The 275,186-nt window shown below is 38.9% G+C and overlaps 5 protein-coding genes across 7 annotated transcripts; 2 read left to right on the top strand and 3 right to left on the bottom strand.

The window, feature by feature from the left end:
• Nucleotides 1–54,087: 54,087 nt before the first annotated feature.
• LOC130264752 (uncharacterized) lies at nucleotides 54,088–57,584 on the top strand. The gene is made up of 3 exons (XM_056513213.1): nucleotides 54,088–54,414; nucleotides 54,745–54,866; nucleotides 57,458–57,584. Exons 1-3 carry the CDS (start codon nucleotides 54,088–54,090, stop codon nucleotides 57,582–57,584), a joined length of 576 nt encoding a protein of 191 aa, XP_056369188.1.
• Nucleotides 57,458–62,327, top strand: LOC130264753 (molybdopterin synthase catalytic subunit). 2 transcript variants are annotated; one of them, XM_056513216.1, is made up of 5 exons: nucleotides 57,458–57,604; nucleotides 58,471–58,597; nucleotides 59,454–59,607; nucleotides 60,984–61,107; nucleotides 62,218–62,327. In XM_056513216.1, exons 2-5 carry the CDS (start codon nucleotides 58,477–58,479, stop codon nucleotides 62,284–62,286), a joined length of 468 nt encoding a protein of 155 aa, XP_056369191.1. In that variant the 5' UTR covers nucleotides 57,458–57,604; nucleotides 58,471–58,476; the 3' UTR covers nucleotides 62,287–62,327. The 2 variants fall into 2 exon arrangements, with proteins under 2 accessions (XP_056369191.1, XP_056369190.1); XM_056513215.1 differs by lacking the exon at nucleotides 57,458–57,604 and having other exon boundaries at nucleotides 58,423–58,597.
• A 6,904-nt stretch (nucleotides 62,328–69,231) lies between these two features.
• On the bottom strand, nucleotides 69,232–135,393 carry ITGA2 (integrin subunit alpha 2). The gene is made up of 30 exons (XM_056513212.1): nucleotides 135,258–135,393; nucleotides 116,425–116,548; nucleotides 108,873–108,982; nucleotides 107,908–107,999; nucleotides 104,047–104,161; nucleotides 103,490–103,617; nucleotides 102,205–102,353; nucleotides 101,068–101,218; nucleotides 100,480–100,645; nucleotides 99,169–99,242; nucleotides 97,699–97,837; nucleotides 94,997–95,142; nucleotides 94,153–94,296; nucleotides 92,103–92,306; nucleotides 91,178–91,314; nucleotides 89,597–89,736; nucleotides 88,496–88,647; nucleotides 87,357–87,467; nucleotides 86,701–86,783; nucleotides 85,775–85,916; nucleotides 84,084–84,176; nucleotides 83,003–83,079; nucleotides 82,825–82,908; nucleotides 79,699–79,801; nucleotides 78,713–78,823; nucleotides 78,138–78,242; nucleotides 77,744–77,857; nucleotides 75,444–75,533; nucleotides 72,010–72,126; nucleotides 69,232–71,272 (listed from the first exon to the last, which is right to left on the bottom strand). Exons 1-30 carry the CDS (start codon nucleotides 135,292–135,294, stop codon nucleotides 71,183–71,185), a joined length of 3,528 nt encoding a protein of 1,175 aa, XP_056369187.1. The 5' UTR covers nucleotides 135,295–135,393; the 3' UTR covers nucleotides 69,232–71,182.
• A 9,811-nt stretch (nucleotides 135,394–145,204) lies between these two features.
• ITGA1 (integrin subunit alpha 1) lies at nucleotides 145,205–220,830 on the bottom strand. 2 transcript variants are annotated; one of them, XM_056514859.1, is made up of 31 exons: nucleotides 220,722–220,830; nucleotides 220,141–220,321; nucleotides 192,522–192,642; nucleotides 190,310–190,422; nucleotides 189,249–189,337; nucleotides 189,044–189,158; nucleotides 188,261–188,388; nucleotides 182,333–182,481; nucleotides 180,555–180,651; nucleotides 178,824–178,989; nucleotides 175,263–175,336; nucleotides 174,182–174,326; nucleotides 172,922–173,064; nucleotides 171,148–171,291; nucleotides 166,568–166,822; nucleotides 166,016–166,146; nucleotides 163,941–164,104; nucleotides 163,602–163,738; nucleotides 162,552–162,662; nucleotides 161,923–162,008; nucleotides 161,562–161,697; nucleotides 160,490–160,570; nucleotides 158,681–158,757; nucleotides 157,923–158,012; nucleotides 156,818–156,920; nucleotides 155,025–155,138; nucleotides 153,389–153,493; nucleotides 152,223–152,327; nucleotides 151,485–151,577; nucleotides 149,934–150,050; nucleotides 145,205–149,200 (listed from the first exon to the last, which is right to left on the bottom strand). In XM_056514859.1, exons 2-31 carry the CDS (start codon nucleotides 220,166–220,168, stop codon nucleotides 149,156–149,158), a joined length of 3,462 nt encoding a protein of 1,153 aa, XP_056370834.1. In that variant the 5' UTR covers nucleotides 220,169–220,321; nucleotides 220,722–220,830; the 3' UTR covers nucleotides 145,205–149,155. The 2 variants fall into 2 exon arrangements, with proteins under 2 accessions (XP_056370834.1, XP_056370833.1); XM_056514858.1 differs by lacking the exon at nucleotides 220,722–220,830 and having other exon boundaries at nucleotides 220,141–220,643.
• Nucleotides 209,812–220,101, bottom strand: PELO (pelota mRNA surveillance and ribosome rescue factor). Its single transcript, XM_056514860.1, has 2 exons — nucleotides 213,429–220,101; nucleotides 209,812–212,440 (listed from the first exon to the last, which is right to left on the bottom strand). The coding sequence occupies exons 1-2, from the start codon at nucleotides 214,650–214,652 to the stop codon at nucleotides 212,009–212,011; spliced, it is 1,656 nt and encodes a 551-aa protein (XP_056370835.1). The 5' UTR covers nucleotides 214,653–220,101; the 3' UTR covers nucleotides 209,812–212,008.
• Nucleotides 220,831–275,186: the final 54,356 nt, after the last annotated feature.

Genomic DNA, 275,186 nt, shown 5'->3' on the forward strand with positions numbered 1-275,186 from the left:
GCTCTGTGCTAACTTTGTGCCAGGTGACCTGGACGTAAGTTCCACTCTTTATACCAGAGGCTCTGGAACTGTTTTTCAAATGCTTTCTTAGCAGTTTTTCTGTTTAGTACCTCTAGCACTACTAAGAGGTCTCAAATGCCTAATCAAAATAAAAATTAGAAATGCAAGATTAATTGCTTTCTGAACCTATTCTCCAAGTGTAAATAGTAAAGCATCTGGCAGCAAACCGCAGATTGACATTTCATTTACATTATGTTAATATGCAAATCTGATAAAAATCAACCCAAGAAAATGTTCTAGCATTACTGCTGAAAGATTAGGTCATATCCAGTTCACTTTGTTGAAGACATAGGGAAAGTCTTCATATCTTTGCACTGAGAAGTGGTTCTGAGAATTCTGCTGGAAAATAATGCTGTTCCTTAGTATTATTATCATAAATTATACCTATCACCATCATTACAGTTCATGCAAGATGTTGTCTTTGATAGCTGATACCATGGGCCTACCATCCAAGTTCAGAGTATCAATTCCAGAATACAGAAGTGGCAAACACACTTCTGGAAATTCCCTCAAAGCTCCCCCTTTACACATACATGCATGACACAGAAGAACTGTATTGGTGGTCTCCAGCCTGAAATGAGCTGGCTGATGTGCAACCCTTGCTGGAGAGATGGGCAGCAAATACCAGCTGGAAAATTCACATGTCAGCCACTCCTAGCAAGAGCTTTTCTGAAGAGTCTTGTCTACATCATTCCTTCCTTTCTTTCCAGCTTTATGCTGCCAGGTCTTGCTGAAATGTTGTCAGTGCAGTCGATTTGCTGGGGATTGTTTTAAAAAAAGTGAACATGCTCTCACAGAGTGGTACCTGGAATCCCAGAAGTTAGAAATCTTTTGTTTCTGCTGGCAGGCAAGCTAAGACCCCAGCCCTGGGGCAGGAAGGGCAGAGATCATCATCCTAGTGCTGTGGTAGCACAGCCAGCTTCTTGCCAGCCTGTCAAGCTTTGTGTGCCTCATGCAATGGAGAGGTCTGGCAGCCCTGTCTCCTCTATCCACTCCTCCAGTGTAATACTGAGAGGGTAACAAATAGCCTCAGGAATGAGGCACTAGCTGAAAATATAAGGTTTCAGTTTACTACTACAAAGAGCTGACAACAATCCTGTGTGCATCACTAACCATATTTTTGACACTTCAATTTTTTTTACATCCCTACTGGCAGAAATCTATTGTTCTGACCCTTCTCCTTTGCTATGGGTTGCACAAGATCATCCCACCCACTGTGGGGAGCAGGTCCCAAGTGTGACAAATCTAGGCCTTGGTCCCATTGCTTCTCAGAAGGAATCAGCCAAATTCAGAGCTCTGCTTGCTCCACGCACGTTAACAGACAGGATCTGAATTGAGATATCCGGATAGAGATGTGACTGTGTCACAAACAGCTCTACAAACTAGCAATATATTCTGGGTCCAAGACTTGAAAGTGGAAGTATGCCAAGGGAAAAAGCCTTCTTTCACTGTCCTCTGTAGGCTGTATTATATTCTGTGCGGTGCATCTTTATATCTGGGATTTGAGGGGACAACATTTGTAATCTGATGAAAGAAGAATAATAATAGACTGCAATTGTAATGGACCACAGTCACACAGCAGTCTTCCCCCAGATCAGAACCAATTTTCTTAAAGCCTAAGCAAGTCAGCAATCATAAAAATTAGCTCATTAAAAAGTGGCTTCAAAATCAGACAGGGAACTGCACAAACCTGTGGCTGCTAGACACTATCTCTGCATGATCCCATCAGCTGGCAGTCAAGGCTGAAGCAAGCTTGCTACAGCCCAATATTGAACAAAAAAAGAAACAGTCTTGTTGCAGTAGGGTGCACTTTGGAAAGAGAGAATATGAAAAAGGAGTATTCTTTAACATATTTCATTTAAACAGAATTCAGTGGAAATTTAAAGAATTCCTTGCATGTCTGTAGCAGAAATATTGGAGTGGTGTATTCAGCCATATACCTCTCATTACATTTTTATTTCTATCACTTCATTGTTTCTCAGACAAAGCATTAGCATTTCTTTCATTTGTATAATAAGAAAATATGATATTTATTACTAAGAGGTAGAGACTAGAGACAGAAGGTGGGGAGCTTTCATCCAGGGGACAAGTGCTCTGTATGAGTATTACTTAATGTGGAGCCATGACTCACACACAATGCCATTTTAACAACTTTCTGTGTTTAATTTCCTTTTCTTTAACCAGTAGCCTAACAGAACAGCATTCCAACTGTGGTCTATGGACCACCAGTGGTTTGTAGGGCTCTCCCAGGTGGTCTCAGAAGTTAAGGGTTTTGGGAACTACACTATACCAACAGATCTCAGGGAAAAGAACCAAGTGGTCCAGGAGGTAATTTCTTTCTTGCTGTATGATTGGTCTACAGGGAGAAAAAAAAGGCTGGGAGGCCATTGGCTAGAGAGGCCTCTTTAATTTTTTTGGGAAAATTACTAACAGTTGATTTTTGGACACTGTTTTACATTCTTAGTGTCTACAGCAGTCAGAAAGTTTCAGGCCTCTGCAGAGGAGACAAAACATAACTGCAAGATGAGGCAGAACAACATGACCAAATTGCTGCAGAGAGGCCTGAAAGCAGGGGAAGTTTTATCCACCTGTCATTTCAGGGAGGTTTTTTACAGTTGAATCTCATTACTTAGGCACAATTTAATCTTGGTCTTGCATTTCCCAGGTACTGCTAGGACCCAACATCCTTAAGGGAGAGCTGCCCTGGGTTTCTTCTCCCCTGATCCTTTAGAGGTTTTGTTTGGCAGGTGGCAGGTAGGAGGTGATGGAGCAGAAGGTGTGGTCATTTCCAAGGCCAGATGGTGTGTCTCTCCCAGAGGGATTGCATGGTGGCATGTTCCAGTGATGGACACTCTGCCCTGGTGCCTGTGTGGGGCTCAGCAGACATTAAGGCTGGTCCTGTGGAGGGGACATTTGGCACTCTGCTCAAGACCTTCAGGACCTGAGGGGAACTTGAACTTGGGTTGCACTTGTGGATCTGTGCAGCATGTGGCAGTGTCATTTTGGGGTGAACTCCAAGGGAAAGGATGCCACCTACTGAAATGCCACTTGTGACTCCTGCACCACCCAACCTCTGCTTGGAGATCCTCTCCAACACTCACTGACCTAGACTAACCCTGCCACAGCTGATGAGATCCAGTGAGCTCATTGCCTGAGGCGAGAGGCTGCAGGCCAGATGGGAGAAATGTCATACTGCATGGTGTGTGTGCTTCAGTGTCCAAAAATGCAACAGTTTCCAGAGGGTAGCAAGAATAGGGGGAAACTGGAAAGCTCTTTACATGTCCAAAACCAGACCTTGCACTGGAATAAAGCAAGACAATATAACTAGTGTACAGGGAAAGAGCCCTTCCAGTAAGTATCATTTAACCTATTTCTAGCAGTGAAGTCTGTCCTGGGAAATTTCCATTGCATTATAATGGGCTCAATTAGAATTGTTATAATCAAATAAGTGCATTTGGCAGAGAAGTGGGAAAGGAGAATGCTACCATTGCAAGGTTAGCTGCCTTGCCTGTCTTCTGCTCATTTTATCAAACGATACCTGCTCAGATGCTAGGCTTTAATTTTCCTCAGGTACAATTGCAGTGTTTCACTGGTGGTTTCAGAATCAGTTTGGGGATGCTCAGTTCCCAAATGGCCAACAAGTCCAAGTAGACCTGGGGCATGCAGGTCTTACATAGACTCATTTGGAAAGAAATATTAAATACAGAAAAACATTCTGGTTAAATTATTAGGTAATGGAAGCCTGTTATGTACAGTCTAAATATTTTTGCTGTCCCTAAATGCTAGATTGACTTCCATTAGTTTGGACTTTAATGACTTCAGTGGGATTAAATTTAAACCTCATGTAGCAATGTCAGACCTTGCAGTACTCCTGGGAGTCTCATAAATGCTCAAAATTGCTAGATTAGATTCTAGTGTGATCCTACCTGGCACCCTCACTCTTGGTTTCTCTCTTGTTTCAGAGATATTTGGGGAATGTTGGAGGTCGGAGGGAAGATTAAATGGGAGCTGCAGGAGGATGCCATAAAAGAGTTTAGTCTTTTTGAGAAGAAACCTTCATGCAACTCTTATATAATGCTATTTTGTCCTTCTATGTTATGTGAGGTTTGACAGGAGGTCTAAGACTTCTTTGACTCTTAGTCAAGTCTTTACTCTGAAAATGTTTTTAGAGCCACAGATCCTATCTGTATTACTGGCATGTCTTACCTGGAAAAATGTACTGAAATATTAACTCCACTTTTGCAGAACAGATTTTTTGGTAACCTCTAAGAAATTCTTCAGAAATTCTTCAGAATAGTGTTCTTCTTCAAGGTGACTAAAGAATTGCACTCTGTGGGACACAAAAAGAGGTCAAGGGCAAGAAGAAAGGGACAACATTAGCAGAAAAAAAACCCTCTCCAAAACTTAAATTGTAATTTTGATATTTCTCGCAACTTGGCACAAAAAAGTTCCAAGACTTGCAATAATTTTAGAGCAAAATTGGGGTAAAAAAAAAGATAATCAGTCATGCAATATACCCCAGCAACTCAGGAAGTTCCAGTTTCCTTTCCATACAATATTTACCATACTTGCACTAATACCAAAGCCATGGATGCCTTCAGAATTTCAGTTAACAGTAAACCTTTTAAATACAGAGATTGTTTTAAAAAAGATGTAACCCAACATGAAAGCAAATTCATGCTTCTCTACAGTCAGGAGATTAGAAAATAACTAGCAAAGGAAACATAGATATATATCACATTTGGCTTTTAGGCTGAGAACTAATATTTTTTTTTGCCAGATTTTAAACAATTTTATTGTAGTTACTAAAACAATACACCACTAAGCCACCAAAATGATATTTTTGGAATGAAATGAGCATTCAGTAGAATTTGATACTTTCAAAGTACTCATTGTAATCACTTGAGAGCGAAAAGTTTGCTTTTTTTTTTTTTTTTTTCTTAAATCTTCTTGTGAAGTGAAAGGAATGTGCAAACCAGTATGGACTAGTAAAGCATATGACACAAAGCTTGGCTGTACTGAAGTCATAATTGGATGAGACTATGATCCACCCACAGAAATAATACAAATCCTTTAACAAGAGACTTAAGAACTGTTAACTAAAGCCAACATAGCAACAAACTTCCCCTGCAAACACACCTTATCTCAGGAAGTGAAAACTATTCACTGCCTAAATTTCAATTAACTTTGTCACGCTTTTCTGAACCACAGCAGTTCAAGCTTGATTCACATTATGATGACTGATAATTGCTTTTACAGGTCTGATTTGGTGGAACTGTGGAAAATGTCTTGCCAGACTGTATTACATGGGTGAAAAACATTAAATAGACAGCTAACATGTCTCATCTCTTTCTCTACTCTTCTGTCTTCTTTTTTCCTATCTTTTGTAACCTCCCATAGAGGTTTATGTGTGTGCATCTGTGTGTGTCTTTGTGTCTGTGTCAGTAAAAGCCTAAACATTAGATCACAAGTTCTTGTTTATATAAGCTTCAATTTACCCTTCAGGCAGAAATTTAGATTTCCAAACACACAGATGCTTGCCACTATCCAAATTCAATTTGAAATGCTCTGCACAACATCTCCTTTAACTTAACTAACCTTGTATTGTTCAAATACTTCATAATGGGTTTTGATTGCCAAATTTCATTACTAACTTTGCTATTGTTATGAAAGTTAATTGAAACACAAATAAATAGAATTCCATAAAATGTCAAATAATCTGAAAAAATTGTATTCATTTTATTATACACACAAATCTGATTTTTCAAATAATTGGTGTACTAAATTACTATGGAAAAAAACTATCAAAAAACCCCAAAAGAAAATGTTGCTACCTGGTATGATCTAGACCCTAGAGGATTTGTAGGAATGGGCCATTATCTGTCAAGAGTCTCAGGAACACAACTCATTCATATAAAGCAAAACCTAAGAAAGGGAGGCTGAAACACCAGGAAACAAAGTAAGGTTTACTTAGAGAATAGCCAAAGAATGCTCCCCTCAGGGGAAGATTTGGAAGTCTCTGGAAGACAGAGGGAGAAGGGCCAAACCTAGCATGCTCTGATGAAGTTTTCAGACCATGACATACTGCAGTTTCTTTTGATGGGCACACTGTGGAGGAGGCAGTTCTGCACTCTAGAAATTGCGGAAATAAGAGAGATTCAGGAAGACAGAATCAGTGTCACTAACCTCCAAAAAAACTCATGCTGCAAATAACACAAAGAAGTCTTCAAGTTCTCACTCCTTGTGGATTAATTTCAAGAGAACACACAAAATGATACACAAGGAAAATGTAACTTAGTTACAGACATCATTAATCTCCACTTTGCCAATGTTGCTGGAAAGTAATGCTGCTTTTAACTGCAGAGGTTTTTTCCCAGACACAACATGATTTAGAAAATGGATCCATATAACTCTCCTAAAAATTGTGAAAATCCAAGTCTGTAGCAATGTAGTTGTCTGCTAGATTAATCCTGTGTTGAATCAGGAACTGGTACTCTGTCTGAAGGTCCTTCTTCAAGAGGTTGTCCTGCTCCTGCTTCTTTCTCATCCTCCTGTGTCTCCAGAAAAGGAATGTGAGATCAAAGTCTGCAATTTCCATCCTATGAAACAGACATGGATGAACAATTAAAAATGACAGCTAATTGACCCAATTTTACTGTTTGTGATTTTTCTCTGATGAGTGGGTTGCTGCAGAGTAAATCTGTGGCAGAAGACACAGTGGTCCGTGATTCTGCAGCATCCCTTCCCAGAGGTGATGTTTACATCTCAATGAAAGGCAGATAGGATGCACTGGGTAGAGTGAAAGGTACAGTAGGTAATAATGTGTCAGACAGCTGAAATGCTGAAAGTTTGCTTCCTAATTTAGCTGAAAGTAATTTGCTTGTCTACCTATATGCATTTGATGTGCATTGAATATATATTGCTCATGCCCACAGGAAATCCAAATACTGTCCTTTTCTGGCACAACATAAATCTATTGCAGAAATTGTTGGATAGCTTGAAAAATGTAAGCACAGCATGTTCTCCAAGATTCATAGCAACATATGTCTGTGTATCTTGTTCAGAGATGTGCCTGAAACATGTTAATGTTCATGTACAAGTAACGGCACGTAAAGGGGTTTTTGTTTTAGGCATGTTTTACCCCTGGATTTATATGGGCATGAGGTAACACCTACTTTTTTTTCCTTCAAAGAGCTAATCCACATGTATAATTGAAACAAGTCCTTATTTTGCTCACTATAAATATGTACCATATGTATCTCTTATAAATGTTACATTTTGTAGCATGGTGAGATTTGCTAGTACCTGTGAGTTATGTCAGCCTTCATCCAAAGAGAAATAAAAATTAAGAACTTTGCATTGTTTGATATGGTGTGTCCTAGACATAGTCACAGGCAGATCTATAAGTACAGTAAACAGCTACATTATCACCCTATTGATTTACTTTGTGTAATATGATGGTTTGATTGCTGTAAACAGGAATCACACCACTAAAACAACAAACAAAATTGATTGTACTGAAGCACACACATTGTAATTTCCACTGGCTTTTAGGCTTGCTCTGGTATGCACTCACAGATCACGGCATTATGATTAGCTGTTCTTCATAATCTAAGAAAATAATAAAGATATGAAAATGCTGTGAATTCACTGGATTGCATCCTTAAGAATTAACTTTAAGTATTGGGCTGCTCAAAGTTTGAAGGCATTTTTAAAGAACTAGTCACACAACAGTGCCTTGGCTTTAGCTAAATAAACACTCTGGACCTTCCTTCAAAACCTTTCTGATGCAATGCAAGTTAACCCTTTTAAAAACAGAGGTGTACCCCAGAGGAAGGTGCTACTACTTTGGGTGCAATCTTATGTCTTTGAAAAATGCTATTACAGGATGCCAGATATGGACCCCACTGGGTCCAAGTGACCCAATAAAAAGCTTTTCACCCATGTTCACCAGCAGAAAACAGTGTGTAGCCCTACAGATATAAAACAAACTGGAGAAAAAGCATAACACAGCTTCAAAGCTTTCTGAGATGTTTATCCTCTCATTTGTACATCTGCTAAAAAGTCTCTGTTTTCACTTAATATATTAAAAAATACAACCAAAAAAATAGAAAAGCAATTTGTGAACCAATTACTAATGAGTAAAAGTATAACAGATGCAAACAAAGAACTGCAGTATTTTTCACCATATGTTTCAAATCAATCTTACTCCTTCATCAGTTGGAAACAAAGCATAATGTTGTGGTTCTAACAGTAACTAAACTTGATCTATCAAACCATAGAAAAACTAGCTATACTTTGACAAGCCACTTGTTCTATTTATCATAAATATTTAATAGGATTAACTAAGATTCACTGTTCATTTAGAATTATATTATCTAATTATTCACATTTCAACTCCTTTTCTAATTGCCTTCTGGTGTTCAAATTCCTTTATTGCTCATTTACTAGTTTCTGCTCTATTCGGTTGGCATTTTGTTTAACAACCTCAAGTCTGGAATTTCAGGTACAGAGGTCTGGAGGCCAACAGGGTGGTGATGGAGAGGAGGACCTGGGGAAAGGGCTGTGCAGGGCTGCAGCTGCTTCCCCCTCACACACCACGGATGGTGCAGAGCACTGGGGAGGGCCAGTGCTGTGGCTACAGTCCCTGACGTCCCCCTGAGAAATCTACCCACACATAGAGGCACCTGCACAACATGGTGTTTTTACTGTCTTTAAAACAAGCCATTCGTCTTGAGGTTAATGGCAAAAAAGCTCCACACATTCCAGTTGCAACAAGACTACCCATGGACTCTGACATGTGTGTTAAAAATAAAGGTTCTTTCCTGACCTCTCTTTTCTCTCTCTCTTTTTTTTTTTTTCTTTTTTTTCATTTAAGCTTTTATTTGACTTTAGTACTATAGAGACCAAAATGCACTCCACATCTTTGAATCTGTCAGCACGCAAGGGGCCTGAGAAGACAGTGAGGCACTGAAAAGAACACCACAGTTTCAAGCTTCAGGTGGGAGGCATGACTGAATAATCTCTAGAGATCCCTTCCTACTGCTGTTTCTGTCATTCTCCCTTGCAACTTCCTCGTAAATGCACAGGGATATGTTAGTAAGGCTTGCAGATGCATTTTTGTCACCTGTCTTCAATGTGCTCTGCAGTGGCTAATATTGTGCAAAGGTGCTTTCAGCATCAATGTTAGGGTCTCTTTTACCACCTGTAAACAATCAGCTGCAGTGCCAGGATATTACATGCTGTGCTCACAAACAACTTGCAGGCTTGCTGAAGTGCAGCTCCCTGTGCACATGGTGTTTTAAGCAGTGCTAGCAGGGGGATCTCCAATCTCACAGCATTTACAGGCACAGTGGTATCAGATCAGACTCTCTGCTCTCTTCCAGCCTGCTGCACTGAGCTCTGGGCTGGTGCTTGGGAGGGTAAATTTAATCTCACTTGCTTTGAGGATGTATGAACTGTAGAATCTGAGTGCTCTAGGTCTGCCAGATTCCCAGCTCTCTGAACCACCTTTTCTTTTGTTTGTTTGAAAGTTTGCTTGCCAAACTTTCAGGATCACTGGCTTATATTCATGAACTCAGTGAACTTTGCACCCAAAAGTAAGGTGAGAAAGAAGTGACTTTTAGTGTAAATGCTATATTCAGGTCTAAATATGGCTTTGTGCCAGGTTAAAAATAGGACTCAAGCACTTTATTTAGAATCTAGAAACTAGAAGTGCAAAACATGATGCTGAAAATGCCTGCCTATCCCTGGAGACACCTGGATTTAATAGACAGTTGATCCTCTACAGCCTTATTTTCCTCCAGAGTTGCTAAGCTTTGTATCTAAATTTACCCACCTTGGCATAGCCAACCAAATTTAATTCCCTCTTGTTTATGAGACGATTCAGAGTTATATGTCCTCCCTTTGAGAGAAATGTTCTACCACCAGACTAAACCAACTTAAGTGAATGTACAATCCATTGAAAAGATTCAGTCTTTATGCAGCACATCAGTTCAATAGTTTAAGTAGGTAACTGTCTTAGCTCAGTAGGAGTTGCTCCCAGGACAGTATCTGGTTTTAGGTAATATGGTTAAAATATGGGAATGACCAAGGAAACTGGCACCCAAACTGTGTCTCTCAGCTCTATGCCTAACCACTAGACCAGGGACTCACACTGTGCCTCTGTCACTCAGCCTTTCATATTTTGTTCATAGCAGCCTTATTTTCCCAAAGGGAAAGAAGAATCCTCTTCTACTTCCCACAAAAGCCTATGAGGAATAGGCCATCTCCTGGTGACATCCATCTTTGGAAAAGCAGGGAAAGAGGTATTAAAATATTTTTTTGAAATGAGGAAAAATTGAGTCTGTTTTCTCTTGAATGCCCTCAGTGCTTTTGAAGGAGGCAGCACAAGCTCGTACTACATTTTAAAAGAAACAAATGAGCTCTGCCTAGCTCTCTAGAGACATTTGCAATTGTAAAAGCAATTTTTTGCAGCCTGTAGTAAAGGGTAAGATCTAAGACACACAATATCCTTAGAGTTTCTTTTTTGCCTCTCTCCTGGCAGCTGTGTACTCACTGGCATAAGGTAGCTCCTGGCTTAGCATGCTCTTAGGTTTTAGTTTTGGGCATTCTAATGTGTGTAACTACGCATGGACCATTTATAGACAAGTCATTTTGGGTTCTAGCTTTCATGTGAAGGTACCAGACACCAAACAGGCTTCAAAACCGGGCTGGGTATTTAAAATTAACTAAATCTATAGGATGGGAGTAGTGAAATTTCATGTGTTTCCAGCCTTTCCTGTCCCTCTCCTGTGATGTGGCAATGAGAGGGATACAAAAGCAAGGCCATGGCTCCAGAACAAGTCCCTTGGTCTCTGCCCCATTACTTTATTCTTCCTTTTCATGTTCATCTCCTCCCTTCCTCCCAGGTAGGGCAGCTGAGATCATGTCATCAGAGGGAATCCCCCTTCTCCTCTCCTCCTTTATACCCTTCCCACTGATAAAATACAATGGTGGCACAATGATGTCACCCAGATGAGGTCTGTCCCAGCCTCACTGGGTGCTTGCATTGGCCGGTGCAGAGCCAGAGCCTATGTTATTTTAAAGATTCACAGGCAGATGAATTTGCTGTGCCTGCCCTTGCAGACAGCAGCAGCACTCATGGCTTGGTTCTTGTGGCCAAGACTCACAAGAAAAGCCCTTTGCTTCTGCTCAGCTTAGTAATGAAGCGACAGAGAGACACAGATAGACAGAGGGATTCAATGTCCTGAACTGAAACAAAACTGGTCAATTCATGCACATGGAGAGACTGGATTATAACCTTTTTTTCCATTTGCTGTTGAGCCAGTATTAGCTAAGCAAAGGTCTAGCAAGAGTGCCATAACTATCTAATTACTGATTATATAAAATGGGGTAACTCAGAGCACTTTCTGACTCCACCTATTGGTATACTCCCTGAACTGAGGAGGAACATAATATTTTACAGAAAACAAATCCAGTAGCAGTAGTGAAGGCTCTATGTCTGGGTTTCTTTTCCTATGTAAACATAAAGGAGGGGGCATTGCAATAATCCCACTGAACATACTCTTGTTTAAGTTGAAAATGGAGCATATGTTCATAATTTTTGCTCCTGCTAAATACATGGACATTCTCACCAAGGGGAGAACACTGGAGCTTAACCCCATATGCCTATATGCATGCTGCTCTTATCCAGTGGACTTACCACTTCAAATTCTCTTCTGATTCAGCAAGATGCAACCAGGTCTCCAGTACTTTGTTTTCTTCACAGCTTTAGTTTTCCTGAAATAAAAATCCCAAATGTAATAATATGACTTGAGTTCTTGTCTCTTACACCAGTTTTGACAGATAGTGTTATGGACAGCTGTCATGATTTAACCCCAGCTGACAGCTAAACCCCATGCAGCCACTCACTCACTCCCCCCACCGTGGACTAAAAGTGGGTTTTGATACAGACAGTTTAATAGGTAAAGCAAAAGCCACACATGCAAGCAAAGGAAAACAAGGAATTCTTTCACTGCTTCCCATGGGCAGCCAGGTGTTCAGTCATCCACAGGAAAGCAGAGCTCCATCATGTGTAACAGTGGCTTGGGAAGACAAATGGCATCAACCACAAACATCCTTCCCCTTCCTCTTTCTTCCCCCAGCTTTACATGCTGAGCTTGATATCATATGGGATGGAATATCCCTGTGGTCAGCTGGGGGCAGCTGTCCTGGCTGTGTCCCCTCACAATTCCTTGTGCCCCCACAGCCTTCTCGCTGTTGGGTTCAGTGACAAATACAAGAAATGCCTTGAGCATTGCTCAGTGATAGCTAAATAATCCCTGTGCTATCAATATTGTTTCCAGCATAAATCTGAAACACATCTCTGTATCAGTTGCTGTGAAGAAAACTAACTGTACCCAAGATAAAACAACAGTTCACCGGGTAGTGTCACTATGTTTGAATGTCTGATCTGCCGTGCTTCTCTCACTGATTATTAATTACAGGCTGTAATACCATTTTAATGAAACAGAGATCTCCATAGTCAAAAGGACAATGCCAGGTTGAAAAGGTTCACTTTTTTCCACATGAAATGACCTTACACACATAGAAGTTGTCCATCTTCAGAGCACTTCAGAGTTTTTCTCTGATTTGATATTCATCTGTTCAGCACAACTCCTGTGGTATGAAAAAGAGCATATGTCCTATGGTGTGTTCAGAGGGAAAGTATCCCAGTCAAGTGACCTGCACCTCACCTCTGACTGGCCGAGTCCTGCACAGAACTCTAGGGGTTTGACCCTGGTAGATTACAGACATCCACCAAAACAAGTCTATTAGTCCCCTCCACAGCTAGACAGGGGAGAAAGACGGATTCATGGGTTGAGATAAGGTCCAGGAGAAATCACTCCCCAAGTACCAACTCAAATTAGAGATATTATTTAAATTTATTACCAATAAAATTAGAGCAAAATAATTAAAAGTAAAATAAGACCTTAAAAACACCTTTCTCCCACCATTCCCAGCTCTACATCCTTTCCCACAGCAGCAAAGGGAGGCAGGGAATGAGGAATACAGTCAGTTCATCACATTGCTCCTGCCTGCTCAGGGAGAGGACTTGTCCCTGCTCCAGCACGGGGTATCTCAGGCAGGAGAAAATTCTCCATGAACTTCTGCAATGTGAGTCTATCCCATGGGCAAGAGTTCTGCACAAAATGCTGCAAGGTAGGACATTTTTCCATGGGTTCAGTCCTTCAGGCACAGTATGCTCCAGTGTGGGTCCCTCCAGGAATGGGCTCCTCTTTACAAAGGTCTGCAGCTCCCTGCCTAGAGCCCACTCCAGATCAGGCCTCCCACAGGTTTATAGTCTTCTTTCAGGCATCTCCCTGCTCCAGTGTGGGCTCCTCCATGGACTGCAGGTGGATCTCTGCATCCCTGTGGTCCTTCATGGGCTGCAGTGGTACAGCTGCCTCACCATGGTCTCACAGGAGGCTGCAGGGGAATCTCAGCTCCAGTGCCTGGAGCGCCTCCAGCCCCTCCTTCTCCGTCGACTTTGGTGTCTGCAGAGCTGTTTCTGTCTCATATCTCACTCCACTCTTCTCTGGCCAGAACTGTGCAATAACTTTTCTTCTTAAATATGTTAAGATTATTCTTATTTATCACCTTACTATAACATAGTAAAACCCATCCTATGGCTTTCAAGGAAGAAAAATAATAATTTTTGAACATAAAAAGCATTGGAGACACAAAATCATGCAGTGTCCCAGAGTAGTGGACAGGGAATTTCGCACTTGATTTAGAAGATATACATTTGTATTGTTCATTCCTTGTAGCCATGCAGGATATACTGTACTCATTAAATATGTTACGGTCCTGACACCATACTGCCAGAAAGCAGTAGCTGTTGAGTACAGGTAAAGTCCACAAACAGTGAATAGAACATGTATTCCATGCAGCAACATAGCCACATATTAAAGCAACAAGATACGAATAGTTTCAAACAGAAATGGCAATAGCCAATGCATGGCTTCATTTCTAGGACAGTGGTGGGAATTTATATTTACAGTGTCATTTTCAAATATTGTCCACAGACAGCATGGTCACACAATGCCTGAAGTCCTGCTTGTTGAACTTCATTTCCTTGTACCCACCCAGTTTGATTTAACCCACCCAGTTGATCAAGGGAAGCCAATTGATGTGATCTTCTTGAACTTCAGCAAAGCTTTCAGTACTGTCTCTCACAGGACTCTTCTGGACAAAATGTCCAGCTGAATAATGGAGAAACACATAGGATGGGTGAGAACTGGCTCACCAGTTTGGCACCCAGTCAATGGGGTGACATCAGACTCATGACCTGCTGCTGAGGGCGTTCCACAGGGCTCCATCTTTGGTACAGTGCCCTTCAACATCTTCTTTAACCACTTCAGTGCAGAACTCTAAGGAATGCTAACTGCATTTGCCAACAACACTAAACTGGGAAGAGCTTTTGACTCCATTTAAGACAGGGAGGTCTTACAGACAGACCTTAAAAAATTAGAGGGTCGTAATCAACAATATGAAGTTTAACAAGGGACAGTGCTGGATCCTGCCCCAGGGATGGGGCAGCCCTGGATGTACAGACAGACTGGGGAATGAGAGGCTGCAGAGCAGTGCCATGGAAAGGGCCCTGGGGTTCTGGTCCATGGCAAGCTGAACATGAGCCAGCAGTGCCCTGGCAGCCAGGAGGGCCAAGCGTGTCCTGGGGGCATCAGGGACAGCATCACCAGCCAGGCAAGGGAGGGGATTGTCCTGCTGTGCTCTGCACTGGGGCAGCCTCACCTCCAGTGCTGGGAGTGGTTTTGGGAGTCCCAATACAAAAAAAGACATTCAACTATAAGAGTCTGTCCAAAGGAAGGCCGTGAGTGTGGAAGGTCTGGAGGAGTGGTGTTACAAGGAGCAGCTGAGCTCACTGGTTCTGTTCAGCCTGGAGAAGAGGAGACTGAGGGGAGGCCTCATTGTGGTCTTCAACATCTTCATGAGGAGAAGTACAGGGGCATGAAATGATGTCTCCACTCTCTTGATCAGTGACAGGACCCAAGGGAATGAGCTAAAGCTGTGTCAGGGAGGGTGTAGATTAGATTTCAGTGCTTTTCAGCCACAGGCTGGTTGGGCAAAATGGTCACAGCAGCAACAATGACAGAGTTTGTACTGAGCTTGGACGACACCCTCAGGCACATGGTGTGATTATCAAGGATGTCCTATGCCAGGCCAGGACGATTCTGATGGGTCCCTCCCATCTCAGCATATTTTATAATTCTATGTTAATAGAATAGTCTTAAAACTACAAGGAAAAGTAAAGCACAAGAAACATCAGGACAGATTGTCCCACTGAAGGTAAGAAGACATCAATTTCCTGCAAGCATATATCTTTTGCTTGCCAGGCTCCTTAAAGGTAAAGGTTTGTAGTTTTTTTATCCTTTGGACAAGAATCATGTTAGATACTTAGGGATTGTTGTACCTCAGCTTAGCAAACAGTAGATGATTCCTAGAATTACTGTTCTCATTGACTCACTAATTTGAAAAAGTATGGAGGTTTAGGCTTTAAAAAAAAACACCCTAAGTTCATTTTCTCCATTTAAGCAGTGCAAAAAAGAACAAAAATTTCTGGGAAAAGTCTGTACCACTGGTAAGGTAGGAAACAGTTATAAAGTGCTTGTCTATTATGAAAATTGATATATACTTAACTACTAACACTACCACAATACAAAAATCTTGGTAAAGAGAAGGCAGATTTTACTTTTCAGACATTTTGGGAGGCTCTGCAGATAGCAGGAAAATGTAAGGCCATAGGTAAACTACCTTACATTAGGAACAGAAGCAGAGCTGTCTTCAGCAGGATTTTACCCTATGTTTGTGCTATTTCTTGGCAGAGGAGCAAGTCACTGCAGGAAAGGTATAGGCACAGGACTCCTTGTGATAAATATCCTGGTGTCTTTTTTTTTCTTGGAATTGACTCCATGGCAGCAGGAGTAGGATAGTTTGTACTTACTACAGAAATGTGTGAGGAACAAATACAGAGCTACCAAGTTAATGCATGGCTACGTGCTAACAAGTTTATACAAGTTCTAGCATAGGTGAGCTCAGTGAACTTGGATTCTTCCTAATGAGGACAAAACAACTGCCTAAGTGTGCAGCAGGTCTATCCACCTTCCAGGATGACCTTCCTGTCACAAATCATTCCTGTCACTGAACGACATGCCCATTAAGAAATCAGACCACCTTTTACAAACAGTATGTCATTATATCAATGCTTGCTATATTGCTTATCTTTCTTTTAACTGTTGAAACTGTAAACTTAAAGATTTTCCTTAGCCAATGAAATATTACTTTAGGAGATATAGAAGAGCTCCTTTACAGCTGCTGATGATGAGGAGAAGGTGGCAGCTCCACCTTTTCTACTAGAAGTGAAGGCTTGGGGTCTTCACTAAAATCTCCCAAGCCTGACCTGATTTAGAGAAACTTGAGTATTCCCAGTAGTAGGAATAAGTACTTGCAGGTAACAGTCAAACACTGTGACTGCTGCTAATAATGTTTTTTCCAAATCTCTTCAGAAAATATCAGACTAATTTCAAGTATACTTCCTGCTCCTTAGTTCAAGTTGTGTTGTTGCTGGGAAAAGCTATGCTTTAATGCTATGTTAATGAATAAATTCTAAACAGAATCCAATGGTGTTTTCAGTATAATATACTAATTGGATTCCAAGACAAAAGGACATTAATGATATGACTCAGAAATGAAGTGCTCTGCCCTAAAAGTATTACTCTTTCTATATTTCTGACCACTGTATGGCACTGCAATATTTTAAATAGTTTGTTTCTTTCATTTCCAGAACCTAAAACTCAGGTGTAGTGGCACTTGTCTCCTGCAGACTGGTATTGTGAGATTTTATAAATGTCCCATACAGAAAAAATACAAGCACTATAAAGTGTAGGAAGCTAGACTGTCAAACCAGAGAAGATCAAATCAAACTGCCCATTCTCTATTTAAGAGTTAGGGATGCCAAAGTTACTGCAAACTAGGGTGCACCTGTAACTCTTGTCAAAAATTGAGGGACTTCCAAAGTTAAGATTGTTAATTCAGATTACAGTTCTCAAATTTGTAAAGACTTGAAAATGCAGAAGTTATATTCTCATTTTCTATACAGATACACATGACTATGCATAAATATTTAGATAGATACGTGATCCATAATTTGTGCATTCTGCACCTCCATGTCCTTATTTCAGAAATCCTCTTGCCTCCGTAATGCTTTGCAGGTGGCTGCAGCCTGCTTGAGAGCACACAGTAACATTAATACAAGCTGACTGCATGTTTTTTATCTTGAAGCTGGACTGTTGTCCAGCACTGAAGCTCAGTGTCCTTCTGCCTTCCATCCTGTCATTACTTTTACAGGTCCCCTCCTCAGGCCCAATCTAGAATCCTTTCCTGGTTTCAGCTTGTGCTAATGAGCTTTTTTATACACAAGTTTACTCTACTGCAGATGGTATTTGTCCACAGCCAAAACACTTCCCAAGAAGTATCACAGCTCAATAAACAAGTTCAAAAAACATCTTAGTAAAAATAAACAGTCCAATGAAATATTGCTTGTATCAAAACAGAGATTAACAAGTATCAACGTCTATGAGCACCATAGCTGATCCCTTTTCACGTCCCTCTTCTTCAGTTGTAACAATCTGATCTAGTGCACTAGTATTGGAAATAGAAACTTGGTTTCATGACGACACATATATAAGATTTAATGAGACAAAGTATTTCGATCTGCCTACACCTGTGCTGCATTAAAAACAGGATATTGTACGCTTCTCTAAACTGTACCAGATAGAACTGTTCATTCAAAGTGTCGTGTATTTTGCATTGCAGGAGTGTGGTAACATGTGCCTTTTACCAGGGAAAGCTCAGGATGTGTTTTTTATCATATAGCTGGAATTAATTCTTTGCATGCAGGCCATTAATTTTATTTATTTTGTCTTCATTTTCATTTCCATCTAAAGAAGAAGGCAATCCAAGCATACTGTTGATACTTCATTATAAGCATAATTTCTGTGAAAAAATGTCACACCATCTTAGAAGAAACAATGATAGGAAGCAAAAGGAACTGTTTCGTTGCAGGTGAAAGACTTACTATGAAATGTTAATTTTCTTCATATCAATACCTGTTTCTCTTAGTGAACTTTAAGAATAGGCATTCACCCCTTAGAATTGCAGATTTTATATGAAGATTTGGCTCCTGCACTTGACACATTTGAGAGGAACAAATTTGAGCTACAACCATAATGAATAACATATTATCATCCAAAAAGTGAGGCTAACGTGTACTGCCACCAAATGGTCAATTAAATGAAAAGCACATTTCTCCTATATACCAGGCAAAATGACCAATATTCCCAGAAATTATTTGTCTGTTCAAAAAACATGGTTTTATTTATAAAATAATAAATTTGATATAGTTCTTAGTATTTCAAGAACAGAAAATAGAAAGATAGGCATTTCAGATCCAAAGGAAAATTATTATTGTATTAAATAAAAATACCTAACATTTTGAAATCCCTTTCGTCTCCCTCATTCTTTCAGTTCCAGCCTTTATTACACCATTTCCTCACTGAAATCTGACCATCCCCCATCTGAACTGAGATTTGTCCCTTCACTGCTGCATGAGGTAGCCTTTTTTTCCCCTTTAGTACTTACAACTTTTGTTCCACAAGCCTACCCAACATTATCTTGTCAGGGATTTGCTGTCCCCTCATTAGGACAATAAAGAAAGTAACCTAAACAAGCCACACACACTCCCCCCTCAGTCTACATGGTTTTGTCTACTAAATTCATCTTATTAGCTTCAAGTTCTGCTTCAGGACTTGCCCCTGACACCAACTGATGTCTGCTGACAGAGCCACAGTGGTCAGTGACCTGTGTTCTCCACCACCATAGAAGCCCCAGTGCATGGTGCAGCAATGTTCAATGTGACCAGTACCAGCCCACAGCAACTAGTCACCCTGATGCCTATCTCACCTTGTTTACAATACTATGTTTGTTTCCTAAATTAAATTTTAAGTTCTCCAGAGAAAAGCCTGTTTCTCCTTATATGTTTCTATGGTGTTGAACACAGCAGGACCCTGATTGGGACATCTGGGTACTATTATAAAACAAAAAATGAATCATGCCAATAGTAACTAGGGCTTGAAAAAAAAGCAGCTAAACTTACGGTCAGATTTTGGTGTTTGCAGCATAGGAATGTAAAACAGTCATCTCCTTTCTCATGATCTCAGGCACAGACTGTCCTAATATCGATACTTGGGCTAAAAATAAAAATAAAATCAACAAAAACCGAAGACTGACTTATTTGGGGTGAGGACTACTCTAGTGCTGTACTTGGCACATGTGAACTCAGGAGGACTTTCAGACATTGTCCTAGTACACAAGTGCTACCCCAGCTTTAACTCTGCAGTGAGATGGAAAGGTCAATCCTTATCCAAGATACCCTTTTGCAACAGATTCCTAGGTGAGTGCTGAGCCATGTGGAAGAGCAGCATGACCTAGCTAGCAAAACAGTTAAAGCCTTTAGTCTGTGCAGCCCTTGGGGCAGCACTGTGCCTTCCATTTGCCTGAAGAGGTTTTATTTATTTATCAGCACCCGCACTTGTGCAAGAGACAGAGCTGAGGAAGAAAGCTGCCTTTGGCACAAACCTCTCCCTCTCTGAGTTTGGATGGGATGAGAAAAAGAAGGGGAAGTAGAAGCTGTGAATTAATAAAAGATGAAGGACAAGATAAAGTACTGAGACTGCTGGTAGTTACAGAAGGCATGTGACCAGCTTGGGATAATATATTTTTTATTTCCTAGCTCTAGTCTTTACAGAAATAAAGCTGTCACTCTAGTCTAGGTTTCTTGGCCTGAGGGACCCAATGGTGAGGACAAACCAAGGCACAGTGGAGGAGAAGGTGCAAATGAAATCTGAGACAATGTGTAAAAGTGCATTTGTGAGATGAATGGGGCATTGAAGCTGTCACTGCAAGAATGAGAGAGAGAGAGAAATGCTAAAAGAGCAAATGTAAGTGCTCAGGAGATGATCAAAATGGCAAGAGTAGAGGAAAGTATCCATAAATCCCATTAGTCATTTATCTATAAATCCCATTATTCATTATGCACAAAATAATTTGTAAATGCTAAGTCAATTTCTTCAAGGAGGTGCTGGAATATAAGCACCTGCAACTAGAAGACAGGCTCCAGTATACCAAAACCGAGCTCTGGTATCCTCTTCTAGATAGCACAGTCACAAGACTGGGTTAACACAACGTTAATGCTTCTATTTAGGCATCTGAGCACACCTTATATTTTGTAAACTTGTAAAGGAAAGTTACGTCTATTCAGTTAAAGATTGTTAGGAAAAATTATATCCTGAAGGACAAGACATAACAAATACTGAGATCTTATCCTATGCTTGTCTGCAGCAACAGCATGGATTCAAAAAAGAAATCAAGGGGAGACATTAAAAAACTGTGGAAAAATCAGTCTCAGTTTGCATATCCTCTGGAAAATGTGTCACTGTGATGGTTTAGGATTAATTAGAGCTCTGACTCTGCTTTAAGCATAGAAAGCCAAGTATCAGCCACAATAAAACAATAAGTATTGTATATAATGTGATTACCTCAAATACTCACAACTACTGTAATGTCCTGAGAGGACTCTTCCAGGCTTTTGGTGCCTATCCTACTGCACATATAACCCTTCTGCAACTGTAGCTAGTAACAGAGGCTGGAGCACCAGGACCTCCTCCATATTGATTTATGGGCCAAAGAAGTGTTGCCTAAAAAGCTGGGGAAATAAAGCCTCCCAGAGAGGACAATAGGTTTTCTTTACAAAACATATGTGCTGAATTTCCATGTTTTTACTCTTCTCTGTGGGTTTTACTCATGATGCATTGCAAGTTAATCACTTTATCATTTTTCACATATGAATATCAGCCATCCTGGAAAATAATCCCTTCTAGATTTCTTAAAATAACAATGTGCTTTTGCCCTAGTTGAGAGGGAGGATATGGGGTGTGGGGAAGAGGAGAATAAAAAAAAGAAGCCTGAAAATAAAAGACTTGTGCCAGACATGCTGGATCTGCATTTGTAATACCCTTGCTTCAGGGTATTTGGATGTATCCAGAATTTTGATTCAGACCATTAGAGAGACAGAACCCAACTGTAAAAGTTTGAGATCTGAGCAATATTTAGTCTGTATTTGGATGTAGAGTTTTGGCTGACCTATTTAAAGGATGATGTTGTGCAAGTGATTACTCCATAATCCAGGCAAATGCCAAAACATATTTAATAGTAAAAAAGTAGCCAAGACCTAAAAGTTTTCTCTTTTTTTTTAAATTTTTATTAAAAACTGAAAAAAGAGCTATATATTACATATATACATATGTAATATGCACATACATATATTACAAGAGATTCACAGATATTTTCCTGCAGAAGAAGTCAGATTAAAAGGGGGGAATTTAGCCTTATTTCTGTAAAATAAGACAGATTTGCTGGGGTTATGAAACAACTGTGAGGTTTCTTTTCCAGTAAACTGGAAGAGGTTAGTTAGCTACTACCTAGTGATCTGTTTGGGCAGCCTCACCTTACAAAGGTTCAAAGCCAAGCCCCATTCCTAGAGCTGTGTTTTACCTCTATTTCAGTTCTTCTCTTGGAAGAGAACTCTCTACATGAAACCCGAGAGGGTTCAGCAATTATTGCTGTAGTTACTATGTTCTTCTGAAACATTGTGAGAGTTCCAAAATGTAAGTGCTTTAAGAGCGTTGCACTAGTGTGCTGTACAACAAGCAAAGTTAGCAAGGAAAAGGCATCATCTAAATAATGGACAAGGAATCAGGATTTTAATCTGTTTTCTGCTAACAATTTCTTTGTGGCCTGGAGGAATATTGTATATTCTGTCTGCCTTTACTTCCACATGTGAGCAGCTCAGTTAGGGGATAATAATCCCAAAGCTTGCTCTAAGAATTAGTTAATAAGGGTGTTGATAATGTCAACTAGCAGTTTTGTGTAACAAGAATGTGATCTTGAGCATGAATGGGTCTTTTCCTGATGAAAAGCTGATGTACAAAAAACAGATTTAATCAAGAAAAAAAAGTCTTCTTGTCAAAGCAGGGTGTTGAAAACATAGAAAGTTTACTACTGAAAAAAGCAGTTCCAGGTTAGAAATGCAGACAGAGTATTCATTGTTAAAAAGCAAGGCCTTGTTTGTAAATATTTGTAAATATTTACATCATACCCCAAATTCACTGAAATACAGATGCTGTCTAGTCACAGAAAATAGGTAAAATTTATAAATGTAGTAGGTGATATACAGACAAGCACTGCCACACAAAGAGTATTACTAATAAAATACATTAGGTGGGCAGGCTGATGCTGAGATTCGTCTTGTTGGGTGATGACATGTTCACAAAATTCCATCCGTATTTGCAAAAGGTTGATGGTAATGGGCTCACTTTTGTTTCTCTTCTGAGAAAAATATTCCATCATTTCTATTGGGGTATTCAAATATCTAGTGAGCCTCAGAGTACATCCCAAAACACCAAAAAAATAAAATAAAAAAAATTAAAAAAAAAAAAGCAGGGGCTAAAACAATCAACTGAACATCTATCAAAACCCACTAACTGTGGAAGTCAGAGTTAAACAGATGGTGGAGACCTGGGAGGCTGGTCCTGGGGGAGACAGTGTGCTGTTTACCCTGCTGCAGTGTCACAATTCCTGCCTTCTATTAAACTCTCCTCCTGATGGGGTGGGAATTCTTATGGTCCTAAACCACTTATGGACAATTCATAGGAAAACTGGAAATTTAATTAATTGAATAAAATATGTACTGTAAGTTAGGCAATTGTGCCTAGCATGTTCTCTGAAAGCTTTTTGCACTCAATTTCAAATTATTCCAAAGTCAGATATAAGGATATAACTTTTGATTTCCTCTGGCCCTCAGCACTTTAATGTCTGAGTACTTTACCATCTGTGGCATATTTATTCTCACAAGACGCCTGTGATATATAGAGGGACTATTAAATCCATTTTAAATCCATTTTAAGAATGAGGAATGAGAGCCAGAACAACGCTGGGATCAAACAGGTGACTCAGGCCTCAGTAGGGTATGAACTGAAGCCTTCCTTATCATCAACTAAAGCCTTAATTTCTGCATGCTTCACCCTCCCAGTATTATCTTTGCTGTTTTCAAGCAGGGGAATTCTGTGGAGTTGGCAAATATTCTAGGAAAATGATTTATTTCCCTTTTTTAAAATTTGGATGGCTTTTTCCTAGAATGGAGGATTGGAATGAGAGTGAAATCTGAGATAAGGGATATAGATTTACAATCATAACTTGAAGGTAAGTTTTGTTATATCAGTGAGATAGATATTCAAGTGAGGCCTGGAGGAGGGAGGGAATGGGAGGATTTCCTTATAGAAGTGAGAAAAAAAATTCACAAAAGCAATGCTTTACACTTTCTAGAAATGTATGAAACTTAGAAGCCCTGCATGACTCTTAGCTAGCAGTGCTGGTTTGCTTTTCAGAGCTGCAGATAGGCTTAGTTTTCCAAGCTGACTTGTAACTCAGTCTCCTGTTGCCCCTCACTACCTTCTCCTATGAGTGTCTAGCCTTGAAACATACTTTTTAGACACTAGATGATATTACAGACATCTAAACTGTCCATCATTATTACCTTTCATTTTGCTGATATCCATAAATTCTAGATTCTTTAGTTATATTAGGTTGCATTTTTTCATACTGAATCACAGAATAATACTTCCAATTCATATTCCTTTCCTTTTAGTACAGACTGTATTATTGCTTCTGGCCTCCTTCATGTTTATTTCAGTTTTCAAACCTCGTTACTGTAGTTTTGATATCCTTTTCCACTAAATCAATAGTGGCATGCAATAAGACTAATCCCTATGACACTGTATGGGTAATTCATCACCAGGTTAACCTACTGGCACGAACTGTTATTTTAATTTTTAACCCTTCAGCTCATCCTGTTTCAATGAATTTACTTTTTTTTTTTTTTTAATTTTTGAGAAGCATCAACCAAATTACTGTCTCATATTTGGCTAGATTTCCCATATATATGATGTCATAAATGTCACTGATGCTGATTTACATACTGTGATGAGTATCAAGAAAAAGAGGATGTTATGATCCTTCTATCTCTCCCTTATCTTAATATGATAATTTCTATTTTTCAACAATTGTTTGTTGCAAAAACAATGATCAGGCTGGAAAGTGTGCATGCAGCACAGTAACTGAGGCCATTGATGGGGAGCGCTGTTAGCCCACAGCAAATAGACTCAATCTTCAAAGAAAAATGTTTGTTCTTTCAGTAACTTTGCAACTAGTAAAGGCTGAAAACCCCACACAATTACCATGCATTGAATAACTTAGACACTTTAAATGCATTTTTAAATCAAGAGTCATAAATCTGCATTGTAAATGCTTACGGCTTACAGTTACATTGGCTCTGATATTCCCAGTATCAATATATTCATGTTGTATCATGAACCACTGAGAGCAAACACAGCACTTGTTTGTATTGTACTTGCCACTGGCAGTATTGTATTGCACTGAATGTCACTGGGACTCAGATTCTGGTGTAACGTGATTCTAGCTGGACATACCTGTGAGAGACTGAACTGCTAAAGGATAAAGACTCTAAACCTTTCCCCCATTTGTGGAGACACCAGGGTGCTTTGCTGAGGTGAAGGGGGTGAGCTTTTGGGTGTGCAGTGGCTAAACCTCTGATCTGGAAAGACAGAAGGTGAAGGATGGGTTATGAGTGAGGTAGGAGAGGGTCCTGAGGAGTTCAGCAGGTGCCTCTTGCCATGCTAGGCTGTCCTGCCTTGCACAAAGCACTGGGTTATGAGGCTCCCTCTCCTCCCCACCCTGGGGAAGTCCTGGGACGTGGATGGTGGCCTGAGAGTGCCACAGTCATTCACCTCTGTCAGTGGCCATAATGGGCCCTCAATGACTCGGCTGTGCTGGTGTGATGGCAGCTGTGTTGTCTTAGAAGGTCAGGGACCCCAAAAATCTCCCCACACCAGGGGAGGTACCTGGGCATTCTTGCCCAAATCTGAGTGCTTATAACCCCAGAAGATTTTGTGTTTCATAGATCTTCCTGTGGATTTCTTCCCACCATTTCTTCATGACTTCTTTCACGACCCAAAGGATCCAGTTTGCTCTGGATCCAGTTTGCTGCCACTTCAACCAAGGCTGTGAAGCAATCAAGTCTTGTTTTGGGGCCTGTGTGTAATGAGATCTTCACTCTCTTGCCCTTTCTCTCTCTCTCTTTCTTTCCCCTCGGGCATGTTCTTGGGTGATGTAGCACTTTCATATTGCAATGCTTTCACATTGTTAGATTACTGATAGGAAAGATGGGTGCTAATGTCTTTGCAAGCAACTCAGTGGGTGAGGCCATTTAGGAGAAATGGGTATTAATGTCCTTGAAATGGGTCTTAATGTCTCTATCAACCTCAAGCAACACAAGTTTGACCACAGTTTGATCTCCTGAACTTTAGGACAATAGCCAAATGGGTCTACACTAAGTCTATTGTACAACCCAGATAGTCTGGATTTCTGAATTTTGGAGAAAATGACATGTTCAGGGGGAAATATGAAGTAGGCAGTTTCAGAAGGCTGTACCTTCCTCGTACCTGTGCCAATGGGGAAAGGAAGAAGGCAGCATGGGGCCAGGAGTTTAGGATCAAAGCAGACTGCATCCTCCAAAACCTTGAGAAATCCCACAAGTGTGTGCCCCAGCGGACTCTCTTTTTATTCAAATAAAATTGCAGGACTCCTCTATCTCCCTCATGGACACTGGCTTTTTATAGCATGATTTTCTGCACATAACTATAGGCAATAATGATCAAAATACCTATGTAACTGGGTTTTTTTGCAATGAAACTGTTCCATAATAGGACGTACATGTGTATATTTACAAACAGCAATCATCCAGTGTTGCTCACTCTAATCTGCCCCAAGGGATCTGCTAAAAGAACCTGTGTTACCCTTATGTTCTGCAGCAGCTCGCAACAATACCCAAAATGTTTTTTTTTGTTGAATTACACCACATGGAAGAGTTAGAACTGTCCAGTATTTAGTGCAAAAAATGTGAACATTTTAGAACCAACTCTTAATTACTATCCAGCATTTCCTTCTTACAGTAAATTTTGAAACAATTTTTAAATATATGTGGTTTTTCTTCTTTTTTTTTGCTGCTTAAGGTGCTGTTTCTGAGAAAAAGCAAGATAAAGTACCAAGAACTTGTGGCAAACTAAATATTTCTGGATACCCCTATTCCTATTACTGATTCATGCATTTACAAGAAATCATTTAAACACGTTGACCAAATGCAAATGCTAGTAATTAGATCCAGCATCCCTAAATATTCCCATTATTGTTTCATATGAAGACATTTTTCTTAATTTCCCTTACTCAAAAAAGCTGTTATTCCTGGCATGGTACGGTTACCCTATTCTTCTGTAACAGTAACTGCATTTCAGTGGTGGGTGAAGAATGATTTTTATATGTACAGTCTAAGTAAAACTCTTTGGGAACTGTCATGATGAAAGGTGCTCTGTGTATGGCATTATTATTAACTTATTGTATTTCATCAGGTTATTCTATTTCACATCATGCCACTTTACTGAAAAAGCCTTGACAAAAATAAAAGCTGTGCAATGTCATCAATTGAAAAACAGACTCTTTCAAGAGGAATGTAGCATGGAGATAGCAGGCATCCCCAGAGGCTGCTATTGCTGGAGTGTGCAGCCTGTGGTTTCAGTGTGTTTTAGGTGTAGAGACATGGTGTTCTTAATGTGAAGTGAGACGTAGAATAGGAACAGAATTCGATTTTGAAGAATGATTAGTACATCAGCTGTTGAAGTAATACCTCTTCAGAACTACAAATTTTTCAGAAAACAAATTTTTTTTTAGTTGATGCAGTTGGATGTAATTTGACAAATTATGCAATGGTTTGTCAAGCATTTTAGCAGTCTTAATAAAAAACATCTGAGTTCTAAAATAGAAAGCTTCCATTAAATTATTAATTACTTCAAGAGATAAAGTAAACTTTTGATACTTTCATTTATGGTATTTCCATTTATTTTACTGGAAAGTCAAGGATTATTTCCTTTAATAATCATTCGTCTGTTTTTCCTCCTAGCTAGCTCTTTGTCATAATAGAAACTGTAGCATGTAGTTTTTATAAAATTTATAGAGTACTATTATAGCTAAAGAAGAAATACAATGAAGATCAAACTTAAGATCTGATGATTTTTGACTCGTAACTGTAACTCCAGAAGTCCTAATCACATTCAACCAAGTCATGACTCCTAGAGGTATTCTAGAGAAGAACATTTTAATGAAAACTAGAGCAATATCTAATTAGAGCAATAGAGCAATTAGAATTAAAATCTAATTAGAGCAATATCAGAGCAATATCTAATGGATTTTGAAGTAAAAAAAAAAATAAAATCAACACTTTATTACTTGTTTTGCAAACCTTTATGAAAACAAACAAGTACTACTGTGATTAATTTATTGTATTCCCAAGGCCTCATAAATCTACAGGCATTCTGTGACAATATAATAACAAGTTTTGTTTTGAAGGTTGTAGCTAATACCCTAGCTAAAAAACTTGCCTTCCCTTAAGGCTGAATAGCAGATTTGTTCCAAGCCTGGAGCAATAGGAAGAGCATTGTGCACTGCCACCAGCAAAGACCAAGGCTGTTCTCCAGTTTCAGGAGCCACTGTCTGCTTTGACCACTTCAGTGAGGTGAGGAGGCAGTGATGGTACCAGGTCTTTGCCCTTTAAAGGGTGTGTTTCAAGGGAGACTAGCTAGCACAGCTTGCTTTGCACTTCCACACTTCCAAGCTATCAGATAGTCCTAAATTAATTTCCTTATTTTAATTGAAAAGAAAAGAAAAACTCACAAAGATCGATCAGATTCTCTGGTAAACAACACTGTTCTTAGAACAGGAGAGTAAAAAAATGAGCAAACGTGATTCTTCTCTTCATCTTCCTAATTCTGCCCTGTGCCTGAAAGCAGTCTTCCTTAGCACAACTTAAAACAGTCTGACCATTACTCAAAATTGGACTAGACTGAAATAGATCTTCCTGGGCTGCATTCTGGTAAAAGAACTAGCTACTAAATGCACCATGGCCATAACTTCTGCAGCCATGGTATCAATGGTCCACCTGCATTGGAATAAGTGGTATCCAGGTTACAATTAACTCTCCAGTATGCTAAGGAATAGTCTACACTTCATTCACAGCACTTATTTGAATGCATAATGATGCAGTGTCCACACAGAAATAAAAACCTATGTCAGAGTAGATAGTATAAGTTAATGTAAAAGTAAGGTTTCTCATTTCAGAAAGAGAGGTAGCTATACCAGAGTATTTTTACCACACTCCTAGTAAAATCTCATAGGGTACTATTCTCAGCCCCCTGTGGCTGTAAGCACAATGGGTGGACTGAGCATTCGCCCTGCATATGCTGCTTGGCTTTAAGTCAGACTTCTTAACAGTATCTCAGTGGCATTTTCCCCAGGCCAATTTCCTTTGTTGGGTTTTCTTTTCTTTTTCTTTTTCTTTTCCTTTTTAACAGGAAAAAATATATGTCACTAAAGAACCACATGAGAAACAGTCTTAGAATTCTGACATATCCTTCATCTGAATGGAAATGCCCCCCCGCAGTGTTTCATCTTAACAAAATTATTGTAGGGTTGCATAAAAATGTAACTTCTTAATAGCAAATGCAAGCAAAACCAGAAAAAATATACTTGCTACCCTAGAGTGAAGTATATTAAACTCCACTGCATCACTTTGTTAGAAATTACTGATGAAAGAGAAGAATATCAGCCATGTAAAACATCAAGGATGAGGAGTAGGAGGTTTCAGCAGTAGTGAGAAGGAAGTGCTGGCTGAAGTTGCTGAACAGCTGTCTCCCCAAAAGCCTTGTATGGATTAAATAGAGGTGGATTTAAAGTATCTATCCATTCAAGTCCTGGGAAAGATAAATCATGTATGATACAATTCAGCAGCATTATCTCTAACCCCAAAAGTTGGATTAAGCTAACACACCACAAGCTTTTGCAAATGGCACTGACTGGGACAATTCTGGCAAAAATTTGGGTTCTACTACATTGCAGAACTGCCATAAAAATTGACAAATATTTTACCTTCAAATCAAATTAATCTGCAAGTAACTGGCACTTAGTAAATATAACTGGTTGACAAAGAGAATGCATAATTGCAATAAATAACAAATAAATTCCATGCATATTCCATACAAAGAGCCTCTCTCAGACCTTGAACATACTCTTGGCTTAAGGCTTTCATATTCCACCTACTTCCTACAACACTCTAATCTTCTGTTAATGGTCAAAAGTTTATTTTTTGTTTAAGACAATTACATGGTTTTTATGGGTCAAGTATGAGGCCTAGGGAAAATGCTGGAATAGAAAGGAGGGGGAAGCACTTTGAATGTTGATGAAGAATTAATTTAGAACTCAGTTCTTCCAGGCTTTTAATGATGTTTTCTTTCTGGAAAGACATTAGAGATATTTAATTCATGTGACCTCTATGCCATTTAGGACAATGCTTTGATTTTTTTTCTTTACTATGCTTTCTGTTTTATCTTTTTTATTTGTTTAATTTAGAGGTCTTTGTTACTTATCAGATGTGATGTTTAAACTCTGCTGTAATTACTGGCTTTTCTTCTTTCTCACATTTAGTTTATTAATGTTGTTACTTAGAGCAGATTGTTTAAATATTTTGAGAACTCCTCAGGGATTGATAAAGAACAATTAATATCAACTGTTGATATTGTCTTTTCTTTTTCCCGTGTTCCCTAGATCTTATCTTCAATTTAGATTAAAGGGATGAGAGAAGGAAAGGAATTCTAGTCATTTGGACCAGGATTTAGAGTGTAAATGTCTTCGAAGTTGTGCTCAGCTCTTTTGGCTTAGCCTTCTGCAATGACAGGGACCATCTGAGGACTTTGGACTTGGATCCAGGTTTGGATTCCTTGGAAATGAACCTCATACACAGAGGCAAAGATAAACACACAAACATGCGCACAAATATTCAGGCTTAGCTGGGTCCACCTCGAATTGCATACTTATAAAATTATTGTGGTATTGTAACAAGGTTTATAATAGAACAATTGTACATAAAGAGAGATGGTCAGAGAAAAATTGGGAAAGCCCTAAGACAAAAACTGAAACATGCTTGTTAGACACCTTTCCCTCTTCTATTTGCCAGTCTGACATATAAATCCAGGATATTAATTCCTTGCACATTATGAATGAAATAAAATATTTTTTAGAAAACACTGAAATTTAAAATGCTAAAATATTCTGTGTGTCTAATGAGATACAAAATGGTTCCAAATGTTGGCTCAGCAGTGAAAAGGAGTGTACAGATCCACAGCACTTATTCATGCATACAAGCTTCAGTGAGACAGAAGGAGTCCCAAACCACTGCGTGACACGTTTCGCAGCAAATTAAAGTCTTTTTCCAGAAAAAAATATGGGTAACACCTGAGAAAGCTGACAGGAGGCACAGAAAGTTCTCTGATTCCAGAAGTGTGAGAAGCTAGCAAAATGCACCTGGTATTGACTAGTGGACAATTATTGAATATTTACAAAATGACAGATATACAAACTGGAAATACTTAACCAATAGAGAAAAAAGAAATTCCTACAGAATCCAAGCATATCAGCCATAATTCAGCTTTCTGGTTTTTGCAAGCTTTGCATTTCTCCCTTCTTTTAAGTTTATAATATATTACCTTTTCTGTACTTCCTAACTACTTTGTCATTCCATATTTGCAGGGCAGAATAAAAATCAAATCAGACTCTGTATCTCATGGATGATATTTGAGCTACTGCTGGATTCCATTCTGTAACAAGGTGGAAGGGCTGGAGTACAGGGTAATATGCAGATCACTTATTTGCACCAAGGCACACTTCACATAGCCCAGGAATTAGGGGTTCTAGACTTCTCGCAAAAACCCAGATGTATATCCTCATAACCAAAGACTTTCTATCAGCCCTCATCTTCCTCTTTTCTTCCTATCTTTCACCTCCTCAGTTTAGTACCTCTTTTTTTTCTCTCCTCTGCCTGTCTGTAATTCTGCCTCCAAAAACTGTTCCATGCATCTGTTCACCTATGGTCTGTGCCTCCTTCCTGTGGGCAGGTTTGGACCTTGAAACATGCCAGGTAATTTGCTATTGTTAACTCCTCCTCAAAAGAAAAATGAATTAGCGCGGAGTAGGAACCCACACATTGCTAGTAAGGACAATGTAATTGACTTATGAAAACTGAAGGACAGAAGCACAGGAAAAAGGTTAAACAGGCTGGGTCTGCGTGACTCCCAAGAAAATTAAATTGTGGATTCTGACTGTTCGGATTAGTGCTGGCATTGTTAGCATTTCTGCTCTGTCTGGTTTCATCTCACCTAATTCTATCCAGGTAGTAGTAGCTAGCCAGGTACCTTAATCAGTAATGTATTCATTGTTAGATCCTTCTTGAAAGAGAAGAGGATGCCTCTTATTTAGCTCCATCCTACACTCACTGAAAAAGCCTGTCTCAAAACAGGCAACTAAGACAGCCTAGTGCAAATATGATCCTAATTTCAGTCCCTCAGACTGAGAGAATCAGATCTTTGCATTCAGTTGTGCCCCACAAACTTTAACTCTGAATGCATAAAACTAAGGAAGAATGAGAATGCAGACCTGCAGGCAAGACAGTGGTGCAGCTGAATCCTGTGTGACTTCTATTCAGCCAGTAGCGTGGCACATGTCATTGCATCATCTGGCACCCCACATTTGCTTTTTGGGACATACGGTAACCAGAGAAGCCACAGCACTCTTCAGCCCTAAAGGCAAAAAAACGTGCTGGTCTTTGTTTCTTACATCCCCAGAGACTCAGTCAGCAAGAAACAAATGTTAAGAGGTCTGAAAGAAACCCACAAAAATCAGTCAAATAACGAAACCAGGTCTCCTACTCTCCAAGGAGTATACATAAACAATGTATATTCATAAACAATGTATTTTCTGCAATTTAGCAGTTTACAACCAATGGGTTGAGGAAAAATCTGAGGGAAGAGTCCCACAGGTTAGGTTGGTTCTGTCTGTGGATCAGCATTTTGTGGTCCAAACCCACTACCTGAACAGAAAAAAAATCTAGACCATGCCTCAGCTAAAGAAAAAACATGATTTTTTGGGTATATTTTTCTGTATCAAGGCTGATTTCAAATTTCTGATACCTCAGACCATGTGAAACTGCAGTGACATCAGTGATCACACAGAAGTATTTTGGCATCCAATGTATTAAGAGACAATAGCCAGCTTCCATTCTCAAGAATATGTAGATCAGAGCTAACCCCTCTAGAAAACTTATGTTAAGCTGCTATAAAAGTATTTTTTGTAAAAAGAAATTAATTTTCTATTATTCATAACCAAGATTATTCAGTGCTTACCTAAGGTCAAAAGAAAAGTGCCCTACTTTTAAAATCATGCATATTTTGTAAAAATCCTCATTTTCTCTTTCTCAGTCAGTTATTTTATTTTACTAATTAATAAACAGCCAAGTCTGAGTGGACAATAAATGTCCTTGAGAACAAGGATCTGCTGTCAAGTGAAGTGTTAGAATTGAAGAAAACAGCACTTTCTTTGTAAGTCCTCAAAATAATAGGCTAAGAGAAGAACTTTAGAAGTGAGCATGGGACATCACCCAGTCCAAGAACCTGCTCAGAGCAGGACTACCTGCAACATCAGCTCAGACTGCTTAGTGCCTTGCTCAGATGAACTGAATGGAGGCCCCACATCCCTTTTGGGCAAACTGTTCTAGTGTCTGCCTCATCCCACTTGGAAAATATTTTCTTTAGCATCTTGAAGGAGTAATTCCCTGAGTAACAGCAGGTATCCAATTATCTTAAACTTATTAAAAGGTTGAATGTTTGCATTACAAAAAACACTTCCTGGAAGAGATAAAAAATGTATTTTCTCCCTGGAAACATTACAAATTCATTTTATAGATATATTGTGCTTCCATTTACCCCTTAGGAAAATTGTTCTTGGAAGAATAGCCCCTTCAGAAATTGTTACAGCTGGAAACCCTGGAGACACCAGGGATAAAGGAAAATCAATGGGACAGATAATGGAGTTACAAAGATTTTTGTTTATGTTTCATAAATCTGTCACAGAGTAACCTGTACTTTATGTCTTATACTCAGTGGAATTAGAATAACACTGAAAGAGATGTCATTGACATCTTCAAACACACTCCTGGCAGCTCATCCTATTTCAATGCTGACAAAATTTCAGTGTCTCCAAAACATCAAGGAAAAAACACCCGATTACTTTAATAGGCCCTGGCTGCAGAGCCCTGTAATGAGTCCACTTTATTGTCAGGGTCAGTTTAAATCAATTCTGACCTTGATCCCTGTTTTGAGAGACTGTTTACAGCAACTTCTTTCCCCATGACTAAATGTAACACTGATGTAATGGCCAATACTGTTGATAAATGCCAAGAGCTAAAGGCTAGTCGTTGGAGAATTATCCAACTGCAAATTTTCCTTTAGAAAAGGTATGGAACATGGAATAGGTGCAAAGTTTATAACATGTATAATTGCATATTATCAATATCTAATAGTTTCCTGTCACACACTCTGTAAATTTCTGTGTGGCTCCATAGGTATTCTAGCTGCCTGGGATTGCACAGTGAAATAAAGCTGAGGAGTTCCATAGCCATGCCCCCCTCTGGGGATGTGTACTGAATTCCCAGAACACCAGTGACCCATCCTCCCTTACACAAACTGCCTCAGCTGTAAAACCTCCCACCCCAGAAAGGCCACATCTATGGGACATGCACATGAGGGGCACATGAGGAGGTGTCACAATCCATCAAGACCCACAAAGCTCTCCCCAGACGTATTGTTGAGGCTTGCAGCAGAGCACTTGTATGTGATGCAAAGTGATTCAAAAGATTCAGAGAGATCTGCAAGAGGCTGTGCCAAACTTGTCCCCCTCCGCAGGGGAGGTACCTGGGCCTTCGCACCCAGCCCAAATGTATATCAATGTTTCCTGAGGACCCTCACCACCTCTTTCTTTCTTGCTTTCTCGCTTTCTCTCTTTCTTTCTCTCTTTCTCTCTCTTTCTTTCTCTTTCTCTCTCTCTTTCTCATTTTCCCTTTTCCCTTTTCCCTTTTCCCTTCCCTTCCCTTCCCTTCCCTTCCCTTCCCTTCCCTTCCCTTCCCTTCCCTTCCCTTCCCTTCCCTTCCCTTCCCTTCCCTTCCCTTCCCTTCCCTTCCCTTCCCTTCCCTTCCCTTCCCTTCCCTTCCCTTCCCTTCCCTTCCCTTCCCTTCCCTTCCCTTCCCTTCCCTTCCCTTCCCTTCCCTTCCCTTCCCTGAAACTTCCCTGAAACTTCCCTGAAACTTCCCTGAAACTTCCCTGAAACTTCCCTGAAACTTCCCTGAAACTTCCCTTCCCTGAAACTTCCCTTCCCTGAAACTTCCCTTCCCTTCCCTTCCCTGAAACTTCCCTTCCCTTCCCTTCCCTTCCCTTCCCTTCCCTTCCCTTCCCTTCCCTTCCCTTCCCTTCCCTTCCCTTCCCTTCCCTTCCCTTCCCTTCCCTTCCCTTCCCTTCCCTTCCCTTCCCTTCCCTTCCCTTCCCTTCCCTTCCCTTCCCTTCCCTTCCCTTCCCTTCCCTTCCCTTCCCTTCCCTTCCCTTCCCTTCCCTTCCCTTCCCTTCCCTTCCCTTCCCTTCCCTTCCCTTCCCTTCCCTTCCCTTCCCTTCCCTTCCCTTCCCTTCCCTTCCCTTCCCTTCCCTTCCCTTCCCTTCCCTTCCCTTCCCTTCCCTGAAACTTCCCTGAAACTTCCCTGAAACTTCCCTTCCCTGAAACTTCCCTTCCCTTCCCTTCCCTGAAACTTCCCTGAAACTTCCCTGAAACTTCCTTCCTTCCTTCCTTCCTTCCTTCCTTCCTTCCTTCCTTCCTTCCTTCCTTCCTTCCTTCCTTCCTTCCTTCCTTCCTTCCTTCCTTCCTTCCTTCCTTCCTTCCTTCTTTCCTTCCTTCCTTCCTTCCTTCCTTCCTTCCTTCCTTCCTTCCTTCCTTCCTTCCTTCCTTCCTTCCTTCCTTCCTTCCTTCCTTCCTTCCCTTCCCTTCCCTTCCCTTCCTTCCTTCCTTCCTTCCTTCCTTCCTTCCTTCCTTCCTTCCTTCCTTCCTTCCTTCCTTCCTTCCCTTCCCTTCCCTTCCCTTCCTTCCTTCCTTCCTTCCTTCCTTCCTTCCTTCCTTCCTTCCTTCCTTCCTTCCTTCCTTCCTTCCTTCCTTCCTTCCTTCCTTCCTTCCTTCCTTCCTTCCTTCCTTCCTTCCTTCCTTCCTTCCCTTCCCTTCCTTCCTTCCTCCCTCCCTTCCTCCCTTCCTCCCTTCCTCCCATCCTCCCTTCCTCCCTTCCCTCCCTCCCTTTCCTTCCCTTCCCTTCCTTTCCTTCCTTTCCTTCTCTGTCACTTACTGCTAGATAAAACCCATACTATTCACTTTGGCACATGGTCTCATTTGCACTTTAACTCAGGCAGAGGCATTTCTGATAATTTTAATAGCTGGATCATAACGTTATGAGGGGGCTAGAGACCCACAGTTCCAGCAGTTTGGCTGCTGAAGGGTTGCTGTGTGTGGCCCTTTGTGACACAGACGTGTTGTGTCAGGGCCCTGGGTGATGTGGGACATTGTGGTGCCCAGAGGTCCTTGTGACATGGCAGAACCACGCCCTGCCAGGGAGGTACTTAAGGGGTGCAGAGCCAGTCCCGTGGTGACCAGTCCCGTGGGAGCTGCCGTTTCAGGAGGAAGCAGCTCCCAGGATTCCTCGGCATTAGAGGACTTCCGAGATGGAAAAGGGCAGGGTAACCCCCAACTTGCAGCCCCTCAGCCACTTGTGCAGCTGTCAGGAAATGCAGGCCCTCAGCAGGCTGCGGCTGGGGTCAGAGGGCAGCTCAGTCCTGCCCCTGGCAGAGACTGAGGAGGAGTGGAAAGACAGTGCAGATCAAGAATTTTCCCAGTGGGGAAATACTAGAGGCCAAGAGCTTTGCCTGTGGGAAGAAGTGAGAGTCCAAGAGTTTTACCAATGGCAAGAAGGAATGATAGTGCAGTGGGAGGCAGGTGTGAGAGTCCAGCAGGGAAATAGAATACAACAGGAGCTGTACCATTGGGAAGGAAACATGACAGTCCAGGATCTGTGCCCATGGCATGAAGATGATGACAGATACCAAGAGTTGGCCCAGTGGGAAAAGGATCCAACATACCAAAAGCTGTCCCAGTGGGAAGAGGAAGGATACCCGGATCAGTCTCTTTTGGAAGACGTGCAGGGCTATCCAGACATGTACCAACTGGAAATGGACAAGAGAGACCGAGAGTTGTCCCACATAGGAGACAAGGAGTTATCCCAGGTGAAAGGCTACAATGTCAAAGAGCTGCTCCAATCAGAAAAAGACAAGAGTGAGCAAAAGCTGTCCCAAAAGGAAGAAAGTGTGAGCAGCCAGGGGCTGTCCCAATGGAGAGAAAAAGTCAGTTACAAGGCCCAGGACAAACCCTTACACACAGAGAACAACGAGGATGCCCAGACTTGTGCCCAGCAGAGGCCAAGTTCTTCTAGCAGCATAGGCACTAAGGTGATAAGAAAGGCAGCCTGTGAGCTGCCCAGCACCTCTCCTGCCCTGGGAAGTCCCATGGAGGCTGAGCCAGCAACTCTTGCTGCCCTGGCTGGATCTGCTGAGGAGGAGAAGCCTCCTGAGCCTCTGGCTCCTGAGGAGGAAAAAGCACCAGATTCTCCTATTCTCAGTAATGAGATGTCATTGTCAGGGACAGAGAGCCAAGTCCCTGCCCTTTGCAGTCCCCCAGGCTGCAGCCAGGCTCTGCTGGACTTAGCAGGACACATCAGCTCTGAGGTGGTGGGCAAGGCTTCATGTGGGGTCCAGGCATCTGGCCAGCAGCCAAAGGAACAGAGGGACCTGGAGCAAAGCACAGCTGCAGAACTGGAAGCAGCAGCTCCAGTAGAAAGGGAAGAGACACCAATCTCTGCTCCACACAGCCCCTTCTGCCCACCCAGCCCCTCAACCCTCCTGTTGGGAGGGCAGGCTCTGACTGAGCAGCAGGAGGAGGCAGACAGGACATCAGTCCTGTCAGAACAGGAGAGCGAGGAGAGCACTTTGCCTGGGGAGCTCAAGGTTTGCCCATGTGATGATAAGAAAAGCCCAGAGGTTTCCCAAGGAGAAATGAACAAATTCCAAGAGGGGTCCCAAGGAGAGGCCTGCACAGAGCAAGAGCTGTCCCCAGGAAAAGCTGATAGGTACCAAGAATTGCCCCAAGGGGAAGCCTGCATGGAAAAAGAGCTGTCACTAGGAGAAGCTGGTACCTACCAGGAATCATTCCCAGGGGAAGCCTGCACAGAGAAAGAGTTGTCCCCAGGAGAAGTTGATAGCTACCAGGAATTGTCCTCAGGGGAAGCCTGCACAGAGAAGGAGCTGTCCCCAGGAGAAGTTGGTAGCTACCAGGAATCATCCCCAGGGGAAGCCTCCACAGAGCGAGAGCTGTCCCCAGGAGAAGTTGGTAGCTACCAGGAATTGGCCCAAGGGGAAGACTGCATGGAGCAAGAGCTTTCCCCAGAAGAATCCAGGAGTTACCCAGAATTTTCTGACTCAGAAGAATATAAGGAGAAAGGGTTTTCCCAAGAAGTTGGTAGCTCCCAAAAAATGTCCACCTGGGAAGAATACAGTGAGGTGTCCCATGAAGTCAGTAGCTACCTAGAACTCTCTGACTGGGAAGAGCCCATTGGCCAAGAGCGTTCCAAAGTGGAAGATTCCATTGGCCAGAAGGTGTCCAAAGGGAATGGTAACAGACCTTCCATACAGTCCAGCTGGGAAAATGACAGTGATAAAGAGCTCATGCAGGACAGCTGGGAACACATGTGCTGTGGTGTCCACAGAACCAGGGTCAAGCCCTTGCTGCAGGAGGAGGATGAGCTGGACGATCTGAGCGTGCTTGATCTGTCTGAAGAAGAAGACCGAGAGCAAAGACTGGCATGCTTTGCAAAGGATGGGCTCCCAGTGCCTGTCTCTCGGGAGGCTTGGGATGAGCGCCCAGCATTCCAGCCATACCCCCAAGTGCCGATCAGTGCCTTGCCTCCCCATGTGAAAACCCAAGCCCCCAGAGGACATGCAGTTTCTCCTGCCTTCAAGAGGCAGGTGCCAGAGGTAGGACCTGCCCCGTACAGCTGCCCCAGGTGCTCAATTCCCCAGCTGGGAGTCCCGGCCTTCAGGCAGCAGCCAGCTCCCCACAGGAGACGTCCCTCCCGTCTCAGACAGGCGTTGTTCAGCCTGTTCCGCTGCCTGGTGCCACAGCCTGAAGATTAGGCCTGCTGCTGGTGCCAGCCTGGCCCCATAGATGCCAGCTGGCCTGCAGCCTGCCCAGTGTCCTGAGGGAGCCACATGGCTGCCTCTGCCTCAACATGTCCCTGCAGCCTCAGCAATGCTTGGCTGCTTTGGAGCATTCCAAGTGGTTGTCCCAAAGACCAAATATTACTTGCCCCAAACCAGCACTCCTGGGGGACATTTTGTGGCAGGTGGCTCAGTGGTGAATCCCAAAGAATCATTAAGGTGGGAAGAGACCTTGAAAGTTCCACCGTCACTCTGGCATCACCATCATCACTCCAGCATCACCATCATCACCCCAAAACCATGTCCCCAAGTACCACATTTAGACAATTCTTGAACATTTTCAAAGATAGTGACTCCACAACCTCCCTGAGCAACTTCTTCTAATGCCTGACATATCTGTCAGGGAAATACTGTTTCTGATGTTTAATCTGAACCTTCCCTGGTGGAACCTGCCCTGGAGGAAAGGCCATTTCCTCTCTTCCTGAAAGGATTACCTGCTGATCCTTTGGGATTTTGTCCGTGAGGAATGGGCACAGATAGGAGGTATTCCTCCCAGGACATGACTGTGCACTACAGGATTGCAACACATACAGTTCATTCAAAACAAATTAAAGTTGAGTTTAAGAAATAGAAGTAGTAAAAAACAAGAAAACCCCCACAAAAAACCCACCGAAAAACCCCATGCCAAAAAGACACAAAAAGAGGAAGAATAAAAATAGAAATAATAACAATAAAATTGGGAAGATGAAGAATTAGTAGTACTAAATAGTAATAATAATAGGAAGAATAAGAAGAATAGGATGATGGAAAAGAAGAAATAGTAGTAAAAAAATAATAAGTAAAAGAAGAAAAATAATAAGAAAATTAAGATGAAAAAATAGTAGTAATAGTAAATTATTATTATTATTATTATTACTATTATTGATGAGTATTATATTTATAATAATCATATTAAAGATGATTATGATGATAATAATAATAATAGTATCAAGTTAAAATACATATATGCACATATTCTAGAATCACAATGTTTTGGATTGTGAAGAGACTTTAAGATCCTCTAGTTCCATCTGACTATCTTCTGTTCTCTTTCTCTCTCTCTGAGACTTCTATGCTATTCCTTGCTATCCCTTTACTCCACATTTCTTGTTAAATAAAATCCATGTTAAATAAAATCTGCATGTTGTCATCACATGGTCTCATTTGTGCCCAGGCAGAGGCATCTCTCCCTAGTTGGATTGGAACATATTCTCTGCTCTGCCTGTCATTATAGCAGAGGTGCTCCAGCTCTCTGAGGATCTCTGTCACTCTCCTCTGAAATCATTGTAGCAGGTCAACATCCTTCTTATGCTTGGGCCCCAGACACAGATGTAGTGTTCCAGGTAGGGTGCCACAAAAATGGACTAGAGGGCCATGCTCATCTCCCTCGACCTCTCCTCTTCATTCCTTTCCATGCAGCCCAGCCCATGGCTGGCTTTCTGGGCTATGAGCACAAATGGCCAGCTCACGCTGAGCTTCTCCACTCACACCCCCAAGTCCTTCTCCTCAGCCCCTGCCCTACTCAGCTGCCTGTTCCCTGCAAACCCTGTGCTGAGGGGAAGGTCCATCCACTCTCTGTGTCATTGGCCAAACCATGAAAGAGCTGTTGTGCCAAGGTAGAGCCCTGAGGGTCACCCCTCATCCCTGGCCTCCACATGGACATGGAGCTACTGACCCAAACTCCCTGGCTGCATCCATCTGGCCGACTCCTCGTGCTCTCATGGTCTACCCTTCAAAGCCAGGCCTCTGCACTGCGGCGCTTGGGGTGTCATGTGGCACTGTGCCCAGAGCCTCACTGGGGCTCTGTTTTGCTCATTATGGCACAACTGTAAAAGAAGCTGTGATCACGAGGCCCACCCATCCTTGACCTGACTGGAGTTTTGGACTGTGGTTTAAGCTGTCCAATAGAACCTGAGATACAATAATGATGACACTATTGTTTAATTACCTCAAGTTGAGGGACAAATCAACAAGCCAGATGCAGAAGAATGCATCCACAAGAAACCCTGCAGCTGTTCTTAAAATTAGCTCTGGCTGAGTTTGGCCTGGGGAGGCCAGAGCCCACAGGCTTACCTGCTGAGGCCACGTTTGCACACACTCCCCACCAGCCACGAAGGAAGCAGGAGAGTTTTGGGGTGTGGCATAACCTCTGGTTGGAGGTAGTGACCAATAATCACTGTGACAAGCATACATCAGTGAATATCCATTTATATTTCTCACCTAGAGACAGAGTGGTGTTATGTTTCTCCTGTTTAAGAAAAAATAAAAATAATAAAAAGTGTATATGTAGTGTCCATTAATATCACACACTCTATGAATGTTAAAGGTTCTATTAGGATTTTTGTGCTGTTGTGCCCCGTTTCCATCTCAACATGTTTTTAAGCTTTAAGATTATGCTGATCTAGGCTGCATTATTCTGTATGACAGTGAAATTAAATAAATTCATCTTAAAAAGGATACTTAGTTGCATCATTTTACTGGATGATATTTAAATTTTCCTCTTGGGGTACCATTATGAAAGCTCTTATAACAAGTCTGGGAAATACCATAGTTTTAAAGGTTGTTACTGTACTTTAGCTTCTAGAGAATGACATACAAAGTATACTTGAAAATTTACACTATTTCCCCCCTATATATGGTTTTAAAGCTATGACACCTTCCTCTGCATTTACTAAACTGTAGCAAAATCTCTGAATCACCAGTAGTCTGACTTGAACAACAGAACATCTTTGACAGTGGTCAAGCCAGAACTGAAAAAGTTCCAAGATGAAAATGTAGAAACAGTGGTAATGTAAAGTCTTTGCTTTCCTTCCCAGCACTTCTTGACAGTGTTGCTGTGTCTCATTCATGTGATGGTAATATATAACTCATCTATATACAGCCCTTTCAAAACCAATGTGCTATAATTTGCACTATACACATGAAAGGCCAAAAATAAAAACAAACAAACAAACAAAAAAAAAACAAAAACAAAAACAAAAAAAAAACCACCCCAAAACCCATAATATCTATCTATCTATCTATCTATCTATCTATCTATCTATCATCTATCTATCTGTCTGTCTGTCTGTCTGTCTATCTATCTATCTATCTAATCCATTTATGAAAGAGACAGGAGACAAATCTCATTCAACAACACACAAAGGCAATACCAAGGTGAAAATTTTTCATAGTTTTCCTGTGCAGCTGAAGTGGCCCTGTACTTTGCATAAAGTACTACATTTTCTTTATTGTGCTGTGTTAAAGGGAATTGTGACTGAAACAGGTACAGAAGGTACAAATAATAGACATTCATCAGAAATAAATGGAATTTAATTCTTGCCCTGTTATTTTCAGTTTCACAATCTCTGATATGTCAAGAGAGTCTACAAGTCAGGATATCAGCAGGGTGAAAAACAGACAACATAGAAGTGATTCGCTAACCACTGCTGCTCATGTACAGTATATGACTTGTCACATGTATGCTGGATTATAAACTCAAGTATTTTCACTAACAGCTCTTACTCATCTTGCTGTAAAGAAAAAGCATCATTAAAATGAGTAATAACTTTTTGAAAAACAAAAAACAAACATCTCCATTCTATCTCTATTTGAATCCAAAATCAGGCTGTAAAGTAAAAAACATAGGTTTGTAAGATACAGGCTTTCACTAACCATTTCATTTTATGTGTGGATAACTATGTGCATTATTCACTCTTAGTAAGAAAGAGGTTAAAATGCACATGATCAGTTTTAAATTGGACTAATGCCAGTGCTATGTGCAAATGAAATGGCAGCTTAGGAGGCACTGTCTAAAAAGAGACATTTTCCCTCAAGTCCTGAGAAGCATCCTCAAGATGTAGCAACAGAAGCACTGAGGAAAAGAATTATTACCTTGGGGTCACTAGAGGAGGCTGTGTAGTATTTGAACTCCTATTAGGTTTATTACAGATCACATTTATTTCCCAGGTCTGAGATCTCAGTACTGAGCCCAAAGGAGATTCCCTATCATTTTCTACTTTGGAGAGTTTACTTTTACAGAGAAAGCTTTATTCCAGATTAGTTGGGTAATCCATAGGCCCTGGTGTAATGCTAGGAACTTGCTTAATATTCTTGCAATTTTTCATTTTAACTTCAAATTTTTTTCTCTTTTTTTTTAATTTTTTTTTTTCTTTTTTTTAGTGTGGCTAACCACTTGTGAATCTTCAATTTGACAAACTAATCACAGAGTATATATTTATTCTCAAAATATAGGGCCATTTTACTTTTCAGGAACCACTCCTATGTCTGCATAGAATCATGGCCTGTGTTTTGGAGTTACCAGCACCACGATTCCAGCTGCATAGAGCAGTTGCTGATGTACACAGACAGCAAAATGAAAGGCATTCAACTTCAGGAATTTAAACCTTCACTTCTTTGACAACAGCATGCCTATCTTCATGCACAAGTTTCTGACCTGCTTTTTCTTTGAATTTAATTTTGAGAGAACGATTACATGCTGGCATCAGACATCTGGAGTTCTTTTCAAATCTGGGTTCAGTTTTCTAGTCTTAAATTTATGGATGACTAACAAAAGACTTTATCAGAAGTGAGTTTCTGCTTACATATCATTGTTATATTGGTGACGCTTAATTAGCACACCCAGGAGCAGTTTATTTTGGCATATGCTGATGAAATAAATGATTCCACTTCCCGACTGTTAGTTTCTACCCATACCTTCTCTCCTGAGCTGGCATCCATGTCCATGCAGCTGCACGGTGAACTGCAGCACTTTCTCTGCAGAGTTTTTTTTGGCTGAGGCTAGACGTCTTTCAGCAGTTACCATATTTGATCCTGAAGCTGGACGCACTAACGAGAAGTACTACCAGAATTAAAAATGCTACACATGTATCTACTCCATGTTAGAGAGTGCTACATGTGTATCTATTCTTGTTAGAGAGTATCTACTCAGGCAAGGAATGCTGTCGTTAGTCTTTTAATTCAAAGCCAGTAATCAGCATCAGGTTGAACGAAGAGTATCTGTGCGTTATTAAAAAAAAAGGGTAATCACTAGCTGGTGACCTGCAATTCTTTCAGGCTATGCTGAATTTGGAAAGATTTTGAAGGGCAAATTCTTCAAGAGACATTAATTGTTTTCATTGCAGAAATCACACAAAGGTGTGATTCAAGCCCACAAATACCAGCTGCATACAATAAGCAGACATAGTATGCTTCAGATTTTCGGCTGTTTTTACTTCTTGCTGTTTAGATGAATAGGCATGAGAGGAAGTGACAAAATTATTATTTAGATTAACTGTAAATTCTGGCCAGCCAGGAAAAAACTGAAATTTGGTAGTAGTTCTACCTTTGGAAAGGCAGAGACATTATTTTAATTTAATTGATATTTACTTACCATTGATAGTAGTCCTGCAGAATTTGGCTGAGAGTCACAGGTCTCTATAAAAGAGCAGGTTTTGCAGTTTCCAGAGCCCTATAAAGCTGCTGTACATGAGTACGGAGTAAGCTTTTCTCAAGCTGCTACTGGTAGAATTTTTGGCATACTCTTGAAATATTCTGCAGCAGATCTAGATTCATTGCAAAGGTGGGGATAAAAGGGCTGCTGCCATCTGTCCTTCAAAGGAAATCTCAGCCGGAAAAAAATATATTCAAGTCCTGCTGCTGCCTGGGAAAAGATGTTGTAGGTCCCTGTCAGTATATATTTATTAAATACAAATGCTTAAATATTAATAAAAAGTAAAAATTTGAGGAGTCCAGAGGAAGTCCAGACTGAGGAAGTGGAGGCCAAAAGTCTGCCTTGACTCTGTGCTGGAGAAAAAAAGTGGGACCTTCCCCTAACTAGTAAAAAAACCAAAATAAAACAGACAAAAAATAAAGGTAGCAGAGCTCCTAATTCTACTTGGATGCTTAAATATAATTTACACTAGCAAATGTTTGTTTTATCAGGCAGTTTGATAAAAGTTACCATAACTGCAGTTCACTACAGCATCTTTATCAATCATTGTAGAGATATCTGGTAAATAATCTGAGTTAGCCCATGGAAAACATGCTAGTGTTTTTGCTAATGGAAAGATTACTCTTTCAATAAATGTATTGTTGAGTTTGGGTTTTTTCCCCTTAATTTTAGTATTAATCATTATTTCAACTATGTCACTGGAAAATCAGGAGCCTTTTAGGAAACTTTAGGTCCAGTATCACAGAAGCTTCATGTTGTTAGCACAGTTGGATTCAGTTTGGGAAATGGTCCATTTGAACCAATTTACAATTATCTGAGTATTGATGAGCCACAGAAGAGGACTTCTTAATTATACAGAAAGATCCATGCTCTCATTGAATACTTATTAGCAAGAAAGAGGAGTCAAGGAAAACACCACACATGATTCCTATCATTACATCTAAATTTTTTCCAGAGTTGCCACTTCCCAGTACAAGGATACCTGTGCCTTCAAAGCCTGCATGCATCTGGAATCCTGTCTACATCACTGCTTTCTCCTGTGCCACATTGGTGTTATAATTTGTGTGTTACTGTTGGCACCTGGGTCTCTACCTACCAGATATGTGGCAGGTCAATTATTGTAAGTTTCTTATATAGAATTACAAGCCATGGAGCAGGCAGGTCCCACTTCATTAACCTCTATAGCCCTTCCCTCATCTGCAAGTGGATGACCTTGCTACAAAAGAAGATCAGGTTACCCATCAAATGTCTAGATATAGCACTTGAGGACATGGTTCAGTAGTGAAAATGTCACTATTAGGTTAACAGTTGGACTCAATGGTCTGAGAGGTATCTTCCAACCTTAATGATTCTATGATTCTATACAGAAGACACCATTATTCAGCCACAAGTTATAAATACATACCATCATTTATAAATCGATGGGACTATTTCACTTAACTTTGGCTGTCTAAAAGTTTTGTGTCTAATCTAGTCCCAGATGATCCTTCTACAGCCAGTGAAACTGTACAGTTGCCTCTAGAGAGCACATATCTTATCCAGAATAAGTATCAAAGTTAGATTGGTGTAAAAGACCTGAACCACTATCTGAAGATGTCTCTATCTCTTCATCAACTGCAAGAAAAACCTAGGCAACAAATTAAAGCTCATTATACTGGACAGCTAAAAGTAGGTCACACTACTCTCATCCTTTCTGACAGATCCCCACTCAGAAGCTTCCTACAGAAATCACTGCTACTCTGGCTAGAGCTGCTACTGCTCTGTGCTACAGCTTCAGTTTACAGTCTTCTGTTTTTCATCTTTTTCTTAGTTATTGTTGGTCCTGCAATGATTTTGAAAGCTTCTCTAAGTTGTTTGTATTTCTTAGATGCAGGAGGCTGTGATTCACATATGCCAAAAATCTTGGCACACAGAATATTATCAGCTTTACAATTCCCCTCAGGTATTAACACTCCCATAGTACTTAGGCTATTGACCCTCTCAGTGTGTTACTCAGCAACAAAGACACATTTTCTGCCTTATTCCTGTTGGCAGGAATTCAGGGTGCGTGCTGAAATTTCAGGTCCTTTCTTACACATTATTAGATTTGTCATCTTCTCTAAGGATGTAGAATTTTTTCTCCTGTAATATCAGCTACATTGAGCTAAATTGAGGTCTGACTTGTGCTAAAAGTTATCCAGAATCTTAGAAATCTGGTGTTGCCAAGGCATGAGGCTTTTCTGATGATGAATATATATTCAGTTAATCCTAGCTAACTTCTAGATAGCTGATCAAATATTTTATGGATCAAAAAGAGCCTCTTCTATTTTAACACTTGAAACACTTACTGGCTTTTTTTTTTTTTTTTTTTTTTAAAAAAAAAAAAAAAAAAAGAAAAAATAGGCAATTGAGTCAATATTTTGCATCAGGATTTTCAGTAGATTTATCTTTTCCTCAGTTTTTTAGTACCTGTTCCAATGCTCATGTAACTTCTCGCCTCAAAACATGCTTGTGTCTCTATCTGTGCTTCGATAAAGACTGAGAATAATTTAACACCTTTTCTGGTTTTTCCAGCCCTGTGGGCCTTCTTCTGAACATAAATTTTTTTAGGCTTTCTCCACTTCACTCAGAGAACTCTGTTCTACCACGGTAACTTTAATATCTAGAAAATGTTATTTTGTTTCTCTGTCATGAGGGGACTATATTGTCCAAGACCAAGATCAGCCCTAAAACCCAATTTCTCTAGTTCTTGCCAACAGTCAATGGAGAAACAGGTTTGGCCAGGGGAAACCAAGAGAATAAGATAATTTCTTCAAAATCATTATTTGGAAAAGCTGGTGGGTTTCCACTGCTTAGAGTCTAGAAAGATTAGCCTCACTAAGCTAAAACTTTTTATGAATGTGCTCGGAAGCAATTTTGAAGTCCCTGACTTCAAAAGAAAAGGAACGTTTTCCTTTCCTTCAAAAAACTGTCAAATTGGTTTCAAAGAAACATAATCTTTACATCTCTTCATGTTGTGTGCACCTGTCTCTGTCAAATAACCCTGCAGTCTGCTTGGGTACTGTTCTCTAAGTAGGCAACAGACTGATACCTCCTCCTCACAGCATGCAGTCTGCTGGTCCCTGAGGAAAGCCTCAAGCCTTTGCAGTTTTGATTGCCTGACACTTTAGGAGATGGGAGAGGAAATGAGATTGTTCCTGTACTGTACATTGGTCAATGTTCTTAATATTCAGTAGGGTAAGGAAGTGGACAAGCTTGGTCTTGGATCCTTATCCTAACCCAGAGTACGTAGCAATTACTCTGCAATTTTAAAATACTATATAACTTCTATTATATATAAAACTAAAATAATAAAAATAACCTGTTTGTATACTTGCCTGGAATGGGTGTTGACTGCATATTGTTGTGGGTTTAATAAGAATGAAGCCAAAAGGGATATTTATTCAGTTTCCAAAGCTAAGAAACAATAAAGTTTACCAATTTTAATGAATGTTGCCTCAGATTCTATTACATAGCCAAATTAAAAAAAAAAAAAAAAAAAAAATATTCTCTTTAAAACTTATCATCCCCACATCTCTATGTGGTGGAAGTATATTTCAATATTTCTGATGCATGTAGAATTTAGGGAAAGTGAAAATATTGCTAGCCTAATAACTGGAAAAAACCCAAAAACTGGAGAATTGTAACATTTAACATTTAATCTTTACTCCATCTCTGTAAAGACGGAATGAACATTGATAAACACGTTCATTTCAGAAACAGATTTCACTGGTCTGAGAATAAGATGTCAGCTGGTGCCCTCATGTGGATAAGTGTGCCATTATATATAACAGAAAAACTTTTAGTCGGAACAGAGCCATAGAAACTTTAACATCTCAGATTTGCACACAGAATTTGGACAGATAGGGTCTTTCATTACTCACTTGCAGTACAGGCAATGCTATTTACTTAGCTGTAAGCAGAATTTGCTATCTGGATGCCAGTACAGCATAGCTCTTAGTGTAAATTTTAAGTATGAAACTGAACTAATTCTTATCTGCAGAACCACAATCTCTCTCCCTCAAAAAACCCCTATGGATTAATACTAAAATGTAAAAGTATCAAGTGGCTAGCTTTCAGAACTAATCACACAACCTTTTTCCAGGGGTTGGAAAAATTTCAACAGAATATAATCCTTTTGAAGAAACGCCTTTCCTATTTACAAAGGAAGCATTCCAGTTGTCAGCCATCACAGAGAGGAGTTGAATATGACCAGGGCATATGGGCTGGCGAATAATTCCTTTCTGATAAGCCTCAGTGGAAGACATTATCAGTCAAGATCTAGACTTGATTTCCTGGAAGTGTGCAAAACAGGTGAGTGAAAAGCATAGAACCCTTTCAATAAGAATACTCATTCAGTTTTATACACGGACAGTGAGATGATGAACATCTGCAGTCTGCCAGCTGGGATCCTGTGGATGGCAAGTAGGCAGGTATGAGAGTAGGCAGGAGGCAAGCTGCACCCCATCCCTGCTAGGGCCAGAGCAGGTACACTTCTGCTGTTTACTGAACTGCCTCTTTATGGAGTGCTTTATAAGTGTATGCATTTTTAACTCTACTACTTGAAAACATTAAACTCTAAGCGTAGAATTAATCAAGTTGTGCAACATTCTACAGAACCAGCTATATAGTATTTGCATCTTAAATGTAAGGAAAAGACTGAAGGCAAACCTTCCACAATACTTGAAGAGATATCAGAAGAATAACCATGTCATGTAGACAGAATCTAAACCAAAGATAGGATGTCATTCGCAGAATATACTCATAATTGTGCTCTGTGTGCCACCAGTGGCAGCTAAAGGCACTGACTTGCAATAATGTTACTAAACTGAAATACTAATCTGAAATAATAGTAAGTAAAAACTTCAGCAAGATTTCCTCTTTCAAGCTGAGTAAATCAGCTACAATGATTATAAATAATGGAAAGGCAAGGTAACTGCAATCTGTAATTTGACATTACAATTTATGAATGGGTAGAGCCTCTTTCCATTTTCATTTGTCACCCATAGACCTGAGTAGGTCCTAGGGAATTTAAGTGGTTTCAGAAAAACTGATATTGTGAAATGCTTCTTACTTCATACAGTGTTTCAAATTCTTACACGTTATGATAATTAGAGTGCCAACAATGTAATCTGGGAATGTAAACCAACAAGGTATTATTTATCTGCCAGCCTTTCATGTCTCCCTGTTCTAGGCGCTTTACAAAAGAAGGACAGAAAAGCATACTGACCCACTGAAATACTACAAACAGAAGCTATTTTATCTTTCTAAACATTATTTCAGATATCTAATTTGACAGTATTCCAAGTTCCTTGCCCTATAACCACCTTGTTAAAGAAATTCAGGACCTTTGCAGGAAGTAGTGCATTTTTGATAATATTTTTTTTTTTCTAAGACAAATAACAATATTTAATATTTTAAATATTTAGATAAGCCAGATCAAATACTAGCCAGGCAGTTCAGTACAAGGCACTTACAAATATGAGGTTCTATGGGTTAAAACGTGCACTTTCCTTTGGCATTGAATTTTGTAGAAACAGTTTTTATCCCAGCATCAACCCTGAATGTCCTAATGCCTCTTCCCATCATTCTTCAGAGCATATGTTGTATGACTTAACAACCATCAAAAATAACTGGTTTTATATGAGTGATGATGATGTGCATTCTAGTTTAATACAACTTGAGCTACCTTCTTGGTAGGATAGTATAAAAATGAAAGAAGTCATCTCTCTAAGAACACCATGGTTGCCAACAGAAAAGAAAAATACTTTACACAAACCCTGAAAATTTGTGGATTTTTAAAATATCATTGAAGAAGTTACACATTTCACTTACTGCTGTTGCTCAATAAAAATAAATTCTTCTAGAAAATACTTGCTCATAAATGAGACAGTTGAACAGAAAGACTTGTGTGCCTATGAATTATAGTTCCGGACTGCTTATACTCTGCCTTAAAGCTGTGTATTCTTTCTCTGTACTTGTGCAATGCAATTATATTAGAAGGCCCTCTTAAAACTGGGTGATCTATTGGTTTAGGGAGCTAAAGATTAATTCCAGATGTAGTCATGCTCTTCTAGCCCTTCAAAAAGTAACTACTGCACCATCTGTTTTGTAATAGACAATTTCAAAGAGTGCCAAGGGGAATGTTAAATACATTGGTCAAACGGCCACATATACCTCACACACAGAGGAATCCTAGAGGTCACAGTGCCTCAGACTGATTAATATTTTCAACTTTTTCTCTCCATTGTTCCTCCATGGAAACTCAAGGAACAGCTCTCCTTCCTTCCAAAATAGGAAGATCTTTTCCAGATTACTACCAGTGTTGACATGTATGACACCAAATTCAGATCTGAATTCAGTGGAATTACTGGAATTCACAGTGACATGTCTCTTATACCTGCCTGGGTTCTTGATCCTTGTAGATTGTTCCAAACGGCTTTTGGAGGGTATTTTCGGAGGATTTGGGGTGTTTGTTTTTCTCTGCTTTTCCTTTGTTTTTGTTTGTTTGTTTGTTTGTTTTTTCTAAATGAATTCAGTCACGAAAATTTAATGCTAAAATTACTTCACATTACATCATTTGGCTGGTTGCCCAAGGAATATGAAGGGTGCATGAGGTAATGAAGGGTCATTCAATTTCATGAGTGATAACTTTTATTTTCCCTAGTTATTTCAGGAAGCTTGAAGTAACAGAATTTTCTCTGTTCTTCTAAATAAAGTTTTATGCATCAATATGAAAATAAAAAAAAAAAAAAAAAAAAAAAGAAAAGAAAAAAGAAGAAAAAAAAGCACTCAGGTCTGCCATCAACATGGCCTAAACTCTTCACAACAAAACTGGATTAAAAAACATTCTCTGAAGATTTCCCAAGTATAAATCTGAACTTTAGAGCAGCAACTTATGATTTATACCAAACATTTCTGAGAAAATGTCTAAAATGAAAACAAAAAGAAACAGAAAATCTGCTAGAAATTAAACAATCACAATCTTGTGCAGTCCGACAGAAACTTTTTTTTCTGCAGTGACATTAGGTAAATCATTGGTAGAAAGAATTAAAGATCAATAATGTCTCCAATCTAATCCTCTTTGGCTTTCCCAGTGCATCCAGTCATATTTTATAGCAATTCTTGTAATAGGTTGTTAAAAAATTAGCTTAGGACTAGCAGGCAGACTACTGTACCCATTTAAGTATTGCTGACTTTGCTGTGGTTCTCTAAACATCACATGCAGAATCAGTGCATTAGACTGTAGGCAGAGTGTCTGAGCATACTCCAGCTACATCTGAAAGTTCAAATTTTGCCAATGTAAGTAAGAAAGAAATTAGTAGGAAAAACATCCCTATCTACCATCAGATTCCTTAGAACTGACCTTCTCTAAGATGCTATTTGGGTAGTGTAAGGAAAGCCCACACATACAGGAAAATTTGCACTTTTTCAGTATTAAACATTATTAAAACAAAGAAAAGTTGGAAAGTAGAATAGGAAATACTTGTTTTAGAGAACTTCATAACATAACTTTTTTGAAATTGAATCTTAAAGAAATACATTCTGAAAATGTACATATATTATATTCTGCCTAATGTATATATTGGTGTGGGAGAATACATACATATCTTTCTGGCACAGCAAAAGCCTCATTGCTTAGGACAAGACTTAATTGAAAACAATAGACTGAATAAGTAACAGAACTAGATGCCATATATTGAAGATACCCATATTCCAATCCAAAAGCTTCAGGAAGAAAGTGGTGCCTGAAAGAAGGATAGAGAACAGGAAATATTTTAAGGGAACATCACATAGACCTAGCCTATATAATAATGGATAGTTTTGAATCCTGGTCTCTACAGAGCTAACATATCTTCTCCAGAGCTATAAAATTATCTTTTATTTAATCTTATGTACATATCCATACTCTCCCCTAAAAAACACACAGAAGGCAAAGACCCAGCCAATCAAACAAAATCAATCTGCATTAAACTCTGAGGCTGGTGTCCCTGGAGGATAAGACTTCCAGAATAAAAAGGTGTTTAGGGAGAATTTTGGTTTAGCCACTAATTCTACACCTCATTTTAATTCCTGGTTTTGATTAAGAACTTCTAGCTATTTCTTAGCTGTTCTAGAACATAGTTAATAGATCATAAGTCACAGATTACACTCTATTCCTCTGCTTTCTAGGCACATAATCTGCCTGTAACTAAATCACACAATGCAGAGATGAAGACTAATCCATCCTTTGAAAAATATTCAAGAGTTGGTTTAGGTGAGTTATCTCTTGGAGCTCTAAGAATGAAAATCCAGAAATTCACTGCCAGTAACCCTTCTCTCCTTATTCCATAGTTGCCTTAACCCTAAATGTACAGACAAATCCTTCAAAGCTCGCTGTTTTCTGGGTAATTTTCTCCAGCTGAGGCTAGACTCCCCCACTTCACTCTAACACCTATGGTACACCTTTTGCATGGGAAAAATGTACCATACACTTGTTAGCTACTGGCTGGGTCATACACACCATGTTGAAGTGATTTATTCCATTTGAGATGCATAGATCCAAAATTACTCAGCCCAGAGGAAAAAAAAAAGCAATTATTTTTTTTTTCACTTGACACATACTGTGTTTAGGAGAGTTCAATTTGTAACACTAGTTAATCATTCACAAAAGAACAGACTTTTAAAAAGTAACTTATTTGTTCCTCACAGCAGAGGATTAAGACACAATGTACTGGATAACTGGTGCAATACAATTGCTCTGCAGAAATGATTGTGTTTCTATCACACACTTTGTGGAAAACGTAATCACTTTAACTTTCATTGTGTTTGCAATGCAGAGGCAAGAATCATTACACAGAAAGGTCTGCTTCCTATCTCAGTCATGCTTTTAGTTTTTCATTTGAGGGCTTTTTTTTTTTTTTTTTTTTTTTTTTTTTTTTTTTTTTCCCTGACAGTATTGCATCCAACAAGGATTGATGTTCTTGTCCAGAGAAGGGCAACAGAGCTGGTTATGGGTGTGAAGCACAAGTCCTGTGAGGAGCAGCTGAGAGAGCTGGGGGTGTTTATCCTGGAGAAAAGGAGGCTCGGGGGTGACCTTGTAACTCTCTACAACTGCCTGAAAAGAGGATGTAGCCAGGTGAGGGTCAATGTCTTTTCCCAAGTAATAAGCAGCAGTACAAGAGCAAATGGCCTCAAGTTGCACCAGAGCAGATTCAGTTTGCATATGAGGAGGAATTACTTCACTGAATGTGTGATCAGGCACTGAAACAGGCTGTTTAGGAAAGTGGTGGAATCACTGACCCTGAAACGATTAAAAAAATCTCCGGATGTGGCACCCAGGGATATGGTTTAGTGGTGAACATAGTGGCGCTGGGGTAAGAATTGGACTCAATGATCTCAGAGGTCTTTTCCAACCTAAACAATTCAAAGCCCAGAACACAATTACTAACCAGAAACTCTATGACACTGATGATAGGAGAAATGAGTGTGCATGTCTTTGCAAATGACTACATAACCTGAAAGAACCAATCAGGTTCTGGAAGATTGGGTGTGGGGGCACATGTCAGAGGGGAGATAGGTAGTACGTGGATCTGAAAATTGTACCTTCCTAGTACCTCAACCAATGAGAAAAGTAGGAGGGTGTTCAGAATAAATGGAGGCTGTGGCTGTGAAAAGCTGGAGAGACCCTAGATCGGTATGCCCCTGTGAGATCTCCCTAGCTTTGTGCAAAGTTGATTTTTGCAGGACTTCTCTGTCTTGTTTCTGGACAATGGCCTTTGGCAGTGTGATTTTCTGCACACTGGTAACTACTGTGGACCTGCCCCTGGTTTGTTTGGAGGAGCTCCTCCATTACTCTGGTGAGGTTACGAGTGTCACCACGCAAACACTACAGAAATAACCCCGGCGCTCTCCCACCCTGCGGCCCTTCCACGCTCAGCTGCTGAAGGCAGAGGTGAAACAGGCCCTAATCCTGAAGTCCTGCCTCAGCATTGAAACGGATCCGTGGCTTCTACACGCCAACTATACCTGTCCTGTGCATTCAGTAGATGTTTAACACGTCAAGCCTGTGGACGCGTAATGTTTGCGAACATCTGCAATCTCGATGTGCGCGGGACTGCGAGTCTCCTTATCCGGCCCTATTCACAAATCCGGCTTCTGAAGTGCCGTCCCCAACACGGCACCGTGAGTTCTGGGGCAAAGCCGCGGCCTGTCCCACCTTCGCAGCCCCCCTTGCGGGGAAGGAGCCGGCGCTGGCCGGCCCGGCGGTGGCAGCGGGCCCGCGGCGCTCCCGGCCAGGCCGCAGGGGGCGGTCCGGGCCTCCGCCGCTCGCCCGGGCGCAGGCGCCGCCGTGGGCCCGCGGCGGAGGGCAGCTCGCCCCGGGACGGCGGCTCCATGCGCTGCCAGGTAGGTGAGACCTGCCGCCGAGCCCAGGGGCCGGTCCGGCCGGTGCCGGGCAGGGCGGCGGGGCTCCGGCTGCCCCTGGCCCCGGCGGGCGGCGGCAGCGGCCTGGTCGGCGGGAGCGGAGCGCGGATCCGCGGTCACTCACCGCCCCGCGCCCGCTCCGCCTTTCCCCCGCTGTCCTGGCAGCCGGGACAGGAGGGACGCGGCAGAGCCGATCGGCATCGAGAAAAGCGTGGGAAAGCTTTTCTTGTCGCTCTGTTTGCGGCAGCAATGTGCTGGTGTGTTGGGAGCGGTTTCTGACAGGGCCCTGAGCGCTGTTGGTTCCCCGGGCAGGTCTCGGTGCTGTATTTCGCCAGGAGCGCGGAGCTGGCGGGGCTGCGCTGCGAGACCCTCTCGGTGCCACGGGAGATCACCTCTCTGCAGCTCTGGGAGGAGATCGTCAAGGTCCACCCCAGGTATGCAGCAAGTTGCGCTTGAGGTGCACAAACAAACGTGGTTGCTGGTTTTTTTTTTTTTTTTTTTAAGACAAATTCGGTGTTTAGCATTGAACTGGAACACATGGCAGTACTTCGACAGCACAAAGCTAGTGATGTTACCTTCTTTTGGTAACCTACACCAAGTGTTTTGTACAGCTGAAAGCGTTATAGCTTTATGTATGCACAAGGAAAGCCCAGGTGCAGGACATGTACTCAAAACCGGGCCTGAGAGGTACGTGGCCCGTTGTCCAGGAGGGCTGTGGTGTGGTAACCTGAAAACTGAAAACTACCATGTGGAGAAGGTGAGATGTTGCAATGAGGAATCAAGCACAGCCAGGACAATGAATAAGTAATAAATGATACTAGGCAAGTGTTTCCAATTGCACAGGTTAGACATTAGGAAGAAGTTTCTCATTAAAAGAATGGTTAGACATTGGAATGGGCTGTCCGCGGAGGTGGAGGGGTCACTGTCCTTGAAGGTTTTTAAGGAAAGACTGGACTTTGTGCCATGGTCTAGTAGATATGATGATGTTCAGCCATAGGTTGAACTTGATGATCTCAGAGTGCTTTTCAAACTTAATTGATTCTGTGATTAATTGTACTGTAAGCCATTGGTCTGAGCAACTATGCAAGGCAGGTCAGGAAGGGAACTGAAGTCTCCACAGGCTTCCATGCACTCAGCCTTGACAAAGAAAATATGTTCAGCCACTTCAGTCCTCTGAAGAAGGCCCAGGTCACTGCTGTTTGCATTTCATAAGGAATCTGGTCCTGAGAAGGCACTGTGTCTGCTGTAAGGGCATTGGTGCTGCTTTGGTGCTCTAGGGGATGTCAATAGAAATGGCCCCTCTGTTTAAACCTGAGGGAAGGTGCTCAGTCCTGTCAAGAACAAGTCTAATGGGCAAAGGTGTAACACTATTTTGGAGGGATAGAAGAGGGTAAAAAAATAAGGAAGGTATAAGAGAGGTTGTGGCCCTCAGGATTTAATGCTCAGTGCTCTGCAATTTCCATAACTTTGGACTTAGGTGTCCAAGTCTTCATTTAGGCACAACCTTTCTTTAGTAAAATACTTTCAAACACTATGAAAAAAATTGATTATTTAACTATTGGTACCTGTTACCACGTGAGAAACTCTTCACAAAACGCTGGGCCAGGGACCTTTTCTTTACAGAGAGTTGAAGTAGTGTGTTTGGGTGCGAGAGGCAGTAGAGAATGTGTGTATTTTACTTCACAGCCTTTTTGTCTATGTCAGAAGCAGCAGCAGCACCGTTGGTCGTTTTGCCGAAATTTGTCGACTTTGTCCTTTATGAATGATGACTTGGGGCAGTACAATTTGCATTTGCAGTTACTTCATAGTGGCCTTCTTGAAAAATGCTTCTGTTCCTAGCATTTCTGGAAAAACTCAATATAATTGTAGGGCACTGACCACAGACTTCTATTCACATTGCTAATGGATATTCAAATTACAGCTTGAGCGTACTTGACAGTGCTTTTCTGTTCCACCCATTTTCCCCAACTAATTAGCTTGCAAGGGACTTTAATTAGAGCTCGTCCTTCTAATGGGCACTTCAGTTTCATGGTTGTGCACAGTTCTTTAGTGGCTTGCTTTGCTTTCATACAATCCCTCCCTTCAGTCTGTTCTCTGAATCAGTGCTACTGTGTTTTGCTCAGCCTGTGCTTTGGCTACTTTGTCTATCTGGCTTGTAGGAAAAAAGATGATTTTGACTCGTACTCTTTTGGTCCACTTACTTTTTTCCTAGGCAATACAACTGAGCTGGCTGTGCCAGATTTTGTAGTCTCAAACAAGAGCTGTTACCATGCCTGCACCATCTGAAGTAAAATGCAATTCTTTTTTTCTGCTGTGGACCTCATGCTTGCTATGTAATTGCACTTATTCATGGAAATGATTCTCTGCCTCATGATATCCAATGCTGTGGACTCTCACAACAATAAATAAATGTGTATCACATAAAAAAATATGTGGAAGATCTGCTAGAAGACACATTACATCTACTCTCATAGTTCTGTGGCCACTCCTTATCAATAGTGGATTTTAGGCCTGTGAGTACAAAAGACCCAAAGCCTCATAAAGTCTGAGCACACACAATAAGAGCAACACTATGACCACTGAATCTTCATGAGATCTCATGAACAGCATACCATAATGCTTCTTGGTGTATATGAAAATTGCTCCAGTCCAGTCAGACTGCATCAAGATAATATTTCCTTCTAATCCCAAATTGGATGATTGCTTGAGTTACCAGGTTTTTTGTTGTTTGCTTCTGAAGAGAGTCTGGTATGCATTGGTTTGTTCTGATAAAGGCCTATAACAAATCCAATTCCTGATTTCTAAAAATAATATTGATCCCATTTCTTGTTAGACATTACAAGAAAATGAAAGATTAGGAGGTGGGAGGTTTGTTTTATTTTTGACGGTGTTTTGGAAAAAAAGTCTCAGTGGCTTTTACCTCAGCTGCCCTAGAATAAGTGCCAGTTTGCTGTTTAATGAACTCTCATGGTTAAATGCAAACATTGTTTGGAAACCTATTTGTGCTCTTGCCAATCCTCCTCAGGCTTGCTGTCATCCGGGATCAAGTGGTATTTGCTGTTCGGCAGGAGTACGTGCTTCTTGGAGATCAGGTCCTGGTCCTGCAGCCTGGAGACGAGGTTGCCATCATCCCACCAATTAGTGGGGGCTGAACCTCCTCAGGTTCTGTTCGGTAGGTATCACTTATTGCCTAGCTTCCTGTGGAGTGTAATCCTGTGCTGAAATACCTCATGAATTCTGTCTGATGTTACAAGAACCTTTTCTTGTTTAGGTCTGAAGATGTGATTGCAATTCTCTCCCTCCACCCCAGTACTCTTTTGAGAGAACCCAACTTGTGTTTCCATCTGGAGAGTGCAGTTGTGCTGAGCAGAAACTATAAGCCAGTGCACCAGTAAATGATTAACATGTATGCAGTAAATGGAAGACACTTGCCAGAGAGGTCAGGCATTGCTTTGAATCTGGGTTTTAGGTCTTGTAACTGTTTCCTGGTTGTTTCTTCCTACCAATGGAAACTTGGCTTGCCTAAATAAGATAATAATGAAAATTTTTCTGCCAGTTATTAACAGAAAAGATAATATAGAAAAATAATGAATGTCCTGGAGAGCATTTTCAACTCAACTTTAGGATTAAAACTCTAATCCATGTTTACCAGGAATCTCTGTTTTAAACGACTTGATTTGATAAGTAGGAGAGACTGACAATATCACCACAGATTTACCACCACTACACAGGGCTGGTTGAGAGTACTCTTAAACCAGGGTTTTGGGCTAATTATAGTTTCATACCACTGTACCAGACTTTCCTGTCAGAAAGAAATAAGTATGCCATAAAACCAAGTCATTGCTTGTTACTTGCAGTTAATGTTCTTTCAGTGAGGCTGCTGAGAAGTGAATTTCACATATAGACTAGTCTCTTGGGCAAATAGGTAGTGCCTGTGTTGTGCATAAATTGAGGCATCAGCACTGGATAAAAAGCAGTTGACTGGTGCTACTATCTCCAGAAATAGTAACAGAATCTGTTTGGTTTCAATTTTTCTAGTGTGATATGGAAGAAAGTGAAGATGTGCCCAAAGATTTCATCAAGCTCAAATCTGAAAAGCTCTCTGTAGATGAAGTGTCAGAGCTGGTTGTTTCACCATCCTGTGGCGCAGTGTCTCTGTTCATTGGTGAGTTTACTATTTGTGAGTTAAGTCTCTGGATATGTTAATAGTCTAATAAATGGAACCTAGGTTGTCCCCATCCCAGACTCGTAGTTCTCAAATTAGTGAGTTCCTGGTCTGAGCACAGGATGTTTAGAAAAGAGGTTCTTAATTATTAGAGCAAGACCATTGCAGCTCTTTAATAGCTGCAGGTGGGCTAAAGTGGCATGAAGCTTTCTAGCTGTTATGGCTATTGTAGGACTGAACAGACAACAGCTCTGGAGTACAGAACTGCCCAGGAATTGTTCACCTGTCCCCTTGGATAAAACTTGTTCAGGATGGGAAATGGAATATTGTGGCTGTGCTGATCATAAGTCTACAACTGTATGTGAGGTCCTGTAACTCAGGTCTTAGTTGAAAGCGGGGTAGTATTCTACCAATGGGCTGGTGAAGGTCAGGCTGGTAGCTCGGTCCTGTACTTAATGTACATGGCATGCATATGAAACTGCTTTGTGCTTAAACCTTAGTGCTACTAGGCTCCTAAATATGGGGCATTTAAAAATTACATGGGCAAATGCCATTATAGCACCTTAGCAGTTACTACAGAAGATGTCCCAGCCTTGGGCATTATGGGCTGTAGATGTTTGTAATGTGTAAACTGAATTCTTCCTTTTACAGTAAAGATTTATCTTATGTAAATAATCTCATTATGCAGCCACGATTAGGGGAAGCTTTTTATATTTGCACAGTGCTGACCTTGACCACAGCAAGAGATCATCCTAGGTTTTTACTCCATATTAATATAATATGTAATGTGTATTATAGAGATACAATATATATTCATTTACTCAGTGCTTTTAGTTGATAAATCATTTTTGTTTAGGTACTACAAGAAATAATTTTAAAGGAAGAAAAGTAATTCACTTAGAATATGAAGCATATTCTTCAATGGCAGAGACTGAAATAAAGAAAATCTGCAGATATGTTAGACAGAAATGGCCTTCAGTCAAACATATTGCAGTACACCATAGACTTGGGTATGTATGTCCAGACCCCATTCTTCTGCAACTGGAGTATCAATCCTTGTCTGGTGCATGGCTGTGCTTACATAGTTGCAGAATTTGTAGGAGTGTCTAGAAACATAGTGCAGTGAAGGTAGCTGCAGGATCAAGCTCTTGCTCTGGAGCTAAGTTTCAAAAATTTTATTTTCAAAAATGTGTTTGCTGGTACGGTTTGCTGGAGTCCACACTTAGGCTGGCAGGATCTTTGATGCTGATGTGATGTTTTGAAAGTGTGGAGATATTTCACTCCAGAGAAAGGGACACTGTTGACTTATTTTGTTCTTTATTTTTAAAAGGTGTGCAGTTGGCAGCACTTCATTTTTTCTTCTCTCTCCTGTTGAGGGGTTGCAGAATGTTCTTATTGTCAGATTAAGTCTATTTATACTACAAAAATTCTGAAAATTTAGGCTATGGGGCATAGTAGTTGTCAGCTGTGCTTGTGGATCTTTCTGTTGTTCCTTGAATCTTGGATAAGCATTTTGCTTTTGATTCAAAACATGGAACACTGGTGTCTGACATACTCTTGGGCCTTCCCAGTTCAGGGAAGCTTTCTCACTAGCAGGATTTTCAGAAATCCTGAGGGAACTTGGGATGTGATTGCAAAGTGTAAGTAAGATACAAGGCCTGAGGGGTAGTTTCACTTGATTTCCCCTATAGTTAACAGAGAGGGTGGCTGTCATGAGGGCAGCATTTAGGCTGAGATTTCTTCCTATGGACTGTGTGAAAGAGTCTTACTATAGAGGGAGGATTTGGAGAAAGATTTTGGGAATGTTGCAATTGCAAGGAGAAACACAGAACCTTGTGCTTCTGTTGAGTTTAACACAACACACCAAGTAGGAAACTTCAGAATCTAAAATCAGAATTCATCAAAAATTTGGTTTAATTGCAAAATCTGCATAGTGTGAGGCACTTAATTTATTCTTTCACAAATTCTTGTGCAAACTGAGATGATTTCTTAGGTTTTTAGATAAGAACTGGCTGTTCTAACTGTTATTGTTCATTATTAAGCCAGCTTCCAGTGAATTTCCTATGCATTGTTGCAAGTTAACAATTTCCCCCTATTAATTCCATAGGCTTAATTTTAAAAAAAGAAAGAATGGAAGAAAAAAGCCTATGTCTGGTGGGCTTATTTATTCTAAAGTGTGGAATTCTAACATCTGGTACTGATTTTGGTTGTGGTTTTCTTTCTTTTAAAAAGTGTATAATGTTTTGGATGTGGTTTGACACTTGCTCAGTATGAATGAGTCAGGAGAGCATGTGGCCAGAATACTGACGTGACATGGCTACAACTTTTGGATGCTCTTGATGTTGAGTGTTAGCTAAAGCTGCTGTTGTTCATCTTCTCTCCCTAGTGTGGTTCCAATAACTGAAGCAAGTGTAATTATTGCAGTCTCCTCTCCACACAGAGTAGAATCCCTTGAAGCTGTAACGTACTGCATCAATACCTTAAAAGCATCTGTCCCAATATGGAAAAAGGTATGTTTGGGAACAAAATCAAATTTAGGCCTATGCTAGTCTTAGACATCTGGGCTGCCTTGGCAGCATTATAGGCAGCAGCTGCTCCTGATGGGTTGTCAGTGTCTAGCACAGGTGAGTTTCCTCTATCATAGCCAGGCCCATATGTGGCAGGTAGAGCATCTGGAAGGTTCTCCTGTACCTGTACCATCTAGCTTCTCTTTATTTTGAAGCCATCCTAGGGCAAAAGCGAAGGAGGCCTGAGCTCTCCTGGTTTGAGTAGCAAAACTCAGTTCTGCACAAGCTTGTGGAAGAATTTGAGTCAGCTTTGCTTTGGACAGCATTGCAGTTTGCAAGTAAAAAGAGCATTTCTTGCTTTTCTCTTTTCCCCTCATCGCTGTAGCCATGAGAAAGCATGAAGCACTAAGCAATGGCACGCAGTGAAGGGATGAGCAGAAGACCCAAAGCTAGTATAGGCACCCCACAGTGTGCCAGAAACCAGCCCAAGTCTAGAAAGAACCTCATTGTATAATCTCAGTGTTGTATGTGACTAATGAGCATTATCTCTGCCTTCTCTCCCTGGCAGAACTTGGCATGTGGCTAACAGTGATATTCTCCCCATTGCTCCACTTTTCTGATACCTCCTTGAGGAGATGGAAGTTCTCTCAGAATGAATAATCAGGGTCTCAGAATTTGCTGCTTAGGACTGGACTGCAGCTGGGTAAACCAGTCTGTCCTTAAAATCTATTAGTAATGTATTTAGTATATTAATGTAATTTATATTTTAATATTGACGTTTTGTTATATCTAAATTCTTGTCTCAAAATGATGGTTAGTGTAGCAGAATGAAAGCTGTGTACTCTACAGCTGTTACATAATTTCTTCTAGATCTCTTTGTTGAATTGACTTCAGCATAGGCTGGCCCTTTTAAATTCAGTGGGGGTCAGCCTGAGGTTCATCCAAGTCCGTATGTTCTAAGGGAGCTGCCCTCTCTTCTGCTTGCCAGCCAAGTGCTGTGCAGTCCTGTTGTGATCAGTAAATAATAGTGGGATGGCTATTGAGTTATTTGGCCTGGTTTTTAGCTGTATGTAGCAGACTTACAATATTTCCCATTCTTTGTTTATATTACAGGAGATTTATGAGGATGAATATTCTTGGAAAGAAAACAAGGAATGCTTTTGGGCAAATTCAGAAAAATAATTGTACTCTTTTGAAAATAAAGTGTTACTCTTCCTAATGAATGTTACTCTTCCTCTGAGTTTTTACTGAGAATCTCTATGTTTCTAAATAGTTCTAATAGATATTTCAATCTCAATAGTTTAGTTTGAACTGAGTGAAATGAATGAGGATTAATTAATGTTCTTGACTCTCTTTTGGAATTGCTTTTTCATGCATTTTTACATGGAGTCAGTTTTTAAAAGAATCTTCCCTAAAACTCTTTTTTGCAAGGTGTTTAGACTACTCTGTGATAAATACTGTTTTAATGCTTTTACCTTGGTAATCTGTGTTCTCTCTCTGCTTGGGAGGTCATGACAAAACAATTGCATTTTTTTTTTATCTTGAAGTTCAGAGAGGTTTAATTTTATAAGACTACAGACTTAGTTTACATGCTTTATGATATTTTGACATCATTATCATATGAAAGCTACTTGAAGTAGATTAACTATTTTAGTGCAGACAGAGAAGAAAATATTATCTGTACCCCAGAGTTACTAACTTTTAAGTAGTCCTTATGTTCCAGTATCTCTGTCTCACAGAAAGATTTTTACTGTGCAGCTGATATTACAAGTCCATTGCATTAAAAAAAATATGGATAGAGATTGATTCAAAGTTAAAGCTAATACTCTACCAGCAAAACAAATTGCCTCAGCAATAACACACCAACCTGTAACTACTTAGTGATGCCTAGACAAAATTTCAAAGGTGACTTTTTGGTTGTGTAGTTGTGTGATGCTGCAGGAAAAAGAACCCAAACCAGCTATTACTACAAATACACAACTATAATGTAATTAGTTTCAGTAATTGGACTTTATATGTGTAGGGATTAAAAGTCATCAAATGGAATAATTTTTCAAATGAAAGGGAGTTTATTGAACTCACTGCAATTCATATATGCATTTATATTCACATTTGAGATTTAATCTTAATATCTTAATATTAATAGTTTTTCTCTAGTTACTGTTTTGAAAACTAGTTAAATGAACTGATATAATATGCCTGGGTTTCACTGGAAAGAGTGGGTTACCTGTCTGAACAAGGTAATTTTATTTGTTATTCTACTCTGCCATGGTAGTATTTAGATGCTAAGAGTTTGAAGTCCCATTATGTACAGCATTTCTGCTAATGCTGAGAGGCAGTTTTATCTAATTATCATTATCAGTGTATACAAGGTAGATACAATCAAAGGGAAATAAGGAACGCAAAATTATTTGCTGAGTTGCTCATATATATGTTCTAGTATCACATATAGTTTTTTATAATCCAGGTGCAAAGTCGTACTCCTGAGTCAGGGCAATCCCTACCACAAGTACAAGCTGGAGGGAGAATGGATGAAGACTAGTCCTGGGGAGAAGCACTTTTGAAGATGTTTGTGAACAAAAAGCTCAATATGAGCTGGCAATGTGCAACTTGCAACCCAGAAAGCTGGCTCTGTCCTGGGCTGAATCAAAAGTAGTGGGGCCAGCAGGTCAAAAGATGTGATTCTGCTCCTCTGCTGTATGCTTAGGAGACCCCACTACACTGCATCTGGTTCTGGAGCCCCCACGACAAGAAGGAGGTAGTTCTGTTGGAATGAGTTCAGAGGAGGGCCATTAAGTTCATCAGAGGACTGGAACACCTCTCCTGTGAAGACAGGCTTAGAGCTGGGGTTGTTCAGCTTGCAGAAGGCTCCAGGGAAACATTACCTCATCTTTCAGTACCTAAAGGGGGCTTACAAGAAGTTTGGAGGTGGAATTTTCACAACAACGTGTAGTGATAGGACAAGGGGGAATGGCTTTAACCTGAAATGAGGGTAGGTTTAGATCCGATATTAGGAAGAAATTCTTTTCTGTGAGGGTGGTGAGGCACTGACACAGGCTGGCCAGAGAAGCTGTGGATGCCCCATTCCTGGAAGTGTTCAAGGCCAGGCTGGATGGGACTCTGAGAAACCTGGTCTAGTGTCCCAGCCTATAGCAGGATGGTTGCAAACTAGATGATCTGTAAGGTCCCTTACAACCCAAACCAGTCTTTGATTCTAGAATCATTATACACTAGTGAAGCCTCAGCTGTATATTCTATTTTCTAGTGTCTGCAGCAAAAATCTATGAGCAACTTCTAGCTGCACGAAGTATGATCTTTTTTTCCCGTAGGGATTTTAATCACTGTATTTGAATTAAGTAATTTGTAAGGAAACATACAGCTTCAGGCAGAAACGTAGTTAAACTCTGCTTATTAACTTACTGATACACTTTCTCAGTGGAAGTCAGTCCTTCCTATGCAGGACACCAGCTGCTCCTTGCGTGCTTGCAGATACTACAAACCATGTGGGCCCTATTATCTAGGCAGAGCTGGTCAAGTACAAGACTGAGTTTTCCTTTGTTTTGGTGGTTGGAGAGAAGCCTTCTGCTGTTTGAATGTAATTTTTACTAGGAATTGTACAGAATAGTGAGCATAGTCACTTGCTCTGTGAAAATAATTTTTCACTTTAGAAAGAAATACATGAACTTTTTCATATTTGGTGTTCATTTCTCCATGTCCATGTTTGCTTGACCATTCAACTAATTAGTGTATTAATTTCACAAAAATAAATATTTAGCTTGTTTTTCAGTGTATAATTTATGAATGAAGTAAAACTTATGCAGTGCTTCCATACTAGTGCTGTGCTCTGATACAGAAAATCAGTGATGTTTAAGTCAGTTAAATTCTATTTGGACCTCATGATCAGAGGCAATTCCTGAGTTGCAGTAGTGTCTCTTTAGTGCCTTTCTAGTGCTGCAGTCTCCTGGAAGATTTCTCCAGAGTGACCTTAAGTGCACCTTCCCATCAGCAATGCAGCTGGGAAGGAGGGTGCAGAATAGAAGAGAATAATTGTGTACTTCCCCACAGTGACCAGGAACAATGAATGGAAGAGATGTTGTACTGAGTCACAGCTGAGTGTTACAATGTGTGTATGCTGCCATGGTAAAGACAATGAAATGTCATTTTTTGTCCCTAGCTGTGCATGAGGCAAGTACTGCTTTGTTCTGGAACAATGATATATCAGTCTTGTGTAACTTTGGGTTCTTCAGCTGGCATGTAAAAGCGAAATGGAAATGTCTCTGGGAGGGATAGTGTGCTAATTAGAGGTAAAATGTATCTCACTGAAATTTAAGTCCAAGCTCTGAACTCAAGTGTTCTCTCTCCCTCTGTAAGGCTATCCTCTCTGCTAGGGCAGTATTATCATGAAAGGGCAGATTACTATGTTCTAAAATAAATGGTTAAGCTGCATCTGAAGTGACCCAGAAGTGTTTTCAAATTGCCAGGCCAGGGCAATCCCAGCTGTTTCTTACTGTGTATTAGGAAAAGATTTGCAATGTCCTGCTGTCTGTTGATGGTGAGGTCCATTGAGTGGGATGACAGACAGCTGCAGATCTATCTACAAGAAAAACCAGCTTTCTGGAATGAGTCCAGCTCTTTCTCTTCCTTGTCCATAGGGAAGGATGATCCCACCTCTCCATGAGACCAGCTGTGTTGAGTTGGTGGCTTTGGTACAGAGGGATGTTCCCAGAAAGAAATGCTGCAGACCCAGAGGGTCACCATGTGATTCCTGTAGAGATCTGCCAGATGAGGGCTGTCTGCGTAAGGGAAGTGCATGTCTTCAGTGTGATAATTTGTCCTTCTAAAAAGATGCCTTAGTCTTGGCTGGCAAAATTTGAATACACTGATCCACCCCTTTGTCTGGCCGAACATCCATACACCAGCACTGATTGATTTTAAGAGTTTCCTTTCCTGATTTTGAGCATTGTGCTCTGTTCTCAAGAGAAACTCAGCCTGATGTGTACGATGAAAACAGTAACTGATGGATTGTCATGGAGTAAGGGGTGGGGGAGGAAGGGGTTTGTTTCAAAGGCGCCTATCCAGGAGATGGCAGCCGAGAGATGGCTGAGCAGGAGGAGCGGCTCCTGGCCCGCTCAGGTGCTGGCTGTGCTGGGAAGTACAGGTCCTCCCTTCGGCTGTTGCTCATGAAAGTGCCACTGCTGCACTCGGGAGTGAAGCCTTTAGGTTGCTCAACTTTCAACTAGGTTTTTGGCCTTTCTCTCTGCTCATTTTATGCACAGCTATTCAAAGTAAGTTGTAGTTTTATAGAGTAGCACATTCATATGTTGCTTCAGAAGCATTAAAAAGAACTGCTAAATCTAGTTATTAACAAATTGTATGTTAATGCAGACAGTGCTGCCCTTTTCCTCTTAAAATGTTATGAAAAATAATCTTGAGCATTAAGTGCCATTAGGTACAATTCAGTGTCTTGTGAAGGTGATTGAAAAGAGCTCAGATTAGGCTGATGACTATAAATTACCAGTGTCTTTGAGTACCTTAGGCCTATTTTTTGAAAAACAAACACACCATAAAGTTTGATCTTATCAAGTGTTACAAAAATTAGCATTGTGTTGTATCTTTATAGCAGTTCTTTTTATAAAAGTTTCATATTGACTATTTTAAGAGGCAAGTACATTTTTAAAACTGCTAGCATACTAAAGCCTGTGATTGCATACAAATAATTGACCAATTAACTGAGAACAGAAAGGTTCACTTAAAATATTGGACTCATTCTAAAGGTGAGGGAAAAATGTACACTTAATTTACTTTCACAGGCAATAAAAAATTGAGGCAGTTAACTATAGGTTTTGAGATACATTTTCATACCTTAATTTTTTTTAGTCTTTAATTTGCAATCTTTTGCTTTTTGCTTTTTTTGCTGCTGTAGTTCAGTTTTGGATGTGCTTTAACCCCAGTCAGCAACTCAGCCCCACCCACCCATTCACTCACTCTGCCACTAGAATGGGGGAGAGAATAGGAAAAGTGCAAAGTCTCATGGGTTGAGATGGAAGACAGTTTAATAGGTAAAGTAAAAACTGCTCATGCAAGCAAAGCAGAACAAGGAATGCATTCACTACTTCCCATCGGCAAGCAGGTAGAGCCAACTCCAGGAAAGCAGGGCTCCACTGCATGTGACAGTAGCTTGGGAAGGCAAACACCAAACACTCCAAGTGCCTGTGGTCAGCTGTGGGTAGTTGTTGCAGCTCTGTCCCTCCCCACCTTCCTGTGCACCCTCAGCCTCCTTGCTGGTGAGGTGGGGTGAAGAGCAGAAAAGGCCATGAACCTGTGAGCATTGCTTAGTCACAGATAAAAAATCCCTGTGTTATCAACAGTTTCCAGCACAAACCCAAAACACAGCCCCAGACTAAGTGCTGTCAAGAAATGTACCTCTGCCCCAGTCAAAACCAGCCCATACATAAGTCAGTATATAAGGAATTTGGCTTGTAATTCTGCAAAACACTGAGGCTTGGTGAAAGACAGAATTTTGTGCCTTAAGTTTAGGTTCATCTGATATTGTTCAATGGAACTGTTAAAATTGGTAGCGTACCTCAGTGTTTATGTGCCACTGTTAAAAGTATGGACGCGTTGAAAATGGAAATAAGAAGGTTTGTGAAAGTGTGTAGTTTTCAGGTGGTAGTTTCTGACAATATTGTCTTCCTATCATCTTTCTATTCATAGCTAAATTCTCCCTCTCTTTTGCCACTTTGTTTCTGCTAAAAAGTTGAATTCAGCTTTTCCAACATATGGTGGGGTGTAGCCAGAGGCAGAGTCACGACATGCTACTGCTGACCAGTTCTGTAAATAGATAAAGTGCACAGACTGGCAGAATGAGGTATAATTTTAGATACCAGTGATGATAAGCCCATGTTTATTGGAAGGTCTGGCCATGGAAATGTTTTAACACCATCTACTCAGCTAGAGCTTTCCAAATATTTTGCACTAATGTGAACTGTGTTACAGTACAGTACAGCTTACTGGTAAAGTTAAGTACTGACTGTGATCTACAAGACTTCAAGAGTCTTTGTCTACCTAGCAGAGTCATTCCATTAGGGTTTTCATTGTGTGCTACTGGGACAAAGCCATATTTGGCCCCATTTTATGCAGTGCTTTTCAGTAGCATTGCTTCCCTTTAGAGTGCTGTAGGGTGCTGTTTAAAAATGAGTGAGTCTGCGTTCAGCAGTAGTCTTGGGTTTTATTGCAGTAATGCTGTTAGGCCTTCAGACAGGCCACCACAGTGATACAGTCCCTGCTCCCATAGAGCTTACATGCTAAGTTTTAGAAGTCAACTTAATATAAACTCTCTTGTATATCCTGAATTTATACATAGGCTCATATGAAACCAACTCAGATTTTGGACTTGATTCTAGTACTTCAGGAAATCAGAAGCTAGATTTCAAGACCAGAATCCAACACAACTTGAGTTTGCTGAAGGTATTGCTGACTTTTCTTGATGCAAGCACAAACAGAAATACATGCTGAAGCTCAAAATTTCAGAGTATTTAAAACATGCCGCTTTAAAAAAGTAAATTAAAAAAACCCCAACAAACCAAACCCTTGCACACAATACAAAATATACATAATATTTCCAGTATTATTTATGGCTGTGCCAACTTAAAAGTGCAATAGACTCACCCATTACAAAAACTGAATTTAAGTATTAATTGTAAAAGAAAAATATACTAGTAACTTGAAGTGGTTAGGATACAAAAACCTTACCCATTGCTATGTCTCGCCTTTCTTTTGGAAAAGCAGTATTGTGTCCAGGCTGGTAAGGAGAATCATGTTGTCCATGTCAAAATATAAGCCAGTGAAGACTAGTGAATTGAATAATTTCTGACTGATAAACTGTTAAATCCCCAAAGAAGCTGCATATTGGATATTGACCTGTACCTCCCACCATACGTGGAAGAAGGAAATCTGGGTCAATGCCTGAATTGCCCTTGTAGACAGCACCAGAAACAGAAGATTCTACCATCTGGTGTATTGTGAAATTTCCCCTCTGCTCTAGAGTGCATGACACTGATTATGTAGGAGCTTCTCACATACATGGCTGTAGGGGTTATTTTTTTTCTGCACAAGTTTATATAAGAATTGAGGCAGACAAATTTTTTATTTTTACTCTCAGAGCATTTGCACTCAAACTTTATAATTACAAGTCAGGAGCTTATTCTTTAGATTTATGCAATTGCTATTTTTTTCCCCACTTTTTAAATATTTTTTTTTGTCACAGACTCAGCTGATGGCAAGAATCTTGTTTGATAATTGATGTAAGAATTGGAATTGTTTTTCAGAATGTTAAAAAAACCCCAACAAAATGTCCCAAAACATAACATTTTATAGATACAAAATAAATTCAAAACCCATATAAAGCTACACTGAGCATAATCCAGCTGTTGCTGAAAATGAAGCTGTTATTTGCCAAAGAGATGGTTGGCTTTTGACTGATTAGCTATTAAAAAAGACCAAGTAAAACTTTCAAACGTGCTTAAGTCTAGTCCTTCAGAAAATAATGGAAAAATGCCTAAGCATAATTACAATCCATCTTTGGGGGGAAGAAACCATGACTTCGTGTTCTTAATCAAGCACATTTGCATGTTTTACTCTTCAAGTAAATCACCTCAAGTTGGAAACAATCTCACTTGCATGGCAGCATACAGACAAAAAACACACACATCTTCTCTCACAATCAATTGTAAGTGTAACTGCCAGGCATGACAGAGAAAGGCAGCCAAAATTCCCTTGACTGTTGCCAGTCTTACAGTGTGGGCCTTTATAAGACTGATTTTCATGATAGCCAGGCAGCATAACAGCATGTGATGAACTTGAGGTGTGTAACCAACACAAAGTCACCCAAGTGTTGTGCTTAGAGCTCATTCCAGAGCACTACAGTACTTCACTGTATAAAACATAAGTTAACTTCATCAAGACATGAATAGGTGGGACCAAAAAACCGTGACGGGTAAGGAGGTTGTACTGAACTTTGGTCTTCTGGAGGGCACTGAGATGCTAAAGAAGTGCAGTAAACATTTTACAGAGCTTAGATCTTTACTATCCCCTTTTGTAACGTGCATAATTCCTCAGTCAGCTATCCCCTTTAGTTCACTCTATGCTCTTAGTCCTGCAAAATCTTTCAGTACAGAATTAAGGCAAGATCTTGACTGTCTTTTCTGTTTATGTAAAAAGCCAAACTGGTATCAGAGGGACCGTGAGTGTAAAGGTCAGCGTAACAGTAGTGGTAGTGCTTCTCAAGATGAAAATGAGTAGTAACATTGCAGAGAACGTGCTGTAAGTGATTATGAAATTCGTATTTTCTTCTCAGGGAGAAAGTATGCAGAAGACAGTTATACATACCATTTGGCAGTGTTTCGCCAAAACAATATCCTTCAGTAATTTAGTTGTGACCTTAGTGCAAGAAATACAGTGAACTTTTGGAAGACTTTGCCCAACCAGTCGTCCTGTAGCACCCAGACAGACATCTTCATACATAGTTCCTAGTTTATAGATTAGTTAAAGCAAAGGTTTGCTGGTGGAAATTATTTTTCTAAAACAGTAAGAATGGAGCTGGTCAATGAAAAAATTGCTTTTCTTCTCCCAGTCTGGAAGCAGTATTCACCACACATTCATCATCAACTTAATAGAAAATGTCCTTTAACACATGTGGTACTTGTCAACTGAATTACCAACTGATGCTGTTCCACAATAATCTGGAATAAATTCTTCTGTTTCACTCTGCAGTAGATCAAGAGAAGGGTTGCTGGAACAGTATGTTTCTGTATACTCCGGACCTGCCAGTTCTAAGGGTTAAGTTTGTTTGAAAGGCAAAAATTTACAAGAAAAGGCACTAAAAATCATTTTTGAAAAAACCAAACTGTCCTGCAGTTACTCTTATAATAGAGTAGTATCTGTAAAATATTTTCATCTATAAAGACACTTTCATTAAAAATGTTTAAATGTTACTAAGCTTTAAGGCACTCCAGCTGAAGAACTGACTGATCAACTACTATTGGTGGCTCAGATCTCTCTTTATCCACGGAACTCATCTTCAGTCTTTGTCCTTTGTGAGTTCTGCAATTTCATCGACATCTTCTATATCCTGTGTCATTTTCTCATACTGTCTCTTGAAGAAGCCAAGCTGTGAGAAGTATTAAAATAACACCATGTTGCAGTCAGTCATTGATAATTCATTTCTCAGCAAAACTAAATACTGTGATGGGAGAAATGCACGTGTGCATGTATAGAATAGAGAGTTTAATTTGTAGACAATTCCTGCCTCTAAAATGAAAGGAGGTAGGCCCTGAACTCCTACCTGGTGCAACTAAAGGCTAGAGTAGCAGTGCTGATTAGCCAGTTTTCTCCCTGCTGATACAGACATTTCCATGATGCCTTGGTGTGCCAAGGAGCACTTCAAACGCCAATGCCCTGGCACACAAAAAAACTTAGCCCTTTTTCTATATAACCTTTGTAGTTTACTTTTTGCCCTTGTCCTTTCTTTTGTCTGTTCAATATATATCCTCTCCCACATTATTTGTAATCCCCACCCTTGTCCACTGGGAATATCATGAATGTCCAGAGCCCAGCTGGGATATTGTGGAAGGAGGAAGACTGTGTCAGAAGGGAAAAAAGTAAATGCCACAGCCCTGTTCTGAATGTTTGGCAGCTCATTTATCATCTTCATGTTGCCAGTTTCTATGAGGACCCATTTGATAAACCCTTCTAAAATATGTCAAGGATGTAATGCCAATGCAGTATCATTTATACCACTGAGCCACAGATGGAGTTTTCTTTCACGCTAGAGAAAAGAGATTCCAAAGAAGATAGCAAAAATATATTTATCCCTTTCTGGTTTTAAGAGTATAAGTACCTACTTACTTTCCACAAAACAGCAACCAGTACCAACAGCAAGAGGAGTCCAGCCAATATGCTGCCAATCACAACACCTACTGGTACCTCAGCTTTCTCATCTGGCTTCATTATTGTAACTGGGATCTGAAAGCAGAGAAATGGTGTCTTAGGAGTTAATGTTAATTGCAAACAAGGTAGGATTTGTAAACCAAGGATCAAGAATTCCTGGACTGCACATATTCCAGGATCAATGACTGGAACACACCAAGCATTTACAGCCCTTTCACTGGAGTCCATGGGAGCCTGGTTGCACTGTGGGACACAGCAATGCTGGCTAAGGACTAGAGACCCTCATCACCCTTGGCCATGCATAACAGGCAGAGAGCCAATCCTCCTGCCAGCTGCCTCTCCATTAATAGGAGGCCTTTCAGAGGCTCCATATGTCATCACTCTGTAAACCAGCCATATTTACATGAAGGTGGGGAATAGCCTGGTGTGCAGCCCCGAAATCGGACTACTGGAGAAGCACTACTTTTCACCAAGTGTTGTCAGAGCCCATTATCTGTGCTGGGCAGCTGTAGGAGGCAGTACTAATCACTAAGGCCAGACACCATCACATCTGCTGAAATTCCAACCCTCCTGCTGGGCAGGTACTTCAGTCTCCTTTGTCTGCTGTTCCTACCTTCTGTGAAACTACTAATGACTGGACAGATCTCATGGTGATCTATGTTCTCCTGGGTCAACTGCATGAATTTGCTGCAAGATGTATGGGTCAAACAGGAGCACCTCCAGCATACCTACATTTTCTAACCAAAAGTAATACCAGAGAGCTCCCCGAAGAGCATACAGTGTCTGGAAGTTAGTTTTCAGGTGATACCCTATCTAGCTGAATTAGGTACAACCAAATATATAATTACATATAACATAGTTTCTCAGGGAGACATTGCTGTAATATTTATGAACTGTCAAATTTTTGGATTTAATCTTGGAACGACATGAAGTTAGCTGAAAGTTTTTTTCCTTCCTGAAACATGATAAAACAAGTCACACTGGTTTATTTTCTCAGGGTGGTTGTTCAGGGCATTTGTCTGGAGTAATTTAATCTTAAGCTTTCTGGGAAACTTGCACTGGACTGACATTTCAGTGATTTAAGTAATTTCTGTTGGAAGGCTCCAGTGTTGTGCTAGGTGTGGTTATGTGTATTCATTTCACCAAGGCAGGATGGTTTGTGTATTTTCTGACTGAATGGCCATAATGATGATTCTAGCAGGTTGACATTCTGGCCTCCAGCTGCCAGTTCTTTCCAACTTGGAAAAAAATGTGAAAGCTTTTACGTAAAAATACCTAAGCAGCTTCCCACATAGCATCACAAGGCAATATTCATTTATTTGGCTAAACAACAACCCTGTTCATCCAATGTAAAAAAGCCAATTTCATACAGGCAATTTACCTAGTACTGCTTTCTGCATTAGATTAACAGTGAAGTGGCACTATTGGAAAGGAAAATTGATGCCTAAGAACAAATTGTCTTTCCTGAATTAAACTGTGGTCAGTAAGACACCATGAGACTGGGATTTAACTCATCTTGTGTTATGTCTACAATATGGTTCCTGAAGGTCCCAAAGGAGGATAGGCTTTTTTAAGAGCCTAATTCACCTTAGTCATTTTCAGGATCATCTTTAGCATGAGATGAACTTCATTTCAGAAATACCTGATCTTTCCAGGGACTAGGGTTTACAGAATGTGGATGACTAATGCAGGTATTAAATTGGATGAATCCTACCACATCCATCTAAATTAACAGGATTGGTAGGGAAATAAGCTCTGCTTGTTTCTGCACTGTCCTGGTCCCAAGAAGTGTGAAGGGTAGACTGGATATCCCTGTTGGCCTGACAAGGAGTAAAAGTCCAGTGCTGGGTACTGACTCCAAGTGTGAAACTAACTGCTCTAGGGAGAATGTACTTCCACAACCTGGCACATTTACCAAGGCTTCCTGCAGGGCAATATGTCCTTGAGTAAAGACCACACTGCAAGTCACCAAAAGCCAGTTTGTTTCCTAGGAACCCCGTGCATAACTTTCAGGGTGTGTTCAGCTACTGCCCTCAAAGGTGTAAAAGTCCCAGTCCCACATATGTCAATGGCTGACGGAGCAGTAAATTTAAAATTAAATTTAAAAGTAAATTTATTTGTCAATTATAATTTGAATAATTAAATTCTAGTTCTCCTGAAATTGCCCACAGAAGTTCTGGTAATGTAGATTTGGGAGTACTATGCTTCAAATGTGCAAAAATACTTATTAATACATGGTTTATGAGTTACCTAAAAAGTCTGTGCAATTACCTGGAATATTTGCATTTTATAGTAATGAGTTTCATCTCCTAATAGAATAATAGAAATAACATCATGCCAAACTGAAGCATTCAGAATACTTCAATTACTGGCAGGTAATTTTTCTGTGAAAACATACTTTGTTCTTCAGGCTCTGGAGGGTTTCCTAATTACAAAATGGCTTATTTAGAGGGTCTTCACAAGAAATAGAGTGATCCATGAAAAAACAATGATTAAAATGGTACTGGATCATGATTGTATCACATAGTGAGAGAGATCAATCTGTAACTGTTTTTGTATACATTTAGTTGAATTCTCTATTGTCTGTGAGTGGGCTATGCTGCACATTCTTACAGATATTTGACTCATTTACTAATTTTGGCCTTGGTTATTTTATGGATAAAACAGGCTATTAAGTCCTGTAAAAATAAATCTGAAATTAGTACTGCAAATGGAAGGGTGTTCTCAAGACAGACTAAGGGAATAAGGTGTCCTCTTTTATTAAAACAGTATAACACAGTGCTACTGTATTCTTTCAGTGTTTTTTATGTTTGCATATAGCAAATAGAAAGCTTGGAAGAATTACATACTAATAAAGTAGTGGTATGGAGACTTCTCTTGAGATCAGCTGTGTCCACATTGTCCATATGACAGCTATTCCAAATGCTAAAAATATTCCACAATCCTTTACAGATGAGATTATTTTCTGGAGAGCTTTGCCAAACATTTGTGTAGAAACATCAAACCATACTCTTATAGAAGTGAGTATGACTATAAATCAGATTTGTGAACATTTTCCCAGAGCTCATTTATCTTCGCAGCAAGAAGTCTAAATTTTGATCTTTTCATGAACAGAAAGCTATCTGAATTTCAGAAGTTTCTAGCTGACTTTTTCTCAGAGTTCTACAATTTATTTGAGACCTACAGGTTTTCACTATGTCTGGTTTACATAGCAGTGGGCTGAAATGAAAACGTTTTAATAACTTAAGGGAATTGTATATAGTCAGAAAGATACATTAGTTCAACATAATCGAGTTTCTGTGTACTCCTAAAGGACACTGATAATTAAATACTATCACTTTAATACAGTCAGAGTTAGAACAGTTGAAAAAATTTACTTAACTATCACTTACAGTTAGAGTATTCTCTCCAATTATAAATAACTCAGGGTTATATGTATCAATTTTTGCTTCTGCAGAGAGTTGTAACGTCTGGAAAATTAACTGGAAGAAAAGATTAAAACAACTGTAAATTTCTGGCAATTCGGTTAAAGTGTAGATATATTAAAATGATTCTATTGCCTTGAAATGAAGATTTTGGAGCAGAAAAGAAAATCAAGTATTAAGAAAAATAAAATTATTTTCATATTTTCCCTCAGCCAACATGTCAAGCAAAGTAATAATATATCATTTAGCAATCCTCTATATATAATCCAATATATCACTTAGTAATAATCCACTTAGCAATGACATTGAGGAACTGTTTTTTCATTTTCTTTAATGTACAGTTCAAGCAAAACAGAAGGAATTATTTATGTAACCATTTTATAGTTATATCAAAGCTGTCACTGCTGCTAGCAGGGAAGAGATGAGGGAAAAATAGGAGTGAGAAAAGGAGACACAGCAACAAAAGACAGATGGGAATATATCTCTGGCCTTTGAAAGAAATGGAAATTGGATGTTCTTTTACTTCCCCCCGCCCTCACTACTATCCAATGCTTCTGTTTTTCCCCATTTATTTTTTTCCTTTCACTATGTGTTCCTCTCCACATCTCAAATTCTGACATAGCTCTCTCAGCTTAAACAGACAAGATGACAAAAATCTTAAGCCAATTCCTATTTGAAAAGGGACCTTTTGCCAGACCCCACTTCCCTCTGTGGATGTACAGGGAAGAGAGGTGCCTGGCTGTGCAGACATGGAGGGTTCACTGCTGCTCTTCTACAGCACCACAAGGAATGGCCTCAGGTTCACGGGAGCACAGGACGCTCTCCAGCTGAACCAAAGGCAATGCCTGCTCTCTTATTTTGCCTTCTCAGCCATTTCTCCATGGTAGGGCCAGGTACCATGGGCAGCTGTGGGTCTGCAGTGGCCAACACACCAAACTGATGTCTCTGCAGTGTGAGTTATTGCATCCCTGCACTGTGGCCATCTGCCCGACTGGTGCATCCTGCACTCCTAAAGTTTGGAGACACATCTGAGCACTATTCAAAGCACCTCAAGTCCTAAACACATATTTTCTTTGCTTAGCAGGTACTAGCAAGCCCTTCTTGGACAATGGCAGATAGCCACTAAATAAAATTGCCACTAAATAAAAAGGGTGATGATGTGCATTACTATTTGCACTGAATTTTGACAATTAAATAGAAAATTAAAAAATGGGAGACGCAAAAAGAACTGTGACATATGAGCTTTCCTTCCCATTGGCCAGTGATCATAAACAAACCATTCCCACTCCCTTTTTTTGTGAGGGTATTAACCTTTTGTTCAGGTCTCCACCTTCTGCGTATCTAACAGTGCTGACAAATGATCTTGACCCAGCTGATTAGAAAAATACAAACTCTGAAGACAGACAGATGCTTTCTGTCGCACACTTCCATAACACATTTAACAACATCAACCTGACCTTTTCCTTTCAAGAGTGAATGCTGGAGCTGACAACAGCCCTGCTGGTGAATGTCAGTACCTGCCACAAGAATCCCTAGACACACCAGGGAGACTGCGTCATGTTCCTGATGCGTTAGGCAAATCCAGGACTCCAAGATCATTTGGTTGGTTGCCTAGCTAAGAAGCAAACATGGTCTAAATTCAAAAGGCTGGTTACTCATGATGAGTTATATCCTGGAGGACACATAGTGATTGAAAATAGGCTGAGATATTGATGGATATTTTAAGCATCCTGTAGGTCTCTAAGCAAGGACTATTTCTTTGACACCTACTCTAATAAACACAAAAAATCAATTAGAGACATTTTCTACACTTTCTATACCAAATAAAACTGGCAGCACCAACAGGGTTTTGGTATTTTGATGTGATTTAATGATGATCACGATGTAGGCCATGATGTTCAAAAGCTAAAAGCATGATTATTTTACAGGCTATGATGATACTGTGCTCTGCTGTCCTATGATGAGTTTTGTTGAAACTGTAGCTCCCCTAGAATGAATCTAACAGATGTAGGAAATGTTTTTTTCAGCTGTGAAGGTTGCATTATCACAGCATTTTCTTAGATTCTGCACTGACTGAGGTTTTATCAGCTCCATTATGCAGCCTCACTAGTTTTATATTCAAGTTTTCAATCTGGAAAAACACAAACCAATTTAAAGTAAACTAAAGTCTTTCTAGACTGTAAGGTCTCTGTACTGAACTTTGAAAAATATCAGGAGTGAAAATACTTGAGAATTGGATCCTCCATAAAGATGTAGCTGATACTCACGGCAGCAAAGGTTCCGTTCCAGATTTGGGTGGACACATTCACAAAGTACTCTCCCTTCAGTGCAATGTCTTCCAGTTTGCATGTGATGGTACTGCACTTCACATTCTTACAGTTCTTCCAGGGGAAACAGCAAGAAGAGGCAACAGCATGCATTAAAAATACACTTTTAAAAATGTTCTTGCAATATCCAGACTTTTTGCCCTTGCCTTTGCTGTTCTGTGCATACAAATTAAGTGCTTGCAGGCTGTACTAAAGCAGATGCAGTGTCTGTGAGAACATCCACAGGCTGAGCTCCTGCTCTGTAAATAAGGAATGCCACCCCATCACAGCTCCCTCACAAGCACAGCAATGTGCTCAGAAGGTCCTGCTTACTGCAGCCCTGGGTTTTACTCACCAGTTCTTTGGAAGCTCTGAAATTCTCTTTTGTGAAGGATGGAGAATAAGGTCTTTTCCCTATTTGCAGTGGATTTATCTGGGCATCACAAGTAACACCTCTGGCCTAGGAAATATGGCAGGAATGAGACTGGATGACATGCTACTTGGGAGTTTATACTCATCATAATAATAGATGTATTTCTGGGCTTAGATAGTGGCTGCTAAAAGCTGGAGTGTGAACACTGAATTCTTTAGGAAACTAAGAGTATGTGGTTTTGGTCAGAAGTAAATAATTCTTATGACACTTTTTTTTTTTTCCTTCCCTAGATTGACCTGTAGGGTTCTTCCTCATCTAAAAATTTAATTTTTATGATAACTTTTCCAGGAACTTGGAGAAAGACCTAATATAAGAGATCCAAATACTCTACATCTGCCAAGTAATAGGCTAGTGTACTGCTGGAATTGTGGTCCCCCCTTTATGAGGAAGGGACAAGGGGAAAGAGCATAGTTTCTCTTAGACTAAGCTGTAATACTGGGTACTTAATTGATGCTTATAGTACTGATAAACCCCCGAAACAGAGTTCAGTTCTATACCTCATCTGTGGTGACTGCAGTTAGGTACATTAATGGGTTGCCTTTGCTGGTCAGGTCTGGAAGATTGATTGTTACAGATGCCATCTTTACTGGAATACTTCCTGTTGTTATCTGCAAAGCAGAAAACTCATGAGTTAATTTAGGTAGCCATGCATAAATTATTTGATATAGCATGGATGTTAAAAATAATGGATAGAAGTACTGGAAGAACTGGACTCCTTATATATATATATATATATATATATATATATATATATATATATATATATATATATATATATATATATATATTTTTTTTTTTTTTTTTTTTTTTTTTTTTAATTAAGACACTGGGGTAGAAATTTTGTGAATAGTAAAGCAGAAAGTATACTGTATAGCTCCAGGCTCCTGTCTGTTTTCTTAGCAAAGCTCATATTAACTGCATGAAATATGTTTTGAAAAGCAAATATTCTGCCACGGCCAATAGACCTGTTTAGTCCTTTGGAGTAGCAGTTACAGGAATGGAAATGGAACATAATTTAAGTTTCTTCCACGTTGCATATTTGGATCTAAGTTTTTTCTGTGTTATGTAATAAGCACTGTGATTTGGCTTGTTCTTGCATCAGGTTTGAGCCCTTAACCCTTGCCAAACTTCAAGCTTCAAAGTCCAAGCCTGCAAAGACTTGTTTTTCTTTATCAAGCTGTCAGGACACTCTGTGAAAAAACAATCTAAGTTGGCCTAAAGTTAAACATTAACCATCTTTTAAATATGTACACAGTGCAGGACCAATCCCTCCCCCATTTTACTCTTGCAAATGTCATCCTTAACCTTATGAAGACTCCAAGCACTTACGCTATTTGCAATTTTTTTTTCTTACTTGACCTATTCAAAAGCTTCAAAATCAGACAATGAAAGCAGGAGTGGTTTTTTTAAACTAGGTTTTGGGAGCAGACTGGAGAGGGAGCTAAGGCAACTTCTTGAACCAGAACAAAACAGACTTACTAACCTTAAGTGAGAAGTTGAACGTGGGGCCAATACCTTCAAAATTATTCACAGTGGAAGGAATGTTATGACCAGAGTATACTTCATAAAAGTTGATGTTGGCAAGCCTGGTTAACAACCATAAAACAATACATTTCAATTTGGCAGCTGCTTTGAAAACATATGTTACTGGATATGCCTTTGTGAAACAGGTCAGAAGTACAGAAAGAGAAAAAGTCAGTCACTTAGACTGTTGTTTAAATTTTACAAAGTTGGTTAAGAAAATGGTGTCCTGAAGCCCAGAGCTGTAACAAACATGTGAAATTGAGACAAGAGAATTGTACAGGATACAGGCTCTCTCAGGCTTCTAGATCCTGCATTGTTTCAGGGCCATACTGCAAACTTCTCCTCTTGCACAAATTGCAACGTTCACGCTTGCAGTCATTTTTTTCTTCAGAGAGAGCCTTCCTGGCTGTCTTCCTAGGTATATCTGTAACTGGCTGGCTGTGGAAACGCAGGTATCAACCTGCTTATGTACATGGTACATGGCACATAGCCCTCATAATCATCTTTGGGCCACATTCTTTAGTCATTATGGGGCTTAAAATCCAGAATTTCCAAAGTAACATAGGTGATTTCAGCCCACTGCAGCATGGAATGGCAGGTGTGTGATGGAAGGACGTGTTGCAAGGACCTGTGGGTGCTTAAGGAGCTCAGTTAGTCAGAGCCGTGCTCAAAGGCAAGAAGAGCCTTGTGGAAAGTGAGTGCATCACACCCACTGCCTGCTACCTGTGAGCGCCTCTCTGCTAAACCATCCCAGAGCTGTCTCTGCTCTTCACCATTAGCCTTCATTACAAGGCTAATTTGAGCAGTCAAAAAGCAAGCTGCTGAGTGAGTTAACAAGAAATAGGGGCTATTACAACTCCAACGTCAGCTCTTCTGTTACACAAGGAATCTATCATCTTTACTGCTCTCCCTGATTAATCTGGGTAACATCTCTGCGTAGAATCCCAATTTATTGTGTGTGCAGTCTCACAGATGTGCTTCCTGATCAGTTGTGGTCCTCCACACTGGACTGTGGATCCTTTTAGAGCCTCCATACTTTCTCCAGTGGGCCCTTCCCTTGAAGGGCTTACTAACAGGGACACACATGAAATATTTTCTGCTTCCTTACTGCTGAAAACTCCAGTCCTTCCAGGATGAACAGCATCAGCTTCCTTGTCCTTTCAGGAGTCTCTGGTAAGACATATTGCTACATCTTCTCCTAGAAACTCAGGGAGTTATCCCTAGAAAGTCTTCACTTCAGCAAAACAATCCTTTTTTCTCAACCCTTGTGTTGTAAGTGCTTACTTCTTGGCTGCATTACCTGCCTCAGGAAGCATCTAATTCTAGATAAATGCTTCCTTAGCCATGGCTTAATATGCATTTCATTTAATTATTTTAAATTTATCATCTCCAAGAATAACTAACCATTTTCTGGCAGTAGGTATTCCTTCATTCCCTGATGTGCATATGAAATTGCATTTTCTCATATTTAAGAGATGTAGCAAAATTCAAATCCTTGTTTTCCCTTGAATAGCTTTTATAGACTCCATTCCTCACTTCTTCTCAAGCATTTAATTTAAGTTCATATTTCTCAGCTAATTAAACCTGCTGATTCAAGTTTGCACCATCTGAATTTCCTAAGAAGCTGGCCCTCTGTGCAGATGCTCCTGCAGTCTCTGCTGCTTCTGGTGAGGTCACATACAACTTTCTCAAGGAGCTGAAAAAACTTGCACCACTGACTCAAATGCTTCTCTGCACCTAAAATAATCTCAAAAATTCTGCATTACTCCAGGACTTATGCACCTATTCATGATGCAAAGCCTCTAAAATTCTGAAACTGCTTCCGCAGAGAAGGTTATAACACTAATCTTCTATACTGTGGTTCCTATTCCAGCTCATCCTAAAGAGCAGCCAACAGTTCCTGTAGCTGTGGTGATCTCTGAATATAAATTTCCTGGATCTATTTCTGCTGTGCATTTTGAAGCAGCTCCCTCTTTTTCAAATTTCTGTTATTCTCTGAGTATGTACTGTTTGGTTTTTTTAAATATCATTTGTATTTAGTAATTTTTGAACACTTTGGGATGCAAAAGCATTTTTTCACCAAGAATTGTGCAGTAAGTGTAATTACATGTTGATCCTAGAAATTCAGTATTTCGGACAGATAAATAAATCTTTTCTTTGATGACAATTCAAATATCCTACCTTGATCTGAGAGTGACACCAATCTATTTTTGTTTCAGTTTTAATCTAAGTTAAACAGTAACTGAAATAATAATTGTTTGGAACAGTAACAGACTAATTATTGTTTGAGTGCATCCCAGATCAGCAAAAGCATTTCCAAGGCTCAAGATAAGAACCTTCAAGTGCACTGTAAGAAGATAAAAGGTCTTAAAGGGCTTTTTGTTGTTCTTTGCCCCTGCCTGCTCAGCTTCCTCTTCTTACAAACCACCCTTCCCAGGGTAAAGGATCCTTCTTGCAGCAGCCCTGACTGGCCTTCTACATGGAGAAGAAAGGGCTGGCACCAGGCAGGGGGTTAGGTTTGAGCCAGAATCTGGATGGATTCTGGGAAAGCAAGGGAGAATCTGCCAGGTGTACCTCAGGTTTTAGTTCAAATCATTATCTCAAACTGCTGAAAGGTTTATATTCTTGCCCCACGTTCAGCATCCATTATTTTTTTTTCTTTTTTTCTTTTCGTCCTTTGCAGAGAATTTGAGTGGGGTATATTTTTTCTTTCGATATTCTTCTGTTTAGTTTTGATCACTGTAACTCCAGATTTGATCCCATGTCATTATATTTGAGCCCAGAAACCTAGTGTTATTATAAAGTATATACTATTTATGTTATCAAAACCACCTGCACTCTTTGGCCTTCACATCACTTTGGTTCACAAGAGCATCTGTGACAATTGTTCAGAGCTAAGCATGGGTCCACAACTTTCATAGCTTTTTACATTTAATATTGTAAATGTAAAATCTGCTACTACTGGTAAAAAGGTTATGACTTCCAAAACAAAAGCAAAGATTCACTATATTTTAGTGGCCTTTCAAGACTGTTACTTCAAGTAGCTTGGCAAAATGACAGTGTCTGTTTACATAACCCAGCATACCTTGTGAAGTGAATTTCTGCATCATATCGCAAAGGAATTGATAAGGTGACCTGGTTGTCCGAGTCTTGCTGTTCCTCACTTTCACTGTTCATCAAAACACATTTGAGTCAGCTGTAATAATATTGTTGTATACAAATAAGCTTTTAATACCTTTTTTTCATATCATTATGTACTTTACCTCAGTGCGTGAAAACTTAGAGCTGCCACATTCTGAAGATTTTTAAGGTTAAAATCAAAGCTAATATCAAAGGATACCTATGGAAGAGACAAGGAACACAAAGTAAATGTCTTGGGGACATCCAAGGGACTTCCCAAAAGATATTATTCATGTGTGCAACAATCTAGAACTGTCCTCTGTATCTGAATCTACAGATTTCTGTGTAATATTTCAGTAATTTCTTAATACTCAGAATTGATTTGTTCTTATATTCCCCTACAAATTGGCATCCTTACATAAACATGAGTTATTTGCATTTTAAAATTGTGTAGAACTAGCTACAGGTGCAACAAAAGATGTTCACAATTCCTTCCTTTTAAACTCCAGCATTGACACAAGCTTTGTAATCACTCTTTTCTTCCATTTGTTCCAGTAAGTCCACTTTGAGCAATTCCATTAAGAACAAACTTAACCTTTCATATATATATTTACTATTCTGCATGTCCCACCACAGAACATTGTATTTCTGTTCTTTCTAGCAAGTTTCTTATTACAATAGTTGATTATGTTAGAGGCTAGAACCCTCTTTCTGCTCTGCCCTTGAGGAATAAGAGATTCCATAAAACTATGGATATCCTGAGGTTTATGGCAGATATGAAAAAAAAAAAAAAAAAAAAATACAATTCATTGTAGGGCTGTGTGGGCCTCCTACCTCCTCCCAAAACAATACTGCTTTCTTGAAGAGATGAGATTCATAGAGCAGGGTGAAGGACTGAAGGAGGGATTTGATGGGAATTGTGCTCAGTTCTTAGGAGCCTGCACATGATGCTCTATGCTTCTCTGCCCCCAGCTTTTGATCTCCAAAAGTCACATAACTGTAGCAGCATTTGGAAGCTGTGAGTTGTGACAAATAAGCATGGAGAAGCTTTTTTCCTTTAATCTGGCAGGCAGACACAAATCTTAAGACCTAGTTTGCTTCTTTTAATGTCTCTGCTGTAAAATCTAAGAAGCTCTTATCAATAATAAATGCAGAGCTAGGGAAACATAACAGCAGAAAAGGTTTTGCGTATCATTCAAGGTTATTTGAACATGCTAACTGTACCTGTTGTCCTGTTCTGAAAACAGGATAGCTTATTTGGCAAATGACTGTACTTTGTGCTGCTCCTGTTTGACATGAGACTTCAGTCCCATCACTCTGCAGAGAAAACAGACAGAAACACCATCTTAACATCAGGTTTTGATAAGGTAAAGCGGTGTGTACCACCAACAGCATATGTACTATACTAAGGAGGAGTGAAAATGTGCAGCAGGTGGGTGGGGCATAGGCAGGGCCAGGAGGAAGCCACAGAAAAGGTGGGACAAGACCATTCCTACTCCATTTCTCATGGGCTGTAATCATCTTACTAGAACTTTGTGCTGAGCTTGGAAGAAGGAATACAGGCCGGAGAGTACAGGTCAGCTCTAGCACTAACTTCTGCAGTCCTTTTTTACAGAAGTTTTACAGAACTTTTGCAGACATACTTGCACAATCTTACAGCTGGTTAAGTACTTTCACTGTAGAATTTTGTGTGCGAAGGGGAATTCATACAGAAATCAAACTTTCTGTAGAAAAATCTGCCATACATAATAGTTTGTTTACTACTTTGCAGACTATGGGCTTGTCATCATCCCTGATTCAAAGACAAATTCCCAGACCAGAGCCAGTTATCAACCCTTGGAGAAGAATTTATTAAAAAGTACTGTCTTTTGTAAAAAACATTCCTAGTAGACATTTACCATTCATGAATTGTGCTACAAAAAACCCCTCAAAACAAAACCCCAAAAAGACCCATACATACTCAGTTTATGTTTTTCCTCCTGCCTTGAAGCAGGCACATTTTTGGTCCAAACTTCACTTGCAGGCTGAAGTGCTTCTAAGCAAATGGGCTTTTAAAGCAAAAGAAAATTCTATCTCCAGTGTGGTCTTTTGGCAGGAGTGAAATGAACAATCTTGCTGCACAACAGGATGGGGAGGTAGAGAGGCACCCCCAGCATTGTGTGCAGTACTTTTGCCAATTCATTGTTCAGAATAATGCTGCTCTTGGGCAGGAATGAATGCTATCCCTCCTCTCCCTTAAGATTGCTCTGGATTTCACCCCCAGGATTATCACGCACCTCTCCAGCAGGAGCCTGACCATATAAACCAAGCACTGAAATCTGCATTTCATCCTTTGTGAATTGGGAGCAACAATTTAAATTATAGGTATATTGCATTCCCCAAAATAGTATGCATAATTCCTCTCTTTTCCCTTCTCTAAGATAAAATTTGTTGAGAGAAGAGCTTTTGGTATAGTAATCATGTCAATCTGATTAACTGTCTAGCTGGAACACATGGCCTTGGCAGCAACGCTATTTCTAGATCCAAAGTCTGTGCTTTAAGGATTCATCATCAATGCTGCATGTCTGATCTATCAAATACAAATTCCCTGTGGCACAGCAACTGCTTCAGGCATGTTGCTGAGAGTTAAGAAGAAGGAGTGTGTGCCAAGGCCTAAAGTGAGGAAAAGATGTCTGAGGTGAGGTCAAACTCAACAAGTTGCCAGCTTTTATGCTGAGTTGGAAATATCTCTCCTTGACCTAAATAAACTGATATGCTGGGGGAATTATTCTGGTGTCCAAGAAAACAAATTATGAGAGAGTTTTGTACAGACATTCTTTTCTGGAATAGGTGCTAGAAAGGGGAAAAAAAAAATTTCTCTGAGAACCTCGAAATCAGGGACAATAACAGAAACAGTGAAGTTGTGTATCACGCACCGGTAAAGAAGATGAAGCAAAAAACAAGTTGTCTGAAAAATTAGCCTGGATTCTGGTGTTATATGCATTTTCCTTTTTATTTCTCAATTTCACATTGAACGTTAGTCTTCTGTTTTTGCTGCTGACAATAAACTGTTGTTTGCTGTTGGAAAATAAAATCCATTGTTGTAAATAGAGGTACTAGAACAGCTGTGGATCAGGAAAATGTGTTGCCTGAAGCCAACAACAAATAATAAGCACAGCAAGACATTTCCTACATTGTACACACTTAAACACTCTGCTTTCTAAACCCCTTGGCATAAGAAATTCTAACATGGTGTTTCCTAAAACCAGATAGAATTATTGTCTTCCCAAAGTGTAGGACTTTGATTATGTGTTGTTAAAGTGACTTTGCTGAATTTTCAAGGGGTCTACCCTGGTGGGAAGGTGGACTGAGTGGGCAGCAGACATGGGCAGCCTTATCTCTGTGATGTACATGTATGCAGATATCTGATGTGGACTTAGAATATGTGCTGGCCAAACAGCTGACCACAGCTCCCCACTGGCACAGCTACCGCAGGATCCTTGCTGCTCCCTGTAGGAGGAACAAAGAGAGCTGCTGCAGTGCTGCTGCTCTCCCATTGTGCTCCCTTTCCCAACAGCAGCCAGTCAGACACAATTTGTCCAAATACTATGTTCCTTCATCTCTAAGGTACCAAAATTTGGGTTGGTCTAAGCTGACAAGAGTTCTATGTTTGTGTTCCTATCCCACCTCTTTTTCCTTGATTAAATTTAGATTAAAATACCATTGCTTTTTTTATCCATGCTGTTTCTAGGTAGATGTTAAACTAGAAAGGCATTCTCCTCTAGAAACTCATCCAAAGCCTACAGACAAACCAATTGGTGAAAACACTGGACCCTAACAGCTCCAATGATTCAGCTCTTACCTGTCCTCTGCCTTCTGCTGAACATTCAGAACAAGATCACAGATACAAAGTTCATCTTCACCACAGTCTTTAATAAAAGGAATCTAGGAAAAACAAAAACATTTCCTGAATGACAGGGCTCAACATTTAATATTATCTGAAGACACTAGAATGCAAACACCTTCAAGCTGAAGCACGTTCTTGGTTTGCAGATAAGAAAATCCCTCTGAAGAACATTAAAAAACTTCACAAGGGAATGAGTGAACTGAATAACGTGTTGCTACATGTCAACTGATCAAAGAACAGTACAGACAGGCGACTGTCCAATGACAACAAAGGTGATGCAGTCAAATTAGTTCCACCTCTCTCATGTACATTTCACTGTAGAATAAACTGAAAAAAATCTTCTTTGCCATCAACTAGAAGTTCCCATCAACAGTGATATGGCTGAACTAGCGTTGCTTGTTTTGCTACAGTGGCTGATGTCTCTGTGTGTGTGTGTGTGTGTGTGTGTGTGAACAAGCTCATGCAATACAGGCAAATGTACAAAAGGAACCAGGGGATGCCCCTCCATGTGACTTACATGGAACACCCCTTTTCCCTCTTTGGTGTTTGTGGGCCATGCATTATGGATGTGTATAGCCATGCACATCTGAATAGCAAATCTGCACACTCACACTGTACGCCACAGATGCTGGAGAAGATATGTCCAGGACAGGGCTGGAGCCAGGATTTGCAAGGCCAATGTCAATGCGCAGACCAAGTGAATTCACTGCATCTGAAGGCTCCTGTAAAACACATGGTTCAAATGATGGCTGGCAGCACAGAAAACAGGGTAAAACTGGCCACTTCTGCTGAGCATTGAGAATGCACTGTAAAAAAATTCTTGCTCCAAAAAAGGAGAAGCAACACTTCAAAACTTAATTTCTTAAAGAAAATATTTTTGTGAGATTGACTAATGGGGGCTCCTCTAGGTTAACAGTTTTCAGTGTGATTTCCATAATAAAACTGATTTTTCTAGCATTCCTGGAGACCGTGCACATCACAGTAATTATTAGGGCTAAGGAAATGCATTGTCTGCAGCTGTAGGAGCTGGTCCTCAAAGCCAACACCAGGCAGCTTTCATTCTCATCTAGCTGAAGAAGTCAAATCCCTATTCCACTCTGCCTTACCATCACAAAGAGCATCTGGGCCCGAGTGACACTAAAACACAGTAAATGCCATGTTTCCTCTTTTTCTCAGTACTGGATGAATCACCCTCTAGCTCTATGGCTCACCACTCCACATGGCACTAAATGTGATCAATCACTGCACTCCAGAGCAAGGACAAAAGTCCTCTACCTGACCTAGCATCATGCAACAGGACTTAAGGCAAGCCACAGGGCTGTGTTCAGTCTTTGGTTCTGGAGAAAAATGGAGACCTGCTTATTTTTATTTAATTCCAGGGATTAGTATGCACCCAAAGTTTGCCTGAATGTTAGTCTGAAGAAAAAAGTTGCATGTATGTCTTAGTTCTTACAGAAGAATCTACTCAGAGGGAAATTAAAATCTATTTAAACTATAGACCATGGGCTCTGTATTACACCAGAGCAGAATAACACAATTAAGAACTCTCTTTCCTATCCTAAAAATTTGTACTGAATGTGACAGCTATTAGTTTCTATGGAATCATAATCTTGTTAAGTATTTTTCAGCTGGGGGGACTTGGGAAACATAAATAATTCAGTCCATCATGCATGAAATTGACATTACAGACAAAAAACTAATCCAAGTCTTCCTCTGGTCACTTCTGTTATGCAACATTACTTGCACTTACTTGTACACTGAAGACATCATGAACACAATTCTCTTCACGATGCACCACAAGATCCCTCTGCATGTACCTTTCATTATTTTCTTTGAAAAATCCTCTAGAAGTCACTCTGGAGGACTGGAGATCTGCATCCAATGTTGCATTGTACTTTATAGCTACAAAAAGAGTAACAGTACATTTTTGACTGAGCGTGGTTGCCCGTGATCTCATTACTATATTATAGAGACAAGGCTTTCCAAACCACACTAAATATTTCATGTTTTTCATAGCTAAACACAGAGCAGTTTCAAAACGAAAATACTTTCTCTTGTGTTTTCCCGAGCAGCCAGACAGGTTGAGGTCCTGATCTGCAAGGAACACATTAAATGGCAATCAATCCATCCTCCACTGCAGATGTGTGAGCCTGCAGCTCAGGCAAGCAGCCAGTCAGCAGGGCCAGGGACACTCTAGATAAAGGGGCCTTGCAACACCATCACTGAACTCAGTGTGACTTTAAAGAATCTGCATCTTCTCTTCAATCACATAGTGATTTCCACCTTCTCTTTGTTTTATGACTAATGTGTTGTGGAAGTTCATTGTTATTTTATAGCTTAAAATCATGAGTTCCTAAAGGCACTTTATGTAGCACTGAAGCAGTCCAACTGGTGGTGTCTGTGAGACTGAACTTAAAAACTTCATGGGAACCCACTTCTGGTCACAGAAATATTTACTATCCTCTGAAAAGAAGAGCTTCCTCCCACTAACAACTGCTCTGAGCCTCTGGAAAATATTTAATTTTCTTTTTCTGAGGAGAGAGGAAAAGCATGCAGTCTGTTGTTGAAACCCGAAGGTTGGAAAAACCCAGCTCCTCACTAATGACCTTTTTGGGGATTGCTGAACAACAAGGACACAGCTCTCTTCTATACTGTTAATTCCCCACTTTTCAAAGAGTATGGAGCCAGTGATAAATTAGGTCTTAAAAACACTTTCTCAAGCACTTAAGTTTTACATTGATTTTGTGATTCTTGACATTCAATCTAATACAACTTTAGACTTTACATTATTCATTTGAATAATGGACTTTTGAGGAAATTAATATAAGAAAAATAATTGAAATACTCTTACCCACATGATTATTTTTCTTAGCAGGTCTAAATGTAGCCTGAAAACATATTTTGACAGTTATATCCGTATTCTTGTTCAGCAGACTGATTTTCTCAGGTTTAAATGAAGCATTTATGGACACATTTGCAATGCCTCTTGACCTGAAAAATATATTTTAAAAGTTACATGGGGTTTTGAAGAATGCTGGGCAACACAGAAGCTGTTGTCTAATACTATCTATAAATGTTAGTATTGACTTTTTTTTGGTTCCCAATGTAAACATCTTTTAATGGCACTGGTAAAATTATTTTCCTTAGGTATACATTAATTTGTTGATATCGTTGCTTACAGTAATAATAATATGTCATGTCAAATTAATGGCTTATCGATCCTAATGCTCTAATCAATTCCCCAAGGTATCAGAGAATGAAGCCCTTGGCCTGTTTTCCAAATAAGTAACCTTCTGCTCCTTTAGAGCTCTTCTGGGAAGGTGAGAATGGGTAATTCTTCATTTTATTTAATAATATAATTTTTTCGAAAAACAACTTTCATGTAATTACTCAAGATTTTGAAGAACAGTTTCAAAGGAACTCCACATGTAAAAACAAACACTTTAATCAAAACAAAATGCATTAATCAGCCCAAATGTCAGAGCAAAAGAAGAATGAGCATCTTCATTAATCAAATCTAAATAAATGCTGGTACTTCAAGGAGCATAATTTTTTTAAATGAAATTCCCAGCAGCAGCAGCAGCAGCAGTCAAAGGTCCAAACTGACCATTCATTTTTAATTATCTTGTTTCATTATGAAAGAAGTAGCAATTCAGTGATATTTTTCTTACAATGGGGAGCCTCAGGCATGAAAACAGGCAACAGATAGGAAAGGAAACAGTATTTGAATTTAGCTCCTCAAGCAAAGAGTGGAAATCACAGCCTACTTAGGCAGGAGGATGATTTGGGTTCTGTGAAACCTTTTTGTATTTTGTGAAAGTACTCTGACTTCTGTGGCAAAGGCAATGTGCCATTGAAAACGTGTTTCTGGCCAGAACTAGGTGTCAGCTCTCTATTGCTGCTCTCTGTCCTTACCCTGCAGGACAACACTCCCCCCATCAGCCAGCAAAGGTCACACAGGTTGTGTGAGATGTACCTGCACCTGTCTCAGGCTCAGCTACAAAATTATACTGTGCTACCGAGGGACACAGCCTGCTGTTCCAAACACTCTCCATCAAGCCCCATTCCCTGCTGCTGCCCCTTTCCCTCTGTGTCTGCACAGCAGTAGCAGGCAGATGTCTCCTGGCCTCTCTCATTCCTGGTCAGGTCCCTCCCAGCAGCTCTGTCACCTGCCTTCCTCCCACATGCCCTGGCTCTGCCCTGTGTGCTGCCTTGGCTTTCCGTGGTTTAATGATAAATGCTTAAAAGAGATTTAGTTTAATGCTCTTTTTTTAGCTAGGTTTGATAGCAGTGATGAGGCAGTAAGTGTGTTAGCACTGAACATGTGGAATGAAAGGGCTCTTTAATTTGCTTATTTTCCTCTTTAATTAACTACATGTTCAACTGCTGCATCTGAATCACTAACTTCCTTTCTAAGAAAGAGTATACCAACCATAGCACAACCACATTTCCATCAGCACCAACTGATACGTCAGTAATGCCATCGTCATCTAAGTCTCTATGGCCATCTACTGATCTTCCAAAGAATTGGAGCTTTTGTCCAAAAGCAGAATCCGATCCTAAGATTTTCTGGGAAAGAGAGTTTGGTTACTGAGTTTGCCAAAGCATGCTTAATTCTGTAGATAGCAGCCTAATTAATAGATTTTCACTGATACTCCCTGTATATGCAATATATTGTTTAAACAAAATGCATTTGTGGGTGTTTTCTCAGATGCTTTTGCAGCACTTCTTTCTCCTCTGTTGGAGCAGACAAAGGACTAGATTTTTCTGTCTTGGGAGCAGACCAACTAACTCACTGCTGTATGCCAGATACAGCTGGAAACTTTTTCCATCTCACACTGAGCAACTCAAAGAATATGAAGCTTAATAGGAGTTCTAAAAAATATTTGCTGCAACCAGAAAATCTGTGTGGAAAGTGATAATAAGATTACCATCATAGTATATATGAAGACCAGTGAAAGACTTCCCCTTTAATACTATATATTTGTAATTTGCAGAGCTGGGATTTATCTAATCTTCATTGCTGTACATCAACACTAAGAAGCTGAAAATAATCAGTGTCAAACACTTTTAGGATATTAGCTGACTTCACACTCAGGCATCAAAAATGGCTCAGAATAAGCTTCTTGCACATCCTTTTCTTCTATACAGTTCAGTTACAAGCACCACAACATCAACCTGGGTATGCTGACAACTGAAGAAGGAAGGAGAAACACAAAATGTGAAATAAACCATGAGAATAACTGTACTCCTTCAAGAGGCTGAAACAGTAGCCAATTAAAACACAGAAAACCTTCAGTTTTCCTCTAGCAGATTTAAAGGTACCGAGAACAGCACTATGCAACACAGTTATTTACCTGAGAATATTTGGTACGTATAGTCTTTTGAAATCCATTATAAATGTAAATTGCTCCAGAGTTTTGGTTTTCCAATGGTGCACCTATTACAACATCATTAAAGCCATCCAAGTCAATGTCTGCAAGTGCTGCAATTGCTGATCCAAAGCGTGCATTTTCTGACCCCTGTGGACCTTCCAAGAGTTCTTGTTGATCCAAGATTCTCTTTAAAAATTGAAAAATAAGAAAAAGCAGAAGCACAACTATCATTGCACCAGATTAGACATAGGAGCAGTATCTATGTGCATTGTTTTTTGTTTCTGTTTTCCAGTACATTCCCCTCAGATAGCTCAACACTGAATTCCTTCCCCATTGTACTGCCCATTCAGTTTGCATTATGTCTCAAAGTCTTGGCAAGAATTACACAGCAAAATCAAAGCCTGCTATGCAAAATACTAACAGCAAATATAACCATATGTATGAAGCTTAAATGCCCTCTCTGTCCTCATCTGACTGTTCTGAAGTTTCACAATACATTGAAAAATACAGTTTCCAGTTTTGGATTACTGGTTTTTATGCAGAGGGAATGGAAATTATGTAACTGGACATAATTCTTTGAAACAGAAATGGAATTTCCTTACTAAACTAATGCAAAAAACATGTGTCCAAATGGTAAACTCCTGACCTCTCCAATGCCAATGAAGAAAGAAAGATTGGAGATCTTCATAGTTAAATAATCCCACTTACATTAGATTAAATGCAACTCTGGCAAATAGCATTCTCACCTTTAACCTCAGTTATCATACTGTGCTTAAAATTTTGGAAGTAACAGCCAAGTTATTTATGAAAAATGACTAGAAAACTATTACTTGCGCAATGGGGACAACTTGCACAAATCCAGATTATTTTAAAAATATTAAAAATACCTTTCATTATTCTTTCTTATTTCAAATTTAGGTAATTTTAAAGCAAACATTTGACAACAACTAAAACTTGCAAGACAGTCTTCCAATTTATTTGGTTTTCAAAAGCAAAGAAAAAATGTCCTTTCATTTTTCTTTTCTTTCATATCTCATGTCTGATACCACAGGCAAAAAGATGAAAGTCAGCTGCCAAGTTTCAGCTCCTTCATCTACATTGAAATTGTTTTAGGAAAGTTTCCTGCTGCATCAGGATACTCTGACTGAGATTCTGCTGAGAAGGGTGGTCCTTCCTCTCTTATTTATTTGATTGTAATTTAACTAGCAAAGAGACTGTTTTCTGTTTTCTCTGGTGTATGTCAGATACTAATTTACTTTGCAGACATCCAGTGAATGAAAGACTATTCAAAAATGCTCAGAGAGCTGAGTATGGTTAATATACATATTCTGGAAACACCTACTACGGGTCTGAATAAAGAGTACTGTCAGTCAAGCATCAGACAAATAATTGAGCTTTACTGAATAGAGGGGACAACAAGAGTTATGGTAACCCTCCAGTGTTATAGTCTACAAAACAATGCAGAAGAGCATTTCTTAGAACTGCTTTGGGAATACTGTCAGGCATTGAATACATTCACCAAAAACAAATGGCAAATTAGTTAGCAGAAGCCTTGAGCTAGGTTTTTCAGAGATATGGCCAACCCATAAGCACATTGCCTGACACCAGGACCAGGGAGACACCAAGAGCACCAGGCCCCTGACCACTAACAGTGCTTAACCACTGCCTTGCTCATTGGCTCCACTTTGGTCTGTTCCAGCTGCTGAATTCCCAGATTACACGCACAAGCAGTGCTGGGGTGAGTTTGCAGCTGCTGCTGAAAAGCAGAACATGCAAGGCAGCATTGGACAGGCCTCCACACACAGCCCTCCAGCCAGGACGCCTTGGCACCATTCACCCCTGCCCTTATGCCACATCCCAGGAAAAGCACTGCACTCTGTTTCTTGTTAAAAAGGAAAAGTCTCTTGAAATATTTCTAACACCTTGAAAAGATTCACTGGATCTGGACAGGCCAAAGGCCTTTTAGCATGCATGTGGCCAATCTGATTTGAAAGAAATAGCCCTAAGCAATGCTGGCTTGAGCCATTTTTACCTTTGTGATGGAAAACATGTATACTCTCCCTTCTTCCTTCTTCAGGTCATTCATATACATTGGTGCACCCACAAGCAGCACATCTGTCACAGAATCCCTGTTGACATCTACTGAACACACCACACTGCCAAAGTAGGAGCCAATCTGAAATCAGTAGTAAATGGGTTGTTCGCTGTATATGGTTTTTGTAAGTCATGTTTTAGCACCTGATTCTGAAAACCTTACATCCAGTAATATTCAAATACTACTGAATATTGATGAATTAAGTTAAATCTGTAGGAACTCTTATGGTTGGAAGAATCATATACATATACACATACTTCAATGTTTCTGTCCTGTAGTTGCTGCTATGGCTTTACCACTCAGCAATACAAATTCCAAAAGAAAGTAAGATGTATTTTTTGTAACTGCATATAAAACTACCCAACCTCTGATCTACTCTCAGATTTGTCTTACAGATGATACCAAAACCAACTAAAATAATTCCTCTTTTCCAGAGAAAGAAAAAGGGATTGAGCTCCCAGATCTGTCTTCTGATGTCATCTACTTCATAACTTCTCAGGCAGAGCTGAGATCGCTGAGTCTCTCCCAATGTGAATTGTTGAAAGAAGGATACATTAGTTAGATTTGTGTATTATCTTTGACCAGTAATTGGATTACTTCCTAAAGTACTGTTTAAGAGTTACAGCTAACCGCATTGAAATAGTCTAGTGGCAGAGAAAAGTTCAAGTGGATTCTAAATGCTTTGAGACAAAGAGGAATTTTCAAAACAAATTGCAATTTACTGCTGGGTCAACAAAAACAGATTCCTGAAAGTCTGTATTCATGACCAAAATATACTTGCCTGCTCGCCTCTCTGTGACTGCACAATTGCAATATTACCATCACTGTCAACATCATAAACCACCACTCTGCCAGTGTAGTTGGATCTTGGTGCACCAGCAACAAAATAGACAGAGCTCATAGTTGAGAGAACAGCAACAGAATAACCTGGGGATAGAAGCCAACATTTAACATATGTGAGAGACCACTGATTACAATTTATCAGTTGGTTATCCATAAGGGTACAGAGGATGAGTCAATCTGGTATGTTAATTGCAGAGTGACAATTACAGATGGGAAGTTATGCTGTCACATATGCATAAAACTTGCACTATTCTCCTGGAGAAAACAATGACACACAGATCAAGTTGAAGCAGGTTTACAGAATAACACAATAGCTTAGCCTATTGAGTAAAATGTAGACCACAAAAATGTCATGCTTGTGAAGGAGACAAGGAAAAAATGTGCAAAAAGTATCTTGGAAAGAAGAAATAAAAAGAAATATGAGATGAACGTTTGAACCAGCCTTGGGAGGAACACCTAGCTTCTGCAAAGTTTGCAGTGCATTTTCCCACGGCTCACCAAACTACAGACCAGTGGTTTGTGTGAATAGAAGAGGCTACATTAACAGCTTGTTAGCTGCAGGGTTGATTTAACTTCTTTGAACGTTTTAATCCTCATTACCATTATTCTAGCATTTACTTGCTTTTAGGAAACATAATTTAGTACCTGCAAAAATGTAAACATGTATTAGAAGCAGAAATCTAGCATTAGTACGTACTTTAGATTTCCGTGGTTTAGTTCCAGAAAATTTATTTTAAGCCAAGAAAACAAAGTCATCCCTTTATAAAGTCTATAGTTAAACTCAACAACAAAATGCCAGTGATGGGACAGAAAATGCAGATCTTTAGCAAGCTGCAGAATGATATGAGGAGCACAGTCTGAAAGGACTATGCCTTGATCTTTACATCACACCAATCTAATTCAGATTATTTGTTCAGACACAGAGTGAGAACAACTTTTGTGACTGGAAGTTCAATGAGCAACTAAACAAGATTTTATTTTATGATATTTCAAGATTTTCCTTTTACAAGATTTTACAAGTACACACCTTCCTAATTAACACAGAATACAATAATTTGAAGTGAGTGGCTGCAGTGCAGAACAGGGGCCAATTGATCAGGCTGTGATGTTCTAGCAGCTCTTTAACTTGCACTCCCCCAAGCTGGTGAGAGTGAGCTGGTATGGAGAGCTCCTACTGGAGGACAGAAAGTGGAAGGGAAATAAAGGGACAGACAAGGCAAAAAACATTGTTTACTCCAGAAAAATTAAATACACTAGAACTGTCTTGTAGAGAAAGGAAATTACCTGAGTTTTTAAAAATTATTAAGAAAACTAAGTAAGAGAAAGTCTGAAGAGGTCATACATTCAGAAGACCTACTGCTCATTTGGTTAGGTTTAGGTTTATTGTTGGATGCAAGTAATACTGAGCCATAGGGGAAAAAAGAGAGTATCTTAGTTGCAAAGAGAGCATATTCAAGAATGAGAAAGTCATAGATGCTTAATGTAGTAGCATTATTCAGGGAACAGCATAGCAGGCATGTTGAAGGTTACAGAAAACATTTCAATGAACTGTGGATACTGGCTTTATTGGGTCACAAAAACATAGAGATTATAAGCAAAATCTCTATTAATTGGTAACAATATTCAGAATCTACAAACTGAACTGGAAAAGGCCAAGGGAACAGCAAGCACATACGAAACAATGGAATGCCAATCAGCTTCTCATCCTCATCAAACTGGGGAAGAACACTCAAATATTGTAGCAGAAGCAATTCATAATGATGAGTGTGATTCACTAAGCAGCCTTTTCAAATCCTGTAATTTATTATGTCTCTGTGACCGTGCTGGTTTTGGCTGGAATACAGTTAATTTTCTTCACAGCCGCTGGTGCGGAGCTGTGATTGATTTATGCTGAAAACAGTGTTGATAACACAGGGATGTCTGAGTCACTGCTGAGCAGTGCTCACACAGTGTCAAGGCCCTCTCCTCTCCCCACCCCACCAGCGGGGAGGCTGGCAGGGGTCACAAGGAGCTGGCAGGGGACACAGCCAGGACAGCTGCCCACAAATGCAGGGTGTGGCTGCAGGGGTGTCCCATTCCATATGCTGGCATGCTCAGCATGGAATGAAGGAGGAGGAAGGAGGGATGTTCAGAGTGATGGTGCTTGTCTTCCCAAGTCACAGTTGTGTGTGTTGGAGCCCTGCTGTCCTGGGATGGCTGAACACCCGCCCGCCCATGGAAAGTGGTGAACAAATCCCTTGCTTTGCTTTGCTTGCATGCATGCATGCATGACATTCACTTTATCTGTATCTCAACCCAGGAGTTCACTCACTTTGACTCTTCCAGCTCTCCCATTCTCACTTTCCTTAAGAGGAATGACTGAGTGGCTGCTTGGCTGCCAGCAGGGGTTAAACCACAGCTGTGACAAAGACTGATTTTTTTTTTTTTTTTTAGCTTACCACTTTGATATTAGTAGGATTTAAAAAAAGTCAAGTTTTTATTCAATGTTGGCCAGTAAAAATAATCTTTTTTGACCAAAAATTTTTTTTGCATTCTCAAATAATTTCTTAGCACAAATCTGGCTAGAGGAGAACTTTCCAGCTTTTTTAATATCTTAATCAAGGTTTTATATATTTCCAGATTTGTATTTCAGCCCCTTACCTAGATATGAACTATGATTTCTGTCCTGTAGAATCTTCTCAAACACATGGCTGGGAAAGGTGGTGGCTCTGTCTGAAGACTCCTGAACTATTGTTCCACTCCAGTCATAGGCCCCAACTGCACCCAGCAGCAGAACATCCTTTAAAAAACAAAAGTCAGTATTTTAGAACTACCTGATTTAGAAAAAGTGTGAGCAAAGCTGAAGGTCCTATGCATGATTTCCTACATCACTGTGTTTTTGCCAGTGATGAAGCCTAAAGCCTGCAGGCAGCTGACTGGAGCTGCCCATAGTTGCCACTTTTTTTGCAGAACTTTACTGCCCTATTAAGAGGGATTATCACCCTCCTACTGCAAGAGGATAAGTGACTGCTTTAGTTCCTGTGGCACTGCAACTCATGATAAAATGGGTTTATTTAAAAGCTGTGATAGTTTCCTTAGTCTGTCCACTCTGGGGTTGGGCTGACTCAGTCCATGTTTTACACACCCATGATCCTCAGAACACTGAGGATCACACAAATGCAGCTGTACAAAAAACCTGCAGCCCTTTTCTCTACAACAGAAGTGCCAATGACAGCACACTTCAGCTACAGTTTAATGCTTTATGTAAGGAGGTGTTCTTGAGAGAACAGTTAAATCTAAAATCCAAATTAGAATGGTTTATTATTCAGAATACTTCATACAGAAACACTTAATCTTATACTTGTACACAGAAAACAAACATAGTTTAGTTTATTCAAGTAACTAAAATTCTTCACTAAACTGAGGTGCTGCTACAGAAAACTACAATAAAACTGAATGTGCAATTTTCCTGAAAAATGTTCATATGTTTCTCATTTTCTTGCTATTTCTTAGCATCAATTGCTTCATAATTTAAAACTTCAATTTGTGCAAATACAGAGAACTTATTAAAATTATTTCAATTATCTTTAAGGGCTATAAGAAAGAAACAGTCTTCTTGTATTTTCAGTTGAAAACTTACTGAACCACATTTGGATTTTACAAGGAGGACTTATTTGATAAAGATAAGGTTAAAATCGACTAGTGTTAAAATATATCTGATTTTTTGGTTCTAGCTTTTAATTGAAGTATGCTTTAAACAAATATTATTAATTTTATAATTTATACATAAATTATTTTCAGACTTGATTTATTTATATTTTGGTGACTGCCTACCAGCTTTACAATATAGCTAGTCACAAACATGGAGGAATTAAATTTTTCCTGCTACAGGAACTCAGAAATCACTGAAATAATTGTATTAACACATCTTAAAATTAGTACATTAAACAAACTATAATACAACTACACTAATTAATATATATTAAAATAAAAAAATTTAAAGGATAATTTGATATTCTCCTCCTTGTAAAAAGTTCTTAAAACTGGACATTGTGTTTTTATTTTTCTTTTCTTACACTCATGGTACATATGTATATCTATTTGTATCATTTAATAATTAAACTCTCATACCTTTTTTTGCGAGTAATATGCACTGAAGCCCACCTGTGACATTTCCATTTGGAAAGTATCACCTTGATCAGTACCTGGTAAAACAGAGATGCATACATGGTTATCTCTATATGACCACACAAAGTCCAGTCTTGCTGCCTCTGAGTTCAGCTATAGGGGCCACATCTATCCACCAGTTTGGCTAAAGCACTTACAAACCATGGAAATCAGAGCTGGGAAACTGTAGAAATTTTAGAGAATTTAATGGCAAATTGATAAGATGGAGCCAAGAGCCATGCTAAAAGTCTCTTCCAAAAAGGGCAGAAGATGATTGTCAAAGAGAGATGGTTTGAAACAGTTTGCACAATCTTGTCACTGGGGCTGGTCTCTTTTTGTGTTTCCTAGGAAGCATTAATATCCTGAAATAACAGTTTTAATGACTGTATATTCACAACTTTCAAATAGGAAATTTTATTTTCAAATAATTTTTCATTTCTTTTCATGCTTTCATTATTTTCACCTCTAAAAACTGTTGCAATTATCTTGAAGAATACTGTGACATCCATTTCCTAAGTCAGATGGGTGGGAATTCAGTGGGAGTAGTCAGTAAAAAGACTATTCCCCTGCTTTGAATAGAAGCATGGGCCTGGCAAAGAATAAATGAAGGTGAAAGAGAAGGGATGATTTTCTCCTGAGCACAGGAAAGTGGCAGACATAAGCTCCTTAAGGAGCTGAGAGTAGGTTACCCATCTCCAAGGCAAGGTATGAAATTAACTTAAATTTAAAAGCTGGCTTTTGGGACAGCCGAAGTATCTCTGTGCCACCCCTGCAGCACCTTCCTCTTCACGATACACAGGAGTGTGGGTGGTGCTAGGGAGGGGGCCTGGTAGGCACCACACAAATTGCATTTTCAGTTCTGCAGTCAGTAACCTAATCTTCTGTTTTGTTTTGTTTTTTTTTTAAATTTAAAATGGCTTAGGATTCACACAGGTGAAGCTTAAAGCATAAAGATACCTTTATTCTTTTGGTGGTAGCAAATACATTTGGCTGCATATGGAAAAGCCCCCATGCCTGAAGCCCCTGACATGATAGAAATTTTCATCAGCTGGGAAATGTTTTCCCCAAACTGCATAAATTAACTTAAGGCTCTGGCTAATTAGGGGTAGACTAGCTGGAGGAACACCTGTGAAAACCAGATCCCTCCTGGTGAGCAGCCTGCAGCTCCAGCTACCCCTTGTTTTCACAATACTGCACTAAACTGAAGCTAAATAAAATCCTAAGCTCATCAGTTAGGAGAATTTAATCTAATTTTTCAAAGATGTGGAGCATTACCTTCTATACTAAAAATACGCTCTCCAAGCGTTCCTGCTTCTTCCAGTAGTGCAGCCTCGGATGACACATTGAAGAAATACTTTTCTGTTGGGTGACTAGCAATTCCCTTGATTTCTTTAATTAGGTTTTTAGTATCGAGTTCATTCCTTAGTAAGTATCCCAAAACCTTGTGTAAAGAAACAAACAAACAAACAACAAAATAAGAAGAGATAGAGAAATCATTGTGCTACTCTGTTTTCTTCTGTACTATTTTAGCAAATACTCTACATACCAAAAAAAAATTACTTCTATTTATATTACCAAATTACTTATTAGAGTTCATCCCTATGCAAGGAACCATTCACACAGGACAAGTACATAAGGCCTGGCAAGGGAGAAGATCACTGAAATTGCTCAGGCAATTCTAGTCTTGCTTGTTCAGCCAGGAAAAAGATTAGTATTTCCACCACTTCAGAGGATTTGTTTGACTTTATCAGTGTAACAGTGTGTGCATTACATACCACTTTAGTATAGAACATGCACTTTCATATGTACACAACAAAACAATCTTTCAAACATGCAGTAATGTATAATTTTAGTATTACTTACAGCAATGCCAAATCTGGTTATATTGTCTTCATTGCATTTGCCTATCACTGTTTTCAAGTTGGAGCCATCATGTGATTCACCATCTGTCACAACCACCATGACTTTTGTGGCTGTGGGGCGTCCTCCCGATTCAGCTGAGAAGGCAAACTGCCTGTTACAAAACAGGGGGTTTATCACACATCAATCCATAATGGATGGAGTTCAGTACATATAATGCATATGTCCACCACTAAATTAGGACAAGCTGCTTCTCTAGTGCATAAGAAACACAACCGAAGAAGAAGAAGAATATGTAGGACTGGAAGGATGGGATGGTGTTTCTGATAACAATGTAAATTCCAGAGAAAATGATATTTTTTTTGTATGCATATTTCTAAATGAAGAGGATATTTTATCAGAACTATTAAAGTTTTATGACACCAGGAATTGGCACCACCAAGCTCAGGCAAAAATGGAACAGAATTAATAATAGGCTTCTTAATACTACTGAAAATATTGACTCCATTGAAGGCTGAGTCTGTTCCTAAACCAAATTCTCAAGTTCATTTGATTCAGCCTAGAGTTCTGTACTTGATTAAACTTCAAAACAGCATCTTTTTGTTGAGAAATGGAACTGGTTTATATATGTGTTCAGAGTCATGAAACATTGATTTAATTTTCCCTATTTTTTCACACTCATGGTGCTGCAGTGACAACCTGACAAGAGGTTTTATTTTCTCTGCAATCAACCAAAGCCTGATGTGCATACACAAATGTTACTGGGCCCACTGAATCCCTGGGTAAACCTGACTTCTTTCAGTGGTTTGGTACCTTTCCTAAAGCCTTGTCCACTCCTCTGCTTGATGCACTGTCATGTTTAGAGACATAATAAGCAATTCTGTCGGGTACCAGAATTCCTTCAGAGTAGAGTTCAACCCAATGGTTAACAATACGCTTTTCAGCAATTCTAGTTTGCATATTCCTGTACCAATCTGCACAGGGCACTGTAAATGTCCCTGATGAACTCTGCCCAGTGCTGGGAATCTACTCTCGAGGCCCTGGGCACACGGTCTTCCAGCGGGAATGAAATCCAAGGTGTTCTCTTGCCATGTAAGGGAAGTGACAACAGCTGCACAGTAAATCACCGATGCATCTCACCTTGCATTGTCAATGGCTTTGAAAGTGTTAGTGAGATCTCCTCCCTTCTGAGACGTTTTCTCCATTGCTGCAACAACCTCATCCTTCGTTTGGTACGTATTCAAATTGAAGACTACGCGGGGATCGTTAGCGTACTGAATTAAACCCACCTGTGCAACAAAAACGGTTTGAGATTATGGTGCTTTGCAACTGATCACACAGAATCATGATGCTTACTTATGTGCCAGGTTGGTGTAAAAGGTCTGCAGATGCACAGTTCTCTTTCAACACATACAAAACCAATTAATATTAACATATTTGGAAAGCAGAGAAGGCTAAAATGCTCTTGCACTTTTTATCATTTGTTATGGACGACAATATGTTACTGCAAACAATCTAAAATAGTAGAGAATAAATATTTGCTTGGTTACTTCTGGAAGGGCTGATGGATAGCAATAACAGAAGGAGCTCTGGGAAAAATCAGAAAATAGCAGCAGCTCTACAAGCCGACAGCACCTCAGTCTGATCTCTTCTGAGGAAGTCCTAAAGGTTAGTTACTTTAGAGCACTGCAGACCCTACGTGTTTTTATTATAGGTGAAGCTAAAGACATATGGTAAGATGTGCATTTAAAACAAAAGGAAAAAAGAAAAGTGCTAGAGGTGAGGTTCAGAAAGAACTGAGCAGGAAGCCTAGCTTTTAAGCACCTCACTTCCAAAGTAGCCCAAGGAAGAAGGCAGCCTTTGGGAGAGAGATATCCAGTGCCCCAGTCTTTGTTCTCAGAACTGTTTAGGGAAAATGGACAACTGTAAAGACAGAAGATGTTTAAAACAACAAAAAAAAAAGCAGTAAAATTTTCCTTACCGTCATAAAATTAAAAGGAAAAAACCCTCAAAGATCAGTGAGTAAACCAGCAAGAAAAGCTCCTGTTTTAAAGATGCAGCAATTGGAAAGTAAGAGTTGTATGAAAAGCCCACTAAAAATCTGTTTTACTTTTATCACATCCCCAAAGGCTATTTTCAACTTCTTTTATATCTAATGCATGAAAGAGATTTGACTCTCCTAGATACAATATAGACTTCTATTTCAGTTATTTTATATTTTGGATCAAACTACTAATCCCTTTTGAAATGGGATAACCATGAGATAAAATTTCCTGAATTTTATCTGAATAGGATAACTGTGTAACCTGTGGTTTTGAGGGAGGTACTGTAGTTACACAAAATCACATCTGGTTTCCTTTCAAACTGGTTGGTTTAGGTTTTGTCTAGTTTTTTTTAGTCTTTCTCCAATAGGTCTTTGACTTACCTGGGTCTTGTTAAGGCCTATGTCTAAGCCTTGTACAAATTTTTTCAAAAATGCCCGCACTGCATCCCAGGGATAAATACTGTTTGACTCATCACAAACCACCACAACATCTATAACAGAGGAACATTCTAAAATAAAAATAAAAAGTGGACATTAAACACACTTGTAGCCTCAATATACTCTTCAGCTAAATTCAGAGGTGCATATTTAGGTATTGCACACAGGCAACACTTCAGAAGGCTTTACCAGAATGAGGATTCAATAGGAGCATATATGCAGGTTTTAAGTCAGGACTAGTGCAATGTCTCTGAATATCTGTATTCAGATTAAGATTAAGACCATATTTACATCAGCATCAGATCACAATTTGTCAGTCTTTATATATAAATCCTGAGACTTTGCTTTTAGCACACACATTTTTTAAGAAATCAAAATGAACAGTCTCCAACACAGTATCTGTTGATTTTGTTTGATATGTTTGTTTGGGTTTGTTTTTTGGTTTTGTTTTTATTTATTTTTTTTTTTTAATTGAATCCATTTTGCACAGGTTGCCTTACTTTGAACAGCAGGAGAAAAGCTTCTTAGGATCTCAAAACTTGGACTGACTTCAGAACAAACTCCTGTTGCGTAGTATTGTCTTCCACACTGCTGCGCCCACAAGGGACCACAAGTCTTAAAAAAATAACAACAAAAATAAACTATAAAAATATTTACCTGTCTGAACATATCTATTAAGAAAAAAAGAAACAACCAGAAGCAGGACAGGCATACAGGATCAGCGAAGCTCTCGGGATATCGGGACAAATCCCTCCAGCCATCTCCTAGGCAGAGGAATTCCTGCCGGGGCTGTTCCCGCGCCCTCGCTGCAGCGCCAACGGCGGCCGCCAGGTGGCGGCAGCGCCCCGCGCACCGGTGGCCGGAGTGGGGGGGGCATGGCCGGAGCGGGGCAGGGGGAGCGGCCGGAGACGGGGGGACAGTGAGCGGGGCGGGGGGGGACATGGCCGGAGACGGGGGTAGTATGGCCTGAGACGGGGGGCAGTGAGCGGGGGTGGGCAGTGAGCGGGGCGGGGGGGGGCGGGAAATGGCCGGAGACGGGGGGCAGTGAGCGGGGGTGGACAGTGGATGGAGCAGGGGGTCAAGGCCGGAGGGGGACAGGGGGCAGTGGCCGGAGACAGGGGGCAGTGAGCGGGGGTGGGCAGTAAATGGAGCAGGGGGTCAAGGGACAGGGGGCAGTGGCCGGAGCGGGGGGACAGTGAGCAGCGGGGCGGGGGACTGTGGCCGGAGCGGGGCGGGGGCAGCCACAGCTCGGACCCCTCCGCAAGCCCCGTCCCGACGGGAAGGCAGCTCGATTCCCAGGGTGAGCGGCACCGCGCCCCGCGGGGGGCTCTGTCCGCACCAGCCGCAGCTCTGCCCTGGCCGCGCATCCCCCGGCTGCGTGTCGGGGGAAAATGACCCTGCTTCGCTGCTGAAAACAGCCTCTGTAGAAAGAAGTGTTTTCGGCTGGATCAAACAGCTGTGCTTCTTTATACATCTTTATTCGTACTGGTATCAACCGCGTATTAAGACAGCATTTTGCCGTGAGAATATAGGGGGACTTTGTGTGTGTGGGTTGAGCTGGCAAGTTGGTGGGTGTACTTCCTTCTTAAAAGAAAACATTAGAAGCTCGAGGAAATAAATATAACCTCTACATAACCCCTGTCCAACCGTTCTGTGAGACATTATAGTTTCCTTATAAATACACTCTGGTTGCACCCACCTCCATTTAGGAAAAGAGAGGCTTTTACACTTTCCTCAGGAATACTGGAGGGCAGAAAAAGGTAATTAAATTCAAAGGTAAATCAAAAATGAGCTAAATCACCCACTGATTTCCCAGTGAGAGACAACATCAAACTATCCTAAGATATTTGACCAGATGGTGGATTTTCTAGAGGAGAAAGGAAGTGCATCCACATTATCTGATCTTGAGATAAGTGCTTTTTTTTAGCTTCTACATGGGGCATGGTTAGTTCTTACTGAAAAAGACAGATTTTTAGAGATGTGAACTGTACAAAATAAATCATCTATATGAAGTTGGAGGAGGGTTACTGGCCTTTAAAATTAAACTTGAAGTTCTTTTTAGATCAGTCTTATTTGCCCATTTTCTAACTTTTTATTCTCTATAGGTGGTAGCTCAAAACTGTGATGGTAATCTTGGAGCAAAAAGCAGAAGTGTTCTAAATCTTTGTTGATCTTCTGAGAAAAAAAAAAAAAAGGAAAAGCTAATATCTAGCATTGTTTAAGTCAGAAATTTAAAATGCATCATTACTGAATGGGAGATCACATGTCAAGGACAGGCAGAATGTTATAAACTGATGTAGGCTTGCCCTTCAGGACTAACATTAAGAAATGTGGACATAAACTGGAAGGTCATTGAATGGAAGGGAGAGAAGCAGATGGATCAGGCACCAGATGACTGCAGGGTGACTGCAAGCAAGACAGCATGCAAAGCAGATTTGGCTTAAAGATGTGTGATGAGAAGCTGTTGAGTTGGGAAATACCAAATACACTGTATAGTGCCTGGGAAAGATTCATGTGGAATTCAGCATAGACCTGGCCACTGATGTTTGACAGAGCCAAAAAAATCTGTATTTGTTTAGCAAGGCAAAGGAGAAAGGTGTTTGTGGGCTGTCAAACAGAGAAGGGAGATTTTACATGCAGGGAGATGAGAGCTGCTTCTTTCAACTGAAGGCACAGCACTGCCCAGTAAACAAACTGATAAAAATTAATGGGAAATCCAGAAAAATCTTGTTAAACATCAGTGAAATTCTTCAGCACCTCTCCATCAGGACTAAGCATGCCTCAGAAAAATGTAATGAGTGTGTGGGAAATGACTGCCCTGCACTTAGAATACCTGTGGGAAGCAATCCCTGGCATCAAGCAGCTGGAGCAGCAGAGCCTGGGTCAAGCCCAAGCCCAGGGACTGAGCACCCAGCACAGGCTGGGACAGGCTGATGGGGGCTGAGAGGGGCCACAGGAGGAAGGAGAACAGTCAGCTGGGAGGAGGAAACCCTGAAATAAGCCGAGGAGCCCATCACAGGGGCCAGCTGCCACAGGCAGAGGCTCGGAGCAAAGTCCTGGCGGGAAGCAGCTTGCAGGCAGGAGCAGGCAGGAGCAGGCAGTCCCCACACTGGGCCAACACCTGCCACAATTAAGTCATGGGTTTGGGTATTTGTAGAAGCTGAGTTACAGATAAGCACCTGTCTCCAGTACCTCATTCTCCTTATGTCAAAAAAGAAACTCCTGTTGATGAACTCGTGACTGTTTATGTCTTAGACTTCAACCTGGCTATTTGTGGCTTTTTTTTTTTTTCTTTTTTAAATCCATGCAGTTAAAGAAGAATCAATCAATAACATTTGGATCAGGAAGTACTTTTTAACTCAGAGAAGTTAAAATATTATTAGAAAATACAAATTTCCCTGCATGAGATATTTTAAAACACTGCAGTTGTTCATACTGATTAAAAGTGGGTATGCATAGGACATTAACACTAATTGAACGTATTACTCAAGAGAGAGAATAAGATTTTTTTAATCAAGGCCTTTTCAAGCCACAGGAAAATTACTGTTGCTGTATTGTGAAGTTATGAATAACTTTACTAATTCCATGAGAACTGCTGGGAAGGTTGGAATCAGGCACACCTCTAAGTACTTCAGTTAACTGAGCTACTTGTTAATGAATATAATAAGCACTTGAATACTTTTGTGATTACTAGGAAGATGCAGCAAAAATACATAGCTTAAGGACAGCCTAGAGATCTTCTCCTTGTACTTTATTGTTTTACTTACTTACTGCACATGGCTACATCAAACTGCACACCAACAGTTTTCATTCTCATGGTTAGGATAATATAAAAAACTTCCTTTTCAGTAAGAATTCTATTTTGCAGACTCCAAGGACAGGGGTTTGTGGAATATACACTGAGAAAACGCATCCTCTTCCAAGCTCACTAACCAAATAAAACACATCACAAATCCAAAGGACTAGAAATACTCAGATATCTCAGGAGAACAGTGCCTGTGCAAGTGTGAATGATAGAGGAGAGATTATATGGAGTCTTGTGAAAGCTTAATCAGAATGATAAAAGACTGCCTTAAATAATTAATGATAGAAATATTCTTGCCTATATTGTCTGACTTAAATTACTGAGACATTAATTAGGATGTTTAGGTAAATGACAAAGGAGAGACTTCACAATTTTCCTGCATTAATGATACATTTCTCAATTGATTTTGGACCTGAGATAATTGCAGTGGGATGTACTAATCCATGCTGCATAATAAGTACATTTAGCTCGAATTTAAGAAAAAATGTGGAGAATTCTGGTTTCTTGACTCTCCTCAGAAGTTTCTGTGTGTACTGCATATGATCTTGATACATACCAAAAATCCTCCAGTTTTTGAATTCTGTATCAGAGTCAAGCCAAGGTTCATGTCCTCTTTGATTTCAGTCACATTTGGAATATTTATTAAAGCTGAAATAAAAATAGATTATGTAATGACAGAATAATAAATAAGATATAGAAGCAATTCACTCAGAATTCCTTTCAAAAGCTTGATTTTTCAGAATCTAAGGTGCTTTTTCCAAATGGCTGCATACAATTCTGACACAAAAGAAACAAAAGCCAATCTTTGGGGGTGGGGGAAATTGCTAACCATTAAATATAGACATCAATTAAATATGGTCATTTGGAGTATCTGCCCTCAAGGGAGCTGAAGGCAAAAGAGAGGAAGAAACAATCTACCTATTGCATATTTTTGGCTGGCTGAGTAGCTGCAGCTGAGTAGCTGTTGTTACATTCCTCAGGACACCAGACTCCTCTGATCCAGGATCAGAATTTAGACAAAAAGCTGGAAGGGGCAGTGGAGGGCAGAGATGATCTGCACCACAAATAAACCTAAAGGAGGCATCTCAGCCCACTCTGCTGCCTTGTATCTTCACTGTATGCAAACCTGAACTCCATTCTATAGTTAGTTTGCAAACACAGACTCGCCCTGCCTGTTTAGGGAGGACAGGGACAGGCAATCCCAGCCACCCAGCCCTGGATGCAGCACAGAGCCCTGTGCCTGCCACTGGCTCTGGGACCCACAGGGCTCCTGCCCCTTGGCTGGAGGGGGAAGAGCCCAGGTGGGTGACACTGAGACCCCAGTGCCTCCAGACCCCAGTGCCAGGCACCAATTTTTGCAAAACAGGCATGTCTCATCAGCACTGAGCAGCACACACACACCTCCACAGAACTTGAGACTGTGGAGACAGCAAGTTAAGAGAGGATTTAATAGGATAGATTGGCCTTGTACAAGGAAAACGGAAATCTGAACAAGTGCAGCAAGACATTGTTAGCACATACCTTGTAAATTCAATTTTTTACATGTGTTTTTGGACACACCAACAGGACATGCATATATATCTCCAGTTCTGTTGGCAGGATAGCCACTCCAGGGTGAACCAACCAACAACCTAAAGGAAAAGAAACTTCATTAGGTCTTTAGTGGTACTGAAGAAGTTCATCAGCAGCAGGGCATGGCACACTACAGACAACAGGTGGAGAGGCTTCCACGAGATACAGCACCCAAGGCATTCAGGGTAGGAGTCTTCTCCAGAACTGTTCAGAAGCTGTACTTGCACATCAATACCTGCACTGGATTTACCAGGGGCAGCTTTGGTGGAGAAGAATGGGAGAGCCTTTGGGGATTCAGCTGCCTCAACATGTACTGTTTTTAATGTGATATTATGTCATAAGTCAGAAGAAATACAGTGAAAGTACTAGTATACATAGATACACAAAATATTTAAAAATATATATGTTGGGGATCAAGAGACATATAACTTACTGTTTTATCTGTTAATGGTTAACTGATTCCTTTTAGGTTATTCTTTTAACTGATAAGAAGCATTTTCTACAGGATCTGCTCAGCAACAATCAAACACTTACATCTGAGCTTGAGCACTACCACACCTTGGTCACACTGAGTCAGAAAAAAAATACTGCAGCTGGTAACAATCTGCTCCATAAAGCCTGTAATCCTGAACAAGAAAGTTAATACTTATGATAATTTTGTCTACAACACAAAGTGATTCATGTTCTCTGACTCATTCCTTCATCTGCCATAAAGTTTACCCCCAACATCTGGTCCTCAAGACTCTTTTAATTTTTATCTGAAAGCCTCCACAAAACTGTTTAGTTCACCTTCTGGGAATACTGCTTAAGAACACCTATTTAGGTGTTTGGTTTCAGATTCTCTTTCTTGTGTGTCTGGGTATTTTAAGAATGCCTAATTCCTTCTCAATTACCTTGCTGGAAAAGAGTGATCATGCAGGCAGCAGGAACAGGTCTTTGTGTACTTACAGCATCTCTAAATATGCAACTTAGGTTCATACAAACAGCTCTCTCTAACGAAACAGTGTACCTTGCAGTAGCTGTGAGGAGAACTCAGATTTTCTTGTTATTTTACAAGTATTTCTGAGCCTTTTCAGCACAGAGGAAACCAGAACTGCCACAGCTCAGGAGCAAATAAACAGAGCTCATAAGCAACTAGTGCACTGGTTATGTGCCAGCAGATAACATAAATCTGCAAATACTTGCAGTGACACAGTGGGCTGGAGTTGGTCAATAGTGGGAAGAAGAACAGGAGGAAGAGGTGGTGTTGCACCCTCTCACCTTGCTAGGTACTACCGAGTTAGGTACAGGCACAAAGATGGAAGAGAAGGGATAGGAGTTTTTGTGGAAATAGGAAACAGTTTTAAAATGGATGGTGACACTGTGTGTGCAATGTCTGAAACTGAAACAGCTTTCCAGCACTAACTGTCAAGATGAACATTGCACTGTGCACATTTATAAACACTTGTATTTTTTTTCTAAGTTTCCCAGAAGGCAAACATATTTCAGAGTCCTTGCAGGATGACAGTTAGTATTCACAGGATGGCCTTGTATCTTGGAAATACCCTCTGCAACCACTCCCATCTGGTCATGAAACTCACTGTGAATCTCTGTGTTGTGCTGGCACCAGGCTGCAGCCACAGGTTTTCCTGAGAGCCTGGAGCACAGAGTTCCACTCACATGAAGAGTGAGTGAGAAGAGGAACAGAAGCATGCTTGAGGACTTGCTGACCTCAAATCCAAGCCTAACTCCAAGCCTTCTCCAAACTACACCCCTGCTACTGACATAACCTCAGACAAACATCATCCCTGCTTTCACATTTGCTAAAAGCTGTTCTCTCCTTCTCAGCATGCATACTTTTGCTCATTCCATGGGCATTATTTGCCTCCCATTTTCCCTGCCCTCAAAATTACCTGCAATCCAGATATCTGCTTACACCAAGGAGCCATCACTTCTAAAACTTGATATTCGCAAGCTAATTTTACTTTTGCTACCCCTGAAACTAACCTTGGAGCTGATGCATGGTACAAACAGGAAAATGTAAGATGAAACAAGACAAACTTTTCTCATTTTAAATACAAATTTAAATCTATGCCAAGTAAAAAAACTTAATTTTGTCTTTCATTAGTCTTTCACTCCTCACTGTTTACTGGGATTATTTTATTAACTTATTTTTCTGTATTCCTTGTAGTTTTGCAGAGTCTTTAATTCTCAATGTCATACCTACGTTGCAGGCCAAAAAGTGCCACTCCATACACAGAATTCACACTTAGAACTGATGGTTACTGGTGGTGATTCTCAGAAATACACAGAGCTATTAAACCCGTTCCATTATTTGACTGAATTAGTCTAACCTGTCATCAATACATGATTGAGAAAAAATTATTAACTGACGTATGCCAAGATTAGCTCTCTACTTTTAACTGCCAGCCTTAACAGCTCTAGGAAATAACATAATTTTTATTTCTTTTGTACTCTTTGCCTTACTTATGTTTAATACCAGCCTTAATCTACATAAGTAATCAGAAAGTCCTACTTGCCTTTCAAAACTAACATAAACCATTACAGTAGGGAGTTACACAACACTGCTCTGGGAAAATGCACGTATATCTTTCTAAAACATCAGAATTAAAGACAGCAAAGGAATATCTGGCTAGCATCCTGCTAACTACAAAACTTTTTTTTCTGTAAGTGGACAGGATGCACGAGACAAAGTGAAACAGAACATGATAGGAAAGAATGCAAGAAAGTAGTACTAAAATACTGAAGAATGCTTGTTTCCAAATAAACTGTATCATGTATAATGTATTAATTTTTCAGCCATTTTTTTACAAAAAAAAAAAAGTATTTTTACAAAACTTCTTTACAGACCGCCTTTACAAAATACTATAGTAAGTATAATGTAGTATTGCTACTGATGTCATTATTCATTTTCCTAATAATAATAATAATAATAATAATAATAATAATTCTCCAACACTGTATGCAAAGCAATGACACTAGTGAATGAAATTCAGCAGCAATGCCTCACCACACAAGCTGCAGGAGTGACAGATCAAAGTGCAATGGGAATTATTTCTGGGAAATTACACCATGAAGAAGCTAGTAATCAGCAAACTGTGCTGTAGCAGAAAGCAAAATCAGAATTCATAGCAAGGGCTGAATTCCCAGCTGTTGTCAGAGCATGTTTTATATTTTCTGGTTTATTTATCTTTTTTCCTCTCTTTTTATGTCTTTGCATTTTATTGTGTTGTTTTGTTTTGTCTTCTAAACATGAAGATGGCTAATAGAAAAATAAAAGTAGAAAGAAACTCTTAGATCATCTGGCCTTTATTCCTACAATTACAGGAAGTGGTGAGTAGATTTGAAGACCAGAAAACTCTTCATGCAGAGACACTTCTTTGCACACACTAAAACACTTCTCACCATCTAAAACTTTTGATCCTGTCAACAAGAATCATGAGTTGAAAAACTAAAGCAAGCTATAGCAAGACAGTTTGAGTGACAAACTCAGAAGTCCTAGAAAAAAGCAGCCAGAGCTTCTCCAATAAGGAAAAGGGCAAAGTGTTCTGCATGCAGTCAGGGAAAAGAAAACTGGGAAAAGAACTCAGCATTAGCAGTGGTTCTGGCACTGAAAATATACAGCTGCAACAATAGCAGCTTCTGTTAAGGAAAAAAAAAAAAATCAAAAAAATTACCCTCCTCAACAGAAATGGTCTTTCTCATTAAAATCAGAAAGCTTTGAAAATTTACTGATTTCTATAGAAGTTCATACAGAAATGTGTCTTTTTGGCAAAATATCTTAATTATTTGAAGTGGTCTCCAGAACATCAGGAGAAAGGCCACTATATTTGGTGACCTACAAGGCAGGCAATGACTTTTAAAACTACGTTTGGTAGTGCAGTAATTATGTGATACAACAATAAGAGCACTGTATAACAAGGTGTCATTACTGATAAGTGAGATGAAACAAAGTATTTTAAGACACAAAAGTCTCACAATATAAGTTCAAAACCAAAATAATTTTTAAAATTGACAATTCTAAGCACACAGACACAGCTGAGCATGTGTCTGAATGTAGGAAAAAGCGTTTTAACAGCTATCTAAAACTATTGTATCTTCCTCAGGTTTTAAACCTGATACAGCTATAAACTCTCAGCATGGACTGAGTACTGTTATCTCTGAAGAATGTACTGTCAGCTGCTGTTCAGGGAATAAACATTCAAGATGAACTTGACAGGGCACAATCTGGCTTTCTAAAAGATTATGTTTATAAAATAACAGAAATTTTAGTCTCAATTTAAGATTTGAATGCAGATGACCTACTGACAAGGAGAAACATGCCATAAACTGTTTCTGTGGTGGCTAATTACTTGTGTGGTGAACTGCTTTCCTAATTGATGAGTTTCACTGGTATTCACAATTTTCCTTGAGTTCATTAAAGAGCTCCTGTTTTAAAATTCCCACCAGACACTGTGAAAAGCTTGAGCTGTGCTTGACTTGCAAGTTTGTCCTTATTTATGAGCATCACATGCCATCAAAGCTCATCAATGCACAGTGGACCAGTGCCCAATTATCCTGGATTGTCTGTCTCTATCACAAAAAAGTCTTCCTTGTTGGTTTGTGTCACAGCGTCCCAACATGTACCAGACACTTCAACAGTCCTGCATTCCCTTTTGGACTGCCTTCCCTCTTCTCACTGAGTTCATCTCCAAGTAGAAGTGAAAACCAGTACCAACTCTGCAAAAATTCTCTCTTTATAATTTCTTTAGCTCTTACTGCCTCAGGAGATGCACCTCCCAGAAACACTGCTGAATAATTTAACTGGCATCTGTATTTCTGTATGTCTCCCTTCTACTCTTTGAGAGAGTACAGGAGGTTTTTTTAAAGCTATATTTTATATAGCACCCTGTGAACTTATTAAGCAAAATCTAGGAAGTGATAAAATTTCTGGTGGACCTCAGATTCTGGATAATCTCTTTTGGGAAGAGATGGAACCCCAGCAGCACATGGTGCTGTGAACAGCCCCACTCTCTGTGCCTGGACAGAATTTTCTAATACATCACGTTCTTGCTGCACAGTGACAATCTCTTCACAAAAGCATATGGTGATAAATGCTCCCCTCAGACAGAAAAATCACCCTGATCTTATCTCAGATTGTTTATCTTGTTCCCAGCTCAGCCATGCCAACAAGAACTCTGTGCATGGATTGCAGCCTCTGTGTTGCTCATAGGAGAAAACAACTCTACTGAACAACCTGAAAGAGATTGAATGTTTTGTTTGGGGTGGGGGGCGGTTGTCTGTTTGGTTGGGTTTTTTGTTTTGGGTTTTAGTTGGGGTTTTTTTTTTTGTTGTTGTTGTTGTTGTTTCATTGTTTGTTTTTTTGTTGGGTTCTTTTTTTTAATAATGCATACAGGAAAAAGCTCTATTGTCCCAAGAAAAAGAAAATGGCCTAGAAATTAAGAGAACAAGACAGTAGAACAAGACTCATTTTTCTTTTACGCTTGCCTAATGATTTTTTGAGCAGGAGACTGAAAAGGGCTTTTCTTCCCTGAAGAGTTGCTAACAAGTCCTAGTTACTTGAACAAGCTGATAAAATTTCACTGATTTTTGGAGATAGGTCAGACACCATGCAGTGAAAGAACTAATGGTGAAGTGCCTACTTACAGAAAAGTTTACCAGATTCAAAATATTCATATACTTAGGAGAAGATTGGTTGAACTCCATGGTCATAAAGGTCTTTTCCAACCTAAATGATTCTATGATTCTCTAGGGTAGGAAAAGTTAAATCAAAGTTACTTTTTTTTTCCCTTCTATCCAGCAAACATTATCTAAGAAGGTCGTAGTAGAGGAGTTTTTATATTAGAAGCAAAAATAAAAGAGGAAAATTTAAAACATAAATACCTTGAATGGATCAGGCAGCTATTTCTTCTTCTATTGCAAGCTTATAGAAAAAACTCACAACAAGTATAAAACACAAGGCAATTTATCCAAGTATGAAGCAAAAACATACAATTCACTACAGGCACACATTCTTGTTCTCCTTCAATGGCTTTCCAGAGAAGTTAGCTTTTTGGGAAGCAGTTTTTTGTTTTTGTTTCTTGGGTTTTTTGGGTGGTTTGATTTTTTATTTTTTCTAAGAGATCTGTGTGTGATCTGTGGGTGGCTAAACACACAATTAAAGCAGGCAGAAACGTGGTGAGAAGCCCCACAGCATCAGAGGAAGCGTGGGGGTAGGTTGGAAGCCTACCCAGCTGAGGGAGAGGAAATGCCAAGGCCTGAATTCAGGCCTTGAATTCAGCTCTGCTCTCCTCTTGCTGTGTCTTCTGGTGCCTGGAAATGAACACTGCTGAGAAGTTGGGGGTTCTATGTTTGCATGCTGCTGAGGTGCCTCTGAGCAGCGCTGTCACAAACGTCTCAGCTGCCCCAGTAATTCCATACCCGCTGTTCCAAACTCCAACAGAAAAATACATGTGCATTTCCTTGGATTTCAGGTTTCAACATCTTACTTTCTCTTTCCTGAAATAAGTGCAGTTACTGAGTCAGGTGTCACTTAAGCAGAACTGCCAGTTTGTGGCTATTTGGTTTCTGACACAGTTCCTGTCCGTGGAGGACGACAGGTCTCAAGTGTCTCAGCATACCATAATACACATATTCTGGTGTGGCTTTCTAGACTTACATGAACACAAACAGCCACTTAGCAGTTCAGTAGTTCTCAACTACTTTCAAAGACTCACAGTCCTTACTCACAAAGACACCTTAAGTCTTGTGCCTGTTGAGGCTGCAGAAGAGAAAAATAATGTGTCTTCAGCTAAAGGTGCTTACTCAGTAATATATTAAAGCTCTTTTTGAGACCAACATTACTAGGAAAAATATTTTACTAATTGCTCATCAAGCCCAATGTTGTGGCAACAGTGGACTTCAGGTCAAATCTTGTGGCTGAAGAGATGTAGCAGACACAAGACTTTGCTATGATTGTGTTATGATATTCATCCCAGTACACCATCCCGTGAGAAGCAAAGAGTTAACGCTGTATCAGACACAAAATTATATCAACTTAATTTAATTTAGTATTAATAATTAGAACTCACCAGACCTAATAGTTTGTTTTGACCTAAACAATGTTAAAATGGAAAAATATGCCACATATACGTAAAATGTAACAAAGATGCTCTAGGTACACAAAGGAATGAAATGCAAGTTAAAATTCTAGAGAAACTGTAAGCCTAAGGAAATTAGGGTATTTGAAATGAAGTGTAAGATTACCATAAGAAAGACCTTGGGTCACATGGTGTTAAGGAAAAAAGTGTGAATTGTCACATGCATATATTTTTAGAATACCTCAATTTTTGCATTACTAACATTAAGTATTTATTTGTAAAAAGACAGCTCTGATATAAAAATGAATTAGCCAGGATCCCTTTAAATTATATGTGGGAATTATAAAGGAAATATTAAGAGTTGCAACGTTTTGTACTTAACCTTTTAGCAGGACATAAACCAAGCCATTCAAGCTGCTTACCATTTGCCTTGTTCATTTATAAACTGTTGAACTGCATACCCAAACTGCTCTCTTGGTGGACCAGAAAATATTTTTGCTTCCAGGAGCCCAACATTGTAGGCTTCACAGCAATTATGAAGAATGCCTGTTAACAGAAAGATTATGATTATCACAGAAGCAATTACAGAAGAATTTTGATCCCAGTGAAAAAGGCTCTTCATCTGCGACAGCTCCCCCAACAGAAGAAAATAAATACAGCCTTTGACACATACTTGAAAAAACAGTGTTTTTGCTACAGTACCCTGGCCATGTGGAACGCCTCTCTAGCACTCTTTAGTGTGTTATATTACTGTGGGCAGAGATCAATGACTCATTCACTGTTTGCCTTAACAAAAGTTGCAGCACTACTAATGGGAACGTTTTAGTTGAATAGAGGCAAAATGTATGATTCAGAGGTCTGTTATCCTCCTTTACCTTCAGGCATAAGCTAAGCTTACAGCACAGCAAATACATCAACAGCCTGCTGAGGTACACTAGAAACACAGAATTTTTAGGTTGAAAAAAACCCTTACTCAAACCATTGCCAAATCCACCAATAAACCATGTCCCCAAGAGCTACACTTATTTAAAAACTTTCAGGGATGCAGATTCCTACACTTCCTTGGGCAGAGTATTCAATACTTGACAACTTTTTCCAGGAAGAAATTTTTCCTAATGTTGACTTTGAACCTTCCCTGGTGCAACTTGAGATAATTTCCTCTTGGGCTGCTGCTTGTTACCTGGGAAAAGACATTGACTCCCACCTGGCTACAATCTCCTTCCAGGCAGCTGTAGGGAGTGGTAAGGTCACCCCTGAGCCTCCTTTTCTGCAGGATAAACACCCCCAGCCCCCTCAGCTGCTCCTCACAGCACTGGTGCTCCAGACCCTGCCCCAGCTCCATTGCCCTTCTCTGCACTCACTCCAGCCCCTCAGTGCCTTTCTTGCACTCAGGGCCCAGAGCTGGACACAGCACTCGAGGTGTGGCCTCAGCAGTGCCCAGGACAGGGGGACAATCCCTGCCCTGCTCCTGCTGCCCACACCATTGCTGATCCAGGCCAGGATGCCATTGGCCTTCTTGGCCCCCTGGGCACACCCTGGCTCATGTTCAGCTGCTGGCACCAGCACCCCCAGGTCCTTTCCAGCCACTCTGTCCCAGCCTGTGGCACTGCCTGGGGTTGTTGTGACCCAAGGGCAGGACCCAGCACTGGGCCTTGTTGAACCTCACCCCATTGGCCTCAGCCATGATCCAGCCTGTGCAGATCCCTCTGCAGAGCCTTCCTGCCCAACAGCAGATCAACACAGCTATCACCCACCTGAAATCTAACTGAGTGTGCACTTGATCCCCTCATCCAGGCAATGGGAGTATCAAAGCAAAACTGAGCCCTGGAGAACACTGCTGGTGGCTGTCCACCGGCTGGGTGCAGCTCCATTCACCTCAACTTTCTGTGCTCAAACTAATTGCACTGACTTTACCTGCTAATACTGTTTATATTTGAGTTTATGGCACTGGAATAAAAATGAGATTATCTGCTGTATCAGAAAACAAATTTTTGAGTCATTTCATTATCATACCAGAAGCCTTTGTTTTCAGTCCAAACAGTCTGAACAGTTGTCCAAACAGGAAAACTTAGAAATACAAACATGCAAGGTAGAACAGCATTAATAAATTGTGACATTTAACACTGCAACTCTTCTTAGCTGCGGTTTTGCTCTTAATTGATTTTCCTTGGGCACTTATGGGAATAATGGTGTGCCATTCCATGCCATTTTGGAAAGAACCAGCAATGTGGACTGGGGACAAAGTTGATTTTGTAGGACATGGGGGTCCACTCCTCATCCATAAAGGGCCTGGTTTTCTTCTGATGAAGAACTATAGGATCAAGAATTTAGGAGGATATCCACTGGGAAGACTGGAGGAAAAAGGCCAGACTCCCCTGAGGAACTCTGCTATGTGTAGGTAACTCCTTCCCCAGAAGGGAGGTGGAAGGACTGAGACAACAACAGTGGGATGGATTCCAGGAACAAGCTACAGCCCAGCTGAGGAACACCTTAGAGCTCCTGAAAAGCCTCCAAAAATGGCAGTGATGGAAGAAATAATGACTTGTGGTTGCACTGTGCAGCTACTCTCTGAGTTCCCAGACCAGGCAGGTTCACAGAGTTGCTCATGGGTTAAACAACATCCCTCATGTTTCCCCTCCCTTCCTGTGTGCCCAGACAGAATGAGTTTTATCTGCTTTACACACAAATATGCCTCACCACAGTTATTTAGTATGAGTCACTGTGTAGTAAAGAACCAATCTTTTCAATAATCCCTTATAATAAGGAGACTTTAAGGAGCATCTTACAAATATAATCTCAAATTCTAGCAGTACTTTCTACTTTAGTTTTGATGGGCAGAGATTTTACTGTTGGTATCATTTTCTCCTAGGTCCCAGGAGCAGCTTTGGAAGAGAGGTTAACAGGGTTTATATCAGCATGAAACAGCCCATCATTGTAGCTGAACTGTAATAGTGATAATGATAATAAAATCATAGTGAAAATATTAAAATCACAACCACGGGTTTGCAGGCAAAGTTCATGACCTGTAAAAAGTGTCAATGTATATTTTACCCTTTCCCACAAAATTCAAAACAGAAACATCACTAGCAGAAGACTAAATACAACTCTAAAATAGTAACTGCTTTTTTGCCACAAATTCCAAACAGGAAATCATATATTAGTTATCTCAAACAACCACTATTTACAGTCAGCCTCTGGAAAGCAAGAAGTCACCCACTGCTAGAAGTACAGTTCCTTGAGAAACATCCTTAGAGATAAATATATTTCCTGAATCAAGCTATTTAAGACTGGAGAAGAGAATGTGTACAGGCTCATTACTCAGTGTTTTGCAAGCCTTTCGACAATAAACACAACCTCATATAATCACAGTTTATGTCTGGATTTGGAGGGCAGGGAAAAGGTATTGAGATAGTAATCAACAATTGCCAGTAATTCCTTCGTGATCTAATACGCTTGTATTTTATAAAAATATTTTTTTTCGTGACATATCCTGGGGTGGGGGAGGGGAGGGGGAGGGGTGGGGGCAGGGTTGTGTCTGTTGTTAAATTGTATTATCCTCAACCAGAAATCAGGTGCATATACCACAGTGTGCTCCTGCACTAAATACTGAAGAAGAACTCTCCACATTTATGTTGCACATGAAAAGAAACCCTGGCTTTCAAGCAAAGAGATGGAAGCAATCTAGGAATGATAAACAGTTCCAGTCTGACCCACAATCCAGTGACATTTAGAGAAAAACTTTTGACTGTCTGGACTGCTTAACACTTACTAGCAAATCACACTGCAAGCTGAATGGATAACTCTGCTGAGTGCATTGGGCAACCTTTGGTGCAAATGCATGGAAGATGTTTCTAATGTATGTCCGAGGTAAGAGTTTTGTTAAGTGCTACAGGCAGGGCAAGAATTTCCTCCAGAACTGGGCAAAAGTACAGGGAGCATGCATGACAGCCAACAGCCTGAAGGAAAGTCCCCATGGGTCAAATTCCTCTGGAGTGCTGTGACAAGTCAGATGGGGCCAACAAAATGAGTCCTAGGTTATGTTGCCTGTTCATCTCCTCCCTTGACTTCCCACAGGTGTGCAGCATCCATCCCTGGACCTCCATGGGCCACCCTCTGTGGTCCTATTTTCTCCAAGATGGGAGCTTATTCCAACGAGCAAGGACATTGCCTGTCTCTGCACTGGGAAGCTTCAACTCCTTGTAGCTCCCCTGGGTTTCACCACAGCTTACAGAAGCAATGTGCTTGTTCTCTTCTTAGGGCATGACCCATGCCTTCTTCTCACTGAACCATTTCACTCCCATTTACCACTGGACTTGATTTTATTCTTTTAAACCATCTGCATGACTGCAGCATCAGAACACTGCTCTTTGAGAGCAAAAATGTACAGCTAGAACAATGGAGAGGTGTCTGCCAGATCACAGGTCTCTTCAAAGCTGCCTCTATCATGTTCACTTTCTGGACAGGCAGCCAGTCAAGGACAGTGAAAAGAGAAGAACAAAAAAAGCAATCATAAAACCCAGCCACTGTTGTCTGCAGTGTTCTTACAGATCAGCTTTGCCTCTCACTTACAACTGCTTTGCAAAAATCAAAGTAGAAATACTGGCAAACAAAATCTGACTCAGCACAACCATTATCAAAAGAACCTAATTTCAGCATATTTCAGCCACACTTTAAATTCCACATTTTTATAATCAGAGGATTTTTTAGATCTACTCCACACAAATCTTGGTTGGCTTGGCTTGGGCCTAGCAAGTATATACTGGCAATAATAAAGCAGGCATTTTTCCTGCCATTTTCCTCCATCTTTTATGGTGCTTACTATAAGAACATCTTTTATGCATTTTGTACATTTATCTTAATATAGCATCCATAAAAAGAAACTCAAGCATTTGCAGCCAAAAAAAGAGAAAATTCTAAGTTTCCTTTAACCTATTTTAAGCCTGTGCAAAATAAGAGGGTCTCTTATGCATTAATCATTGAAGTATCTAGGTTCAAAGTACTGTACATTCTCGGCTGGAACGATTCAGTATCTGTTTCTCCCTTCAGGCAATGAACTTTGATAATTTAAGAATCTTGAAATAAAGAAAACTAATTCACTATCTGGATTTTAATAGCTTTTGGTGACAGACTTCTACTTTGTGACCTAATGATCATGATGAGAGATTGGTCGGGCAACTGAAAATCCACTTCCTAACTTCTGTCTGTAAATGGCACTTTATTTACAGTCAAGTAAACAGACTCTGTGGAACAAAGGAAGCCAGATACAAGCCTAGAGCTTCTGAAAGCCCCTCTGCACACTTCAAAAGCAGCAGTTCCTCTCCACTGGAAGGGTGCTTGGGCAGTTCAGTTTAAAGAGAACACCTTCACTAAGTAGAGTAGCCCCAACATCAAGCTTCAGACAGAAAGTGCAAGAAAAAAATCCTAATGGGGAAAAAATAAACTATAAGCTTTCTAATAAACTCCACTATACCTTTGCATGGTTATTTTTTTCCTGGGAATTCCCATATTTCAGCGTGATTGCAGTGTGAGCCATGGGAGCTGCAGTGTAGTGATATAGCTGATTTTAAACTTTAACACCAGATTTTTTTTTTCTCCTAGTAAGATGAAAAATACATGTTATGACTGGGCACCTTTAAGCCCCAACGTGTGGGAATTCTTCTGTAACTATGAATGACATGTCTAATGATAGCTCTAATGCCTTTTGTTTGCTTCAATTCTGTTTGTACTACAAGCTGAAGCAAGTTTTAATGAAGTAAAAGCTCATATTAGGTACACCCAATTCATAATTGTTTTGGTTTTGTAAGCAAAGCTTACAGCTTAAAGTGATCAAGCAAAAAATGTCTGTTTGATAATCAATTGTTTGATCTTAGGATTATAATAGTTTTTGATTGAAATCCCTTATTCAGATTAACAAACATAAAAAATCAACCTGATAAAAATCAGATTTTAATGTATCTGATTATTTCATTTGGTGAAATAAGTTTATAAAACTCTAATAGAATGTACTGAACATCATTTTGTATCATAAGTATCATAATACACGCCATTTTGTTTTTACTCTAAATACTAAAGATTGACTTTTCAACCACATTTTACTACATTGCAAAGGTGATGTGCCAATTTAAAATGGCAATAAATTGTGAAATACCATAATTACATAGACTCAGTTTGCCAAGTCTCACCTCTTATTAAAATGCCCAGTCAGAGGTATTCTCTGCTGTTGTTATTTACAGCTCTCCAAAAACAGGTCTAGCAAAGACAGTATTAAGAAAAAAGAAGAGACAATGGACTTTGACAACTGAGTCTGTAAGGATCCACCACACACTAAGTTTTAAATTTATCTAATATTAACCTTGCCAGTAGGAAAGTTCACCTTTTTTCCTTAATGTTATGGTGTTCTCTTCTTTGAACAACTACTAACTACAAACCAGAACAAAGAGTGTTATATAACCCAGCTAAGTAACTCTTTGTGAGTGAGCATTTGTGTCAGTCACGATGCCAGGAGAGCATCCTTGGCAGCTCCCCTCCACTGGCAGCCCAGCCACAGCTACACTCTGTGCCACAACCACTGCCCCCCGTGCCAGCTCCAGCAGGGCAGCTGACCCCAAAAAACCACTCAAGGTCAGCAGCATGCTGAGGGATTTGGGGGTGGAAAGGGTAAGCATCTTTGGTAGGCACCAAAGAAAAGCAAGGCCATGACCTGGCATTATGCTAAAACCATGCACTATAGTTTTTCATCTATAAATTGTTTTGGGTGGAAAAATGAATCAAGAATTCCCCACTGGATTATTGGCTGCTTCCTGAATTAGTTTCTTAGATTGGCAGCCACACAGATGTGTACTGATGGCATTGCTTTAATTGCTCAGTCTGGCCTTTTCAAAAATATCTATTCATTCCAGAAGAGGGCTTTACTTTGCCCTTTATGTTATACTGCTCCAAGAGAGCTACTACAAATTCCACGAAGAAAATTCTTCTCTTGGTCTCAAAGATTTCTACCTCCAAAGAATACACATCAGCAGGGCTCTGAAGTCTGTGAGACCCTGCTGAGGACAGAGAAAAGAAAGGGGTGGGAGGGATGAGAGAACTTGTCGCTGTTGTTTTCCACTGACTTCATCTCACAGTGGATGCACACCCTGGTTCAAGCTTTCTCCATGACTGAAATATTTCTAAGGGCTCTCTTCAGGGTAGATTTTCAGCTATTTTCTATTGTGCAAAGTCACACTGGATTGCTTTAGTTGTCAGGGAACTTGAAAAAGAACTTTTGTCTCAGTCTGATACCCAGATGGTTATTTTTTTCATCCCTCTGCAAAAGTTTGCTGAAGTTGGCTCACAGATTCTAAAGCTAGAGAGGGAGTACAGGCACCTACAGATCCCCTGCACATTATAATCACCTACTGTCCTTGCAATATTAGTCAGAAGGTGAAATGAAGGCAGGAAGGAGAAGCAATAAAGTTATGAAAGAGGGTAGTCAAGAAGTATTTGCTTTATATTAAATATATTTAGTCTTACTTTACTGTTTTTTATTAAATGGAACAACATTTTGGTTTAAGATTAACGTTACTCCCTTATTATTCAGAGTGTATATAACCAATATAAGCAATATAATAATCAATATAATCAATAATCCAACTGGAATTAGTATTCTTACAGAAAGAACTACCCAGCTTTCATAATGTGTTGTGTTTTGAATGCTTTATTGACTAGACTGTGAAAACATAAAGAAAAAAACAACCAGCATACAGTTACTTTAGTAGGTTGAATTGCAATATGGATGCAATATGTTCTTCGTTGTGATTTTCAGAAGCCACTGAGCAATTCTCACTGCAATGAGCAAAATCTTCACAAAACCAGAAACACTTTTTTCCTTTTGTCATGTATTAGTCTTCAGTGTGATCCACTCTACTGTATTGGGACTTGCACTTGTACAGATATTAAATCAAGTTCTTCTCAAAAAGAAAATTATATATTGGTTTCACTGTTTGGGACTTTCCTACAAATGAACATAAATAGAACTTTTTATCTGTCTTTAGAATACTCACAAATAGCTACAAGGAATCCAACCCAACATGCAAGGAAAATAAAGGACTACTTATAAAAATTCAGTCAGGAAAGGTGTATTAATCTTTACCTGGTATGGTCAACATAACTGAAAAAAAAATTATCATTAGTTTTCTCCTTTGTATTTACTTTTCTACTTTCTGCAATATTTTTTTCTTCAATATGCAAACCCACAGCAGCAGATCAGCAGTATATAGATACCTTCAGCTCATATACTAAACCAGCAGTTTTATAATCTGATTTTATTTAAAACTGAACTGATTTCTTATTGAGAACAACCTCCTAAATAGAGACAATGCAAACCACCACAGGAATCAAAGAGTATAGAAAGTGATTATCAACTGTATTTTTACTGGCAGTTGAAACATTGTATAATCCTCACTTCGGTTTCTTTGTTGCTATGTCATATATTTACAGAAGCTTGAAAAAGGCAAGTTTTCATTTTACTACTTCATCTAATTGTTTTTCTTTCTCTTGAGACCAACTTTTTCTTCACAACAGCTAAAATATCTCAGACTATTTAATAATTAACAGAAATCATAACATTTAGAGTAGCAACTAACTACAGGCAAAAAAGCCTCCCCCAAATCCACCACTCAGAAAAGAGAAACAATGCCTCATTTAGCAACAATCCTCCCACCCTTCTTCCTCCCCTCCTTTCCAGCAAGTTTTCCTGGCTTAGTTAGGACTGCTCCTTCCTGGAACTAGGTCAGCATCCAGCGTGTGTGAAAGCCTGAGACACTGCCTTTCCCTTCCAACGCGAGGAGATGCACTCAGGAGTTACCAACAGCCTCCTGCAAAAGCAGCCAACCTGACAGGACATGAATTGTGACTGAAAAGCTGGAGAGACTGTGCTAACACAACTAGGAGCTGTCTATCTTGTTGTTCTGACACTGCTGCAGAGTAAGAGATCTAATTAAATTTCTCCACAACTTCATTAGTTACTCTACAAGACTTGTTACTCCTGGTAACTCTCTACTCATGGCCCAGATATTGCCATCCTTGGATGCCAGAGCAGACAAAAAAAACCACTCTTCATCTGTAGTTAAGAAATCCAGGCAACCTACTTACACACAAGGACTGATTAAAAAAAAAATGCTTAGGAGCAGTTTCTGCAGGACTGACAACTTCCTATGAGTTTTTAATAAAGACAGCAAGTATTCAAGCCCACTCAAATTTATTATCTTGGCATGTTTCCATCCATGTTTTCAGTGAGTAAAAGCTCTACTTTACAGAAAATTGACATAAATTTCATCTTTTTGTTATGACATGCAGTTTTTCTTTTATCTTGGTACTAACAAGATTGTTCAACTTTGTCCTTAGTACCACAATTTTTTCTCACCACCACAAAGAGATTAAAAGTATGTGAGGGTAACAAGCTGTACACACACATATGTTGTTTATGCAGTTGTCACTGGCCTTCACAAGAAATGATGATAAACACAAAAAACCTTGCATGCTTCCCTATGATAAAACTGACTTTACAAGTGGCATTTCACTCCAGCAGTTTCTCTTCCCTTGTGTTCACATTATCAGTGGTTGCATTTTCTCTTTTTAAAACCAGGAATATTTCCAAATATAGTCAGATGAGCATTAGCCACATTACAACTGTAAGAGAGGAAATGCATGTCAACACATTGAAAGCAGCGTGACTGCTATCTGTACACCCTATATGCCACATTTGCTCCTCCTAGCTGCTATGAAAACACGATTTTACAAAGCAAAAATTCAGTTTTTCACACAAATATCAGGAAAGAAAAGCAGTCACTGGTATCTGTACTTCCCTATCCATATCACCCTCTAGCTTATATGAAAATTATAGTGTATTATAACATTTATTATTGTGTGTTATATCACATTATATCACTGTTAAATATGACCTGAAAGACTAGACTAGAAAATAGCTGAGGGACTTGCCAGCACCATCCACCCCTTTGCCACTTGTGTCACAACCTAAAACATGAGGACTGCAGTGGGTCCAGTGACCATTCCATCATACCAATTGTAGGACACACCTGTTTAAGACCCTATTCCTCCCTCAGAGCTTCTGAAGCTAGCTGGGAGCTGAGTGCTGTCCACTGTACACAGAGCCACAGAAGAGCAGCCTCAGCTGTAAAAAGTGTGCTACATCAGCTTCCTGCAAAAAGAAAACCTCCAAAGCACCACAGGATATACAATACAATACTTGGAAGAGCTATAATTATCAGAACATTTGCTCTCCCATGCCAGAAGTAATGACTACTTCTCTCCTCTGATTTTAATGGGAGCTCATGGTTGGGCATCCTGAATGGTAGGCAGGTGGTCCCAATCACTAACCTGAAATTGCACCTTAATGCACATTGAAATGATCAATTCTGGTACCAGATAGTGTCTAGGCAGAATTTGGGCACATTAAAATCAGGAAAACAATCCAGGAAGCCCAGACTTCGGTGGCTGGCTAACCCAAAATGAACCTAAAATTACCTGCCACTTAGGTAACATTACACAAAGTTGCACAAAGTTTAGAATATGAATTCTGTAGCAGCAGCCCTGTCTAAGAGCAAAGTATTCTACCCTACTGTTAACTCACTCTGACATAGTAAGAGGCAATGAAGGATTTTCAACTTATTTATTTCTACTTCTAATAATTCTTAATTATTTAACTAAATAGCTAAGTAACTTCTTTTTATGCGCAACCAAATTACAAAATGTGAAGTGCATGGGTAGTTGGTCCAAAAGAGCCAACTCAGAACTCCTTCCAGCAAAGTGCCCAGATATTAGGCCACAGGCAAGATGTATCTTTGTCTGTGTGGAAACATGAATATACATCTTGGGATGAGCTAAGACCTTGTTTCAATATATGGGGTAGGCTGCTTGTCTGACTGCTTTATTGCCAGGTAGCAAAGATGCTTCTGGAAAGCACTGAGAGGTGACTCTACATCACGGTGAGCCACGAGGGAGAGCTCTATTACAAGTACTACTGAAGCTGCTACCACTTGAAAAAAAGCTGAACTGGACACCTTTTTTCCAAAATTCTTCCCCATCCTTGACCTCAGAAGAAGGAGGCACCTCATGCTGGTGCCTGAGAAGGATGGAGTTCAAACACCCTTGATACACCTCATTGCTGCACAAGCCTTCCTTTGCAGTAAGTTGGTTTTTTGTGCATTTTAAAGTGCTGAGTCCAAGGCACCTAACCCCACACTCTGGGACAGGGGGACCATGTTTTAGGTGAAGTGGGTCTCCAGCAGACACTCTCCCAGCCCTCATCCCACAAACCACACTCGGTCTACCCAGATGCCAGTGCTCAGGTTGGTGACAGGATAGCTGTAGTCAGAGTCCAGAAGGAAGTTATATTCCTCTTTTCTTTTTCGGTGTGTTTTTTTTTGGTTTTTATTTTTTTTTTTTTGTGGGGGGGGGTTTTTTTTGGTGGGTTTTTTTTTTTTTATTTTTTTGTAAAATGCATCCATTGTACATTTTGGGGTCAGAGAGAAGGCCCATGTACATTTAAGAAGAGTTTTCTGGAGATAATACTCGCTTCCACAAAACCAGAACAGTTGCTTTTTTGTCTTCACAGAACCAAAGTCTATTGTAGCTCTCAGCTTCTCAGAAGGATAACAAGAGAGACTCAAGTATTTTTTTACTGTTCAATATGATGAACTGGCTTTTGGCAGCTTGGAAGGGAAAACAAAAATTGAAAAAAAACCCGAACCAACCCCACTCCCCTCCCGCCCACTCCCCATAAAAAACAAAAAAAAAACACCAACAAAAAAAAGAAAGAGTAGTGACAGTGAAGCAAAAGGATATTTGGCTAGAGTTAAATGGATAACTATTATTAGCAGAGCTGAAGGACTACTATGTCAGTAGCACTGCTGGATTTTTTCTCTGTTTATTGCTTTGCCCATCTTAGTAAGAGATCCTTCTCAGTAATTTCAGCTATTTTATATTTGACCTAAACGTATTTCAGGCATGTTTAAATTGGAAGTTTATTAAAGGAAGTGTTATGTCATTTAATTTTTCTTCTATGCAGTTATGGTTAGCTAAATTAGGAATTACAGCTAATTACAGCTAATGAGGAATTACAGCTAAATCCAAATTTAATATTATAAACCCAAACAATTCTATGTGCATCCAAAGTACTGCATATAAAGACAACTGATTTTTATACTACACAGGAGGATTACTGGATAAAATTGTTTTAAAATTCATTATTATAGACTCCTATCATCCCATTAGAATTTACTGTTAAGAAAATAGAATCACTTCAAAATTATTTAATAAAATGTTGTGTTATTCTTTAGTTAGCAATATTATTTTCAACCAAAAAATTCAAATAAGAAGTCACAGAGCCATTTAAGTCATGCACCCTCCTCTGGAGTGATATTTTTAACTATCTAGGATGCACTAGTTGCCTCAGGACATAACACTCCACTTGCTGCTACTCTGGACAGGTGCCTCAAGGGGATTCTTCTGTGTTTTACTCTCCCTATTGTAGCATGTTGCTATTAAGAAACCAGGACACAAACTCTTGACACAGGTTGCTCTGATTCAACACCTATGTAGACATCTAGTCAACTAAGGGAATGTGACCAGCCAGAATAAATTTAGGCCTGAATTGCAGCAATTTACTATTTTGTTTTTTTTAGCTGAATATATAATGGAGTAGAATTTCTTACCCACTGTGCTTTCACAGCTGAAGGGAAATTTGAACAGAAAGTTTCAAGTCACAGACACTGAGGAATTATGAGAAGTGACTGCTGTGCATGTGGAAATTTAGACATGCTGATAACTAATTCCATGGTTTACCTGTTTGCAGCTGCCTTAGCTCAGGCAACACAGAGCATGGCATGGGCATTTCTCCCAAAAGATGTTGAGTTGACAACTTCTAGTAACAGCATCCAAAGCTGCACTAAGCATGCAGACCTAGCACAAGGCAGCTACTCCTCAGGTGAGAGCACTGATCTTGCAGCTGGCTGAGGCAGTTTCCCAGGTAATCCAGTGGGGGAAGCAGCCTGGACATCTGCATTCTTATCATCACACACAGCTTTGTATCACAGTCTTAACACAGCACCAGCTGCTGCAGCTGTTCTTCCTTAAGGTCACTTATGTTTGAGACAGATAGCAGACAGGCAGACAGATTAGCTGTCATATAGATAAAAGGTAAAAACCTAGTTCAATTCTCCACATCTATCCACCCTCCACTCACATCTCCATCCTCAAACTCAATTATTTCCTTAGGTATTTCTACTGCGCAATACACTTCCTCCCTGAAGTCTGCTGTTCACAGTAATTTCCACCAAGATTTCTTTATTGTCTGTCCTTTAGAAATAATTAACAATGTTATGCAAGGAGATTCATGTGATTAAGAAAAAAAAGAAAGAAAAAGACATGCAACTGTATGATATAAGGGAAGATTTTATAAATTTGGAAGGAGGTTGTAAAGGGCAAATTAAATCAGGAATAAGGCACGAGTTCCATCAGGGCTGTACATAACTTCCAAGCCCTTCACCCTGTCTAACAGCAATTTGAAAGGGACAAAAGAATCCGTGACATTCATCATGTGTGACATTCAACCATGCAGATGCCATTCAGTTGCACACAAAACGTCTTTGCTCATCCTCCATTCAAAGAGTCTGTGTTGATCCTACTTCTTTGCCCGCTCTTTTAAGTTCTGAATAATATGCAAGTCTTATTATATTTTTACAGCCTGTGCATCTCCAGGAGAAAATAAAATTTTCTCCTCTGAAGTTCCTGAAATGATACTCAGTGAATAATTCAAAATAACAATTACCAGCACTCAGAATATTGAGTTTATTTGGCAGTTCAGAAATCACAGCCTGATTTGGAAGTGATGGAAATGCTTATGTTGACTCCACTAAATGCTTTTAATATTCACCACCTTCAGAAAGCGATTGCAATATGAGCAGGAAGAAGATTGTTGCATATTGCTTCACAAAGATATGTACTCACACTTGAATGATATAGACAGAAGGTATCATTTATCCTGTGTAATTCACACTCAATTATTTTCATTATCCTTTTATCAGTGCCTTAAGAAGGTGTATATTCCTATAACTGTTTAGCACAGATACATGTCAGTCTTCCACCTAAGGGTTTATAAATAAAAATCCTTCTGTGTTATCACTTTCAAGTGAAAAGAAAATTATGGCTCAGACAGTTCTCTGATGTCCTTGAATAATTTATATTGGAACAGTAGAGACAAATTATTTACACAAAAAAATAAGTTTATCAACTTGTTCTGTCTTGCTGCACAGGGTCTGAAATCCCAACACTGTGCAGTATCACAGGGGCCAGAGCTCACTATGTGAAAAAGAAGCTCTAAACATTAAAACTGCTAATGGGAATGTCCTAAGCCAAGCAGATAACATGTGTTGGTATGCAAGTGCATGGCTATGCCGACGAGAATCCAGCCTGTGTCCTGTCTGCATTTCAGCACGGTCACCATGGAAATGGGAACCAGCCTGCACAGAGCCTAACAAAGGAAACCTTTAAATGAAAGTAACAACACTGGATACAGGCTGCACAAGATTTCTGCTGGGAAAAATGACTTGCTTTACTCATCTGGAGATGCAGAAACGCCCTCTTACCTGCATTAATCCTTAAAGGAAAGTACCTTATTCACACTTAGCTGTTTTGACATTAAGCTGTTACACTGGTAGTTCCAGTTATTAGCCCTCAAAAATACATCACATGAAGTACACACAAACTCCATTTTCATTCATTCAAATTTACAATAGTGAAGAAAGACCACAATGAATAATATTTATATAGTGGCTAGGAAGCACAATGAAAAAAAGGACTAGCTGCACTTTTATTTCTTTAACTTCTTAAATTGAAGTTCTGTGACACTGAATCAGAAAAGCAAAGACTAATTCACAGGCTGTTCCAGAGTGAGGCAGCACACAGTTAAAACTTGTTGGTAGGATCTCATGTTGACTTTGACAAAATTATGCACAAATAAATATTAACTGTTAATGTGTTTAGGTGTTTGATGGCAATAGCCTGTATGCCTTCTAAAATAAACATAATACAAAATACAAGTCCTGTAATGCAGTATGAATGAAGCCTTACTTCAATCTGAAATGCTGTAAGAGGCAAAACTCCAAAAATAATATGTAGTGGTGCTGCTACTACTTGCTACCTCAGAAAGAAGGAAAAACTTTAAGAATTCATATCTGGTTCTGCTTTCAAGCCATCTCCATGTTTAACATTAACATTACTCACATAATAAAACATTAAGGTATCAAAAGATGATCACAAAGAGGAAGAAAGGCAGAAACCAAAACAGGCTGTATGGATTTAAGTTGGCTTGCATAGATGCATGTTAAAAGCATTTTCACCCAAACTTTTAGCTTCATTTATTACACCAAATGTTAAATTTCCATTTGTTGTTCAGTTATCAGTTTAGTCCACTCTGCTCTGTACATTAACATGTACTTTTTATGTGTATGATTTTAACCTTAGCAGCTTCCTTGTTAATTACTGCCTACATATCTTGACCACAAACATTCAAGTATTTGCATCTGACAGAGGATTTATTTTCCAGCACTCAAGTGAAATGAGAGATCATCCTTAGCTCCATTAGACAAAAAAAAAAGTACTTACTATGTTTGGATATCTAGTGATGCAGCTGAAACCATTTTATTTTTTCACATTTAAAATACAATTTCCATTGACTTCAGCCACAGCTGTGAATACAAAGCAGTTTTGCACATCAAGATGCACTTGCACAACTAGCTCAAGCCAGTGAAAGTGACAGCTACCAGTGAAAGACTTTTCCAGCTTTCCTCCCTCCTCTGGCCACAAGTTCTGACTGTCCCCTATGCCAACACTAACAAATAAATTGCTCAAGTGAACAGGATCAGTTTAGCTCATCTCCAAAACTAACCTGGCTCAAAAGGGGGAAAAAATTATTGAAGCAAATGGATCCCTGACCTGTTCCCCAGACTAAGCCATAGTGATAGTGCAGAGAAACTGGTGGAAACATGAAAATATGAGTGGATGAAATGTCCTTGCAGCGACAGCTCCACATTCAGCTCAGCTTAACCAGATCGTGAAAACGCAGCTTCAGTTTTGAGAACCCCTGGCTGAGCAAAGAGAAAGAGAAGAACACAAAAGCTCCAACCACATGTCAAAGATTTGGTTTAAATGACTCATCTGAAATTGTACTCAGCTTTTGCAGAAAAAAAAAAAAAAAATAAAAGAGAGAGAAAAGAAGAATTTACTTTTGTAAAGAAAAAAGAAATTTACTTTACTTAATCCTACACTTTTTCCTCATTCATTAGACCACTTTCTAATTTTAAAACTAAGCAAGGCAGGAGTTCCAGCTCATTCTCTGATCACACCATCTTTCTCTGTTTATAGCAAGATGCACTGATGTGCAAAAGAGACAAATCCAGGTGGTTAACTGGCTCTTGGCATTTTCCAAGTTTTGCACATTTAATGTCATTGTCACAGCTTCCATCCCAGTTTAAACAAAAGTGTACTGAAGAAAAAGAGTTTGTTAGTAAGGTCTCCTATTCCTCCTTAGGGCCCATTACTTACAAGGTCCCCAATACTGGAAATTCTCTATTCTACACACACACCCCAGTTTCAGATAGATCTGTTTTCTCCTTCAGTCTGCCTGGGTCCCACAGACCTGAGAATCCATGGCACTCGTGTGGTAGACCTGCAGCCCAAAAGGCATAACCCTTACATTGCTGCAAGCTTTCATTTCAGAGTTAAAGAGTTCAAGGGATGTGGACTTCACAGAGTGGATATTTTATGAATGTGCTGAGAGCTGTATCATTCACATCCTGGATTGCTGGGGGAAGGTACATGTACACTTCAACCTGAAGGTTTGCTGGGATGGTATAGGTGAGGTCACCCCAAATTTTAATTCCTCCCCTAGGTATGGTCCTCCAACACTGTCACTTGATAATTCATTCTGAAGTGAATTATTCTTATAAAAAGGAGAACAAGCTGATTCATCCGAATCATCAGGAAACAGTGAGGAGCATGCAGTACAGACAGTCAGCAGACTATCACCCATAAGCAAACTGGAAAGCAGAGTGACTTAAACAAAGGATATTGCTGTAAAAATAACAAATAACATGGAAGTCAAGAGAGAAATTGTTTGTATTTGGGGGTGTAGATCTAAGACCTCACACAGAAACATCTGACTAAGGTGCATAACAAGGTGGACATCATAAATTAACTTAGAATCTAGCTGATAAAAATGCACTTCTTTCCAGAGGAACACAGTTTTGCAAAGATTTGTTACCTGGCCAAATTTAGGTAGACAATGCAAATAGTGCCTTCCTGCCAAATTTCAAATATCTTCTCTGAAGCATGAGGGCACTAAAGCTTTCCAAAGAAAATGTTACCAGAATTGATCCCAGGAAAGCTACTGTATTTTCCACTGACTTCACTCTCAGGGAGAGCTGGGCAGTTTTGGCTCTGACTTTCAGGAACAGGATAAGGAAAAAAATGCATGCATAAAATGTAAATTTAAAGAATTGTATGTGGCAAATCTATCAGCAGCATGTAGTAACAGAAAAGCTTCTGGCTTTGTTGCATCTGTTAATGCATCATTTCCTCCTCTTAACATAATCTACTTCTCTATGCCATATTCTTTTTGGTCAATGATTAAAAATGTTGGTACCAAAGTCATGCTACCAAAATGATCTCTTCTTCAGACCTCTTCTTCTTCTTCTCATCTACAAAGTCCTAATGACTTTCCAGACACAAAAATACACATCAGCAAAGAATAACCCACTACTTCTCTGTTGCACTATTTTTAGCTCAATTTAGAGACACAACAAAGCACCCCATGCGACCCATTTAATACAGCTGATAATTCAGAAGTTAATACATAAAATCAAGTCTGGAATAACTTGGAATATTTTCCAGAAGTAATGACAAACTCAGCTAAGCTCTCCCAGTTCAATTTAAGAATATGACCTTTGAAAGTAAACCAGTTCACCAGAATTCAAGCAAATTTGAAAATTATTGTGGGAGAGCTTTAAGAACACCACCATCGAACTCTAAAAACACTTAAGGAATACTCTCTGTCCTGAAAGGTTCTTTTTGTTGCTACTCTTACAAGATCAAAAAGGTCTGAGCAAGTATTAACCCAGTAATTTCCTCCACTAACATCAAATGTCATGACACATCTGAAATCAAAATTATGACAGCTTCCAGATGTATAAATTGAGATACATCAGGGATAGTGCCTGAACAAAGTAGACCTATCCCACCTCTGTCATTCATAATGCTAAGGGAATTTTCCTCTCATAATCAGTCCTTATCTTCTGCTTTCAGCACTGCTCTACAACCTTTGCAAGTCTTAAGACCCCATGAATTACAGGGAATGTTAGTGGTCCTGATTTTCAGTAGCCGTAACCTGGAGAATAAAGCATAGATCAAACAAAAGTACAGGGTGGAATGTTTTGCCCACTGGTACTTTTCAGAATTTTTATTCTTTAAAAAAAAATGCCAGGTTGTTTGTGTGTTATATATCACATCACAGGTTCATATTTTTGTATTTTATTTCATACCCTGCAGCCACACATTCCACTGCAGTGTTCACTATAGTTACTGAAAGAACAAGTTAGAACAGCTCATCAGTGAAGACTCATTTTCATGCTGCAACTTCGGTGACTTGCTAATTAAGGGTCTGTGAGAGCATACAGTAATATTAAAACTCTGAAACTGCCTGGGAATTTGCTCATGGCAAGTGAATATAATTGCTTATAGTTCCCAGGAAAATAGATGTAATGGTAATTAAGTTAGCCAAGAGAAGGAGGAGATGGTTCAAGTTTCCCTATCCTTTTCCAAGGAACAATATCTGCCCAGCACTGTGGTAACAGACCTAGAGGACTCTCGCAAACAGGAGCAGTACTCACAAAGAGAACATCATCTTCGCGCCTAAAAAGGTATAATCGCCACACAGCCCTAAGTTCACACACCGGACTGTCCCCGCTCCCTCCGTGCCAGCGCACACACACTCGGTGCCTTCAGGGGAAAGTGAGGTGCAGGAGTTTAACCCGCTCTGGAATCGCTGCGGGCGCCTCGCACCGCCCGCAGCCACAGCCCGCAGGGCGCAGCGCCCGAGGCCGCCCCGCTCCGCACCTCTCACCGAGGGGAGACCTCCCTTCCTTCCCTCCTTCCTTCCTTCGTGCCCTCCGCGCTCCCCGGGCGGCGGGACGGACAGACGTACCCAGAGCGAGCAGCAGGGCGGGCAGCGCAGAGCCCATGTCCGGCGCGGTGCAGGGCGAGGGGCCGGCAGCTCCCGAGCTGGCCGCTTCCCAGGGCGACACTGAGCGCCACCTGCTCCGAGCCGCCCCCAAATACTCCTCCTCCTCCTCCTCCTCCCTCTTTGCCTCCTCCTCCTCGTCCCCGCCCCCCGGAGCCAGGCGCTCCCGTCCGCAGCCCCCGCCCGCACCCGCGGCCGTGCTGTCCCCTGCGGGCTCTGCCGCCGGCTGCTCCCCTCGCCTCTCCCCTGGTTTGTTCCCCGAAGGAGACCCCCCGCGCTCTTCCCTCCTGGCTCTGCCCAAGGCTGCGTGCCCTGCCTCATGGCTGCGCTGGAAGGAGCGCTCCGGGGTCGGACACCCACCACCCCCGCCCTGGGTACCCTGCGTTTTGGAGAGCAGGGGATGCCTCTTTTTCTTTGGTGGCAGAAACCTGTGGAATAGTCTTTAAACCTGTATTTGTTGAACAATGTAGAGTGGTTATCTTCCTTGAGTATTAAGTTGCACGTTTGATGACGCTGAGTCTGTATCTTCTTCTTTAAATAAAATTCTTGCAGAATATGCTGCCAGCTATGCAGGAGTGAAACAGGATCTAGAAGCCTTGCCACACAACTGTCTCGAACTTGGCAATGATGGTGAGGATGAATTGTCTAGGCAAAATAACTGCCTACGTTGCCTTAGATGCCAGGCCAATATCCAGGAAGACAAAGAGAATCTAAGCCAGTAAAAATAGAGAGGTGAGGAGTTTGGCTTCCTAAGAAATCAGAAGGAGTTCTTATGCGAGGTGCTGTGTAACTTTCAGTCTGCCTACCCTTGTCAGCACTGCTTGAATACTGTATGTGCAGAGTACTTGAGAAACATGCATTTTCTCCATCGGGGAGTTCCAGTAAATATCAAAATTTATGGCACTACCTTTTTATGTGGCATGTATTTCATTCTGTACAATGAATACTGCTGAATAATTTGAACTTCTTGGCATTAACACTGTGTAATGAAAAAGACAGTTGGCCTGGAAAATAGAAATAAAAAAAGCTTTCTTCTTTCACCCTTCTTGGCATCTAGGTCATGGCCCTTTAGGTGTGACACACTATAGCTATTATTTAAGGAGCACCTGTATTCTCTCAACTTCTTATTGTTCTTAACATTTGGAAATTGAGCTGTAAGTTAAAAAGAAGTTTGTCAGTATTTGTAAACTAGTGGAGCTATTCAACAGGTTTTTTTGGTCATGGGCTTTATACGGACATTATGCAGTTAAAGAAATCTCCACCAGGATGTTAAAATCCACGTGATGGTAGTGCAGCAGAGACCTATCTTTGTATAACTTAGACTGAATTATTTTATGTATTTACTTTGTAGGACACATAGGAGTGTTACCCATCCTAATGCAAGAGCTTGTACATGGACTCACAGTGAGCACTTCACAAAACACTGTCATTGCTGAACTCCAAAGCCCTTTCCAAAACCCTTGATCAGTCATCACCAGGGATGGCTCACAAGTCTCTCGGAGCACTCTGTTTCCTTTGCACGGTGTCATAGAAGACCTGCAGACACCTCAAGCAGTATCAAAGGGAAGATATTGAAGCAGTAACACCAGCTTCAGCACCCCGACTGATCCTGTGACCAGCAGGGAAATTGTGATGGGAAGAGCAGCCATGGGAATTTCCTTCCATCTCCACTGAGTATATACATGTATGTGTCACTCCAGGACAAGAAGGAAAAATCTATATTCCCACAAGGAAGAAGAAGAAGACTAATGAATAAATACTAATGAAAGGACAATAGAAAACAATAAACAAAAACTCACAGCATAGAGAAAAATGGTTTCTTAATAATGGAATAAACCTAGAATTGCCCTCTACCCCACCCTAAAATAACTTCTGCAGATTAATGTCTCAGTTTCCTAAGAAACAATGTCTTTGATTCAGTTACATCATTCTAATTATAAATATGCCCCTAGGGTATGAAACTTTCATTCTCATGCAGACACAATGTGGAAGACTAATTTCTCACACACAAAGGCTGTCTCCCAAGGTGTTTACAAAGAATAGGTTGTAGGACAATAAATACTGTGACAATTACTGTATTCTTTAGATTAATTATGGATCATTTAGATTAATGCTTTTATTTTAAATTATTATAAGCCATTTGATAAAAACCTTCTCATATAATCTTGAACTGTACTTTGCATATTATAGGAAAAAAGAGTTTTTATATTGTGCAATATTTCATCTTTTTTGACTCACTTCAGAAATGATATACATATATTGCACATATTCAAGGAAGTTATTATTTATTATTGTTCACCTACATTGATAATCAAATTACTCAGAGAACAATTTGATTAGTGCTCCTTATCTCTGCACTATAAAATGGGGTCTGATACACACCCTTTGCTGTACATGTGTTTGTTGTTTAATGATGTTTTATAGCACCTTGTCACGTCTGCTTGTCATTGATCACAGGGACACTTGCCCAAATCTCCACACATGCCTGAGATGACTGCAGTGGTTCAGACTTGGTTCTATGCAAATTCATTGTGATTACACATTAGAATAAACTATTTTGTTATCAAGGACAAACAAACTTTCTTTTTAACAGTAGAGACTGTGCGAAGCAGGTTGCTTGCTCACTATGAAAAGATCACTATAATTTTTCATTTTCAATAAAAACAAGAAGTTGCAACATGAAGATAATGAAGAAATATTTGCTTTTAAAAGTTATTCTGGTGAACACATACTTAGTGATCAATTTTACAATTTATGCATATTATTCTAGCTTTTTAATGTGATGAAAAAATGTACAAATTAATGACAACCTTCTCAGAGAAATATTCAGGTATTTCCAATTTTTGTCATTTGCAATGGCTGAACCACAGAATCAGAGTTTCTGTGGTATGTAGAACGTAGGAGTTCTCTGTTAATGTATTTCTGGGAGGAAATCTTGGAAAAGTGACTAATTTACACACAGGAGGGCAAGATGTATGGCTCCAGGTCACTCTTTGGTCTGAAGCTGCTAGAGGAAAGGGCTACAAATATTAGTTATTTTTTTTAGCACAAAAATGGTGTCTATAACAAAATATTACATTAAGAGCTCCACTGAAGGAAAAAGAACAAGCTACTAAAAAAACCACCCAGATCTATAAAGGAAATGTTAAAATTAGCTGTAAGGATGTAGTTGAGACATTAGTAATAGTTCAGTTTTGAAACAAAACTGGAAAAGGTCAAAAATATTCTAATGGTGTTTTAGGTATCACATAGGGAATGAGCAGAGGACAAAACAGCACTTTGCTATGCTACTGTGCAAACTGTACATTTTCAACATGTATTGCAACTTTGGTTCAATTATGTCAGAGTGCTACACAGGAACCCTCTAGTCCTGGTCTTGATGCACAGCACCACTTCCTGCCCTGGATGTACCAGCACACATTTACCTGTTTCTTGCTGTTTTGACTGTACTATGTTCTACCCAGCACAGGATATATACACATATTTTTACCAATTATTTTTTCGGGTAAGGAAAGCCTAAAGCTGTCATGGCGAAATAATATAAATGGGATGCAGTGAAGCCAGTGAAGAAGTGTTCCATTCACCTGTGATCCCAAAAGTGAGGTCCTACAGTGCAGCCTGCTAAGGCAACCTGTGTAATTTCAGAGTCTCTGGAGCAGCTGATGTGCTACTCCAGTTACCAAAGTATTAACTTTGATGTAGCCCCAATAACAACATGAACTCTTAAAAACAGTGAGTATCTTTAAAGTATATATCAGATAGCATTTAAAAGTACTCTGTGAGAAGATGGGAGCCTCTATTTCCTTAGAATATGTCTTTGTTTACATTTTTGACCATTTCTGTTTTGAAAACTTCATAATTGTTTTGATTTTTTTGGAATTAAGATCTATAAGTTATTCCTTTTATTTGCCTGACATAAAAAGTTGCCCAAGAATTTGGTAGACATTTTTTAGCAAACCTGACTCCCTTAGCAATTTCCACTGAATCCCACTGAATTTTTAACTATTTAGGTGGGAAATATTTTAGTCTTATTGCATTACTTTGTGGCAGATTTGTATTCCTTTTTTTTTTTCCCTTCTCAGATTGTTTGCAATTTAGGTGTGTGAAGGTAATAAAAAGTAATACTGAATATAAAAAACTCCCCACCTTTTGGTATATCTATTACTGCTGGACCTATTCTCTCCTGGATATTTGCTACATTATATAGGATTAGCTCCACTGCCCTTGAGTAAAAGATGAAACATCAGAAAGGTGGTGGATAAAATATGGTAATGTGATCATATGTTGTCTAGCTGACCATAAAAACGCATTCACAGTTTATCACATTCTGTGATAAACAGAATCAATAAAATTGGAAAAGACTTCTGAGATAATCAAGCCCATTCCAATGTCCAATCACCCTTTCTGTGAAGAAATACCTCCTGATGTCCAATTTCAATCTCCCCTGGTGCAGCTTGAACTTATGTGCTCTCATCCTGTTACTGCTTAAATGGCAGAAGAGATTGACCTCCATCTGGCCATGACCTCATTTCAGGCAGTGACAAGGTCACCCTGAGCCTCCTTTTCTGCAGGATAAACACCCCCAGCCCCCTCAGCTGCTCCTCACAGCACTGGTGCTCCAGACCCTGCCCCAGCTCCACTGCCCTTCTCTGCACTCACTCCAGCCCCTCAGTGCCTTTCTTGCACTCAGGGCCCAGAGCTGGACACAGCACTCGAGGTGTGGCCTCAGCAGTGCCCAGGACAGGGGGACAATCCCTGCCCTGCTCCTGCTGCCCACACCATTGCTGATCCAGGCCAGGATGCCATTGGCCTTCTTGGCCCCCTGGGCACACCCTGGCTCATGTTCAGCTGCTGGCACCAGCACCCCCAGGTCCTTTCCAGCCTCTCTGTCCCAGCCTGTGGCACTGCCTGGGGTTGTTGTGACCCAAGGGCAGGACCCAGCACTGGGCCTTGTTGAACCTCACCCCGTTGGCCTCAGCCATGATCCAGCCTGTGCAGATCCCTCTGCAGAGCCTTCCTGCCCAACAACAGATCGATAGTGCTGCTCATCTGGGTGTAGACTGTGGATTTAGTAAGGCTATACTCAATTTCCTCATCCAGATCTTTAAGATATTTAACACAATAATAAACCTATTGAACGGACTTGTGCCTAATACTGAGCCTTGGGGAAGCCCATTAGTGACTGATCCCCAGCTGGATGCAGCACTGTTCACCACCACTCTCTGGGCCTGAACTTCCAGCCAGTTTTTAACCCAACAAAGAGTGTTCCCATCCAAGCCACAGGCTGCCAGCATGGCAAGGCTATGCCATGGAAGACAGTGTAAAAAGCTCTGCTGAGTCCTGGTATACAACACCAGCAGCCTTTCCCTCATCCATCAGGTGTGTCATCAAAGGACATCAGGTTGGTCAGGCAGGTTTTTCCTAAACCTGTGGTGGGTGTGTGTCATTCCTCTGATCCCTCCAGGCTGTCCTGTAAGTGCCGTGGGATCACATCCAAGAGGATCTGTTCCATAACCTGCCCTGGGACCAAGGTCAGGCTGACAAACCTGGTGTTTCACAGATCTTCCTTGCAGCCCTTCCTGTGTGTGGGAATTACAATGCCCAACCTCCAGACATCTGTGGATCTCCTCAGAGAGCCAGGGCTGATAATGGATGATGAAGGGTGTCTTGGCAAACACTTCTGCCAGTTCCCTCAGTCCCCTTGGGTGAATCCCATCTGGTCCCTTGTGGGTGTCTGAGTGGCACAGCAGGTCACTGACTGTTTCCTCCTGGATTGCAGGGGTCTGTTCTGCTCCCTATCCCTGTCAAACAGCTCAGGGGGACAGTTGCCCTATGATCACTGGTCTTACAGCTGAAGATTGGGCGAAAGAAGGCATTCATAACATCAGCCTTTTCCTCATCTTTTGTAACCATATTTCCCCTACTGTGTCCAATAAAGAATGGAGTTTTTCCTCTGTCTTCCTTTTGTTATTAATATTTTTATAATACATTCCTTATCATCTTGCAAAAACCTTATTCATCCTCTAAGAAAATTTTCATGGGGGAACAAACAGGCCAGCTCTTGAAAACTGGAATAAAATCTGAAAGCTCTTTACAGGAAGGGCTGGTGGGATGGTGATGAAACTGTGTTCTTAGGCCTGTACAAAGATGTGCATGTTGCACCTTTTGTAGATTCTGCTTGGTCACTAGTGCAGATCTCCCCAGGGGCCAGTTCTGTTTATATCTCCATCAATGACCTTGGCAAGTGGTTGGGTGCACTCGTCAGTTTGCAGATGACACCAGGCTGTGTGGGAGTGTTGATTTGCTGTTGGGCAGTGTGGGAGTCCAGAGTATTCCTCTGGCTTCCCTGGAAGGTTTAAGACCCCCCTGGCGGGGTCCCCAAGAACCCTGGAATGGGACCCAGGTGTCTCAGGGGCTGGATTTAGCTCCTTGGAGCAATTTACCAACATTGAGAGAAGAAATGCAAGCCACAAGAGTGAATGGAGTGTAAATTAGACTGTTAGAATGTAGAATTAGCAGATTTCTAGAATGTTTGTGATAAGGGACAGGTGGCCAAGATGGAGAATTGGGGGTGTGGATACCTCTTCCTCCTTCTTCTCCATGTCATCCATGCTGGGTGACACGCTGGCACTTTTAGATTGGATGAGAACAGATCTGGACCATGTAACAAGACTGTATTGTATTGGGGGTCATTTGTAAATACCTAGTACGTAGTTTAGACTATAAAAGATAAGTCCTGCCTCTGCCAGGCAGATTCTGCCCTGGACGTCTGGCGAGCAGACCGCTGTTCGCGGGACCAAGCATTCCTGAGATAAGAAACAATAAACAACCATGAAAACCTCTAAGAACAGCCTCCTGCAGTCTCTCATCGGCGGGCATTGGAAAGAGCTGGGTTCCAAACCACCTGCATGTCCTCCAGAGGTGATCTCAGGTCTAAGGAGACACCTCAGGATGTGACAGGCAGGGAGGCTCTGCAGAAGGATCTGCACAGGCTGGATCATGGCTGAGGCCAATGGTGTGAGGCTCAACAGGGCCCAGGGCTGGGTCCTGCCCTTGGGTCACAACAACCCCAGGCAGTGCCACAGGCTGGGACAGAGTGGCTGGAAAGGACCTGGGGGTGCTGGTGCCAGCAGCTGAACATGAGCCAAGGTGTGCCCAGGGGGCCAAGAAGGCCAATGGCATCCTGGCCTGGATCAGCAATGGTGTGGGCAGCAGGAGCAGGGCAGGGATTGTCCCCCTGTCCTGGGCACTGCTGAGGCCACACCTCGAGTGCTGTGTCCAGCTCTGGGCCCTGAGTGCAAGAAAGGCACTGAGGGGCTGGAGTGAGTGCAGAGAAGGGCAGTGGAGCTGGGGCAGGGTCTGGAGCACCAGTGCTGTGAGGAGCAGCTGAGGGGGCTGGGGGTGTTTATCCTGCAGAAAAGGAGGCTCAGGGTGACTTTATCACCCTCCACAACTGCCTGAAAGGAGATTGTGGCCAGGTGGGGATTGGCCTCTTCTCCCAGGCAGCCAGGGATAGGATGAGAGCACGTAAGTTCAAGCTGCTCCAGGGGAGCTTTAGGTTGGAAATTAGGGAGAGTTTTTTTTCCACAGAACAGATGGTTAAGCACTGAAATGGGCAACACAGGTAGATGATAGAATCACTTTCCCTGGAGGTGTTCAAGAAATGACTGGACATGGCACAAAGTGCTGTGGTTTGTGTGATATGGTATTGTCAAAGCATAGACTTGATGATTGTGGAGGTTCTTTCCTCAGCCCTAATGATTCTGTGATCTATGAACTATTTGCAGCACATATTACTCTCTAATATTTGTTGGCTGGGTGATATAGGTAATTTTCCAAATACTGGGAATTCATGCCATATAGGAGCCAGTACTCTGAGTTAATTTTGGCTGTTCCCCCAAATAAACAGCAAAAAGAAATTTGGCAGTTTGTGAAATTCCTGAGAAGTTCAAAACCTTCATCACCAGAACTCAGTTTTGTTCCTTGCTAACAGAATAATTGGAAATTTTAGCTGAACCCCGAAAGTTCTGAGATGCAACAGCATCTATTCTTTGGTACACTGTAGAATAGCCGAGGCCAAAGTAATAGGCTTTTGGCAGTGAGATTTTATGAGCTGGCATTCAAGAAAGTGAGTTATTAATGGCTATTAATTTGGACTGTGAGAAAAAAATACTGAGAACGATTTCTCTTTTTGTGTTCTCCAAAATGATAGAGAGTAATTTACTTTTCACAGACTATGTCTTCTGTCACAGAACTGCTAAATTTCAAAGGCTCTTAGGGAAAATCGATGATATCCTCTGTTTTTCATCTTAATCATTCTGATGGAGTGAAAATGTGTTGTAATGGAAAACCGTATGAAGAAACTTTCATCAGAGAATGAGACTCTATTCCTTTGCCCCAGGAAGAATAACAGTACCCTGAATATGAATGTTAAGAACCACAGGTAATACTGAACCAGGTATGTGAAGCTTTGCAATAAATATTAACTTCCAGTATCAAATCAAGATGAACTGTAACCAAGCAGTGTGATTTCACCACCACTGGCAGTGAAAGAATGGGTGAAGGGGATGCACAAAGTGTGCTAAGACAACTGGCTTGCTAGATCTATAAGTTCAATCTACTTTGAATACTTCTGCTTCCTATCCTATTTCTTTGAAAATCCCCAGGAGATGTGACATTCAGTGAGCCCTTGAGGAATGTCTGTCCTTTCTCAGAATGCTCAGAAACCAAGAAAAGAATGTAAAAAAGCATGAGCAGGGAAAAGCACTAAAGTAGGTCTGTGCTAGAGTCAGAATCAAAATCTACCTTTCAAAAGGCATTCACTCACTTTTTAATATTGAATGAACAAAATCCATTATCTCTGAGGTGTCAGCGCTCAGTCTTTCTAACTAAAACTTGATTTCACTGATGAGAACTCATATTATCACCCACTTTTTAAAACAGAATCCAGCTGTGCTATCTAAACTGTGGTATGAGCCCGTTGTTACTAAAACTTCATCAGTACTTTAATCTTTATGACTCTTTATTGTTACAGGGCTCAAGCCACACCCACCGCATGAAATGGTATTATCTCTGAATTGTGGAGTGCTAAAGCCTGCTTCTGATAAACTCAATGAATTATAATCCAGTTCAGTGAAAATCACACGTCACGTTACACTTCGTGCTGTGAGAAAGTGATTCTGGTTATTCATTAATTCCACTGAAAAGCAATTTAAAACAACAAAACAAAACTAGAAATGGATTTCCCCTCCCCTATTTTCATTGAAATGCTTCCATGGACAATGCCCAGCAAACTCTTAATGATCAGAGACATACAGAGTAGTTAATTTGATAAGCACTCCCCCATGACTAGACAGGATGTTGCTATTAGAGAATGGTGATTCAGCATCAAAGTAGTCTCAGATGAGAGAACAGTTATTACATATTTTGTAATGTTTTCTAAAAGTTAACGGTGATAAAAAGGATATAAACTTTGCCTTCTAGGAAGTTTTGATACAAAAGTTTACTGGGTTTAAGGAGGTTAATGTGAATCATTTATAATTATGCAAGACCATAAACTATCTGGGTTACAGGAATAAGTTGTACAGAGGAATTGCTGGACAGGAAGAACAGTTAGATGAATGAATGAATGTATCTTTCAACTTTAGTGTCATGGAAAAAGCTCTGTGCCAGGAAGTCATATGGTCTTCTGAAAAGCTTTCAAACATTGGTATAAGCACAAAGCCCATAAATCTAATGACAATGTATTTCTCACAGCTTGACCACATCAAGCATTCCTGGATGTTATGCTGCAAGAACACTTTTTTCTACAATGCCTTTCTATTGACAGGCAGATGAATCTGTTTTTAGGCACTGAGATGGCCAAGTAATAGTTTTACATCAGTAACAAGCAAACAAACTACACAGGAGACTTGTTAGACTCTTAATTTCTTTTTTAATCAATAAAGCACATGGAATACTTTTACAGGAAAAAGAAAATGCTGTGCAGAATGTTGTGGTTTTTTAAAAAGTACGTAAATCCCCGTTTATTCCTGTTAAGTGGTATAGTTAAGAGCAGTACATTCTGATTATCTTATCTGCTTTTATTTTTGAATGGGTCATCATCTATATAGCAGGTAATTAAAGAAATTAACCAATTAGGTTATGTGGAATTCATTAGATGAGTATGACCCTAACTCCAGCCTCTTGGTGCCAGGTGAGATGAAAACCCTTGGCTTCAGTTGAAGGTGGATTCCCCTGACTCAAGAAGAGGAAAAAGGAGGAACACCATGTTTAAAATGACTCAGCACAGGATATGTACGAAAGGGCTCAGGTAAGGGGTCAGGGTACGTGGGTTGTGTCTGTATTAATGGCTCATAGGAATGACTTAGAGTGAAACCAGACAAGCAAAGGAACTGCCCATGGAGCACAAGAGCTGCTCAAGGAGATTGCTCTAATGGAGATGCTGTTTCCTATGTCTTCTAAAATCGTGTATGGGATTATAATAATCTCTAGAACAACCTGATACTGAGGCAGGAGTATGCAGAGAATCCCTGCCCTATAGAAAAGTAGCCTGTCCATTCCCACTAAATTACCTACTTCAGTGCTGAAGTTAGGAACTGAGTTGGCTGGGCCAGAATCCTTTAGTTGCCTAATCTCCGGTTAAACACTCAATTTATTATTAATTTTTAAACACTTTTGTTTCAATGAAAATATTTATCTTCATAGTTTATAGAATCTCATTAAAACCTCAATGTGTCTATTTTTAGCAATAAAACTGGTTACATGCAAAATTAGGTTCTGGTACCTTTAGTGCCTGACAAATTTAAGTGAGATGTTAATGATGTTTGCAATATTGCTTTCAGTAGGTTTTTCTGTTGTATATCATGAAAAGCAGTAAAATACTGCTCTTCCTGTGCTGTGTGGAAAGACTAGTACAGATAAAAATAACAAGTTTACTAATCACTAAGAATTGTGTAAGAATAATGTGCTATAGTGCTATCCCCTTGACATACTTGTATGTATGTATGTATACTTATCTTTTAAATAGATATTATAATTGAAAACATGATAATAGGACAAATGTGAAAAAAGAGAAAGCAGCATGAAAGAGGAAAGCAGTGTGGTTATATGAAGCTTATTACAGTTTTTACAGTGCAAAGAAAGTCTAAAGTGAAACACTGATGTTAAACATACTCTACATTGATAAATACTATTGATTTATTTTTGCATAGTCTTCATCTAGGGAAATAGACTGTTCTTTTGACTTATATATTTTTCAGTTAGGCTGATGCTTTAAAATAAGATATAAAATGGGAAAATCAAAAAGCTCTGGTTAACAGCTTATCATAACTAAATAGTGAAACACTTAAAAGTATGCAGCATAAAAATTATGTGTGTCTTACACAACTTGTAAGTAATTTTTTGAAGCCAGGAGAAATGACCTCATTGTTAACAAACTGAATGAATAATAATAAATACAAGTATTTCCTCCACTACCACAGACTTCCTACGTGTGCATAGGTGAGTCACAATTCCTTCAAAACTGCGTTCCTTTACAAGCTCATAAGAGGTTAACAACACTGCCATACCTTCTTAGAGATACTGTGAGAAAAAAAATTACAATTCTGATGTGTTCAAATGCTATGGTGACAAGTGCTATTTAAATCTTTCAAACAAATGGGAAAAATAATACATTTTCTTAAACTAAAATCTGCGTCTTGCTTGGGGCTGAAATCACCACTGTATTAATTTATCTTCACAGTTGAAAAAATAGATTTTTGGCTTATTTCACAATGAACGAAGCGGGGTTTCTATCCACAATTCCTCTACGCCACTTTTTTGCTTCCATTCATGTGTTGTGTGCTCAGACCCTCTTCAGGCAGTGTGCCCTTCCAGCTGTCCAGATGAGCACAGCAGCCACGTCCCACAGCCCCAGCAGATCTCCCAGGCTCTGCAAAGCACAGCCACCCACAGTGTTCCCACGGAGGGCTCTGCCCCTCCTCTGAGTCATATGCTACCTTCAGCAGACTGCTGCCATGAAATAACCACCTTTCCCACAAATAAAGGAGAAACTGCCAGCTTTCAAACTCAATCCTGCTTGTTGCATTCACATAAGTCAGTCTTTCCCAATAACTACTTTCTCTAACTTAGGAGCTAAATAAAAGGTGCTGAAGAGTGACAGCATCTTTCAAGCAATGAAGCACCTTCTGGCACACTTTCAGTTTTACTTGTCAGCATGTGCAACCCAATCTATATTCTCTTCTTGAAAAATGTCTTTATAAAATGTATTACTCTTTTTTAAGCTATTACTATAAAAAAAGTGACAAGCAAAACCATTTTTTTTCCTTTTTTTTTTTTTTTTAGTGATATTTGTCCCAAAAGGAGGAACAAATTTTCCTGGCTTCCTCGGCAAGGCAAAGCTTTACTGCCAACAAGTATGTCTTACAGAACTTAGAAGATCTCCTCAGCATTTTCTGATCTACTGGCAATCAATACTGAGTCATGCTGAGGCAGCATCACACTTTGCCAGCATGCATCCTTTTTCTCCTGTTAATTTCATGTGGCTCCAAGAAACACAGGAAGCTCTCAAGTTCATGGCACAGCCATGAGCCCCAGGGAGAGATCCTCATGGGAGGAAGACAAGTACATGAAAGAAAGGAAGAAACTGAATGATCTAAATAGAAAGAAAAACTTTCTTAAAGAAACCTTTTGCTATCTACATTTCAGTGTATTCTCATATAAACTTTTAATCTTTGACACAAAATAAACATCATTTTAAGTGCTTATTTAGTATGCAAATTCTTCATCACTCCTTAAATTCCTAAGTAATAAAAATGAGCTGTGAATTATATTACTAGAAGAAGCTTGCCAGTGCTGAATTTCCTATCTGTGCTCTTTTGATAATTTTCATTTTGTACACTTTAAACTCATTGGATTAAATAGCTACACAAGAAATTTACAGTGACAGTTTATGAAGCACCCTGCTGGCTACTCCAAGATATACAGCAAGAGTCAAACTTTCAGGGTGCCTCTAAACATTTTCTGCATAAATATGGACATTTGCAGATACAATTATGCCCCTGCTTATTTGAGTACAGTGTGCAATCAGATGGGCTTGAATGATTTGCGCATTTTTAGGCCTGCCAAAAATATATTTCAAGTTCAAACAGTTATGTGATTTAATGGATCAACCCTTTATGGTCCACTTGACCATAAAAATCTCTTTCTTGGAGTATTCTTCGTTCAGCTGGACATGCTAAAATAAGCAGAAAGAGAAATCCAGGGTATTTCAATAATTTTCACCCAATATTCTGGAGGTGCTTCTGTCTTCTGAGTTTCCATTGCATCAGCTATCATACAGTATTTGGTGCATTCTCAAAGTTTACATGTTCTGCCTTGTGAATTGAGAATCTGCTTCCACAGAACTGACATTAGGAGGGAATTTTGAAAATGATGCATTTTCCTTTTGAAGATCATAAGGTGATAAAAACGACTGGGATTGCTACATACAAGCTGACCTGTAGTGTAATTTGGAAGGAAAAAGGAGTCCACATACATAGGTATATAAAAATATGATTACAAACTTTCCGTATTCAAAAACATTAGAATCTTTGAACTCAGTTACTCTTCAAAAATAAGTAACCCTTAAAGGTATATTCTTGAAGATCACAAAATGCTGCAAGGCTGTTCATTCTTTTTTTTGCATCATTCCTTTGCATGTGTCCTTGAATTTCTTCTTTTTTTTTCTGTTTCTTGGTTTTTTTCCATGCACCAGCATTTAGAAAGCACTGTAACCACTGCATCTAAGTTTATAATTTTACAGTAACGTTTTGGAGGCAGACCTGAGCAAAAATTTCTGCTTTTCTTTTTTTTTTTTTTTTTCATTTCTCCATTTTCTTCTTTAATGGTCTTTTGAAAAATCCAGCCTGCAGAAAAGAAAAAAATTTCTAATTTCTAAATTTTCTAAAAGAAAAAAATTAATGAAGAACTGCTCAAAGCATACAAACCATACTAGTTACATTCATGGTTCTTACTATTTTAATACTTAGACTGGTGCAAAATGTTAATGAGTATTTTATCACATCACTGTTTTTCCTGGAAAAACTAAGTACAGTTAACATAAAGTAGAGGGATTGCTGAATCATTGTTTTTTTCACATATTGTCAAGGGTTAAAGTGCTGCTTAATAGTAATATTTGTTACTTATAATAAATAATATTTTATTTTATAATGTCAATTTTTTCAAGAGATTATGTATGTTGAAATTTATAAATTTATAGTTGTGAACAAAATATTTTGCCTGGAGAAGAGTGCCCACTTGTGGCAAGACTTACTAGCATCTCTTGCACAGAGAAAACCTAGTCCACAAAGGTCACAGCCAATGCTGATAGAAAAATTCCTTACTAAATCCTTATTCGTACTCAAATATCTTCTTATTTTTCTTTTCCTAACCTAATGGCAATACAGGTTTAAATCAAGTAGCACTGCTCGCTCCACATGAGAAAAATGCAATGTAATTAGTTATTTTGTAATTTTTTCAAGATTTCACATTGCTTATTAGTTAAGATTACTGTCTGTGAGATTCTAGTTATGAGAAAGAAATGACTGAGAATTTAAGCATATCTATTTATGCTCCTGAAGACAGGGATGTGCAGCTTACCTTCCACAGAGCAAATATAAGCAGTGCAAGAATCAAGAGTCCAGCGAAGATACTCAGGAGGATTACCCATAAGGGGACTGTACCCGGTGGGTGTTCTTTGGAAATCTTAATCATGGTCTGCAAAGCGGTCAGAACATAAGCAATAAATAATTTGTCCTTTTAAAACATCAAAACACAGCAGTAATTGATCAGTGTGCAGTGATTTTCCAGGGTGCCACCTCATTTTACCTACAAGAATTAGTAGGAGGGAATCTACCTCCAGCATGAAAGGCTGTGTTCACACAGTGCTTTGCACTTTTGTTAAGTGCAGTCATTTATGAGACTGGCCCTGCTACAAGTCATTAGTCATTGTTTTAAAGGACACAGGACCAAAAGGCATGAGCAGTGGAGGAATTAGCTAAGGAGTTTCTGCAGTACACTCACCCTCACTCAGTTCTGGCCTCCTGAAAGATGGAGGTAAGCATAAGTGTAAAAGCCTGTGTAGACACTAATTCCATTTTAAACATGGCATATCTGGTATAAACTGAACATAAATAAGTAATATTCACTTTTGAATAGATGTAACTATGTAGGAGTTTGAATTACAAAATAAATTTTTAGAGACCAACTTTATAGTTAAAAAGAGCATTGAAGAACTGAACAGTAAGCATGAAATTAGGTGCCTAAAAAGGGGGACATAATCTGATATTCTTTGTCTCTCATTATCTGCAAGCCTCTCACTTTTACTCCTGGACTGAATTTTAATCTATCACTTAAAAGAAATTTCTAGATAGAAAACCAGGTAACAATGAACCTCTTATTTTTGTGTTTTCAAAAATATTTTGTGGAAGACGTAGTTCACACTAAATATTGCTTTTCTAAATTTTGAAGTATTAGCAATAAGAACTCATAATAAGACATTTGTGTAAAGAAATGGACATTGCATTAAAATAAGCTCCTCCATGCACAAGATATCACAAAAGGCCAATGTTTAAACACTATAAATGCTTGGAATTGAGAGTATTAAAAGGATGAATGATACCTCTAACAAAATTTAAGACATTTCTCTTTATATCTGGCACCACTACTATGATATTATATATTTCCTTATCTAAGAAAATCATAGTGAACTTCTGAAAAATAAAAGATCCTGTTTCAAACATATATCCTGAGTAGCAAAGTGGAAAGAAACAATAAATATGGAAATAGTAAAGAAAATGTAAAGTGTGATCAATTTTAATTGATTCAGGACAATTTTCAAATACTATTGATTCCTTAAAAGAATTTTAATTATAGTTTTAATTTACATAGCTGCAGGAAGTATTACAGCAAGCAGAAAAAATTCAGACAGTACTTATCCTTACCTAGGTACATTGGTGGGTACTGAACTTTTGGTGTTATTTTCTGACTAATTCTGACATTTCTACTGTAATATGAAATCAATTCTGTTTAGAGTAGGATAATGCATTACTAAAGGTAACAAACAATTCACTAGTAATCGATTAAAATGAATGATTCTACAGCACAACCAATTCTATAAAAAAACAAATACATCAACTATCATGCTCTTACCTCCAGTTTTTGATGGTCATTTCTCAAAATCAGTGATGAGTTCTCACTCCTAAGCAATGCTTTCACAACAAGGGTTAAGCTGTGAATACTGGCCTGAAAGAAGACAGTAGTTACTGTGGTTCACAGTTAGGTATTTTTAGTAGAAAGCTTTGTAACAATGAGAAGGGTGAAAGAAAAACTTAATGTTTTGGGGGATGCTGAAAAACATGAAAGTCAGTGAAACTGCTCATGTGTGTCACCTTCAGCACACACATTATCGCTTGAAAGACAGCAACACTTCTTTGAAAGGGCAGATTGCAGACATTTCAAACAAATATTAATTAATCCTGGAATACTACTGTCCCTCCTTGTTTTTTTTAAATAAAAAATCCTTTCTAGAGTTGAGAAACCTTCGCCGACTAAGACTTACTTAAAAAAATATGTACTGCTTCTTACATCTGCTGCATGAGACTTTGTGGATGCATAAGTAGCTATTAAAAAAGGACCATCAATACTAAGTAAGTAAGGGGTGTCTTCTTACCATGGTTTTAAACTCCTGCTACATTATAAGTACTTACTTTAGGGTTAAGAAAATGCATGTGACACACTTTTGGAAATTTAAAACAGCAAAAGAAACTACTTCAAATACTAGAGGGAACACTTAAGAAAATGAAAGATACAATTTTAACAGACATTAGCAACATTGGCTTAAGCTCCTCAGATCTGAAAGTATTCTGAATACAAACAAGATTTACTTACTTTTATGATGGTAGGTTTCCATACTCTCAGTGAAACGTTCACGTGATATATGTCAGATGGGACCAGGGCACAATTAATAGAGGCACAGCTGTATGTATCACAGTCCTGTTTAAAAGGACATCATTAAAATAAAAACACATAAACTACTTTATATACAGATCATTTGCTACAACACCAACTGGTATTAATTGCCATAGTTTCTTATGTAAAAATGACACTGCAGTACATAGAGCAGGTTGAGATATTAATGCTGTGGTAGAATAGACTCAGATTTGCAGGCTGGCAAGCCCTGAGGAATCTCTGTTTCTGCAGCTGTGGAACAAAAGTCATCACAGAACTCCAAAGGGAGGCACGGCTTGTAAAAGCAAGCGTTTTTCTACCAACACAGCTATGGCTTCTCAGCAGTGCTTTTCAAATCTTGGGACACCTGAATCTCTCAAGCAGGGCAATATGTGGGTGCGAAAATTCAAGTGTCTTTACTTCCTAGTATCACTTGCTAGCTGTGAGTACAGCAGGATTATGCTTTAAAAGTTAGAAACAGTCACTTAGCCTAGACCTTTGTCACCTCTGTGAAGGATGATGATAAACATGGCAAAATACTCTTTACATGACATGGTTTCATTTGCACCAAAAACTCACTTGCACCTCTGTGCTAAGGATACCTTTCTCCTGACATGCTAATATAACTACAGCAACAAAATCCCTTTGTAACCCTTTCATATAACTGTGAAGGGCCAGTCCTTTCCAAAAGTGATCATCAATTACAGTTGCATGGAAAATCTGGCAGATTGCATTTGAATGTATTTTCTGCTGGATGTCTAAAGAAGCTGAAAGGGAGATAGGAAGCATTTAAAATGTTACTATTAATTAATTAAAATAGAAACAAAGTTGGTAACAATTAATTCAGCTGTCAAATGTGCTATTGCTATTTACATATTTTTTAAATTAAACCCCAAACTATCTAAATTCAGTTCCACAAAAGTTTTGAATCCAAATAAAAACCAAACTCTAGTTGACATAAAAAGTATTTTCGAAGCTATTAAAAGAAAGTGACTTTCCAAATGATACAGTATCAGAGAAGCTTTTATACAACTTTTTCAGAACTACTCAGCCCCAAGATCTGGATTAATTTCTGGGGGAAATATAAATACTATGAGTACACTTACCATAATTGTATCCCTTGTAGGTTCTTTTATTTTTGACAACACAAATGGTTTCCCAGCGCCAATCTTTAAGGGATCAACAGGGTAACTAGTTTGGCAGATGGCATTCTGTAAACAGAATTACAAATAATGTTCTTATTGTCTGGATATGCAATCTATTACAAAAAATTATCTAGAAACAAGTCAACATTAATAATATTTAATATTTAATAACAACTATAATGTTTACTAACCACTAAAATAAAATAGTATCTTGCAAGAGTGGAGAATAAGAAATTCAGATGTATATGTATTGAAGTATTATTATTAAAACAGCACATGAAATATTTATGAGATTATTTAATCTAAACTCTATGCAGCTACTTAAAAAACTGTGCAAGCAAACAAGAGCTTCCTGCAAGATGACCATTATGGGAACCAGCTGGCTATTAAATGAATTAAACAGCTTTTGTGTGGGAAGCCAAGAGGTTCTGCCCTAGCAAGCAGACAGGCAGGTTGAGTGCAGGATGCAGAATCCTCACTTGCAATATCCAGGGAGGGGGAGCGGATGCTGGAGCACTACTGGATCTCTGTGCCTGCTCCACAGGTTGCTAGGAAATCCTTTGGTCACACTGATAGTGTGAAAAGGATTACAGATCCTCTGTAATGCACTTTGGCACACTACTATCACTAGGGTGTAGCTAGCAGGACATGAAATTTGTCTTAGAAAAACCAAAATTTACGGAGTTTATGTGCAAACATCTCAAATGGAGTGATTGAACAGGAATGACAATAATGGGGAAAGGAAATCAAGAACAGACAAACTTTTTTTTTCCTGTATTCTAAATATGGGGGTTTTTTTGTTCATTTGATATTTGTTTTGTTTTAAAGTGAACCTTGAACATTCATTCATATATTCTGCTTTATTTTTCAGTTGGGCAACACCGCAAAACTAAGTGAAATTATAAGCAGGGAGGTGCACATGTATATGTCTCTGAATGAAAGAAAGAAAAGGTGGTTTAGGCCATCACTTAGGGATAGCTGGGTTTTTCAGCCACGTAGTTATTGATGTAGGTTTAGCTGTAATATCTACAGATCTAGGATAATGAAATTTGTTGGAATTGTGATCTCTGTCAATTGCTCTGGAGGAGTGAAATGGAAAAACTCAAATGAGGACTGCAGTGAAGAGCATTTGAAACACATAACCTACCATCCCCTTCAAGATGTCTCAGTGCCCCAGAGAAGGAAGAAGCCAGAGGACTGCTAGTGCTGGAGAGCAGACATGCACAAAGTTAATTTCAGCACCCAAAAGAAGAGAAGTGACAGGAGGCTGGGCTCTAGATGTACACTGCAGGATTCCAGCACTTGCAATAAGCACAGCTGACAAAGCAGAGAGTATGAGGCTTATACCTGAGTCTGGACATCTCAGCACTTGCACTATAACAAACTAGCCTTGTTATAGTGCAGCTATTGTCCAAAACCATTTTAAATCTGCTTGTTTCCTTTTATGAAAATTTGTCCTTCTGTCTTCCTATGCACCTCTGTATCTTGTTATTTGGACTAAAAGCAATGCATAATCCCAAATGTTTGCAATTTTCAATTCCTTACAACATAAAGTTCAAATTTAAATTGATCATAAAAATAGAAATTTCTCTCTTACCTGGGAATGTGACAATGCAGTAAGGTAGAGAAGAGTGTTTTTGGCAGCTGTTACATTGGGAAATAAGATCTGCAGTGTGAGGTTTGGCATTGGAAAGTGTTCACCTTTTTCAATCTATAAAAAAAGAAAAATATTTTGACTAGTACTTTCCTCATTTTGTTAATATTTGATTGTGAATTTTTTCTTTCCCTGTGTTTTTATTTTCTTCTGTTCATTTTTACATTTCCACGGTTAGTTATGCAAAAAGTGCTTTATATGGGCAGCAAGCCACTATCAGTGGTATCAGTGGTGGCTCCTGTTGGTTCTTGGTTCCTCCTCTGCTGTTCTTAGGTAATTGCTCTTGTGCTCATCTTCTCCTCTGTCCTGTTTTCTCTGGGAAGACAGCAGGGCATATGTATAAGCAGCAGCTCTTTCTGGAAAGGCCTGCTGTGGCTGAGGATTGGGTAACTACCTAGGTGGAATTGCTGGCAGGGGAATTGGTGATATCATCTCTGAAGTGGCCAAACTTCAAAAATGCTCAAGAATATTTTAAACTTTTTCCTCCTGGGTACTTATTTGTGATTAGCTGCTTGCAAAGATGAGTTTGACTTTACAAGATCATAAATGGTATGCTCTGAAATCCAGCAGCTTTTTGACTCAGAAAACAAAGATTGGCAAATTAGATTATTAATGTCTTAGACATCCACAGTAGACAAAAATAAAAGGTAGCTGAGTATAGCACTGTATTGGCCTAAAAGAATAGGAAAAAATCCCTTTGTCATTGCTATTTAGTGAGAGCAAGAATTTTACTACATCCCATTTTTTACAGATGCATGTTGATTTAGAGACTTTTATGCTTTTGTATGGGACTCTTATTCAGTTTTGGATTTGACACTGGGAAACAGGATGCTCTCAAGATAACTAAATTCAGTTTTGCTGCCACTTTAGGTTGGACTTTTAGTCACAGAATCATAGCATCATGGACTGATTTAGATTGGAAAAGACCTTAAAGATAATCTAAAGTTCCAAGCCCTTGCTATGGCCTTGAACATTTCCAGGGGTGAGGCATCCTCAACTTCTCCACTGCCTCACCACATAATATCCAATCTAGACCTACCCCCTTTTCAGTTAGAAGCCCTTTGTCCTATAATTACATGTCCTTGTCAAAACTGTTTCTCCTGGTCTCCTGAATCCTCCCATTAGCAACTGGAAGGCTCCAGTGAGGTTTCCACAGGGCCTTCTCTTCTTCAGGTTGAACAGCCCTGACTGTTCCAGTCTGTCCTACAGGAGTGGTGCTCCAGCCCTGTGATCATCTTTAAGGCATTCCTCTGAACCCACTTCAGAAGGTCCATGTCCTTATTTTGGGAGCTCTAGAGCTGGATGTAGTAGTCCAGCAGGGATGCCACAGGAGCAGAGTCCATTAAATATGTTTCCCATGTGATTTTACTTTGCAGGATCCATTGAACAAGGAAGACCACATTCTTGGAGCTTGGTATTTTGCCTATTATAAACCTTACTGGATTTTGGAAATGGCTGCTGTAACCTGCAGCAGGGGTAGTCCAAGCTCTCATTTACCAGGGCATCCTCTCTTTTCCCAGCTGAGGATAGAAGGTCTAAAACCCAGAACTACTCTGCAGGAGATGGACCTTCTAACTCACTGTATTCCAAATGGAGGAAGCAAAAAAAAGGTTTAAAGCACAAAATATGCATGTAGAGGGGTTAACATATTATATACTTGCTATTTAAATAATTGAAACCAAATGGAAAAAAAAATAAGCCAGTACCTATGTCATACATTTTTAATTGTTTCTTACCCTATAATGTAGAGTAACTTCATCCCCGATCTGCTCCGTTGTGTTAATAGCAGTAGGGACAGTATCATTTGCTGCAATTATAACATGGTGCTCTTTGAAAACACTGTGGGTTAAAAAAAAACACACAAAAAAGTAAGCACACAAACTTCATAAAAACTCCTAGGAGTTAATAATATAGGTATTTTCATTATTTAATTAATTTCTAGTCAGACTAGTCTTGCAACTAAGAGTGCACTGAAGTTCAACGGCTCTATTCTCTGAATACCAATTACATTTAGAACTTTTTGTTCAGATATAACTATGAAAAAAAATAAATATTTTTCCAAAATTTGGTCTGATTTTGCTGTCCTTATTCTAATTGTGCAGTCCCTTATCCTGGGCATTGACATGTGAAATAGGTAGGATCCTGTAAAAGACAGAATCAAGCAAAAACATAACACAGCCAGCATGTTTCAAATTCAGCCTTATTCCCTGTGGAACAAACAAAGGCTGGATGTGAATCATAAAATGCATTCAAAATAAATTTGGCTTAATTATTTACACCTGCACACCACAAAATGTTGTTTACCATTAATAAACAGAATTTTTCAGGGATGGAATCTAACTGAATTCTGGCTGTTTCATAAAGTAAAAAGTACTACAAGACCTGCATTCAAGTATAAGTCTGAACTTAAAAAAAACAAACTCCCAAGAACCTAAAATTAAGGCTAATTTTTGAAGATGGAAATCAAACACCACACCATGCAATATTACAGCGATACAGATCCACGGCCATCAGGAAGCTGGAAGAATTTGCTTTCTTATTTACCTGAAATGCCTTTGAATGAACATAGCAAAGCGCAGGAGCCAAGCAAAACCTGCTGTTGTACTTGCACACTGCAGACCAAATTTAAAAAGATAAAATGGAATTTCATCAAGTTAGGGGCAGCAACTACTCTAGTATTTCATGACTTAATTTTTCACTGAAGCCTGTGCTTCCACTTTATGAGCTTTGAACCTGTTGCCTGTAGATACTGTGCACATTTCAAAACCAAAACAACACTATATTGTTGCAACACCTGCAATTTACTGTGCTAGCAAGTAAAGTACAGAGAAGTGTCAATACCTTACAAATATTAATCCCACTTCATATTTTACTGGAATTGTAACATGTCCTCTGTTGTCACTCAGGGTCTCAGGTGGTTCTTCACTGTCACTGAAATAAAACAATGTCTCTCAGATCAGAATGCTGCAGACACAACTGCTGGGTGGAAAGGGGATCTTAGAAAATGAAATACCTACAGCTCTGGGTGTGAAAGCATACTACTAATTCTCAGTTAAGTACTGTCTTCTAAAAAAAAATTAAAAATATTTTTTCAACAACTAATGATTTAAGTCCTGCACCAGCCCCAGCTCACAAACACATCTTTGTTAAAAATATAGATGGCAGGTGACTGAGTGAAAACAGATCAGTTAAAAGCCACACCATCCCTGGATTTTGCAGGGACAGAAAACACTGAGGGCAAATTAATTCCTTTACCCTATCAGGGAAAATGTCTCCAATGTTTACTCTTTGAAGGCCAAGCTTTTTGTTAACTGTGATTCATGCTTAAGTATGCAGTAATTCTCTAGGAGAATAAACCTTTGCTGAAGGTAAAACAACCAGAAATTATGACTCACTTGTCATTCTAAGGCTGCAGAGAGTATCAACTATTTATTTAGTCCACTCAATCCACTGGTGGACTGAATGCATCTGTGAGGATGCCAGCTCTACAGAAAATTCAACTGCTTGTGAGTTCAGAAGTTGCTTGTGCTTTACTATGAAACACAAAACTGTGAAGCTTTAAAAAAAAAATAAATCAGAAGGCAAAGACTGCAACTAACCTTGTTGCATATACGTGAATAGTAGCATTTTCCAGGAGATATGATGCGTTGAATTGGAATGATATTTTGAAGGAAATCTGTGTAGAGAAATACATTACACATTTTGAAAGGGAAAAAAAAAGCCCACCCTAACAGGGATTGATATAATGTACAATAAAATGCACAAACTTTTGCGTTTATCTAGGGATAAAATTAATATTCATATTTTACAAGTTTTCTATGAATCTGAATGAATCCACTATTTGGAATTTGCCCCAAACAAGAAGGAAATCCAATAGTTATCACTTATTAAACAGAAGCCTCAAATTTTCACAAACCTCAAGAAAAAAAAATTATGTAGTGTATTAGAAACACATGACTAAATAGCTCTTAACTGAAAGCAATAGTTCTTAATTATAAGCAATTTATCAAAACATTTTTTTTTCCTTCTGATGAGGAGGGAAGAAAAGCTTCAAAGCTTGGCTATTTCACTGGAGATGAGTTGCCTGTAGAAGTCTGCTGGAATATCTCTTAATATATAGTAGAATCTCAAAAATACCAAAAAAGAAATGTTTACAATGTAAATGAAGGAGAGACCACTAGGTCTCTCAGGGCAAATCTATCATAATTTGGAATTACACAAAATTTAGGAACACTGTCCCAAATGTTCTTCCTCATATCCTGACACTTAAGAGTAATTTTATATGAAGCCAAAGTTTTCTTATTTGTCACTGTATGGAATTTTCAGCTCAGATTTTTATCTTTCCTTTCATGTGTACAAATTTCCATTACAAAGTGGTCCACAGAAAGTTGTCTTATATATTTATATTTAAAACAAAAAGCAGCTTTAGAAAGGAATGTATTAGGGATGCTTATAAGTGAATCAGAGATTAATTCATTTCTGAAGACAAAGAAAAGTGTGAAATTTCTAAATTTAGGGCTTTATAGCTACAGACGAACTAGCAAGCAAAGCATGAAAGGAAAAGTGAAAAATCCAGTAAAGTTGGGAATGGAACACCGTGGGCAGAGTCACTGGTCAATACACTTATTTGGCTTCAAGAAGGTAACAGCTGACTTAATCCCTGCAAGTCCAAGACACAAGCTGGAATGTTTGTGTGGGAGGCAGTGTAAGAAGAAATCTCTCATGATCTTCCCAGTGTCTGACAGAGGGGCAAACAAGAAACTGCTGGGAAAGATCGTCTTATTTGCATGCAAACTGATATTTTCTGATTCAAGATCAAGATTTAAGTATGGCTTTTTTAAGCCTTAATTTAACAAAAGCTCCCTCTCCATTCCAACAAGAGATACAGACATCACTGGAACTGTTCAAGTTGGAGTTTGATTTAAGTGGACTACCTGCTGGAAAGGCCTCTCATTCCCCACTGAGCAGAGGTCAGGTCTTGGTGCCTGACTTTGGCAGATCTGGGCTAGCACTTCCACACAGCACCTTAATCTGTCTTCAACCAAAGGACTATATTTTATATACAAAATAACTAAACTAGGCAAAATAAAATAGGCTTCAGGATGTGGAAAGCCTGGAGACAGACACTTCTGGCCAGGTGAGCCACTTGTGTGTCACCTGCCTTCTGACAGTGCCAAGGATGGCAATATGCATCCATCACACCCTCACTACCACACCTGACTGCCCAGGCACTGAATATCTAATGGTTTCCCATCTGGCTCTGTGCAGTTGATGCCAGGGACAGCTTGGGAAACATTCATGGACAGTTTCTGGGATGAACACAAAAGAACTTCAGAGGTGATATGGACTGTCCCCCTCCTTAGAACAACACAGGGCAAGGAGAACTTGCATGCAGGGGGACCATTTACCTCTTCTGCAGGTTTTAGAAATGGATATCCCACTTTACAGGTGATGTTGTGATTAGATTCACAGCTATCTTTCTGTATATCCTGAAGGGAAAAAAGACAGTGAAAACATGGCCTTTTGCAAATTCCTTTTAAATTCTGACTGAGCATCACAGACGTGCTGAACACGTGTATCACTGTCACTTTTCACTGTCAATACATAAGAGTCAAAGCTTTAGTTGAACTAGAAAAAAAAAAAAGAAATCACAAATTCTGCAAGACAGTTTTCACCTGTGGACATTTATACCAATTTGCCATTATGCCTTTCTAATGACAATGTTTGGAACATTCACAATTATGTGCCTACCAGATATCATGCAAATTAGTCATGGGGTCTATCAACCCCTAATCAACATATCTATAATTACACAGTTTTCAAATTTTGCAAATGTCTTCCTAATGTAGCAATAGAAGTCACATTTATACTCCATCAATTTTCGCAACAGGATCAGTGACAGTGCTACAGAATCATGACTCCTCCTAATGTGCAGCATCAGGACTGCTGACAGAAAAGAAACTGCTCTAAATGCTTCCCATCTGAGGTGTATTCATATCATATCTGCTGAGACAGGAAGGAAAACAGCCACTTTTGAAAATGCTGTCTGAGGTAGGGCAGACACAAGCACTGAATATCCTATTCTACCATGGCAATGCTTTTCTTATACATGTGCAAAAGAAAATTCTAGAGTCTCAGGAGTTCTACTGGAACAAGGCATTTCTGGCTCTACAGGTGTACAGATGATTCATAATGCTGAAGTTTGTCTAAGAGGCAGGCACCTTTTCTTAGTGAAATTGTGAAATTTGCCACTATGAAATTTGCATCTGTATTTTATGGACAAGGCTTGGCAAGAGTCCACTCATGTCCAAATAAATACACTCCTTTAGAGGCATAAGCATAAGCCCTGGGAAATCTCTTTCAGACAACTGAAATGATGCCCAAGCAGTAAAACTAAGGTTTAATAAAAAGGCTTCCTCATGTCTCTCTAGCATTATATGTTATGATAATTGTGATAATGTGAAAAAAAAAAAATCCTACCTCAATGCCAGCAAAAATAATATTTGGAGAATATTGAACCAAAACTCTGGTATTATAGGCACTGTCTTTTTTGTTCCTCACAGAAAGCTGGATGGTGAACTTATCATTGCGTGACTTTACAATGAATGGAGAAGAGCTGTAAAATAAAGCAAGAATGTTGGACATCTTAACTATTGAATCTGTTTTTAACATAAAGAGAAACTTCTTTCAGTCTCCAGACTACCTTAATTAGAGTTTCTGAATTAGAAAGGAAGGCAGAATTTATAATTCTGTGATTAGAATTATAATCTTATATTATTATCTTTTTATAATAGAAACTTTTTACAGATATCAAGCAATACATTAAACCCAGTGTAGTTACCTGTCTCCAGCTATGCTTGCTTTTACAATCAGAACAAGGTCTGAAATGCATTTATTTTTGGCTCCACAATCTTTTGTAAAAGGAATCTGCAAAAATAATGTTTATTCCTAATTTTATTACATTATCAAATACTTTTAATGCATTATCTAATTTTATGTAAGACCTTCTGTTTAGTAATTAAAGAAGTCTTCCCTAACATTAACCAGTTAAACATGTCAATATCTTGTAAAATGAATGGGTAAAACATAAGCTTTCTCATCACTCCCATCTTAATGATTTGCCTAGGTTCTGCAAAGAGGCACTAACAGAAGTGTGAATGATTGTAGTCACCACCAAGATAAATGGGTAACACTCCTCTGCTCCATCTGCCTAAAACCTGACAATAAAACTGTTGGCAATTCTCTTCTATCTTCAGTCAGCTATGGACAGCTTTGAAACCCCAGAATGGTTCACAAGCACATTGGAGGAAGCTCTGCATTCTTGAATACTCATTTGGAAGAAAAAGCTCCTGGACAGGCTCAGTGACTCCCCCTCTCTAGCCAGTCTGTGGCAATAGTTTCAGTTCTTGTGTGGGCTATGATTTTTACCTTAAATATACTGGTTATTGATATAGAATCTTTCTGACTTACATATTCTGCTATTGAATTTGGCAAGTTGCTATCAAGAACAGGTCCACTCTCTGGATCAGAAAAATTGAATTCCAGCAAAACCTTTATGGAATCCTGAAAATCAGGTTTATCCTAGAACATAAGGAAAACAAAACTGCTGTTATTGAAATTCACTTTAGTATCTAAGGAGGTTACAAAGACCCAAAAAGGGCTGAGGTAAAATATATTTCTGTGACACTGTTGCCATTCTTGCTAGAGAATCATCTGAATGCATGCAGTTGATGATGAAACATTCAATGTGCCGGGCATTCCTTATAAATATTTGCCAAGGTTTTTGTGTGTCTTTTCACAAAATTTCACATAGCCTGAATATGCCCCACAGAATTTCATTAAAGAATATCTCAACTGTTGACTCACAGACTTTTCTAGTTGTGCTCAAAGGCTCAGTAAGATAAGCATCAGCAGTATCACCTTCTGTGAAGTCACTTAGGCCTGCTGTTTGGTGAAGAAAATGCTGGGTATCATTTGCCATTAGTTGCATTAAGAGACAACTGTGAAGTCACTAAACGTTTTAAATGTGGGCAGCTTATAGTATGCAACTCCATTCACTCCACACAGCTACAATCTGGGCACATCCATACTCACAGCTGCTAATCATGCTACTGTTTTGCAGTGAATAAATACCCTCTATTCCAAACCTAAAAGTTTATTTACTATATTTTATTAGGAGGAATTGCACTACTATGCAAACTGATATTCTGCCACATGCTCCTGCTGAGTTTTGAGTGCACCTAAACTGCTAACCATGACAGCTGCTTGGTTCCACCAAGTGAGGTAGGGTTTTCCTTAAGAAGACACAGAGATGTAGCTAAAATATTGTACATTTAAATAAATTGTTAATACATGTGTAAATAAATAACTCTAAGTTTTAAGCAAATTTTATGTACGCTTCTTAAGATTAATTCTGAACACAGATTTTTTTTTTTTTTTGTCCAATTTGCAATTAGTGGAATACATACTTGGGTTACTCTAGTGTCAACATGAGAAAAATACTTTAAATGATTTACTTGCCAACATGTAGAAGTTATGTTTTGTACATTCTGACCCTTTGATAGTTATATTTTTTTGCATTTTCCTCTCATGGGTTTCTGTGAACAAGCTTCGAGATATCTGTCTTTGTGCATCAAGGATAATCCAATACTGCAGACCTGCAAAGGAGATGGAGATCAATATTATGAAGTGTATCACGAAGCACTTTGCCTCTACACATTCTTTTTTCCCAAAATATTTTAGATGAACTTTGAATACTGAATTTAGAAAAGCTGAATTCCATTTTTAAATTAATAAATGCATGCGAGCTTAGGAGTTTTATAGCCTAAAGCTTCCACAGCTTAGTGCTTGTCTACTTACTGGATTCAAATACATCTTCTTTTGACTTTAGTCTGGTCTTAAAACAAATTGTGGCATCTATGCATATTGTTTTTCTTATATTTATCTGACAATTTTGTTGTTGAATATTGATGCTTTTAGGTACAAACTGCATGGAAACATTTACTTCAGCCACATCACGAGACCTTAAAAAAACCACAAAGAAAGTGCTTGGAAATAAGAGCAACAACTTTTTCAAACTTAAGAATGAACTTACAAAATATGCAACATTCAGCATTCAGATACAGACACAGAATCACAGATTCATGCAATCGTTTAGATTGGAAAAGCCTTTAAGATCATTTGAGTCCAACTGTCAGAAAGCTTACAGCTAAAAAGAAAAAATTCCTTAATGTTCTTTGGGAAATAATAGGAGCATAAAATCCACAATTGCAGTGAGATTTCTGTGGCACATGTTGATGGCACCATGCTGCAGTACAGTAGCAGACACAGCGTTGGCCATGCTGTGCCAATTAAGAGGCCATCTATTATTTCATGTTTTCTGTCTTGGCTGTGTCATGCTATAAAAACAACTGGCAGCTGCAATGCACTTCTCTAGCACATTTTCAGTCTGCATTTGCCTTTCTCCATTTAGGCAAATTACTGCATGCTTGTTTACTGCCATCACAGAGAGAATCCATCATACAGAAAACAAAAAAACGAGCAACAAAAAGAGGAGGCAAAGAAATGTTCTTAGCAGCCAAAACCTATAAAGCACTAGAGCATTTTTTAAAGCTCAACTGTCACTCAGGAGGGAAAGCCCCTGAAGAACTGTGGACAAGAGCAACATGATGGTCTAGAAGAGCGATTAACTATATATCCTATACCTAGTACCAGTAAGAGGAATTACTGAGGAAAGTCACAGATTTCTCCACAGTGCTGCACTTGTTTCAGAAAAGATACCAGGTGAAATATTTCCAAAAGCATTTAAGCAATTCTACAGAGCCAGATCCATTTTACAAGAGACTGAAGGCCCAGACCTATCACTGAAAGTATCAAACATAAACATAATATTATACATAAAGTGTATAATAGGAGGATAGCAAGCCATCTCTTAGGTTATGAGTAGACAAACAGGGCTAATATTTGCACCCAGTTTGTTTCACTTTAAATGTCCTTTGCCCCTGCAATGCATTCCTGTCTCATCTCTTGGTCTGATTCAGTTCCCTTTTGGCCATGAGATGCAGCATGTCAGTGTACTAAACCAGCAAAAAATTTAGCTGGTGAAGAAACCTTCTTCAAAATTGTAGTCTCAGCAATGCAGTGAAGGGCATCACACTGTGTTTACACATGGAACATTTAGAAAGAAACTAGTAGGTGAAGTTCAGAAGAAGCTGGGACCTTGAGGATGGTAGCAAGCCTTGACTCACCTACCAGGTGAGTTAGGTGGAACAGCAGGACAGGGAAAGCAAGGAGCTGGGTTTGCAATTTCTTTACCAGAGACAGAAGTAGTTTCAGTTGAGCTTTAGAAATGAGGGATTAAATGCCACATTGTTAATTTGTCTTTTCCCTTAAAAATCATATTGCTCCCTACTAGATCTGAATCATACTCTTATATACAAAAAAAAAAAAAAAAATGACTGTTAAGCAGAGGGCTTAGTTTAATTTTACAGACTTTCTGTAGGGAGTCAAACTGCAGTTTTCCTATTAAGGAATAAAATCCATTTTCTTAGTAGGCCCTTTACATTTGAACCTGTTCTTGATATTGTTAATAAAATAACATGCAATATACTGTGAAAAAGAGAGAAATTCAGTTTTTTTCCTGTTTTACTTAGTGCCACAAGTGGAATCAGTTTCTCTTTTGAAGGTGGTCTAGAAGGACAAGTTCTTCATTCTAGCCTAGCAAGACTTCTAAAACATTCCTGTATTTATAAGGGTATACATTAAGTTTTATGCTCATTCCTCCAGAGAGGTGTGAAAAGATGAATATTTGCAATCAGTGTCAAAACATGAGATGAAATCATAACTTCACAAAATCCAAAGAGTCATGAATGCAAGTTACACTGGTATTCAAGTAAAAGTTTTTTTGTCCTGACAGTTGCTGTGAGTCTCCATACCAGAAGAGGGCAGCCCCACCAAGGCCTCCGATGGTAACATCAATCAGCCCGTCATCGTTTAAATCCATTTCTCCGTGCACAGACTGGCCAAAAAATTTCACTTTTTCCCCGTCTCCACCTGATGCAATACGCTGTGAAATGTGTAAAGAGGTTAATGCAGTGCTCTTTGAAGGGTTTTTTAACAGTCAAGATGCATTTGATGCAGTGAGATGAGGTTTAGGCTCTTTAACTATATTAAATTTTCATTACAATACTCCTAAAACAGTTACCATGGTGATGAACACACTATAAATTTTCAGATTGCAAAATATGTGCTTTTCCAGCTATTCAGAGTATGTCAGAAGGTTTCTAATAAAAGCAAGTGAGTATTCTCTTTAACAATATTAAGACTGAGATTCAGTTAAATCAGTATGAGTTTTGAAGTATGAAGCAATTTAAAAAAGAAGCTGCTACAACTGGCCAAGTCGCAGTTTCATCCTGTGTTGGGAAGACAGGTTTATAAACATCATATACGTTAGAGCAGCCGGCCGCCTGCGGAGTTTTACTTCCTACCTGCGAATACTTTTTACTGATTGCTTTGCCACGGCCGTGATAGATGTACACAGCGCCCCGGTGGTCATCCTCCAAGGGAGAGCCGATCACCACGTCGTTGTACCCGTCCAGGTTGAGGTCCTTCACCGCGGCGATCGCCGTCCCGAAGCGCGCGCCGCACGGCTCGTTCCTGGGCACGCTGCAGGTGTCCTGTTTCAGAGCTGAGCAGCACGCTTGCTTTATGGGTTCAAGACTCATCTGATACTCAAACTTTGTCTGCGGAAGAGCACATTTAGAGTTTGTGAATTTCCACCAACGTTTCAGCAGTGAAGACTTTTGAGAGATCCCGTCCAGAAGACAAATGGATGAATTAAACAGAACAATTACAAACTATTCCTAGTGATTACATGCTCCATAGAAACTGTGATCCTAAAACCATAACTCAAGTGCTCTTTCTGAGCAGCTTGTGGCAATAACATTCTTTCTCCTTCTCTTTCTGCCTCTAGATGCTTCTGCATATTTCTCAAAATTAGAGGTTCAAAGGAAAGCACAGTATCATAACAATATTTGGATGCTATTATAAGTAAATCACTTCATTCTTTAGGCAGTGTAAAAAGTTTTTCTAAAGGCATTCTCTTGATCTGAGAAGTTAGCCAAGTTTCTAATGAAACACAGATGGCAATAATGTTATTCCAGAACAAAAGACAGCATTTCTTTTACACAGACTGAATTTTGCCCCCAATAGACACATACACTGTGGCCTAACATACATATTCTGATTCGGTGTGTATTCTGGACCAAAAATACACAGACACTAGGGCATGTAATTAATCTTTCCCATGAATTCCATGTAAGAAGTAAGCAGTAGCAAGCAAATACTGCATCTTCTTTATTTGGAGCTGGATAACAGCATACACAGGAAAAAACAGATTTCAAACCCCACGCTACTGGAGGACATGGAATACTTGTTTTCCCACCAATCCTATTCACCAGCAATTTGTTGTTGGCAACATGCATGTAGAGACTGTAAGAATTCCTTTTCAAAAATATCCAGTCTCTCCAGGTTCTTTACTTGAAATAGGATTTTAGGAAATCATAATTGCTAAGAAATATTTTTAGATGTCATAACAGTACATGAGGAAAGGGAAGTTTCAGGGAAGGGAAGGGAAGTTTCAGGGAAGTTTCAGGGAAGTTTCAGGGAAGGGAAGTTTCAGGGCAGGGCAGGGCAGGGCAGGGCAGGGCAGGGCAGGGCAGGGCAGGGCAGGGAAGTTTCAGGGAAGGGAAGTTTCAGGGAAGTTTCAGGGAAGTTTCAGGGAAGGGAAGTTTCAGGGAAGTTTCAGGGAAGTTTCAGGGAAGGGAAGGGAAGGGAAGTTTCAGGGAAGGGAAGTTTCAGGGAAGGGAAGTTTCAGGGAAGGGAAGTTTCAGGGAAGTTTCAGGGAAGTTTCAGGGAAGTTTCAGGGAAGTTTCAGGGAAGGGAAGGGAAGTTTCAGGGAAGGGAAGGGAAGGGAAGGGAAGTTTCAGGGAAGGGAAGTTTCAGGGAAGTTTCAGGGAAGTTTCAGGGAAGTTTCAGGGAAGTTTCAGGGAAGTTTCAGGGAAGTTTCAGGGAAGTTTCAGGGAAGTTTCAGGGAAGGGAAGGGAAGGGAAGGGAAGGGAAGTTTCAGGGAAGGGAAGTTTCAGGGAAGTTTCAGGGAAGTTTCAGGGAAGTTTCAGGGAAGTTTCAGGGAAGTTTCAGGGAAGGGAAGGGAAGGGAAGGGAAGGGAAGGGAAGGGAAGGGAAGGGAAGGGAAGGGAAGGGAAGGGAAGGGAAGGGAAGGGAAGGGAAGGGAAGGGAAGGGAAGGGAAGTTTCAGGGAAGGGAAGGGAAGGGAAGGGAAGGGAAGGGAAGGGAAGGGAAGGGAAGGGAAGGGAAGGGAAGGGAAGGGAAGGGAAGGGAAGGGAAGGGAAGGGAAGGGAAGGGAAGGGAAGGGAAGGGAAGTTTCAGGGAAGGGAAGTTTCAGGGAAGGGAAGGGAAGTTTCAGGGAAGTTTCAGGGAAGGGAAGTTTCAGGGAAGTTTCAGGGAAGTTTCAGGGAAGTTTCAGGGAAGTTTCAGGGAAGGGAAGTTTCAGGGAAGGGAAGGGAAGTTTCAGGGAAGTTTCAGGGAAGGGAAGGGAAGTTTCAGGGAAGGGAAGTTTCAGGGAAGGGAAGTTTCAGGGAAGGGAAGGGAAGTTTCAGGGAAGGGAAGTTTCAGGGAAGGGAAGGGAAGTTTCAGGGAAGGGAAGTTTCAGGGAAGTTTCAGGGAAGTTTCAGGGAAGTTTCAGGGAAGTTTCAGGGAAGGGAAGTTTCAGGGAAGGGAAGTTTCAGGGAAGGGAAGTTTCAGGGAAGGGAAGTTTCAGGGAAGGGAAGGGAAGTTTCAGGGAAGGGAAGTTTCAGGGAAGGGAAGTTTCAGGGAAGGGAAGTTTCAGGGAAGGGAAGTTTCAGGGAAGGGAAGTTTCAGGGAAGGGAAGTTTCAGGGAAGTTTCAGGGAAGGGAAGTTTCAGGGAAGGGAAGTTTCAGGGAAGGGAAGGGAAGGGAAGTTTCAGGGAAGGGAAGGGAAGGGAAGGGAAGTTTCAGGGAAGGGAAGGGAAGTTTCAGGGAAGGGAAGTTTCAGGGAAGGGAAGGGAAGGGAAGGGAAGGGAAGGGAAGGGAAGGGAAGGGAAGGGAAGGGAAGGGAAGGGAAGGGAAGGGAAGGGAAGGGAAGGGAAGGGAAGGGAAGGGAAGGGAAGGGAAGGGAAGGGAAGGGAAGGGAAGGGAAGGGAAGGGAAGGGAAGGGAAGGGAAGGGAAGGGAAGGGAAGGGAAGTTTCAGGGAAGGGAAGTTTCAGGGAAGGGAAGTTTCAGGGAAGGGAAGGGAAGTTTCAGGGAAGGGAAGGGAAGTTTCAGGGAAGTTTCAGGGAAGTTTCAGGGAAGGGAAGGGAAGGGAAGGGAAGGGAAGGGAAGGGAAGGGAAGGGAAGGGAAGGGAAGGGAAGGGAAGGGAAGGGAAGGGAAGGGAAGGGAAGGGAAGGGAAGGGAAGGGAAGGGAAGGGAAGGGAAGGGAAGGGAAGGGAAGGGAAGGGAAGGGAAGGGAAGGGAAGGGAAGGGAAGGGAAGGGAAGGGAAGGGAAGGGAAGGGAAGGGAAGGGAAGGGAAGGGAAGGGAAGTTTCAGGGAAGGGAAGTTTCAGGGAAGTTTCAGGGAAGTTTCAGGGAAGTTTCAGGGAAGTTTCAGGGAAGGGAAGGGAAGGGAAGGGAAGTTTCAGGGAAGTTTCAGGGAAGTTTCAGGGAAGTTTCAGGGAAGGGAAGGGAAGGGAAGGGAAGGGAAGGGAAGGGAAGGGAAGGGAAGGGAAGGGAAGGGAAGGGAAGGGAAGGGAAGGGAAGGGAAGGGAAGGGAAGGGAAGGGAAGGGAAGGGAAGGGAAGGGAAGGGAAGGGAAGGGAAGGGAAGGGAAGGGAAGGGAAGGGAAGGGAAGGGAAGGGAAGGGAAGGGAAGGGAAGGGAAGGGAAGGGAAGGGAAGGGAAGGGAAGGGAAGGGAAGGGAAGGGAAGGGAAGTTTCAGGGAAGGGAAGTTTCAGGGAAGTTTCAGGGAAGTTTCAGGGAAGGGAAGGGAAGGGAAGGGAAGGGAAGGGAAGTTTCAGGGAAGTTTCAGGGAAGTTTCAGGGAAGTTTCAGGGAAGTTTCAGGGAAGTTTCAGGGAAGTTTCAGGGAAGTTTCAGGGAAGTTTCAGGGAAGTTTCAGGGAAGTTTCAGGGAAGTTTCAGGGAAGGGAAGGGAAGGGAAGGGAAGGGAAGGGAAGGGAAGGGAAGGGAAGGGAAGGGAAGGGAAGGGAAGGGAAGGGAAGGGAAGGGAAGGGAAGGGAAGGGAAGGGAAGGGAAGGGAAGGGAAGGGAAGGGAAGGGAAGGGAAGGGAAGGGAAGGGAAGGGAAGGGAAGGGAAGGGAAGGGAAGGGAAGGGAAGGGAAGGGAAGGGAAGGGAAGGGAAGGGAAGGGAAGGGAAGGGAAGGGAAGGGAAGGGAAGGGAAGGGAAGGGAAGGGAAGGGAAGGGAAGGGAAGGGAAGGGAAGGGAAGGGGAAGGGAAGGGAAGGGAAGGGAAGGGAAGGGAAGGGAAGGGAAGGGAAGGGAAGGGAAGGGAAGAAGTATACACAGGCATTGGATGAAGAGACCTAGCAAATTAATAAAGTGAGTGTAATTAGAGTGGTCTAATCCTCAATCTAGTCAGATATTTAAGAGCTGTTGGCTGTATGGGATTTAGCTGTAGGTTGCTAAACAAATCACAAGGATACTGGAGATGACACTCTTAGGGTGGATGAGCCTTATCAATCCAAGAAAGGAAAAAAAAAAAGGTTGTAGAAAAGTAATTCTATATATTTGTATCTATGCCAAACTTCAGCTTATAGGATAGGATATAGTACTTATCTACATAATACACTCCATTCTCAAACAAGAGTTTGAGAATGAAGTTTAAAATTAAGCTGCATTATAATCTCAGTTGTCAAAATCATTTTCTCTTATTTTCAACAGGTCATCTTCCTCAGTTCAAATTACTCTATTTCTTTTAAATAAGGATAAGAAGTCAGTAAAGAGAATGCTCTATTCCTGTTCAATAAAAATCATCACCTTACCTTGTTCAGACTATAAACATAGACCTTCCCTTGCTCCTCCTTCTCAGTTCCCATATACATAGGAGCTCCAACAAGAAGGAGGTCTGTAAATGAGTCCCTATCAATGTCAACTGTGGTTATAACACCCCCAAAGTATGAGCCAATCTGTAGGAAAACATAAAGTATACATCAGAGACAGAGTCAGCAACATCATGCTGCATTTCCTTATCAGAGACCAACTTCTTGCTTGCAACTATGACAAATATTAACAACTAGGTAGAAATTTTCTCTACTAGCTAGATTTTTTGGTCTGTCTTTGAAACTTGCTTTTAGTTTTAGCATTTCTTGTCTGATTTTTTTATTAACAACTGGGTCATTCAACTTTCAACTCTTCTGAGCCTGAAAGTATAAATGGGTGCTTTCTACCCACTGTGGGGAGTAGGACCTCTTAAGACAGTACTGGAATAAGAGTATCTTGGGGAAGCTAGTTTTCTCTCCAAAAAACAAGTAAAAATCTTGGACAAAAGCTCTGAGAAAGCCCAGTGCAGACATTTGCCAAAATTCTTAAGCTATTATTTTGAGAGGACAAAATTTACATGAAGAGATGGATACATTCCTAGGCCAGGTACAAACTGTAAGATTTATCTCATTACATTCACTTCACAGATAAGTAAGATACCCTGTATTTCCTTTAAACTTAACAGGAGAAGCAGCCTCTTCTAATCCAAGATATATCTCTTCTCTTTAAGTAGTCCAGATATCTCAAACCTTAAAATTTACAGAATCACAGAATGGGTCAGGCTGGAAGGGCCCACAGTGGGTCATCTGGTCCAACCTTCCTGCTCAAGCAAGGTCATCCTGGGGCACAGAATTGTATCCAGATGATTCTGGAATATCTCCAGGGAGGGAGACTCAAAACCTCCCTGGACAATCCACTCCAGTCCATGGTCACCCACACAGTAAAGCATTTCTTCCCCATGTTCAGGTGGAACTTCCTGTGCATCAGTTTCTGCCCCTTGCCTCTTGCCCTGTTGCTCAGCACCTCTGAGCAGAGCCTGGTCCATGCTCTGACCCCTCCCAGCAGGCACTGACAGACAGTGATGGAGTGACCTCTCAATCATCTCTTCTCAGGGGTGAACAGGCCCAGTTCCCTAATATCTACTTTAGTTCATTGACTCTAAAATGTTTGTTTGATTGATTGACTGATGGACTGATTGATTAGCTGAGTTGCAGACATCAGGTTTAGATTAAAATTAGGCAACCTGAATGTTCCTGAGAGAAGCTGATACGTCAGCCTGGGGAGATGAGAATAGGCAGGTCTCCCAGTTCCCATAAACAAAATATTATCTTAATAATACCATCCTTAATTATGCAATTACATGGGGATTTTTCCTCCTACAGCAATAGCTCTCAGTGAGCCACTCAGTGTAACATGCAACTATTCAAAACCTCAGTCTATCCCAGAAGATGCCCTTGCACAGAACCCTCCTTGTCAAAACTCTTCACTGCCAGTGAAATGCTCTTCCACTCAGCAGACAGAAAAAAACTGCATATACAGAGACAGCAACACCAATTTTGACATTGGTGAAGATTTAACACTCAAAGACAAATTTTCCATTGATCTACTGTACAGCCTACTTTGTATTACTAATTACACCACAGGATCTGACTTATTCTTCCTTCTGATCTTACAACTCCTAGTTACATGTGCTCCTCAAATGAGTTCTCATTTGAAATATTTCTTATTTCTTCTGTTATATTCCTTTTGTATGCTAATTGTTAAATGCATACGTACTTGTTCTCCATTTAATCTCTGAATCACTTGCACCTCTTTTCCTTCCATCTTATAAATGATAACTTGGCCAGTGTGATTGTATCGTGGCTGTCCTGCTATGTACAGCACACCTCCAGGTGTCAGTACTGAATTCACAGTATATCCTAGGAAGCAGAAAGAAATCAAAATGCAATACACACAGAATGCATCAGAAATACTTGCTATGATACAGAGCCTTTGTAAGGTTTATTCCACAACTAAATGTTTAGCCCCAATAGCAGTTAATTAAAAAGGTAATTTTTTTGTTTACAGTCTCTGAGTGAGGAGCACCACTGAGTTATTAAACCTGTTCCCAGGCTGGTGAGCCTTGTCCACTTTGCCATTCTCACACAGTGTAAGGAATAACTCATGAACAGCTGGTTGAAAAGCTCTTTCAAAGAACAGCTGTCACTGGCCCATTGTCAAACTCATGGAGTCTTCAAAAAGTGATTCTGGGGGCATCTTGAACCTACCTCTCTTTTGTTAATATTAACAACAGTTTAACAACTTTAGTGAAGGAAGACTTAAAAAAATTGCATTGAAATAAAAACTGTGAATGAGTTGCAAGTATTATGGGAGGATACAATCTTAATTCGAAAATTACCAAACTGGACAGGTAATAAAAGGTAACAGCTAAAGGCATATGGCAATGAAGAAAGTGTACTTAGGGAAAAACAATAAAATATTCTAGCTTTGATTCTTTGTCAATGGAAGTATGACTTAAATGAGAAAACAGAGCAAACAGAACCATGAAGTATAGAAAGCAAACCACAGAGGACAGAGCAAGGAAATTAAAGCTTTTTGGTAGAAAAATAACCCGCCAGTATGCAGAACATTATTATAAAAAAAGAGATGTTTGTCTTGTTGTTTTTTTCCATTGAGTGACGAAAACAGCCTATTTTTAAGTAAATATTTGAGCTTAATATTGTATAAGACTTTTTAACTACCAAGGCATAGAAAAACTTAATAAGAGTACTAGAGGAATCTGTGACATCTTCTTTGAACAGACTAAATACCTCTGCTGGGAAAGTCTAGATATACTTTGGCCTATGTTTGGACTCATTTTCTAGTTGTAGGAGTTGTTATTTATTTTTTTAACACAACCTGAAAATGAGAGAGTAGACTTGCTCCCAGGTTCCTGGAATATAAAATATTCTGATAAGATACTTTTTTTGAATGAGTTTTGAGAGAGGTCTTGTATTATTTGTTGTAAAGTGTTGCAAGGTGGGCTATTTCTCTTACCTAGGTAGGCTGCAAGAGGTTCATTCCTTTCTGCACGCCTGTCACGAAAGGTGTCATTAGTTGGCATTGAAATACCACTGTCCTTCACCATGAGCACTGTGCCATTCCAGTCATATGCTCCAACTGCTCCGAGCATGATCCAGTCCTTAAGGAGAGTAAAACAAAAAGCTTGTTCTCTACGTGAATCATCTTTTCTCTATGTGAATCATTTTTAGACATCCGTGGTTCAGGATGCTGAACCATTGGATAATGCTTCCTGCATAGTCACACAGTTAACCTTGCTTCTCCTGTTGTGGCACAGATCCTTCAATCATAGGGTCATAGAAAGGCTTGAGTACAAATGTCCTAAATCATCCAGTTCCAACCCTCATTGCCATGGGCAGGGGTGCCACCAACTAGACTAGTTTGTTCAGAGTCCCATTCAACATGTGTTTGAACACCTCCAGGGTGGAGCATCCACAGCTTCTCTGGACAACCTGTTCCAGTGCCTTACTTTGCTCCATATAAAGAATTTCTTCCTAACATCTAATCTAATCTAATTCCCCCTTGTCCTATTCCTAGCTACCCATGTAAAAAGACATTCTCCTTCCTATTTATAAGCCCCCTTTAAATACTAGAAGGCTGCTCTAAGGTTTCCCTGGAGACTTCTCTTCCTCAAGCTGAATAACCCCATCTCTCTCAGCCTGTCTTCATAGGGCAGGTGCATTGGCCCTCTGGTCATCTTTATGGCCCTGTTCTGGAACTATTGAGTTAAAACATTGCTCCTTGTTCTGTCACTAAAGGTTCTGGTAAAAAGTTTCTCTCAATCTTTCTTAACATATTTCTAGGCTGTTTTCCTGATAGAAAGTGCTATGGGAACATTAAGTTTAGAACTCATGTGAAGCTCTCTCAAGATTTTGTTGCTCATACATGGTCTTTATGTACATTTTACAAAAAAGGTAACTGGATTACAGACACTCCAAAACTTCCAACAGCAAAGAGGACTATGCAAAGAAACCTGAAACACTTATTCCAAATTCATAGAATCACCAGCAAAAATCTATTTTGTAAAATAACCTGTATTTTCAAACAGCTTCTTTACCTGAGAATAATGAGCACTGAAACCAGCTTGAGACATTTCCATTTCAAAAGAGGAGGCCTGCTGGTCTGTTGTTGCTATTAAAAAGAAAAATTAAGTTTCAAAAATAAATTTCTTCCAATCTGAAAAAATGACTGAAGAGTGTTGTGAGAATGATCATATAATAGTAAAGAACAGCATAATTAACTAATCTATTTAGTGAATCTAGTTTACAATAGATTTTTATAATAAACACAGAAATGAAGACCCATGTTGAATGCTCCTATTAAGTACGGGAATTTCCATTTTAAGATCATGTCTCAGAACTTGTCCAACACAGTTTCTGGGCTAAAACTGACCAGATTTGAACTCAAGCTGATGGTAAGTATGCTTGGAATGTTTGATTAATATGGTTAAGCCATTTTCCACTTGAGCTAAGTGAACAATAAAACGCCAGCCATGTAACTCTGGCCTTGTATTCAAGCAACTGAAGTTTTGTAGGCAGCTGGAGGAACTTTAAATGAAAAACACTTGATGTTTGTATGAACCTTTGCAAAAACAACATAGGAAAATCTCTACTGTCCAAGATTCATAACCCTCAGCAAAGTGCTTGGGAATGACAATCCTGTCCAGACAACCACATGAAGATCTGATTCTCTTAAATTACTTTGCATAAAAAAAGTACCAGGTGATTTTGTACTAGGTTCAGTATCTTTTCAGGTAGTCATATGCTTGTTATTAAACTTTGATGGGCTGTTTTTCTCCCAGATAAACTTGAAATATCAACAGGGAAGAAAAAGTTCTGCCTTTCCTCTACTTAAAAAAAAGATAAGCAGCCCTTAATGTTTAAGGACTATTTTGACACTCTAAGTGGCCCAGTAAGGGAATTATATTCTGCATGTTGATTCTTCTTTGAGAGCAAGATAACAGGTAGTAGAGGCAAGCTATGAAATCTGCTCTGATGCTGGTCCAGGAAGAGTTCACAATTTGCTACCAGCTGAGTGCTCCAGCAAACCTTCAACTGTGTGAATGAAACTGAGCCATAGCAAGCCATGGTTGCATGAATTTCAGCATCTGGACTATTAAATAATATAGAACTTTTGATACTCAGCAGCTGCTCCCTGGGACATGATGGCTTTCCTAATTGTCACAATTTGCAGCCAAGTCGTAGGACAGAGACATGATCTAAAAGATTGTGTTCAACACACAAACAAAGACTATCATGTTTCACAAGATGTAGCTGCTCTGCTGTGTCTGAAAAGGTTATTTTTAGGCATAAAACTCTTAACTCTGCACATCTACTGATAAACATTATTTTCATGCAGTAAAGGATGCTCCTTAATGAGCTGAGAAAGTCAGGATTCTCACAGCCTGAGCAGAGGACAAAGCTCGTACTGTTGGTGTCTGCAGCTCAAAATACTACTTAGATAATGGCCCTTAGCCTAACTTTCCATTCAGTTTTAAACTGCCAAGCATCTTACAAAGGATATTTTATGAAAAAACATTTGTGCCTGCCTACGGGTTGGATAAAACATAAAATTGCTGTTAAAAGCAATGTCCATGCCATGAGACACAGAGGCATATGAAAAAGATTATGTGTAAAAATCCACTGGCTGTCAAGGAGGAGTTTTTGTTGGATTTGATTTTTCAAACCTCTCTCAATTTTTTTTTAAATTTTTTAAAGAACCAAAATAAAAATAAGAAATCCAAGAAGAAAAATCAAATGTACTACTACACTAGCAAGAAGCAATTTAGATTCAGAATTTAAAGAGATTCAGATATTAAATTTCAACAACCAAGGTTCTTGTGATGCACTGAAACCACTATATACAGATCTATTTATTATTATATCCAATATAGATATATATATTATTATATCCAATAAACTGGGTTGAAAGATGCATGGTACAGAATTAATCTGCCTGTTTCTACCACCAGAAGAATGCATGCATGGACACAGTTGTCAATCACGACTAAAAGATTTTGGTTTAGGACAGGAAACTCTGCCTGAAGAATCAGAATAAATTGATTTAGTCAGCACTATACAGCTCCAACCCGCTGGAGCAGCTGGACCTTTCTATGTCTTGACAAAAAAAGCTAAAATCCCATTTTTGTTTCTATTCTGATTCTCTTGAAGATTACATGATTTCTGGGACTTAGGTGGAGGAGGAGACATTCATGTCTCATATTGCAGGTGTCTTGTATAGAAATCTTAGTCCATCTCTGAGCTCCTACAGAAAATCTGCAAACCAAGAAGCCTTTTGGCAGTAATGAAATTAATTACCTTACCAGAAACTCTTACATCCTTCTGACCAGAAAGTCTTACATCCTTCACCTGTTGTCACATCAATTAACTTCTTACTCTATATTAATTACAGCTAACAGATGTAACTAACATTTTATTCTGACAATGAAATGCAAATATTTTTCTCACTTTTTAAAAGTATAAAGGACAAACTGAAGACCAAGTGTTTCTGTTTGAACAACTATATTCCCACTGAAACTGTATTCTTCCTAGTACACAGTGGCTTAAGAAAAGAGCACTCTATCCAATGAATTCTGAAGTACTCAATGACACTGAGCAGGCTAAACTTTGAGCTTTAGAGAGATCAGATTCTGCTCAAATTAATTTGTTGCAAAGCTGAGGAAACCAAATAATCCAGAATGTAAAAAAAGAACATATAAATTATATTTTAATAAACTGTTTATTGCTGAAGATTTTAGTAGAGGTGAAAACATTAATATTTGATCAAACTAAATAATACACTGAATAAACCTCCAATCTAAATTTGTCTGAGAAATACAACTCCAATGTAAAAAAATTTGAAAATACTCTCTCAATTTTGTACATTCAAGTCAGTATTTTCTTTTGTTCTAGCTATAAACTACACTATTCTAGCTACTTGGAGAGTTGAAGTGTTGAAAAAAATAGTCCAAATAGAAAGATGTTTTCTTTGTATTACATGAAACTCTTCAGAGTTGGCCAGTATAATTTATAACTAATAAACTCTGTCTCCTGTTACCAGCAGTGCACTTGAAACAAACAGTGGTTGGACAGTGTTGTCTTGTTTGGATGGAGAATGTAAGCAGATATTATGAGAATAACTTTTCTGTGCTACAATCTGAATACTGTGAACCTTCCCAAAGGAAAATTTTATTTTGTTAACTCCATACAGCAAGTCCATGCTAACTTGTATTGCAAAGTAATATGCTGTAATTAATAAATAACCAAAAAGAGACCCTAAACATTTAGGCAGAAAAACAGATGATCATGGGTTAACTGGGGTATGATCTGACAATGTTTTTAAGAGATGGCAATTCCTGTTTATTGCATTAAAACAGTTTTGGTTACTTATCCTTTTAGGCTGTTGTCTCCACAGGCTCTAACTCCTGTGAATATAGTCACATTGGTATCTACTATTTTGATGTCTATTATAAAGTATTTTTATAACCAGCATGGAAGAAATAATTGCATAATAAATTTTAAGCAGCACAAAGCATTTCAAAGGAAGGTATAAACAGGTGTTCTTCTATTTATTTCAGTTGTAATACAGGCATAAAGTAAAATTTAAAATAATGTCATACCTTCCAGGGCAAATATTCTCTCTCCAAGTGCCTCAACAATGGTGTAAAGAGCTAATTCATCTGAGACATTGAAAAAATGCTTTTCAGTAGGCTTACTGGCAATTGATTTTATTTCCTCTACAAATTTCTCAGTACTTAAATTTCCTCTGCTGTAGCTGCCAAGAATCTAAAAAGAAGAAGAAGGAAAAAAAAAAAAAACCAACAAGAAAACAAAACAGAAGTCAAGCATACCATTCACAGACTGTTTAAAAAGATATCATTGAGGTGGGTTGTCAGAGAATGGTGGAAAATTGTATCTAACCTTCTGTTAAAACCTCACTCAAATTGATTTGAAAACATTCTTTCTCAAGCAGAACAGAACTGCATGACAGCTCAGTTGTTTTTTTTTAAAATACCATTTGACAGGAAACAAAGCAATGGTATTGTGTGATTTCTGCTATCCTCAACTTTAATTTTCACCCCTCCTTCACAAAATTTTAATAATCTATTCTCTAATTTATTGAAGTAGGCCACAATTTAGGAAAAAACCAACAAAACACTTCCCAACCCAGAGTACAATTCCACTGGCTTCTGCATAACCACCAGCTCTTATCATAACATGCTATACATGCAATTAATGACAAGTTGATTAGGCATAGAATAGTCCTTCATTCTGTGAAGATTTTCCTTATAAATACATAAAAAACAACACTTGCATTCAGTGTCAACTTCAACAGCATACAAGAATTTAGATTTAGTTTGCAGTTTTAACAATACTGCTGTAACAATTCAGGATACACCTCAGGAAAAAAACACCTCAGTTCTCTAATTTCCAGACAAACATATATTTTTCACATGAAAAAGGGCTCTGTAGACTAAACTTGATTTGAGAGGGAGACAAAAAACAAGTTCCTATGCTCTAGCATGTCAGTCCACTGGAGAAATTCAGATTTGGTTCTAAACAGGGATTTAAATGCCATAAATTGTTGCAGTCAAGGACAACTTTTTCTTTACTTATCTCTAATTTTATGAAGAAAACCATTGCAAATCTTTGTTTAAATTAAGTATAACATCATTCTTAAAGCTTTATGGTTTTGTACCATCTTATTTTACCAAACAATAAGCTAGCAAAACAAAGAAAAATATCAATGAAGAGGCAACAAACCAATGACCCTTCAAAATTAACAGCAGTAAATAGAAGACTTGTGTATAAAAGAATATGCTAATATAGTGGAGTATTAACATCAAATTCGTGACTAATGCTTTCATGTTCCTTGATATGGGTTAACCTCTATTCTCATTCAGCTACTGTTTGATTAACATGAAAATTACAGCTGCAGACTGCAAGCATACAATACAGACATAATGAACACGTATTTTTTTATGGTTTACATTTGTTTTTTTGCTTAAATAGGTAATACTTCTGTAGAAGTTGCTTAGAATTGTATTAGTCCACTTTGCTCAGTGTTGCTTTTAACAAAAAGAATTTAATACAAAACTGTCCCTCAAACTCTTCCTCCTTTTTCCTCAAGCAGACACACACCTGTCATCACCCAGAAGACAGATAAATTGCTTTTATTATATGCTATAAAATCAGAAAGCAAATTTTACATGTTTTTTTCAGCTTTTTCCTCTCTGAAATAATTATATTTCCATAAAGATTCTATGAAATGAACTTCTGAAACTGAAATTGCATCTAGAAGATGAAACATGCTTTTAAGATTCTGAATTTTCCCATTAAATTTCACTTACAGCAATAGCAAATCTCTGAATGTTTTCATCTTCACAATCATCAATCACTTTTTGTACTCCTCTTCGTGCACCGTGAGCCTCAGTAAAAGCTTCTTCCCTAAAGGGACCATAAAGAGTTTTGGAGAAATGCAATGTCAGCATTTAGGACATGCATCATATTTGCATAGCCAACCATAAACTAACAGATTTTATATTAACTAGGAAGCAGGAAATGGAGATTAATGTTAACCATGAACAAATACAAACAACTGCAATTGGAACTTACATGACAGTTCACAGCCAAAGTTTCACAAGTGTTCATTCATCATTCACTCACTTGAGAGCAATAGCAGAAAATATCAATCTGGATAGTGAAAAATTCTTCCCCTCTACAAATAAACTTCTGGCACTTTAAAACAGCTTTTGGCATCTTAAAAAAAGATCCAGCCAACACCCTCCCTTTCCAAAAACCCATGTAGAAAACCCTCACCTACTTCCACCTCACAGCAGCACTTCAAGTGGTCAAACTAATCACTCAGCTACCAGCACATCTATGTTAATTAACACTGGGTGTTGGGGTCGTGGCAGAAAGGTAAGTAGAGGGAGGTGGGGGCACCCATTGAATTCTACAGCTGCAGATGCACAAAGAGGCTCTGAGGTTTGGGCAGCTGTTCATCCAGAGGGTGGACAAGGCAAGGCAAGGCTGGATCAGGGCTCTGGAGGAGAAGGAAGGAAGCAGGGCTTCCTCTTTTCAGAAAAATACCACAGAATTCTAGGACTGGCCACATGAGTGAAAGCTGAAATTTACCACTGAAAATGGCCAAAGGGCGACGACTGTGAGAACAGAGGAAGCTTTTGCTGACAGTTTCTGTATATACAAGCCTGCAGCAGTTTGTGGTACTTGGGGGCTTTCTGAGCTAGATGTGGTTTCTGAATACTTGGCAATTCTCAACTGGCTCTGCTTTCATGAACTTGTTCAGACTCCTCAAGCTTCTCCTTCTATCTCAGGAAAACCTTAATATGTAAGATTCAACTGTACATTAGATCAACAAAACTTTGGTCAGATAATCAAACTGTTCATCAGAAGGATGCTGCATATTTCACTAAATGATTGTTTGCAAAGAGTGAATGCAATCTTTTGTGGAATAAAAGCAGGCTATTGTGATGAAAAAAACAAACCTAGAAAAGAAAAAAGATACCAGGACAACATTGTACAGTTCAAAATTTTCTGAGGGATTTTACATTTACTGTCTGATCTATGAAACTCAGATTTCATTTTTTTCATTAAAAAAAAAAGCATTTCTAAATATTGCTATTCCTAGGTCTTTATACAGATCTTTATAAACAGGTCTTTAATCTCCCACTGATTGAGAGGCTTCAAATACTTAGGATATAAAATGTTTAGGCTTTCTCACAAGTGTGGGCTCAAATATTGTAACATTGAACTTCAGAACGAAACAAATTAACGTTAAAAACTCTATTTTTTGTTTTTCCCTTGAAAAATTTGATTTTCTTTATCACTCTACAAACACACTTCCTACCTGCTCTATGTGGACATCAGTCAGTCCTTTGCTTAGGCCTACAATCTTGCTCGATATCTATCATATTTTCCTAATTCTTCCATTCAGGAGACAGCTGCCTACGCAGTTCCTCTAGGTGCTGGATAGAGTCTGCTTATCCACCTTCCTCATAAATGGTGCTACTTAGCTAGAATGAGGTCAGATGTTTTTAACTCATAAACGAGGATGAGGCCCCTGCCTGTGCTTGTTTCTCTCCGTGTGCAGCATCCTGTGCCGTACCTGGCCGTGTCTATTCCCAAGGCTGTCATGGTTTGTGTGCCACCCCGCTGGCGGATTCTTGAGGCTGCAGCCATCACATCTTCTGTTGTGGAGTATGTATTCAGGAAAAATTCATGGACTACGGTCTGTCCATACTGAACAATTCCAACCTGAAACACACAGCTCATGTTTAAAATCAACTGCCCTTAAAGAAAACATCCCTGCTTCCTGCAGCAGCGCAGTGAATGTCTGTAATTACAGCCAGGAGAACAACTGAACTCTTTGTGTTTCCCTCAGGATGGAACACCTATATGAGTCTGAGCAAGACTAGCTAGATGACAGTCACATGAAACACTTTGAAGTTTCTAAATTGCTTTTGTTAAAAACTGGAATAAAGCCAAAAGCTGTCTCAAGTCCTTGGTTTTCCTGGTTTGAGGCAATCTGAATGGGAGCTCTGCTTTCCTCTAGGCCAACCAGACCAACCCCCAGCTCCTCAAAACTGTTTTCCTTGCAGCATACAAAGTCATGGCTCATTCACAACTCTCTTCTTTCCACTCAAATATAATATTCCTACATCCAATAGTTTATTTACCCTAAATTGAGCCTAGAAACAGGAAGACCCAATTACTCTTATCTTGATGAAGACAGCAGAGACAACCATGACAGGCACATTCCCCAGCAGGAGATAAGTCAAAGTGTCACCTGACAAGTACCAGAGGGTAAAACATGAAGGAAATGGTGGCTTTGGCATGGGGGAGGGTAAAGTTAAGCCTATAGATGACCTTAGCAGGATAAATCTTTGTGCAAAAGATCAACACATGGGATTGTGTAAAAACTACAAAATGCCTGAGGAAACTTGCTGCAAAACCAAGGGTGGCATAAAAAGACGAGCAATATTCTTAAATCTTAATTAATTTCTCCCATTCATCTCTGTCAGTTTTAATATTTTGGCAGGTTTCTGACAGCTTTTACTGGGAAGAAACCACACAATGTTCCATTAGCATATTTCAGTTTTACGTTACACATGGTAATTTATAGGTGTTATTTAGGATAATGCAGTATTATGTGGCACTTATGTCTCACTCATCTATTATTAAAAGCACTCTAGCATTAAGGTATTGAAGATCAATAAGACCTCTGGGATGTTTTTCCATCATATTACTTTAGAAGTGGCTTAGTATGTACTTTACAATAGCTTTACAGGGCTTTTTTTTTTAAGGTATTTTCATAGCCTCTCAGATTCTGCACAGTAGTTGTTTGCTTGTAGCAGAAGGGCTAGAATTGGATAAATATTTCACAGCAGATGACAATAAAATTATAATTATGAATTGCTAGTTACCTATGATTATGGGACTATAATTATAATAGCATGTGATAACAAAATCTATCCCACTGAATTCCCGTATCTTTTTGAACAGACAGTCAAATCTGGAAGAACTGATGTAAGCTCAAAGTCATGGCAAGTTGCTGCCTTTCAGATATTTCTCTCCCTCTTCCATCTGCAGCAGAGAGAATGCAGAGGCTGCAGTGTTCCCATGAGCAGTGTGCTATTAACCCTGTGCAGTGCTTACAGCCAGCCAAGGCACATTCTGTATCATCACTCAGAGCACTCATGTGGCACTGAATAAATCAGATCCTGAAGATAAAATTTTTAACCTGTTCCCTCCAAGGCAACTATTTTGTGGAGTGCATCTAAAGTGACACACTGCATTTTCTGAATAGGATGCTGTTAGTCTTTTAAAAAACCTGTTGTGAATTGGTGATGAACAAGAGATTTGCATCATGCATGATTTTCTGGAGGAGGAGGAATGGCTTAAGAACTCCAGTGCCGTGCACTAGTTGTAGCCAGAGACTATAATATGCTGGGAAGCTGTTTGGTGTGGATTCATGGGTCCTTCTCTGCAGCTTCTGAAGTACCAATAACAAAATCATCCATTGACTGCTGCCAGTGAAAAGCATCTGCCAGTCCTTCACAATTCTAGAGACCCATGTTGGTGTTGTCATTTTCCTAAAAAAAGATTACAGCCTGACATTGAGTTGTATCATTTCCTGTTTGAAAGGAAACGTCCATGATCACAGCAAGTACACATTCTGAGCACTTCCTTCTCAGGAAGTGAATGGGAAGAACATCTGAGTCTGAAAACTGCACTGTGCAGCACAGCTCATAAATCAGGAAGGAAGGGGGGCATGTGGTTATCTTATGGGATACAATTGTCATGCACTACCCTTCCTTAGCATTGGCTTTGAAAACACTGATCACCACGTTCTACATATTACATGGCATCAAAGATGAACCATTCCTCAATAAAAGGTAACAAAAAGCCTCTGAGAAAATGCTAATAGGCTTCATGCTCCAGTCTCCTATAGGATCACAGAGTGATCACCTTGTAAAATTAGAGCTATATTCTATTAGGCAGCAATGAAGGTTTGAACTTTTGTAGCCTTTTCATCTTATGAAAAACTAAAAGTGGCACATCTACATGATGCAAATGTGCCTTTATGGGACTTCAGCAAGCCCCTAAGAATGATGCTTAGAGGCATCATCTGTTTTGATTTGCTTGTTTAATTTATATCTGGAAATGCAATAGTACTACACCGAAGGACATAATTCTGCTCTGCTCCAGAGAACCTATTATTTTTCCCAGCATTACTGACCATAATCTATTGAACATTCTTGTAATTCTTAAGTTTATGTTCCTTTCCCTAGCATTCCATGGCTTTTACATTACACAAGGGAATAATTCTTTAATTGTCCGCAGTTCCTGTGAAAAGTGCTGTACAAGAGAACAGGCAAGTGATGGACTGTTCTACTTTGGAACAAAGCAGTTCTCATGGCTACTATTTATTGTGGTCCTATAAATGAATACAGATCCTTATTTGGAAAGCACATTCTGACTTTCCCAATAAATTATTAAGCTAATCAATTCTGCAAAACACAACATCTAAAATGATGAAACAAAAGGAAAACCATTTATTACACAAAATCATATCAGGGTTTTCAGCACTGGGATGTGGAGAGAAATCAGAAGCATTTTTGGATGTACTGATACTTAATGAAAATAAAAGCAGAGAAGCTTGGGAAGCATTAATGGATATTATCTCTTTTCATAAGAGATCTTTTTAAAGACATCTGAACTGAAAAAAAAAATTTCTCTCACATTTTGGTTACTTCAAGACACAAGTTAGTTGTAAACTCTTGCCAAAACCTTTCTTCATTCCTAATCTTTGCAATACCTCTTAAGTACACTTCTGTTCTTCAGAAGAAAAAACTAATGGCAAGATATGACATGGCATAACTTATCAGTGTACTGACACAGTCCCTTTGGAGACACAGTAGGGTACAGGCCAAATATCTGTAACTGCCTATGTCATATGTTAGTGTAAAAATAGAAACAGTCCAAAGATTTCTGAAGGCCTTTCCAGCATAATGTTAAAGCTAGAACTGAACTCATTCAAGTATCCTGCTTTCTCATTTGAGAGAAATCAACACAAAGTTACTCATTTGTGAATGATTACAAACCCTACTCCTCTGTATTAAAAAAATAATTATCTCCACAAGAGTTAAAAATGAGATAAAAAGGCCAAGAGAAGTATTTTGATTTTGTTCCTATTATTTTCTATTTCTACATAATTCCTCTTTCCATTTTTCTATCATTACTTTCCATTTGCTTCCTTTATCCTGAAACTCAAGATATGCAGCTTAATCATTAGTATGGTGCTGTGGATTATCTGGATAAGAGAAAGATGAAGGGAATTTAAAAAATACCCTAAAATTTGACCTTCTGCATGTGAAACTTCAGGCTTTCATTTTCAAATCTGCCAAACACGAGACAAACACTGAGCAATTTCTCTCAACTTGCTACAAGTTTAATGACCATTGTTCATGGAGGAGGTAAGGGGGAAAAAAAATCTGAAAAGCCTCTAAGAAAAACACAGTTTTGAACAAGTCACACCCAATCTGCTAAGGAGTTATTCTGTAATCACCTCATTCCTTTCCTGTGCAAAACAATCTCAAGCCAGTGAAAGTCCACTGATTTCTACATGGTCAGTAATAAAAAATCAAATTGGAAAAATCAATTTAAACAGACAAAAAGTAACCTATTGTTGCTATGCTTCACTTCTGGCCTCCCAGAGGAGAGGGGATAAATAAGCCTGCTCATTTGGCTCTCCTCTTCCCTATTGTATAGTCATTTAAACATTTTTTCTGAGAAAGCAGACTGTGGGTGGGGGACAGAGTATAAACTCATTGCTAACTTCAGATGCACCAGGGTTCCCAAGCAGGGGCTCAGAGGAGTGGAGAAAGATGAGATGTGTTCTGGGGAAGGAGGAAGGTAAGAGGGACTAAGAAAATTCCACTCAGCTTTTGTCATCCATTTCCAGTTTCTCAGCCTCCCTCCTCCTTACCCCATTCTTATCTCCCTCTCAAATGTTTCTGCTCTGTAACAACCAGATGCCAAAGCTGACGTCCTCAAGTGGATATGTGTATGTGTGAGAAGAGGGGTAGCTGTGCCAAACTGTGGGCACTAGGGATTTTGTAGGTGGAGAGGGGAGGCTGCTGGAGTGCAGTTCAGAGAGGGACCTTTTGTGCACAAGCTAAGCCACACAGACGAGGCAGTATTCCAAAACTGAACATAACAGAGGTGTGGCATTGTAAAAATTTAGGAGGTGCTGGGTGAAGAAGAGGAGTGAGGGTGCAGTAGAGCTGATTCCCCTGCACACCACTCCCATGCAGACCTTTGGGCAGAAGACAGCAGCCAATGCCCCTTACTGGGAAGTTCAGATTTAAGTATTTTTAAATGGTACATGTTTGAGTAATCATCTGTTTAAGAGAACAGAAGGAACTTTTTCCTTTCTGCACAAAGTGTTTTTCCTTCTTCCTCACAATATCTGAAGAAAAGGATATGATTGTGAAGCTGACAGTTTCTAAGTTATTTTATCAGCCAGTGTTCAGTATAGACAACAGAGGACCTGGGTGGTAACCTGAAAACTCCAATTAACATGGAAAATTATGGGGTAATGCTCTCTGCAGACAGACGTATCCTTTACATCTTCTCACAGTCTCCTTTGTGAAGGCAGGAGCTGAATGTTAGCAGCTAACCCAAAGTTGCAAAACTGCCTGTAGCATACAATTTATTACATAAGGTCCTGGAAAATCCTTGATTTTGGGAGGCAGAAAATAGAGAAAGGAAAGGAAGAAACAGTTTTTTCTCTTCTGTTAATAAAGTTTTTGTGTTAATATGTATCCCAGAGTCAGTGTTTCCCCCTTCCCAGAGTTCTTTTAGAACTGATATTTACATAATCTGTTCAGCAGCCTGTGGGACAGATGCCAGATCCTCAGGGGGGTAATTGGTCGTAGCTCCATTAATTCTGATGGAACTGCACTGATTTATAGCAGCTGGGAATTTGGCCCTCTCCACTTATTATACAAATGCAGCTTCTGCCATTAATAACATGCAGCTAAACAGCCACTTGTTAATTAGGATCTCAAGGTTTAAAGGCTGCATGCCCAATGTTCCACAGCACTAAGAGCACTGCTCCAACAAGCTCACAGTCAAAGGCTGTCCAAACCACGCATGTGTGCTTCAGAGGAGCAGAAATGACCTTTGTGCAACGAAGTACAAAGGAAGACAAGAAGGGGCTGTGGAGAGGAAGGAAGTGGGAAAGGACAGTGTTCAAGTAGCTTCACTTAATGCACTTAACTTTTGTCTCTAGGTTAGAAAGCTGGTTTCACCAGACTGCCTGAGCACTGGGGGGAGGGATAGTCTTCCTGACATTGCTGTTTGATGACTGAGTACTGACTTAGTTGTGGTTTCAGCTATTTTGCTTTAGTATCCTGCTGCTCTAAGTTCTTGGAATTGAAGATGTCCATAGATGACACTGTTATACCATTTCCTGTAAATTGTTTTTTCCCCTCAAATTAAAAAAAACATAAAATATCTGCCATGTTACCTGTGTTTGCTGAGGACCTATATCCATGTTTCTTAGGAGGCTGTTTAGAAAGTCTGTGACACTCTCCCATGGATAAATGCTGTTGGACCCATCAAGGACTATGACGATGTCCAACTGGGTTTTACACTCTGCAACATAAATTGCCACATAAGAATTGACAGTAACAAGGATCAAACTTATCTCACAGCTCCAGCTACTTTTGTCACTAGTAACAAATATATACCCTTCTGCAGTGGGGCTGACCTGACACACTCGATGCCAACTATCATTCTCCAACTTTTTCATTGTATTTCACACGGCTTGTGTTCTCTTTATCAGGAAGAGGTTTTCTTGTGAGCAGAAATTTAAGAATGGGAGAAGTTCACATAACTGATGTATTTACCAGTGATCCCCAATGTCAGTCTATTCTTCTACAATGTTTTCAAAGGACCAGGTCTTTTAACATTTGTATGTATATTACTAAGCTGAGTTTGTATTAGGTCTCAATATGCCATCATTATTTAAAAGGAGTCTTTTGGCCATAAGTTAAAAACATAAGCAACTATTTTTAGCAATTGTGTTTGGATGTTACATAGCACTGTAATGATTGTTTATACTGAGATAAATTCCAAAAGTAGGACGAATTTAGGTTATATACAGACAATGAAAACATTTACTTAACTTGGTAATGCTGGTAGCTAAGTTAAGCAGCTCATTTTTTTCAGTGTGCCTATGTGTATACATTTGTCTTGTTTGGCACTCTTTATTTTTGGACACACAGGAAAAGTCCTGCAGCATGCATACCTTGCACAGACGGAGCAATGGCCTCAACAGTTTCAAAAGTGGAGCTGACATTAGAACAAACTCCAGTTGTATAATGCAAACGTCCACATTTATAAGCATAAAGTGGTCCACATGCCTTTAAAAAATGAAAAAGGGTGAAATGTTTTTGTTATGATACTCGAGAAAAAAAACAGACTTTTAAAATTAGCAAAAAGTCCTTTCTTACCAGAAACCCTCCTTTTGGGTTAGTTACTAAGGTTGTTCCAAGAGTCATGTTTTCTTTTACTTCCACGACATTAGGAACTGAAGTAGAAGCTATAAATAGATTAAAATGTTAAGTATTTGGGAACATGAAAACAAAATGTTAAATTATATATCCCCTAGTACGGCGCTTCCAGCTACTAAAATAAAACCCAGACTGACACTGGTTTCATCAAATATTTTAGCACCCTTCCCCCTCCTCCTTCAATTGCAACAATCAAGAAAAATTTCTGAGACTGGCTTTTATCCCAGAAAATTTGTCTGGGTTGCTGTCTCAAATAGTTTTCTTGAACCGCAAGAAATGAAAAAAAAGGAAAAATAACAGCACAATGAAAACAAGATACTACTACGCACAGAGTTTTGTTAATTAGGAAAAAAAAAAATTTTTTTACCTTGTCTTGCCATGACTGACTTAATAGCTTTTCTAATTGTTACTATTATGTTACATTACTGATATTTAGGTTTTCAAGGAACAGAAGGAGATTTAAAAAATCTCATGATAGTTATAGTTGGTGAAGTTCATATTAAACAGAAATTTTGTTTTGTTCCAGTCTACATCAGGTACCTCCTGACTTGACAAAGAAAAGTATTAATATTTACCTTTGGCATATTAAGATGCATCAGCCTAGTTACTGTTTCATCAAAAGCTTACTGACAGCATTATGAAGGCTCTTGGCTTCAGAGAGCTTTGGAAAGGTAATCCATGAAACTCTGATCCAAGACCTTCCTGGCTCAGTGGCCAGGACTGCCAACCACAGTCAGTTAATGTCAGTCATAATAAAGTTTTGATAACACTACCACATACCCATTCTAAAATTATGAGCATGTTTTCCACAGGATAGTGAGAAGCCTTAAAATAAAATTATTTTTAATGTTACAAACACAACTTCCTTCACATTTAGCTTTGGAGCCCCATGCAAATTTTCACTAGAAAAACACTTCTAATGTGTACTTACTAGCTAAAAATCTCTTAAGATCTGACCTCTATTACTCCTCCATGTGACACAGCTTTATCTCCTTTCATACCTGGTAAGTTCAGTTTTACACAGGGTGATGGGCTGTCCCTTCCCACAGGGCATTTGTAGACATCGCCTGTTCTTTTCTCAGGTTGGCCAACTAGTGGTGAACCAATAAGTACCCTGCAAATTAAATAAGTCACCTGAAATGTCTTCTTTCTAACAGGCACAGAAATTCAGCAAACTGAATTTTGAAGCAAGCTCCACACTAGCAGTATAGGATGGAGAAAAAGAAGAGTATCTATTATACCAGTTCAGATGCAAGAGAAATAATATGGACATGAAAAGGAAATGTGCCTATATACCCAATTACAAAATAGAATAATTTTTTAAAAATTCCAGAGGAAAATATAGGTAGGTAGATGACAAGTCTTAGAAGTAATACAGAAGGAAAGATATGCTTTATTTAATATGTCCTTGATCTTTGTAAGATCTTAGATGAAAACTTGTTTTCGATGCTCTGAGACCAAATGCTAAAGGAGAGGGCCACAAGCACTCAGAGGAAGAGTTTAGTGTTAAATAATGTGGAGCAGCACTGTAAAAGACATGTTCTTCCCTCTCATTAATAATAAAAAAAGAAAGGTTATTAAAAGAAATTTCAGACTTGTAAAATCCAGAGAAGCTGAGTATGCCTGACATCCCCTGGGAGGTGATCAACAGTCATCAGGTTCAAGCCCCTGTGCTGTTCCTTTCTCAGAAAGAAGGAGCCCCCATGAAGAGTGTTATGTGGTCTGAAAGGCTATTTTATTTTGTCTTTTTGCATGAGGGAATCCCTGAGTTACTGAGAAACAGGTGCAGTCAGCTTCAGAGACCATTTGCTGCTGGAAAGCTCTACTGCTGCCCTAAAGGTAGCATTATAGCAGTAGAAAAGTCCTCTCAAGGGTGTTTTGTATTTTTTTAACTATTAGCTTACATATTTTCTACTTTAAATGCTGACATGCTGAAAGCTTGACAACTTACAGGAGTTCTGTAGTCCAATTTCAGAGATGTCCAGATCTACCATACTAGTTTATATCATTGTTTGGCTACTGGTAGAACCACCAGTTCCAGCTTATATTATTGTTTGCTTTTGAAAGGTTTCAGGACTGTTTACAACAATACAGCTTACTTTGCAAAATATCCCAGCTCCTAGAATGGATTCCATTTCCTGAAGGTCTAAATTAGCACAAAGAAGGTCACTATTCTTATTCTCTCATGACCCTCACACAAATGTGTATTTAAACATCCTACACTGGCAGCAGTCAAGAACTAGCACATTTCAAAAGCAGGCTCTGTGGTTTCATTTCTCTGGGCACTGTGTTGCAGTGGTGTCAGACTCTCAGAGTCTGGCAGAGCCAGCCCTTGCAGTGGTGATTGCTCACCACAGAATAGTCTGGCCTCTCTGTCACACAGCCTCCTGCTGCCTGTCACTCCTGCAGGGCTCCCTGGGTTCACCAAGAATTAGAAAAAGCTCTGGGAAAACCAGAGCCAGCTGCAAAGAATGATAGAGATCTCTTTCCCAAACCTTTTACCACACAATTGTTATTTCAGTTCTCCAGCCCAGTCATCAGCCTCTGGGGGGTTTAACAAGGGAAAGGCATAGACAGGTGTTTATCAAATGACCAAGAAGCAATGATATGAGCGTGCATGCCAAAATACAGCCTCTACTTAGAACAACAGGAAGGAAACGAGAGGTTAAGATAAAGGCTCCAGGTCTCAAATGCAAATATATTACCAGTTGCAAGACATATTTAGCTCTCCAAAAGAGAAAGCAGAGAGACTACTGAACTAATTAATATTTTGACAGGTAAATCTTCCAACTGAGTTAAATAAACCTCAATTTAGACAACCTCTGGCAGAAAACTTTAGAAAAAAGCACTTAATGCAGATTATTTAGGTAAAACAGGAGTAATTTCATTGTAAATACATTAACTGAAGGAAAAGGTGAAGATTTCATTTGGTAAATGGAAAAAACAGAGCTCAGGCAAAACACTACTTTCTCAGCTCCATCAATGAGGTAATTCACCCATTTTGTGAAGTCATTTAGTTGAGGAGATAATTGGAAGTATACATGTGGATTTTTTTCTCTCCCAATCTTTCCAGATTTCCTAAGGACTGTGCAGAAGTTTAAGAAATATGCCTGACAGAATTTGACCTTAACTTGAAAACAAAAGTACAGCACCTGAGTCACTGAATACCTGATGATTTGGAGTGTTCAGTTTAAAAAGAGAAAAAGAGCTTACCATTTCCCTTCCTCATTTTCATACTGTTGAACTGTGTACCCAAACATGTCTTCCAGAGGCCCACTGAAGGTCAGTGCATTTTTCACATCAACGTTGGAAGTGCAAACAAGGTGAAAGAGAGCTTTAAAAAAAATTAGTATTTAAAAAAAATCAGTATATAGCAGTACGAATAAGCCCAAATAGTTCCAAGAAATCAATGTTCAATTATGACTTAATGAAAGGTACAACACACATTGAAAGTGGCATTTGGGGCACACATATCACATCTTGTAAGATATTTAAAACATACTTCCTCATACAGAGATACACAACTAAATTCAGAGTTGTTAGAAACTGGACTTCTGTATCCAAAACATGATTTTCAAACTCCCATCACTCATTCTAAAATCAATTCAAATGACAGTAAGTAAAAAACTATCACCTTCAAGGATAAATATCTTTTTAGTTATTTATTTAGTTTAATTTATTCTTTTAGCTCCATTCATTTCTAAAGCAAGAATTTAACACAAAATCTTCCTTCCCTCATTCAAGTAAGTAGTTAAACTGAGAACTAATTTTTAACAGAAAATTTTTGCAGAAAAACCACATAGGAAAAGAATAAGGAAAGGCTTTCAGATGTATTTAATTTTAATCTATATTAGGGAAAAAAAGTATCTAGTTTTCTGCTAATTTCTGTAAATCATTTACATTTGGAAAAGAATAAAATAAATTTTCTATGCAACCATACGCTGATCTCCATAGTAGCTATATGTAATTATTTGCAGAACTCTGATACTAGTGCATTTAGGAAAAGTTACTATACAATGGTGGTCTTGGACTGTGAAGAGATCAAGCAAGAGAGTAAATGCTTTTTCTGATTTATTTCCAGTACCCTAAAGTTCAGTGATCATCCCCAAGGAAAATACTGCAGAAGTTTGAGTGTATAGCAAGTTTCAGAAAAATTTGAGATATAAGGTAAAAATCCAGCTTGAAGTTATACTTATAACCAACTGCAAGGGTCATTAAGAAGCAAAAACCACTATTTATGTATAAAAATAAGGCTATTTATATTTTCTTTATTTACTGTTTCTTATAGTGATCTCTTCCATCTTCATCCTGTAAATCAATTTCAAAAGTAACCACCGACTCTGCTGCTGCAGAGCTGTATATTTAATTCACAGGAGTAAAAAATTAGGTGAATTTGTAGAACATTCAGACAGCTTAAAAACCGATATACACAAAATTAATTTAATTTTAAAGAAGCATTTCTTGATCATCTGCTGACACTTAACAGTTACATAAAATACCCAAATACCCACTACTTGCTGCATGTCAAAGCATCTCAAAAATGTCCAGTTACTAAAACACATCTGTGTTATTTGCCACGGAGTTGACAAAATTCTCATGGAAAGACTGTTACTATAATTAAGCTCCCAAGTGGTCAATGCTAATCTGTCTTTCTCAGCATCTTATTTCCTGCTTAATGCAGTAAAATTATCACAGAAGACCATTTGTCATTCAGTAGGTATTTCCAGTTTCACTGGACAGCAAAAAAAGGAAAAGTTTAATTTATGTTATTTTAGTTTTCCTTTCTCCAGTCAAGAGTCAGGAAATACAAAGAAGTGGAAAAAAATAAAACAGAGATTAGTTCTTCAGCAAATATTCATTGCAAGTGATATGAAAAAATTAATCATTGACAGCCTGATGTGAAATAATTTCTTAGAAAATAATTTTGTCTCCCTTAAACATTTATGCTTAAAAAGATCCTGCTATGCCTGTTCATGTGCAATAGGCATTTTCCTCCCCTATCCTCAGTCATTCAAGTATAATTGAAAATTTTTAGGAACTCAGTCAAGTTATCACTAGTTCCAGTCTTGTTTTGTTGAATTTCAGTAATTTACTGAATTTACTGGAATTTACTCCTGAACAAATAAGAACAATCGCTATTATTACTTTTCAAACCATATAAGGGACTGAGACCATGTCATTTACACTCACGACCTACCTCCTAGATAATGAAACAGTACTAATGAGTCACCTGCTAAAGTAACTAAGTTCATTGCTTAGTTCAAAAGGAAATGCAGAAGCCCAGTATACCCATGTCAAGTTTCTCTCTGTGATCTCCAGGAGCCCGTTCACTTTAGCCTCTGAACGAGGACAGACCATCCTTCTACAGGTCTCTAGAGGCACGCTCTTCCCTTTCTCACCCTATGATGTTCAACATGTACCATGACATGAAACACTAAAGGCCACCCAAGATTCCAGCCCATCAGCTGTCTCCTAAAGCAGCCAAAGGTTACATGTGCACCCTGTACTCTGTTCACCAGGATAATCACTACCATCATTTTATGATCTGCTGGTGGACAAGGAGTTTCATCACAGCGATGCAGCATTGACAACTATGGATTTTTACTCTGTAAAAATAGTGTTGAAGTTTCCTGAATTGGTTATGTAACATTCACAAAGCTCATCATTTTAATGCATGCGTTTCTAATCCTCATAGCTACAACAGCTAAAAATACAAAATGCTAGTAAGTAAACCAGAAGACAAATAAAAAATGCCAGCTGTTTGCTACCAACCACCCAAACCCTCAATGCTTCTGAGGGAGGTCAACTTAGAATCAACAATAATAATGCTTTCTTCTAAAAACAGATAGAAGGAGATAGAGGAACCAAAATAAGCTAGATGGGCCAGACTGGTCAGAAATAAAACTGAGGTGGTGACTCCACACAGCAGAACAAACCTGTAGACCTTGTTAGCATAGACTGTTCTGGAGGCTAAATGTAATGAGCTCAATGGGGATCTGAACAACTCAATGGAAGACAAAACCACTGCAGTTTACAACACACAGAGAATGCACATCTGGTTCATGAAATCCCTTTAGCTGGAAGAACCTGGAAACTGATACTTGGAAACTGGAAGAGGAAGGTTACATATGATTGCATGGCTGCTTTTTGTCTGCAGCCATCAGCTTACTTGCACTCCTGCAGACATGATACTGGACAAAACATGATCTTGATTTGATCCAGTATGGCTGTGCTCTTGCTCTCTCATCCTCCCCTTCTACCTTAGCCAGAAATCTGGTATTTTGAAGTTTGACTGCATACACAAACTGTTTGGCATATTTTAATATGCTGCATAGCTTTCTCTGTCTTGTATATGCTTTGAAACATGATGAGCATAATTTTTTTGCATTTAAGTAAGGGTCATGATAAGCAGTGTAAAATGAACTTACATGTAATTAACATATTTAAAGGTAGCTTGCTGCATTTTCCGTAGATTCTGTAAAAGGGAATCTTACAAGACAAAGAGATGTTCAAATCTGCAGATGGAAAATGGAAAGGTGGAGTTTACAGTGACCTACATTACACATCTAGCTAACAATAATCTAACTGGTTTATGGCTTTCATGCTTTATTTAATTTTTTAGTAGAGAGAACACTGTACACAGGAGCATTTAAAAGTATTACTGCTTGTGACTGCGAAAACTGTATGATTAATAATATCCAGTTAGAACTCTTTCAAATTTCCAGTTTCTGTCTAAGATGGCATACATTCTCTACTGTTTCTAGCTAACTTGTGTATGAATTGAGTATTGGCAGAAGCAGTGGAAAAAGGAGAACTAACGGGAAGTTGGAGAAGATTCTCTTCAGAATTATGGGAATTAAGGAGAAAAAAAATTTCGTAAGATAGAAAGTATTTGACTTAAACACAAATAATGTAGGTAAATTAAGATTTTGAACTATTTCATATTGTGTTAACAGAATGACTGCTAACAGACCAAAATCAACAGACACAGTTCAGAAATGCAGAGTATGAAAGTTTCTCAAAGGTTAAAACTGAAGTTCCAGTTTTATCTTCATGTTCTACAAGAAACGAGGCACTGCAGTAAACCTGGGACAATGTTCCTCTCCCTACTGATTTACACTGAGCAGAACATGAGCTGATGCACGTGCCATTCTTTAGAAGCTTAGCACAGCTTGTACCTATACATGAAAGGTTAACACTCAGTCACCAAGACGACAACACAAATATTATTTCAATTACAAACCTGGAGTAGTAGCTCATACTTGTCCGGTAGCCACTAATAAATTCTTTTCTGTTTTATTTAATGACTTCATTTAACTAAACCTTTGTGCTGTCTGGATAGTTATTCTGCCTCCAAACCATGAAAAACCAGATTTTTTTGGGACTTGTTCACAAGCATGTTGCCTGGCTGGCCACTCTAACCTTACAAACACAGAATTGGAACCCTTATTTTCCTAAAAAGATGGATATAAACTTAACCCAAACTGCAGAACAAAGCCTAACACCTGGTTCTTTACTGATGAGAAACAGATCACCCACAATAAATGACATCACGAAGACAAACTTAGACAAGACAAGAAATAAATCAGGTTAGGATATTTTAACTGTGTATGGTCTATGGCAAATAAGAATTGCATCCTCTATAAATAGAGTTTATCCTGAGAAATAAAAATGCTTTCTTGCAAGAACAGGAAAGGACAAATTCACACTTAGCAATGGGCAAGGCTAACACATTGGCTCTGCGCTACTTCTCCCTGCCAGCATGTGGTCAAAAAGTTATATTTGTTTCATTTCACACTTACTGCTATAGCACTTCCGATGTTTTAATCAATTAATCTGTATTTTTCAGGAGACTGAAACAAAGCAGCTCTCAGTGCACCAAGGAGCACATCAAAACAAGTAGAAATGTTTTTCATAAGTATGCACAATTGGAAAACTTTGGGAAATTGAAAAAAAAACTTAAAAAATAAGACTGCCTCCATCCTGCAATGTAAGAGAGAATGCAGAAATTTAAGCTGAAGACTAAAATAAGATTAAAATGCTTCAGAGTTCTTGTATATTTAGACATCTTGGAAAAGAAATTAAAAGAAAAATTGCCTTAATGTTTGTCCAGCATGTACTACAAACAATGGTGTTGTAAAGATACTTTAAAAATCTGCAGACAGAACAGGTGTGCAATACAGTAACAGGGAACTGTGGATGTGATCAAAATGTACTGAAAGCTAGGTGATTTTAAATGTAATAATTGTAAGACAGTAAATTACTTCCTTCAAAAGTATTTTACATTGATGTTGCAAAGACTACCTGTCCTGTGATCTTAGAAAACCGATGAAACTAATCAGCATAAAAGGATGCAAGTGGGGTGTTGGCAAATGTGACTCAGCGAGGGAAGCACTGCTGTGGCATCCCACAAAAGCTTATTTTCAAACTGGTGGCAAACAGTACCATGGTCTGCAATTTGAAAACTCTTTCACTTGAGGAAACTGACAGTGCTGTGTGTTGGCACCTGCAAGCCTGAGCTGCAGCTCTCAGCTCTCAGCTCGCTGCAGTGAGGCCAGCAGAGCACAAACCGTGTCCTTGGGTATACACAGGAAACAAAACCTCCTCAGAGCTTTGTGGATCCTTTAGCTGTACCAACACGGCACCAACAGGCACTTGGGCAGGGCTGGGCTGCACCTGGCTGGTAGCAAGGAAGATTAAACTTGCGTCTACTTGCAAAGTCATACCTACAGAAACGCTGTTTTTAAAATAATGGCTCCAACATGGGAAAGTGGACCAGCAAATCTACACACTTTTATTATTTTGCTTCACTTGTGACAATGTCACTCCAGAATTACACAGCCTTTCCCTAGGAAAAAGAGATTTAGCCACTGACATGCCAAGTGGAAGCATTGTACAATTGCTGTCTGTGAGCTCAGAGGCCACAGTGCTCTGGTCTGCGGAAGGCCAAGGAAACTGAGGCAGGAGTTCTTGCTGCATTCAGTTCTGCCTGGCTAAATATCAACATATTTCAAATAAAGCTGTATATAGATAAAAAAAAATCAACTTCAGAAATTTTTCAGTAGTGCTTAAATCAAGCCTTTTATTTTTCTGGGCTACAAAAGAACTTTTGTATGATTTTGCCTCCAGCATTTTTTCATTAATCTTTAACCTTTGAAGAGCAAAAGACTGACTTTCTGGAAAGAGATTGAATAATTAATAAACCACTTCTTATTAAAAGTAGATAAATACCCCAGAAGACCAAGAAATATATATTTGAAAGTAATTCCAGACGCAGTTGCCAAGTGCTTTTTAAAACCAATTAAATGCTTTGTACAACCCATTAAATAAAGCTCTCTTTGCTGGTTTTGTACTAAGTATTTTGTGCTGGAAAATAGCTTTATAATGCAGTATCAAGTCTGAAAATATACTGAATCAATGCTTTGTAATGTGGTACTAAATGAATAACACTATGCACCAGGCAAAACTTGGAAATATAGTGGCTGAAACCAAGAATATGTCTCCCATTCAATTAGCAGTAATCAGAATAAAACTATTTTGTTCAGAATTTGGAAAGTGGTCCTCTTGTCATGACAATCCTTAGCACTTTGCAGTTTCTCACCAAATAAAGAAAAAAGCCTTAGAAATATGCAGTCACATACAAAGAACTTTACGAAGTCTGCTCCTTGACTTGCGCAGATGTACAAAGTCTTAACAAATTTAGCAGCTTGGTGAAAGTGAAACAACTCCTACAAAACGTTTTATCTTGTCTCCAGTAATTTCCAGTCCATCTTTTGGATGTAGTTCTTCCATGAACACTGAACTCTACACAAATTCCTACAATCTTTGCATTCCCTCGATGCCCATCCTGCTTTGCTGTCAAAGACCATTCCTCATGAAACCCAACTGGAAATTTCATTTCCTACCATTCAGCTTTACTGTAAACCCCATATTTCAGGCAGAAACCATAGCTAAAATGAACATGTATGTTGTTTTCTGAAATAAAACCCATCAGTAAGAGTCAAATAGGACATTTGCTTTGGTTTTCTACAGCCACTTGTTCAGTTATGATGAATCCCAGCTTTGCTGGCTGATGTTCTATAAGCTTTTCATCATGCAGCCTTCTTGAAACTAGCATAGTAGGTGAAGTACACCTTGTGCTCCGGAAACACAAGATACCAAGAGCCACTTCTTTCATAATGATTTATCATTTGACTTCACACTGTTAGTTAGGCTTTTTCTACACAAGCATACTTTATGTATTACAGGACAATTTTGCTGCTCTTAGACTAAAAAAACCTCACCTAAGTAGAACCAGTATGAAATTTACTATTTCTTTTAAACAAATATGATGGTAATTGAGTATCAAGAGTGTTATTTTTCTTATAATGTGAAATAATTAATGAATATTTCTAAGTATTCATTTAATGTTTCCTACAAAATTAAATTCTGTGACACTTGCTTAAGGGGAGGAAACAAACCTAATCTTTTTTTTTTCATTCTTAAGCAAATAGCTGCCATACCTTTTCTATCTTCTCAAATCACATATATCATGTCACTTTGAACAATAGTTCCTCTAACCTTCTGGCTATGATTCAATCCAAAAATGTAGCTGGCTTGTGCAATAGGTAGCACAAATGATTGAGAAGGTCAACCCATCACTGGTTAAAAAATGGTATGACCATAGTGCCACTTTATTATGGTTAGCAATTAGTTATTGTAAATGCACCTTTGAATCAGAGATGTATTTTACAATAAAGAGTTACAATGCAGAGTTTATTCAGACTTGAAGTTCATGAAAAAGCACATGCAAGGCTATAGAATTATGTCAGAAATTTCAAGGCAAAGATGTTAAGTATAATATATATTCAACAGTAAGAGCCATTTGTGATTCCATGGAGGTTTATTTTGAGAAGATGGAGACTGGCAACTTTTGTCATTATGCAACATGCTACATCTTTCACAGTTTTAGTATGCTAACACAGGGATTAAGGAAAAGGAAAGTCCTGAATACTCATGACACTGGTGAATCCTTTGACTTGAGGAAATCACTATTTGTCAGTGTTCAAATCTGAATTGCAAATGGCATTGTCTACATATTTTTAAGTTTCTTTTGAATCCATGCTTTGTACTTGTTTTTTTCCTTAGCAACTTACAAGCTTTCTTTGGAAAAAAAAAAACAACTGTCAAAACCAAGGAAAAAATGCTAAACACTGAAGGCAAATTAATGCACTTCTGAAGGTAGATACATTGCCACTGTGCTGTTATTTACACATAAAAAAATCTAAATAGACTTTAGGAGAATGCGAACCATTGCACCAGAAAAGACCCTCGAACAAGTCACTCTATCTGATAAGCCTACGCTTTGTCTACTCCATCAAATTTAAAACCAACTATCTATAAAATGCCTCAGGACAGAAATTCCTTTCAAACTTGTGGGAAATTTGATAATCTGAGAACTGATGCAAAAAACAATGCCTAACTGAAAACTCATGCTACTATCTCCCTGCCAGAACTGCAAGTATGCTCCCTTCTCCCCATGAGAAGGTATCTATCTCTCAAGATTACTCCTTGAAGAATTGAAAGACTCCTTACAGCAGCACATTCTCAGTAAGTGATTAACAACATGCTAAGCTCTTATCTTAGATAAGTGATACAGAGGATTGATTGATTGTGCACATGCAATCCTTTGGACATAAGCATTGACCAAGTCTAGGACTAGGAGAGGAAAGAAATTCGCCAAGATGAAGTGCAAATATCCTGATATGACCCACTCCCATCTAGCTAGCTAAAGCATCAATATAAGACAGTTTTTACACATACAACAAAAATATAGATTGTCTCTATAAAAAGCATCAATATAAATTCAGCTGCGATCCAATTTCTTTTGGGTGCAATGGTAGGGAAAGGATGGAAGCTTACAAATATCTAGGTTTTCCTTTGGTCTTAAACAATTTTTCTATGCAGTGATTTGGTGGGGGGAAAAACCCAAAAGCAAGAAGAAAGCTTGACCAAACAAAAATGACAGAGACCAGTGGGGCAGAGACACACTTCAGCATGAAATCTCAGACATGTATATTAAAAGAAAAAATCAACTTGTGAGGTATAGCCAAGATGTATAGACAAAACTTACCTATTATTTCCCATAATAAAACAGCTATCATAATTTTCACTGCAACACAAAGATAATTCATTTTTAGCTGAACCATGTTCTAGTACAGTAAGAGGAAATCACTATGTTTCTGCAGCTTCTTATGTCATGGATACATAGAGTTCTTTTTCCCTGTTTGTATGTATTCCTAAAGCAGCAGAGACCTGAAAAATCTTAAAGTGCTTCTTAGCATGACGACTTAATATCCAGAAAAACTTGTTATAAAATACAGAAAAAACATAAAATAAAATAATGTTCACTAAACTGAACTCCATTTAAAAGACACAGGGAAATACTACAACTGTCTAGCACAGAAATCACCTTTACTAATGTTAAATGTTACTTTACTTGTACCCTAGTAAAGTTGAAACAATTAAAAAAAAAACCTAAATAATTGTGTGTGCAGCTTTCTGAGAGAAGAACTGGAGAGTAAGGGATAAAACTTACTGCTGCTAAAGGCAGATTCTGAAGTTTGAAAATGCTTGACATGGAGCTTGGACTGAAAAAAAGAATCATCATCCAAATAATTCCTTTTTCCTATTGTTAATTCTTTGCAATGCACCAAATTATATAGTCAATAATATTGTTCAAGATTTACTTTTAAAAAACTTTTTATCCTACTGGTAACTAAAAAATTACTACAGTGAGAATATAGTTGATAAGAGATTGCTAGGGGCAATAATGCAAAATAAGTCACGTATTTTTTGAAATGCTGGAATTTCTCCATGAATGGTCCCCAGATGCTAACGTTCTCACAAAGGGTCAGATGGAAATGCCTTTTCATCCCCAGCTGCACAGAACTGAAATGCCCTCAGGGAAAGCCAGCCTGTCCTCAAGAGGAGGGAGTAGCACTGCCTGTTTGCACAGATCAGGTCTGACCTGCTCATAGCAAAATCCTGAATCTGTTTCAAGCATGTGCCAGCGTGGGTGATCACAGTAGCCTTTCCAGAGCCCTCCTGGTTTGAAATCTATGACTTTTCACTGATAAAGAGAAGATAATTCTCAGCCAGTTTGTTGCCTTAGTTGTCTCTACCTATGAATTAATGGTGATGAGAAATCCTTTATTGTACTGGACAATCTAAAGAACATGGCTCTGCGATAACATGAAGTTTACATTTCATGAGAAACTGAGAAATCCAAGCAGAACATGAATGTGGAACTGCAAATTACCACAGTGATAATTAAATTCAATTTTCCATGGACTTACCCATAAAAATAGTTGCTTAATCTAGTAAAGGTCACAAAAACCACACACGTCATAAAAGACACTGCACCATAAGAAAGAAAAGTTTACTCATTTCAACAGAGAAGACCAAAAGAACAGCTGGTATTGCACTAGTCAATTCATAAGACTGCTGCAAAAGCTATTTTGCTGCAGCTTAGCTCATTTTATGGTCTAAGATATCACAAGGACTTTGACAAGTTTGATGTGTCATATGATAGTAGCTCATCTCCAGTCTACCTGTGAGCATAATTTACAGGCAACAGATAAAACTGAACTTTCTGTAAATGGATTCCTATACCAGTAAGCCAGGAATTGGCATACAGAGTTCATTGGTGACCATGAGAAAAAAGGACAAAATCAATATGCCAACTTCCCACTGGTATCACTCATGAAATAAGAACAGAAGATGCACCTCTAGCAAGAAACTCATTCCCTGAAATAATGAGGGATATGTTTAGAATAGAATATGGTCAAGATTGGTGACTAGTTCATTGTCATTTCAAAGTGCAGTTGAAAAACAAAGTAATTTTAAAAACTGTAGTAAAATTTGACAGGCTTTTAATATTCTTCTTTTATATGGGTATAGTTTTATAGTGAGGATACTTTTTTAAAAGTGAAAAGCTAATAAATTCCCCAAAAGCCAATTCATCATGAATTATCAATACTGACTGGCAATGTACACTTTAGCATAATATGCAATATCAACTAATTTTCAAAGACTCTGGCACTCAAGTATCAGTAAGACCATGAACATCTCTTTTGTTGTATCACTGCTGTAGGGATTTTTCTGGTAAACCAGTTGAAAGCACTGCAAAATTAATCTTAGGTCTTTTAATTGCAAATCTTCATTTTTATTGGTCAATAAACAATTCAGGGAAATTTGGACCCAGCCATGAAGAGATTATAAAAGGAAGGTTTGTTTCCCCCAAAAAAATTAGAGCTGGATTCTAGAGGTAGAAAAACATCCTGTTTTTTAGATGCAGTTTAAGATAGAGTTTTCTACATGAATTACTGGCACTAATAACTTTCATTTCCCACCCACACCACTGAAGTACACCCATAATTTTAAAGATATCTATCTGGACCAGGCCTAGTATCCTCGTGATACCAGGAGTTCCATAAAGAACCTGTTACTCTTTCTTTCAAACATCTTCATCACCCTCACAGAACTACCATAGAAGTTTTTAGTGAGGAAATTGTCCAAGCTGAATTGAAGTTTGCAAAACTAAGGTCAGTTTTGGGGTAATTTAAGAGTGACTCAAGTCTTTTAAAGTGAACAGGACCTGCAAGTCTTAAAAAAGAGACCTTCTGAAAAGGTACAAATGAACCTCATGCCACCAGCTTACGTCCCACAACACTCCTGTTACATATATATGCTATTTTACCACAGATTTAACAGCAGTCTAATGCAAGTAGCACCTCAACTATAGTCTCAGCAGCAGACTGGCAGATCACTTCCAGCTTTTCCTTCCTGCCCAGCTATGAGGCAGTACAGCAGTGCTGATGCTCAGCTCTTTTTATTCTTCTCTGATGTACAGCTCTTTGAATACCACAGTTGCCTTTGTAAGAAACAGATTTTTACAAGCTGTGCCGATAGATACAGAGGACCAGCAAACAGCTGCTCACTTCAGAATTGCTGGAGAAAACAAGCTTTCTAAAGGAAACCCATTTAATGATCAATTACTTCAGTCTAATGCCTGTTTACAAATAAAACACTCAAAAATTATTTTTTCATAACGTTTACAGCTCCTGGAGAACATCTGTCTGGCAGAGATGGAAAGTACTCATTAAACCCTTATCAGGTACCTATCTAAGCATTTTTGCATCATTAGCTCAGACAGCTAACCCCTGTCTGACAGGAGGTCAGTGTTGTGGTGCAATCTGGAGCGATTGTCGAGATGTAGTGTGAACATACGTGTTAAGAACTGAACAGATATAAACAGGGCAACAAAATGCTCTGATGAAAAAAAAAACCAGCAACTGCTCTGCTTCTGTTCCAAGCATGGGTACAGGACTGCTGAATTGATTCCTATCTGTTGCTGGCAGCTACATCACATTTCTCAGGGTAAACAAATTTCAAATAAAAGTGACCTTTTGCTCTGATTTTTTTCTGACTGGAATGCTGTTCCAATTTCTCATTTTTTCAGTAGTAGGAACCTTCTGCTCTGTAACATACATTTATTTCTTGCCAGTCCTTATGTCAAAATAAAAGTGCTTAAAGTAAGGAACAAAGCAGCTTTAAAAATGTTTTAGAAATATGCAAAAAATATTAAATTCATACTGCCTAAAGCCCTAAGCATTTTTTCAGTGATGATTTCCACACTCTTTCCAAAAAAACCCCACATCACTTATAAATTTATATTACCTATTTAGACAAGAAAGACAAGTCTTCAAAATTAGGAAAAGTTGGACTCATAGTTGTCAACATTAATTTTCAAGATTAACTTGTCTTTTTCTGAACTTATCTTTATTCATAACAAAATACTTTGTCTCATAAGAACAATACACAGGACTATGCAAACCTACACTTGGATAAAACAAATGCAGACAGCTTGAAACAGTTTAGGCAGTCATAATTTACCAAGATCACAATGCTTGACTGTGTACTAACAAAGTTTTAACAACTGATTTCTAGGGCTTTCTACAGAAAAGGCCTAAAATCCTGCCATTTGACTGATTTCACTTACTAGTCTGTTTGTCTCAGTCGAAATGACCTCAAGAAGCATTAAAAACCACCAACAAACCTTACTATGAATTTGGTTTCATCTTTCTCTTTTTCTCCTCAACAGCAAAAAGCCTGTAAGGTTTATTTCAATCAGCTTCTGGTGGTTTGAGTTTTTTCAATGTCTGACTAGAAATTTTCCTTTGCTTATCACACAGACTGCCAACAAAACACAGTGAGGTGTTTGTTTCACAAAGCAGTATTTTTGAAAAAAGAAGGTGGCTTTCAGACAGGTATGAAAGGAAAATAAAGACAGTCTTTCACAAATCTCAAATACAGCAATAGCAGGGTGGCCGGAAATTACTCCATAGTGAGAGGATTAGCAAGGTTTTAGTATCTCTAGACTCCATCTCAGGCTCAAAGCTCCTCTCCCCCAGACACACACACAGAGCTTAATCACATCAGCTGGCATCCTACCCTCAACCAAGCATGAGTTGTTAGAACAGTACAGATATTTCAAACACTCACTGCGTCTCCCTTTGGGAAGAACTCACATACCCAAAACAGCATCTCATGTTTTCCATTAAACCATAGCTTTTCATCTTTCCTCACAGCTCTGGAACTTGGAAAAGCTCCCTCAGGAGACAGCTGCTCTTTCTCTGCCTCTCACCACTGCTGTCCCAGTAGCTCCTACATACAGCCTTGCAGTGAGGGCAGCCAGTGCCCCAGGAGACTTGACTGTCCTGGCAGACTGCCAATGTTCACCCAGCACTGCTTCTGCAAAGTCCATTTCAGCTTCTCTTGGTCAACCTATCTCACAGCAGCAATTTCCACTCAGGAGAGGAATAAATTATATGGGATACACTAGTTCTCTTTACCAAATGGAAGTGGTCTTATGGTACCTGTTTGGACAAGATAAACAAATGCAATTAATTAATTTCTCTCACACCCAAACAAAACTATTTATCTAAAACACTTGAACACTGCAGGTCAAAGAAAAGGCAATTTTCTTCAGCAAAACCTGCTGCAGCTTTTAGAGCTTCAGAAACCATTAAAGGAAATGTCCATGAGCATTTAACAACTGTCAGACTTCCTGAATTTATCACTTGCTACCAAGTTCCTCCTACAGTAAACAAATCGAGTCTTGAAGATAATTATCAACACTGCATCCTGAGCCAATCCTGCAGCTACCAAAGCAACTACAAGCCAAAAGTCAACTTAGCTTTTTCTCTTACTAAATACACACACACCCACCGCCACCCCCCTTTGCATACAAACCCTTACAGTAAAAAGCATGCTAAAAGTATTTGTTCTATTCAAACAAAAAGTGCTGCATGGGAAAAAATTTACTCATCTTCAAAAGCAGATTTGCTGGTTGCCATCAGGTCCAAAATATTTTTGAAACATGGAATACTATTCAGAGCTTTTTTCTGAAAAGACTACAGATGAAGCATGTTTGGTAAGAATAGTCCCAACTTTCAATTATTTTCCTTTCATGTTCAGATCAAAAATATGAAAATTGCCTCCCTCATCCCATAAGATATGCCTGAGCCACTTGTGATTTAGGCATCTCTGACAAGGTATAAAAATATTTATTTACTCAATGTGGGAGTTGTACTTACCAATGACACTGACAGAAAAGGGAGCACCTTTAGCTCAGAATTTACTATGAAAGAGAAAATGGCCTTATGGTTTGTATGTTCTGTTCCATTTGACTTCTTAAACCCCTACACTCTTTCTTTGCTATTCCAGGCTTGGCTTTGGCTAGAAATTCCATTTTGGACCAGAGAAAACTCTTCCCATCATGTCTGGTATGCACATTCCTAAAAAGGAGGACTGGTTTCAACTAATTAACATTCTCTAAAGGAACAGCTACTTTGCCAGAGGATTAATGATCAGCTCTGATTTGACTTCTAAGTAATTTTTAGAGTAGCATGACAGTGATTACATTAGCTGTGAATGTAGCATTTCCCAAAAAGAGGGCAATAAATTAAAGACTGATACAGCAAAAAACTGACAAGACCTGGCAGGGCTTTAAAGTTGCTGCTTCATGTTGCATTTCCCAGAAGACACTAACTTGGATGGAAAGGTCACTCTGATACCACTCCCCTCTCTGCTTCTTACATAGCCCTCAAGTGGGACAAAAGGAAGAATTATTTTCAGACAGAAAAAACAATTATGATTTCAGAAACCTTTTCTTCACACTTTATTTTAGGCTAAGACACCTTAGGAGTCTATTTTTTCACAGAAAAGCTATGGACCATCTATGAAACAGTCAAGTTCACAAAGTTGACAGGGGATATGCAGTTTGGTTGTTAGACTAGAGACATCTTTCCTTGAGATTCTGTGTCATGCAAGCAGTTACCCTCAAATCCAAGTCAATGCCCTATTTGAGTCAAGCATAAAATATGTGGCAGGACTAAACATTGCACTTATTCAGCAAGTCTTTGGGCAACTGTCACACAAGAAGCTTCACAGGCTGTGTTTACTCTTTCCACTGCTGAAAAAGCCCAGGCTCAACCCATGTTGGAGCCTGAATTAAAAATCATAATTATCACAAGACCCAAATGGTTAGACTTTTTTTTTAACCCTAAATTTGCAGAATAATGAAACACCAAAATATTCTTTCTCACACAAAATCTGAATGAAACAGTCCCTAAAAGCAAGGTGTGGCCATTATAGGAGAAAGACAGATACTGGAAAATTATCTACTGCAATGACCTGTCACCACTCTCTCCCCATTGTCTGCTAAATCAAATCAGAGATGAGAAATCTTCAGATTAAAGCAACTGGTGCAAGGATCAAGTCTGAAGTTCTGCCTATCTAAAAAGTACATAAATAAGTACTTATTTGAAGTCATTCCTTCTTTTTTTGTTGTTGTTATGTCTCCTGTAGGGATTCTGATTTTAGGTTATAAGCAAGGATTCCTAATTGCAGACCTTCTAATTGCTGCTTCATATTTTAAAAATTGATTTCTTAGATCTTTTGTAGAATCATTAGACAATACACTGTAGAAATATGGCTTCAAGTAACACATTCTGACAATATGGGGGTTTATCCTGCAAAACTCAGTGTCTATTCCTTTATGAAACAAGCTCTTCTTTAAAAACAGAGCTATGAAAATCACAGAGAAAAGTGAATGGACTGGGTGATTGGAAAGACACATGCATATGGTACATTTTTCTAGATGTATATTGCAGCTTCCAGAAAGAAATTTGGGAGGCTCAAGTGATATATCAGTCCAATGAGAAGTGAGCTATAATATACCTTCACTGAACAAGGCAAACCAAGGCCAGCAGCTCAGAAGCTGTAATAAATTTTCAAAGGGTAAATTAGTTTTAAAATTCCGGGCTACTTAACCTGTGAGAGAACAGTAGCAAATGAAAATTTAGACATTTACACAGCTTTAAAAACAACCTGTCTAGTCCCATCACAAACTAAACTGAAAAGCTACGAGCTTTTGTTACACTGGTAGCCCAAAGATCATTTATTACTACCGTTTTACTTATACAGGGTAAAGATGGGAGGGAGATGAGAAATTCCCTAGCCAAATACTGTTAAATGCTTTACAATTTTACTGAAGTATTTAACTTTTATTTTGCCTTGTAATTAGCAGGATTATTTTGGTCTCTGGCTCATGGTGGCCTTGCATTTTGCACCAAGCTTTAGCTGATTAATAAGCACAAAAAATGTATGTAAGTGGATTTAAATGCCAAAGGTGACAAAACTGACAAACTGGGACCTGTTCCAAAATACAAATTTGGAAGACAGGCAAATGAATAAATATTTTTGAATCACTGTATAGCACAGCAGGGTTCATGATCAATCTAATTTCATACTTTTTAAAGCTTTCTTCCTACCAAATATAACAAGGTTTATCAAGTCCTACAATGTGTCTTCATCCATTTTGAACACTGAAAAACTGGAAGCTAAACCACACTATTAATTCATGGAATTAATATATAATATATAATCCTAAACCAAAAGGAGACACTTCAAAATACATTTTCTAGTCCATGTATGTTTAGCTCCAAACAACAGACACAAAAAGTATTTTCCCATGGCTCCAGCACTCACTCGTTTGATCTGCTGATAGCATGTCTCTTCTGTGCAAGTGTTATCTATACACACAAAGTAAGGTCTGCATCAAGCAAGCAACTTTGTCAATATGGACATTTCAACTAATCAAAATTCCCTGAAATGGGGAAGATACCAGCAACCCTGGAACTTGGCCAGGTCAAGCATCTGCAACTACTGAACACAGTCCACTTTCAATACCAAGCCCTTAAGCTGTTTCCTGAAACAGGATACATTTGTATACATAGTGATTGTATATTTATTTTACAACAAAAATGTTTTCCCCCTCCCTCCCCCCCTCAAAAAAAAAATCCTATCCTTCCATATTTTTGGTAACTGCATGTGTATTTCTTTCAGAGACATAACAACATAAGAGCAATTACAAAAAAAAAAAAAAATGCACAAAATATAAAGTCATTGCAGAATTTTAATTCTAAGTGTAAATAATTCAAGGAATCGAAAGAATCACTACCGTCACATTTTCTCAGCAGATGAAACAAAAAAAATGCAACAAAATGGCCACTTCTTTTCCTTGATGGTGACTACAGGCACAAAACACAAAATCATCATTGTAATCATGTAGTACACAGCAAAAACTCTTCATAACGTCTGGTTTACAATGGAATAATTGTAACCAATCTGGTCTGATAAAATAGCAATCTATCTCAGAACCAAAGAACAGCTTGATTTGTCTCTCAGAGAGTTTGCTGAGAAAAACTAGGAATTTCTGGTGTACTATAAATTAGAATATGTCACTTGTGTACAACTGCAAGAAATAGGCATTACTTGAAGACACTATACTACTTTACCATCCAATGTTATAAAGCTTGGAGAAATTAATGACTTATTTAGATATGAGTTTTTTTTCAGGCCCTAATTTGCTGTATATAATTAATATTTCCTGATCAATTTCTTCTGCTTTCTATGTCTACATTAAACTAGAATCAAGGAGTCAAGGTGCTTTCTAGCTAAAGAAGTGTATAATAAATATAGGCAAATTTAAAAAAAAAATAAATTAATTTAAGCAGTCTAAATAAAGCCTACCTGAGCATTCTATGACTTGTGGCACCCAACACCATTTAAGGCAAAAATGTAAAGCTCAAGTAACGTAATTTAGAAGTGCAAGCTGACTGTAAACAAGTGTCTCAAGCCCATTGAGACACTCTGTCTTCAACATAACAAGAATTGAAGTGTTACAGCTCTAACATAAGTTAGAATTTTTTAGACTGTGTGGATGATGTAGAAAAGGGGAGATGGCATTAATTCAAAAGTACTTCTCTATCAAGAAGTTTAGACTGATGTCTCAGCTACCAATAGATAGTATTAAATTCAGAGGATTGGCACCCATGAACATAGAGGATTACCCTTAAAAATGATTTTCCTAAAACTATTGTAGCCAAGCTAGGAGTTTCAAAGGTTTTATTTTTTAATGTTCCATTCTTACGACACTTTCCATATTACAAAACTCTTCTGTGGTACCTATTCTCACTTTCCATCATGCTTAAAAAAGTATTGCCTATTTACACACACAAGCCACACCATCAAACCTTGGTTTGAAACAATACAACCACAGGTTATGCCTGAATCTGAAAGCAGTTTTTGCTTCTTCAATCTAAGATATACTGCCCAGTGAAGAAACAAAACTCTTTTTGGGTCTCAGAACTTGGAGGCGATCAAATAATTGAAAAAGTAATTTTTACTTTTACAGTTGCCACTATCTTGAGCTGAAGTTTGATTTATAATTTTGTAATTTTTTTTCTGTATCACAGTTTTTGTTTGTTTTTGAAGAGATATGCAAATAGAATATCAGATTATGAATTTACCTTAACTATTTGCTATCAAAAGATTCATTGTGGAAGCTAGAGTCCTGATTTTTTAAGTTTTTTCCTGTATTTTCTCAAAACTGTGTGCTAAATAATGCCAATTTAGCAGAATACAGTTAATGACACCTTTTCAGTCTTCAGAACAATCTCCCAAGGTAACAGCATTCAAAGATAACTAAATGGTTGCACTGAGATTCACCATTTGTCCTGCATCTACTATCATGTCAGCAAAGAAATGTTAACCTAAAGGATCTGGCTGCTGAAAGACTGATTCAAGTGTTTCACAGAAATATTTAAATGGTTAGACTTACATTATCATTCAAAGCCCTAAGAGATGATAGTGACCCCATTCTTTGACACACCTTAGGAAGAACAGGGAGTTCTTATTACAACCAAGCAGTTTTGACAGGTCTTCCAAGAAGGTTACACTTGTTCTGCAATAGTCTTTTCAAGCACTTGAACAGAAATAGTCTAATGTGAATTTCTTCCTTTTAGTTTACTATTTTTTTCCCAGACATTTCACTAAGCTAGCAGTCTGCCTTAACATGCAGACTAAGCAGCACTGGGGAGACAAATTAGTTTCTTGTACTGCTGGTGGTCCAGAACTGCAAAAACAGTCAGCTCAGCACAGCATACCAATAATTATTACCATAGATCAGGTATCAATTAGTGTGCTGAGGAAAATAATATTCTTAGCTACACATCATGATACATCCGAACACAGTACTCAGGCTGGGAGTAAATTTAATGTCATTTCAACATGACATGGAATGAAGTCATGTATCAATCCTCTTCAGAGCTAGATTCGTCTTCCTGGTCAGAGAGCTCAGCAACAGGAAAGCGCAGGATAGCTGCCACCCCTGTCAGCTGGCCCAGCTGCTCTCCAGACACATGGAGGCTAGAGAAAATGCGTACTGTGCCCATGTTCTCCCGTACACTATCTACCAATTTAACATATCGGGCTCGCGTAGCCACATCCTGGTGTCGAAAAAGCTCATCACTGATCAGCAGGGTATCAATGGCCATGGCTTCATTGGCCTTTTCCACGTGCTTCAGGCCATAAAAAGCCCGGTCAGGCTCGTGCTGCAGCATTTTATAGAAGTCATCTAAGGCTTTCACCTCACCAGCTGCCTTAGTGTCAGAAAGACGGCTAGTTACAGCTGGGTCGCAGAGTGCTTCCTTCAGTGCGTATTTATGTCCTGAGGAAGAGTGGACCTAGAATGAAAACGAAGTCAAAGATTTGGTGTTTTTGAAGAAAAATTAACATTTTCTTGATTAGTCAATCACAAACGTCCTCCATAATATATAATATTAATCTTGGTAACTATTTGGGGAACTTATCTCCTTTTTGAAACACAAATGACCCTTTTCTTAATCTCTCCTGCAAGCCAAAGCCTACACCAAATCCCCTCAATTGCCTTACAAGCAGCACAAGTAAACTACCTCTCTTATTCAAAGGCAGGGGTAAATATGCGAGCTCAAGAGGTCCCAAGACAAGGCTACTTTAAACTACCAAGAAACTAAGATATAAATCTAAGTCTCTTTTTCAGAGCATTCAAGAAAAAGAAGGTCCCTCAATACTGCAGCCATATAGTGTAAAAGCATCAACTCTGTGCAATTATTATGGTTGCAAAGCTGCAAAGTACCATAAAACTTCTGTTATCACTTTGCTACACATGGAAAAGGAAGGTTCTTGGTGCATTGAATCTTCTAAGTAGTGGGACCATTAAGCACTGAGACTTACTTCACTAACCCTGTCCCCAGATCACCCCAGGCCTACTCCAACCTAAAAATTATATCCTCATGAAAACCTATTTTAGGGTCTAAATATGCTTATTTCAGTACAAGGCTAAACCCCCAGCTACTCAACCAATGAGATGACTAGTAGATGACTGGAAAAAAGCACAGCCTTCAATTATGTACTACAAAACTAACAACAAAATTGTAGTTAATTTTTGTAATACAAAATTAACTAACTTATACCACATCCAGTTACTTTTAAAAAACATCTTTAGGAAGTTGTTATTAAACATGAAGTTATAGTTTAGGAGTTTTGGTTTGGGATGTATGAGTAATTTCCTCATGAAGCTCAGTCAGAAATCTATTTTCTTTAATGACTTATTTCCCACGTAGCTACCTTTTACTACCACGCACAACTCCCAAGGCTCTTTTTACCCACTCTGGAGACTGCTTAGATCCTTACCTGTAGGAACTTGGACCTGTTCTCCAGCAGAAGTTTGTTGTCAGTCTTGACTGCCTGCTGGAACATGTAGTCACAAAACTGCTCCCGCACGAAGCCTGGGCTAGCCACCAGTACACACTTCACCACCTCAAAGTTGATATGCCTCTGGATGGCTTGCACCACCTGCTCGTAAAACCTCTCCAGCGCCCGGTCGTGCTGACTACAGTTCCCTTTCCTCTTGCGCGGGATGTTCACCTCCACCTTGGCACGAGTAAGCGTCATGCTGGGGGTGACCAGGCAGACGTGAGCCAGCCCCTCCTGCATGACCACAGCCGCCACATCGGCGCTCCAGGCCGGGTCGCAGGCCTGCTCGATGCGCTCCAGCACCACGCTGTCCCACTGCTTCTTCGCCAGGGTGAACTGCCGGTTGGGCTCCAGCTCGATGGTGTGGTAGGCGCCCATCTTCACATACTCGTTCTCTTGGATGTTCGTGCCCTTGACTCGCAGCTGGCAGGCCTGCGAGTCGAAGTCGATGGTCTCCACGCAGAGGGTGAGGGTGGTGCGGATGCGATTGCTGCCCACGCTGCCCGTGGACGATTCGGTCTGAACCTTGCGGATGGTGGAGGCGCGCAGGCTGTCACCCACCTGCAGCAGGTTGTAAGTGTGCCACATGTCCTCAGGTTCCTCGGGGATCAGCGTCACCTGCCCCGCATTATCCTTCTCCAGGTCCTTCCTCACCAGCTTCATCCTGGCGGCTCCTCGCGCCGCTCCCCCGCCTCCCCCGTGCCGCGGCGGCAGCGGGCAGCAGGTCTGCCCCGGGAGGGAAGGCTGAGGGCTGGAGCCGGCGGGACCGCACACTCCCAGACGGACGGACGGACGGACGGACGGACAGACACACGCGCGGCCTTCCCGGAGCGCCCGCCGCCGGTCCCAACGCGCACGCGCAGCGTCCACGGCGCACGCGCACAGACCCCGCTCCCAGCCGGGGCGCCGCCGGGGCGCGCCCTGCGCGGCCACGGCGCATGCGCGGGGCGCTGCGCGCGGGGAACCTGGCGGCGCGTCCTGCGGAAGGAAAACGCCGGGGCGGTGTGAGGGCGGGGGGCTGGAAGCGGCCGCGCTGCTGCCGGGTGCTGCGAGCTCTGGAGTCGGCTGCTGCCTCACCGGGAGGGGGTCGCCCCCGCGTTCGTTCTTTCCCTCCCGCGCTTCACAGCGGTTGTCCAAACTCCTAAAGTCTTCTAACACCATGCCACACGTTTCAAAACACGAGAGAAAAAAAAACAGACCAAAACCAAACGGCCAAAGCCAAGCAGTTGTGGAAAGTTACAGGGCAGATGGCGAAAGAGGCGAGGCACAGTGCCGAGGCTGGCGATGCCAAGGGCCCGGGGACCGCGGTGCCACCCAGCCCCGGCACCGCCTGAGGCGGAGCGGCGCGGCCGCCGCCCGTGGAAATGGAAAACAGGCGCAGGCAACAGCGCAACCTGAGCTCTTACTTGGACGCTCTTAAACTGAATTCCGGTTTAAAAGGTTTTGGTTAAATTTGCAAGTTACACTTCAGCCAGTACTGAACCTTGACCGGCTTCCTTCCAGTTCTGAGATGCTAGGAGGCAGATAAGCACGTTTCAAAGGAAGCTGGATGTTCATATATAGAAAATAAGGTGCCTTGCTAAAACACATGATATTCAATGATACTGCAAAGAAAATGGACCTGAACCATCACTACACAGCTGAATTTGCAGCCTAGACAAATTTAATAAGCCAGAAATAATGAAAAACTGTATCACTACACAAGAAGGAAGGAATATTGAAGAAGAGGAGGTTATGTGAGACCTCATAGCAACGTTCCAGTATCTGACAGGAAAGAGGAGAGTTCCTTCATCAGGAACTGCAGTGACAGGACAATAAGTAAGGGGTACAAACTGAAAGAGGGGAAATTTAAGTTTCATAATATGATGAAATTTTTCTCTGAGAGTGGTTAGACATTAGAATGGTGTCTAACCCCTGGTTGCCCAGGGAGGCTGTGGTTGCCCCAGCCTAGGTACTGGTTGGACAAGGCCTTCAGAAAGCTGGTCTTGTGGGAATTGTCCCTGCCCATGGCAGGGTGGTTGGGACTAGATGATCTTTAATGTCCTTTCCAAGCCCTTAAAAATCTATAATTCTATGATTCTAAGTTCTGTAGCTTATTTTTGAAACAGCATATGACACTAAAAACTCCATTTAAGAACGAATGCTGCAAATTTAGGACAAGGAAAAGAGTGAGAATACAAAAAAAAAGCTTGTATGAGAAATGATTAAATAAAAATATGTTGAGAAAGTAGGCACACTAATGTGCCATGCTAATTGTGTCAGGGCAATTACAACAGATATATTAAGTTTGGAATGACTACACAGCCTATTAACAGAAAAGCATGGGGGCATCATCTTACAGATGAGAGAGTGGCTACAAGGAAGTTTCTGTTTTCTATTAGCTTTTTTTTTTTTTTTTTTTTTTTTAATAAAAGAAACAACCCACTGTGGATTGTGGAATTTGCTGACTTGGAGAGGCTTTGGAGTCAATAACTTAAGGAGATATAAGGCTACTGTGAGCAAAAATAATCCCATATCTCCCATTATGGTGTACCTATAAATTTCTCTTAAGTATCTAGCTCTAGTCAGTTATGACAGGACAGTAGTGAACTCAGATCTGGCCCAGTAATGTGCATTCCTTTTTCCCTAAGCTTGATACTGGTGTAAAAACAACTTTATCAGATATTACATAATAGGATTTATTTATCAGATCTCAGACTCTCTTCCTGTGAGTACACATGCTTAACTCTGTTAGCATGAATAGTTTCACAGGACCACCCAAGGGAATATAACATAAGCACATGTGTAGGTGTTTATTTAACTTGAACTTGTACATACTAATAACTTTGCATTAATGTTTTAATGCAACAACAGAGGCAGAGAACTTCTGCATTCAGCTTTTTAAGAGAGAGGGTGCTCTCTACTTTACTTTAGAGTTCCTTTCACTTATCTATATACATGCTGAATGGTGAATTTATGACAAATTTTTCTTCTTTATGTTCTTTGCAACTATAAAATTGCAACGGGTTGACCTCATGCTATTCTTTCCAGAAAAATAGTTGTGGTGCATATTTAACTTCCATATTAAAATGTATTTTGCTTTTTATTCTTTTACTGCTGTGTATTTACAAAATTTCCTGTGTTTATTCCTTCCAGTCAAATTTTTACAATCCTTACATCCCTGGATGTGCAACATATTTTAGATAAAGGTTGCAAGCTGGCATCCAGTATACCATCTAGTAGAAAATAAGCATTCAATTCAGGAAAATAGGTGATCTGCTGCATTAAAAAAACCCCACATAATAACACATGTGCATGCACACATGCACACATACACACATGCACACCCCACACGCCCCAAAAGCAAAAAACTCACAACAAACAAACAAACAAAACCACAACCAAAAAAGAAAGACCAACTTTGAAAAGAAGTTACCACTCAAAATCTTAAACTGACTGCTGTAGAAAGAGACATTTTGATATAGGCCTTTTCTCAAACAGCACGTTGTAAGATTTATAGAGTTACAAACACTGATCCACAAATATTTAGTGGCAAATGTAAACTTCAATGATGTATCCACGATCAGCAGAATCATTGTCAACTTATAAAGGAAAATATTTATTATACATGATGCTTTGGCAACTCTGGTAAAAAGTAAATATAGGGTATCATTATTTGTTTGATTATGTCAAAGTATGAACAGTAGAAGAAAAACATCTCAAAAAATTAAGAACCATAGAAGTTTCCAAGTTCATTCTAATTTTGCTAGTGACAGGGAGAGAGATGAATTTGACCATGGTAGTGCTAAAACAAGTGTTTTCATACAGTTTTAATGTAAAAGTTCAAAATTGCCTGTTCCTGTCTTGGTAAAAGATTAAGACTATGTGTAGGACCTAAAAATTCTTGCAATAAATCTCTTTTCAAATACAATTTTATGGGTGTTAATAATTTCAGCAATTTGGCATCCATTTTTGGACCTTTTTAAGTACAGTGCAAGATAAAAAGAAAATGGTGATCACATATATTCTTATGGATTTTGGAGCCATGCTGGTTATCTAAGGTTAATATTCTGTAAATGTCTAAGACACACTTCCCTATATATTGAATTCTTGGTCAACTTCTTAATGAAGATGGGTTATGTACAGATTGTAGACAAGGAAAGGTCATTTCATAGGAAATCTCATCTCCTCCATGTTATAGCCACTTCAGCTAGAATTCAAGCAAACATGCTTACATTCTGGATAAGATAAACTAATAGAAAAGAGTATCTAAATTAGGGGGGAGTCTACTAAGAAATGTTGGACATTATTGTTGCAAGAACAAAGGAGGATAAAAGAGACTGGTGAAGAGGGAAACTTGGGAAAACGTATCTTTTAATGATTTGCCTTTGTTCTGTGACTTGTCCTGCCTCTACATACTCTGATCAAAGACCACTTCATTTTCTGCATATAGTTCTGTCTTTATCTATTTATCTTTATCTCTTTTGTTATGAAGATGAGTACAAGAAGACCATCATCAATAAGGAGAGAAGTCCAGGAGGGAACGAGCTTTGCATAACACTGTTACATGAATAAATTTTTAAGGGTAATGGAACCCTTTAGACTGACTTCTTCATTCCTCATCTGTTGAAATGTAGGGCTGGAGAGAACTTCAGCAGATCCCTAGTCAAACCACTTACATAGAGGCCAGCTGAAGGAAACACAGCCATCACTTATAGCTGTTCATCCAACTTCAACAAAAGTCCTGGAGATTATACAGAGGTGGGATTTTTTTGGGTAGCCTAGAAATTCTTTACCTGAAGAGTAAGAAAATTCTGAATATTTCCCAAGATTTTTGCATAGTCAGTTACATTGATTTTCTTTTGTCCTTTGTTGGATTTGGTGAACCAACTATTCATCCACATCTTTGGAACCCAACTTATGCAACATGAAAAGTCATGACTGAGTTCTGTCACAAAACAAAGAAACACTGACATCTGGAATAATATCCTCAGCAATAATACTTGGATAAAAAGATATATTTGAAATGTTCAACATTTTGCCCTTAGTGCTTTTCCTACTAGATAAACAAGCCTAATTCAGTCTTTTGTCATAGATCATTTTTCTCAGCCCTTATCAAGCTTCTTAATTCTCTGTGCACTTCTGTCTGTTTGCACAGACTTTCTGTGGTCAAGATTCTCAGAGGTCTCATCAAACCAAGCAGAAATAAAAAAGAACAAAAATCTATATAAATACACAAATGTCCATAACATCTCTATGTACCTCCTTTACTCTTGGTTCTTTTTGTCTGCTAGGGCCTGCCAGATTATTTGATGTTTTTTTCTTTAAAGAAAGAGCAGCATGTAATTTATTTTTAAATTAATTTTAATGTCACTATATTTCTCATTGTGAAAAAAACCCCTTGTCCATATTTCTATGATATTTTGACTTATTTATGTAGGACTACTTCTCTTATTTATCAGAGACAATTTGAATCCTTTGTCTGGTATCTGTAATGCCTCCTCTTATGTCTTTTCTCTTTCCCACTGGTCTTTTAAGAAAGAAACCCCCATGACACCACCACCACCAAAAAAATAATCACCTGGCAAAACCGGATGAGACTTGCTCTTGAAATGTTTTCCTGACAGTAAACCTTTTTTTCATTACTGGTGAATTATCTATCAGCCTTACCAGTGGCAACTCTGGAGGGAAGTTGTGGCACAATAAATTTTTGCTGTTTTACAGTGTCCTTCTTTGAAGGAACACAAACAAAAACACTTTTTGGAGTATGTCACTGTAATAATAATGAAGACAGTTAAGAACAGCAACTAAGTATGGCATGCCAATAAGCACAGAGGGAAGAGGGGAAAACTCTAGTTTTGCCTTTTCCCCACTTGCTGCTGCCTGTATTTGGACAATTCTTATGAAATTGATTTCTTCCCCTGTTTCAGAGGGGAACTGCTTCAGGTTCACTCTGTGCTACTTGCCTGCGCAAGAGCTGCTGGGGAGTTCAATGTCCAAGTTTCCAAGCACACGAATCCCAGCATTGGCTTAGCTTCTTTCCTACTTCTTGGATTCTCCTGATTTCAGATCCAAAATGTTACTACAGACTTACTAGCTAAGGAGATTTTTACTTGAAAGATTACTGCATCCTTTTTTCTAGGAAACTGAGTAAGTCACTAACAATCAATGAACCCCTAAAAGGAAATATTACATATTCCATCTCTGGATGAACTCATCTTTCTGAAGTGAGTGAGTGCTTCCTCACTTCCCTTTTACCAGTCAGAAGTCTGAAAGCCAAACAGAGGAAAGCAAAAAATGTACCCTAATTAAAAAAACAACCGCCCAAACCAACTGAAAACCAAACCAACAGGAACAAATAAACTTGTTTCTTCCAAGACAGATCCAATTACAGTATTCCTTCTCAGCCATTCATCCTCATCTGGCAACTACCCCTTGCCCCCAGATTTTAAAACTGGTTTAGGGATTAAAGTTCCCAGAGAGAAGCAAGGTCCCTCAGAGCGTGCGGCTGGAGGGCAGCTCCAGGGGCACTCCCGAGGCAAGGATCGGGGCAGGAGGGCGCAGTCCCTTGGATGCCAGCCCCTGCCGGCTTCACCCGCTTCCCGCCGGGAGCGGGGCTGCTTTAGGCACCCGAATCTTCGAAGCAAGGCAGAAACAGGGCTTTGCTCACCTGTCAGCATCCAGTAGGAGGCAGCCATGGCTGGTCTCCTGCGAGCCGGGGCCCGGGAGCCCGGGCGGAGGGCAGGGGTGGCGGTGCGGTCCGGCCGCCGGCGCGCTCGGCGGAGCTGCGCTGCCGGTGGAACTCAGCGCTCTGCACCGCCCGTCCGCCTCGCAGCCGAGTTAGGCATTTCCTGTTTGTTATCCACTCTTTACGTTGCTTCTTCGCATTAAGAAGAATTTAGCTTCCTCCCACCGCACGCAGTTTCCCCCCCACTCACCCCTCTAAAGGTCTCTGAGTTTTGGAAACCTCCCCGTTGAATTAGCCCAGCGTTAGGATGTACAAATAAAGCCAAATCTCCCCCACTAGACACTCTCGGAGAGCACAGCAGACCTTAAAGGGACATCTCCCCGTTCATAATTAATAAGTGTCTCCCGCCGGCCAGCCCCCGTCCCAGTAGGGCAGGAGTGAGCTGGGTGTGCTACCCAGCCACCTCTCTCGCCTTATCAACAGGAGAAACACGTCGGTGAGGTAGGGGGGTGTGTTTGACTGCTCAAGTTTAATTTCTCTGACATCACCCCTTAAAAACGCACTCTTACGGCCGGTCATTTGCCCGCAAGAGGAAGCCAGCCACCCCCTCCCCATTCTCGGCGGCTCGGGAGACGCAGTAACTCTTCAGACAGTGGGCGATTTTCTCGAGTCTATGCGTCCTCCTATGCTTTGCTGCGTAGAGGAAATACCAGACAGCTGCCTTTGCCCTCATCTATCGAACGTTTGCATGGCATGCCTTCGCGCTCTCCCTGCCCCCAAAACGACTTCACAAGTAAATAACCGAATAAATAGCAAAGGTAATAATCAGCCAGGTTCAGGCTCGTGAGCAGGGATTTTCAGGGTTTTTTGCAAACTCAGGAAAGGAGCAGTTTTGCAGGACTTTTTGAGCTTACCAGACTGATGCTCAAGTGGAGTGGCACCCCTTCAGCAGTGTATGAGTTCCCACACTGGATCTGGTGAAAAATCATTTTGTTGTTTATAATACAAAGGAACCCATAGTCCCTCAGGCAGGAAAAAGGAAAGCCAAAATATAAGGATTTGGAAATTTTGGTGCTTGTAGAAAAATCCACTATAATTTCCTTGACTTGGAGCAAAGGATTTGGTGAGTAAGTGGAAGTTAGTGGAATTTTGGCAAGTTCCTTTGCGGCTAATAAAATGCAGCTTTTAATAAGCACTGTAATAGGTTATTGCACCTTCCAACTTCTGTCATAATTTCATGAAAATGCTTAGGAAAATGCTCCTTATAGATCTGTGGAAATCTTAGAAAACTGCACAATTTAAAAGCTGGTTTTAAGAGCAAAGATCCTCAGTCGGACTACTCAAAGCTGATGAAATCAAGCACATGTGTAACTTCTGCTGAATGAGAATTTTAGCTTGGTTGTTGCCAGTTTAAAAGACGAGACACATTTTTTCCAGTCAAAGGTTTTATGCATAAAATAAAGGAAATGGAAATGGCATCCAAACTAAAAGAAGACTGAGATTATGGAAAAACTGTAATTTCATTTTTGCCAGTCAGTTTTGTTACTACTACTGTTATTCCAAAACAGGGTTCATAACCCAGTGTGCTAGAACCAACAGCATGCAGAGTTGATGTTGTAGTTCATTACAGAGTTGCAAGTTTGGGTGCTGGGTGGTAATCCACAAAAGCCAGCACCCTCTGGATTATAAAACTGGGATTTTTTAATACCCTTTTTAGTAATATATTCCACCTACCTAGTGCAGATAAGCTGCTATATTTTCTTAAAAAAAAAAAAATCAAAACCAAACAACCAGACCAAACAACCAAATCTTTGTATTCCCTCTGTTACTATACTTCAGTTAAAGGCGCATGAAGGAGTTGAGCTTGCTTTCAAATCATAGTGAAAGATTTTAAGGATTTTTATTTTTTCTTTCTTTGGTTTGGTGTTTTTTTTTTTTTTTTTTTTTTTTTTTTTTGGGGGGGGTTTTTGGTGATTAAATGTATTACATCAGAGGAAGAAGATTTTCTCTTGGACTAAAATAAATTCAGGTCTATATGAAATTTATGAAGATTTGGTATATATGTGGGGGCTGTACATGATGCTGGAGAATAGCACTTCTTGAGAATAAAAGGAAACATTTTTGATGAAGAGTTATTTTTTCCAAATTAATATTATGATTCATTAGTTTGTTTTTGTGATGACATCCTATATGTCTTGCATCAGGCAATATCAAAAGGAAAACATTAGAAAAGATGAGTTGCTGGACTGAGCTAGCATTTCATATTTATTTGAACATATTCAAGAAAGTAAAATACACTGCAGACTTACAGACAACTATCTATTTTGGAATGTCAAGCTACAAAAAAAACTGCAAACCCTCCTTTTCACAGTTAATGTTGCTTTATGTGCAGTATTTCAAGCGATGTTAATAGAATGCTACTAAATTATCTTCTTGGAGTTTAAAGTTTCATACATTAGTAGCAAGGAGCAAATCTGTGTTAAGTGGGAATCTCTAGATGAAGCTCACTCAGGCCCAGAAGTAGTTAAGATACTAGACTATTTTAATGTGAGAAAGACAAGTGTTATTAGTTTCAGGGAATTGTAATAGCATACAAAATCATTACCCATAGTTATGGCTAAAATAAAGAGGTCAAATTAGTTCAAAGAATATAGTTGACTTGCATAATTTATGTCTTTTTAAGATGTCACAGAATGCTGAGGAAGGATTTTTTCCTAGTGCTATAAATTAAACATAATTTGTTATTTTGAACTATGCCTCCTAATGCAGTTTCAGCAACTTATTTTAGAATATGTGGTATAGAATAAGTACACCAGTAGTTCCATGGTATCTGATGGAACTATTTGTGATTAAAGATTAGTTTGAAGACTTTGAAAAACTAGTCTTTGAAAAGGCAACAAAAATTAAAAATATCAGGAAGACACAATTCTTCTCTCATCTAGGGGGTGTGTTATTCCTGCAGAAACCCCCCAAACAGTGGAAACACAAAGATCACAGAGGTCAGGACTGAAGAAAGAGGAACCAAAGTTTTCCAAATAATTTGAAAGGCAGGCAGTCCTCTATGAAGTGTGACTATAATTTACATAAAACTCACTTTTCGTGGAATTTTTTCTTCCCCTCTTGAGCAATTTTATTTTGCTTGTTAGGTGAGAAATATCTCTAATCTGTTACACGAGAGAGGAATGCATAGGGCAAGACTGACTTCAAATAGCCAAAAGCATGTCTAACTTTCTTCCATTAAAGGAATAGTATGACAGCATCAATATTATGAGAGAGGTGTTTCATGTTTCTGCAGTGTTCACTGTTGTTATTACGCTGCATTATGCACTGCATAGAAATGTGTTCATATAGCTTCCAAGGGAATATTTATCATTGACAGCACTTACTACAGTCTTGGATAGTTTACATTGCACTGTAGATTAGTAGTAGTTTACATTTGTTTCTTTTTTTCTTACACTTGCTTATTCACAGTCTCCAACATGTCTTTCACCTTAATGACTTTGTTGTTCATTTTCATAGTCTCCATTTTTTCCTATCTGATTCTAAGACTATACTAGAATTCACTTGGCATAACTTGTGGGTCTGTAGTCTGATTTTTATTGTGTCTGAAATACTCAAGGGCTTCTTCTTCAAGTACCAGAACTAAGACCTTGAAGGATTTGGCATGGTTCCAGAGGTACTTTATGGATAAATCTTTTCATGTTTTACAGCTCAGCTTTTAACTGATACTTGATATTCTTGGAGAATGCCCATGTTTCTGCTCCATCTGTATTAACCAGTGGTACAAATGTGCCAAAAATTCTTTTTGCTATACAATAGGATCTTTTTGTTTTGCAGATTGTGTTAGTTTAATTACTGTTGGTAGGAAGTGTTATGGAAGATGCCCTTTGTGTTCTGCATTAAATCTATTTTCTAGAATATCTTATATTTCTTCTTGTTCTTTTTTGGATTATGTATCAAATATCATAGTGTAATTGTGAACCAAATTAGTTGGCAGCCTTTGTTCTTAGCTATGTACCTGTTTTAAGTTATCTTTGAGCTCTGTAGTACATTAGCAAACTTTAACATGAATATATGGTTCTTCAAATATACACTACAGAGCACAGTCTATTCAATGTGAATGGGGCACTGATTTCTCTGGGCTATCAATATTTTTTTGTGTTGGAGCACTGTTTCTGCACCACTGAAGTCGCTGTAGCTATGGCATTGAGTCTGAGGGGAATGGAACTGGTTACTTCAAACGTGGGGATGAAAAACAGAAATTAAATTGTACTATAGGAACTAGAAATTACAATGTGTTTATAGGATTTTTTACTAAAGGTACTTGTAGTAACTCAGATTGCAATATACAAAGATTTGCAATGAGGCCAGAATTTAGGTGTAGAGGGTTAATTATTCTCATTAATGCCTTGGACTTTCTGCAGTGCACAAGTATTTCTTTTTGTTACTGTTTCTTAACAATTATTTTGTTTTGTTTTGTTTTAACGTGCTGCTCATGGTATGTTGCATAACCAATATTATTTATTGTTCAGATAGACTTCATTTATGAAGCTGTATAAAAGAATAACTTACTGAGAACATGCTGTGAAGGGAGGCTAATTGATGACACTAATTTCTCAAAATAATTACATAGTCTTCAGAATCTTACATTGTATTGCATTGCACTGTGTTTATTATCTTCACAGCTGGTCTGCATGATATAATTACTTATTGCTGTTTGGTTACAGAAAAAAGGTAGCTTTGATTGAAATAACTCTGTGAAAACTAATTGTATTCTTTTTTTTTCTTTCCTAATAGATAGAAACATTGTCTCTCTCCTTTTTCCTTGATGCATGCATTCTTCTTCTATGTCTATTTTGTTGCTGTTAATGCAATCAATATTTGAATATAGATCACTGCCCAAGCTTCCCTTTAATCTTCTTAATCAGGAAGAAAAAAATATTGCTTTTTCTGAAGGAACACAAAAATGATCATGATGACAGTCTGTTTTATGGCCTTCATTTAAAAAAGCAAAATAAAACAACAAAAATCAACCAACCAACCAAAATGCCCCAAATATCAACAAACAAAACAAACCCACCAAAAACTCATAAGAAAACCCAGCACAAACAAACACACAAAACCCACACTAAGACCAAACAAACAATTCACCCCAGCAAAACAGCACACACACAAGGAGGAAAAAGACCCCTGTAGTACAGAAATTTCAGCTTTTTGCTATGATTACTTCTTTATTTTTTTAACTGTATGATTTTTAAGACAAATTGAAAGTTTTCTACAATGAGGAACACGTTGCTACTTTTTTAGTGGAGTTGCAAACCAGGCTCCTGCTGGGATTTGAACTCCTGTAGATTGCTGTAACTCTTTGTTTCAGGGGCACCACAGTAATTTTTACCTGCAGAGACCTGTAATTCACATCCCACTGCTCCATCTACCTGTCTGTAAAAGTAATTTGTTTTGTGGTCTGCAAGTCTGAATCTTTCTGAATGTGGATCATATTGAAATAGTGGACAGCTGACAGAGAAGGTAATATGCATAATTTTATTAGAAGATTAGAAAAGCACTCAGCTTCTAAGTCAGAATTATAAATTGCTGGTTTTTTTTCACATTGAAAGACTTTTTGAAAAGGATCTCCAGTTTCCCAGAGTCATGTCAAAACCAGCAGACTTTTGCCTAAGTAGCTGTAGTGTTCTGTTTAAACTAATACGGTGAACTGGAGAACTAAGGTTTCTTCAGGCCAGAAGCAATGTGCTGAACTGTAACTCTGGAAACTGCTGCAATGTACCTTTTTTCCCCATGCAGGCTGAGTTGTGTAACTCTTGATGCCATGAGATATGCTCTCCTCAAGTGACCAGCATATTAGCACGTGTGTCACATGACTGAATACACATATACATGCCCTGTACCTATGTGTACTATGCAGATATGTAAAGACATTGTGCTTTTGCATATCAGCCCTTTCAGATATAATGGGCATGAGTATGATTGTGTATGAAAGAGGTGCTGCCAGAAAGTCCTGACAGGGAGTGACAAAGGCAAGGGGTGACAAAAGGCAAGGTTCCCAAGACAACCCATACCAGGACCACTCTGCCTACACCATCAGCATAAGCCTTCGGATAGCCAGGAGACTCATTAAAGTGACTAAGTTGTCACTGGATACACCCAGTCATTTTAGGTTAATTCACATACATGGGAATGCCCTGAGCAACGCACAGAATGCATGTCCTAGAAGAAGAAACCAGAGACCAGGACTCATCACCAAAATGACAGCTTAATCTTCTTGTCAAAGGACTCAAAAGACCATTTCCCTTGCAGTGTCAATCAGTGTGAATCCATTTGTGCTGAGCATACTCTGAATGCATCTCCAGGATCAGGCTCTTTAGTGAAACTGAAGAGAACTTCTGATCTGGAGGTTTGATCCAGGCAACAAACTGCTTTGGAAGCACAGTTCTAGCCATGCAAGAGACAAAATGCTAAATGTCCAGAGTACCTCATGGATAGACCAGCATCCAAATAGAGTAATTAACTCTTAAGTTTGGAGAAGAGGTGAAAGCAGAATTTTTAGATCAGAATTTTGAATTTAAATATGCAGTTTAAATTAGGAATTGCTTTACAGTATCAGTGGATCTGAATCATGTGGAAATCATAGCTTTGGGTTTATTTTTTAATTTAAAAAGAGAGATTTCTTGGCTATTTAATCAAATGATGGCAATATTTGCTGTTAAAAGCCCCGGAAACTGTGTTCCATTTCTGCAAAATGATCCTTGTGTGTGACAAATATAACTTTAGCAATTCATAGAAATTGTTTAAATTGTGTAGTCATAATGAAAGAGGAAGTTTTACTGAGATATAAGGAGTTTATGATTAGTAGCTTTTTGTTAGTTAGAAAATTCATTCTCTGTGAAAAACAAAACAGTTGCTCATACTGTATTATTCTCCTTTTCACCTGCTCAGCTACTGAGTTAGGAATCAATAGAAGTGATACTGTAGATTTGTCATTGCTATGCCATTTGGCAGGTCTAAATATGCCTAAATATTTGCATATTTAAAGATTTTCTATTTGTCGTAAAAGTATAATCTGAAAAAATAAAGATGCACATTTTTCCTCCAGCTCATAGGAAATTCTGGTTTTAGAGACTAGAATGAAGTCAAAATTCAAGAGGCGAGTTGTTTGTTACAGAGAAATTTTCAGAATTCATGGTTGACACGGTTTAAACCAATAGTCCGAAACACGATTGTGCAGTGATTTACTGTGGGTTCTATTGTCGAGTAGCATTTATTCAGATGATACAACATTAATGGCTGGCAGGTTCAGAGTGACCTGGGGGTGGATTTGAATACAGATAAAAGTTTAAAAAAAAAGTATATAATCATAAATGTCTTATTTCATATCATCTAAGAAACCCAATTTTTCTTCAAGATATTTGTCAGTTTAATAAGCATGAAAAATATAATGTGTTTCTGCAGTCCATATAATATTTATGTTTTCTCTCTAAAGAAATTATGTTACCTTCATTTGAGTTGTTTTATTACAGTGTATCAGTGTCCAAGTATCCAATGACCACATTGAAGTTATATATATACATATACATGTATATATATACATGTATATACATATAAGCCAGAGGCAGAGTTAATGTTATTAATAGTTTGCGTATTGATGAAGTAGTGAATGTGAGTGTTACACCTAGATTAATTTGTGTTTGCTGTCTATGGAAATCTTATTTCTGCAGTAGGGCTGGGCTCAGAGCCAAGACCTTGTTTCAGGTCAGCACATTTTGCAGAGGCTTTAAAGTTAGCTCAGCAATCCAAATAACCCCCTGTGGAGCCATTCAAGACAATATTTCCCTCAAACTCTGCAACCAAACTAGCCTTTTTGACCTTGTCCAGAACTCATAGGTTGCAGCTTCTCGATTAACTCAGTCTGGCACCATTATAGTGCCTGTGTACCTAACGTACACCAAATACCATGGCCTTTCCTAAGAGGTCTTTTTTACTTAGCCAAGGAAGAATACGTATCTCAGATATCAAAAGTATTTCTTCTGGTAATCTCTCTCCTCTGTACTCAGCTAAGCCACTGTCACTGCTTTCAAACTGCTTGAAAAAAACAGAATATTTTCCCCAAAAATATTTTGGGAGGTCTTTCTTGGGATTTTGAAGTATTCTTCAGATGACTTTTTTTGTCATGAATGGTCTGAAGTTGGTATCTCTTCAGCTGGTCCACCTGACATTTGTAGCCCATTCTGATTTGGGGACAGTAATCACAAACCTCCAGGAACAGTATTTTGTAGAATAAGAGCACCTTATCAAATGTGTTTCCTAGGCACCTGGATTAATGGTCTGGCAAGGAGCTAAAGATTTCAATCCCAGTTTCCAGGTTTATAATTGCTTGGATGACACTGGTTTATATGGATGCATGCAGGTTGCTAGATACGCTGTGCCTTAGGAAAACGAGGCCTGCAGAGGTGTGACAATACGAGCTGGTATCCCTGAAGTATTCCTCTTGCTTCAGAGAGAATGAGAACTGGGCGGCGAACTGGTACAGGAAGAAATTGTACTTCACATCCATCTGAGGAGATTCCACTCTCAACATTCACCCCACATGAGAGTTCCTGGCAAGGGGTAGACAAGAAATGTACATCAAATCCTTCAGGCACTGCCAGGCCAAGGATGAAATGTGCTTCCATATCATTGGGAACTGCCCAATCAAACAGGATGCAGGAATTAAAAGTATGAAGTGAAGCATCTGTGAAGTAAGCTAAAAAGAAGGATTGGAGGATGTTTCAGGAACCACATACAAGAGATGACAACAATGAGTTATAGGAACTGGACGTGATTTTTGTGAAGGAGAACCAAGCGTTTGTGGTGGCTGTGGCTCTGTGACACTGAATATCCTGACACATCTTTATAAGAGGCCATGATGGAAAACGTGTAGATGTACCAACATCTTCACAAACTCATTCGGGAAGTAACAAATGTGGTAGGTATTATATTTATGGGCTTACCTCTTGGAACATGGGGAAAGAGGTACCATGGAAATGATGAACTTTTGAGGGCCTTGGGTATCTCCAGATCGAGGCAGGAGAAGCTGGGCCTCCAGAGAGCTCCTTGCTTCTGTAATGCTGTACATATGTTTGCAAGTAAAGTATGTACTGTTGTATCATCTTAATAACTTATCAGTGATTTCTGTGAGCACAAGGTAACCACAATCCAGCTAACACCAGGCCTGGATAGTACATGGGGACACCAATGGACTCAAAACATGACGTGTCACATTCCATCAGTCGGAGGCAAAATTCTACTGGTTTTTACCAGGGTGGATGGGCCATGTGTACTTGACCCAGAAAGGGAGCATGTGTAAATTATAAGTGCTTGATAAATAGCCATTCCAATAACTCATGTAGAAACATTTGGAATTATTTTATAGTTGGTTTTATACTTGCGTTTATAATAGTTCTATTTGTGTGTTTGGGTCATGTAGCCAGCTGGTACATAGAGCTGCATGAATACCTTCCTAACTAGCAAGATAAAGGAAGAGAAAGAAGAGATAGGGAAGTTCAGACCACACTCACAAGTGTCTTATAGTCATAATATCTAATTTAAGATAAGATGGCCATCTCAGCTGCAGCTATGGCAACAAGATTTCCAGTAGTGATTATAATACTGAATCAGAATTGAGTATTTCGCATGGGAAATTGCAAGGCTGGGGAGAAGTGAGCTTTGAACAGTCACAGGATTTCTGCTTTTCAAAAGTCACTCAGACTAAAACAGAAACAAACTGTGACATCCAGTTTTTTGCTGCTTTAGTTATATGTACAATGCAAAGGGAATTTATGCAGTAAATTGTGTAGCATTGTAGGTACATAGTAAGGTACGTAGTAAGGTTTTCTACAAAGCATGAGCATTCAAGGTAGCAAAACCCAATTTACTATTTCAAATTTTGCACATGGTATCGGTATATGATATTTTGTAAACAAATAAATCTGTGAATGTATGTCAAGAATACTCAGTCTTTTCTGAAGTTTGTCTGCATAGAGAGCCTGATGACAAGTTTGCAAGGGATTGTTTTGTGAATCAGATTGATAGTAAATTCGTATATTTTGTAAAATACAAATAGATCAATTAGCATACTTATATGAGAGATATAATGATATAAGCATTGTAATGAAAATCTTATAAAACTGGCTTCTCATATTTTTATTTAGTTCTTCTTGGTAAATTATATTAAAATGATTGTTTTACATTATTTTAGTATATATAGACTTTTTTGGAGGGAAAAAGAAACTTGTAAGTTCAGATAACTGCTCACTTTTGTACTTTCTTTAATAAATTAAAAATTTAAAAAAATATAATTTTAAAATAACCCAAGTTTTAAATCAATCAGTTTGATTTAATGCTTTGCATATCATGTTGTTCTTGGGTCTGAGATTTTACATTAAAAAAGGTGTTACTGCATGTGTTTCAAGACATAAATCACTGACTTTTTTCACATCTTCAGGCCTGAAAAATATATAAGATGGCCTGTCACAGAATTTTCAGTGCTGTGGTGATAAATTTGTTTTAGAATTAACAGACATTAAGGTCAAGGGAATTATTATGGTTGTTTAGTCCGATTTGCTGTAGTATACAAAGTTCTCATTTAAATGTTCTATTTATACATTTACATAATATAAAAAAATATCATTCCACCACTTAGAGGAACAAATTTTAATTCTGTTATCTTCTATCTAATTAATTTAATTCTTTGATTACTTTTTTAAATTTAATTGCTTTTTTAAACAGAGATTAGAATCTTCAGATGGTTCTTCAAGTCAGTAAGGTTGAGAGAGGAGTTAGAAAAACAAAGGAAAGGAATGGCATTAGAACTAATAACCTTTTTAGGTAAACCAAAGATTTTAACTTGAACAGTGCCAATAACTTTTGTGTAAGCAGGCAGTAGTTAAGCTTAACTTAGGTCTGTTTTTCAACTTTTAATGAATTTCATTAGACAAGCATCAGCCAGTTTAAGAGAGAATATGTTCTTAAAAGTATAACAAAGCAGAGTATGTCATTAATGAAGTGCAGCTTCTTATATGAAAATATTGCAACCCGTCCCTAGCTCAGCATATTTCATGCTATTAAAAACTGTGTTCAGCCATGGATGTATTTTGACTAAGTTTAGGAGTAGTGATGTGAAAACAAATTTTACATATATATATATATATATATATTTACAAATATATATATATATACTTACAAATATATATATATAAATATAATAAATAAACATAAAGTTGACACTATGTTGTGGTTTATAAATGAAAATTGATTGGATTTGAGTAGGTCTAGGAAATTTCAAGGGGGAAAATGATAGCAGCTTAGAGGATAAGTTTTGTGATATTTTCCAAATATGAGGAATATTGTAAAGAAAAGGAGTGTAACATTGCATAGCAGGAGGTAAAGGGTTAAGCTATAAATAGTAGCAACAAAATCTGTCTGTTATAAACTCAAGCTATTTTCCTGTTAACAAACTATTTTCTATCCACTCTCCAGTATATTTTAAAAAACAAAAGAAACCAAAATCATCTACTAAATCTGTAAACATTAGCTTAAGCTCTGTCAATGTTTGTCAGAATTCCACATGTAAATGAGTCCTATTAAAGCAGCTGAGGCCATAGGGTAGCAGACGTACATAGGATAAGTGTATAACTTTGACCTTTTTTCCTGTCAAGACCTCACAAAATATGTTCCTAAAAACTGGAATCTGAGCCTTTACATAGTCATAGCAACAAACAGAAAGGATTCTTCTCAGTACCTGTGAACTAGAATTCTAATTATATTTTGGTTTATTGCTTTTTTCAATGACAAGTTTTTCTTGGATAAGACAGTTAAAATGTCAAGCAGAAAACTCTGACCATTTTTCCTGGAGAAGGGAAGGCCAGCTCCAAAGTATACACTTTACATTGAAAGATGCTTCTTGTAATTCACAAGTTGCTCAGTACTGGCTGTCTTTATCTCCAGCTCTACCCAGTTCTGGTAGTAAAATTTATTGAAATAATTGATGATATCTTTACCTGAGCTGATTAGTTTAGGCTTTTATAATAACCAGTGAAGAGAATCAGGCTTTCCAAGTGTCTTAAAGATATCTTATCACAAGAGGTCTGAAAAAGTTTAGATAACTCATGACCTGAAATAGTCTTTTCTTCTCTATTGTCTATAAAGCATTCTGGGTGATAGCTTAGAGGTAGAAGTCTACACTGTAAATGTATAAATGTAAGAGTTGAATCCATACTGAAATGAAATCCCTAACTTAGAAAAATCCATGGCCTATCTTTTAAAAGCTTCTTTAGGGACAGAATGTCAGCAAATTTTCTGAAGGGAACGTACACATGATATAGAAGGTAGCTAGGATTGCAAAGACAGTTTTTGCAATTTTCCACCCATATGATTGATGTAACTGCTAATTATGGATCCATTGGTAAGGAGGACACCTTTATATTGCATCGTGGCCCGTAGAAAAACAAAACAGTGGAGAATCCTTCATTCAAAGAATCATGAAAAGAGAGAAAACCACTTCTGACCTGATTTATTCAAAGAATGTTGGTGGACATTTTCAGAGAGATAAATGTGCTCAATGTGTATCTGTAGTAGTCACCAATCTCTTCTGCATCTCTTGACAAAGGAAGATTTGTCAGTAGAATTAGGGACAGAGAAAAACATCCACTTTATCTAAGGAAGACTACAAAACCCAGTTTTCACTTATCTTATTAAAGGACTTATTGACTTATAACGATATTATAATTCACATATCCTATAATGACTGATAGTAGCAGAGTTCATTGTTTGGATTACATGAATATTGGTCAAACATTATTCTTAAGTGAGATCTCCTGTCACAAAAAGAGAAGAAAAAGAATAAATAATGAAGAGGAATAAAGGGTATCATGATATGGAAAAGGCAATGGAAATCTACTTAATAGATTTTCCTTTCAACTTCTCTTACATATTATTTGTCTATATTGGTAGACTGGAACACATGACATATGGAGAGTTCACAGTCACAGTGCCTCATCTTTTGTTACATTCCTTAAAGGAAATTTTTTTTTCATTTTATCTTTTGTCCTTGTAATGGCCCTGCTAAAATACAAGAGTATAATTTTGAGTAGCTGTGGTGACCCCGTTTGGTCAAGGAAATGCTGTTTTTAAAAGATAACAAACATATTCCCTATTCAGTTTCTAATTTGCTGATTTTAATCACCCTTCTGGAGTTGAAGATTATGCAATTATGCTGTCAGCTTATCAGTTTTATCGCATATGTGCCATTTTCCCGACTAATCTTTGAACCTAGCAGTCAGTTTCAGATGATTCCATTTGAGGGAGAAGCAGAGGACTGAGTATGGTCTCACAAGTCTGGGGAAGTGTGGTCAAATTGTGTTAAATCCGATACTCATCTTTTCCACCAGTTCCCATGTGGGATAATGTTAGTCTCAATCAAGCAGCATACATAATACCAGACAGATAATTATCATTCTTAGAAGTTCAGCATAGCAACAACATTGTTGTCAGGGCACGGGGGAAGGTTTGATAAGAGATGTGGCTGAAGGGAAGAAAGAAGTCATAGTATGTGAAGAGCTTTCTTTGCAAGGCAAACTCACAGAAAAATAGCCATTTTCCTCTCCTCTCCTCTCCTCTCCTCTCCTCTCCTCTCCTCTCCTCTCCTCTCCTCTCCTCTCCTCTCCTCTCCTCTCCTCTCCTCTCCTCTCCTCTCCTCTCCTCTCCTCTCCTCTCCTCTCCTCTCCTCTCCTCTCCTCTCCTCTCCTCTCCTCTCCTCTCCTCTCCTCTCCTCTCCTCTCCTCTCCTCTCCTCTCCTCTCCTCTCCTCTCCTCTCCTCTCCTCTCCTCTCCTCTCCTCTCCTCTCCTCTCCTCTCCTCTCCTCTCCTCTCCTCTCCTCTCCTCTCCATTAAAAATGTAATAAATTTTTTTTTTCTAAAAAAAAAAACTTTGAGTTAGACATTGAAAGGGGAAAAATTTTGTTCTCTTTATAAAAAACCCAGGTAAAGACAGAAAATTGATAAATGCAATGGAATTCTTTGCCAACTGGATGAACACATTACCAAACAATTTAGTAGATTAATGAAAAAAGGCATTGTAACTTTCTAGTCACTGTTGTGGAAAAAAAGTATAAATTCTACCATTTTCAAGAGATATGCACCTTCTGTTTAGACATACCATATTGAAAAAACCCCCAGACACTTTGAATACTTGACTACATCAAAAAAGATTTTTAAGAAACAATTTTAAAATTACAGTTGTTAATTGATGAATAATACATGATTTTGTCTGCTGATTTTTTTTCACGTTGAGATAGGGGGTGAAATGCTGTGACACAAGTAACACAAGAGAGTATCTATGATAACTTTAACAGTGTTATGTTATGATTATGTTATGATTTTTTAGACTAGATGAACAATTTGAATTCAAAGTACTTTTACTCTTGAAATGCAACATTTATAGTTAGGGTTATAAGCCTAATATGCCTTTTTAATGACTCAAATATGTACACTGAAAGGAGTTGCATTATATTTCTAAACAATATTTAGTATTGTGTACTATTTGTTTTTAAGAATACTCTAATGAAGTAGTTTTCTAAAACTAATTTTAGGTACAGCTTAGAAGCTTCTTTTTTCAGCAACTTGCCTAAAACCACGCAGTTTTTCTCCAATGTCTTTCTGTACACGATGTTGTGAGTTATATTGTGATACAGGATGTCCAGAAATGCAGAAAAGCCAACACAATAGCAAGAAGGCAAGATGTTATTTATATTTTTTATCACCAGCTTTATTGGGTCATTTGTGCTCTATTTCCTGTTACAGAGGTCAGCATAAAAGCAGATGCTATAATAATTAATAGATTGTATTTTCCCACCTATGAAAGGCCATGGAAATTTTCGTACGAGCTTAACTTCTATCTAGAACAGAAATACTTGAGGAAAAACCATATACTATATTTTGCTGTAGGAAATAAAAATATTAAGAGATGTATATTCTCAAGAGAATAGTGTTTAGTAAGATGTGGAAAGGCTTTCAACGCTTTATAACAAAGCCAATTCCTTGTAAACATAGTTTTCAGGAAATTTCGTATGCAAGCTATCCACGCCTTTTCCTGACAATGCATTGTATGATATCTCTGAAACCACAGCTCTTTATCCCAGCTCTAACACTTACAAGAATTATAGTTATCTTAGACAAATGGAGGGTCAAGGTTTAGTCTTTTTTTGTTTAAGTAAAAGTCACTGAAGAGTATTACATAAAAGATGGTTGGATTTAAAACAATGTGTAGAAGTCAACTCAAAGTGTGGGATTTGGCTCAAAGTGTGCCTTGAAGTGTGGTGGAATTTGCTTTCTCAATCAGAGAAACCACTGAGACTCATATTTGCATCTCATGCTCCTTATACAGGACTGTGCAAGTTTTTTTAACTTCTTGCAATATAAAAATAGTTTTCCTAAATTAAGTGCATAGAATATCTCTCAAAAGAGATAAAATCTGTTCAATGTAATTTCCCTGGCTTTGTTTTTTGTTTGAGAAAGATAAGGTTTTTTTCCTATTTTCCCAATATGACAAAAGGTGTTTAGCTTTTTAAAGCCCTTGTTCTACTAAACAGTTTAGGTAGTTCTTTACCTTTTAAGAAACAATATATCTAGAATGTGCGTTATTTGATTGTTATAAAATCTCATTGAGATTAATTTTTATCTGGCATCATAAAATTATCTGACAACAGGTTTTTTATATGCAACCAAGTATGGATAAATTAGATTAATCCTTGGATGAAATCTAGTGCCTATGCATTGCATATTAGATACAGAATTTTTGATCTTCATTTCTCTCACATTTCTGAACAGTCCAGACCCTCAAATTCATTACTGGAGAGGATTCCTTAATAAGTCATGCAATTGCATTTTTTGCTAAGATATGTCTTCTACATTTAAATGTATCTGTCTAATCTAAGCATTTGTCAAGGCTCATTGGGCAGTCAGTGAAATGAAGATTCCCCCACAGCCATACCCAATCTGCTTTTCTTAGATCAGCTGCAGTAGCTCTCTTGTACTTTCTTTTTTTGTGTCGACATTGGAGAGAGACTAACTGCCAACTTAAGCTAAGAGCACAACATTTAAATGGTTAGAAGTAGGAGTAGTGAAGTTTATCTTCTCTTATCTTTCTATGTTTATGAATTATGTGGAAGTATTACCATTATTATTATTAAGAAGATATAATTTAGTATCAGCTAGATCATAACTTGATATGGGCATTTTTCTTTATTGCTTGTTTCCTCCATCTGTAGTTCCATAGATTCTGAGCACCTTTTTTTCCCCATCGCATTCTTTTTTAATATCAAAATTTACCAATGTTTTATTGGAAATTTTTCAATGGTTTGGGTGTGTTTCTTTTTGTTCAAGTTAATTAACTTGGAAGTGAAAGTAGCTAAACAATACCAGACCTTGAATAAACCAACATGATTTTAACACAATGTGAGTGAAATTCCGATCCAAAATAAACAATGTGGTAAGTTCTTGAAATGATACAACATATTCTGTTAACCATTAAAAAAGTTCTGTATTTGAACACTTGGGACAAAAATGTTTTGCAGCTTTCCCCAGGTGCTTCATCTGTCTGGAATAGAAAAAGACATTTCATTGCTTGTCCTCCAGTAGGAGACCTGCAATGATTTAGAGCAGAGGTCTTACCTGATGCTATGTTTCTAGCTGTGCAAATTTATGGAAAATTAAATGAAATATAAAGTGAACCTACTGAGGTTTTGACTGGAAGTATAATTTAATCTGTGGGTGGTTAGAATCTGGACTGCCCTAGAATGATGTGCTGTAGGAGAACTTGAGAGGTTGTCAAGCAGCTAAGCAGGAAATCTGGACTGAAATTACAGTAATTTCTTCATTTAAGATTAAGAATTTATAATATTGGCTTTTCTGTTTCAATGCTTGCATAGATATGATGAATATTTTCTGATATTGATATGATAAAACATTACATTTTTTTAATCCTCAGGTTTATTTTTCCTCAAACTGGGTCAATGTTCTATGTTGTGTTAGGGACATGGTTTAAGTGGTGCACTTGACAGTGCTAGGTTAATGGTTACACTCAATGACCTTCGAAGTGTTTTTCAACTGAAATGATTCTGTGATTCTGTGATTTTATGTATATTTGCCAAAAATGGGCTTAACTGTCCAATTTCTGACATCTGAGAATGTGGTGAAAGCTATTTTGAAGACTTCCTTTATTGTTAAAAAACAGAGAGAGTTTCTTCAGGAACTGATTCTTCCCACCTTGCAGTAGTGGTTAGAAGAACGTTGTCTAGTGGTTCTCTCTTGGAAGTGAATGCAGAAGGAACTAAACCAGTGAATTTTAGACTCATCTGACATATAGATGGCTGGCAAGATTTCTTGTACCCCAAAGTTCTAGGTGCTAATAACTTCATAGAGAGAATCTTTGTCTTGCTTTCAGAAATGAGTCTGTTTCATATGTAAATACTGTCCCCAGACTAATCCAGTCCCTTTAGAGGAATTGTACTCAGTGCTCCTGGACTCTTATTGGAGACAGCCATGTTCTTTCTCTTCCTTGAAAACTGTCAATAACTTTGGTACAATATTATTTTTAGACTGATAAGTCCTTTCTTACTCACTCTGTCAATAATTTCATAGAGAACTTATAGTAAAAAACTCTTGTTCACATGTGTGTTACATTATTCTGGCTGGAGTACAGTGATCATCACCAGCTCATGTATCTTTGGAGTCTTTGAAAAATTTATAGTAATTTTTGTGAATATTCAGAAAAGAATTCACATTTCGGAGATGAAATGCCCATCTGTGAGGGCTCTCACTCAATAAGGCAGAAAACTATTGTCCCTGAAGACCAGTTTCAGGGAAACCTTTGTCTCCATTATAATATGAATAGGGATTCACAATTGGCATCACAGACAGTATTTCTTTCAGGAAATTATTATTTGTTTCCACTCTGAAAACCAAGTGTGGTCTGTACCACATCTTCAGAAGCTGTCAGTTTCTGGTGTAATACTGCTGCAAATTAATGCTTTAGGTTTTATTATATATAGTTTATGTATATATAATGTACAGGTTTTATTGCCATACCTTGCATTAGCTGCTACAGCTTTTGGTGGACTTCTTTAAAAATCAACTGGATCTGCTGAAGCTTGGCTGATGATTAGGGATTTTCCTATTGTTGTTTCGATTACCTTTTTTTGTGTGCATTTTTTAACTTTTGACTTAAAAAACCCCTAAGCCCATACAACTTCCAAAACCCATCAAGAATTAGTCCTGTTATTTTTGTCAATTGCTAAAACTTCAAACATTAAATGATGGAACCACCAGCCTTCACTCTTCCTGTTGAGTCCCATCCTTTGAAACATGGGTATGCTAATAAGAAGAGCTTTTGTTTCAGCTCTAAATGGACTTTTATTCTAGAGAATTTGATTTAAATTACCTTCTGACATTATTAAAAATACTGGAATTCTTACAAAACAATGATTTGAAATAGCTTATGAACTTTAAAAGCAACAAGACTATTTTAGCCAACTGCTGACATGCTGACAGCATGGAAATTCTCATTGCTGAGTCAAGAAATGACCTCTAGTTTCCTTCTACAAGAAAGTTCATTAGAGATGAACCTAATTTTGCAGTGTTACTGTGGAAAAGACCATTTGATCTTCAAGTTTTCGACAATATACTTCCTTGTCTTTTCTGCTGAGTAATTAATAAATATTTATTTTCACAGCATTTATATTTGGAAGAATGGCTTCTTGCTTATGCAAGCAGTTTTTCAGATCAGTTGAATTTATTAACTTAAATAAATATTATTTTAGTAATCAAATACTGCATGATTGAATTCTAAATATCAAATGCTTTTCTTAGTTTGGATCTATATACGATATAAATAACTTATTATTTTATGATTCTTGAACCAACCTAACATTTTAAAATTTCCAGATTTTAAACCAGATTGCGTCAGATTTCCACACTGATTTTTGTGTTTGCTACAATAATTTTATATGTTGTCATTTTCATTCTAAAGAAACAAAACAATTTACAATGTGATTTGGTTCCTATTATATTCAACCCAAAAAGATTATATCCCTACTTAAGGTAGGGGGCAAAATTATAGGTGGTGGGATACATCTTAAATCTTTTCTTTATGTGGCTTTAAAGATTATGAAATTCTCTTGTGATCAGTGAAAATTAAATTTATGTGGCGGTTAGGCATTAGCATGAAATTAATTTTGTTGTCTATAAATTCTGTCTTGGACCTTATGAAGGATGACAGAACAAAGCCGTAGCCAAGTACTCTAATAAATCTCTTTCTAGGGTGTCACACTTTTATAGATAGCTTAGATTAATTTCCTGTTTCATGGTTTGAATATATATGACTTTTCCTTGCTCCGTGACAATTTCTGTGATCTGTTACTACTTCAATTCCAAGCACTTTGTCCTACATCTTCACTCAGGCGTGCATGTGGAATAGTCTTCCTTTCATTAGATTTGGGCTCTTCTCTGTTCCACTAACAGCTGGATGTAAGGCCCCAAAAACCTTGCTTAAAAGGGCTTATGGTTTTTCACATACTCTGAGTCAAACACGTGGGAGAGAAATATCCAAAAAGATATCCTGAAGAGGTCAAAACAACAGCAGCAAAAACACTGGCAACTTTAGAAAACCAAAGAACTTTGGCAAACGGTTTAGAATAATATTCAGTCAACATAAGACACTTCTCAGGAGAATAACTTACTCATTTAACAGGCTCTAAGACTGTCTGATTTTAAATTATGCAAAATCCTGATAAGAGGGAATTAATAAAACGAAAAAGAGAAAGACGGAAGAGATAGACAAAAGAAAAAAAATATGACTACCACTCCTGGTTCCAGCAGTGTTCAGTTGGCAGAAGTTACAAGAGGACATAGGGTCAAGACACATGCTTGCCTAATATTTAAGGTTAAATATCCTTTGGCTTTCCTGGGTCCTTTCCTGAGGTGGGATTTCTGGTCTGGTGGCCACTTAGGAGTTGGATGAGAGGCTTCAGAGGTGGGCTATAGAGCACTGTCTTCAGTGTGCCAGTGGCTGTTGGGCTGGGATTCACTCCTGGGCTGGGGTGGGGTGTATGGAGCAGTTCACCACCTCACCTGACCCTGCCTTCACACCTGAAATACTTCAAGCCAGAAATCTTTCCAGTCTGTCACAATGGAACAGTTGGATTCAATGAAGCTGGCAAAAATGATTGCTGAGAATTTGGAGCTGAAGTCTGACACTGCAAAATCATAAGTTGCATTTCCCAAGGGTTTTTCTCATCCTAGCTGAGGACTATTGATGTGTTTCAAAGCGGGCAGAAATATCTGGATGGAAAGTTATTTTTAGGAACCCGTGACATTTTGTGTCTGAGTGAAATAGTGTCTTTTGGAGTTATTAGGCATCTGATTCATTTCAGGCCCTATATTGAGAGGAAAATTGAGGGCAACAATAAACAGTCAGAAGTCATGAGAGCCCATCTACAGGTAGCTACCTGTGTGAGAGCGTGAAGGAGATTGTTGGATGATCTCTGAGACCAATGTACAACTGCTGGAAGTACTGAGGAGAGCTAGAATAAGAAGTATCTCTAGTAGAAGAGTCAAAGGGAATGAAATCCAGGGAAGAGGCATGAAGTGAACTTCTGGGAGCCAGGACTCTTAAAACAGATATCAGATGTCCAGAACATATGCTCTAACAACATATTCTCCTCTCTCTCCATTTTGTGATTTAGCTGGTTGTTTTTTTGGTTTTTTTTTGTTTGTTTTTTTTTTTTTTCCCCCCATCTTCATGGTAGGATTTTTGTTTTTGTTTTGTTTTGTTTCTTTGTTTTTATTTTTGTTTTGGTTTTGGTTTTGTCTGTTTGTTTTTAATTGAGTATGTGCTTTTAGCCTTGGAAAACTGTGAAATCTGAACTTTGTAATTGTTGGCGTTGTGCTTCTTGGAGCCCCTAGTCACCTCTGCTGTAATGTCAAGGTCACAATAGCAAGCTGAAAAGAGTAAGTGGAATCAGAAGTGCAAAAAAAGCATAATTTCTCTCTCAGGAAAGCACCATCAGCCACAGATGAACTATCCAAATAGCAGAAGTTATTTTTGAACTGTGATGCTCACTGTCAATGGTTTGACTCCAAATGAGTTTGTAATGAAGTGGGATGAATATGGGTTTCCCGATCCTGAGGATAAATTATCCTTTCAATGCCCATTTCCTTGTTGCTTTCTTGTCCCTCCAAGTAGAGAGTGCTTTGGGACAATCTTCAAATGACACATCTCTCCCTCAGCTTTTCCCACTCTGGTGGTCTCAGCACTTTTGTAGCTGTTGCTCTTCTGATTGCTTCACTCAGCTTTGGTCTTAAGATTAGTGTTGATAGCTATGGGCAGAGATATAGAATACTAACATATACAAGATCTTGAGAGCTATCAAGAGGAATTACTTTCTTTCCAGAGACTTTATGTACAGATGCTCCAAAATGTGATTTCTCATCCCATCAGCCTAGAATCTGTGAGAACCAAGAAGTATCAGAGCCTGTCGTGTGGAGAACCCTTTGTCAGACACAGAGGGAGGAAGGGGAGCCTGTGGACATAGAGGAAGACTGAGCCTTCCACTGTGACAATCTGCTCTGAAACCACTAAGACCCTGCAAGGTACAGTATTTAAGCAAGGCTATACTACTTCTGATGCAGGTGCACTGAGAAGGTAGAGAGTGAGGAAAAAGACAATGGAAGTGGAATTTTCATTTGGGATGTCTTCAATACTGAACTTCCATCTTCATTTCTTGCTGTAGGTCCTGCCAATAAGAAGCAGTCTGAGCACCAGGAGAGATGGCAACTACTCCAAGGGACAGATTGATTTTGCTATCTGTTCAATTCTGACCAAATTTGTATTGGTATGTGATCTAGTAAGGGACAGAACTGACACAACAATTCACTGAGTGTTTCCTGAACTGGTATTTGCATTTAAAAATTGGTTGCTGGAAGAAGAACAGAGAAAGCAAGTTTGCTGGAGTTCTCTGTATGCAATAATCTTGTAATGCAGGATTCTGATTCCTCTTTGGTTTTTTTCTGAGAGCAATGTACTTGAGAGTAATATAGCAGGAGTTTTTTGTGTTGCTGTTTTAACACTCAATTTTATTTCTGGAGGACACTGGCAGAAATAACATGGCTTCAGTTGGAATGATAGAAGGTGTAATTAAATGTGCTTTTAAAATTAACTGTAAGGGCTGACAGCATCATTATAGTGAAGAATACAAGTACTAAATGAAGGAATATGCAATATGCTATTTATATTTGCCTCTGTAGTTTATGGAGTAACTTGAAACAAGGAAGCAACCCCTTTCTCATAACATTGTAAAACTGGATAGCATTAGATATTGCTGATAAAAACCAGAAGGCAATTTTAATGAGAAGAAATCATAAATCTAGGATTTAGCTACCAAGAAAACAGAACAAAAGCTAAAGGACAGTCAGGCTGTTTCTAGCTTAGCTAGATTTAACAGAAAATGAAAAAAAAAGCACTCTGTCTTAGCCAGATATCTTTGTCATGAAAGTAGTATTCTGAATAAAGGAGTGAGTGTTTTGACTCCTATGAGAAGCTGTGCATGTGCCATGCCTGAGGACAGCCATTGTGCCAATAGTGATTGTGCCCAGTTCCGTTCCTTTGGATTGAGTCTGTTGCAAAATTTTTGTTGTATTTCTTGGTATGCGTGTTAGGGAAGCTGTGCTCTCTCTTTTTCTCTCCCTCAGCTCAGAGAATAGTGGTTCCATCCTCTCCCTTTAACTTAAAGTAACCTGTTATAGTTCAAGAACTCTATCAGAAGTTTCTAACCGATTTTATGACAGAAATATTACTAAGTGCTTCAATGTCCAAATCTACTATGAACGGACAAGACTGTTATTTGTGCCTAAAAATATCATTCATAAAGCCACATAATCAGAAAAAGATGAGAATATTATATGATGCAGCAGTGCAAAAGTTCTTCCACTGACAGATGGAGATTTAAGGAATAACAGATTGGGGGGTGTGTGGGGTGTGTGAGGAGTCAGGAGGGAGGCAGAGAGAAAGATGGGGAGAGAGAGGAGAGAGACAGAATTTTAGGGAGATGCCATAGGCATGGTACCATCCTACCCACCACAAATCATTCCTCTGGGGTTTTTATGCTTCCTCACAACACCCCCCGCCGCCCTCCCCCCAAATATTTTTTTTAACGTGGTAGGGAAAGAAAGCAGAGAAAATGTTTCCGTTAGGGGTTTTTAAAATGCAGATTAATGGGAAATTAATTTTGTTTTATAATCCTAAAGGAAGTGTGCTATATAGGTAACTTATGGCGCTGTTTATTAAATTCTAAGTGCGAACTGCTGACATTGTGGACTGTATGAAAAAGGGCAGTCACTGAGGGTGGTGGAGTCCCCATTATGTGAAGGTACATGTGCAACTCTGCTGGGAAAAAGAGTAATACTTTTTTTCTGGGCCCAGGGAAGTTTTAGAGAACAGATGCCCTGTAAGTCAGACACCAACCAAACAAGTGAGACCAACCAATGATAAAAAGTACAGGATGAGGACTGTGCAGCAGGAGCACTTTCATCTGTCAGAAGGAACATCTTTTAACCTTGGCAGGAGCATTGTTTTAAATAAAAGTAAGGACTGGTCATGTGGGCTGGATGGGAAGACTTAGTAATGAATGCTGGTCAGCTGTTTTTTTGGTTTTACTTTTTAAAATGGAAGTATAATTTATTTTTAGCTGTTTCAAAACATAAATATGCTACTTGAGATACAATAACACATAATGAGATTTAAAATATAGATGTCAATGAAACTGAGGATTAGGGGATAGCAATCCACTAAATAAATTGAGGAAAATTACTATTATCATTAGTGTTAGAGTGTAAGCAGCATTTTTAGCAAGTCAAATTTTTTTGTCACTTTTGGTTTCTTAGACAACTTTAATAATCACTGACATTAGTGGGTATTGTATTGATTTGTGAACTCCATGGATTGGTTTCTTTCCGGTTCTGCTATGAAAATTTGAATACATCTCCAGTTAAATCAACAGAGAAATGAAACTTTTTGTTTCATTATTTCTTCATCACATTCTGCTGACACTGAATTCCCAGAAACATAACACAATATAGTAGGCTTGAAACCAGTGTTGTTAACATCTAGGGGATCTGTTCCATTGCTTTCCCATTAGCAAAACCTGTCTATTGGATCAAGCTTGTAACATAAGAGAGGAATATAACGTAACTGTGAATGCCTGCTGAGTTGTACTAACTCTTGTTTTGCTTGCTAGCGGGAGAGTTGGCTTTTATAAACAAAGATTTTTCATTACTTCATTGTCTTCATTTTTGCATACAGTTTCATTTTCCTTTAGCCTCACTTATAAAATCTAGGAGTTTCTATGCTCACTTGCCAGATGATGTTCACTTCCATTATGAACAACAACTATATTAGGAAAACAAATTTGGAAATATCTTAAACACCGATATTTTTTGTCTGAATCATTGCTCATACTTACCTATTACCTAATTACTTTGACTTGTGTTACCTAGGGACAGGCTTAAGCACAGGTGAGTGATGCTGAACACTGAATGATATATGTAGCATTCTCTGACATCCCTAACAATGCCCACTTCTTTCTGAAATTCTGATGCAATCATTTCTGCTCTTCCCCATCCTCCTAGGTAGACATTCTGATATTGTGATGTCTCTTATGCCCATCTTGAGCACCCAGAGCCTCCCTCAAGCTTTCCCAGCTCTTTTCTTTACCTTGAATTCCAATATTCCAACCTGCTAAAACTCTCAACAACATTTCCCAGACTCCTGCCTAACTCCAGAAACTTCTTGGACACTTCCTAGATACTTGTACTGATTACAAAAAATATTGTGCTGCTGAGCAGCAGAGTAGTTCTGTTCAGATATCCAAGTTTAAAGAGCAATATACTGGAATATATAAACTTGGGTTGAATAACAGTTTGAATATTGCAGGAAATGCTATTTTTTTTACAGGGTCTTCCTGGCTTTTATTAATTGGAATGCATAAGACAAGGGAATTCTACTGGGACTTGCAATAGCTATTGCCATACCAAAAAAACTAGAAAGTGGGATTTGTTTTACTGTTCAGTGGAACATATGTATATATTTCTCTGCATAAGAAGGGACTTCTTACTTGAAGGCTTGTAGCCAGAATCATTCTGAGGAACAGTAGTCAATACTCAGCTAATTTTCAAATTTGTTTTGTATATTCTGCATTTGTTTTATGCAATGTTCTGCCCACATTTTCATGTTCTTGATACCTGTTTTAAACCCATATTAAAATAACTGGAAATTTGTGGGATTTTTAGATATTTTTCTCAGTGCAACCACATGAAAATTTGTCTCATTCAGAAATGAGTTACAGTGTATGATGGAGACCTATATCCTGTTATTACTTTTCATTTGAATTTCTCTGCAAATTTTATCAGAAAAGAGAGTCTGCAAGTATGTCTACTTTTATGTTGCTTTCTTCTATGCTTTACATAAGAGAAGCTGCAGTTGCAATATTTTGTCCCTCCTTTTTACCTGTTGTGAGAAAGTTTCTGAATTGTAGTCTTAAAACCCAACCCAAACCAAAGAGGTGAAATGGCACTTCAATAGCATTGCATCACTCTGGAATGACAGTGAAGGCACTGGCATGTCTACCTAAAATTGCAGTTGAGTGTGTTTCAGAAAGTATGTCAGTTTTTTACTTAATATTCTGCCCTTATTTTTAAAACCCTGCAGTGCACCAAGTTCAGCCACATCAGATGCCTTGATGCAGGAAAGTGCTTGGATATGAATGTGAGTTTCATTTCCAGGGAATGCAAAGAAATTACAGGTATGAAACTACTCAAAGAAATAGTATGATGGATTCATCTTTTGCCTTTAAATATCTTTATATTGATAAAGATTTCCTTAGTGACTGGAAGGGGACAGTCTTGGCTTTTTGCAGAAAATATTACTTAGATATCTCCCTCCTAAACCTGTTGTACACCAAGCAGCTGATGCAAACCATAGGCAGAGAAGACCTTTCTGTATGAAAAAGTCCAGGGGTCAAATTGTTGTATGGTTTTCAGATACTGTTTTTGACCATTGGTAAGATTTTATTTCATCTTAATTTGTAGTTTGTTCATAGAAAGAGTATATTCAGGAAATTTGTTAATCATACAATGAAAATGTCAACACAGGATATGACAGATAGGACACAAATACCTATTGGTCTTTCAACTTTGCTTGATTGACTAGTTTCTTGCAGCTTTGAATATGGACTAGAATAAAGAGCACCTGGAATAGGAGTGCTTTGAACAACTATTTGATACCTATAGGCTTCACACCAATGTGCACGGTATATCTAAAAGATTTAATGTACTGGAAGTATTATTACTGATTCTGCAGTACTCCTTATTCTAACTGACATGAATTTTAGCAGGGATTTTAAACAAAAAAAGGCTCATGCCAATCCAGTGCCCATGCTAGACCATTGCTAGACCATTGCTATTACTCAACTGGAATTCTAATTCTCTCTTATTCTATACAGGGACCCTATTTTGTAAGAAAAAAATTACTCCAAAGCAATTATTTTTGAAATGTTAGAAGGGGCCCTGATTTTTCATGTCATGAATAATTGTGTTTGTTTTGATACAGCTCTCCAGGAACTATTACAATTTTTGTTCTCAGCCTTTCAGTAAGCCAGAAAAATGAATGTGGGAACCATCATGCTAAATCAGACCAGTGCTCCACTGAATCCATGTCACTGTCCAATCTCTAATTAAAAGCAACTGGTAGAAACTGGGACACACAGAACTACAGAAAACTGTGTGTAATGTCCACATCCTCTTGCCTATTAGTGTCTGTTCACATCTTAAAACTCATAGTTAATGCTAGTCTCTGCTTTACAGCTGACAGCTGTATTTCAAACACTCACTCTCTATGTGGCACTGTTTTTTTATTTTAGCTTTTCCATTAAAAATAACGTGAGAATGGACGTGGCAAAGAAATCAAAATAGCATTAAGCTTATTGTGCTTTTCCTAGACTTAGGAAATGATTAGTTACCACATGCAGGTACTCTTAGAGCACTAAAATATTCTAGACCTGCTGTCAGACCAGCAAACAGTAAAACACTGCTGAGTTTCTGATTAGACATATTTGTCTAATCTGATTAGGTGACTCTTACTGAATTAGATATGTAATTGATATCACTCAAGTTTTATTCAGTTGATATGGCACACAGAAATTCCAAGAATGTGCACAAGATTGTGAGTGGGACTTTTAGAGTTCATTAGTGCCATCCAAATGGCAGTGGAACAACTCTAACATCTCTGTGCATAGCTCTAGACTGCACTGCAGTGCAAAATATCCTTTCCAGGAGAACTGCAAATGACATTTCTGATCACCCTGAAGTGCCATGCCAGCTACTGGTACACCAGAAGGCAGTTCACCTATCTCCAAGGAATTAAGCTGAAAATCAAATGAAGAGTGCTTATTTCTTCAGATACAAAGGCCCATGTAATATCATTACATACAAAGATACTGATACCACAGGCATTTATTTTGCCATCTACTGGTCCTCCTTTTACTTTTAATTTTTTTTCTCTGTAGATATTCTGGGTAGTAACTTGCAGAAGTGTAAGTAGAAAACAGCTATCATTTTCATTATATCTCTAATCTATAGCTATAAAATATGTTTAATCTAGAGTAATAAGATTCTGCAAGATTTTATTTTTAGTCATGCCATTATTGGTAAGTATAATGATGCTCTGATAAGTGATCAAATATTAATGTCAGTCTTTCATATTTATATACTGCCTGTATTTCCTAGTTATCTTTATAAGATTGTGAATTTGAAAAGTGTGCCACACTGTCTCTCAATAGAAAAAGGATCAGCAATTTCATAAAATTATATAATGTGGTAGGAAACCTGCTTTCTGACCTGGCTGAAAAGATAATTTATGCAGTCTTCTGACTGTCTCAGTAGGCCTGAAAAGAGAGAAAAAATATAAGAGAAGGAAGGAAAGAGAATCCAAAGCCTATAGCAAACATCAAATGCTAATTACAGCTGAAGAAAAGCACCTGAATTTCTGTCACAAAGGGAGAAGAGTGTTGCCAGGAGCATTGCACTGACCATTTGACATTTCAGCTGTCGGCCCTGCAGCATATAATCATAGGGTGTATTTAAGTTCTCCAGCAATTGCAAGTCTACTGAAAATGTAGTATTCTGACAGCCATCAAGCTGAAGGAATGACAGGTAAAAAATACATATTAATATAAATTGCATGGTGCTTTTTGTTATAAAAAGTGATTGAGCTTGCATTTGAGTAAGTTTTTTTAAAATTCTTCTTTGAAATCCTTGAAGTCACTTGGTAGCAATAACACAGTGTAATTGTTTTATGAAGCTATTATGAGTATTTAGCTTTATAATGACTATCTGTGCACGAAGTAGACAGAAATTTTTTCACTGCTGCAGGATGAGAGTCTTTGTGCCTTTGAAAAGCACATGCCTTTTCCCTCAGCATATCACACAGTTTCAGGGATGGTTGTGAGAGATTTGGAAATCCACAGCTGTCTTTCTTTCCTACTCCATTGGAAGCTCTCTCTGCTAACAGCAAAAACCTCTGCTTTTTCACATGATAACAATTCCAGAAGAAATGTCTTTTATACAATGGCTTCCATATCAAGGTCAGTGAGTGATCTATGTGGCAAAGCCTAAACTGAATAAAATTCCAGCTTGCTTCCATAAGGTAGAATCCCATGTCACAGGCAAATAGCAATTGCTTACCTCTATCCTTGTGGAATTATGTTTGAGAACTTATCTTCAAGTGCTAGAGTACTAAGGTTCCCAACACAACATTGATACATAGGTATATTATGAAGTATAGTCATAATTTTACTAAGACCACAATAGTCTTCACATCACACAAGAATTTTGTGAATTAAAATGACTTGAAAGTCTCAGTTAGAAAATGCTATACAGGCAGAACATTGGAAAATTTACTGAAAAACATATTTTTAAGCCACTAAATTTTAACATAACTAAATTTAAACATTTCCATTGTAGTCCGAATTATATTTTTTTTTCCTCTTCAGTAAATACCTTCCTTGAAACGTGTTTTCTTCAGCTTCATCTCACCAGTGGCAAAAGATGAGTTTGAACTCATGTTCAGAAGGTCCTGTTAAGAAGATCCTGTATTTCAATACTAGCAAACATATAGCATAGAACTTGTTCTGCAAGTCAGTCTCAGATTTGGAGTATTGGGGACACAGCTGAATGGAGTTACAGATTGCAGGCTAAATTAATGGGTGTAGTTATTCTTTCCAACTGAATATGCATTGCTTACCTTGTATAATAGCTTGATTTTTGGTTTAGGGTGCTTTATTGGGTTTTAGAAGTCTAGTTTGCACAGCTAAATCTTAATTTCTGACTCATTTTACTGGAACTTGTGTCTAAATAATGACACAGAAATGAAAATTCTGTGTGTGACTTGTGTATCCATTTGGAAAAGCACAAAAATTCTCTACCTTGCTTGCATTAGATGCATATACCTGAGTTTACATGGAAATAGTGTCTAGTTTATAGCTAAAATAGTGTCTCCATAACAAGTTACTATGGCAAGACTTATGAGAATATCAGCACCAAGGCATGCCAAAAGGGTGACTCAGGACCACCTACTGCAGCATTTTTCTTGAATAGTAAGAGGGTAATGAAACTCAGCCACTCTTCAAGATTTGTCTAATTTTAGGAGCACTCAAAGGCTCAAAAAATTTCAGAATTAAGTACAGTATGAATGTAAGACACATCTCGTGTTCTGATGTGAATAGAATCTTGAGAGCAATCACAGCTACCACAGACCCTGACAGAAGGCAGACTCTGGGCTTGACTGTGGTATGAGATGTGTTCATTCTGTGTCATGACCACAAATCTACCAACAAGACTGAAACAGAGATATAGAAAGAATTGAAAGTTGCTTTTATGATTAAAAAAAATAAAAAAGCTAGAAAGATGTTATTAAATGCAGGGCAAGAGGCCGCATACAATCCCATAGCTGAATATTCCTGTGGGGAAAAAGAGAAAGAAAAAGGGGCCCCTATTAATATAGGGGCCCCTATATTAATCTTAAAGCAAAAATCTGTGGTGACTACTGATCTGAGATGGTTTATTCCCCATCTCTAGCTGTTAAGTTTACAGATCTCAGCTGGGCCCATTTGGTATTTATCCTTTCTCTAGGGAGAGAAGGGAAAAAACAGAGTACAGACTTCCCAGTCTTTGAAAGCCCAAAATAATAGCTGTTACACTTCACATTGGCTGACCTTTGCGAGTGAGAACTTGCCTCCAACTGGCTCAGATATTTTCTCAGTAGAGATGTCACTGTGCTGCACATACTCCACATTACTGAGGGAAACTTTAGGCACTTCTTAGTAATCAGGAAACAGCTTCTATTTTCATGAGAAGATTCTCTCTGAGCTGCACCTGGTGAGTTCACTGTGTTTAAATTGTGTGACACTGCTAAACCTAACAAAGAGTATTTACTTCATAAACTAAACATATGCTTTATTGCAGTAGTGCATCAAGAGATGACTGCCTTTCGACAGTTCTTCAGATAACTCTGTGAACATTATAAAATGACTACTTCAAAATATGAAAGCACAAGAAAGACTGTTACTCATGGCCTGTGCTATAGACTTTATCACAAAGACTTTAACTGCATGTGATCTAGCCATTTTCTTTCAACTTCAGAAATATGACTACAAATGTGGCTTAAAAACTAGGATTGATTTTTATCATGAGATCATGTCTGCTTAAAAACACTTTTCTCCATAGCAGTGCATCAGCCATTATTTTAAGGGCTGGGATAATGCTGTATCATAGAAAGAAGAAGGGAATAGCATGATAAAAATTAAATCAGCTTCAAAATAAAATTACTTCATAGTCCAAAATGTTCTACTTTTTGGGCCCTATAAATACATCAAGGAAAAATGAGGGCAAATATTGTGAAAAGAAATATTATCTGTAATTCCTTTTTGAGTTATACTGAAGACTTCCTCTTTAGGTAACAAGAAAACAGTATTCTATTGGCTATGTAAAGCACCTGAATTAGGAGATGGATTGCAAAGTGTGGAAAGTGGTGGAAAACACATTCCCAGTATTGGCATAGTGGTAGGTTATATTTTAGATCATAGTCCACAAGAAGTTAAGAGAGGCTTGGAAGATTCATTTACATTTGTCTGGGATGGTGTGGGTGGATATTGGGAGTTAAATGAAGTTAAATGGGAGTTAAATGAACTGGAACCTCTTGAGGATGGCGTGTGGAATATCTTCATTTTACAGTTACTGCTCAGATGAGCAGTATGTTCTATTTTGCAGCTGCTATATGGCCACCTCATATCCATTTCCAAGTTCTGACAGACAATGGTGTAAGGCTCAAAATTATTTTTGTTCAAGACCTCTTCTCCTGCAGTATTGATTTTAGTGAGCAGAATTAAAGGGTGCGGAATTCTTTCATCTCCAACCAAACACAGCAGAAGTTGAAAGCATGCAGACTGGACCTTTTGAAGACACCGATACCAGCTGAACATCTTGTGGGAAAAATCTTTGTGCTTACATGACCATGCTGCTCTGTGTTACGTATCTTGGAAACATAAGATTAATGTTGTGCAGGAAATACTCTCACAGGCCAGAAAGCTAAACAAACAGCAGTCTTTCCCCACTCTCAGCTATTTCATCAGCTTTCTGCTATTGTTACAGATGGCTTGACTAAAAGAAGAAAGAAGTGAGTCTCAGGACCCTCCTACAGGAAAACCTGCAGAGCAGCATAATGAATAAGGAAATCTCTGCAAACTCTATTAGAGGGTTCTTCTCGGTGATTCCAAATGGGGAGAGGCTGTACAGGGACACAGCAAATTCCTGGATATCAGCTCCAGACTGATGTCAAAGTGATCCCATTCAATCAATTGCAGAGCAAACCATTCTGACATGAAGATATCTAACAAACTTGCACCAAAGATTATCCCTGGGGAGAAGCCTCAGGAGTAATCACACACATTCCTATTATGAAAAAATTCCCTCTAAGTTTTTAAGATTAAATAACATCAAGGCCCTCCCAGAATAAAAACAAAACAGATCATCAGGGAAATTGTTTCTGATTGTTAGAATTTAGAAAAGTGTTTCCAGTTCAAGCATTTTAAAGGAGATTTTTTTGAGAAATCATATGATACGATTTATTGGACAATGACCTGTGCACACAGCAAGCTGCTGTCATGAGGAGGGGAAGAAAAGAGTTGCTATGAATAGAGTGACCGTAGCATTGCAAGCAGAAAATTCAGCAAATTAACTTAAATCTCATGAAAATGTGATTCACAAAAAAGAAAATTTCTTCTCTGAATTACAGACTAGGACTGGTATGTATTCCTAAAACATCCCAGAGTTTCATGTACATATGAAGTCTCTGTATGGAGAATAGTTCACAGTTTACTGAGCATCAAGAGTAGTCATGATAATCCTAATCAGTCGTGGTTTTGGTGTGTGCCTTAGGGTGACTTAATGATGTTCGCATACCCAAATCATCTGTTCTGTTATGTTCGTGTTGAATATTGAGTTCTGCAACTTTTAGACTACTTCCAGAAGTAAACAGGAAGGAAAAAAGAGGTGCAGTTTGTTATCAGAGACTGCACTTGCTCCCCCTCATTCATCATCCAGACCATGTTGTCTGCAGTAGACAACAGGAGAGAGCTTCTTTTTCGTTTTACTTAGTTTTTCTGACTAGCTGAGGCAAACAAGTCCCCTGGATTGTTTTTTCCCTTTCTCTTGGAATTGTCTGAACCTGCTCTGGACTGAAAAGTTAGAAGGGCACTGGGAGCTCACACCTGTGGCCCACCAGGCATGGCCTGGGCCGTGGCATTTCCCAGTGTGGGAGGAGACTGAGAACAGCCTGAGTGAGCTGGGTTGTGACCCACAGAGGGACTGAGAACAGCCTGAGTGAGCTGGGCTGTGACCCACAGAGGGACTGAGAACAGCCTGAGTGAGCTGGGCTGTGACCCACAGAGGGGACAGCTATGAATTGGTCATCTCTTCAGAGTGGCAAGAGGTTCTGCTGTTTAGTATTGCTCATTTTGTGCTGGGAAGTGCTTTGTCTGTTAAATAAACATGTTTTTTTTTTCCACTTTTCTATGAGGAAATATTTTTTCCCCGTACCAGTTGTGGGAAGGACTGCTTGACTCTGTTCCTCCCAAATTTGCCCTAAACCAGGACAGTGAGCATCTTGGATTTGTGCGGCAAGGTTTTGATAGCGTGAAGGCTGCAGGTGTGGCTTCTGTGAGAAGCTGGTAGAAGCTTCTCCTGTGTCTGATAAAGCCAATGATAACTGGCTCCAAACCAGGCCATGATTCAAGGCTCAGCCATCAGATGGTGGTAGCACCTCTGAGATATTTAGGAAGGGGAGAGAACCCCATTCCAATACCAGCAGCAACAGTCAGAAGTGATGAATGAGAATAAGTGAAACAACTCTGCAGACGAGGTCAGTGCAGAGGGAGGGAGAGGAAGTGCTCCGGGTGTGGGAGCAGAGATTCCCTGCAGCCTGTGGTGAAGGCCATGGTGAGGCAGCTCGAGGAGGGGCATAATGGAGCAGAGATCCATTTGCAGCATGTGAACACCCTGAGGGATGGCCGTGCTGGGGCAGGCTCCTGGGAAAACCTGTGGACCCTTGGAGTGATTAATTTTGTGAAGCAGATTTTTAGGTTTACTTATTACCCCACAGGGGTCTCATTCCTGTTCCTGAAGGAATGCAGTGGGTTGAAGGGACCCATGTTAGGGTAGTTCATGAAGCATTGCAGCCCATGGAAGGGTTCACATTAGAGAAGTTAATAGAAAACTCCTGTGGGAGGAATCCCAAGCTGGAGCAGAGCAAGAGTGTGAGGAGTGCTGCCTCTGAGGAGGAAGGAGCAGCAGAGACAGTATGTCTGACTGCAGCTGGCTGCAGCCCCCACTCCCTCTAGCCTTGCACTGATGTGGAGGAGTTAAGAAAATCAGAGCAAAGCTGAACCCTGGAAGAGGGAAGGGAAGGTGCTTTAAGACTTAGTTTTCATATTCTCATTATCCTAGTCTGAGTTTATTGGCAATAAATTAAATTCATTTTCCCCAAGTGGAATCTGTTTTCCTCTTTTGGAAATTGTTGAGTCTCTCCCTGTATTTACCTTGACCCATGGACTTATATTTTCTGTCCTCTATCTTGCTCAGGAGTGAAATGATATACTGGCTGTAGAGGGCACCTGATGACCAGGTGAGGTCAACCCACCACAGGGTGTCTTTAGCAGGGTGAAATTTTAGGTTTTTGTTTAAGTTGAAATAAAAAATGCTACAATGTGACAAGCAATTCATGAAGAAAGAGGAAACGTAACAATGCTTACTGGAAAAGCATGGACAGGAGAAACATGTAAATACCATGTGAAACACGTGAGAGCAAATCCATTCTGAAAGTAAACACTGGCTGCAGTGTGAAGACTTGTCTAAGATTTCCTAACATGCAGCACTGGGATGTGACGAAACCAGCGTCAAAGGTTAGTAAATGTCTTTATGATGTATATATTAATTTATGTATAATAACTGAATTCTTCAAGAACTGATAAGCCACAACTGAATGTGAAGTCTCAATAGCATATCTAATTATTACCTTGCTTATAAAACTAGCACTTAAAACGTCTAGAAGAAATTCAGAATTATGTAAGTTTTTCATCAGACTTTTGAGTTTCAGTTGCTAAATGGCAGACTGGCACATCTGCACCACCATACATCAGCTTATCCATTATTTTATCTGGTTTTGAGTTGAAGCATTTCTCCCCACCATGCTCCATTGGCTGCCATTATCCCATTGTTAACTTTTCAAACACTCCTAGATCTTTTTCCGTGCTGCTTCTTGCATTTGGATGGAGATTCGCAAGGTTAAAATGTCTCTTCAGCCAAATACATTTATTTTTTTCATCTGTGATGCTACCAAAGTCCTCTGCAACAGTTATGGTACTGATGTGCAGCGTATGAAGATGATAAGACAGTATCTTTGTCTCTATCCATCTGTTGATTCCTGTTGACTACAAGACATTTTCATCCAGTATCGTAATTTTCTTCTATGTTTGTAAACAGCACAGAGCTGGGATTCCAGCAGGGCTCTTAAGAGCTGGTAAACAGCAACAGCACCAAGCAACAAAAAAGTAATGCATGCAGCAGAAATACTTTGTTGATGACTCTATCTTTAATGGAGAAGATAGTAAATAGTTTTCCTAATTTTTTTTCTGTTATTAAATGAATGGTGTTTCCAACATGAATAAGCTAAAAGTGCTGCACTGAAGGGATTTATGGCAAATATGTGGTTTAGAAGTTGCTTGAATTATTTTGAGGGAAATAGCTAAATGAAAATCATGGAGTTTTTAGTGAATTAAATGGTAGCTGGAATCTGTGCAGGTAGTCTTTAAAGAATGGGAAAGGAAGTGAAGATACAAGGGGGTAATATATACAGTAGGAGAACACAGGAAGGAAGCATTGTCTGAAGTAAGCAGATGGCTGTCAGAAAATTATATTATGCAATGAAACAGATCTAGGAAACAAGAAAAAATAGAGAGTGGAGTTTTGAGGGAAGAATAACCACAAAGTAGAAATGAATAAAGGGCAGTTAAGAGCATAAGTATTTGAAAACATTTAGGATGCCTGTCTTTCTGAAGAAAATGTGGGAAATTAAATAATTTGAGTATGGACTACTTCAGCAGTCAATTAAAAAGAAGAATAAACAAATTAATAAAGGGTTGTTTGTTTTTTATAAACAAAACAATCAAAGGAGTCCGCAAAGAAAAATTGAAAGAACTAAAAATTTAAATCATTATTAGTGTAGCTTGATATTAAAATTAAAGGAAACAAATGAATCATGGTTTACATCATTAGGATATAGAAAACCATTTCCATGTTTAAATGTAAAAAATGAAAATATGGTAAACTAGTGGTGAGAGCTGAAGCCCACTACAAAGGTATTAAGTTTGTTACACAGATGACTGTTTTTGCCTGACATGGAGGCACATTTATGTTAAGATACAGATATTCTAACATAGTGCTTTGGATGCATTTTTTCAATAGGTGTTTCAGAATTTTTGTGAGGGATCTTAGTATGTAAGATGACAGTAATAACAGAGAGGTAATCTGCATTAGGCTCACGGTCCATCTAAGACATTTACTTCAAGGCTATTAGAACTAAAGGAAACACTGAATAACACTTTGGGTATATAATTACATTATTAATTTGTTCATTAAGACACCTTTATGTCAATTTATTTTCTAACTTTGTTTTCATTTGTGTGTGTTTGTTTTATGATTCATTCCTTGTTTTGTTTTGTTTTGTTTTGTTTTGTTTTGCTTATTTAAAGAAGTACTTTGTGTGTCAGACAATTATGGAATAGACTTTTTTCAGTGAATTTAAACTAGTCATTTTGTTTTCTGACCAGCAAGGGCTGACTCAAATTTGACAAATTGTATAAAGGAGCAGCTACTCGTATGCATCTCAGTGGTCAAAAAAAAGATCACCCCACATTATAGGACAGATGCTTGCTTTGTGTGACCACCATTGACCACTGAAGTCCCCCCAAATAAAGCTCCATGTGTTCCTGGAATCTGTACTGTAGGATAAGACCCCACAGTAGGAAGTTGAGATAAGATAAAGGAGGTTATTTTCTGAGTGTTATCTCAGAGTTACAGGGAGGTTAGCTAAGCTGGGGGACAAGAATATATCACTGATAATGGACACAAAGAGCACAGAATTCATGGGTCACCAACTTACGACCCACAGATCCAAAAGAAGTGAAAGACTGAGCATGTGGACTCATTATGATTAGAGATGAGGAAATAATTTGACTGGTGGAATAAGGGAACTCTATAGCCAATGATCATTAATTCCTTTGTTTGCTAAAAGATGTGAATGTTCTGAATGGACTCAGGTTCCCCAACATTGATATGTCCTGAGTAAAGAAGGGCCAATAGGACACTGCTGGATCCACAATCATGTTGGTCTGTCTGTCTCACTCTCTCTCTGCCTGTTTCTTTATTTCTTTCTATTTCCCTACCTCTCATTTTATCTTTAAACAAAATCTGTACTATTGATTTTGGCATATGGTCTCCTTTATACCTTAATTCAGGCAGAGACAGCTCTCTATAATCAGATCTTAATAGTCACCATACTGAGAGTGTGACAAGAAATAAACAGTTTGTGAACCATCCCTGTGGTCTAACATTTAGTACCTATCCTTGCTTTCTTGATGAAAAAGAAATTTGGGGATGATGTTTCAAAAAGTTTTCTCCCTTAACTTCAGTTTTGCAACTATAAAAGTCAACTGAAACATCACAAAATCTTCCCTCTTTGTTTGAAGTCATTCCCCCATGTCCTATCATTACATGCCCTTGTAAAACACTCCTCTACAGCTGTCCTGTAGGACAGAGCATAGCAGAGCAGAGCAGAGCAGAGCAGAGCAGAGGGGAGAGCAGTGCAGAGGGGCAGAGCAGGGCAGAGCAGAGGGGCAGAGCAGAGTAGAGGGGAGAGCAGAGCAGAGGGGCAAAGCAGAGCAGAGGGGCAGAACAGGGCGGAGCAGGGGGGCAGAGCAGAGCAGAGGGGCAGGGCAGAGCAGAGCAGAGGGGCAGAGCAGAGCAGAGCAGAGGGGCAGAACAGGGCGGAGCAGGGGGGCAGAGCAGAGCAGAGGGGCTGCGCAGAGCAGAGCAGAGGGGCAGAGCAGAGCAGAGCAGAGCAGGGGGCAGAGCAGAGCAGAGGGGCAGAACAGGGCGGAGCAGGGGGGCAGAGCAGAGCAGAGGGGCAGGGCAGAGCAGAGCAGAGGGGCAGAGCAGAGCAGAGCAGAGGGGCAGAACAGGGCGGAGCAGGGGGGCAGAGCAGAGCAGAGGGGCAGGGCAGAGCAGAGCAGAGGGGCAGAGCAGAGCAGAGCAGAGGGGCAGAGCTGGCTCCCTCACCCTGCTGGCCACGCTGCTTTGGCTGCAGCCCAGGATGTGTTTGTCTTTCTGGGCTGCGAGTACACGTTGCTGGGTTATGCTGAACTTCTTGTCCACCAACACCGCCAGCTTCTTTTCCTCAGGGCTGCTCACAATCCATTCTTCCACCCTGTATTTGTGCTTGGGATTACCCTGACCCAGGTGCAGGATCTTTTGCTTTACATTGTTGACCTTCTAGAGGTTTGTATGTGTAAATCTCAGATATATATATAAATCTCAGAGTAATTTGTACTTTTGCACAGGGGCATGTTTTGCTCTTGGAGCAGAGACAGAACATTCTTCTCTGAAATAACATTGCCCAAAGCATTAGTCTGAGTTGACCCCTTTTTTTGGAGTAACCTGTTATTTTGATCAATAGAAGTAAGCTTGTATTAAAACAGAGGTTAATAATCGAATTATGTTTTTATATTTCAGGCTAATAAAACTGGAGATTCTGAGAGCAATGAGTGATTGAAGAAAACAGAAGATCCTGTGTGAAGTATTCAAGGATAGATAGTAAAGGCAAAGATGTTACAATTAGTGTCACTGAGGTGACACGTGGTTGCTTCTGATTAATTTTCTGAGGAGCAAATTGGAACTACTACAGTCAATAAGAAAGAAAAATAATGACATGAGAAAGAGCACGCTGGCTATAAACAAATACAAAGGTGAACATGAATTGTAAGATGGTTTATCAGAAATTGCTTTGGTAGACTTAAGGATCCGTAGTGTCACAGAGAACACTTAGAATTCATATTGGAATTCGGGGTCTCTGGATAGAACTCATAATTTCTGCTAACAAATGAAAGATTTACTTCTATTTATAAAATAGGTGCATTGTGAAATTGTATAATGCTGGTACAGTGGCTTCGCATTAACTATTTTTACAGGAACAGATTAAAAATTGCACACCAATATAATAATTTAATAAACAAACTGAAATTCTTCCCCAAGACATCAGAGAGTACTATCTATACATTTGACTAATTCAGAATAGAGTAATGTTTTGTAATACGAAAGATGTCAAAAAGTGAAATGGAAATTTTTGAGGTAATATCTGTTTGTTTCATTGGCTTTAGTGGATTTGGGATCAAGAAAAAATCTCCATGTGAAGGCAACTATGAGCTAATGAAAAAATTGCATAAAAATTAATAGAAATACGAAAGGTTTTAATGACAGCAATCCTATCTTAGAATTTAGATCATAGTAAAGACTGTTGAGAATTTGCTTCTTCTGTCTGTGGGGAGATTTTAGTTCGATTTCAGCATCACAGACATTCTTCCCATCATGAAGTCCATATTTAGGCACAAATTCAAAAGCTGATGATTTACTTGACAGAAAAATTTATCTCTCTGTAGCTGACGCAATTTGAGTTTCCCATTGGCTCCAAACAGGAGTTGGATGAGGGTCTGTGTGAGAAGGTAGCTGTTGATCTCTCTAGCAGACTAATTCATCTTTGCTGCTTTTTAAATTAATTTTCCATCACTGCCAGATAAAGCAGTTTCAGTTGCTTAGCATGATATCAGACCATGAGATTCCTAAGCTAGATGTGCTAAAAGAAGGTAACTTGGTTTACATAGCCTAGGCAAAAACATTTTGTAAAATGGAAACAAAACCATACAAAGTAAAATAAGCCAAAAATAAATCTAGCCTCAAATACAGTCATGGTGTTATTGAAAGTGTCACTTAGCCAGGTACTTAGTCAAAGTTGATTTCTATTTGCATAGGTACGTGATTTTAATATGGGCATACAGGGAAGAGCATTTTACTCTTGCAGTGTGGCAAACTATTTCCTTTTGTGCTTTCCCTGCTCCCACTTCCTTCACTCCTTGTGTATAATGCTATCATTTCCCCACTTAGAAAGAAAATAGAAAATATCTCCTTCTTTGTTGGTCCAGAAAACAGTGGAGAATATTTCCAGACATTAAGAAAATTGTATTCTAAACACATTTTGGATCTGAAATGTCATCAGAACTTTGATTTCTTATGCAACAATAATGTAAAATCTTGATGCAAATAGAAATGTTAAGTTCTGGAGAAACAAACCAAATGATCATACATTTTTGGCTGAAGTATCAGCTTCAAGAATAAATCCTTTGGCTTAGTGTCCTACTGTTGTCAGGATCCAAATTTTTCAGTGTCTATCAGGTTCTGTAATTTTGGGTTTGGAGACTTCCCCACTCCATCACACAAATTAATTTCTCTCAAGCTCCTTTTTCATGCAGTGCTGTTCCTATAAATGATTAAGGTGGAGGAGTCAGGTCATCATTCACTGAATTGCTACACTATTGCAGAATGAATTCTCATATAGTATTTTAATTTATTTTTCTGTTGAAGTAAGTGAAAAAGAATCAGAGATTTTGCTGAAAAAGGGGATATGCCTTCTCTTTTTTTATTTATATAAAAAAATGGTCTATATTAATAGATTAAGAAGTAGCCAGTTTTAGGAGTAGTTAGAATGTTCAGATATGTAGACTGCCGTAGTGTTAAGCTACCTTCCTTTCTAATTCCAAAAGATGAGAGCAATCAGTCCTTAAGAGCTGATGTAAAAATAGGATATTGTGGTGCAGCAATGTTATGTATTATTAATTTAGTTTTGATAAAGCTGTATATGTAGATGATGATGTAGATAAAACTCTAGGATATAGGGCAGGTGGTGGAAGGAGAGAGAGAAAACAAATGGAAACCAATTAGACTCAATTTCAAACAAGGTAAAAAGACAATTCTTCATGCAATAGCTGATAGGAGCAACTCTCTGCCAAAGGACATTGTGAATAATAAAAAATCTACATGATTCAAGAAGAAAATGGAAAACTTGATGGAATGAAAATTCATTGAAGATTACAAAATGTATAGAAATCATTATATCTCATGAAGAGCTGAAAAGACTCTCAGGTTTTAAGTAGGGACAATGTATATCCTTGTCATGCTCTTTCCTATACTCAGGTACTTGCCTGTCAGCACTGCTGGAGACCAGACTGTGGGCTCAACAGATTTCTGCTGTTATAGAGCAGATAATATTCCTATATTTTAGGAAATGAAGTTTAATATTTACTAATAAAATAAATAAAATTTTCATGTACCGTATGTTATATATATTTCTATTCCATAGCTGAAAAATAAATATACACACAAAAATAAACATACCACAAATATACATCACCCCTAATTTTTAAAACTTTAATATTCCATTTAAAAATATTGATGTCATTGTATCGCTTTGTATCTCCACATGAACAATAATTAAACTGCTAGGAAAGGTTAAACTGAAGGTGCTTATAAGATTTTCCTGTTGGAATCTCTATGTTTTGTAGTGGTTTCATTTGTCCGGAATGAGGAATCATATTTCTCTTAATACCAGATATCTTCACTGGGGCATTTAAAATAGAAGCATTACGGAACTTTGGTGGCATTATTAATGCTTCTTTTAAAGAAAAACATCTTTTTTTCCAGCTTAAACAGAAATGCACATGGATAAGTTCTTTTATACCAAAAATCAGTGCAGACAGAGGGTATACCTATACAAATTAAATTGTGGGACTGCATTCCCAATATATTTGGCAGCAAGATATCTATCTATCTATCTATCTATCTATCTATCTATCTATCTATCTATCTATCTATCTATCTGCCTATCTATCTATATAATCTTCCATCTATCTCCAAATATATTCCAAATATTCCCTGACAGCTCCATGAACAACACACTGAAGGTTTCCCAAACAGAAAATGTGTGGTCAGTGATATATAATTTTGGATGCCTTTCTGATTGCATCCCATAAAGCCTTTAGCAACTTTTCTGTCTTGGTATGAAAAACAGTGCCATGCATTATGGAGTAGAACTCATTGATTTATGGGCATTTCAAAGGACAAATTCATTTGGTTCGTTTGATATTTGCAACAACAAATTCTAGAAAAGCTCATGTGTCTGTTACACTTTTTTTTCCTGAAACATTGAAAAATTGAGTTTTAGTATTTGAAACGTATAAGGAAATATAGGTTAACTTTAACTGTTTCCTGAAACCTGTTCCAAACATTTTGAAATTAATGAGAACTTTCATTTGATCTTGGTTGGTCTTGGATAAGCATTTTATTAATCATAAGGTAAATACAGACTCTATTAAAATCAGGCCATGTTACCTCAAGGCTTCATATTTAACTCTGTACTTTAGTATTATATCCCTCTTTATATTATATTATTTAGTATTATATCTCTTTTAACATAAATTTTATTTTAATGCTTATTCTGCATTCTGCTTGCTTAAATTGATTTATTTTATTCTTTTTTCAATTATGAATGTCTAATGTCTATCAGAGTTCTGCTGTTTCATGACCTTAATTCCTTTATTTGTGATTTATTCTCTTCTTATAAATAGGTAATTGTGTTTTGTCCTTGTAATACCATTTTTATGTGTAGAGACATTTGTGGAATACTGAAATTGTTTCACTGTAGTATTTATGCATGAGAAATCATATGGCAGTAAAGTAAATGATGAGTGAATGGAGATCATGTCTTTACTCTTTCCTTTTGTAAAGCAGTATCCAGTGGGTGTGATTAGCAGTGACTTTTTGTTCAGCATCTGTATTTAATCAGCAGTTGTTTTCCCCTTTCCTAGACTGGTTAGTATAACCCTTCACCATTTTATCTATTCTCTGCCAACCAGTCAATGAAAGGAGGTTTTCTAGCTTTCTTCTCTATTTTTATGGCCAGCCTTGATAAAAGTTAACTATCTGATTTTCTGTAAAGAAGTGATAACATAAGTAAAGTAAATGACTAAACAAAACTTTTCAACTCTTTCTAGAAGTTCTGTGAAGCATAGCATAGTAGTGACTCAGCAACGCAGAGTAAAGGTTGAAAACATTTAAAAATTACCTAAATTTAAGGTATTAAAATTAAAAATTACCTAAATTCAGGTATTAAATTAAGTTTGCTCTAATTGTAATTGCAAATGAGCAGTGTTTTCATGGAACATATTGATGAAGTTACCACTTATCAAGACCTATGAGTTTTTCTTAAGGGTTTCTCATCCCTGAACTTCCTCCTCCCTGCAAAAGGACAAAAGTGCCTAATCTCATCCTCCATGTAAGCAGTGGATCAAAATTGTTACATATATCCATGGGAAACCACACGAAGAAACAGCAATACATCTTTTGAAATTATCTCTTGCAGCAACAAATAGCATTTGACAATTAATAAATTAAAATTTAATTTCCTGTTATTATCTTTGGAGCTAATTTCACATAAGCTCTTTAACTATATCCTATTGCCCTTCTGCTCCTCATGTCTCTGCTTGTCATCATGCCCAAATAATATGGAAGGATTTTTTATCCCATATGTAATACATACAAAACATCATCACCATAAGGATCATGTTGGATTGGCCCATTTGACTATTCCCCAAGACTGCACACGAGAAAAAATCTCAGCAATTTTTTTCCTCCTGTAGGTGAGAGGTTCATGAGACCCTGTGGAGATTGATAACACAGTGAACTTAATGGCCTGTTCACTCCAGGTCATGGGAACTGGGGGAAGATGCCAAGAAATTAGTAAAATATGGAAAAAATGTCTAACAAGTCTACAAGTTAAGAGTTCGGAATCTGTATCAAATGTTGTGATTTTAATATGTCATAGAACCATCTCCTGTCCATGAATGTGCAGGATTTTGAAATGTTCTCTTTGGAAGCTAAAATCTGTCTCTAAATACTTAAGATCTGAATTGCCTCAGAGCTGAAACCCTTGAGGAAGCCTACTCTTGGAATGCAGTGGCAACTCAAGGTAAACCATAAACTAAAATGAAGAAAAAAATATAAAGTATTTTTTCACTCTGCAATTTATTCATAAGTAAAGACAGTAAGGTAACTGTCATCCCTTAGAACTCTGCAACAAAATTGCTTGATAATGATATTCAGCTTCAGTCTTTGTTTCTCTCATAAGAGTTTAAAGACAGAAGAACTGTAGTTCCTGGGTTGTGAAATAAATTTTAAGTCTTTATCTTTAATGAGATTGTGTTACATATTACCCCAATTTTCCTTTCACTGAACTTCAAGGCACAGCTGAATGCTACCATACATGTCATTAAGGAATGTCTGGGGGCTGTTTTTTAAGAGTTGGAGGACAGAACTATGTGTGGTGGTTTCTTTTTTTTTTTTAATATAGACTTTCCTTATCTGTTTGGACATCCATTACATCATAAAAGTGGCTCAAATTAAAGTTATTCTGCTACCTTGTGGCTGTAGCTTGAAATATCATGTGTTCAATTTATAAAATTCACATGATAATGGTACTCATATAATTTGTTAAACTGCATGATATGAAACGACACTACCACGTGAAAAAAAAGACACACAATTGTAGATTTGCATGGGGAGACACTGAGCACCATATTTGTACAAGAATTTGTACATTTATAAACATTCTATTTTATCATTATACACAGGAGATATTCGGCTGACATCTTAATCATTGTTTCATCTTACTGTAAGAAACTCACTTTATGGATTTTATCTCACTGAGAAATCTCTTTCACAATATATCTCACTGCTTGCTTTTGGTGGCAAGATAGTTCTGTAATGTAGAAAAGAAGTCTTAGAAATTAGGGACATGTACATTATTTAATATAATTGTATCCATAGTGGCAGGGTAGCAGAAATAATCTGGAATGATACCAAAGAAAATCCATGAATCCCAAACTGGTTTTTTCCGACCTTTTAAAACAAATGTTCTTCTTGAAACATGACTGCTGTGTGGCTTGATTTAAAGGTGATAGGTATGTGTGTTAATCCTATTCAGATTGATATGTTAGTACAGAAGTTTATGAGCCTTATTGCTTTTTGCAGCATTTTAACTTTTCTTTGTCTGGTCCAGTGCAAGAGTTCCTTAGCAAGGACACAGAATATTACTTTTGTGTGGATAGCATTGGATAAAAATATGATGAAGCTTCAGTGTGAATTAGATATGAAAATTATGTATTCCAAAAGAGCAGACTAAATGGCTTTTCTTTGAATGCATATCTCAAATAATGGATAAAAATTTTGCCACCATGAAAAATCTTCAGAATGCTTTCATCCAGACTTTCCCATATATCATGTGTTAAGCAGAAGAACAACAATTTCATTTAGCTGTTTCTTTGTACATAGAGTCATCTTTACCTGGCTAGGTGAAAGCTATTTTCTTTTTATGTCCCATTATTTTAATTACTCATGCAGTCTGCCATGAAAACTGTAGATATTTATTATAACATATTTGTGACTGTCTGGTGATTGAAGAATTCTCTTTGCATATGTGGTGTTATTTGTTTTTATTTTTTTTTTTCTTTTTTTTTAATTTTTTTTTTATTAATCATTGTAAGCTAAAGCCAATTTAGATCAGAAGTTTTCCACATGGAGAAGTTTTGATTGTAATTATAGTTTGATGCAAAGGGTGCATTCATTCCAGGCTCCTTACTCTACAGGGCATACACCTTAGGATTTGAAATTACTACCCAATTTCAACCACATTTAGAAGCTGAAGAAAGTCTTAAACAAGAATACTCTTTCTACAGATTTATGGATTTTACACATACAGCAGCTGAGTGAGGAACTGGAACCTAAGTGTTTTGTCCCCAGAACAAAGTGGAATAGAATTAAATTTCTACACATTTTATCTGGCAGCAGATGGCTGCCAGCCATTCCTGCAGACAGCCACAACACTGCTGATTCTGAGGCTATCCTCACTAGGCTGTGTGTTGAATTATACAAGTGAATAAAAATAAATGCACATTCTTCTGAAGAAAGGCTTCGATGAATGTTTGCCATAAAATAATTTTAATTGTTAAGGTTCAATTTTTAACCTATAGTCAGCGAGTAAATGATTAGCTACAGTTTATCTTTGACATCTAACACATTGGACTAATGTTATCATGTTGGATTGTGATACAGCTGATATTATTTTTACTGATCTTATGTGTGACTTGACCAGGCTGGCAGCTGTGAAATTGCATTTGAGGATGCTGTACCTATATTGTAGCCAAATTTCCCTGATATGAGTTAAGCCCTATTCTGCTTCCAATATTTCTCATCACACTGTGCCTTAGGTCATAAAATAGGCAGTAGGTGAAGTGAACCTGTGTGGGCTTTTTACTGTGGCCTCATAGTGCACAACTTCCATCAAACCTCAGTGTATGATTCCATGTCCAACTGAGTTTCACAATCCCTAGGAATTGTCTCTAAGCAGTCTCTTCCAGCCCTTCAGCACTACCATGGAGAACCATTTTTAAAGTATTTTATTATAATTTCCTCTGTTGCATATTCTGAGCCTTGTCTTTTCCCCTTATGCATCTCTCAGATGAGAGGGCTATAATTCACCTTCCAGTAGGGGAATCTGGAAACAGGTCTCCTCTTCCTCAGGCACTCATGCACAGGGTCCCCTCAGATACTCTTAACAGCAGGATCACCTTAGTGGCTTGTCCTTCCAGATTCTCTCAGGTTTATCACTATCAGTTTTTTAAAAGCATGGAGTCATATAATGGTTTGGGTTGGAAGGGGCCTTAAAGAACATCTAGTTTCAACCTCCCTGTTGTGGGCATGGGGCATAGATTTCGTTGCTCAGAGCCCAATCCCACCTGGCCTTAAACATTTCCAGGGATGGGACATCCACAATTTCTCTGCTCCACTGCATCACCACCTTAACAATAAACACCATTTTCTCTAATATCTAATATAAACCAACTCCCTTTCAGTTTGAAGCTGTTAAAGATTAGCTGTCTAAAACTAAATCCACTATTCCACATGCAGCATTGCAAACTTCTAAACTGCAATGTCATCATTTGCATCAATTTTTTGGTCGCACTGTTGTTAATACAGCATAAAATATATTTCATTTTCATGCTGCAAAGGTACACTCCTCACTCTCTTTTGACTATGGTGAACATCCCTCATTCACAGTTTGATTGTTATGAGGCACAATTTTTAATAGGCATTGACCAGCTTCATCCTTGAAGGGAGAATCCTCTGTATTTCTTCCCCCTCAAACTAAACCCAGATTGAAGCACTGACCTAAGTTGCTAATCACTTCCAGGTGTTTTGACCTGTGTACTTATGGAGTAGTGTAGAGTTGAAGATGTTCTTCTTGTGTCTTTTCTCCATTTTTGCAGTCTGTATACCATAATTACAACGTTTATTCATCTGAGGCTGACAGGCTCTGACTTCAGTCTTGTGCCCCCTCATAATTTAATCCTGCTTTGGGGGTCTGGTTCTGCATTCACCTGAGGAGTAGCAATTCCTGTGTTAGGAGCCTCAGGTGAGAACTTCCACTGATATATTTTACCAGAAGATTTGTTAGTGAGCATAGTCATTTTGACTGGTTGTTTCTGTCTTTGAAATTCACTTTGAGCATCTTCTGCTTTGAAATGTTATATCTGTTAATCTCTCAGCTTGCTCTCAAGGCAAATTTCACACTGTTGACCTGCAGAAGGGTTCACTATGTTTTTTTCTTTCTACTTTGGCAAGACATAGCCCCTTGCTACATGTATGTATCAAGTATTTTCTGGAAATACCATTTCTAGTTCTTGGTCTCATTCAGTCACATTGATCTGAAAAATCCACAGTTTCTATGAGTCTGAGCCTTAAAATTCCTTAAATCTTTTCAATCTATATATTTAGTTGCTTTATGTGAATCAGAATATATAAAAGGTGTTCAAGCTTCTTGTGAAAGTTTTCTCCTTGCATATTTGATTCTTATTAAGGTGATAATATCTGTCTCATGATCTCTGTAACTGTCATCCTTTTCAACTTTACAACCACATTTCCAGATGAGTTTCCACTGACAACTTTATTTTCTAAAACTGCACATTTGGTGTTTTCCAGGAATTGCTTATGGCCAAATATTAAAACAAATGTCTCAGAGTCAATGTCTTCCAAACACCACAGGAGTACTCTCAGGTTGGTGTTGGCATTAGCACACATTGTAAATTAAGTCTACTTTGAGATTCTAATCAAGGCTCTGGATGCATACTATCTTATAATTTGTATGGATGAAGGAAAATGATGGAGGAAACAAGTTTATTCAGCAGTGATTTGTGTAAGGAAGCAGGTATGTAACACAAGAACCATACAGGACCTCTAATGAGGCATATCAGCTACATGCTATTTTTTTCAGCTTTATGTAGGTAACTAATAAATTAAGCAGAATAATCTTTAGGAAGACCCAGGAAAAGTGAGATTTGCCCCTTCTGTGGTTCATAGAGTTACAAAGAGGAGAGTTGTATCTATTGCATCGGGAGGTTGCAAATTAAGTGTTTGTTACTCCATCATGTGTCCTTAAATTCTAGCACTCCCCACTGCCCACTAGCCTGCAGACTTCCATCACATTCCTGCCTTCATTCAGGATATTTTGGATTCAGAGTATTACAGAAATGGATTTCATCCTTTTGATTTCCTGCAGTTAGGAATTTGCTGCAGTTATTAGCTTGTTGTGGCTGACTGAAAAAAATTTCCACATCCTTCCTTCTCTGAATACAACACTGGTAATTCTAAGATACAAATTTGATTACAACGTAAAAGAAAATGTCTTTTCAAGTAAATTAATATTTATAAACTACCTACATGAGACCATTTTTCTGTTTTTACTTAGACATATGCACTTTTTTCAGTAGCCACAAGATGGGAGTATTGACCCTTAAAGATCTCTCTGTGCTGTGCCAGGCAGAGGCTGTTTTGTTGCCTCCTGAACAAGCAATGAACTAAACTGGAGAGAATTTCTGGGATTTTTACAGAATTTTAGTCAGCCTTATTCCCAACATTAATCCAGGAGGCAAAGGTCACAGGTACATTTAAAGAATTTCTTGTGACTAAGCATCACATTTCTCTGATATAAATTTAAGAGTGTTTTTTTTCCAGTTCTGCACAGATATGCCATCTTTTCAGATAATGGTTTCCCTTTAGTCCTCTCACAAGGCTGCAAGCATAAGTGGAGTAACAGATCAAAACACTTCTTGCTACATTTGCAGGTCACCATCTGCACGTTGGGAAGAACACAGCTTATGTGATGAAATGACTGACTGAGTAGACATTAAGGACAAGAAAATTCCAGTTAAATGTTATGATATGGGCAGGTGGACAGCTACTTCTTCTGTCTTTAGGCTTATTTCTGAAAGGTTTGAGCATGCAGAGATGTCCTCCTGTTTGCCACGTGGCCCATAGTGCCTGTGACGGCACTAAATGAAAATGGACCACTTCAAAAGTTTCTGAGCATTGAGGAACATTCAGATATGAATGTTCTTGGCCTATGCCCAAAGCATTCTAAACTTTATCTGCACATAATGTGACCCATATCTCTCTTACATCCAAAGTACAGCATAATCCAAGATGTCTTTTATTGGTTTTTCAATTTTTCATAGGCACACCTCTCCTTCTCCTTCGTTTAAAGAGTGAATTATTTTAAAAAGGAGTGTGTAGGAAGTACCTGGATACCTGGTTACCTCTTAGAGGAGTTTTATATGTATTCAGAAATCTGTGAACAGCCTTGAAAAAATGTCCTTTATAGTTGATCCACCTGGTACAAAGAAGAGAGAAAATGACTTAACCATTATATTCTGTGTGCAGGTATTAAAACAAATGTAATCAGACAAAATATAATTTGTAGATTTGTTAATTAGATGTGTGCTATAAAAAAGGCAATATTCTAATATATTTTCCAAGCAACTTGACTCCTATTGAAATAATTAAAAGAAAAAAATAGGGCTTTTTTTCAGAAGCCACTGCAAAATTTTGAATCAGATGGGGTTTGGTGTCTTGTTTGTTTAATTCTTTGGTTTTTTTTAAAGTAACATGCTAAAGTTTCTTTCTGCTTTGTTCTTTTCCATTCAAAACTCTTAGAATTTATGCTGGGTTTAAGCTAGTTTATTAATAGAAAAACAAAGAAGATACTTTGTTTTGTTTGTTTGGGGTTTTTTCTTTGTATAGATGATGTGAGTAAAAAATAGCTTAGCAATTACATCTTGCCTTGGTAAATGCCATCTTTCAGGGTTTGACATCTGTACCTAGACACAGAAAATTAGCCAGCTTTGGTTTGCATTTTAATAAGATGAAAACTTGAATTTTCTTGCTCCTGTATTGTGGGCACACTGAGAATTTTAGTGCTAAAGGTCCTTCTGTGTATACGATAATGAAAACAAACACTGAGGTGACTTGTGGCAAGCAATAACAAAATTGCAGCAGGTATATTCGTGCTCTCCACCCATGCCTGTGCCTCCTGCTCAGTCTGAAACCTTGTCTTCCCTCACTGTGATCCTACTGGAAACTTGGTATGTTGGCCTCTACAAAGATGTAAGAAACTTGTCTCAGACATACAACAATAGATGAAGAAATATACCTTAGACTTAGACCCACTTTTAAGGAATTAAAAAAGAAATCTCACTAAGAAAGGAGGAAAGGAAAGGCAGCATTTTCATGGCAAAATGTCTGTTTGGCAGAAGTGACCTTGGAACAGTGTGCTTTTTGCCCTCCTTCTCTCACTGCTTGTTTTTTCCCTGGATGTGTAGTAGTATGATAAATGACTGACAGTAGGTTTCACAAAAGACTACTTCAGTGCCTCCTGAGTGTGACACTACAGCTCTTCTGTAGAGTGCCCTTTCAGGCCTTCCCAAGGCCCTCCTCAGCCATCTGGTGCATATTTATGGAGGAGAGGGATTAATTCCCAGGTGAGAAGCAGACGTAGCTCAAGGAGGACAGAAAATATAAAACTCATTGTTAGTTTGGTTACATCTTGGCAATGCCTCCAGAAAAATAGGGTTGATTTTCCTTTCTCTACCAGTACATTTTAATTGTGATTTTAAGTTCCTGGCTGTTAAACTGCCTGGTAAGAAGACATATATGAATACTTTTGCTTAAATGAGAACACTTTGGGTGTACATGTAGAAACAGTGAATCGGAAAATATAATATTGAAGGTGTGTCTTTATTTAAAAACGTTATCTGATTGAAGGAAACACCTTATTGTACAAGGCTGTGTTATCTCTGTAATGACTTCAGGAGGCATCAATGGCTTATGCATACAGTAAAATTGAAGGTAATTGTGAAAATCATGTTCCTATGTGTCCTCAGGCCTGGAAGGCTGAATTCAAATCTGTTTCCACATCCTGTGATAAAATTGTATCCAAAGGAGAATCACAATTTGGTGAAACAAGGGGATGCAAGTTGATAGGCAATGCCATGTTTGGGGCAGTTGACAGTCATGAGAGGCTTCAACGTGCACCTCATTTTTGGGGGGATTTAATAAGGTGTTTCTGACTGCCTCACATGGGGGACTTTCTACTGGTCTTTTGTGGATTTTATTATAAGCAAAACAATTCCATGCCTTCCTCAGAGCTTATGAGACAATTCAGTAAGGTATTAAATGACCTCCATTTTTTACCTCATATACTAATTAATTAATTTCAAATGCACTGGCAGTCCTAAAGAAACCAATGGTCCTTGTTAGATGTAGATTCTAAAAGGATCTAAAAGGATCTAAAAAGAGATATCACCCAAAAGTAAGGACAAGGACATTATTGCAAGGACATTATTGATGAGACTCATAATTGACTCTTTACTGTAGTTGGATTTACTTGGTTTGTTTTGTTATCTTACCATGATGAACTTTTGATTATCTTACCAATATGAACTTTACCCATGGTTTTGGTTTTTTTTTTTTCAGTATGGTGAAGAGTATGTTAGCAAGCAGTATCACAGACATATGAAAGAGAGAGGCATAATAGTGTGAAAAACTCTAGAATTATTCAGTCTTTCATCACCAGTAGTGACTAAAAAGTGGCAAAAAAGAATTTTCTTGAAAGGTCTAAAGGCAAGTGGATTAAAATGCTGAAGGAATTTTTAATATAATGAAGGTTGTAGACGAATAAAAATATTTCCCATACCTTGTTGAAGAGATCTGTAATTCGAACCTTGTAGGAGTGGAACAGCAACAGAAGGCATCTCTGATCTTTCCTCTATTGTTTTTCTGCCATCATGTTGCAATCTGCATGTACCTATGCTGCTCAAGGAGCCTGTCAGATGGACAGAGATCATATGGGCCATGTCCAGCACGGCCTTTTGCCTTTTCACACTACCTGGAACAGCCAAGGCCGAGCAAGGAAGGGACAAGGGGAGTTGGGGCTCCAGTGGAACTGAAATTCAATTACATACTCCCTGTAGATCTAACCTCACTGTAAAAATTGGCCTGACAATTTTACCCTTAATCATGCCTATGAGAACTCTCCTTGATGTTAGAGATGGGCTCCCCTTATCCACCTTTCCTGTCATACTGTGAGCAAGCCTCACTAAATTGGGTAGCAAGATGCAGACCTTTCAGGAAACCCGGACATGAACAGCTTTTCCAGCCCTTGAAAGTACATGGGATTGATCTGTTTGCTGTACAATCCCCAAGCCCCAGGCTATGGATAAAATTTCTTAGAAGAGAGGCAAAGTAAATCAATTCTGTTCTGTTGCTGGGGTAAAGTTGGTCAATAGATGATATTTTAAAGCACCTCCATCAACAATTTATGAGATTTATTCAGTTTATGCGAAAGAGCACTCCATAATCATCACTACACAGTGATGGCCCAACAGGGTGTTGCTAACTGGATATCATTTAATAAAAGTTTTTCAAGTGCTCAGCATGCTTTCATCAGAGGGTGATTTTTGTTTTTATCCTTGTTTTGTATGAACGTTAGGAGGTAATCAAGAAGTTATAAAAGTTGATGATTTATGAAGCTTTTGAAGTGGTGGGTGAAATTGTAGGCTAGATATAATGCTTATATTGATCACACTGTTGGTAAAAGCATGATAAGACTGTTGACTAAGAGTACTATTAAAATAAATTTCATGACAGGCTGTTAAATAGAGATCTAGTATTATTTAAATAACTTGATTTTGGTTAATAGTGGTCATGGTCAACACTGGGCAGTATTGTGTTGATAGGCATATAAACCTCACAAATATTACTATATTGACTCTGTGTTTTCAGGATTGGGAAATTAGTTGCATAGTTACCAGTCTTACTTACACCAGCTCCTTGTTTTCTTGTATTTCCAGTAGTATTCTTGTCTCCTACGCCAGTAACCTTTTGAAATCTTTGTTCCATGCCCATGGCTTCATCCCAACCTTCTTTTTCAATAACTTCTGTTTTGTTGATAAGTTTTTTTTTGTTTGTTTTGCAATTCTACTTTTACTTCCTTCTGCTTTTGAAATCACAAGCGAGAACAAATAAATAATTGCTCTTTTTGCATATGTACTCCCATATCTGTTAATTCCTATCACATATTATCCACAATTTAAAAAGAATTTCAAGAACATATTTTTAAATGTTATCAGTATCTCTAATTAAGTAATTTTTTAACCTTATTTTCTTTGACTTTGCCTTTATTTCCATTTCTAGCTACATGCTTTCTGAAGCCTCTGAAGACTCTCTGAAGAGAGTGCCAGAATTTACAATTCTCTTAATGAAAAATCACCACTCCCAACAAACAAACAAACAAACAAACAAACAAACAAACAAACAAACAAACAGCTTTCCCCCAACAAACTCCCAACAAACAAAAACAAACACAGCAGAAAAATGTGACCATTTTTTTTTCCTGTTTTGATTTTACTTTTACATCTCCCTCCTCTGAGTTTTTTGCACTCTATTTCACTGCATCCAGTTGAAGAGCTGGTGTGTTCATACTAATGTCTTCTCAATTTACTAGTTATTATTTAAATTAATATACACAGAGAGCTGCAAAGTTTGGAAAACAATCCAGTGCTATCCATTAGGGCTGTGCAGCTTCCCTCTCTGTCTTTTTAATGTGCAGAATCTGGTTTCTTTATTTTTCTCATATTGGTGCTGGCTGATGTTTTTCAGAAAAAAATACTGGTTTGTATTGTATTTGTATTGTATTTGTATTGTATTTGTCCTTTTGAAATGAGATCTCTGCTTTATTTCTCACACATCTGATGTACACGTCAAACCTAATTGTGATATGAGAAAGTCCAATTTTATTAAGAAGAAACTGCAAAATCTGTTTTATACTTTGGAATAGTTTTTCAAACTAAACAAATGTGTATCATGAAAAACACTTTTCAAGGACCTCACCTGAGAGCACTGCTGCCCTGGTCTCTATTTGTGGGTGAACATCTGAGACCTGGTACAGATCTCTACAGCCTAGGTTGTGCTTCTCTTGAACAATTCCCCTTCAATCTAATCTACACAAGTTTATGTTTATGTTATGACCCTTTATTTTAATATATTATTAAATTAAGTAAAATGACTAGAATAAAATTATCAGTATCATAAAACCGACATGAAAAAGATTATTTTTACTCTTTTAATTAAAAAATCTTAAAAAAATGTTAGGCCTGGTGTTTTTCTATTTGTCTACAATCTTCTTTTGACAAGAATTTTAGTTCTTTTTTTTGTTTGTTTGTTTTCAGAAACATTTCAGAAGCTCACTCACTGATATGAATATGTTCACTGGTGTTAATTATTGTCTTCATTGTATAATGTCTTATGAGTAAAATTGATTTAAAAACACGGTGCTTCTGCTGGAAGTTTTTTCAAATTAATTTAAAAATGTTGCTGCCAATGGAAGTTTCTTCATTATTCATACAACCACAGACCTCAAGGCTAATATGGCAAAATCTCAGCATGTCAAGAAATGCTGTCAAATCTTTGTGTAGCTTTCAAATCTCTTGAAAATATCATGGGTTATCTCTGGAGTACTTCTGGAGCTGGGAAATTCTAGGACATATTGGAAGGATTTTTCAAAACAAAATGTGTTGGTGTGTCTCTATTGAAAGGTTTGATTCCAAAAACCACAGAAAACCTGACTGGAGCTCTGTGTTATATATACAGCAATTATATAGAATTACTAGACTAAATCTGTGGCTAAAGAGTAAGAATAACTTGTATGAGGGACTAGATTTCCCAGAAAACTTAGTAAATATCACTCCTATAATAAAAAAACACAACTTA

Source organism: Oenanthe melanoleuca, chromosome Z (genome assembly GCF_029582105.1).
Source record: "Oenanthe melanoleuca isolate GR-GAL-2019-014 chromosome Z, OMel1.0, whole genome shotgun sequence".
Lineage (NCBI taxonomy): Eukaryota > Metazoa > Chordata > Aves > Passeriformes > Muscicapidae > Oenanthe > Oenanthe melanoleuca.

What these genes read in the sequence shown, in the direction of transcription:
- PELO (XM_056514860.1), bottom strand. Translation starts at nt 214,652, where the DNA reads ATGGTGTTAGAAGACTTTAGGAGTTTGGACAACCGCTGTGAAGCGCGG. An exon ending in ACAGGTCCAAGTTCCTACAG is followed by an intron (nt 212,441 to 213,428) that starts GTAAGGATCTAA and finishes TTTTCATTCTAG; the next exon opens with GTCCACTCTTCCTCAGGACA.
- ITGA1 (XM_056514859.1), bottom strand. Translation starts at nt 220,168, where the DNA reads ATGGCTGCCTCCTACTGGATGCTGACAG. An exon ending in CTCCTACTGGATGCTGACAG is followed by an intron (nt 192,643 to 220,140) that starts GTGAGCAAAGCC and finishes TTTTTTTTAAAG; the next exon opens with CTCTCTTTCACCTTGTTTGC. An exon ending in CATTGCTCCGTCTGTGCAAG is followed by an intron (nt 188,389 to 189,043) that starts GTATGCATGCTG and finishes TTTATGTTGCAG; the next exon opens with AGTGTAAAACCCAGTTGGAC.
- LOC130264753 (XM_056513216.1), top strand. Translation starts at nt 58,477, where the DNA reads ATGGAAGAAAGTGAAGATGTGCCCAAAGATTTCATCAAGCTCAAATCT. An exon ending in CGCAGTGTCTCTGTTCATTG is followed by an intron (nt 58,598 to 59,453) that starts GTGAGTTTACTA and finishes ATTTTTGTTTAG; the next exon opens with GTACTACAAGAAATAATTTT. An exon ending in GCAGTACACCATAGACTTGG is followed by an intron (nt 59,608 to 60,983) that starts GTATGTATGTCC and finishes TTCTCTCCCTAG; the next exon opens with TGTGGTTCCAATAACTGAAG.
- LOC130264752 (XM_056513213.1), top strand. Translation starts at nt 54,088, where the DNA reads ATGTTTGCGAACATCTGCAATCTCGATGTGCGCGGGACTGCGAGTCTC. An exon ending in GCGGCTCCATGCGCTGCCAG is followed by an intron (nt 54,415 to 54,744) that starts GTAGGTGAGACC and finishes TTCCCCGGGCAG; the next exon opens with GTCTCGGTGCTGTATTTCGC. An exon ending in ATCGTCAAGGTCCACCCCAG is followed by an intron (nt 54,867 to 57,457) that starts GTATGCAGCAAG and finishes AATCCTCCTCAG; the next exon opens with GCTTGCTGTCATCCGGGATC.
- ITGA2 (XM_056513212.1), bottom strand. Translation starts at nt 135,294, where the DNA reads ATGGGCTCTGCGCTGCCCGCCCTGCTGCTCGCTCTGG. An exon ending in ATGATGTCTTCAGTGTACAA is followed by an intron (nt 87,468 to 88,495) that starts GTAAGTGCAAGT and finishes TGTGTTTTACAG; the next exon opens with GAGCCTTCAGATGCAGTGAA. An exon ending in CGTTCAACTTCTCACTTAAG is followed by an intron (nt 78,824 to 79,698) that starts GTTAGTAAGTCT and finishes TCTGCTTTGCAG; the next exon opens with ATAACAACAGGAAGTATTCC.